At 34.0% G+C, this 203,514-nt stretch overlaps 9 protein-coding genes and 1 non-coding gene across 23 annotated transcripts; 5 read left to right on the forward strand and 5 right to left on the reverse strand.

Annotated features, from left to right (window-relative positions):
• Window positions 1-6,646: 6,646 nt before the first annotated feature.
• Window positions 6,647-24,761, forward strand: LOC106663905 (ATP-binding cassette sub-family D member 2). Of its 2 annotated transcripts, XM_014389143.2 has the most exons (11): window positions 6,647-7,393; window positions 20,399-20,637; window positions 20,700-20,872; window positions 21,204-21,378; window positions 21,451-21,684; window positions 21,976-22,041; window positions 22,191-22,368; window positions 22,431-22,661; window positions 24,201-24,326; window positions 24,432-24,531; window positions 24,615-24,761. In XM_014389143.2, exons 1-10 carry the CDS (start codon window positions 6,861-6,863, stop codon window positions 24,499-24,501), a joined length of 2,025 nt encoding a protein of 674 aa, XP_014244629.1. In that variant the 5' UTR covers window positions 6,647-6,860; the 3' UTR covers window positions 24,502-24,531; window positions 24,615-24,761. The 2 variants fall into 2 exon arrangements, with proteins under 2 accessions (XP_014244629.1, XP_014244638.1); XM_014389152.2 differs by lacking the exon at window positions 24,615-24,761 and having other exon boundaries at window positions 6,861-7,393; window positions 24,432-24,532.
• A 4,067-nt stretch (window positions 24,762-28,828) lies between these two features.
• On the reverse strand, window positions 28,829-33,797 carry LOC106664036 (telomere length and silencing protein 1 homolog). Of its 8 annotated transcripts, XM_014389422.2 has the most exons (9): window positions 32,739-32,839; window positions 32,559-32,612; window positions 31,227-31,353; window positions 30,034-30,148; window positions 29,811-29,959; window positions 29,548-29,748; window positions 29,341-29,474; window positions 29,035-29,260; window positions 28,829-28,968 (listed from the first exon to the last, which is right to left on the reverse strand). In XM_014389422.2, exons 3-8 carry the CDS (start codon window positions 31,334-31,336, stop codon window positions 29,082-29,084), a joined length of 888 nt encoding a protein of 295 aa, XP_014244908.1. In that variant the 5' UTR covers window positions 31,337-31,353; window positions 32,559-32,612; window positions 32,739-32,839; the 3' UTR covers window positions 28,829-28,968; window positions 29,035-29,081. The 8 variants fall into 8 exon arrangements, with proteins under 8 accessions (XP_014244908.1, XP_014244904.1, XP_014244924.1 ...); XM_014389418.2 differs by lacking the exons at window positions 32,559-32,612; window positions 32,739-32,839 and adding an exon at window positions 33,779-33,797; XM_014389438.2 differs by lacking the exons at window positions 32,559-32,612; window positions 32,739-32,839 and adding an exon at window positions 33,163-33,330.
• On the forward strand, window positions 33,098-36,634 carry LOC106664074 (protein LLP homolog). Its single transcript, XM_014389455.2, has 3 exons — window positions 33,098-33,305; window positions 36,152-36,328; window positions 36,396-36,634. Exons 2-3 carry the CDS (start codon window positions 36,166-36,168, stop codon window positions 36,617-36,619), a joined length of 387 nt encoding a protein of 128 aa, XP_014244941.1. The 5' UTR covers window positions 33,098-33,305; window positions 36,152-36,165; the 3' UTR covers window positions 36,620-36,634.
• A 465-nt stretch (window positions 36,635-37,099) lies between these two features.
• On the reverse strand, window positions 37,100-41,542 carry LOC106664029 (methyltransferase-like protein 17, mitochondrial). Its single transcript, XM_014389392.2, has 11 exons — window positions 41,260-41,542; window positions 40,484-40,593; window positions 40,269-40,428; window positions 39,188-39,319; window positions 38,785-39,052; window positions 38,569-38,728; window positions 38,365-38,508; window positions 38,221-38,298; window positions 38,021-38,153; window positions 37,731-37,869; window positions 37,100-37,240 (listed from the first exon to the last, which is right to left on the reverse strand). The coding sequence occupies exons 2-11, from the start codon at window positions 40,523-40,525 to the stop codon at window positions 37,147-37,149; spliced, it is 1,350 nt and encodes a 449-aa protein (XP_014244878.1). The 5' UTR covers window positions 40,526-40,593; window positions 41,260-41,542; the 3' UTR covers window positions 37,100-37,146.
• Window positions 41,543-48,400: 6,858 nt separating this feature from the next.
• LOC106664969 (band 7 protein AGAP004871) lies at window positions 48,401-120,566 on the forward strand. 4 transcript variants are annotated; one of them, XM_014391083.2, is made up of 11 exons: window positions 48,401-48,443; window positions 63,084-63,174; window positions 89,295-89,404; window positions 92,241-92,313; window positions 103,773-103,855; window positions 110,171-110,374; window positions 115,345-115,400; window positions 115,465-115,543; window positions 117,741-117,842; window positions 117,906-117,998; window positions 118,092-120,566. In XM_014391083.2, exons 2-11 carry the CDS (start codon window positions 63,096-63,098, stop codon window positions 118,134-118,136), a joined length of 924 nt encoding a protein of 307 aa, XP_014246569.1. In that variant the 5' UTR covers window positions 48,401-48,443; window positions 63,084-63,095; the 3' UTR covers window positions 118,137-120,566. The 4 variants fall into 4 exon arrangements, with proteins under 4 accessions (XP_014246569.1, XP_014246567.1, XP_014246568.1 ...); XM_014391081.2 differs by lacking the exon at window positions 48,401-48,443 and adding an exon at window positions 50,516-50,668; XM_014391082.2 differs by lacking the exons at window positions 48,401-48,443; window positions 63,084-63,174 and adding an exon at window positions 66,297-66,479.
• A 5,836-nt stretch (window positions 120,567-126,402) lies between these two features.
• On the reverse strand, window positions 126,403-129,611 carry LOC106666516. Its single transcript, XM_014393813.2, has 10 exons — window positions 129,252-129,611; window positions 129,093-129,194; window positions 128,338-128,461; window positions 128,121-128,273; window positions 127,924-128,059; window positions 127,736-127,863; window positions 127,554-127,679; window positions 127,297-127,461; window positions 126,650-126,877; window positions 126,403-126,572 (listed from the first exon to the last, which is right to left on the reverse strand). Exons 1-10 carry the CDS (start codon window positions 129,261-129,263, stop codon window positions 126,451-126,453), a joined length of 1,296 nt encoding a protein of 431 aa, XP_014249299.1. The 5' UTR covers window positions 129,264-129,611; the 3' UTR covers window positions 126,403-126,450.
• Window positions 129,612-136,072: 6,461 nt separating this feature from the next.
• LOC106672058 lies at window positions 136,073-139,332 on the forward strand. Its single transcript, XM_014403206.2, has 3 exons — window positions 136,073-136,451; window positions 138,714-138,846; window positions 138,905-139,332. The coding sequence occupies exons 1-3, from the start codon at window positions 136,367-136,369 to the stop codon at window positions 139,002-139,004; spliced, it is 318 nt and encodes a 105-aa protein (XP_014258692.1). The 5' UTR covers window positions 136,073-136,366; the 3' UTR covers window positions 139,005-139,332.
• A 199-nt stretch (window positions 139,333-139,531) lies between these two features.
• LOC106671995 lies at window positions 139,532-149,560 on the reverse strand. Of its 2 annotated transcripts, XM_014403075.2 has the most exons (7): window positions 149,074-149,559; window positions 144,787-144,904; window positions 144,298-144,708; window positions 144,097-144,241; window positions 139,983-140,157; window positions 139,801-139,918; window positions 139,532-139,740 (listed from the first exon to the last, which is right to left on the reverse strand). In XM_014403075.2, exons 1-7 carry the CDS (start codon window positions 149,202-149,204, stop codon window positions 139,633-139,635), a joined length of 1,206 nt encoding a protein of 401 aa, XP_014258561.1. In that variant the 5' UTR covers window positions 149,205-149,559; the 3' UTR covers window positions 139,532-139,632. The 2 variants fall into 2 exon arrangements, with proteins under 2 accessions (XP_014258561.1, XP_024080562.1); XM_024224794.1 differs by lacking the exon at window positions 139,532-139,740 and having other exon boundaries at window positions 139,827-139,918; window positions 139,973-140,157; window positions 149,074-149,560.
• A 15,947-nt stretch (window positions 149,561-165,507) lies between these two features.
• On the forward strand, window positions 165,508-165,580 carry Trnad-guc. Its single transcript has one exon. It is a non-coding gene; the product is annotated as a tRNA-Asp (tRNA).
• A 737-nt stretch (window positions 165,581-166,317) lies between these two features.
• Window positions 166,318-178,317, reverse strand: LOC106671900 (heat shock 70 kDa protein cognate 4-like). 2 transcript variants are annotated; one of them, XR_001341184.2, is made up of 8 exons: window positions 178,192-178,317; window positions 177,640-177,762; window positions 177,455-177,584; window positions 176,875-177,083; window positions 173,125-173,274; window positions 172,262-173,066; window positions 167,065-167,709; window positions 166,617-166,903 (listed from the first exon to the last, which is right to left on the reverse strand). XR_001341184.2 is itself a non-coding variant. In XM_014402955.2 (7 exons), the coding sequence occupies exons 2-7, from the start codon at window positions 177,724-177,726 to the stop codon at window positions 166,398-166,400; spliced, it is 1,887 nt and encodes a 628-aa protein (XP_014258441.1). In that variant the 5' UTR covers window positions 177,727-177,762; window positions 178,192-178,317; the 3' UTR covers window positions 166,318-166,397. The 2 variants fall into 2 exon arrangements, 1 of the variants encoding a protein (XP_014258441.1); XM_014402955.2 differs by lacking the exon at window positions 167,065-167,709 and having other exon boundaries at window positions 166,318-166,903.
• Between the last annotated feature and the right edge of the window lie 25,197 nt (window positions 178,318-203,514).

Consider the following 203,514-nt stretch of genomic DNA (forward strand, 5'->3'; position numbering starts at 1 on the left):
AAAATATACAATGAAATTTTATTACATAAAAACAAAATCCTATCGAACAAATAGTTTTAAAAAGAAAATGTGATTTAGGCAGTAATAAAACATAAATAGAACCAATAATTTAAAATGCAATTTTAATATACACGTACTCAATTTTTTATGGTTCTTTTCATGCTCAACTACATGAATTTCAAATTACATCCGTTTTATCACATGGCCTCTCCCCCTATCTATACAGATTTGCTTGTTTTTATAAAAATTTACCAGAGCTTTTTGGTTTTTTTCAGCAGCATACCTTTTAGCTTCGGTTACCACGAGCTTTTTACGAAATTCCGCCGTTCCCCAACTTCAAGGATACTTACCAATATTATTATTAATTATGTATTAAAAATCATATTATGCAACGTGGATTTTTATATAAGACTTATTGTCTTTCTATATTTATAATTTTTGGTTAAAAAAAACCTCCTGATGATGGGTGTAAATTTCCGAAACGTCTAAAATATGTAATTTTAAAATGAAACAGGAAATTTATTAAAATAAAAAAAAATGCGGAAGTTGGTACACAGTACACCCAAAGACAAAAAACCTGTGTATTTTTGTCGTATGTTAATTACAACATATTTTATGTTAATGTAAGCCAATTAAATTCAATCAGAAATTCATGCATTTAATAAAAAATATCGAATTATAATGGTTTGAAAGAAAATTGACCAAAACATCGAAAAATCATTTACTAATAGATTAAAATTTAATTAACAATTTATTACCTAATTTCGCTCTTAATGCGTTATTATGAGCAAAACCAGGTAATAAATTGTTAATTTATTCATTAAGTATGTTGGAATTAATATAACGATAAAAATATTTATAGTTTAAAAAAAATATGTGTCCATTTTTCCTTCAAATTTTTGAATATATACCCAAGTAATTTTAATAAGTTTTAGACAATTTTTTTTTTCTAAAGGAAATGGCTGCGTGCATTGGAAGAATATTTTGTACTTAGTTTTATCAAGTAAGCTAGTCTGTCAAAAATGATTGTTATCGATATTAGCTGTAGACAATCAATCAAATTACATTTTTCTTTAACGTAGTCGTAAATATTTAGATTATTAATAATAAATATTTCACATTCCATCAGACTATTACTCTTGGAATGATTTGACGATTTTCTAGAGTTGGAATGTACTTTCAAGTCAACTTTGTCGTTTTTGCGACTAGGATATTTCATTGTACCATTGATGAAATACATTCCTTGAATATAGAACATAATCCAGTTTCTCTGGTAATTAATTGATCGCCCTTGGAGCGTCGAAGATAATGAAAAGTGGGAACGTTGCTTTCACGCGCTGAACATCAGCCACAATCGTTTATATCGCTAAAACAAATACATCGCAAGGGTCGATTGTATAACTTTTTAATAGTAGTTGCCCATAAAGTGAAACGAGATAAAATATATCTGTTTACGATTATCGTTACCTTAATTCGATAAGCAGAATAACAAAGCGATTGTTTCCAAACAAGTTATTGTCGGATAGAGGATGATTTGATGAAATAGCGTTGCGCAAAAATCGATAAATGAAAATGTTTGATTAAAAATATTTTGCGTTTTTAGACATTTATGTCTGTTCGTATGAGGAAAAGAGGCTCAAATAAAAATTAAACCGCTCTCTTGCGGACGTAAATTGTGCCTGGGTCACCTTCAAAAGGATCTTTCTACTTCCTCCACACTCTACAGTAACATTTCCGCGCACCATTAATTTTTTTAAATATTTTTTTATCTTTTTTTTTAACTTTTTTTTTAAGTTAACTCGCCGATCCACCCCCAACGCTTCGTTCCAATGAGAAGCTGGTTTTTGATCCTTCTCAACTTTGAACATGCGTTAGTGATTAATTTGTATGTATAAATATTTAGGTACGTGTTTAAAATAGAACGTAGATCAAAATTTGGTATATTTATGCGTTTATCTCCATGTTAAATTTTAAATTTTTTTATTTCAAATTTTAAACCAATCTCTTTCTTCCCTTTGTTGAAACTGTTTAAGACTGTTGTATTTATATTGAAATTGTGTTTTGTTTGATTTATATGGTTCTTAAATTCAGAAAATTTGTTCAATTTAGGCAGTGTTCTTTAAATCTCGTTTTAATTGGCCACTTTGTCCACATTATACATTTAATATCGCAATTATTACAATTAAGTCGGTTACCTTGTCCATAAGTTTTGAGAGAATGTTTCTATATGAACACATATCTCTAAAATCTACTCTAAAACCTTTTCGTTTAAGAATTTCACTTTTTCTAAAAGTTCACCAATGAATGGCAAAGAACGAAAACCTAATGATTAATTTTCGGTGGGGTGCTTGTTACGATTGTTGGCGTCTTTTAAAGTTAATTTTTTATTCATTTTACTACCAACCTATCGATAAATATTTCTTGATGTATATTGTTTTTAGCCAAGGTTTTAATTCTTAGTAATTCTTTTTTATAATTATCAGGTGTTAATGGGAGTTTCGCCATAGGGTCTATGAGCCAGAAGAACCCAGGAGCTTTTTGGGTTCATGGGTGAGAAGAATCTGCTGGTATCATGGGTTTCTATATGTGTCTATTTCAATTAGGTAATTTAATATGGACAGATTGAAGTCTAAAAAGTTTAAACAACCGTTTTTATTTATTTCCAATGTAAAATTTATACTAGGTTGTAAATAATTAATTGACGAATTCTTTTAGATCCTCTTGTGTTCCCGACCATATACATAAAATATCGTCTACATAGCGTTTCCAAAAAAAAGGTCAGATTTAATTACTTATTTAATTTGAAAAGAATTTTTTCAAAAATTTTCCGTGAATATTTCAGCACAAAGTTGGGATAACGAAGACCCCATTGATAATCCATTCATTTCATAAAATTAATTATTAAATTTACAATAATTACGTAGTAGGCATATGTTCAAGAAGTCTTATTATATTCGTTATTAGAGTTCAAAGTTTTTGTTTTATTACTTTAGTACATTCTTTAACAGGGATATTCGTAAATAAATTAGTAACATAAAATGACACTAAAACCCACTTGTTAGGCAACGGTTTTATCAATTCTAAAGAATTGATAATGCCGAAAAACTTATGGAGAACTATTAACGAATGTGAAAAAATGTTATAATAGTCCTCTTAAATATATTTTATCATTAGGATTGTCATTGAGCTTGAATCCCTCATTCATGCTTAGTCATAAGATAGTGTACCAAATTTTAGTATTGCTTGGTAGATACCTATCATCCTCGCTGGGTTTGGAGGCTTCTCAGAAATCACTCAAACACTGAAGATGGCGAAATGCTGAAACGGATTTGAACTAACAAAAAGCAGCGATGGTAGGTAACTATCACACAGTAAGTTTATCACCCCGCAGAGGACAGGAGGAAATCTCATAAATTACAGTACCTATAATATGTATAAAATACGATGAAGATTTTTAAACTAGTTGAATGCCCTGTGGAGTGGATACAAGTCTTTTTTGATAATCAATTACTCGTAATGTTTCAAGTGATTTTACTTAATTTATACACTTGTCTTCAGGGTCAACTACGGAAGTCAATGCGAACATGAAGTACTACGGCTGATGCTTTAGCCGCGAGGCAAAAAAGTGCAATATGACAATGTTTTATTTTATTTATTTATTTTTGGAAGACGAAACAATACAGACCGTATGTTGCGGTCAGGCATAAATATTTCAGTAAATGATGGGTAAATAGTCACTGGTCAAGGCAACAAGAACCTTAAGGTTTCTTAAGATAAGTATTATGAATTCAAACAATTATTATGTTTATTTTTAAATATCTATAGAACAAAACATTATTCTTCTTTTTTATTTTTTCAGTTTATTTTTTAAATTATACTCTCTCCGACCCTAGATGTCTATTCTAGCTTGTTTTATCAGTTCAACGCTTTTCTGCATTTCGCCATCTTCAGTGGTGAGCCTGACAAATGTTCAGGTCCATTACTCTACAATATTTCACAATTATAACTCATTAACTATTTTTTGAAAGAGGTTTTTCGGTTTTTATGGAGAGAAGGAAATTTGTCACACTTGGAATAAATAACACCCATAAAAATGAATATGATGAAGTAGGTAATAATTGTTGTACAAGTATCGGCGAGGAGGACAACGAAGAAAGCTCAAAAAACTATAGTCAAGCTTTCGGCCTATTTAATGCCTTCATCAGGAGTACAATATATATAACTTAAATAAAAGTAAATAGTACCAAAAGATTTTTTTTAGCGTACGTGTGGATCTCAGATATGAAAACCAAGGTTTTCAACAACTAAGGTTCTCATCTCTGATGTTCACACGGACGCTAAAAAGAAATCTTTTTGGTGCTGTTTGTTTTTATTTAAGTTATATATTGTAGTCCTGATAAAGACATTAAATAGGCCGAAAGCTGACTTAATTTTTTTCAGTTTTCTTTGTTCTACGACTATCGAACAACATATGTGGTATCAGAAGGCCGATAAAAAACATAAGTAATGATAATATTAATAAATAATAATAATAAGAATGCTTTATTTCCTAATATAGGTACAAGTCTTAAAAAATAAATATACAATTATTTAAACCACATGTGAGTATATCAATTTATAACTATAATTAGGCACAAATTAAATGGGAAAAAATAGGCACAGGCTATTATTTAACAGTCGGAAAGAATAATATTACTCAGAAACACTTTTTTTATCCAGGCCTCAGTAAATAAATACTCGTCGTCGACTGAAATAAATCTACAGGCGCTTCAAATCCTGCAATAACTGCAAAAAACAGTTTGTGAGTATAACTCTTCTTTCCGACTGTTAAATAATAGTCTGTGCCTATTTTTTCCATTTAATTTGTGCCAAATTAAAGTTAGGCAGTTCAATACACTGTAGACCGTTTTAGAAGGGAGATTAAAATAGTTTTTTTTCTATATCAAGTAAGTATAATTGAAAGTTTATATTGAATAGGGATCATCAACCATAAGAAATATTGAAATGTTATACTATTTTAAATACTTTTTTATTTACGGGTCAAAAACCTATTTCTTAAAAACGTATATAAAAGTGAAGGAGAAAATTATATCTACAATACAATACGTACAAATACCACAACATTAATAAAGAATAAACACTATTGCATACAAAAAGAGATATAAAAAATTAAAAGTTCAATAAAATCCTTATAAATAAAGGCCGGATAAGGAAATATTTGCATTTTTTATTGCTAACTCCTATTGCTATGAAACCTAGACATAAATTTGATTCACGTAAAAGACATTAATTTTATTTTACACGTTTTGGAGTTATTGGATGAAATTGCATTTTTAAAATTTTTTTTGTTTATTATCTTTTTATGCATGAAAACAACGTGACAATTCATAATTTTTATGGGTTAACAGCATCGAATTTATCGATGATACATCCCATGCATGTTACCTACTGTGTAAGATGTGTTTGTATTATTAGTGACTATGAAACCGAAGTCCTTGTATTTTAAACAATTTTTTTTGCACTTTCGTCTTTACACCTACCTGTTCTCATCCCAGCCCGTGCAATGCAGTCCAGAGTATTGTTTTGCCGAAAGTGCGCCCCCTTTTTTCTTGATTTATACCTTATTAGGAGTCCTATCAACATCAGTAGTAAGTCCAGGAAGTACGATGGAATTCTTTGAATTCTTCTTAAAAAATTTTATAAGGTAGAAATTGAGTTTTGTCCTGTAGATTTTTCTAAGTCGAGTAACATTCTGCAAAGCCACATAGTCAATGATTTTTTCGTCATATTGAAAAGTAAATCCTTTAGCGTTGTAAAGAAGCTCAAGAGCAAAAGTAATCTAACTTTTGGAACTTGACAATAATATTTGGGTAATCCAGGCGATCTGAGACATGTATTAATAATACAAACAAAGATATGTATTTTACAAATATTTGTATTATTACTGGCTGTTTATGAAACCGAAATCCTTGTCTTTAAACAATTTTTTTGCACATTCGACTTTACAACTGCTTGTTCGTTTGTAATTTTTTATTATAAAACAAAATTGTACAAATTATAAGCTACTTCGCTATTAGTTTGTATTTCAGTATGAAATAGGCCCCAGATAAACAGAAAAGGGAAAGATCTAAAAGGCTTAATTTTAACTTTTTCAGATAAATATCTGAGTGACCAAAACTGTAGATTTCCAGATATTACATCCCATTGTGGCTCCTTTGCCTTTGAAAAATCTACTTATACAGAATTTATCAGTCAGAAGCTAAATTGTTGGAGAATAATAAACGTTTCGAGGTCATTTTTTAAATTTTTGCAAACCAAAGATTCAATGGTTGGAAATGTGTTTATAATTACATATATTGGATTTATAATCAAATTTTAGAAAAGTGGAATTAGGGAAGACGTTTGTTAGAATGAACAGTTTGAAGAGTTGATAGAACTATTACTTTCGTGACCTTTTGACAAGTGAAGGGCAATTAACTAATAAATTATATCTTTTTATATTAATAATACAAATGTTACTTTTGTAGAAGGAAAATCAGTTTTTTCAGCTTGAGTCAGTTCTGTCGTTTGCGATTTTTTAAATTTTATTTGATAAGTGGGAGGGATGTTGCCAGAAAGGATTGTTGAAAGTTGCGAAAGTGGGGAGTAGCCCGTGGCGTTTGGGTTGAGTCGGAACTCAAGGAGAGGAACGCATGCGTCAGTTGTCTTGTGCTTCTCGTGTCGGTCATTTCCTCGTTCTGTCTTAATGTGTTCCTCGTTATATTAGTCAGTGTCGATGCTGTTTAAACTTGTTATCGTAATGCACCTACCACCGATGTCATCTTTTTAAAACTACAATACAAACACTTTAATATTTCGACATGCCCACTGTGATATCCAAGTGTCTGGAGGACGTCTCCAAGATCAGCGTGCACAAACGTAAATTCGGTAGTGGAGTGTTGACGGCTATCCTACTCGTCTACAGCTGCAAACACGGTTACCCGTACATAAAACATCTCTTGCATTCAACGCCCAAGAAGACGGTCGTCGTATCCAACAACAACAAAAACGAGCCAAATGCGAACGTTTCAGACGAACCGTCGGACAAAAGAGACGTGCCGGGTTTCAACAGAGAGTTTCTTATCGAATTGTATAAATTAATCCGTCTTCTCATACCTCGACTATGGTGCAAAGAAGTCGGCTTACTCTCTGTTCACACGTTGGCGCTCATAACGCGCACATTTATGTCAATTTATGTCGCCACTATGGAAGGCCAAATGGTAAAATTCATTGTGCAGAGGGATATCAACAATTTTGCACTCATGCTACTCAAATGGCTGGGTGTTGCTCTCCCGGCGACCTTTCTCAACTCCCTCATCCGATATCTCGAATGCAAAATTGCTCTCGCCTTCAGGTACGTATTATTCCAATTCGTCGTAGTAATAAGATGAGTATTGTACTTCGATTGACCTTAAACGATGTATTTCAACCGTGTTGATTGAGTGTCAAGGACATAATGACATAAGAACTTATCAACTATTTGTCAAATCACTAATGACACTTGCTTTGTTGCTCTTTGACGTTTGTGCCGACGAAGCATCTTTCCAAGCTTATCCAAAAGTTTTTAACCAACCAATAACTAACAGCTTATCAACTTTAACATTTAATTAAAAAAAAAAAGAAAAGGAAAATAGGTTCAGAGTATATCACTACGGAAGGCCATAAAAACAAATCCAAAAACAGTCATTAAGTGTATTTCTTCCATCTAAATCGAAGTAAAAGAAAGAAAGATATCTGAGGAAAAAACATCCCATTTTATTGTTTAAAAAAATCAATCCTTCATTCATCAATTAAAGACAGCTGAATAGTAGTTTTCTTCATTATTCAATTATGTGTGTTTCATAATTTATTGAAGTCGTGAGGAGCGATCAAGAATGAGGTAGTTTAGAAAACACTTTTTTTTGCCGACGTTTCGACCTTTAATCGGGTCATCTTCAGGGCCTGGGTAAATTACAAAACATGTTGATTGGAAAAAATACAATGTAAGTTGTAAATATAAATTTTGAATCAAGTATTTCATACTCACATAAAGTGTGGTGTCATATTTCTTTACATTTTCACACAACACCAATATGACACCACAAGAATAGCACCACACTTTATGTGAATATGCAATACTTGATTCAAAATTTATATTTACAACTTACATTGAATTTTTTTCCAATCAACATATGTTTTGTAATTTACCCAGGCCCTGAAGATAACCCGAATAAAGGTCGAAACGTCGGCAAAAAAAGTTATGTTTATAAAAATAACTCATTCTTGACCATTCATCACGACTTCAACAAATTATTCAATTTGTTATCCTTATATTTATGGTTCCATATAATATGTAGAAGTTTTTCCGAGATCATATAACAAATGTAATTGTTTGAATGAGTGCTATAGTAAAAGTTAAATAAGTAAAGGTAAGAATCGTTTTAAAAGCATTTTGGGTAAGTTTGCATTTGTACAAATTTTCCAAGTAGAAAAAGGATCGAAGTGGAAAGAGTTCAAGTATATATTTTTTTAAATTAATCAACATGTCAATAATTGCAATCAATCTTATATATTAATATAGAGATGACGTTTCATACATATAATTTTTTAAGTAAGGGTAAGTTTGCGTTGCTTATTCAAAGTACAAAGCCTACTACATTACAAGAAGAATCAAAGACGAAGAAAAAAAAAGTTTAATTATTTCTTCTATTTTTATTTTGCAGATAGTAATATTTTTCTCATCAGTTTATTCACATGTATATATAATATTTCGTTTTTATATTTTAATAATATATAATTAATAACAAATAAGGAATTTATTTCGTAATGTACAAGATTTAAGCTACGAACCCATAAGAATCGTTATGTAACATCCATAAAGTTAATAGGATGAGTCATTTGCAGGAAAGTCAATATTAGACACACATTTTATCCCATTTATTATTTAATTCATTAGTGTAGAAAATGGGTTTTTAAATAAGTAGAATATAGTTTAGATATTTTTTTTCCAGGCCGGAAGAAACAACTTTCACGTAGGCGTCCGTTAAACCGAATATTTGCCAGAAAAACCTGTTCTAAAAATCGGTTAAGATTTCGTGATACCGTTGAAATTCGTATTAGCTTAACTACTGTAATAGAAAATATTTTCATTCCCCTTTTTTCTACAGGAAGAAAATTTTCAATTTTCAGAATAGAGAAATTAATTTCCAGGTGAGAAAAATTCTATCGAATGGTTGCATTTGTGAAAGAAAATAATTCAGTCAGCAAATTCTCCAGATTCAGCCCAGATACCGTGAAAAAAATTCAACTCTTTTTTTTATCTATTCGAGACTGATTTGAAAGTTTGCTAATTTTCTGAAATATTTCGTGCAACAATATTAAATTAACCACTTATTTTGACTACAGATTAAATTATTGCATTTCACTTAAGAAGCCAACAATAAAAAGGAGCATTTTATTATATACTACTTGTAAAAATCTTGGTTTTTCAAAATTGTTCCTTTTACGTTTAAGAAACGGTCTTCCTGTACAAAAAGGAGCTAAAAAAGTTAATTGCTAACAATTTAAATTGATTGAGGAAATACAATGGAACACTTACACTTACAATTAGTGTAAATAATAGCAAACGTCCTCCCTACACCAATCTTCTATTGGTAATAACCTATTTTGTAATAATTACTTGCTTGTTATATAGTTATATGAATACATTTTAATCGTGCCGTCACATTTACAGGTCCTTGGACACAAATTTAATTGATTAATTATTCAGGAATCGTGAGATGCGGTCTGGTGTGATGTAGGTTTCAGAAAAACATTTTCTTTGTCGTGCCAACGTTTCGATCTTTATTGAGATCATCTTCAGGGCCTGGGATTTACAAATATTGTTTAAATTTAACAAATACGTGTAGGATGTGGAAAAGAGTGAATTTATACTTATATATTATATTTTTTTGCATTGTATAAATTCACTTTTTTCCACATCCTGCATGTATTTGTTAAATTTAAACAATGTTTGTAAATCCCAGGCCCTGAAGATGACCTCAATAAAGATCGAAACATTGGCACGATAAAGAAAATGTTTTTCTGAAACCTACGTCATACAAGACCGCATCTCACGATTCCTGAATAATCATCGACTAACGGTCACTAATCACCACATAATTTATTAATATTAGTTTAAGATTTAAATGTTTAATATTTATATTTAAAATTTAAATATAAATATTAATTAAAATTGTAAATATTAAGTGTTAAAACTGTAAGTAAAGGGATTGCGGACGATTGTTCAAACCTTGTTTGAAGTTTTTGGTTATTACACAAAATAATAATTTTATGTGTAATAATTAATCAAAGGATAAAGGAGGAAAACAAATGGTAAAATAAGCAAACCCTATTAGATTTATTTTTATACAAAATCCTTTATTTATGGGACACTGTAAATTCCATTGGCAAACCTGCCTAAGTTCATGTTGTAGCTTTTTTTGTTAATTTATTTTTTATATATATTTATAATTTAACTTTATTGAAATTTAACAATTTTTTAAATTAAAATATTATTCAAGATCGACCTGTATGACAATAACGATTATTAGGATCAGGGTGAGGTCATCAACAGTGACAAAACACTTGTTTTATGTCGAACTTTCGAACACATAAAAGCTGAATTATAATAACAATTTAATAATTATTAGTTTTAATCGGTCGTATATGTTATAAAAGTTGATTTTTTTTAAAGAATCAATATAAATAAAATTAATGCAGTTTGCTTGTTTCCTAGTATTTTGATCCTTTCTATTCTCGCTCGTTTTGTCTTTCAGACGTGTTTCTGCTAGACGTCGTCGTATATTAAAAATTTGTTTATTTAAAAAAAGCCAAGATGTTCAAGAGAGGTCAAAAATGTAGGGGAAACGACCCAAATGCAAGTTCACCACCCAGCAGAAAACATGAAGAAATCATACAAAATAGTGATTGAATAATAATTGGCGTTAATAACTTTTGATTTGCAGGGGTTTTATTTTAAAGAATGTACACTCGACATTTTTGTTTTGTTTTAACGCTACTTCAATATATCAAAACCCGTCCTTCAACCGCGGTTGAGTGAGGCAATTGCGAAACTCGTTTCGACCCTGTAGACTTCAACCGCTGTCACCGTGATGCTGTTGATCCGTACACTTAAATTGCTCCAACGATCTATTATTAAATCCTCTGATTTTTCAACAAAAGGTCGATAAAAGGTGACTTAAAACATTTTTTTTCTCGGTTGTCCTCGCCAATTGGGAAGTTGTGTTGGCATCAGACCTTGAAACTTGAATTCATCAGTCTTGACCTGAATGTTGTTATAAGCACGGTAGTTCTCCACTTTTGCAATCCCGGATCTCTTATACATTTTCCCGACAGTTTCGTTCAATTTCTGTACACGATAAAAAATTATTACAAAAATTACCATTTAATTTAATTAAAGGTAACGGAATAAATTCTTCGTTGGATAGTTTAGGAAAATTCATATAGACAAAGTTAAATTTTAGATTTATTTGTAGATTTTAAAATAGAGTACTTTTCGTTGAGCCAAATTCCTGCTATTTTAATGTGGCACAGGCTAAATTAACTAAACTCCTCACTAATTAAATAAAAAGTAAATAGCAATGTTTATACTCATTTATTTAAAATCTATAAATAAAATATAAGTAGACGATCAAAAACGAACTCTTCAACTAATTCAAAGCCGCAAAATTTAATTTATTGAAGAAAAAACGTTGATTTTTTATTAATAAGAAATGCAGAAAATAAAATTCAAAAGGAAATTTTTAATTAATAAAGATTTATTATATATAAAATCGATGCAATTATTTTAGTGGGTTGGAGTTAAAATTTCAACTATTTCAAAAGTTCTAAAAGGAATGAACAAAATTACAGGCTTCTTTTCCTTCTCCACAATTATTTAATTGGTCTAATAGCAGAGTATTTATATATTTAAGAACGTCTAAAATAGAGGCAGTTGGATTATCCGAAGGAAAAATTGAAAACTAGAAAAGAAACTTTTTAAACCTTCAAATCCTGGACCGTCATCGAAATGCCAATGTGTTTTGCGTTTTAGTCTTATTGTTTAAATATTTAACTTGAATTGCAAATGTACTAAAAACACGTTTGAGATAAATAGCAACGGACAAAGAAAGCTTGCCAGGATCTTGTCATTTTTAGGGTATATTAATTATACCAATTATCATTGATGATAAAATCGTATTTTTAAACAGTTAATAGCCGAGCCAAAAAATAAATTAACATAAAATCGGCCACTTAGGTAAAAAATAGTAGTAAACCTCTATATTATCACAAGGATGTCTGATCTCCAACCCTCAAAAAGATACCAAGGCTCGTTTTTTCATAAATTAATGTCAACATTTCTTTTACAATTGAAATGAAATTTTGTAAATGTTTAAGTTGAAACAATTTTAAAATATCGGCATGTTTTCGTTCTTTCTTCAAAATGAAAGTTGTATTTTATATGCATTAATTAATTCATCACTGGCCTATTAAGTTTACATAATTTTTAATGCTAGTGCACATATGTAAGTAAAAAGTTATTCAAGCTCACTACTAAATTTGTAACGCTTTTGTAAGATAAAAAGGAAGTTATAACACGAATTATACCGGTTTATCAGAGCGGGGTTTATATTTAAAATGAGCTGACATAGAGAGGGTGTGTGACTTATCTTCAATTTTCAACACGAGTTGCTTGTTGCGGGAACTCATAATTTTACGTTGATTTAAGCCCTCCTTTCAAAGTTCGGTATTTACAAGCAACGGTTGAGATAAAGATGCTGTGCCGGGTTTGCAGATGAAGGTCGGAATGTATTTTTAGCACACATGCTTCTAAGAGAGAAAGGTAGAGTCTAGTTATCAATTCTAAGTCATCTCAGAATTTCTCAACTTCCTCCGTGTTGTCAAACAAGTCAAATTGTTGCCTCAAGAATACACTTCACATAGCATAACACTTTTATTACAACACTTACAATATACATTACGTGTTTTTAATGTTCCAGCTGAATTATCTGCACATCAATTTTTTTTTTAATTATGGGAATTGCAAGAAATTTTCTTTTGAAAGGAAAAGTGCTATATTTCATTTTCAACTTGGGGCTTTATCAATCATTAATCTCTCATTTTTTCTCCACTTGTTTTCTAATTAACAAACGAATGTTATTTAATTATCTCCCGATTTTTGTCCTGGTACAGAGATTATTTTTTACCGTTATTGAACTCTGTTATAATTTATCTTCTGTTATCTTCTCCAATCCTTTGGAAGCGATGTTAAACAGATTAAAAAAATCCTTTTTATATGCACATTTTATTTATTCTTCTTTAATCTTTCCAAAGTTCAAGATCCATCTTTAAAGTGGCTCTCGATTTCAATACGATAGAACAAATCTAAATTCCCCAGTTGGAATTAAATTGGAAAATTTGCAAAATGCACGTACCACTGGAGTAATCCGCACACTATTCTTACAAACACCCAGGAATCAATTATGCAATAAAATAAATAAAAAATAATTAAAATGTTATTTACTTCTTTGTAGGGACATGCCTACCTTGTTGATAAATTATTGGAAGCAACTTTCAGAATAAGAAAAGAAAGCTGATTTTAAAATATAAAACTTGAAAGAAACTGAGAAGGAAATTTAATATAATAATAATTTTCTATGGAATCAAAAGAACAGCATCAAACGAAATGCTTTTTAATAAACTTCGTTCAAAAATTTTCAATAACAACATTTATACAATGATAAAAAAAAGCCACTGGCGATTGGATAAAAATTGGTTCAATATTATCTAAAATAATTATTCAGAAATCGTGAGATGCGGTCTGGTGTGATGTAGGTTTCAGAAAAACATTTTCTTTATCGTGCCAACGTTTCGATCTTTATTGAGATCATCTTCAGGGCCTGGGATTTACAAACATTACGTAAATGTTTGTAAATCCCAGGCCCTGAAGATGATCTCAATAAAGATCGAAACGTTGGCACGATAAAGAAAATGTTTTTCTGAAACCTACATCACACCAGACAGCATCTCATGATTTCTGAATAATTATAGATTAACGGTTACTAATCACCACACATTATCTAAAATCATATCTAGATGATTTTTTAAACTATTTTTTAATTACATTTATTTGTATTTACAACAGCAAATATTGTATTAAGTTAATATAACTTCATATATGATCAATTTGTCGTTTGAGTCATTTATAGGAGAAATTGCCCAGTGACAAACCGAAACCTGGTCAATCTTCTCTCAAAGAGAAGGTCTCGGGACCACTTTCGCTTCGATCATCTCGTAGGATTTCCTGGTAGGGTCGGATGTGATAACTGTCGTATTTGATTATTGTGGATGCTCAGTTTCAGTTCACAAACAGGATGTAGGTCGTTATAAATAGTGTGATTAGAAACTTAAAAAGTAGCATTTATAATTGGACGGAGAATTTTAGACTGAATTGATTGAAGGGGATAAAAAAACTCGATTGAAAATATTTTATGGTACTTCAACAATAAAAGTATTCTATTTAATAAATAATAATTAAAATTGAGAACTGTTCTTTAACTTTTCGTCTGTAGTCGCATGTACATTTTGAGTTTTTTAGCATTCTTGCAAGCTCGGGATTTTTCAGACTGTTTAAATTCTCCTTAAAATCATTTCGATTAGAAATTATTCAATTAAAAATTTGTCTAATGAATTAAAATACAATATGCGTTATAATAATTTTTTATTAATAAAAATTATCGTAGTAACAAAAATTTGCTTGCTTTTAAATTTCAAGCCTTTGCTATTGATAAACTGTAAAAGTAATTCTGTCATATAGGACGGCTAGGTCTAACTACTCGTTGGGTATCGCGGACCAACAATCCATGGGTTATGCCGGGATTCGAACCCAGGCCCAGCGAGCCAATACGAGTCGTTCGCCCTAACCACTCACCCTGCTATTACTGTCGCTGTTTGAATAATTTAACACTAAATCTTATGTTAATTAATTAGCCTTTCATTACTGTGTGAAAAAAAGACAAACGTATTAAAGGTCATCATTAATTTGCAACGGAATAATTCATCTTGTTCTTTAGCTTTTCGGCGATTATAAGTAAACCAATGTATGATTATGGTCTTGTCGCTTCATACAATAAATACATCTTTTTTTATTGATGCCTAATTAAAATTGCGTGGTTTGATTTTTTACAATGACATTAATCATACACACATTTGCATAAATTAATATGATATTGATAATTAAAGAATAACGACTAACTAGATGGCATAAATATATTGAAATTAAAGTATGCTAATGGATTCAAAGAGTGAAGCCGACGTGAAAATCGAGTTGTTTTTTTATTGGGCCGCGTACATGGAAAATGGTCGAAACGTGGAAAATCAGATTCTCCTCAGTATACGGTCAACGATGATACAGCGGCTGTAATAGTGTCTTACACAACTATTAGGTAACACCTTTGCGCGAATTCTCGAATCAATGGAATGCCGATTTTTTCCTCCCCAAAAAGTGATATTGAACGTCGAATAAATAATAATGAATAAATGAATAAATAATAAATAAATAACGTTTAGTTTTGACGTATAAAAAAAACTTCCTAATTGTCAAAAAGGTAGAATATCAATGAAGTCTTTAGTTCCAACTGGTTTTAACTTTATTTTATTTGGGAAACTTTTCACTTACATAAGCATCTTCAGCCTTATTTTAATTTTAGGGTGACAAATGTATAAATTTTGAAAAATCTGTGTACTAATGTTTACCTAATGTTATAATTTAAATCTAATGAATTGAATGAATTAATTACGTCTGGTGAAAATAAAAAATATATAAATCAGCTAACATGAGGATACACAATTTTCTGTTATTATAAACAAGTGTCAGCCTCCTGACACCGGTCTCATTGTTGGTTTGAACGCGTCCGTTTTCCCATATTTCCTTTCCTGGATGTAAATTATTTGATTAGGTAAAAATTAATTCACAGATATTTCAAAATTTATGTATTTGTCATTCTAAAATTATTTTGTATTGGATACAAAGCTAGAGAAAAGCTTCGCAAGTAAATAAAGTTAAAACCAGTTGGAACTAAAAGTTTCATTGATATTCTATCTTTGTCAATTAGTAGTTGTTTTTTTTCGAGTAGGCATCAACGTCAATACTAATCATTATTTATTCAATTAATTATTCTTTTCATCTAAGGTCTTGGTTGAGATGAAAAAGTTAGTGTCACGAGCGGGATTCGAACCCACGACCTTCGGCTAGTGGATCGAAATCGCGATAGCTCAAGTGGTTAGAACAGCTGCGTACTTAACCAAAGATCGTGGGTTCGAATCCCGCTCGTGACACTGACTTTTTTATCTCCGCCAAGATTTTAGATAAAAAGAATAATTAATAGGTAATTACGGTAAAAATGTATGGGCTAATATTATTTATTCGATGTTCAATATGATCCACCAAAAAGGTAAACCTAATCTTGAAAAAATCGTCACTTCCCAATTGGTTTTCTCGATGACATATTTTCGGCTTGGAACACAACACGATTGGGTTTGAAAATATTGGATAATCATATCGAATTTCAATGTTCAAAAGTTCGCGCTTCGTATTCGTCAGTATTCTTTCGACTGAAATAAACCTAATATTCTGTAAATATTGAAAAATAGGAAGGGTTTCTACATTTGGCAATTTTCTTAATTATTTCTACATATTATGATTGTTTCAAGACAATCCGAGAAGTGGAGATAAGTTCGCCTTTGGCCACTGGACCAGAATGTGACTAGAACTGTTTTGTAATACCATAACAAAATATCTCTTGCTTTCTCAAGAGTGACTTTCTCGATGCTGTTCCAGTCCCACCTTAACTACCATTTTTTAAACATTTAAACACATTTAGAAATTTCTTAATCGCATCTCTCTAATTTCTCACACTTGACGCAACTAGCCTGCAGATTTTTTTAAAAATTATTATACGGCCGCGAAATGCGATCCTTTGTCGATATGAGGCATTTTTTCTAGACTTGGTGATCGAGTTTGATGTTTGTCTTATTCAAAAGAAGAAAGAAGAAAAAGAACACAACAGACGCTTTTGACTGAGTGGCACTTTGTGGGCACTTTATAGGATAGAGAAACCATAGGCGATTCGATAAGTTATCTAATCCACCAGTTACTTTCCACGAAGTGCATACTGTGCCTATGTAGGAAACTGAATTAACCCTAAGCCACCTTTTTCATGGAATGAATTGAACTTTTTTTAGCAGCTTTTCAGTACGAAAATATTTTCGGTTTTTTGTTGTTATTGTTGTTACTTTATTATTCATGGCAATGCATAGACTACGGCGTTTTATTGCATTTTCCTCTGTTTATGACCTTTAAGACCCTGGCCAAACGACTACTACAAATCTTTGTATTACTCGTAATCTTAAAAAAAAAATAAAAAATGCCTTGCTGGAATGCGGTTCTATTACATACATTTTTAAATAAACAATTCGATCACCATCGTAAATAATTTTGAATATATGAACTACAATAACACTTTTTTCATGCCATGCCGCGGGCCAGAAAGCTGGTGGTGAAATAAATCTCGAACTCAAGTTTCGTGCGGCGTATTTGTGCAACCGGTAATTGTCAGTATGTCGTACTATTTCTGATCCAAAATTCTTTACTCGCCGAGGTGGAAAAAGGTCATGATTTTGAGGAAATAAAAGCGGTCGTAATTATACTTTCCACATCCTAGCCACTTGATTTCTGTTGCCCAACCCTACCAGGCGGAGAGACAGCATGTTACGAAAAACGGTGTAACTGTAATTGATGGTATCTGCTTCCCACTTGTCAAATTATCTTTATACTGTTATGTTGCTGCACATAAAACTTGTTCATATTGAAATTGAACTTTTGCAATAGCCATGAATGATTGATTTTAGTTTATTTATTATTCTTTTAACTAAGGAACGTTTCATATTATTTTTTAAAATATTCTGGTTGAAACAGAATATTTAAAACGTTGTATTAAAACGTGAAACACTGTTGGGAGATCTGTGAAGACACGAAACTACCTTTAATCATATACAATAATTTTATCCTCCTTATTTTTGCTATATCTGTCAACAAGTGGATGACTCACCCCATTATAAGATCTAAATTTATGTTAATATTTAAAAAGACCCTATCTTTTTTTTTCTGATTTTAACTTAAATAAAATCTCTTTCCGACATTTGCCAATATATTCACATGCTTTGGTGCAAGTCACCCACCCAAACTCTCCTGTACCATAGATCCATTTCGTGTCCCATCATCTTAATGAGAAGAAATTAAAAATGGTCTGCATAGGAAACAAAGCACTCCAGCGGTCTTCATAGACTTCATGACTGCCTTTGATAGAGTATGGAGGAGAAAAACTAGAAAAACCATCCTGAGTTTGGAGGAAAAACTACTAAATAAAATTTTAGCTTTTGGCTTGAAAGATATACGTTTAAGGCTATCCCTTCCTTCCCCTCACAAAGATTTATTATGGTAAAGTACGGAGATCACCTCGTCTTACAAGCAGACATGGCAGAGGCCACCTCAAGGATCCGTACTCAGTTCCGTTCTATTTAAACTGATGATAGATGGTATTATAGGCTCAATTCAAAGTGTCCTTGGTATAAAGACCTTGCTTTATTAGACTTATTCGTTTGGACCACAAGTAGTGAGATAAGTGCTCTAGAACCAGCTTTTAATGGAGCACTAGAAAATCTTTTAAAAATGAGTTTGTTGTTAACACCTAAAATCATCATTTCCTCTTTACATTCTTTCTACCAAGAGATGCTACCCCCCTCTCTACACTATGATTCCAAGCCATTATGAGAAACAAACGTCCATCACTTTAGGTATTTTGTTCAACAGGTGGATTTGTTGAACTAGTGGCTAAAAAGCTCTCTGCATGATTCTTGGAGAGTGAGGACCTCAGTGCATTAGAGATAGGGTGGTGAGCATTATCAGGTGCTGATTGATCCTGAGAGTTCCCTAAGTGTCATCTTAATATAACGATGAACTAGATTATCGACCTGCTGGATACAAGAAGTCTTTTCAGAGGATCTTCGGAAGAGGTCAAAACATTTTGACCTCTTCCGAAGATCCTCTGAAAAGACTTCATCTTAATATGTTCATGTATGCTTCCTCCACTACTGCACCACTGCTTTAACAAAATTTTTGTGATGTAGCTCACTGAAGGGCATCAATACCATATATTTTTACACTTTAAAGTCAGTCACACATCCAATGTGCCATGGTCTCATACACCACTTAGAGGTGCGAGATTTAGTATGAATACTCCATCCTTGCTAGCGGCATTGATATGTGGCTTTAGACATGCCCCATCCAGTGGGGAGTTTGGTCAGTGACCTGGTATTCCGAGTCACTCCTTAAAATCTTCAAGTGATTCTCTGAGCACTTGGAAAGGTTGTGAGAGAATGTCTCTGTGCCAGGCCCACATCTCCTACAATCGGCTGTCAAATTTGAGTCCGCCCTCCCCATTACCTCCTTCGAAACAATCGAATTGGTCCTAAGCAGAGGACATCGATATGTCTAATTCCTGACGAATCAGAGACCCGTCCTGGAGCCATCGATTGGCTACTGCGTCATTGGTGAAGATCTTCACCACATGACCCATCCCCCAAGACCGCCTAATTCTTCAGCTCCCTCCAGTATAATCAGTTTGCTAGCTAACACATGCAGTCCCCTATAGTTGGTGGGCCACTCCACACCATGGTTAGTGGCCGTACTTAGGATAGAGATAGGTAGAGCCCACCCACAGATGCACTACAGGAACCGCATGCACCAGGAATGCCTAGTCCTCCGTCTTTACCACTAGTGCAGAGGCGAGGTGGTTTGTAGGAGAGAGATAAAGCTACATTATATTTCTTAGAATATTTATAACTGTGTTGATTTTAGAATTCAAGTATTATAATTGTACTGTGGCTTGTTCCATTCTTAACAGTAAGCTAGTAAGCCTCTATTTGATATATTATTTTCACTGGGCTCATTTACTACACTCTTTATCTGATTCCATTGAGTTTGTGTACAAGAATCCTATTAAAATTATCATTTTAATTTATAAAATAATAATAAATAGTTATTATATCACTATGCTTTCTATACTGATGTGAATATTACCCTGTCTGCGAGTTCTAAATTAATGTGTTATTAAACTTGAAACTTTCTTTGTATATAATTATTTAACTAGCTTCAAACAAGGGTCGTTTTCTATGATACTATTTTAATTATTTATTTATTTATATATAATTATTTAATTATATTTAAGTAATGTAGCCATTGCACAAATGAATGATTTTTTTCTCTTTTTTTATTTTACAGATCCCGACTTGTAAACCATGCTTATCATCTGTACATGAAGAATCAAACTTATTACAGGGTAAGCAATCTAGACTCTAGGATAGAAAACGCAGATCACCTTCTCACAGAAGACATAAAAGCTTTTACCGCTTCTTTGGCCCATCTCTATTCTCATTTAACAAAGCCACTGTTTGACTGTGCCCTAATTGGTTTAGCATTAGCAAGGTCCAGTCGTCAAATGGGAGCTGCTGTTATTCCAGGTGTGATTAAATTTATTAATAAATTTGAACTGTTAAACTGACACAATAATGATGGATTTCAGGTCCACTTTTGGCTGTAATTGTGATTTCCTTAACTGGACAAGTGTTAAGATGTCTTTCACCCAAATTTGGCGCTCTGGTTGCCATAGAAGCAGAAAGATCTGCGTACCTACGGAGTGTACATTCAAGATTGATAACTAATGCTGAGGAAATAGCTTTCTATGGTGGCAGTAAGGTCAGAAAATCAATGAAGTTAAACATTTTATCATATTTAACAACATGATTCTCAAACATACAAATATCATGACTAATGTGGTTTCATAATTAGATGATGAATTAGAATTGATAAATTCTTTTGTGCAAATGATAAAAGTCCAAGAGTGTGTTCAACTATAGCAATTTGTTATCATATTTACATGATTAAAAATAACGGTCATCATTTGAAGTACTCTTCTTTTAAAATAACAAATAATTTTGCTTAGTAAATAGTAATATACTCAACAAAATTGTGATTTGATTATAAATACGCTTTTAAGCACAAAAAAGTTCCTATTTAAATATTTCAGGTAGAATTAAATCATTTGAAAGCAGCTTATAGATGTTTAGTGGATCATAAGAATAAAATTTTGTGCCAAAGACTTTGGTATGTGGTCCTTGAACAGTTCCTAATGAAATATGTGTGGAGTGGCACAGGTATGATTATGGTATCTATACCGATTCTCATGGCTTCCAATGATACAGGTAATTGTTTATATCCTATCCATTTTATGAAATTGAAACAATATTTTATTATTACATATTATGTATTTAAAGGGATTGCTAGAAATGTAAGCGACCGAACTCAGTATTTTACAACTGCAAGAAATCTCCTTATCTCTGGAGCTGATGCTGTTGAAAGATTGTTGTCTTCTTATAAAGAAATTGTCGAATTAGCTGGCTACACGTCTCGAGTCGGCGCAGTGCTGAAAGTCTTCAAGGATGTCTCGGAGGGAGTGTACCAGAGATCAGCCATTACAACTTCTTTCAACAAATACCGAGATATCAGAGGTGGGTTTCACACCATAAAATGACTGCAATTACAATTTAATACAAATTAGAACACAAAATCAAAACATGTCAGCAATTTATTTATAAACAGTATGAATTGGAAATCACTCTTGATTCGTTTTTTAATTCTAATTATTTATTAGCTACTTTAATAAGATTTGACTTGTAAATAAATATAAACACACTAATATTTGTCTTACGGAGATAAATCCGATAAAATAAATTTAATTTTAAACAAAAATATCATTAAATTCAAATTGAGTAATTTGTTTATTATTTTTGTACATTTAGGATCCATCAGACATAGTACAGATGGAAGTATTAAATTGTGTGATGTGCCAATTGTTACTCCTACTGGTAAGTTTTCTTTTCCTGTGTGTGAGTGTGTTCGTGCGTGCGTGTGTGTGTGTGTGTGTGTGTGTGTGTGTGTGTGTGAGTGAGTGAGTGAGAGAGAGAGAGGGGGAGTGTGAGAGAGAGATTAATCCATTGTATTTTGGCTATTTAAGGAGATGTTGTTATTCCGAATTTGAGCATACACATAAAGCCAGGCCGTCATCTTTTAATAACTGGCCCCAATGGCTGTGGGAAATCTTCCATGTTCAGAGTCATTTGTGGCTTGTGGCCGCTGTATGATGGAACTCTTTACATTCCTCCAAATTCAAATATGTTTTACATCCCACAAAGGTTTGTTTATAAATTATTGTTAATGTGTCATTTTGTATTCATATCTAAAAAAAAAATTTCAGGCCGTACATGTCGATCGGTAGTCTCAGGGAGCAAATCATTTATCCTGATACCGTAGAAGATATGAGGAAAAAAGGAATTAGCGATAAAGATTTGGAGGAATGTCTCAGTCATGTCGCTTTAAACAGTCTTGTGACAAGAGAAGGTGGATGGTCTGCTGAGGCCGATTGGAAGGATATTCTTTCTGGAGGGGAAAAACAAAGAATTGCAATTGCCAGGCTGTTTTACCACAAGTATATATCTTTTCCTTAGTACATTTATTTTTATTTAATTTATATAAGAGAAAGCTTGACCTAATAACTTAAATGTTGTTATATAACTGGTAAGAACATGTTTCGGCTGCTGAGGATATTTTTGACATTCTGACCCAATTACTCACCTTTTACACAATCTTATACATCAATTTTACTGTTGACAGATCCAATTTATAGTACTTTCCATTTAATTCTCTAGAAAGTGAGAGAAAAAACATCGGAAGGGAAAAGTCATAATCATCAAAATAGGACATAATATAAATGTACTGATTACTGATTTATGTAAGCTCAAATTTGTACAATCATTTCTCACAGTACACCGGCAATTCCAGCTTTTGTGATTTATTTCGAATTACCGGCAGGCCTTAAGAATCACCCAGCCTAAGTGTTAGCAGTGGCTGAAGTTTTCTCTGACTGGCCGTCAAGCTTGGGCTCCAGGGGTTATCAAAAGCCATTTCAGCACCCAGCACAATAGTTCCCTAAACCCAAACCCATTCACTATTAAAAACATTCTTCTTTATTAAATTTCATTCTCTCAGGGCAATGGAGTACTTGATATTTCCACATTACCCACCACACGTATCAAAATAATTTAATTGAGGGTTGATGGGTACTCAATATTCTACCATCGGCCCCCTCACAGTACATTCATGCCAATAAATACATTCACTCTCAACACACACTAATGGACCAAAACGAGATATCTATACAATAAAACAACACTGTTTCCTCCAAGAATGGTAAAAGGAAACCCAGCAGTTCTCTAGAACGATTCTCATAACAGGTAGCATTCCACGCTCTCTATATGGCTCTAAGAAGTTGCACCCTTCAAATTAGGTGGACACATCGAGCAACCTTTCATTAAATGCCAGACACAAACATGGGCTCTGGCCCAAAAGTATGTGTCCTTGTGTCAACCTCACATGGCCTATTTTTAATCGAGTGAGGATGGCCCTTCTTCCACAAATCAGGTTCTCCGGCACCTACAGCAATTTAATTATTCATTAGGATGAATTTATTAGATATTCATATTCTTCTAAAAATATCATTGCATTATTTTGTTAATTTAATAACCGACTTTTGACTAACGAGTAATAACAAGTTCAGCTACTTTTCTTATAAAGTGCTTATAAATGACTTGATTCATATAAAAATTAGTATTAATAGTTTTTTTTTATTAAAGAGGAAGGTAAGAAATGATCATCTTATTGTACCAGCACTGGATTAAGCTAATTTACTTTTTTTGTGTCCTTGGATTATCACATAGTACAGTTATGATTTGTGTAATAAAAATAATGCATTTGGAAAATTTCAAAGGCAAAGTTAGTGAGTCGGAAACTATGTTGTGTTCAATATTAAACAATATTTGTAATCCATTTATGTTTTGGTCTAATTGACCAAATTACTTATTTCAATTAACTATTCTTTTCACCAAGACCTTACATAAAAAGAATAATCAATTGAAATATTTTTAATGTTCGTTCTAGAATTTTTATTATGTTACTTGTATTATTTCAGGCCATCTTTTGCACTTCTTGACGAATGTACTAGCGCTGTGAGTATGGATGTTGAAAGCAAAATGTATGAAGATGCAAAATCCCTCGGAATAACTCTGTTGACAATTACGCATAGGCCTTCACTTTGGTGTGTATAATGTCTTTTCTAATTTTATCTAAAATATTAGTTCCAAAACCAATTTCGCCTTACACACTTTCACATTTTAATGCTTTTTTAAAATTATCATTTCAGGAAATTCCATGATGAAATTCTTGAGTTTGATGGGCAAGGCAGTTGGCTACTTAAAGAGGTATCACATTAAGTCATTCATGATAGCTGGATTCATGAACAGGTATAATTTAAATTGCCATTAAATTTTTGTACACCTAATTACATTTTTCATATTTGTATTAAGGGAGAAAAAAATATTTTCAGGACAAGAGGAAAGACAGACATCCGGTGGCAATAAGTTACTTTTGTTATATATGTACTTAAAAATTAGAATGAAAATCAAATGTACGAGTGTAAAACCAATTTTTTTTGGAATGTAAAATTGAAATATATAAATAATGTATCATAAATTATTCTACCCTTAACAACTTTTTTGTTATTTTGTAATGTAAATTTAAAGAAACCTAAACTTGTATTATTTTTTAAAATAAACTCTTCATAGATTAAAATATCATCCTGCACCCTAGTTAAAAAAATAAATAAAATTGAGAATAATTGTGAAACATAGAACACACCTTGAGGACATCAAAAATGCAACATTCTTTTTTGATAATTCTAGTATCAAGTATGTACTATATTGCAAAAAAAATAAGAATTTTTATATTAATAATAATAATAATAATGACAAAGGCAGTGAAGTTTTGACTTTATATTCTTCTAAAATTATTCAGAAATCGTGAGATGCGGTCTGTGTGATGTAGGTTTCAGAAAAACGTTTTCTTTATCGTGCCAACGTTTTGATCTTTATTGAGATCATCATCAGGGCCTGGGATTTACAAACATTGTTTACATTTAACAAATACATGTAGGATGTGGAAAAAAATGAATTTATACAATGAAAAATATATTTTTTTATATTCAATCAAAGTATTTCTACTTACTCAAAGTGTTTGTCTTCTGTGTAATTGTGCCATTCTTGCGTGTCGTGTTGAGAGTGCCAGTGAGATTTTGCTGTTTTATGTTTATATACGTTGGATTTTGAAGGGGTGGGGAAGGAAGTTGGTACAGAAAAAAGGGATTTTTGTATAAGGTGTCGGCTTCTTTGAGGTGAAAAGAGCCGACGAGGGGCAAAAACGTTGGTAATGGTTTGGCAAGATTATCCTTTCAGGATTATATAGAAAGGGATAAATAGGAAAAGGAAAGCTAAATTTTTGGACAATTATACTATGAAAAATATTTGATGTGTGGAATGTAATGTAATGATATATGTATGTTATCTATATTGAATTTGATTAATGATATTGGCGTAGCTGCGACTGAGTTTACATGTATCTGTTCTGTAATTGATGCTGTGCTTATCTCTGTTGATGTAAATCATTTCTAAAAAGTTACGTTTATGTTTGTTTTGTTCTGTGTGTAATATTTTTGGATTTTTGAAGTCGAAATTGTGTTTGTGTTCAAAATGGAGGGTAGCGAGTGCTGTAGGATTTTGCTTGGGTTTTTTGCAATCATAGAATGTTGCTTTACTCTCTTGTCCAGATGTTGGGATGAAGACCGATGTAAGTTGCCGGACAGTTTAAACAGTTGATTTTGTAGATTGTCAGATTTCTACAAAATCAACTGTTTAAACTGTCCAGCAACTTACATCGGTCTTACATCCCAATATCTGGACAAGAGAGTAAAGCAACATATCTACGATTGCAAAAAAACCCAAGCAAAATCCTACAGCACTCGCTACCCACCATTTTGAACACAAACACAATTTCGACTTCTACAATCCAAAAATATTACACACATAAGCATTAGCATGTAAAAGAATCGCATCAAAATTAGTCAGTGAATGTATCCAAAATCTCCAAAACCTGGGGAAACAACAACCTGATGATATCTTGGGTTCCTGGTCACATAACATAATCTGCAAGACCTTATCAGATTTTATGAGGATTTTTTTGTCAGTGTAACCTCTTAAGATTTTCCAGGGCAGAAGCGTTGATGGCATGTATTTCTGCTTGAAAGACCGAAGTGTACTTCCATAATGATTGCTCATGTTTTGAGCTTGTACAGAAAACGACTGATCCGGTTCCTTCGTTTGTTTTGGAGCCATCTGTGTACCATATCATTGCATCTGATGCTCTCCTGTGTTCTTCCTCTCCTTTATAGTCCATTGAGACTTTATAGGAAGTTGTGAAGATTGTTTCCGGGATCATATAATCAGTCCCCATTTCTAATAATGGGTGTCTCATTTTGTTGATTATGGTTGTATGCCCGAATTGTTTAGTTCCTTTCCAATTTAATTGTTTCTGGAGCCTAAGAGAGCTTTTCCTAGCCTCTCCTTGTATGAATATTTCAAATGGAGATAGGTTTAGCAGAGTTTCTAATGCATTTGTAGGGGTTGTTCTCATCGCCCCTGTGATACATAGGTTTGCTAGTCTTTGTATGCTGCCTAATGTTTGGGTAGCTACTTTTTGTTGAGCTTTGTTCCACCAGATTAGTGATCCATAGGTTATTCTGGGTCTTATTACTGCCGTGCCAATAGGCCATTTTCGGTTTTAGTCCCCAAGATTTTCCCAAGGTCCTTGTGGTCATTATCGATATTTTACTTTTTGCTATAGTATGTTGCAAGTGAGGATTCCAGGTTAATTTCTTATCAAAGATTATTCCTAGATATTTGACCTCATTTTTTAATAGCAGCATTTTGTTATAGAAACGTAATCCTTGTATTTCTATATTTCTTTTCTTGGTGAAAGCAATTAAGGTGGTTTTTGAGGGGTTTACTTTAAGTCCCCGTTTTAAACACCATTACACTTTACAATTTCAAATAGTGCTATCTCTCCAAGAGCATTCAACTTTCATAGTTTATTGCATAAACACCTGCCTCTCAAAATAAAATAAAACATGAATAATTGTTTTCCTTGAAATTAGCACTAAACCGCTACTCAATTGTACCTGACTGCTAAGAAATCACAATCTAGACTCTGGTAAGCAACAGACTCCTCAATAAAACACTGTACAATTCATCAATGTCATCGAGATGTGGACATCTCATCCTCCATTGAACAGAAGCAGTATTGAACGAAGGTTGTCGTGCAAGCTGCAAGATGCTAGGGCGACCCACAACCTACTACCTATTCTTAAAATTGCACCTGTCTAACCATTACTTCAGAGTAATCCAATATCTATCCTATCCAAGTTGGCATCCCACAAGGGAACATTCTTGGACACTTGCCTATCCATGATGATCTTGTCACACTCAAAAACCTTCAAAACCATTCACACTTATTCAGATTATACTACCACCCATTTACTTGAATATAATTTCTACCCTCTGTTGAACAAGTACACTTGGGACTTCACCTGGGCAAATGAAAACACGTTATAAACTATTATCAGCACTACTTGACAGTCAATCCGAACTTCTGACAGCCAGGTAGCCTGAAGGAATTGCCGCATTGATGGTAAAGTCCAGAGTTGTTTGGGACTGCATTAGCGGCCTGTCAGACATTGGGGTTAATTAAATTACCCTTGTCTGGGTGCCAGGGCAGATGGGCAGCGATGAGGTCAATAAATTAGCCAAGGGAAGTTCAGTGGACACCTATTGGCCCTGAACCCTTTTGTGCTGTCAAACTCTGCTCAATGGGAATGTAGCCCGGGAAAGAGGGATGCGAAAAAGTCGAAGGACTATCTCAGAAACTAATGGCAGAACTACTAAATGACGTGCTAGGACGAATAATAGTTGACTGCTAACTGGACACTGCATACTCTAGAGGCATGTGTATAGACTTGGAGTGGCAGAAACAAGCCTGTGCAGATATTGCCAAAAAGTGGAACACGTCCTCTGTGCGAAGGCCTATGTAAGCTGAGATTCCTAACCCTCAGAGAGGAAAAGCCAGCTCTAGATAAAATAAAGGAGATGCACAACAGACCAATACTAGTCGTGGTGCACAGGTTGTAAAGAGACTGGTCTTATCAATCTATCTATGCGAACTTCTACTAAACTAAAGGGTTAAACAATTCTCATTCCTATGCACTTATGTTACCAAACTGCAGGTCAACCAGGCATTTTAACTCCCAATACAAAGATTCCCATTGAAAGGCCTAATGAAAATTGTTAACCCTTCTTTTTATGTATCAAACCTAACCTTACACTGTTTTTGCAGAAGTGGCAAATTATCTAGAGATAGCGTGGGTAGAGAAACAAACAATTATAGAATTGAATTATGGCCATAAAGTCAATGACTTTATGCGCTAGTATTTTACGGCATTCACCCTGTCAGCATTCTGCGTAACTAGAATGGCCTTAGATGACCATGCTGCCACCGGTAAGGTAACTTAAAGACAGTCACAAAAAAATCTATCAATCTCTTAACACCAATGACTTTGTCCGTTATCTCAGTCCACTATAGAAAACACCAATGGCCTCGTTATTCCCTACGTATTGATAATGTAAAAATATGAAGAGTGAAATAAAAAGTGCAGTTCTTTTCTCAGTTATTATTTATTTAGCATTTAGGAGGCTCACTGTTCTTACCACTTTTTTAGTATTTTTATTTTACAGATGTAAAAATCAACTTAAATAACGTATTGGCTAGTCAGGCTTGCACTTGCATCCCAAATAACACTGAAAAAAATATTATTAAAAAAATATCAACTATTTTTTTTAGTCTTTATAAAAAAAATTCTTTACATTAATTTAATTCATTCATAAAAATTTTGTAGGTACATGACATCAATTTAAACATATTTCCTATACTGTTTTTTAAATTTCTCGAAGTGATAATCATCTGTAGCTTTTTCTGCACCCTTTCCTCTTTTGATTCCCTTCTGGGTATAAGGTTGGGAAGTGAGTTTCTCTTGGTTTGCATTGTTCCTTCTGTCAGCTTGCTTATTTGTATTGTGATCTTCGATATTAACTGAAACAACGGAAATAATTAAAATGTGTAATGTACAATACAGAATATAATTTCTTTATTTTTTAAAGTACACTACATACATCGATTGTGTTGAACGAAGTTGACAGCCATATTTGTTGGTACAAACGGAGAAGGCCCATCTTTTTGGTTTTGACTTTCCCATAGAAGTTTAAGCTTTGCTTCTTCAGTGGCTTCGATGTTTTTGATTTTTGCTCTTAACAAATAAAAATTTACAATCAATAACATTTACAGTTTTTACAGTTACAATTAATAATTAAACAACTAACTCAATGCCGAGATCGACTTCTGGAATACCGCTGAGCATCTGGTTTGACAACATTTCTTCATTCCTTTGAGAGGAAGAAATTCTAAGATGATCAGGCACAGCCAATAGAGCAGCCTCCTCGGGCGGACAGTACTTCTTAACTTCTGTTTCGTTTTTCGTTTTCCCTTTCCTCTTAGAAAGCTCGACTTCGATATACTTCATCCTACAAAAGTTCACAAAAATTAACAAAAGCACATTAATAAAGCTTACAAAAATGAATATTACATTTCATCATCTTCATCCCTTTTGTTCGTCTCCGCAGAAAACTGGGTACCAATTCCAGTGTTGTATGCATCATCCTCATTACTGACTTTTCCTTTTTTTAAATTCGCCATGTTTATCAAACCACCGGTTTTTACTTTGAACGGATCAGACTGAAAAATTAAAATGAAAATTAATGTAAGAGTTCCTTTAATATTATTGTTGAATAATAAAACAATGTGCTCACTACTAGGATCTCTTCAGTTTTGGATATTTTTTCACCAAGGGCTAATGTGACAACACTGACACCATTTGGACGTTCCCTCATTTTCTGAATTGTTTTCATTTCTTCAATTTTATTTCTAGTAAATCAAAATGAATATTAGTTAAAAATGATTTATTTTTGTCACTACAAAATAAGACTAAAGAGTTTATTCTTTATACTAGTTGTTATACTAAAAGCTTTAAATTCCAACATCAAACAACAGTACAATAAAAAATAAAATACTTTTTAGTCAATTGATGCTATTAAAATTCATTTGTTGAAAGGTTGGTTTATATAGCTGGACCATTTCTGTTCATTTTCTTACAACCCACCACTGATCAGCAAAAAGTCAAAATTCATCTGACAGAAATATACATAAATTTGGTGTCACACAATTTTTCCAGGGAATACTGACCCTAAGACATAAAAGGTCAAAATATAAAAGCTTAAATCAAATTTAGAAAGACAGCAACTTGTATAAATGCAGTACTGGCATTGGGTCACTATCGGGTCTGTCTTCACTCGCGAGTTTGTTGAACTACTCAAATGCATTTCAGTGACATCATTAGTGAGGAACTCCTAATTTCTCTTAAAGAAAAGTAAAAGAGAAGAAGTTCCAACTTGTCCAAAACTTAACAGCAATTCTCTGTTGGCCAACTCACACGAGCAACCAAAAAAAAAATTGTGTGGTTTCTTGAAGATCCTCTTGAGCCCCTTGAAGATTCCTTCGCAGTCCCCTGTAGTTCCACAATCTTACGAAAACCACAAAAAAATTCCAGCAACCGACTTTTCTTTTCTCGCATTCGTATTGTCTCTCGTCCTGTCATAACCGCTCTTCGCCGGTCGGCCCCTCTCCTCTCGAGCACTTCTTGCAGTTCTCTTTGCTACCTGTCCTCTACTTACCAAAAGAGTTTTAGACCCTCCGTGTCATCGCCCAGCTTTCTTATGAGGTCCTGCGTCTTGAGCTGGCCACACTATACTACCCCCACAAAAAAAGAAATAACCAAACTTTTTTTGTCTTCTATGACCTTACTTCTCTTTATCATATGTTACAACCATAATAACTAAAATGGTCAGAAATGGCCAAGTTCAACACCTCACAGAACTCAAGATGGAAGCACAATACTTGACTTTAGTGACATTGTTTACTATCATAATGCAATAAAAAAACTTACAAAACATTAGTTTCTTCATCTGAGTCAATATCATCCTTTTTCCTAAAGTTGGACTTCTTGGATCTTATCTTTTTAAAGGTTACACTCGAAGGCTCTTCTTCCGTTGACATTTCTTCTTGTTCGTCCACTAATAAATTAGAATAAACTCTATTACTGTCAATAACAGCCCACAAATCATATTAAAACAACAAATTACAAGGTAACCAAAATAGCTCGTGCGGTTTTTCATTTGTTATTATTTTAATAATGTTAATCAACATTTCTATTTACATAATATATTAACATCACATAGTTTGTTCATACAGAAAAAGTGCCTTGAACAGTTCACTGTAAATTATTGAATATTTTCTTTCTCATGGCAAAACCTATGAGTTCATGCATTCTTATTGTGTGAATTTTAGCTCACTGTCAGTACTAGAGTGGCCGATGTGGCTTGCAGAATTGCACTGGATTCGGTGAGTGCACTGCCAGTGGTTCAAAAAGTTTGTTTCTGAGAATGAGGGGATTGAAGATGAACCACGGTCTGGTAGGCCTTCTGTCTTTAATAACAACAAATTTATGGAAGCTATCGAACCTATTTCTAGTCAAACAAATCCAGATCTTACCAGTGTAAGTGATGAAACCATTCATTCTAGCTTACATCGACTTGGGAAAATGAAGAAGTTCAGCAAACGGGTTTTCACAAATTGACCGACAGTAACAAGCGTCAGCATTTAAACATTTGCTTTTCATTGTTTTTACGGCACAATGTAGAGATGTATTTTTGACCGGAGTACACCAGGGTGTCACCAAATCACCCGTCATTGCGAAAAGCAAATATTACCAACAAAAAGTGAATCTATGTACTCACCTTCTATGGTTTGTGTTTGGTGGAATTCGACAGTAAATGAGCCCTATGAATTCCTGCCACCATCAGTGCAGAAATCTACGCAAACCAACATCTAGGATCTATTGACCTTGCCCAGAAACAACATGCTCTTGTGTACAAGGTGTAATCTTTCACCAGGACATCACGAGACATACAACCAGACAACGGAGACGATAATCTTATTCTTACTGAGAAGTCCTACCACACCCTCCGTACACTCCAAACCTGGATGGACAATAACACGCAGGAGTTCAATAGTCGCCAACAGCTGGAAAACAGTTGAATTTATTTTTTGAGCCTCTTTCCAAACTTTTACAGGAATGGCATAATGCAGATGCCGATGGAGACTATTTCCCAGAATAAAATATTTCTAAACTAATTTTAATCGTGACAATTATTAAACCTTTAAACCCATACGAACTTTTATGGTTACCTGATAAAATTCACTAACTGAAAAAAATTACCTTTTTTAATTTTTATTAAATTTATAGTTTTTCAAGATCAAGTTTTGTAAAATACTGCAATGCAAATATAGTTATATACGTTTACTAATGAATATAAAAATTAAATTATATAAAACTGTATTATTGTATATAACATTTTTATTTGAAAATATAATTCAGAATATGTATAATAGTACGTACAAAATGCCAATCGTTCAATGCTAGAAATAAAGAAGATTAGTACTAGTTAGTAGTTAGTATTTTTGTTGTTTTTGTTTTGATAGTTTTCCCTTCATAAAAGTGTTCACCTGTCAATGTGGCCAATTTCAGTATCTTGTAAAATTGGTCCTTAAATTTTATTTTAACCAACTGTAATAACAAAATACTCCTAGAACTACTAATTCTGTTAAAAAGCCGAAATAAATATTTCTATCTCAATTATCATTGAGAAAATTTTTAGCTGATATTTTAAATTATATATACTTGTATCTCATTCCCTAAGAATTTTTTTGTTCAAAAAAGTGTACAGAGAAAAAAGAACAAAGATATAGTGTACACAATTGCAATTATATACTATTTCAACTTTATTACTACTAATTTGCCAATGTTGGTCAATTGGTCGTACCGTTGTGTAATGTTGTGTGAGGTTATTTCTTTCTAGTTGTTGATGTTCAGCAGTTCGACCGTGGCACGTGTCCTTTTCTGAACTTTTGTCAACATTTTAGCTGGATCTAAGTTGATTTTGTAAGGAATATCGTTATTTTTAAGGTACGAATATTTTGTCAACGATTTTACCCGTTATTTATTAGAAATTATCAAATTTTCGATTATTTTGAACTTGTTTGTTTGGTTTTTACTTGAAAAGGTGTATACAGTTTCATAAGACAACCCACTTTTTAACGTTGATTGAAAAAGGATCGGGAATGAGGCCAAAAATTAAAGGCAGATCCTTAGCATTTGAGAAGGCTGATCACAAAATAACTACATATTAATGTTTGGTGATTAGTGACCGTTAGTCGATGATTATTCAGAAATCGTGAGGTTTGGTCTGGTGTGATGTAGGTTTCAGAAAAACATTTTCTTTATCGTGCCAACGTTTCGATCTTTATTGAGATCATCTTCAGGGCCTGGGATTTACAATCATTGTTTAAATTTAACAAATACTTGTAGGATGTGGAAAAAAGTGAATTAATGCTATGGAAAACATATTTTTTATATTCAATCAAGGTATTTCTACTCACTCAAAGTATTTGTCTTCTGTGTAATTGTGCCATTCTCGCGTGTCGTGTTGAGAGTGCCAGTGCGATATTGCTGTTTTATGTTTATGTACGTTGGATTTTGAAGTGGTATTGGGTGGGGAAGTCGTTATAGAAAGATATTTTTGTATAAGAAGTCAGCTTCTTTGAGGTTTCTGAGGAAAAGATCCGATAAAGGGAAAAAACGTTGGTAACGGTTTGGTCAGATTATATATTTCAGGATTATATAGACAGGGATAAATAAGAAAAGGAAAGCTAAATTGTTGAAAATTAGACTGTGTCAAAATGTTTGATGTGTGGAATGTGATGAATTTTTTATGTTATGTGTTTTGTGATGAAATATGTATGTTATCGATATTGAATTTAATTAATGATATTGGCGTAGCTGCGACTGAGTTTACATGTATCTGTTCTGTAATTGATGCTGTGTCTGTTGATGTAAATCATTTCTAAAAAGTTACGTTTATGTTTGTTTTGTTCTGTGTGTAATATTTTTGGATTTTTGAAGTCGAAATTGTGTTTGTGTTCAAAATGGAGGGTAGCGAGTGCTGTAGGATTTTGCTTGGGTTTTTTGCAATCGTAGATATGTTGCTTTACTCTCTTGTCCAGATATTGGGATGTAAGACCGATGTAAGTTGCCGGACAGTTTAAACAATTGATTTTGTAGATTACGTCAGATTTATTTGTTATTGGTGTGAAATCTTTAATTTTGGAAAAAAGTGTTTGAATTGTTTTATAATTTTTGAAAGCTACTTTTGAAGTTATCGGACGAGAGAAATGTGTTTAATTTATGTAAATGAATGGCATGGAAATGTATGCTGGTTTGTTTGTATTTTATAGATTTGATGTAGTATTATTAGTAATAGTGGATGGTACCCTGGTGTGGATTAACCCACATTTTATTGAGTGGTGTATCAAAGAGTATTTAAGACTAAATTAGCTCTGGCTTCCTGAGAAGGTCTTTCACGGAAAAATCTACAAATTTGAATATTGTTAAAACCTATTCTTTTTATGTAAGGTCTTGGTTGAGATGAAAAAGTCAGTATCATGAGTGGGATTCGAACCCACTACTCTATAATACGCTTCTCAGACCACTTGAGCTACCGCGACTTCCATCCTCGGACACCAACTCCCCATCTCAACATATAACCTTTTGAATTTTCCTTCTTTTTGCCATTTTTCAAATGTCGTGTAATCAGGATTCAATTCTCAGTGACGTTGGTGTCCAAGTGGACAGCAGCGGCGTATTAATCTGAAGGTCATAGGTTCAAATCCCGCTCGTGGCAATAACTTTTTCTTGTCAACCAAGACATTACCTAAAAAGAATAATTAATTGAAATAAATAAATAAAATAAATTTGTTAAAACATTCAGAGACAGCATTTTAATTGTTATACAGCACAGATAGTTCTTCATAAATAATAATAAAGTGGGAGTTTATGGGCCTACAAACAGCTGAGGTCATCGCAGGCTCTCTGCATGTTTTCCTTCTTTTCCTCTTTTTTTGCGCATATGTTGTTTGCAGCCATTTGAGCGTCTCGATTTGGTTACTGACTCTCTGATTTCAAATATATACACTGATTGTTTGATATCCTAGAATGCTACTTCTCGTTTGTACCTCAGGTTGTCAAATATGGAATAGAATCAAAACATACAATACGTATATATATACATCACCACAAACGTCTGGTCACATTAACTCCCCCAGAGTACTCGATATTCTTCGGGGCGGGGTTAAATCCCCCTTCCTTCATGCTAATAAATTACATTCATTCCAATAAATTAACATAAAGTCAACACAGACACACATAAACTGTATACATTTAAAAATCCCCCCGAGGTACCGGAACACGATCTGTGCCCCGCTACCATGCCCCAAGTCTACATACAGGTCCAAAATATTGCTATGTACATCAAGCCTTCTACAATTGAAAAGGTGCTCGACCGTTATTCTATCCTTGCATAACAGGCACCTGTGCAGTCACTTTGTGTCCAGAAGGTGCCCATACGTTATTCTTGTACTACCTATGCGTAGTCTTGTCACTATGGCCTTTTCCCTTTTCAAACCGTTCTCCGTGTTTTTCATAAATAAAACATATTTTTGTTAGGGATTATTTTGTTACATCCTGTTAGGTGTAAGAAGTACTGAAACTAACATAAATTTTTAATTAATTATTTAAATTGCATCCATAATTGAATAAATTGGTTGGTTTTACTCCTATATTTTTATTGGCTAATGAGCTTGTATCATTTGTTGCCATCTCATTATTTTTAGTACTAACAAGTAAATAATCTTGCTTTTGTTAGTTATATTAAATCTTGATCAAATAATGATATACATTTTGAATTTCATTTACAGGTACAAATACAAAAATGGCTAAAAGTTTGAGAAGTAAATGGAAGCGAAAAATGAAAGTCATCAAGAGAGAGCGTTATGGAAAAAAAGAACTTGAAAAACTTAAGGCCATCGTTGAAACATTTAACGTAAAATCATCTAACGATGTTCAAATGACGGAATTACAAGATTGTGTTACAGGTAAATCAGTTGACGAGTACTGACGGAAGTAGAGCACCTTTCAGTTAATTACTTGACTTCTTTTCAGTTATTTCACCTCCTTCAACTAGTGTTGAACAGGCAGAAGACAACACGGAAATGGAATGCGACGGAGGAAAAATAAAAATCTACAACCCACAAACGATGAAGGACCAATACGGAAATTATCCTGTTTGGATGAGCTCCCATAGAAAGAAGAAAATAATGAAAAGAGAAAAGAAAATGAACAAAAATCGAAAAAGGAGAGATAAGCTGGCAAAAAATATATACTAAAATATATAATATAAAACATAAGAACTGTATTATTTTTTCTTAGTTCTAATCAAAAAAATTCAAAATAAGACTTGGACTCTTTACAGAGAATATTAAAACATAAAATAAATAAAAATAGGTTACAAAATATAATGCAACAAATAATAATTAATAAATAAAATTTGTATGACATCCACCAACACAGTATGAATGTAAGAAATAGGAATAAAGGAAAAGTATAAAAGGTAGAAGAAAAAGAGAATAGAAATAGGATAATGTTAGTTTGATCAAATCATGGATTGTTTGCAAATGTTGAAAGCTTCACACCTGAAAGCCTGAAAAGGGTGGGCTGACCTATGCCGTGGAAGGATAAAAACAGACCCCAGCTAAATGAATCGTTCATACATTTGAATCTATGATGCAAGCATTTTATATTTAAACTATTGATGTGTCAAAGATTAGTGGTATCATAATTTTAAGGGGGATTTAAATAATTAAAAGTATTTTTGAAAGAATATATTATAAACAGTTAGATGAAAAATTTAAAACTAACTAGAACTTTCACTTTTTGGTTCCTCAGGTTTTAATTCTATAGGTAATCTATCTCCCCATGAACTTGAGCGTGCACAATGATGGGTGATTCTGCAAACAGAAAATTTTAACATTTAACAATATTAATTTTAAGAAGAAGAACACTAAATTTAGCATTAATTAAGGTTTTTAGTTGAGATGAAAAAAAGTTAATGGCACGAGCGGGATTTCTTCGGCTAGATACACCGCTGCTCTACCACTTGAGCTATCGTGACCTCGATCCACTCGGACATCAACTTCCTATCTCAACCACACCTTATGAGTTTTCCCTCCTTCTTGCCATTAAAAAAAAAAAAAAAAAAAAAAAAAAAAGGAGGGAAAACTCATAAGGTGTGGTTGAGATAGGAAGTTGATGTCCGAGTGGATCGAGGTCACGATAGCTCAAGTGGTAGAGCAATGGCGTATCTAGCCGAAGATCGTGGGTTCGAATCCCACTTGTGCCGTTAACTTTTTTTCATCTCAACTAAAAACCTTAATTAATTGTAATGATTTAATTGGTCAAGTGGACCACGAAATTAGTGAAATTAAATTTAGCACGTACTTTCCATGTTTCCCATTGCTGATGATTACTTCTTGACGAGTGCCAAATTTAGTACACAAACGACAGATCGCATGACGTGATCTGACAAGAACAGGGCTTATAATCCTTGGCCATTGCTTATCGTTAACCTCTCTCATTCCTAAAAAGAAAACTTCATATATAACTCAATGTTAAAAATTATTCAGAGATCGTGAGATGCAGTCTGGTGTGATGTAGGTTTAGAAAAACATTTCTCGATCTCTAAATAATTAACAATCACTAAATACCACACATTAATTTTAAAAGCTTACCCTTTGCAAATACAACGTAAGAATAATATTCTTTGCCTTGTGCACGACTAGAGAGCTTTACACTCATATAATTAGCTTCAAAACGACAAACTGAATTTTTATTAGCACTTGGACATGGAAAATCATGCGGACACTGATAATTTTTAATAGATTATTAATTTACATTAATCAAATAATTAGTACGGGATTTTTTTACTTACTGGTGCCAAAATATGGGAAGAATACTGTTCATTCTCTTTATTAAGTCCTAATATAAAATCTCTAGCTTCATTCAGTACCTAGCAAAATACATAAAAGTATTTAGGGTAAAGCATGGAAAAGAAATGAAGAAAAAAACAGCTTACTTTAAAACCAGAGTTTGTTCCTTGTTCAACAAGTACAAGAATATGTTTAGTTTTCTGCCATAGATTTAATATTGTCTCAAGACGAGTTGTCAAAGATGGAAGTTCCAAAAGAGTATAAGCACAAGTTACTATATCATAATTTTCCTGTTTACAAAATGCAAAATGCGATAATTTTTTTTAATATTTAAAAAACTAGTTTCTTACTTTCATAGATGCAGGGAGAAACTGCCTTTGGAAAATTTTATCCTTCAACGATTTATCTTTAAGAAGTGCACATATATCATAAGACAGATCATTCATATCAGATGAAGAGTCAACGGTGTAAATATGCTTCAACGTTTTAGGCCAAATCGAATTAGCAGCCCTTAAATTATTTTAATTCAATCATTCAAAATGATTGTGTCAGATTATATTACATACCATATCACTGTTCCCACACCCGAAGCGAAATCGAACAATGTCTTAGGCTTGAAATCATGGCACAAAGATATCTCATGAAATATTTGAGACAGGACTGCAAATTCTGGGGCGGCCCTTGAAAATAGATAAACCAGTCCTTTGTGCCTTGCATATTCAATTTTCTGCCAATTGTACAACCTTTGTTTTAAGAGAATATCCACTTTAGTTTTTATTACTTGCGAGTAATATTTTTTCTCGTCAGCATCCATATCATTTAAATTGACTGCCACTGCAATGAAACAATGTAAGAATATTTTCAGACTGACAGTTGAAATAGAAATGATGAATGATGGAGTGAGTGCGGTGTTCAATCCTTTTTAAAAAGATAGTTCCTACTCACAGTAAGTACTGTTGAAATTCTAACCTGTATCAACAACTTCAGAATGACACTCTTGCCTTTTCTGTAGAATGACATCTTTCTCTGGAGGTTCTTTTCTTGAGAATAAAAATCTAGAGAATTCATACCCTTCCTTTATCAACATTTGCCTCGGTGTATCTAAAAAATGATACGTTTTAAAATCACTGTAGGGTTTGTTGAAAATTGAAGAACTGTTCTAGTTTAGGTATAATTAACTGAAAATTTAATAGTAAAATTTGAGAAAGGTGCAGCACCGGCAACATTAGAACATCAAGTAAGCGTAGAACCGAATATGTTAAAAATAGGTTTGAACAATGTGTAAAGTAAATCATGCTGGACTAAATACTAGCACGAAAGCTATCTGAAAAGTTTAAGAGCGACCTTGCCAACTGAAATATCACTTAAAAAATTGGAAAAACTTAGACAAGTGCTTGCCAATTCAAAAAGAAGCATACTACAGAAGTTCTGGCACTTTGGAAAGTCAAAACACCCAAAAAAGCTGTAATGGTACAAATAATGCCAGACTTGAGCTGAAGATTGAGAATCACTATTGAAACACGAAAGACCAAATCAGTGAGAATAGGCAGACTGAAATGCTAACAGGAAAATTACAAATTCACAGACACTCTCACAACCTATTAGTGATCAAATTCTTAAAAGTGATCCAAGAAGAAATCTGAATTATATTTTTCCTAGGTCTAAATCAACTAATCTGGTTTTATTGGCAATAAAGGCACCTAGATTTTGTCAGTCCTGCCTTCAGCTATTCAAGGGTTCAACGGTTTCAAGTCATTTCAGCTTCTAACAGATGCAATTTTTAACCCAAGTGCACTCATACTCTCACTCGTTCATAAATACATTTTTCCACTCATTTAGGGCGATGAAGTATCCAATATTCCTTCATTCTGGGAAGAAAAAATATATTATAAGGAAAACTAGCTTTTGTAACCAACATAAATTTAAAAGATGCTCTTTAAATTAATAAAACTTTCATAAAAAATAATTAGCACAGAAACAAATATTCCATGTTACATACTAGAATAAATTATACATTTATTCATTTTTGTTTGAGAAAGAACTCAATTACCTCCTATAACAATGTCAATGGCTTTCATCACATCTTGAGGTAAGCTGAAAACAGGCCGTTTCAAAATACCTGGGTGCTTTCTAGGTTTCAATTCATTTTTCTCAATCTGTTCATAAATTTCAGCCTCCAATTTAACAAAAACTCGGACTGTTGTCGAAAACTGAAATTAAAACATTGTAGAAAGTTCGTCTTTCTCTTGATAACAACTTACTTACATTTCTTGCAATGTGTGAATAACGATGTAAGTGCGTTAACATTTTAAATTCCTTTTATAAGCCAAGTATTAGTTTACAAAATTAAAACTGCCATTTTCAGTTTATAAGATCTGAAAATTACAAGTAAAGTTTAAAATGAACAATAAATTTATAGTTAGTATAAAGAATAAATCCATTATATTTAATGGTCTGATTGACCAAATTATTTCTTTCAATTAATCTTTTTATGTTAGGTCTCAGTTGAAATGAAAAAGCTAATGTCACGAGCGGGATTCGAATGCACGACCTTCAGCTCAATACGCCACTGCTCTACCACTTGAGCTATCATGACTCGGACACCAACTCCCCATCTCAACCTACAACCTACAATAAAGAATAAATATTACTCATGTTATGCTGAACCGGTTACTTATTGGGTCCATCTTCAGAAATTCTCCATGAACGAGTTACTGAAGGCGGCTTAATGATGAAACTCTTTTGAGTTCAACAAACCTGCGAGTGCAGTGGTAAGTGACCCAATGTCGGTTCAGCACGAGTTGACCGACTTGCAAACCAACATACAGCAAGTCATTACTCACGTTATTTCAATTTTTTTTAAACAATTGAAATGAATTGAAGGATTTTCAGTCCTTGTTAGCATGTTATTAAAACTATGGCTAATATTAGAAAAGCTTAAATATGTGCTGTCAGATTTGACCCATAGTTAACTTTTTTAAAACGATTATCATATAAAAATAATTTAAAATACACAATGTCCTTATTGTTTTATTTAATACCATTTTCTTAGGTGGATTTGTTGAACTGCTTTACATCACAAACGTTCAGAATATCCATTAGAACTGTGGGTTAAGAGTCAGCAACTTAATTGTTATACCCAAGTATCAGTGGATAAATCATAAGATAGAAAAAGAACACAGCGAAAAAATGATGTAGTTGAGAAGCATTTTGACTATTCTCTATATCAATTTTATTTGCTTTACTAGGTTTCCTCAAAATATACCTTTTGCGCTGTTATAACTTTTCATTATAACATCAGCGTGCACCTCTCTATAAACGCTTTCATGCACGTGGTTTGTATCCATTTTAAAAAAATTAAATCATTACATTTTTTTAAATTACTGCTCATTGTTTTTTTTCTTTCTTAAAGCTTTTATCATAAATTGTACTTTTAAGTTCTAAATATATGTGGTAATAAAATGACAATACTACAGCAGCTCTCTCTTGATACTAGCGATTTAAACTTCCTATAAGTCATTCAAATATTCCCGGCAAGGAGAGAGCTAATGCAGCTACTAGAGAAAGACTTAGAATAGGACACTTTATTAAAAGTCAGCAGAGATGACTTGATTGCAATCTTCAAAAAAAAAATATATATATATATATATATCTACAATGGCAGAAAGAATGATACTCAGCCAAAGACAATAAACTGCGGGTAATTAAAGATCAAAGTCATGTTCCTCGTCGTTTAGGTCAAGCAGAAGTGAAGAGGTTGTCTTAAGTAGGTTGAGAATTGGGCATTGTAGAATCACCAAGGTTCACCTAATGTGACCCCCCATCGATATGTGGGGTGTGAAACAGTATAATAATTATAAGACATATTTTGTTGTAGTGTCATGCAGAAAGTAATCTAAGAACAATTGTACACTAATTAAAACAGCAATATCTCACTGGCACTCTCAACATGACATGCAAGAATGGCACACTTATGCAGAAAACAGACACTTTGAGCTAGTAGAAATACTTTGATTGAATATAAAAAATATATTTTTTGCATTGTATTAATTCACTTTTTCCACATCCTTCATGTATTTGTTAAATTTAAACAATGTAAATCCCAGGCCGTGAAGATGATCTCAATAAAAATTGAAACATTGGCACGATAAAGAAAATGTTTTTCTGAAACCTACATCACACCAGACCGCATCTCACGATTTCTGAATAATCATTGTACACTAAATTACTAAATTAAATATCGGAGAATATAGCAAAATTATTCTTATTTCTGGCAGCTGCCAATCTAATCAATAAAACATGAACAGCTGCCATCTTGAGTATCAACTAGAAGTTGGTAATTAGGGGAAAATTTAGGACCCCTCTAGGTTGATTGACCCCTGCTCTGGAGGACAGGTGATCATTGGTTTCTTTGTTTTATGAAACCCTGGCAGAAGGGGTTTGGGTGACCCTTTCAAAGTCCGTGAGAATAAATATGAATAAGAAATCTAAAGCTTCTTCTATCGCCTTCTGTCTTCTCAGGTTGCCAGGTTCACCTGTGACTAGTTTGGAAGCAAAGTTGAAAGTTGTAAAGGTGGAAATGATTCTTGTGGTTTTAGCCCCTTAAAAAAAACTTCCTACAAAAATTTCAAATCTGAATACCCTGAAGTCACACTAAGTGAAAGAGAACAATACTTTTTATTATTATGGATTATCCTGATGTGACCTATTTGCAGTCTAGAGAGAATCACAAGTTCTTTTCTCTCAAATCCCTCAGTTGGCCATTTATGTACAACTGGCTTAATTTCTTTCATACTATCTCTACAGACATTCCATCTTGCCACCCACTTTCGTCTGATAATGTTTTTAACATAAACGACTATATCATCTGGGCCGAGAGGAAATTGATCTGTTCTTTGTGGATGGTTTGCAGCATTCCTTGCCTGTTGATCAGCTTTTTCATTTCCAGAAATGCCGACTATTATTATTTTTTAATAGGAGCTACCAACAGTGAAGTCATTTCAGCCCCCTTCACTGTCATGACCGATGCGGTACATGATATTCCACCATCAACCTTATGTTGTACACTAATTACACATTCATAATAATTTTACTTACAAATTTACTACAAATAGTATAAACATCATATAATATATATAAATTATTTTCAAATAAATATACACACATAACACATATTGAAAGTATATACAATATTTATATGTGAGGAAACATCCCATTTTCTTAAGAAATGGAACAGGGGATTGAATGTTTATTTATTGTTACATGAGTAAATGGCGTAAATATGATAAACCCTCAACATATTGAGAAATAAACAATACAACTTTATAAAATTTACAAATAAAATCTAAATACGTAAATATTAATGACTTAGGTATGATTACCAAATTTCACAATAAAATTCAAATTAAAGTTGATCTTGAGTTGATGTTATTTGAAGACAGGTTATTCCAATTTTTTAGGATGAAGTTTGAGGGGAATGTTGGTCCAACTAATTTCTGGGAGCATGGTTTTTGAAGTTTTATGCTACGGCCAGGAGTTTGTGAGGAAGTATGTAGTAAGAAAAGTTGAGGAGAAGGGGCATATTTATTTGTAAGATTTTATAGGTTTCGGTGAGATCTTTTCTTTCTCTACAATCTTGAAGGGTTGTTGAATTTAGGAATTTAAGTTGATCAATGTAGCTGTACGGCTTTAATTTTTAAGATTTTGGTAAAACATCTTTGCACTTTTTCTACGAATTTAATGCAAATTCTAGTATAGGTCAATGGATCTGCAAATATCTTATCTGCAAAAGTACTTGCATCACGTTGAATTTAGGAATTTAAGTTGATCGATGTAGCTGTATGGCTTTAAATTTTGAGATTTTGGTAAAACATCTTTGCACTTTTTCTACAAATTTAATGCAAATTCTAGTATGGGTCAACGGATCTGCAAATATCTTATCTGCAAAAATACTTGCATCACGTTGAATTTTGTCATTTGAATCACTTATATAAAGTATGAATAAAATTGCACCCTTTTTTTTAATAGCAAATTACCGCAAAACATTAGAAGCAGGGTTTTCAAGTCATGCTGATTACATGAATACCATACAAACAGTTGAATCGAATAAGACTGCACTCTATTTGATATACAATGCAAATGTAATATTTTGGGTAATAGAAAAAACAGCAGATATTGTATTTTATCAAAATATCCAATGGCTAACAACTCAATTTCAACCACTTGCATCAGCTTCATAAGCAGTGCAGAGCCATTTGTACATACAATTGCAAATACTGCTGGATATGTAGTTAAACACCATACATCTTTTAACAATATAGAAGATGGCTTTACTAAGTGCTTAATTAGTTTAAGTATTAGTACACGGGGCACAATACTTTCTGTTATTATCAATGAACCTTGCCACAGAACAATGAGTTTATCTAGCACTTGTGCAGTTGATTTTCCCTTATGTGTGGTAGCATGGGGTAATGCAAATTTATCTACTAAAAGACAATTACTTACAACAATTAATACAATAATTAAAAAAAATGTTTTTTTCTACTTTTATAAAGATTGGAATAATAAACTAACAATCGCTCACAACTTTTCCACTAGAACCAAGCTTGATTCCTCCATCAGCTTACAAAGATCTAGAACCACCTTTTGTAAGAAAAACCCATTTAATATTGCTATTGAATTCTGTTATACCAACAAAATTAATATAACAACGTATATAACTCAAAAATATATAAAAGATTCATAAAAGAAAATATGCAAAATAGCAAAATCATTTGACAGAAATTTACCTCGTTTTTTAAATAAAAATAATAGTTTGATTTTAATATTTGAAAGAGTTATACATATAATGCATATGACAATTTATTTACAACGAATTATCAACCATGGAAATCGGTCCATTAGCTCGTTATGGAGGTGGTGGTATTACGGTTTGGGCTGGCATTTCTATGGGAGGTCGCACAAACTTGATCTTCATCGTGGGTTCCCTAACACCTACGCGATGTATTTAATACGTGTTATCAGAAGTTGTGTTGGGCTTCAATTCAATGTTTGGTGTAGCCGGCATGTAAATTGACTTAAACCGTATCGAAAACTTGTGTCAAAGAGGGTAAAATATCGCCCAGTGTTGCCAGAGAATTTGTAAGAATTAAGAAAGGCAATGTTGGAGGAGTATGGCAATATTCCACAGCACTACCTCCTTAATTTGTTTACACCAAACGGGGCTGGTCCCAATAAAAAGGAAAGGACAACTGGTATATAATCTCTTTATCTGGATGGATTTGTACGGATTCACTCTCAAAATACATATACATGATTTAATGTTTATCCGTGAAAGTGAGAAAATATGTGAGTGCGAAGCACGAATTTGGTCGAATGAAAGAAATCAGAAAGTACAAATTACTGTTTTAACAAGGCGCCTGAATAGGTTAAAAATTGCATGACGGATCGGTCGTGCGGGTTTAACATCGTAAAGCGCCGTTTTTCTTTGTATCTTTAATCTAAAGGCGGCTCCGGACATGCGGGATCCGCCAAATACCGAGCAAAGTTTCGCCGAATCCCGACTAGTGTGGATGGATGCTCGGTTATTCGCCGAACAACAATATTCGCTGATCGCCGTACTCGACTTATTATCATTTTTCTTGTCCTCTTCAAAGTGCACGAATATTCGTGAAGTAACCGCACTCAAAGCAACAACACATGTTCAATCAAAATCAACAGTAAATGTACACTTCTATTTTATGTTATTTATTTTTCATTAACATGATTCCAAAGTAGTATAGATGTATTAATTTACACAATAACATTATTATTATTATTATTGGGAATGGATTGGTCCAACTCAACAGTTTTGGAGTTCCTCGATGTGTACGAAACAGAACCAATAATTTGGAAAGCTTCTCTTACGAATCATAATTTTTTTAATAAATAAAATAATAAATAAAAAATATAATTATGTAACTATATTTTTTTCATTTAGTTTGTAGCACAAATCACTAGCAATGACAGTGTCACTGTTATAATTTTTTAATATTTTTATTTCGACTTTCTACTTTGTCAAATCAAATATATAAAATATATTTTATATATATATAAAATTTTACAGTATTTTTTATGAAGATTGCAATAAAATTATAGTAAAAGCTATCAAAATTTACAACTAAAATAAATCATGATTTTTTTCCTAAAACTAATATGAGAATTTGTTTTAGCACTTGTAGGAACCCCTCAATATAATTTGTTTAGTTTAAATTTATAGATTTTTCCCTCTATTTTTTTCCGATTTTTAAGAAGTCATCATCGGAATATCTGATTGAAACCACTACAATTCAATTTTTTTTTGTTGTTGTTGAAAGCCAATAAACATATGCTAGAAATAGTATTTAAAAAAAATTAAAAATTAATTAAGGTTTTCAGCTGAGATAAAAAAGTCAATGGCACGAGCGGGATTCGAACCCACGATCTTCGACTTGATACGCCGCTGCTCCACCACTTGAGCTATCGTGACCTCGATCCACTCGGACATCAACTTCCCACCTCAGCCACACCTTTTGAATTTTCTCTTCTTTTTGCCATTTTTCAAGTGTCGTGTAATCAATTTGATTCTCGAAGACAAATGAAATGGCCACAGAGAGCTTTAGTGAAGTGATACTTCATTTTAAACTTATTCAATTCACTAGTTTCGTGGTAGTGAATCCACGAAAGTAGTGAATTAAAAATTAAACGCTACAAACTACTGCACATAAAACCGATAATATAGTATCAAAATGCTAAGCCCAATCTTATTCGCTCTCTTTTTACATGACCTCCCAAATGTCCTGAAATGTGGAATTCGTATAGGTAATACGACAATTAAAATATTAATGTATGCTGACGATATAGTTATCCTATCGGATAACTGGTTTAAAAAGAAATATCAAACTATTTGAATATTACTGTGCACAGCGGAACCTCACAGTTAATTTAGAGAAGTCCAAAATCGTAGTGTTTACGAGAGGGGGTGGGTTGAGTTCTCTGGATCGCTTTTTTTTCAGGGGCAATCTCATCGAGATTGAAAATGAATACAAATATTTAGGAGTCATATTTACCCCGAGACTCTCTTGGACAAAGCACTTCTCTTGGAAAGCGTCAGTGGCTAAATTAGGTCTAAATAACAAATGGTCAGCCTTCTTATTCAAAGAAACTATCCTTATAAATGTTAAGTTTAATATTTTTAAGGCGATAAGTCGTGCAATTCTGTGTTATGGCTGTCAAATGTGGGGATACCAGAGGTTCGAAACAATAGAAAAAGTGCAACTTTTTTTGTAAGAAAGTTATTCACATTGCCAACTGGTACACCAAACTATACATTATATTTAGAGATCTTCACGGATTTAATTTTGGTGTGTACATTTAAGCTTCACTACTCCTATATTCTGAAAGTTCTGATGTTTCCTGATACTAGATTCTCAAAAATAACATCTTTGGCGGTAAAATGACTAATAATTCATGGTTCGCACACTGGAAATATTTGTTTGAAAAAATACAAAATTTAGAAAATAATAGGTGATGATAGATATTTTGACCGTACGTACAGGATGGAAACCAGGGAGCAACTGGCCTTGTTTTTAGGACGACTTGCTGGAAACTTACTCCCTCTAGCCTGTTCTGAGATTTACAAATTTTCGTTTTTAACGTGTATGAAAGAAAGAAAATTGTATAAACTTAAATATTAATAAAATATTGTTTACATTGGCGTAGACAGAAGGCTTAATTCGCTAACTCGTAACTCGCGCCTCAATCGGTAGGTCAAACTCGAAAAACTGGTAAAAATACATATTTCTTCAATGTTTTTTGTGAATTTTGATATTTCCTTAGTTTTAGATACCAAACCAATAAAAACCCAATCGTTATTAAAGAACATTTATTTCACTTATTAATCTTTCACATCAAAACTCAACTCACATGTAGCAACTGTTCGTCAACCTCTATAAACAAGAACTATCAAAGCTGGATATAATTTAATGTTTAGATTTTGGTTCTCTTATGCTAAAGAATTAAAACTCAACCTCTGCCAGCTAAATATGCAGATGTGCTCCAGAGGGGTGAAGAACGAGTTATGGGATGAGGGTGGGCTTTAGAACAGGAGGCGGACCCACCCCACTGGGGGCGGTTCGACTGTCATTACGACCTCGGACCATTCCAAGTCGGCCACTCCATCTTAGAACCGCTCTCACCCTCGGCATACGTAAGTTTTAATATTCACGAAACATCAATAATCTTTTCCTCGATTTAATAATTGTTTTATCTTCTGCGATCGTATTCTTTCACCAGATTTTTTGCCCAGAAAAATAATTAGGTTTTTAGAAAAAAAATAAAAAGGAACATAAAACAAACTCATATTGTGTTCATTCGTTCACTGTTTAAGTTCCTTTTTTTAATTTAAAATCTATAGCAAAACTTTATTTTAAACAAAAGTTTGCTGAAAAATTTTGCTTTGCTTTGTTGCTCTTCTCACGCTTTTGTTTTAGAGAAAAAAAAAAAAACAGGATTTTATTCGTATTAAAGAAATATCGAATCGTTCGTTTTAAACGAAAAAGTAATGGATATGAACTTTGTTTACAAACTTTAAAGAAGATCAGGCCGTTGTAAGTGAATGATTATAAAATTTTAAATTGTGAGATATTCGGTTGAGGACTGAGAAGTGATGGACAAGCAGGTAGATCGTTTCCATCATCTTGATCCGTCTTGTCTGGCTAGTTTTGTCTGTCAGACACGTTTCGGCATGTCGCCAACATTAGGTTGATGTGTCATGGGACAAACAAGCAAAGCAGGTATTAAAGTAGACTAATTAAAAACTAACTTAAAAAAATATAACTTTTGGTGATATACACGGTGTATCAATTTCTACAGCCACCCATTTAATTTGGAAACGATTAACTTTAGCAAAAAATGGTTTGATGCAAACCCCAAGTTAACTTTGGCTAGGAATGGCATGGTTGTAACAGATTTAACGTAACGTTCTGATCTAGCTGGGAAATGATACAAACTTTGTTATTTTAAATAAGAATCCCATATTTTTATTGTACAATTCGATTATAGAGCTTATTTTAGCTTCCTTACAATTCGATTCCTTTCCTAAATTAACTTGCTAATACTAATCGTTTTGAAAATAAACGGGGAAAGCCATCTTGTTGTTTTAAAAAGCATACCCCTCTCACGCGTCTTCCGGGCATAACTTAGAAATGATTGATTCTACAAAAATTTCTTTAATTTTTCTTTAATTTAATTTATTTAATTCTCTTTGTAAAAATGGATTTATACAAACACAAAGTTAATTTTGGGTAGGAATAGCGTGGTGGTAACAGATTTAACTTTCTCATCTAGCTGGGAAATGACAGTCAGATGAATGCCAGCTAGACGAGAAAGTTATGTTAAATCTGTTTGTTACCACCACGCGATTCCTATCCGAAATTAACGTGGTGTTTGAATAAGACTATTTTTTGCTAAAGTTAATCGTTTTCGAAATAAACGAGGAGGGCCAGTTTGTTGTTACCAAAATCTTATCAAAATTTTCACTTCAGTAAAAGTGGCCTAAAATAAGCTCTAGAATCGAATTTTATAATAAAAATATGAGATTCTTTTTAAAAATAAGAAAGTTAGTGTCAATCTAGACACACAAATCTAGTGTCTCATCTAGATGAGAAAGTTATGTTAAATTTATTACTCCCACACAATTCTTAGCTTAACTTTGGTTAACTTGGGGACTGTATAACAACATTTTTTGATCAAGTTAATCGTTTCTGAATTAAATGGGTTGACTATAGAAGTTGATACACCCTGTCTAGAGGAATATTATTTCCTTCTCAATATGTAAAATTTAAAATCTATGCGAAATCTATCACGACCAGTATGATCAGGGATTGTCAAGGCCCAAGTGCATTTAAAGGTAATAAGAGTACTTCTAACTTAAAGAGAGAAAAAATTTAATGATGTAATTCTGACGTTAGTTGGCAGGATGGTGATGCAATGTTATTTCTTTAGCAGAAATCGATGATAGAATTTTTGTACGACTGAAATGTAAATCGATCAACGCGACCGATCCTGAATTCTGTCTCTGGTATAATAAAATAATCAATAAATTCGTATTTATGTCATTCTGAAATTTCTTAAACATTCGGGTTAGTTAGGCATTATGGAACGTAGGTTGATGTTGTTACCAATAACTTACGTTTCTCGTCTGTTTTTATTGGATTATTTCAAAATATACTATCAGCTATAGCAGTTCCGTATCCATGGTTTTGTCCTAGAGTAAGCGGCTAAGCACATATGAATTGGAAATTCCGAACTGGAACGTCTCGGTGGTGGCTGTCCATGCTCATTGTCAGACTCGAAAATCAGGAAAGGAGCAATAAAATTAATGAAAACGACGTGTACGTGTTAATATCTGTGGGCAGGACGGACGAGTTCAAGGTATGCCGATCACACCCTAGTCTGCCAGCGTCTAATGGTCTAGTGAGGAAAATACTTGTAATAAAAAAAAAATCACAGGAAAATATATGCTAATTGAAGTCCACAGGTAATTAGGTAACAAACAGGGTAATTACTCGAGCATTGCAAACCTAGTCGGTTTGATCCTATGTCGATTATCGACCAGTACCTAGCGTAAGATGTAAATTTGGTGTATGGTCAAAAAAGAAGAAAAAACTGCAATAACTTGCCTTTATAAGGCCATCCTCAGGGCAGTATTGCACTTTAAAAGTGAGTTACATTTGTTGCCTTAGCGTGGTTGTCAGCAGGTCTACTAACAACTGGGCCTACCAAAAAGACTGTGGAGCTTTATTATTTTGCATATTTTTTATCCGAGATTTAAAGCCATTGCTGTAAACGCAAAAATCCATGTTTGGAACAGTTTTCAATTATAAAAACCCTACTACACTAAGTTGACAAATGTAACTTTTATAAAGTCCAATTTTCTCCAGAGGATGGCCTTGTAATGGCCGAAAGCTTGGCAAGTGTTTGCAGTTCCTTTTCTACTTTTTGACCATACTAGTCAGTTTGGTTCAGTGCACCGGTTATGTCGTGGTGATTCAGCCTTTTCGGCCTTCTATCGCGTGGGGGTGATTTAGGGTTGCTACTCTCACGTCGTCGTCATTGTGAATCGTGATTTCTAGATGCTGTTACAGAGGAGTCTAGTCTTGAATCCAGAGACGATCCATCATCATCAGTTTTGGAACATCAGAATTCTGTTGACTTGTTTTGGATGCCGAAGCCCATATCCCGCTGATGTGCGCTCATTTTAACTTACTGATTGGTAGTCCATGCGTTTGATTTGAATATTTAGGGAAGTCTTTTACTTCAACAGACTTTTAGCTGATTAACTAGTATCTCGAGGAGGCCCGATCGTTTCACATCAGTTTGGAGTCAACTGCAGCCTTTAGCAATTTACAAATGGTATAGTAACATGAGTAACAGTGTTAAGTCTGCGTTTCTTTAAAAAGTGAATCTAATGACTTTCGATTTTGACGGTTTCACAATCAATCTCCAGTTATTTATTACAGCAGGTCTTAACATCGTGGAGTTCTATATTTCTTGTGTTTGCCAGTCATCGGAAAATCAGATAATTATATAAGTGTCTACTTAAGATATTGGAAAGTCTAAGGCATAAATAAGAAACATTAGAGGTCCAAGGACACTCCCTTGAGAAACACCGGCGTTTATCTCTTTGGGTTCTGGTAATTGTCTACTCTAAGAAATCTAATTAGTTTGTTAAATTGAACAATATAGAGCAAGTCATTATTTAAAGCCTCTTTTGATTTGCAGATTAGGCTAATTTTGGAAGGCTTTAGTCCCGTTCAGGCAAACCGATATATCCTCGAATGTATTCTGGATATTGTCGACCACTCTGTGGAGCTGTTGTTGACAGGTTTTCGTTTTGAAACTAAATTGTGTATTTGTTTTGATGTTTGGCTGGATTCCTGACAGGGCACTGCCGCCTGAGAAGGCACATGCACCGAACAGGAGTACAGAGAAAAGAAACACTGTGTAGATACTGCCAGGAAGAAGAGGAAACCGCAGAACACCTGTTGCAGATCCTTGCAACTAGGAGTGGAAAAGCCGCAAGCAAGATTCTACTCCAAGGAGCCCTTGCAAGGCTATGGACGTTGATTAACAACCTGAAGCTGGCCAGTGAGTTATAAAAAAAAAAAGAGGAGCACAATAGGCACTCAAGTGGAGATGGAGAAGGCCTTGTGGCCGACACTTTTATCCCTGTGTCTATTTTCATTGGCGCAGACGAAAAAATTTACGTTGTGAGTGGAAATAAATATCTATGGGTGCTCTTCACTCGCTAACTCTAATATCTCACTTAAAAAAAAGGTTTATTTCGCCGAAATTTGCAATCAGCTCGGTTTGGTCTAACCTTCTCTCAAGCTCTTCTATTTCAGCTATTATGTTCAATGTGTGGTGTTTAGTGACCGTTAGCCAATGATTATTTAGCGATCGTGAGATTCAGGAAAGATGCAAGAAAATGCAAAAAAAAAAGATTTTGGCTAAAAGTGACAGAAGTTTGATTGGACATTGAATAACTTTCTGGATCACTTTTTAGCTTTTGTGGTTTTTGTTATCATGATGACAGCCATTTTAAACTGTGGTGCTATACTTGCCCCAGGAGGAAGTGTTTTGGGATGTACAATGGGACTGTAGAAGAAATTCAACCACTGAAACCGTGCATACTAATCAAGTCCCTTGATGAAATAGGACTCACTCCTATGGGCACAGAACGTGGTATACAATTGCTCATATATTACACCCCCAATACATCTCCATCTACATGACAGCCAGTTATTTTTTTACTGGGAAATAGCTCGGCCTCGTCATGACATTGAAGATTTTCGCCAGGAACGCTGTCTTCCATGGGGAATCATTTAGCAGTAGTCGGTTAATCATGTCATATCCTGGTTCTTTTCTTGCTTTCGATCTTTTGATCCATTCTGAACATCCTCGAAGTGAAGTGAACATGAAGGCGACACTGATATGTTTAATTGATTGAAAACTCAGCATTGATCTTGCGATGAAGCGAAAATCGGCTTTAATACGCTGAGAATATCGCCTTATCCTCAGGTAAAGAAGCATTGAATATCGACTTGTAAAATTGGAGCAATAATTAAACGAATGAAATAGTTGAAATGAAATAGTGTTATAAATTAAATCTTAAATTTAATTTATAACATTTTACAGCATAAAAAATAGTAATAAAAGATGAACAAATAAAATTCTAACGCGAAACAGTATTTCTTCTGTAAGGCCTCGTCTCCAGTTTCCTATGCAAACTTGTATATAATCATAATTGGTTCTCTTGTTTGAGACAACTTTCAGCTTGAAGCTCAAGAAATATTGACAGTTGTTTCTTTTGTTGTTACTTTTTTACAGTTGGCATTTCCAGGATAATTTGTTTGAACTTGAATATTGTCCCTTTTTTCTGTTGGCTCTTTAATTTTTTAAATGGAGCAACCGCTTATTTTCCAAAGACCTTGATAACTATCGATATTTTGTTTAAAATATTTATTGGTCTCTATTGATTTTTTTGTTTTTTTTTCTCTATCGATTGTATTGAATATTTACTGATTATAAAGATCTATAAAAGTTTTCCTATAGTGTAGCTTTTTTTTAAACGCCTTAAATAAAAAAAGGGATTATTTTGACCTTGCAGCAATCAAATCAATTCTTGTGAATAGGCCCTGGTTTCGCTAAATTTTTTTTTGAAAGTTGAAATTTTGAAATTATTTTTATTTCGCCGTTCTCTTCGCACAAATCAACTACTTGTGTACTTCATTTTAGAGTTTAAAGTTTACGAATAACGAAAATATTTCTAAAAACAAAATATTCATTCATGTAAATTCGGTCATAAATTTTTTTCCGTGAGACTAAAATGAGATTTAGTTAAGCACCTGTGTAGAGCCTGAATATAATTTTTTGTTTGAATTTTAATTGATTAATTTATTGACCCCTTTAACATTTTTCTGAATTTTGAGAAGCCGTTATCTTTTGAACTAATAACGCTATCAAAAAAACAAAAAAATACTTATTTAATATTTTTTGGTCTAGTTTCAAATTTTTACCTTTTTTGGCGAAAAATTATACAGGACTCGTCAGGTCGAGTTAAACTTCAAAATTTCAAAAACGACCCTATACATCCTGACACATCATTTTAATGGATTTTTTACACTGAAAACAACGGTGTAATGGGATTTTAAATTGGTTTATGACTAGAGAAAATGACAAAAGTTTTGGAAAAAAGAAACCGGCAGTAATTTCGACGAGGAGCTGAATATTTTGCCGCATGTTCGCGCAAAATACAAATTCCTTTCTCCGAAATGTTGGAAGGGCTTTACGATTTTCAAAAAATAAAACTAGTGAAATTAGAATTGTACTCTGGGCTTACAATTTTTGGCCGTATCGCCCTCATTTTGTCCAGGAACTTCGGGACTTTGATTATGAAAGGCGTCTAAGGTTCCTTGCACAAATGTCGATGTGGGAGGCTGAAGAAAACGTGCTTCCATACATCCTATGGACTGATGAATCCAAGTTCACCTGTAATGGCATACTATAAACGTTAGAATTTCCGAATGTGGGCAGAGGATTCTACTTGTCATCATCAACGTATCAACGTGTGGCCTTCTCGGAAACAAATCAATTGACCATTATTTCTCCGAAAATAATTTAAATGGTGCTCAGTTTCTCAATTTTTTAAGGATGTTTTACCAACGGATGTTCCTCTGTAACCACGGCAAAGATTGATTTTCCAGCTTGATGGATGCCCCGCACACAATTCTTTGCAGGTGAGACGTTATTTGAATCGTCACTTCCGGGATAGGTGGATAGGACCCGATCTGTCGGCCTCCTCGGTCACCCAATTTAACTATTTTCTGTGAGGGTCGTTTAAAAAAACGGTGTCTACGCCAACCCAGCACCCACAGTTGCAGAACTGAGGCAAAGAGAAGAAAATGCTTGTTAATTCATCTCCCCTGACTCTAACGCTATAAGCACCAGTAAAGAGTGGTTAAAAAGAGCAAATCTTTGTATCTTTACGCAAGGTAGGCAGTTCGAACATGAAGTGTGATTAATAAATAGAAAACCAAATGACAGTTTTTGCCATAACATTGTCATTTTTAGCCAATTTAAAATCCAATGGCACCATTGTTTTCAGCTTTTTCCTTTTAAATATGTCATGATGTATATCGTATTGAAATTTTGAAGTTAAACTAGGTCTGAGGTACCCTGCATAATTTTTCTCCAAAAAAAGTAAAAATTTGAAACTGGATTAAGACATATTAAACACCTATTTTTGTTTTTTTGATAACGGAAATGGTTCAAGAGAAATTCAGCCGGGCCATCTAAACAGAACACTCTATATAGAGTATATCATTGTATAAATTCATATTCCTATCGTATATGTATTTGTATAATTTAAACAATGTTTATAAAACGCAGGCGCTGAAGATGATCTCAATAAAGATCGAAACGTTGGCACGATAAATAAAAGGCTTTTCTAAAACCTACGTCACACCAGACCGCATCTCACGATCTTTAAATAATTAAAAAAAATAATGTTTGGGCGAAACTAGTGCGTATTCTCAAGAAGTAGCGGATACGTGTAGAATATTTTGGAATGTAGAATCGTCAAAAAAAGTTGAAACCGCCAGGTTGGTTGTCCCCAAGTAAGTTAAAGATACAAAAAATAACGGCGCTTTACGATGCTAAACCCGCACGACCGATCCATCATGCGAGTTTTAATCTATTCAAGCGCCTTGTTAAAGGAGAATTTTTTACTTTCGGATTTCTTTCATTAGGCCAATTTGCACTTCGCACTAACATATTAGCTTCACATATACATTAAATCATATTAATGTCTGTAGAGAGAGGATTGGTTATTAAGAACATAATGTAATAAAACCTGCCTCCCTTTTTTTAAACAAATTAAGATATATAAAAAAGTTAATTTATAACCAACCGTCGAAAAAGGTGCTGGAGAAGCGTAAAGAAAAGTAAGAGCAGACGCAAGCGAAGGACAAAGTTAAAGTACGCGCACGCGTTAAAAATAATATGGTAAACGCCGCCCTTCATTCACAAAAGAAAGGAGAGGATGGGAAGAGACACAATTTTTTTTAAAATAATGGAATAGAGGCTCGGTCTTTTTGGCCTCTATACTCCTCTTTTCGCAATCAAGTTTTAGGTATGGGTTAATTGGATATATTTAAATTGAAAATTTAAATAGTGCACAGTTTTCTTTTTTTAGAGACATCCTAAATAAACTGAGTAAAACTATTTTAGCAAAAATGTTGCTATGGAAACAATGAAGAAAATATTCAATTCAGTAAGGAGTATTTTCTCCTCTTGTGTTCATCACCACTTGCATTCGACGTGGCATCTTTTTTTTATCAGGTTTTGGATGTAGTGCTGTTTTTTGTGTTTCGTTTCATACTCCTCCAACTGCGCCATTCATCCTTGCAAATTCTCTGGCATCACTGGACGACTTTTTACCCTCTTTGGCAATTCGTCACAAAAGTTTTCCATAGGGTTTAAGTCGAGATTACATGCTGGTCACTCCAAACATTAAATTGAAACCAGTACTAATAGTCACCAAGGTGTGGGACATGGCACTGTCATGCTTAAAAATAAAATTACCTTCAATTAGTATATTAGTATTAATAAGGAACAACGTCTCATAACAACTGTTGGGAAACCCACGAAGAAGAACAAATTTGTGCGACCCCCCTGCCCAAAACATCACACCACCAACCATCTCCATATCTTCTCCGGAGTGAAAATGTGTTGATATGTCTGTTCTTCTCCACACCCTGTCTCGGTTTTCAGAAGACTCAAATAAAACTTTGACTCATACAAAAACTCGATTTTACTCAAGCCTCAGACCAATTGGTGTGATTTCTTGAGAAACTGAACCCAGCTGTTCTGTGCCTTGTCAGAATATTGGACCATTGGCAGGTCGTCTTGCACGTATTCCAGCCTCTGAAAGTCTTCGCCTTACTTTGCGTAAAATGACATTAAAAATTTCTAACTAGTTGAAGTCTGTGTGATGTTTAATGACCGTTAATTTGGAGATCGTGAGATGCGGTCAACATTTTCTTTATCGTACCAATGTTACGATCTTTTTTTAATTTTTTTAAAAATATGTTTTTACGATGGTTCGCAACAGCAGAGGTCATATAAACCTTCAGAGTGCCGGTGTTTTTGAAAAAAAAAGTCCATTTGTAAGTATGTCGAATGCATGGATTCGAACCCGGGACCTTTACCTTACAGAAGAGACTTGTCAACGCCTATACCGTTGCGGCCACTGACGCCCCTTGATTTATTGAGATCATCTTCAGGGCCTGGGTTTTATAAACAATGATTAACAATAAAACGAGGTCACGATAGCTCAAGTGGTAGAGCAGCGGCGTATCTAGCCGAAGATCGTGGGTTCGAATCCCACTCGTGACACTGACTTTTTTATCTCAACTAAAAACCTTAATTAATTGAAAGATGGTCAAGCGGACCACGAAACTAGTGAATTTAATAAGTTTAAATCAAAGCCGAGAATCAAATAGATTACACGACAGTTGAAAAATGGCAAAAAGGTGGGAAAATTCAAAAGGTGGGTCGAGATGAGAAGTTAGCGTCCGAGTGGATTGAGGTCACGATAGCTCAAATGATAGAGCAGCGGCGTATCTAGCCGAAGGTCGTGGGTTCGAATCCCGCTCGTGACACTGACTTTTTATCTCAACTAAAAACTTTGATTAATTGAAAGATATTAATTGGTCAAGCGGACCACGAAACTAGTGAATTTATAAACAATGTTTAAATTATACAAATACATGTATGCTGTGAAAAAATGACAAAAAAAGAAAGATTATACAATCATAGAAATTCATTTTTTCACATTCTAGATGTATTAGTATAATTTAAACAATGTTTATAAATCCCAGGCCCTGAAGATGATCTCACTGAAGAACGAAACGTTGGCACGATAAAGAAAATGTTTTTACCTACGTCACACCAGACCGCATCTCACGATCTCCGAATAATCATTGACTAACGGTCACTAACCACCACAAATTAAAAAACTAAACCACCGGAAAGATGCTTTACGGAAAAAGCAACAATAAAGAGATTGGCTATTTAAAGATTTATTTTGAAAATCTTATTGTAAACGCAAGTGGGAAATATTATCTGTATTTTTTATCTCTAATCCTTTCAAACGGATCAAACAGTGTAATACAATAATCAATGGAGGATTGTCTAAGAGATAATTAAAAATATTAAGGGTGGCCGGGTTTTTTGCCTTTCAGTGTAAGAGATTATTTTATTTCAAAATACAGAACAAATAACAAATATGTTTTATGGCTTACCAATTTTTATCACGTAATATATAGATGTCAGGATGCCAATAGAAAGATTGATAAATGCCGTAGTGTGCAAAATTCGCATGGGTCATAGCGTTCTGACTTGGAAACACTTGCGTTCCGGAACGCAGTTAGGACTCGACGTCCTAGCGGTGTGAAAGGAGGCCACGAGCATAAAAGAGCTCGACTATTATTCAAGGCTCGATGAAGGAAAGAGGGGCAAAGCAGTTGAGCATCAGAAAGTCGTAACTCCTTCCAAATCCTTGCATCCTGCAATCCCCGACTGCGTTCACGTCATTCACATTCTCATCATTCTTTTCAGTTACACACCGCACGTGGCGCGCACGTTCACGCAAAGGGGGGGATATAACTTGACAAATTTTCTCGTAGAAATTGTTTTCTCTTCCAATTATTTACTAGTTGCTATGTCTTGCCTTAGGACTAACAAATCAAGTTTTTTGCATTTTGGGTGCGATCTAGTAGAAATGGTCGAATACATCAAAATTCAAACGCATCCACTCTTTAATCTAATGAATGTTCCTTTGACTACAACCCTAATTTACGAGACTATTATAAATTATCGTATGATTTATTTTTTCAAGCTCAAAGTTTTTTCAACTTGCAACGAACTATCAATTCTTTTCGTTTATTCGAAATATGTCAATAGCATATAAATATGCTTTTGACATATTTTAGTTCATTTTTAAATTTTATAATTAAAAATAATATACAGGGTGATTCGCTACTCTAAGGACAAATTTCGTTAGTTGTTTGGCCACCACCAATGCAACAAATTTTTTTTTTTAACATAGTACGATTCTCAACTCTTTCGCAGATATTTCACATTTTATGTTTTATTCAGTGTCTACGTCGTCATAAATCTACTCGTAGCTCATGAACTATTTATTTTAGGGGAAATCCAAACAAATCATTGAAAAGAGGCTTAAATTTTCTTCAAGAATGCACCGTTATAAAACTTTCAGTTTCATTTTTGATAAAACATTAAACACTAAATTTTTCAAAAAAAAAAAAAAACTAAACTTACAACTTCTTTGGAAAAATTCGCCGTAGAACTTGAAAAATTTCGTGACATCTTCTTCGATTAATGAACTGTCTAGTGGTAATAATGATATTTCTTTAATTACACCAGACAAAAATAGACAAATTTTATGCTAAATGGGAAAAAAGTGGCGACGGTGCAAAAATGTATGGTTTTTGTCATAAATGTACTCGTAGCTCCTGAATTATTCATTTTTGTAGAAATCTAAAAAAAGCCTAAGAAGTTACATTTCTTTTAAAAAAGCACCATTCCTCAATTTTCAGTTTAATTTTTAGTAAAAAACAGACTCTAAATCGTTCAAAAAGTGCTAAATTTAAAATAAGGGAAAAAAACTAAAATTGCAACCACATTAGAAACGGTAGAGCTTGGCAAATTTCATAACACCGTCTTTGTTTAATAAGCTTTCTAGACATACACCCTTTTCTTTAATTACTATAATTAAAATGAAGAAATTTGATGCTAAATCGGAAAAAATGATGACATCGTGAAAAAGGTGGAATGAAGTTAATGTAGCAATTCAATTTTTTGTCCTGGCCAAAATTTTTCTTTTTTCTCAACATTTACTTAATAAAAAAAAGCACAAAAATAAAGAAAAATGAAACAAAACACAAAAAGAGACACCAAACAATCAAAGCCGAAAAATGGGACAAAATCTATACACTAAACACAGACAAAAAAGAATAACAACAATACAGAAATTTTAAAAACCAACTGTAACGTAACAAAAAAACTAAATAACAAGAAAAATTCAAAATAAAAATCAAACAAAGCACATAAAAAAAACATAGCGAACAATTAAAGCCCAACATTCATGGGCTGTAAAAACCAATTTTGACCTAATAAAAAGATAATATTAAGATTTAATGTTGTTTTTTCTAACAAAATTGAAAGGTGTAGAAGGATGGTTTCTTAAAGGAAATGTAACGCTCTTTTCCATGCTTTTTTCGTTTTCTCAAAAAACTTACAGTTTAACAGCTACAAGTAAATTTATGACATAAACAGTAGATAGTTGAAAAAAAGAGGCACACACAAATATTGAATATCAAGAACTTTTTTGTTGCATTTAAGGAGTAGAAGCACCCGACTAACTTTGTCGTAGAGTACTGAATCACCTTGTTTAATATGTTTTATCTGATTCCAATTTTGACCAATCTACTCGTGTCTGCACTAAAAAAAACAGGATTTGTAAAAACCGAACCTAATAATAAGCTCAAAAATAAAAAAATTAACGTAAAATTCCAACAAAACCCTAAAAAAGAAAGAATAATTACAACCAAATTAACATTGATTTTTCTTTTTTTGTGCGTTTTTATGTGCCTTCGCTTTTTATCATTTGTAATCTTGTGTGTATTTTCAGGTTTTTAATGTTTGTCATATCTTTAAAATAGATGTATTTGGTGTGTTTCAAAATAATCATGCAGGGCTTATTTCAATTCTTCCTTCTTCGTATCTGCTGTAATATAGGTCGCACCGAGTGATTAATGACACTTTAACGAGTTACGAACGGCGCGATTCGATCTATGAATGATGTTCTTTGACTTGAAGAAAGTTTGAAGTTTGTCCTCGAAACTACCATCGATCTTGTTTGCATAATAAACGAATCATTGCTGTAAATAGCCCGGCGGTTTGAGCATCGGTTTATGATTGACAAGTTTAGGATATTCACAGTTCAGAGTTTTCAGGAAATTTAACTTTCGGATATAATATTTTTGATTTCTCTTGTGGAATACACGGTCCACTTCAATTCAGCCACAGTCCGGAAAATAAGATTCGTGCAAGAACCATCGAGGAAAATCTGGTTTTGGATTAAGAAATTGACATAAGTTATTGAGGCTATTGCATACTTCACTTATGTTCATTTTAATGGCGGTCCTCTATGGAAAGACGCTTTAAAGACGTTTTAATTAAACAGATAGAAACTCAGTTCTACTATAGAAATTCATACCGATGAAGAAAATTGCATCGCATTCTCCGTTATTTTGAAAATTTTTTTACAGTATAAAATTATTCTAGTATTCGGTATATACTCCTCCTTTCTCTAGCGCAGTTAGCATTCGATTTGGAACGTACAGGCGATGAAAATCTTGAGAAATTTTTTTTCTTTTCATTCTTCTTGGACCGCGCGTTTCAAATCTCCTGTGTTCTGGAACCAGCAAGAGCCCTTGACTTTATGTCAGGGTGAAATAAGTCTCGACTACTAACTAAGAAAGGGAGGCAAATCCTTATTATTGTTAACTGATTGGTAAATCTATTCTATAGAAAATTCGATTTTACACCATAAAATTTAGCAATTTAGTCCAAGGAGTTGAAATTTTAAATTATACAAGTACTGAAGTTTTTTGTTCTATTGTGTGGACAAAACCTAAAAATTGAAATAAAAATAGGGAGTGAATTTTCAACCTAGGAATTGGAACATTTTTGGCTTGATCCGCCCAGGACCTTACAAAAATATACGATAACAATTGAAAAGTCTTTATCTAAGGTATTGGTTGAGATGAAAAGTTAGTTCACAAGCGGGATTCGAACCCACAAACTTCGGCTAAATACGCCGCAGCTCTACGACTTGAGCTATTATAACTTCGATCTACTCAGACAGCAACTTCTCAACCTACAACATTTTGAATTTTCCCTCCGTTTTGCCATTTTTCAAATGTCGTGTAATCTATTCGATTCTCGGCGACAAATGAAATGACCACGGAGAGCTTTCGTGAAGATATACTTCATTTTATTTATTAGATCCATTATAGTTCGTGGTCCGATTGACCTTGAAATAACTTTTTCAATTAATTAATCTTTATGTAAGGTATCGTGTAAAGTAAGAAGTTGTCCGAGTGGATCAAAGTCTCGGTAGCTCAAGTGGTAGAGCAGCGGCTTATAAGCCGAAGTTTGTGGGTTCGAATCCCGCTTGTGAACTAACTTTTCATCTCAACCAATACCTTACATAAAGATTAATTAATTGAAAAAAGTTATTTGGTCAATCGGACCACGAACTCTAATGGATTATTGAAAAGGTTTATATTAGAAATAGTTTCTTTGAAAACTTAGTGCCCTGTAAAAATAGAAAAATCGTTAAACTTGACCGTTATATAATAAAAGAAATAACTTTTTCATGATCTCTGATGTCTTCCTATCAGAGAATCTAATAGTTCTTTTCTTGAAGTTGCTATTCTCCATTTGTCAATAGTCTGCCCAAGTTTTATTTTTTAATCCGCTGAAAAACACAAGTTGGCAAAAGGAAGAACTTCTTCCTTTCTCTTGCCACACACAACAACACTTCTTAGTTTTTCCTTTTGATTCTACTCATAAACAATTTAATTAATATTTTCACCATAGGCGTAAAGGTTTCCTGTTCTAACTCATACCATAATGTATTATTAATTTTGAAAATAAACACATTATATTCTAACATATTTTAATTTTTTTTCAGGGCTCAGTCACGATGACACAACGAATCAATCCGCAAACGAACGTCTTGGAGCTTCAGAACGTGAACGGTGACCGAAAGGTTATAATAGGAGGTAAAACACACTGAGTTTATTGTTGAAGAAAGACGCTTTCCCTGTTGGAAACGAGAAAAAACCCAGTTGACTAGCAATGTTATCCGGCAAGGGGTTGGCTCCATATAGAGAGCGCGTAGCAAACCCTCCTAATATGAAAATAGTGGTCTGGGCACGGCAGCGAATGTTTTCAGTCCTTTGTTCCGATTCTTTGAGAAAAAGTGTTGATTTTTATATAGTACTGATAGTTTTGTGTTCTCAGCATATTGAGAGTGATTATATTTATTAGCGTGAATGTGAAGTGTGTGAGCCCTCTCTTGGCGGACTATTGAGTACCGTTGATTCTCAATTGTTCGTTATATAACAGGTTTTAGGGCGATTACACACGGAGCGGCTTTGACCGAAGCGTTTATCGTGAGAAAAATCGAGGCGGTGCGTCGTTCATTGTTGTTGCATATAACCTGACAGACGTAGCGGTCGCACCCGCCTGTCGGTTTTCAAACCGAGTCGGTCGGTGGCGGAGACGACCCAACGCGTCGGTTTTGAAAACGCCAGGCGGTGAGTGGTACCCAAGTATTGCATCATCCCTGACACACGTGGTGTTTATTTGAGCTGTTCGTACCCCACTTTCTTGAAGGGTTGTTTGTTTGTCAGTCTTCTAATTTACTTTTAAGATGCAAAAAATAGACGTGGAGAAAAAAAATTGTAATGCGGCATTTTATTTTATTATGTAACTCGTCAAAACTGCCCATTTACATACTGGTAAAGTTAAAACATTCTTCAGGGTGTTTCCTCATCTCTGAAAACAAATTCTTAAAATGCCCTCTTTCGCTTCTCTTCTCGACAATTGGATGAACCCACATTCTTTTGTGTTTTTTCTCCATTCTCTTCTTCTAACGATAGTACAACAGAGACACCAGAAGAATCTCTTCATCCATGGGAACTCCATGGGGAATGGGCCAATGCCAGTTCAATAAGATTAATAAATAATATAATTTTAGCTAATTCTCAACTTCCTGACACCTAGAGCTTTACATATTGATACTTAACCACTACTAAAAATGGGGGAAAAATCTAAGTATTTACAGATTGTACGGTGCTGTACAGTAACACAGCCGTTTTTAAAACGAACTCACCTTCCTCCAGTGCCTCTTTTAACTTTACAACTACTTGAAAGTACATCACCCTATAATTAAATGATTTCTACAGCTTTACGGGTACAAAGTATGCGTATGACTGTCGGGGATACATGGTAGTAACTAGTTTAATAAAGATTTTGTTTTGAACATTATCTGGAGGAGGAAGGGGGGTAAACGCTTCGGTCAAAACCGCTCCGTGTGTCAGCGCCCAAAAAGCGTGATGGAGGAATGTCGAGTACTCCGCTAAAAGAGTGATGGCATGTAAATATGAAAACATGTATTTAATAATGAATGAACTGCGGGCGCATGGTGCTGAATTGGCCTAGAAACCTCGGTGGCGGACGGATGTGATTGAGGTCTGACCTCTCCGGACTGCCAACACCCGAGTATCAAAAAATACTATTAACTGATTTTGATCATCATTCGAATGATTCCAGTGCCTAAAAACATTACCTTCCACCATCTTAGCGTCAAATTAGTCCTAAAATAGGCAAAATCCTAGAAAACCCCAGACCGCAACCTTATTCCTGACGACCGGTTTGGGTTCTCATTCCACTGTTCTGTAGTGCCATCGCAGTGCCTCATTGCTACCGCTCTTGCAAAAGCAGTGCTACTCAGATGTATTTCTAGATTTGAAGCAAGCCTTCGATCGATGGCACTATGGCTCCTCTGGAAGCTTAAGAGATTCCTCTTTTTATCTACTTCCTCGTGCACCTACGTATCCGATAGATCCGTTCAAGTAATCATTGGCGTTACAACCTCCAACGTATTCCAATCCTTATCCAAAATTCTCCGAACCAACGACAGTGCTCCTTTTCCAATCCAATACTTTTTCTTCAACCTAGATTCATAGTTTATCCCATATTTCGCTCCAACTCACAGAAAATACATCGTGGGAAATCTTCGTTACAATTATAAATTCTTCTTTAATTTCTTTATATGTAATTTAATGAACGTAGCGTTGTATTTAAGTGAGTTTACTTTGTCAATATTTTCACTTTTAAATAGCGCCTTTATCAAAAAAACATGAACGTATTAATAATGAAAAAAGGGTTTCTCAGATGTAGAAATTAGTCGTTATTTTTTCAACGTTACCAAATCAAAACCTTCAGGTAATAAAAAGGCCGTTTTTCGTGCATCAGGGAACTTGAGCGTTGTTGGTCTGTTTGCTGAATAAATCCCTTACTGGCATAATTTGAGAGAGAAAAGGTATTTTGGCACAGACCAGCATAATTCAAAAGCCTTTTATTGTGTAGCATTTAGAAGAGAGAGAGACGAATCTAAGAGCCTATTCACAACCGCTTTATTAATTATTTACGCAATCTTGAACATTAATCAAAATTTAAATAATTGCCGCTAATGAAACCGTCGGTCGTTTTGTAATTCCAAAGCTCTTTTAACTGCAATCCTTGTCTCAGTTTACATCAATAAATCTTAAGCGGTAGAAATAAGTAAACAAAAATTATATAAAGATGTGAAAACGATCAATTGAAAATGATTCGAAAACTAGTTAATTATCTTTACAGGTTTGTCACTGACCGTACCGAATCAAAACACGCGAGAGTAGACGGACCCAGTAGAGCGTTTAATGCCATTGCATGTATTTTTTCTGGTTCATTTTATATTCCTTGACCTAATTACAAATTCAATAACTGATATTTGATACCTTTTTATATATCTTAATATTCCTTTTTGATAATATAATTTTGAAAATATGTGCTAATTTAAACAAAATTTTTCGTTCGCTTTGACCTTTTTTAAGTCGTTATGAGTTGAGTATTAAAATAATATATTTTCTTTTATAACACAAAAATTAGGGCGGATTTTTTTTGTTTAAAAATATAAGAACCATATTTGAAGTCCAGAGTTTCTATGTAACTGTAAGTCCGTTCATTTGTCGGTTACTTAGGTCAAACTAGACTTTTACACGTCGGGCCTTGACCCTCGGACTGAAAGTTCGTCGCTTTGTGAAAAAAGTCTAATGAACTTCCGTGGCACGGCGGTTAATCGAAGCGGTGTAGATCCAGGGTGCGATAAACGTTTCTTAAGTCAGGCGACATAACATTCAGTATGAAAGTAGACCTCAAATGGACCGAATGCGTATTAACTCCTCGTTGCTCAGGTGGTTGAAAATAGATCTTTCTAATATACCAAACATCAATGTTCGGCCGCCCACGGCAGTTGAAGGTAATCAGACCATTTATAATACTCTTCCATTTCTAAAATTGGATCGATATAAATTTTTTTACAGTTTTTAAGAATAATGAAGTCATTTTATTTAATAATATTTGTCAAGTCAATACACAATGTATATTGAGTTTTTCTCCGAACCACATCCGACAATATAAAACATAACTTCAATTAATTCATGGAAGGAATTGCCACAATTTTTATTATATGTTGAATTCAATAATAACCTATGTATTTAAGATATGTTAAAAGTGTTGCACTATTTTTTTAATTAGTAAGCTGTTTTAGTAATCAAAGGCGTTTTCATCCGAACGTGATAATTTAGAAAAACTTTCTTTTTAGTGCGAACTGTAACATCCCAATAAAAAAACTACACGTCTTCCTTAAAAGGGTTGAATCTCATGAAACACAACACCCGGAATATTTTCAAAGATGTGAATGCGGGGAAGGATTGTGAATGTTGGATCTTGGAATGTTAATTTTATACATCATAAAATTGTCATTCATTAATTATATTAAAATAAATATTATATTGAAGTGTGTGGTGATTAGTGACCGTTAATCGATAATTATTCAGAAATCGTGAGATGCGGTCTGGTGTGATGTAGGTTTCAGAAAAACATTTTCTTTATCGTGCCAACGTTTCGAACTTTATTGAGATCATCTTCAGGGCCTGGGATTGTGTTTATACTCTATTCCGACTTCCTTCCCCACCCTTTCAAAATCCAACGTATGTAAACATAAAACAGCAAAATCTTACTGGCACTCTCAACACGACACGCAAGAATGGCAAAATTACACAGAAGACAAACACTTTGAGGGAGTAGAAATATTTTGATTGATTATAAAACATATATTTTGCATTGCATAAATCCACTTTTCCAAATCCTAAATGTATTTGTTAAATGTAAACAATGTTTATAAAACGCAGGCTTTGCAGATGATCTCAATAAAGATCGAAACGTTGGCACGATAAAGAAAATGTTTTTCTGAAACCTACATCACACCAGACCGCATCTCACGATTTCTGAATAATTATATTGAATAGGCAAAAAGAGGCAACACTTAATATTTTTAATTATCGCTTAGACAACAACAAGATACGGATTCGGCTAGAATCATAGCATTGTTGGAGAAAGGAATATGTCAAGCGTAACCACAACCAGGGTGGTTAATATTACCAGAATAACTGGCCGAAGAGTTTTCCATAGCTACCAAGACTTAAAGAATGCATGGATCAAGTCACCATTGTGTCACATCTCAGATGATTGTTTTATTGCTTCGAATGTACTCCGTAATCGACATTCTACCGATGTTGAAATCAAGCTACGACTTCAGCAAGTTAGAAATGTTTAATGTCAATTTACGTAAAGTAAGTGAAGACTTTTGGAAGCTGGAATACATGCGAGAAGACCTGCCACTGGTTCAATACTAAGGCACAGAAAATCTCGGTTAAGTTTCTCAAGAAATCACTTCAACTGGTTTGAGATTGACCAATTAATTGATCTTCTTTTTGGATGAGTCACGGTTTTGTTTGAGTCTTCTGACAACCGAGACAGGGTTTGGAGAAGAACAGGACATATCACCACATTTTCACCCCGGAGAAGATATGGAGATGGTGGTGGTGTTATGTTTTGGGCAGGCGTATGAAAGGTCGCATAAATTTGATCTTCGGGGGTATCCCAACAGTTGCGTGATGAATTGAAAATGCGTTATAAGAAGAATTTATTCCTTTTATGCCACTGATTGTGAACGATTTTAGTTTTATGCATGACAATGCAAGGTTGACGAATTGCCGAAGAAGGTAAAAAGTCATTTAAAAAAAGATTATAGTTCGTGGTCCGATTGACCTTGAAATAACTTTTTCAATTAATTAATCTTTATGTAAGGTATCCTGTAAAGTAAGAAGTTGTCCGAGTGGATCAAAGTCTCGATAGCTCAAGTGGTAGAGCAGTGGCGTATAAGCCGAAGTTTGTGGGTTCGAATCCCGCTTGTGAACTAACTTTTCATCTCAACCAATACCTTACATAAAGATTAATTAATTGAAAAAAGTTATTTGGTCAATCGGACCACGAACTCTAATGGATTATTGAAAAGGTTTATATCAGAAATAGTTTCTTTGAAAACTTAGTGCTCTGTAAAAATAGAAAAATCGTTAAACTTGACCGTTATATAATAAAAAGTAATAACTTTTTGATGATCTTTGATGTCTTACTATCAGAGAATCTAATAGTTTTTTTCTTGAAGTTGCTATCCTCCATTTGTCAATAGTCTGCCCAAGTTTTATTTTTTAACCCGCTGAAAAACACAAGTCGGCAAAAGGAAGAACTTCATAGAAATTATAAATGATGGGGTGAGTGTGAAGTTCAATCCTTTTTAAAAAAGATGGTTCCTACTTACATTAAGTTGTTTCGCAACAATCCGGATTTCTAGCCTTTTAACTCATCGTCAGGTTGAAGGGTTTCCACAAACACGTCTCTCGACATGAATTGCAGAAGTGAACCCCGCTGACACCCCCTGATGGTAGATCATTTTAAATATGTATATAAATAATATTAAACGTCCAAATAATTAAACTAATTATTCTAATAATTATTATGTTTTATAATAATTTAATAATATTAAGGTATTATTCTAATTATTTCATTTTTTATTTTTATTTATTTATAATTTATTTTTTATTTTTTTATCTTTAATCACTAAGTTACAATTAATTTCTTACAGTATTTACTATTACAATTGTTGTTTGAGTTATAATTCCCGCTTTTCGCATGTTCAAATTGAGCGCCATTAAAAACCCAGCTCCTCATTGGTACGTCGCGTTGGCGGGGGTATCAGCGGGTTCACTTCTGCAATTCATGACGATGAGCTAAATGGCTCGAAATCCGGATTGTTGCGAAACAACTAATGTTAGTAGGAACCATCTTTTTTAAAAGGATTGAACTCCACACTCACCCCATCATATATAAGGTAAAAAGTAGTCAATTAATGCCAGAGAATTTGGAAGAATTAAGAATAGCGATGTTGGAGGAGTATGCTAATATTCCACAGCACTACATCTAAAACCTCATAAATTCGATGCCACGTCGAATGCAAGAAGTAATCAACGCAAGAGGATGAAAGACTCCGAACTGAACTATTATATTCATTGATTCAGTTTAATAAATTATTTAATTGTTTTGCTTTGGATGTCTCTAAAAAACGATGAACTGTGCCCTATTTAAATTTTAACAAATATCTTATTAACCTAAAACCTGACTGCGAAAAGAGGAAGATAGAAACCAAAAGGACCAAACCTTTGTACTATTATTTTAGAAAATTGTGTCTCTTCTCATCCTCATCTTTCATTCTAAATAAAGGAGGGGTTATAATTTTACTTTATATATATTCTCTTTGTGAAAACAAATTAAGATTATATATATATATATAATCTTAATTTGTTTTCTCAAAGGAAACCCAGTATACAATCTCATTATGTGGACGGATTATTACGAATCCAAGGCGAGTGCGAAGCGCAAATTTGGTCGAATAAGAAAACCAAAAGTACGAATTTCTTCAGTCCAGGCGCTTGAATAGATTAAAACATGCATGATAGATCGGTCGTGCGGGTTTAACATCTTAAGGCGCCGTTTTTCTTGAATCTAACTTAAAAAGGACTAGGTTGGCAGGTCGCGGATTTGGACCAAACTTTTTTAGTGAATCTACTCCAAAATATCGGGCACGTACTGGCCACTTCTTGTAAATAAGTCCGGCTTTCGCCAAAATAAATGTTTGAAAGTTGAAATTTTCCAACTTTTTAAAATATTTTCATTTTGCCTTTCTACTTTCTCAAATGAACTATGTGAATATAATAATTTTGCAGTAGTTCTTATGTACATTGAAATAAAATTATAGTGACAGCTATCGAAGTTTGTAAATAAACAAAAAAATTTAAAAATAAAATCATTTTCAACTAAAGTGATCATAATTTTTTTCCAAAACTAATATGGGAATTCGTTTTAGCACCTTTAGAGACCTCTAAATATATATATTTTTAAATTTAAATTTTAAAGATTTTTGTTCTCTTTTATTTTTTTGATATTGATTGATAATTTCTACGATCCTGACTGAAATCCCTACTGCACGCTCTAGCACCTTTGTCCAAACTACTGGACAGATTTTCATGGTTGACAATTCGTTTAAAATAAATTGCCAAATGTATTTTATAACTGTATCAAACATTAAAATCGGAATATTATTTCGTGTTAAAAAACGAGGTTATTTCTGACAAATAATTTTGCTATTTTTTATATTTTCTTATAGAAATTTTGATATATATTTTAATGATACATTCGCCATTAAAAAGCTACGTTACACTTCCTTGAATAGGTCTGTGATGTCAAAATGCTTTATCCGATTTTGAAATATAGCAATTTCAACCAGATATTCCAATAACGACTTCTTAGAAATCAGAAGTTGTCCTTATGTGCCACAAATTTAGGACGGTTTTATTTTTATGCATGACAATGTCAAGCCCTTACCTTTGGTTACTACTTGGGTCAGGCTTCAATTCAACGTTCGGAGTGGCCAACATGTAATCCCGATTAAACCTTATCGAAAATGTGTGAGACAATATGCCAGAGAGAGTAAAAAGTTGCCAAAGAATTAGCAGGAATTAAAAATGTCGCTGTTAGAAGAGTATGAAAATATTCCTAAGTCTACATTCAAAACTTCATAAAATCGATGCCACGTTGAATGGAAGCGGTGATCAACACAAGAGGAGGAAATACTCCGTACTAAATTGAATACTATCTTCATTGTTTCCATTGCGACATTTTTGGTAAAATCGTTTTACTCAGTTTAATTTTTTATATATCTATTTTTTTAAATTTAGCTATACCTTATATTTTTCTTTAAAATATCCAGTAAACAAAAAAACAAAACAATTATAATGATTAAAAAACCACGATGGCCACTTTTTTGCCTATCAGTTCAGATTGGATGAGCCATTCCTGTATCCATATGCAGAACGGGTAGCGTATTGTATTAGCGTCCTAATATTTCCAAGTTCTCTCTATACTTTGATTGTAAAAAATATAAAACTATATTAAAAATACAATAATTCTTCGTATTGCGATGTATATTTATAATCAAGACCTTACCTAAAAGTTAAGGCACAATTACGCAGAAACCAAACACTTTGAGCTCTGAAGATGATCTCAATAAAGATCGAAACGTTGGCACGAAACCTACGTCACACCAGACCGCATTTCATGATTTCTGAATAATTTTAGGAGAGACTTTCTTGGATGGGTCATTTGCCTGCTTCTTTACTATGGTCCTCTTTGGTGATACTTTTTTGTGGAAGTCTGAAGTCTCTCAGAAGGGTTCCTTACATAAGGGTGTTGTAGTTGACTATACATAATCTTTCATAATGTTTATAAACTGATCTAAAATTTAATACGATAATGGACACATCGAGTTGAAAAGTTTCAATTAATTTCTCCAAAATGATTAAAAGAATATACATAAATATACATAGAATATGAATATAAATAAACTGGCACGATTGATGGCAATTTTTTTAAATAGCGCATTTATCAACCTCCAATGCACTGAGGGCTGATACTGTACTCGTAATTATGCATAATATTTAAAGATGAGGAAACTCTCCCATTTCTCTTAAAAATCTCTAAAGGACCAAACAACCCTCTATTATGCCCAAGGACTGTGCTTATGTCGGGAGCCATGCCTACTTGCTCTCTTTAAGGGATCAAGACGTAGTACTCCTCGGGTAAGTGTGACACAATACTGGGCGAACGCTGCGACTGGCATTGAGCCGCACCGCGGAGGCAAAGCGAGAGAAGTACATGGTTATTCGTGACCTGCTCGAGAGCGGTGCCAGAAGCCATATTTTGCCGCCAAAGGCATTGTGATCGGAGAGCACCAAGAGAGCGCTCCGTGACCTCAGAGAATCAAACCTCACGAGGGTGCAGCCACTGATCACCATGCCACTGATCGCTCTGCGCTCTTCACTGACTATTGCGTGCAGTCATATGGACATGGACAGATGCTTTATGCTACCTGTCAGACATGAGCCGCTCAGAGAGTTGCCGAGACTGCTACCGGACCGAGACTGACCCCGGCATGGAAAAAACACTACGAAGAGGACCAAGGATAGTGTAGAAGAGAAGAGCTCGGAGCCTGGACATCGAGGACCCAGGTGATATCATCGACGGTGAAGCGACCTCCCTGGGAATCCGCGCAGGTAATAATTCTGAGATAGAAAAAAAAAGTGGTGCTGGCACGGAATCGCTTTATCATATACTCTGGATTTTCCCGGAGAATCACAATAAAATCATAAGGATAACTTTCAAGTCCTCATCACCGGCCTCCGCGCTTCGGGGTGTCAGGTCCAGGCGATATCCCTATAACTATATAATAACCATTATAACCCTACCTGATGAAACCGGCTCAGGCCGGTTGTTTGGCCACAGACGAGAACGTTGCTATGGCTTATGAGTTGCGTTGTAACCCCGCGAACGGTAAAATTGCGAACTACAGGGTATTACAAGACCCCCTCATGGTGATATACCAGAAGCCATATTTTAAGGTGAAAGCTGTCGTCATGGTGGGTAGGGGCTGTATGCCTGAGCGCGGGTTTGTGCGGAGGAAAGTTAGGACCGGGGATCTACATCTTGGATTGTAAGGGTATCGGTTTATCTCGGAAAGAGCTTATTTAGTTAATTGAAAAAACCCGTATTTATTTAATTTTCTGGCTGGTGATTTTTCTTTATTCATCTTTACTCATAATTTTTTCATTTATTTGTTAAGTTGGGAAATGGAGTTCTTCTTGCTTTTTTCAACCGCCACAATTGCCGTTTCTACAGTGAACATTACCGCAGTATTAAACTCGTTTTCTGGTAGATCAGTAGTGACGAGCACACTGGAGTAGGACAGGGCCTTGCTCAACATGGATCGGTTTGAGTTCTGATTGCTCAATTCTGAAGTATCTGTCAGTAATGAAGGATTCAATCAGTTTTGAGTAATTTGCTGGAGTGGATTGTATGTGAGACCTTCATGCCAGATTTTATGGAATGTTTAGGCTACATATAGGAAAACTGTCGAGCATAATTGTTTTTTCTTCGCAGATGATATTTGCGACCATATTTGGTACTCTTAGTTGAACTAAGACAGTTTGACTCAGGATTGTCATCATGACTATTTTATATGATATAATGTTATCATTATAATTACAAATGTAATAGTTCGTAACATTAGTAATACAAACTATTCTCTTAATTTTTTTCTATTGTTGGGCTCTTCCATAAATTCGATTATCGATTTTATTTGAAATATCTTCAGCGATAAATGAATCTTAAGGGTTGAAAATAAATTTGATGCTGACGAAGAATTTCGCGACCACACATAAAGTTCAGTCATGCGTCGTGTCTCTGAAAAAGGGCGGGGGTTGTAAGAGCGAAAGCTCAATTCTAGCTGGCAGCCAGTCCACATTTGGTATTCCTTAGCATCACGTTTCTGTCCAATTAACCAATCGGGCAAAGACGCACAACAAAAAATAACATGGGAGAAACAACAGGTAGAAACGTTTTTCAAAAAAGAAAAAAGTTCTGAATCTGAATGATATATTGTGACATTTGACCTAGCAATTTATACTTTTTCTCAACGAAAACACGACAAATTGAAATTTGAAATAAACAAATTTTCACACAAAAACAATTTATTGCTAATAAAAATAAATTATCCACTGTGATGTACAAATTTAATATTACTTTCATTTTGAAAAACACCAAGATTTATTGCTTTAATTTTTATTCAGTTATATAGTGTATAATATAATACATAGTATTTGAAATATGATTTGAATAAAAACAAGAAATATTAATTTGTATGGAAAATATTTTTAATATACCTTTACTTTAAAAATACTCAATTTTTACATGTTGGAATTCAGAGAATAATCACATTTTATTAACTTAAATGCATGCATACAATTTAATAATACATATCTTGGTTTTCACGTTTTATTATCAGGCTGCTAATTAACGGTCTAGTTCCACCAGGTGAAGAAAAACTTTAAATAATTAAATAACTGACTTGTGTTACATTAATGTATTTAATGTAATTTCTCATGTTACCGTTTCTGAGCTTGAATCCCGGCAAATTTTGAGAATTTGGGGAAGAAAATTTCAGAGGTCTGACGAAGGTGTGATGTTAAACCATTCTTTATGACAACAGTGTCTTTTATAATCCCTGGCTTACATAAAAAAGGCCGAATTATTTATAAACGTAAGGTTTAATTTTTTACATTTACAAATGATTTTGATGACTTTAAAATATTAAACAAAAGCAAACCTTAATTGTTTAGTTCCACTAGGTGAAGAAAAACTTTAAATAATTAAATAACTATTTTCGAATACATAATTTTTTATTGACATTTATTTATTACATAATTTAATGAATGTAATCAGACTTGTATGTTTGTATAGGGTGTTGTGTTTTTCTTAATTTATTGGAATGAATGTAATTTATTAGCGTGAAAGAAAGGGGTTATTTAACCCCGTCCAGACAAATATCGCGTACTCTGGGGGAGTGAATGTGATCTGTCTAATGTTTATATACTGTGTATACATTTTTTTCCTACTACTATAAAAAAATATTCTGCGTTCGATCGTGTCGGCCATATTTATTATACACAATTTCAATTTAATAAACTAAATTAATCTGTAAAATATATTAAATTTGTTTTGTATTATCATATTGAGTCTTTATATACTATATGCATTTATGTGATTCATTATCATCTTATGATAGCTGATAATTTAACAAGAAGATAAATGAAAAAATAATGAGAGGTCAACTAGGTCAATGTATTAATTCATTTAAAAGCTTTCGACTCGATCTACTTTTTCTGACCTTTTTTAATTTTAAATTAGGTGAATCACCTTTGATTAAACAGCCATTTGTTTAATGGAAGTGAACATCCATGGCCTAGATGATATAAAAATCCAGAGAGCTAAAACCCATCAGTCGTTCTGATTTGATTACATGTACATATTTTGCACGTTATACATATTATTTTTGCTTTCCTCCAGCACTTTTATTATTCTTTATCGATACTTTAAATTTGACAAAATATTGTAATTAATTATGGTCCATTGCAATTTAGAAAATCCTATATATTACGAGCCAATTTTTTTTATTTCTTATAATATAATATTTTTTATTGGCTAATAAGATTACTTCGTAGTCGAAAAAAGTGTCCGCTGTGGTCGAGCTTGGGGCGTAAGATTTTGTACTACAATGTTGAACAAAATTAACTTACCTCTTACCAAAAGTAGGTTTGATAATAAAAATAAGCCATTTAAGAAAATGTTTATTACCTAATTCTAAAAACACAATTATTGAGTAAAGAAGAAAATAAAATTCAAAAAGAAATAAAAATGCAAAAAAATCTATTTTTTCCCCTTTAATACCGAATATTTTTACCTCTGGCAAGTAGCACGAATCACTTCCGTTAAACGCCTCCGCATTCCTTGAAAAAGATTTGTGATAAAATCGTGGAAGAATTTTTACCATTCTTCAAGAAAAGCCGTTTCCAGGCGTTAGGTTCTGGGTTTCGCCATCGTATTCGTCGCTTAAGTAGGCCCCAAATGTGTTTGATCAGGTTCAAATCTGGACTTCGAGCTATCCATATCAAGCCTCAATTCCAACCTCATTCATGTAGTCATCCACAATCACTGACATTTTCCTGCATTAGCAAGAATCTCTCATCGATGTGGGGGGGCAAGTGGCACTACATGTCCTTCGATTATGTTTTGTATCTACCTCTGTGAAGTTACAGATCTTCCTTGCGTCAAAAGAAGTGCCACTCAAGAACATCAATGTCCCACCGTAGAGCGCCACCTGAAGAACGTACAGCATGGGGCGTACTTTTCGCCTGACCACCTCCGTGAGAAATTACGCCAATGAGAAGATTTGAGACTAACTCTCACCTTATCTGTAAAGAGAAATTGTCCCCAATCTTTCAATGTCCAATTCACATGTTCCCGTACGAATTGAAGCTTAGCCATTTTCTGAGATGTTGTAAGAAAAGGTACAAGATCTGGGTGGGTGTGCTGAGGTTATTTTCATTTGGTTATTTTCTTATTACAGTCTGGAGGAAATCGAATCATTTCGGTCTTTTCTTATCTCATTTCCCGTAAAGCTGCGGTTTCCTATTTTGTATTATTTCTTATATAAATATTTTATATATTTTTGTTATACATAGGTCGTTAAAAAGTCACGCCCCTCTTCTATCAAATGGTTTGTTCAACGTTAAAATCCTTTTTACCATTTTTGAATTATAGTCGTTTCAATCAGATATTCCGAAGATGACTTTTCTTAAAAATCGAAAAAATAGAGGGAAAAAATCTATAAATTTAAATTAAAAAAATTATATTTAGTGTTTCCTGGAGGTGCTAAAACGAATTATAATATTAGTTTTAGGAAAAAATCATGATCTATTTTAGTTGTAAACTTTGATAGCTTTTACTATAATTTTATTACAATCTACATAAAAAATACTGTAAAATTATATATTCGCATAGTTGATTTGACAGAGTAGAAAGGCGAAATAAAAATATTAAAATTACAATTATAACAATGGCACTGTCATTGCTGCAACTGCGGTTAGTGATTTGTGCTACAAACTAAATGAAAAAAATATAGTTACATAATTATGTTTTTTATGTTATTGTGTAAATTATTACATCTATACTACTTTCGAATCGATTATGAACGACAAATACATAACATAAAATAGAAGTGTACATTTACTGTTGATTTTGATTGAACACGTGTGGTTGCTTTGAGTGCGGTTACTTCACGAATATTCGTGCACTTTGAAATAGACAAGAAAAATGATAATAAGTCGAGCACGGCGAGCAGCGAATATTGTTGTTCGGCGAATAACCGAGCATCCATCCACACTAGTCGCGATTCGGCGAAACTTTGCTCGGTATTTGGCGGATCCCGCATGTCCGGAGCCGCCTTTAGATTAAAGATACAAAGAAAAACGGCGCTTTACGATGTTAAACCCGCACGACCGATCCGTCATGCAAGTTTTAATCTATTCAGGCGCCTTGTTAGAACTAATTTGTACTTTCTGATTTCTTTCATTCGGCCAAATTCGTGCTTCACACTCACATATTTTCTCACTTTCACGGATAAACATTAAATCATATATATGTATTTTGAGAGTGAATCCTTACAAATCCATCCAGATAAAGAGATTATATGCCAGTTTTCCTTTCCTTCTACGGACCAGCCCCGTTTGGTGTAAACAAATTAAAAAGGTAGTGCTGTGGAATGTTGCCATACTCCTCCAACAGCGCCTTTCTTAATTCTTACAAATTCTCTGGCAACACTGGGCGATATTTTACCATCTTTGACAAAAATTTTCAATACGGTTTAAGTCAATTTACATGCTGGCTAGTCCAAACATTGAATTGAAGCCCGACACAACTTCTGATAACACGTATTAAATACATCGCGTAGGTGTTAGGGAACCCACGATGAAGATCAAGTTTGGGCGACCTCCCATAGAAATGCCAGCCCAAACCGTTATACCACCACCTCCATAACGAGCTAATGGACCGATTTGCATGGTTGATAATTTGTAAATAAATTGTCATATGCATTATATGTATAACTCTTTCAAATTTTAAAATCAAACTATTATTTTTATTTAAAAACGAGGTAAATTTCTGTCAAATAATTTTTCTATTTTGCATATTTTCTTTTATGGATCTTTTATATACTTTGGTGGTATATACGTTGTTAAAAAGCTACGTTCCTCTTCTTTGAAATGATATGTTTGACTTTATAATTACTTTAGCTATTTTTAAATTATAACCGTTTAAAACTACTTAAAAATCGGAAAAATTTAGGACTCAAAAACTCTATAAATTTAAATTCAAATAAAAACTTATATTAAGAGATTATTAGAGGTGCTGAAACGAAATTTCTAATTAATTTTATGAAATTAATTATGCTTTGAGAGAATGAATTTGTAAAAATTCATCCATATATCCATAGATTGCATACGGGGTTTCCTTTCTTTTTATGGGGACCAGCATCTTTTTTTTAATCAACAAATTAATATATATATATATATAAAGTTAAATTATAACCCCCTTTATTTACAAAGAGAGAAGAAGATGGGAAGAGACACATTTATTTTAAAAATAATAGTACAGAGGTTCGGTCTTTTTGGCTTCTCTCATCCTCTTTTCGCAGCCAAACGACCCAAACGTATGGGTTAATAGTATATATATGGTATAATTCTTTTTATTAATTAAACCTATCTTTATTTTTCAATTTGTTCATACTTGCCCAGGTTTATTTTACATATTTCGCATATAATTATTGCCAAAACACTAAAATTGTCTATTTTTTTAGCTGAATATCGTTGACGAGTTTTTTCACCAATTTTTAACATGCAAAACGTAATTATCGACTGGGAGACTAACCTATTATTGACGTGTTTTTGACAGAGAAAGGAAGCAGTTATTGACACCATAACATAATATTCAACTATCAAACGAGTTTATTTTGAACAAAATATGTTTATTTATATCGTCTTTATTTATTGATTCAAAATTGTCACCCAATAGATTGTAAACACTTTTAAATTTATTACAGTTTATAATCTGTAACTAATTACTTCAAAATAGTCTGAGAAAGAATATTACCTAGGCAATTTATAAATTCGTAGGTTCACTTTGGTCCATTTTAATCGATTTTAAAGAATTAGGAAATAAAAATATTTGATTTTTCTTTCCCAAATGCTAGAGGCTTTGGCATTTCGGTAAATACGTTCTGTCGTTTGACTGATATCATCATCAGTTGGGAAAATAGTGTTTATTCTGTTACAAATGAAAAAAGAACTGTAGTAAGCACATAAACGAGTCCTATAAAATACCCAGTTATTGACAGACAAAATGTTGGAGCTTCAGCGACCTCGACGATAGTTACCAGATGTGGTTATGACATATTACCAAAATCACCAAAAAAAGTTTGGTCCGAATCCGTAACCCATCAACCAAGTCGTTCCATTGTAAGTTAGATACAAGAAAAACGGCGCTTTACGATGTTAAACCCGCACGACCGATCCATCATGCGAGTTTTAATCTATTCAAGCGCCTTGTTAAAGGAGAATTTTTTACTTACGGAATTCTTTCATTAGGCCAAATTCGTGCTTCGCACTCACATATTTTCTCAGCTTCACAGATAATCATTAAATCATGTATACGTTTTGGCGAGTGCATTCGTTAAAATTCATCCACATAATGAGATTAAATACCGGCTGTCCTTTCCTTTTTATTGGGACCAGCCTAATTTTTTGTAAACAAATAAAGGTATATAAAAAAAGTTAAATTATAACCCCCCCTCGTCATTTACAAAGAAGAAGAGAATGGAAGAGACACAATTTTTTTAAATAATAGTACAGAGGTATGGTCTTTTTGGCTTTTATCCTCTTCTTTTCGCATTCAAGTTTTCAGTATGGGTTAATTGGATATATGTGAAAATTTAAATAACCCACAATTCATAGTATTTTTTAGAGACATTCTAAACAAAAACATTAAACAATAAAATAAACTGAGTGAAACAATTTTACCAAAAATGTTTCTATGGAAACAATGAAAATAATATTCAATTCAGTACGGAGTATTTCCTCCCCTTGCGTTGATCACCGCTTGTATTCCACGTGGCATCGATTTTATGAGGTTTTAGATGTAGTGCTGTGGAATATTTGTATACTCCTACAACAGCGCCATTCTTAATTCGTGCAAATTTTCTTGCATCATTGGACGACTTTTTACTCTCTCTGACGACTCGTCTCAAAAAGGTCGGGACTTCATGCCCCACTCCAAACATTTAATTGAAACACTTTCTAAGTATTCACCAACGGTGTGAGTCTTGCATTGTCATGCATAAAAATAAAACCGTCGTTAATTATTAACACATATGAAACAACTTGCTCTGATTTTTAATTCATGCGCAGCTGTCGGGAAACCCTCATGACGACTAACTTTGTGCGTCTTACACAGATATGAGATTAAATCCAAGTTTTTACTATTTTCTGACCTGCTTTGCTAACGGAAAGTTTGTTAAAATATGCAAAACACAGTATTTTGTTGATTTACTTTTTTAAATTATACCAAATTAAAATATTCTGCGTCGTAGAACATTTTTGTTTTTATGTTAACCAACAAATTAATTAAGTAAAAATACACCAAAAATAATATTTTTTGAAATCTCTAAATAACAATTTACGCGCTCAAGTTCAAAATTAGATTTTGAAAAACGAAGTTAATTTCTCACTAATAATAGTATATTTTCTTATAAAAATATTTTAATATTTTAATGGTAAATTCGTCCTTAAAGCTACATTCCTTTTCTTTCAAATGGTCTGTTTGGCGTTAATATCCTTTTAGCCGTTTTTGAATTATGTTTCAATTAGATATTCCAATAACGACTTCTTAAAAATCAGTTGTTCATTAAATGCCACTAATTGAGGACGGTTTTATTTTTATGAAATAATATAATATATATATAATAATAATAATATAATAAATAATATATTTTTAAAAAAGAAAAAGAAATCGACAATTCCATCATTCAAAAAATTTATAGAAAAATTGAATTTTATTATTATGATATCCTTGCAAAGAAATTTGTTTCGAAGAAGAAAGTTATTACAAAATTGCATGATAAATCAGTTTAACATTGGAAAAATTATCATTTGATTTTATTATGTTTCTCTAGAAAACAAAAATAAGTCTAAAGTATAAATAATGACTAGTTTTGAAATAGAAAAATTGTTTACCCTAGTTATGGTTTTACTTGTTTTTTGTGTGCATATTATCAGTTGTAATTGAAAAAAAGAAAAGACAATGCCAAGCGTCATATCGTTGGTGACTACTCAATTCAATGTTTGCAGTGGCCACCATGAAGTCCTGACTTAAAACTATCGAAAACTTTTGACAAAAGTCATCAAAGAGGGTAAAAGGTCGTTCGATGATGCCAGAGAATTTGCAGGATTTACGAAAGGTTCAATGGAGGACTATGAAAATTGAATTGAATTTATGAATTTTTGAAATGGTAGGATATTCAAAAAATCATAAAATCGATGCCACGTCGAATGCAAGCAGTGATCAACGCAAGAGGAGGAAATATTCCGTATGATTTTATCCATTTCTTCATTGTTTCCATAGTGACATTTTTGGTAAAATTGTTTTACTCATTTTAATTTTTTAATTGTTTTACTACCATTATTCGTAAAATTTTCAAATTTAAGGTAAAAAATGGATAAATTTTTTTCATTCATATATTCATTCATTCCAAAATTTATATTTTGGGTGCTCTAGAGGTGCCAAACTAAATCTCATATTAGTCTCACGTAAAAAAATTGTGACAGAATCACTTGAAAAATATTTGGTTTTTTGTTGTTTACAATAAACATTAATAGATTTTACTATATTTTTATTGCGATCTAGATAAAAAAAATGCTGAAAATGATATTCACATAGTTGATTTGGGCAAGTAGTTTGTCCACATTTATTCCCCCATAGTACTCGACATTCCTCAGGGTGAAGTTAAACAACACCTTACTTTCACGCTAATAAATTACATTATTTCCAATAAATTAACCTACATACAACAAACATTGAAGGTCTTGTCAAATTAGAACAAGTTTGTATTATTTACTTTTGGAATAATATATTATTCATTATTCTTGTTTATTTAGAAAAAAAGGAATTGGTTATCTATGAGTTTACCTTGACATTGTAGTCGAGAGAAAAAAAGAGTTGTTCTACTTAGGTTGTTAAGGTAGGAAACGCCTTGGCTGTTCGTTTAACTTGAAAGACGTCTACACAGTTTAGGACGTATCAGTGTCAGATCTTTGTTAATCCGACTTCCCCTCAATGATGTCTAGCACAGACTTCCTTTCTCGAGGGAGTTAAAAATTTATAGCCGAGCAGGGAGGATTTTTCCACCGTGGCGTTTTCAGGAAAGAAAGAGTAATTAATATTGTACAATGTTCGATCGACATAGCGTGGTGGTTTTCATGTAAAAAATGGTCGAATTAAATTATTCAAAGACAGTTTAGTCTCGAGTAACGATAAAAAAATAATCAGTAACAATTAATTCTGAAATCACTTTATATTGCAAGAGTACAGGAAATGATCACTGCCCTATACAAATCGATGTCTAAACAATGAGGACAAATAATATAATTCGTAGGTAGAATTTAAACCATTGGTTGCGGTAAAGAACATTAAAAGTAATTTTATTGATATCTTTATTTTATAAACGTCCCCTAACATGCTTCCTCTTATCGTTAAAGTTGGGGTTTGAGTTCGTCGTAACTTTTTACACTGACATCAACTAGAGTAAAAGTGAAGTTGGATGTTTCTGACAGAAAAATATCGTAAAATGAAAAAGTCCATTACTATCTATAAAACATCCAGCCTAAAGGCGCCTAGATGTTACGAGGGGTTTGTTTGGAAACTGGACCTTTCCTGCAAATTTTTCAAGTCTCGGAGTTGAATTATGTATTGTCTTTCCACCGCTTTCAGTGTTATTTTACGAAACAAGATATCCACCGTTTCATTGTTCGTAACAACAGGTCACGTTGGAAGTAGCTTTTTAAGTGTTGAGTTTACAAATTTATTTTATTGAAAAAACGTAATCACTTCCATAAACAAATAATTATTTAATTTTATGTAAATTTTACATCAAAAAATGAATTAAATAATTAATTTAAGAAATCTGTTAGGGTAATAAATGTACACAAAATGTTAAATGTTATCAACTTTTTTCCTTCTTAGTCCACGTTTTTAATATATTCTGTATTCGTTGCTTATCCAGGTCTTATCACAATGATTGAAATGGATAAAAAACAATCCCCTAATGGTTGCAAATACACTTGTATAGTCGTTTACTGATTAGTGATTTATATAAATGCACGTTCATACATAGGTGAGACTTTGTCTTATCCGTCCAACCACCGGTATTCGACTTCAAGGTCAACAGCTAGGCCATTTCAGCCTCCATGTATTTTTAAACCTTAACCCACTATCACTTAAAAAACATTTTTTCCTATTTACATACCACATACTCAATTATGGTGGAGTACTCGATATTCCTCCATCACCCTTTATAGCTAGTAATAACTAACTTAATTGAGGACCGATGGTGTACTCAATATTCAGCCATATACTCTCCTATAATACACATTCACGCTAATAAATACATTCACTCTCAATTCGCATTTGGGACATACAATAAAACAGTCCTGCTTCCGTCAAGAATTGAAACTGAACCGAGATACTCGTTGCCTTGATCAAGCACAATTATCATATCTGGTGGCGCTACACCCTCTCTATAAGGAGCCGAACAATTGTATCTTTAACGAATTTGTAAAAAATGATATAATAGACCTCTTAAATATATGCCTGCTATCTAATTATTGTAAATTCAATAATAAATTTTACGAAATGAAAGGGTTACCAATGGGGTCTCCATTATCCCCACTTTGTGCTTAAATATTCATGGATAATTTCGAAAAAAATCTTTTCAAATCAAAGAACAAATTAATTAAATATGTTCATTTCTGGAAACGCTATGTAGACGAAATTTTATGCATATGGTCGGGAACATTAGAGGCTCTCAAAGAATTCCTCCAACTAATTAATTCTCTACACCATAATATAAATTTTACATTGGAAATTGGTAAAGATGGCTGTTTGAACTTTTTAGACCTAAAACTATCCATAATAAACAACCTAATAGAAATAGGCGTATATAGAAAACCCACAACTACAGACACTATGCTACCAGCGGATTCTTCCCACCCATGGTCCCAAAAGGCTGCTGGTTTCATTTGGTTAAAATTTCCGCTAACACCTGATAACTATAAAAAAGAATTAAAAACTATTAAAACCTTAGCAAAAAACAACGGGTATCAAAACATATTTATTGATAGTTAAAAGAATAAAAAAATTAACTTTAAACGAATCAACAATAGATCTCAGCCACCCCACCACAAATGAATCATTAGGTTTCCGTTGTTTGCCATACATTGGTGAATTATCGCAAAAAGTTAGTAAAATTTTTAAAGAAGAAGGTTTTAGAATAGCTTTTAGAAGTACGGGTTCACTTAAAAACATCCTCTCAAAACCTAAAGACAAAGTAGACAACTTGGCAAAAAGTGGGGTTTACCAACTCAATTGTAATGATTGTGATATTAAATATATAGGACAAAGCGGTAGAGAAATAAAAACAAGAGTAAAAGAACACTTGCCTAAATCGAGCAAATTTTCGGAATTTAAGGACCATCTAAAAGAAACAAAACATAATTTCAATTCAAATTTAAATACAAGAGTGTTACATAGTTTCAACAAAGGGAAAGAACTAGATTGGTTTGAGAAATTTGAAATTAAAAAATGTAAAATTGAACATGGTGATAAATGCATTAATAATATAACAGATTTTGATCTACCTCCCATTTTAAATATGTACATAAATAATATCAAACATCCAAATAATTAATCTAATTATTTTAATTGTTATTATTTTTATAGTAATTTATAGTAATATTAAGTATTTATTATTCTAATATTTATTTGTGTTATAATTTCCGCGTTTCGCACGTTCAAATTGAGCGTCATTAAAAAAATCAGCTGATAATTGGAACGTCGCGTTGGCGGAGGTATCAGCGGTTCACTTTGGCAATTTATGTCGAGAGAGGTGGTTGTAGAAGTCCTTCAACCTGATGAGCTAAAAGGCTCGAAATCCGGATCGTTGCAAAACTACTTACTGTGAGTAGGAACTATCCTTTTAAAAAGTATAGGATAAAGGATTTTCGTAGAATAGTTTTGGGGGAACTGTAACACCTTGTAGTTGTAATTGTAAAGATAATAAATTGTTCATTATCTTTTAATATAGATTTTTTTGTAGTATAATAAAGTGAACCTTATTAAGCACCTGTTGTCATATTTTATCTGCAGTGTTTTCCAATTAATGTTTAAATATAAAATTATTGAGTAATTGAGGATTCGTACGAATAAAATGTTAGCATAGTAAATAATAGTTATTTGTTCTCCAAGGGCCAACCTAACAAGAGTGTCACATAGTTTCAACAAAGGGAAAGAATTAGATTGGTTTGAGAAATTTGAAATTAAAAAATGTAAAATTGAACATGGTGATAAATGCATTAATAATATAACAGATTTTGATCTACCTCCCATTTTAATTATGTACATAAATAATATCAAACATACAAATAATTAATCTAATTATTTTAATTGTTATTATTTTTATAGTAATTTATAGTAATATTAAGTATTTATTATTCTAATATTTATTTGTGTTATAATTTCCGCGTTTCGCACTTTCAAATTGAGCGTCATTAAAAAAATCAGCTGCTAATTGGAACGTCGCGTTGGCGGATTTATCAGCGGTTCACTTTGGCAATTCATGTCGAGAGACGTGGTTGTAAAAGTTCTTCAACCTGATGATGAGCTAAAAGGCTCGAAATCCGGGTCGTTGCAAAAACAACTTACTGTGAGTAGGAACTATCCTTTTAAAAAGTATTGAACACCATACTCACTCCATCATTTATCATTTCTCTCATTTCTATTGTACCTTTCGACTGGGACACATCGGGCAACTTTTCTTTGCATGTCAGATATGCTGGATTTGGCCCAAAAGTAAATATCTGTGTATCAACCTCGCATGGCCTATCCTTAATCGGGTGAGAATGATCCTTTTTCGATGAGTTATACCCTCCATGGGCCACCCATCGACACTGCTCTTATACGTAAGATCTACTGTGCCAATTCGACGCTGCCACTTTTTTTAATCATGTTTTTTAGTCGTTTAGGCTTGAAAATATATCGAATTGAAGAGAATATCCGACCGAAACGTCGATGTTATTGACCAGCGAATTTTTAATAGCTTGGTAGAGTATCAAGCTTGTGGTCAATCAGCTGTAAGTACGGTGTCACTAGACGTAAAATATTGTCTAACGGTGGTTCTTGTTGTAATTTATATATATTCTTGGCAATTAGTAAGTTTTTGGAGTTTAAAGTTTATTAGATGGGTTTTTATATTAAAAAAATTCAGGAATTTGTGCACACAAGCCATAAGCAGTAGCTTAAACGTTTAAATGTTTGCGCTGGTACAAAGGCCAAAATATTACGAATGTAAAGATTATATCATAAAGTGAATGGGAAATTTATAGGAAAACACATTTTTCATACTTTACTTAATTTTAATGGTGTTGGCTTTTTTTTTACAAATTTATAAAAGGTCTAACTTTGTTAGTTTTTAATCTAAATAACAACCTTGAATAAAATCTGATAAATATCAATGATATTTCTCAATTTCTTCTTTTCTGAACACTTCTGAAGCTTTTTTTCTATTGTACATAGGCAATTGACTTTTTTAAAAATTTGTTTGACTCTTATAACAGTTTAAAAATTTATGACCACCCCTAATAGCAGGGTGGGACATTTAACGTATAAGATTTTAATGAGACTTTTAGATTTCGTTTTAGAAATTTTTTATTTAATTTATTAATGTGCCTACTGTCTATTTAATTGCATATTTGATTGAAACCCTTGCCAATATTAAGAAATTCTATATATTTAATGGTGTTGTACATTTAATAGGATGTTAATGTTTTCCATTATCAGAGTTATACTGTAATTTGGCGTATAAAATGCCTCTTATAGTATTACATGATTCACGTAAAGACGTAAGCAAGGTTTTCCTAATGCCCCATTAAAACTGATTTATTTAATGTTCAAAATCAAAGAGATTACGGTAAATTAGTGCTTTCGCCCTCTTCTATAAAACAGTTTTCGTCAGAAACAGCAAACATCGATTTTACGCTGCTCAGTGCTGATCGATAGGGCAAAAAGAAAAAAAACGGAGTATTTTGTACAAATAATGATTGATTGCAGCTTAACTTGAAAGGTTCAGGTTGAACGAATTGTCAATGTTGGTTTTTGTCGAACGACACGTCGACTTCCATTCTCCCAGTTACACTATTTTAAAATTTACTCAGTATTACTGATTGATGATTAGACCAGCATTGATCAAGCGAATCAATATAGTTTGTAAACAGGACGTATTTGTCTACGTTAATATTTAGACCTTGAAATGGCGAATGAATCAGATAGTCTGATCTAAAATAAGCCAAAAAAAAGCGAAGTTAATAAAAAAGAAAATATAACAAAATAAAATAATAATAACGAATTATGTATTACCCCCGTTTATAATTGGTCTTTAAGTTGATAACAAATTTTTATAAAAAGAAAGATCCAAGAAAGAATGAACTTTTCTTCAAAACAAACCACGATAAGGTTCGGGATTTGCATATATACATATATATANAAGTATTTTTTAAATTAATTTTATTTATTGCTATCTGTATAAAATATACATTGAGCAAACCGTATAATTATATGCAAATCTGACTTATCTGTCAGACCAGGAGACAGGGGGCAGAGGTCATATCTACCACGGGGCACAAATTATGTTTGGTTTGACTGCAGAGAAAACCTCCTGGCAGAAAATAATGTGCAATTTATTGCCAATTTGACCTGAACATTAAGTTTAAGTTTGCAATTTTTCCTGGCAGAAAATAAAGTATATTTATTACGCAATTAGCCTACAAGTTAAGTTTAAGTTTGCTATTTTTCCTGGCCAAAAATAAAGTGCAATTTATTACTTAATTAACATAAAAATTAAGTTTAAGTTTGCAATTTTTAGTGGCTTAAGATAAAGGAAAATTTATTACACAAATAACTTATAAGTTAAGTTTAAGTTTGCTACTTTTCCTGGCTGAAAATAAAGTGCAATTTACTGTCTATTTAACTTCCAAGTTAAGTTTATGTTTGCAACTTTTCCTGGAATAAAATTAAGTGCAATTTAATTAAACTACAAGTTAAGTTCAAGTTTGCCACTAATCCCGACATAAAAAAGTGCAATTTATTGTCTATTTAACTTGAAAGTTAAGTTTAAGTTTGCTCCTTTTTCTGGTATAACATAAACTGCAATTTATTGTCTATTTAACTTGAAAGTTAAGTTTAAGTTTGCCACTTTTTCTGGTATAAGATAAACTGCAATTTATTGGTTATTTAACTTGCAAGTTAAGTTTATGTTTGCATCTTTTCCTGACTGAAAATAAAGTGCAATTTACTGTCTATTTAACTGGCAAGTTAAGCTTAAGTTTGCAACTTTTCCTGGAATAAAATTAAATGCAATTTATTTAAGTTTGCCATTTTTTCTGATATAAGATAAACTGCAATTTAGTGGTTGTTTAACTTACAACTAAATTTAAGTTTGCCACTTGTCCAGGTAGAAAATAAAGTGCAATTTACTGTCTGTTTAACTTACAATTTAACTTTCAGTTTGCCATTTTTCCTGGCAGGAAATAAAGTGCAATTTATTGCCACTTCTAACTTTAATGCTACTTTTCTTACAAAAAAAAAAAATGAAATTGATAATGGAGAAATGCGACTGGGTATGTTATATTTGTACTGGACTACATACATTTTGCAATTACCTATGAATTAATAAACCGGCAATTACCAACAGAACATTATGCATAACAGGAAGTATGCTGATCATGATAACAATGCCATTTTACCTGCCGGAGGTATTTCACCCGTTACCAAATGCAATAGATAAACGATCATAGATCCACTCTCAAGTATGCATATAAAAAATTATTATTATTTTTTTTAATTACAGGAGACGATGCCGACACCGGTGACTCGGGGATCTGCGGTACGATTCTTACCGGCCTCTCTTGGGTTCTTGTTTTCTGCACGCTTCCCTTTTCTCTGTTTGTATGCTTTAAGGTAAAAACAATTTTTAATACATTTGTAATTGCATATTAATTCAATTTAGATAAGACAACGATATTGCTAGTTTGCTTGTTTTGTCAGTCAGACGTTGTTTCTAGTTTTCTAGTTTAGTGGTAAGTTCTTTCATCAGTTTTTTTAATGTTCACAAAAGTTGTAAATTATGGCAAACAATACCGGAACACTCTAGTGTACATGGTTCAACTACCAACAATCAGAATATTAATATAAAATTTTTTTAAAAATTAATTGTTTTGGTTGAGATAAAAAGTCAGTGTCACAAGCGGGATTCGAACCCACGATCTTCTTCTAGATACGCCGCTGCTCTACCACTTGAGCTATCGTGACTTCGATCTACTCGGACACTATCTTCTCATCTGCACCCCACCTTTTGAATTTTCCCTCCTTTAATTAATTGAAAAGAATTTATTTGGTCAAGCGGACCACGAAACCTAATAAAATATAAAGAACCTTGATATTTATGGATCGGCGCAACACGATATAAACCGCTTCCCGTTGTAAAGCACATTACAATAATATTACAATCGATACCATTTGATTTTATGTAACAAGCGGCGATTGAATAACGTCTAACTGTATGTTATTTTATTATATTCAAACCCAAAAGCGGAAAATTTTATGAAATACGACTTAACTTTAAATATATAATCAACGTAGAATTACTTTCTTTTAAACGAAGCCAGCTTTTTACAGTTACAAAATAAATTAATAATTGAAGAATTAATTCCCCGGGCTTAACAGAGAATGCTTTCCGTTAATGTAATCATGTTTCTACTAGTAAATTCATGAGAATCAATTTGGTTAATTACTTAAATACGGAGTTTAATTCATTTAATGAAGTCATGATGTAATTGAGAAAGCTGTTAGGATTATTAACACTATTATGTGCCTGCTGTGCGTGCGTGTGTATGTGTTACAGGAGTGATAGTTTCATAAAAGGTAGTTAACATTATACAGCTTTAGTCAAATAAAATTTAGCTCTAACAAATTAGGCTCTTTAACAGATATTAAAACTAAAATAACTAAATAACTCTTCAAAAAACAGCAACAAGCATTTGTTAAAAATTTTGTTAAATAGGCTCGGAAAAATTTTGTCAACCGGAAATTCTCGCAGAAACCCCCAATAGGTAAATTTTATGATGGGATAGAATATTTTGCCGTTTCCAAGTTACAGATAATAAATTAGGTTTAAAATTTTAATAGAGGGTGATCTCGTACGACAAAGGTCTTAAGATTCTACACCTCAAATACAATAAAAAAGTCCTTATAAATCCTAGTATTATTCTCAACCCTTTTGCCGATATTCGACATTTTATGTTTTTTTCGACTATCTACGGTTTTTGTCATAAATGTACTCCTAGCACTTGAACTATTCATTTTTGGTGAAATCCAAAAAAAAAAGCCAAAGGAGCTATATTTCTTTTAATAAGGCACCATTCTACGATTTTCAGTTTAATTTGTGGTAAAAAAAAATGCACTACATTTTTTAAAAACGGCTAAATTTAAAATTTGTAAAAAACTAAATATGCAAGCTCATTGGGAAGCGTAAAACTTAACAAATTCCATAACAACTTTATCGTTTATTGAGCTTTCTAGTATTATTCCCTTTTCTTTAGTTAAATCGAACCAAATTGCAGAAATTTTATGTTAAATGAGAAAAAAGGGGGGAATGAGGTTACTCTACTAATTAATTTTTTGTCTTAGGCGCAATTTATTTACCAACTTTTACTTAATTAAAAAACAGAAAAAGAAAGAAAAATGAAACAAAAAACATAAGAAAGAGACGATAAACATAAGAAACAATCAAATCAGAAAAAAACTTGTCAAAATCTACACTAGAAAAGAAAAAAAGAAAAACAATACAAAACTTCCAAAAACAAACTATAACCTAATAAAAAAGCAAACAAAATTCAACATAATTTTTCTGCTTTGGTTGTTCTCTACGTTTAGTGCCTATTTTTAGGCGTTTGGCTACATTTTTACACTGAACTTTTCTTTGAACGTGTTTTTTATTAGGTATATTTTAATTATTTTTATTTATTTGTAAACAAAGATATTCAATCCGGGTGCCGGTTTTTTTTGAAGGGAAAAAAACGATTTGTAAGTATGTCGGGTTCGAATCCGACATACTTATAAATCGGTTTTTATTTTCAACCTTTACAGTAATATAAATAAGCGCCGTGTCAACGTCTAAAACTTTGCTGCCACCGACTAGGTCAAATTTTACTGTATATTTTTCCAACGAGGTTGCCAATTTTAAACTTTTATTGTACAATTTTTCTGCTTTTCTTGTTCGCAATGTTTCTTATCTCTTTTTTATGCGATTGTTCTATTTTTCTTTCTTTTTGTGCTCTTTTATTAAGTTAATAAGTATTTTAACAAATTTTAAATATAGCAGTTTTTGCAAGATTTAGAGTTTGGTTCTTTACCAAAAATAAAATTGAAAGTTGGAGAAGGATGGTTTCTTAAAGAAAATTTAACTCTTTTCAATGCTTTTTTATTTTAACCGACGAATAGTTCAACAGCTACAAGTAAATTTTTGACGAAAACCGGAGATAGTTGACTAAATATTGAGTATGTGCGAAAGGGTCAAGAATCCGGGCATGTTTCATAAAAAGGTTTTTGTGGCATTTGAGTTGTAAAAGTACGTTATGAACTTTGTCGGAAAAGTAGTGGATCACCCTGTATAATATATTTTATCTTTTGTAATTTTACCTATCTATCTCGTACTGCACAACGGTAATAAGCGATTTAATGGATGTTCGTTATGGCAAAACTAAATATTTATACATAACAAATCTAAATATTTCAGGTTGTTCAGGAATACGAACGGGCTGTGATATTCCGGCTAGGGAGGCTGATGTCAGGAGGCGCTAAAGGACCAGGTAATTTATAATATTATTACATAATATTTTATCATTTAATTATATCATTTACATAAGTATTATGATGAATATATTCATGAAGGAGGCAGCCTTTTTATATTTCATTTTAGACAAACAGCATTGATTCTGGTTGCGTAATTTTTGATAAACAAGTTTTAAATTGAGTAAAATATATGGATTTTTCCTAATTTATTGTTTATTATTTATTTCTTAGTATAACAAAAATTAAAAATGGCTGTATTTTAAATCTGTTAGCACAATAACAAAACACGTCGTGTGAATGTATTTATTTGCGTGAGTGGTTAATCGTGTACGGACACGGTCTGTGCGTTATATACAGGGTGTCCCAGTTCCTTCTGACGAAACTCAGGGAATCGATTCTACTCTTTGTTTGGAGCACAAATTGCTCAGGAGAAATTTTTTGGAAAGTTCTCTATTTTGAAGATATTCGTCAATTTAAGTTTTTCCAACTTTTCACTACCTTACCACATAAAAACGCTTACAACTTCCAAAATGTTGAGATTACAACAAATCCAATTACACCATTTGAAAGAATGCTAAATTTGCTGTAAGATACTTCTTTGCAATAGTCTGATGACATAAAATGTAAGCCAATATCAGTTGGAACATGTCAAAATTACAAAATTTAAAAGTTTGGTCATGATTGCACGTTTCTATTTAGGTTACAAAAAAATACCTACAACTTGTCAAATTTTACAAAAACTTCTTCACTTAATATGCTTTACGTTGATATATCCAATGTTCGAAAACTGAGCTAAGGTAAATTTGAAGGGGGGGGGGTAGAAGTTCAGAAAGTCAGTTATGCATTCGAGAAGAGAGAAAACACTTTCAGCATTTCCTCTGAAAAGTTCCTCCTTTGTTGTTAGGTGCTTGCTACAAGAAGAACCATTGCATTATATTGTATGAAGATTTCTGGTATGGTTTTTGTGAGATTACAGATGTGTCATTTTTATTTTTCAAAGCGAGTTCTAATTGATTTATTTCTACCCCCCCCCTTCAAATTTACCTTAGCTCACTTTTTCGAACATTCAATTGTTATTTTTCAACTCTACTAGAACGTTATTTAAAAACCTGGATATATCAACGTAAAGCACATTAGGTGAAGAAGTTTTTGTAAAATTTTACAAGTTGTAGGTATTTTTTTGTAACCTCAGTAGAACGTGCAATCATTTCCAAAATTTTAAATTTTTAAATTTGACATGTTCCAACTGATATTGGCTAGCATTTTATGTCATTCAGATTATTGCAAAGGAATATCTTACAGCAAATTTAGCGTTCTTTCAAATGGATTTGTTGTAGACTCAACATTTTGGAAGTTGTAAGCGTTTTTATGTGGTAAGGTAGTGAAAAGTTGAAAAAACCTAAAATTGACGAATATCTTCAAAATAGAGAACTTTCCGAAAATTTTCTCCTCAGCATTTTTTGCTCCAAACGAAGAGTAGAATCGATTCCCTGAGTTTCGTCAGAAGGAACTGGGACACCCTGTATATACTCACAGACCTATCGGACCACTTAATTAACCTAGTATAGCGAATGTGTGATTATACTCTGAGTGTATTTCTTACCTTGAATGAAGCGAGGGCGTCAAGCTGAAAAACGCTTTAGGTTGTACATAATTTTAACATAGATGTTGGGGTGGGTTCTCAGTAGTATACCGAAAAGTCATGATACCTAAACTTAAATTTGGTTTTGGTCTTATTAATATGAATGTGTTTTTTTATTGACTTAGGTCATTTTAATCTCGTGTGGAAGGGTTAAAGGTCAAATATGGAAGTTATAAAAAACGCGAGATAGGCCATCATCTAATCCTTAATCCGTATTTATTAAGGCTTCCTTTACTGCCTTGTTAAATACTAATGTTATTCCTTTGTTAAGAAAATTATTGGCGAGAGACTCTAAAAGTTCGAGGGATGTCTAAATTTATTTTCCTGTCTATATAAAGCTCATCCTAATTGTTCAGCAGTATGAAAGGTTTCTTTCGTTAGACCTTAGTTTATTTGTATTACTTTTGCAATTATGAAAAAAAATCATAATAACAATTTGCGATACAGATGGCATTTTTTATTAATCTGATTTAAACATGGATCATGTGACACAAGTAAATCATCAAAGTCACTGAACTATCACTTTCACTACACAACACACAAAAATTCACAATACCACCACAAAATCACAATTACATAGCTACAAGAAGAGTAGGAGATAGCGAGAAATATGCACAATGGAGATGCGTTTTGTTGCTGTAAGGATAACGGAGCAAGATTTAGGAAACCTCCCTGCGCTTGCTGCTGTAACTGCTGCTCAGAGCCAAACCGGCAACGCCACGATCTGAACGGTTGTTTCTGCGATACGAATACAGGAGGCCCTTGCTTCTGCGACGCCACGTTCATCCCTTACGTGGAGAGGAGGTGCCAGTGCAAGGAGAAACCCAAAGCCACCGACCCATACCATCCCATGGACGACCGCACGACCTACAAAATGTCCTACATGCAAAATTTCGAGCTGAAACGCGACGATAAAAAAGAGGAAGTGTGCCCGCCCGTTTGCTGCGCGCCGTGCCAACCTTGCTGCCCGCCGCAAATGATGTGCTGCTATCCTCCGCCGTATTATCCCAAGTGTTTTTCCGGAGGATGCTGTCGCTGAAATAATCATGACCCTATTGTGTTTTCCCTTGTCCCTCTGTTTCGTCGAAAGTGTCTCCGAATTGTGGCTATGTGGTGAAAATATATATTGTCATATTCATCTTCATAAAGTTGTTATTATTTCTATTAGTTTTAGTGATTATTTATACTAATATAGACTATGTCTCAGAATCTCTTGCATCCTTCATGACAAATAGATCAAATAAAAATCTTTTTTATCGTTCAGGGCTCTGGATAAGAAGTTAAACTTTTCAATTAAGTATACCATTGCGTAAAGTAAGTTCTTTTTATATATTTAATACAATAATAGTTTATCTACTTTATTTAACGATTTCATGTTATGTGAACTTACAGTCCTCGGACTATACTAAGTATTACGTTATGTTTCTAAGCTGTATAAGCAAAAATTCAGTTAATTTCAGTTTGAGACAGTACTAGCGATCTCCAAAAGCAGTGCTGATCTCATAACACATCTAGGATAACACAGGTGTCTTTTCTTAGATGGCCCATCTTATCTCGAACAGATAACTTTATCGAAAAACCAAAAATACAGATGTAGTACCTTTTTTTAAACACAACGTTTATTAACTAAAAACGTGCCCACTGCTAGCAGACCCATCAATATCACCCCAAAAAATTCATAAACCCGACTAGCACCAAAACAGCTAATGAAAATAATAAAAATAAATTTAAGATATTTATTTTCGTCATTCTGCGCCATAACTTCTTTGATCAATTTAAAATATGATTGCGCCCCCGTTTTTAGTTCAAAAATCATAAAAAAATGTTTAAAAATGTATACTTTTATTTTAAATTTCTAAGTTCTAAAGTTCTACTAGTTTGGAAATATCTTGACAACAAATCTTTTAAAAAAGCAGTAAAAATTTAAAACTAAATTAAAAAATATTAAATATGTATTTCAATTAATTAATCTTTATGTAAGGTATTGGTTGAGATGAAAAAGTCACGAGCGGGATTCGAACCAACGGCCTTCGGCTAAGATACCTACATCTCAACCAATACCTTACACAAAGAATAATTAATTGAAAGAAGTTATTTGGTCAATAGGACCACGAACTCTAATGGATTTAATAAGTAAAACGAAGTATATCTTCACTAAAGCTCTCCGTGGCCATTTCATTTGTCGCCGAGAATCGAATAGATTACACGACATTTGAAAAATGACAAAAAGGAGGGAAAATTAGAAAGGTGGGTTGAGATGGGAAGTTAGGCGTATTTAGCCGAAGGTCGTGGGTTCGAATCCCGCACATCACACTGACTTTATTATCTCAACCAAAACCTTACATAAAGATTAATTAATTGAAAGAAGTTATTTGGTCAATAGGACCACGAACTCTAATGGGTTAAATACTTATATTTTTTATAAAATTATCTGTTCCATACAAAATTCAGCTGACCCATCTAAAAAGTGTCTTTTTTACGTATATATGAACGCAATCAATTTGACCATTTTATTAGTAAACAAGAAATATCAGAAATAATAGTTTAATTGAGTTAACTTTAATTCGACTTCTATGTTCATCACGATGAAGGAAAAGTAAACAACTATGACCATTGAGGACATGTTGGCTCAATCTTGGGAAAAGTATTAGACCATATATTAGCCAGCGTGGCATGGTGCCTTTCTTGGTGACATGGTGGTCATGGCCCATAGTGTAAAGGGGCTGTAATAACTCTAGGTTTATTTATTTAGTGTTACTATTTTGGCAATTATTTTTCCTTTATATTATTGTAGTTGATTCCACGTCTGTAGATTATTATGTATATTTCTTTTAACCTTTTTTCTCTTCCTAAAAAGAGATTCTTTAAATTAGGGGGTCCAAGAGACACTTCTTTGACTTGTTGGCCGGGACAGAGGCATTTTAATTTATCTTTTTGTTTTTGTAATGCCCTTTTGGGGAGAGACAATCGGAAGCGTCTTACACGCAAAAAACGCTAGGTAATTAATGTCGATGTTTTTAACCATAAAATAAAAAAATAAAAATATAAATGATATTAATTACTAATGCTATAATGTATATTAATTCTTGTTAGGGCTTCCAGATGATAGGCAGAAAAAGAAAAACTAGCTCGAAACGTAGAAAAAAAAGTGAAAAAAATTAACCTGTGAAAAAGCCACGTGTCTGTTGGACCCCCTAATTTAAAGAATCTCTTTTTAGGAATGGAAAAAAGGTTAAAAATAACATAATTTTTTTGTATCAATGCTTGTGTTGACAGTTTTATAATATAAAATAATTATATCAAATGATCAGAATCATCGCTGTTTTCTAGCTTTGTATTTTTTTTCGTTATGTTGCCTCCTTCGATATGTCTTTTGTTTTCAGACGCCTGGATATTGGGATAATTATACAGGATGATTCGCTATGAGATGCAAATTCGGTGATAGTAGACTGTATACATAATTTAATTATTACTTCACTACTTGCTCGCTGCAGTTTTCCAAGACGAGCTTTTCCGGGCCACACACTGTATATTGAAAATTCACACGGCGATCTACACCATGAACTTACTTTGAAGAAGTTTAGAAAAGTATTGAGTCAAACTCCTGGCATTGGCTGACGCGGTTTCAGGTAGATTTAGATAAAAGAATGTGGTACGAACATCTGTCAGAACTAGGAGAGCAGAACGAGACAAAAAATCATCAGAGATGCGCTCCATACCTTCAGTAGTACTGATTACTACATTGGACAGAGTTGAGCCTACCACTTCAAACAGTCTACTGGCAATTCCAGATTTTACTGGCAGGCCTCGAAAATCACCAAGTTGGCAGTCCGGAGACAGACCTCGGATTTCTCCGTCCAGCCATCAAGGTTGGGCTCCGGGTGCTCTCAACAGCAAGGTCAATTCGGATCGCAACGTGTGTTGTTCCTAGATCCAAACCCATTCACACTCTCATTCATTCTTAAATACTTTCTTTTCTATTTACATACCATTCATTCAATTACATGGAATTTTTCACCTATTATACTACTGACCTAATTGAGAGTAGATGGCGTATTCAATATTCCGCCATCGACTCTCTCACACTAAACATTCTCGCTAATAAATACATTCACTCTTAAACATGCTCGGTACACAAAACTATCTGTACTATATAAAACAAAAACTCCTGTATCCTCCAAAAATTGGAACAGGGGACCTGCTACGGATATTTTTTTTATTTTTAGAAAACTGATTTTACGACATTCCATTAAAAGTCTACTATCGCCCAATTATTTTGCATCCCTTAGGGATCGACTCTGTATTAACACACTATTTATTGAGTGCAAACTAGCAATAGAAACCTATTCCCGATTTTTAGTTTTTAACGTTCTCTTGAAAAATTCCTCTCAGAAAACAATAGTAGGGGAATAATTAATGTTTTTTGATAACAATAAAACGAAAATGAAAGTAAAAAGTAATGTGATTCGTATATGTACTTAGTAGTCATAATTGACCTATTAAGTATTTTAATTAATTATTCTTTTTATCTAAGGTCTTGGTTAAGATGAAAAAGTTAGTGTCACGAGCGGGATTCGAACTGCTACACACTACCTACGGCTCAATACGAGATTTAGGTCTTCGAAGTCACGACAGCTTAAGTGGTTAGAGAAGTGTTGAGCCGAAGGTCGTGAGTTCGAATCCCGCTCGTGACACTCGCTTTTTCATCTAAACCAAAACCTTAGATGAAATGTTTAATTAATGTGGTTGTTTTTTGAAATAACAATTTGATATATTGAGACGATTGGACGTTTCAAATGTAGTATTGAAGATTATTTTGATTAAAATAATTTGTTTTTTTGTTTTAATAGTTTTTCTTGGAAGTTTCACTTTGATTAAATAAATTAGTTAAAAATTATTTAACGTTTGGAAAATATATTTTATTATTTATAGTTGAATTTTTGCACTATGCTTAAATTCATATTCAATAAAACGAAGAAGTAGAAAGTTGTAAACAATAAAATATCATTGTTTTCATGTTGTTTTTAAAATATGTGCAGTCTCTTGTGCTCGCCGTCGCCGATGGAGGAATTTCAAAGGGTGGAATTAGTGATCATATCAAATTCATAAATTTGGCCCCCCCCAAAATAAAAATTATGGCTGCGGAACGAGCCGAAAGACTGTACAGACAACCAAATGGGGTTGGTATCTCCTGGGTAAACATTGATTTCGTACAGGTTTAGTGTTCATGTTACCTTTCATCGAAAGGTTCGTCAAGGTGGACATTCGTCTCAGCACGTACGACGTACCACCACAGGAGGCAAGGGATCGTGTAAAATGGCTAATATTACGCATGACCTTGCATGATCTTTACTTTGTCACTAGTATTAGATTCCCCTACTTTATTCATTATTTTCACAATTCGAAACAAAATTACATACACTACATATTTTGTATATATTGTGTAAATATATTTTGTAAATTTGGGAGAAATGTATGTACCGACATTAATTATTACATCGGGTCACCCGACAAGAAAATTCCAACCTCGATGTACCTCGAAATATTTGAGGTTTTAGTGATAATAAGGAAACAATAAATTGTAGACTGACTTATAATTGGTATTTTAGTTACTATTATTAGACTAGATTAAACTAGACAATTACAACTTACCAGATTTAGGTACCAAACTTTTAAAAATTCGATCAAAATAATAATTACATTGTACATATATATTTATAAGTTATGGTTTTGCGTGTATTAAATTAGTTTTTAAAAAGAACACTATTTATTACACAGTAAGGCAATACAAAACTGGATTAACCAATTCCAATTAGGGAATCTTCGGTCTATGCTCGATGAAAGGCCGGAACGGTTTCATTAAAAAATATTAATATTAGCAAAGGCTTGGGGGATGTAACAAAGGAGGGGTTTGTTGGAAGTGAACACGTATATTTATATATATAATATGTAAAAATATGCACAAATGAAGTTATATTACAAGTGGGTGGAATCTTTTAGTTGTCAGTTTTACATATTAATCGAAGTTTCACGTTTTTTGACGTTTAATGATTGAGTCATTGTCTAAAAAAGTAAAAATATGTAAATTGCTATGGAAAATGAAAAAACAAAACAAAAACAAAAAAGGGTAGATAAAATTTTGTTTTAGATTTTCAATTAACATTTCAATATTGCGTATTTCCTCTTCTTGCCTTAATTACATCTCGAAGACGTCTCAGCATACTTTCTACCAGTCTGGAAATGTCTCTTTGCTGGAGGTTGCTCCATTCTTCACGAAGAGTCCTTTCGAGGTCGTAGAGTGTATCAGGAAGTTATGAACGTTTTTTGAGGTTATCCCTTAATATTCGATTCAAGTCGAGAAAATGCGTTCGCCGGGCTAAGACCCTGACGTTATGCTGTTGAATTTGTACGATGCGAGCGACATGTGGAGGACATTATCGTGCATTAGATAAGGATTGACGCTGATTTCATCTAGGATAGACAACGCATAATGTTCCAAAATTTCATCCACATATAGAGTGGCTGTCTAAGACCCTCCACGACCAACAACCAACTGTGTGCGACCCTCCATTAAGATTCCCGCCTACACCACCATTGAGCTACTTTGAAAAGACTGGCTCAGGGAAAAAATTACAGGTTTCGTACCTTTCATTTCGCCTCCTCCACACTCTTTCACGCCCGTCTGGAGATCGTAGAGCAAATCTACACTCATCCGTAAAAAGTACAGCAGACAAATCGTCCAAAGACCAATGGCTGTGTGCTCGAGCAAATGCGAGCCGTGCATCTCGATGTGTTTTGTTCAATTCTGGTCCTCTTACGGGGCGAAAAGCCATAGTTTAAAAATTGGAATTAAGAAAACAAAGATAAAAACTAAACTAAAACTAAACTCAGAATTCAAATGAGACTGAATAAACGTTTTAAATTCTGTAAAAAGTAAACATTGAAAAATCCTTTATCCTATACTTTTTAAAAGGATAGTTCCTACTCACAGTAAGTTGTTTTGCAACGACCCGGATTTCGAGCCTTTTAGCTCATCATCAGGTTGAAGGACTTCTACAACCACGTCTCTCGACATGAATGGCCAAAGTGAACCCGCTGATACCTCCGCCAACGCGACGTTCCTATTATCAGCTGATTTTTTTAATGACGCTCAATTTGAACGTGCGAAACGCGGAAATTATAACACAAATAAATATTAGAATAATAAATACTTAATATTACTATAAATTACTATAAAAATAATAACAATTAAAATAATTAGATTAATTATTTGAATGTTTGATATTATTTATGTACATATTTAAAATGGGAGGTAGATCAAAATCTGTTATATTATTAATGCATTTATCACCATATTCAATTTTACATTTTTTAATTTCAAATTTCTCAAACCAATCTAGTTCTTTCCCTTTGTTGAAACTATGTAATACTCTTGTATTTAAATTTGAATTGAAATTATGTTTTGTTTCTTTTAGATGGTCCTTAAATTCCGAAAATTTGCTCGATTTAGGCAAGTGTTCTTTTACTCTTGTTTTTATTTCTTTACAGCTTTGAACACTTAAAAACAAGGCAATAATATCAAACATCCAAATAATTATTTTAATTGTTATTATTTTTATAGTAATATTAAGTATTTATTATTCTAATATTTATTTGTGTTATAATTTCCGCGTTTCGCACGTTCAAATTGAGCGCCATTAAAAAGATCAGCTGATAATTGGAACGTCGCGTTGGCGGAAGTATCAGCGGTTCACTTTGGCAATTCATGTCGAGAGACGTGTTTGTAGAAGTCCTTCAACCTGATGATGAGCTAAAAGGCTCGAAATCCGGATCGTTGCAAAACAACTTACTGTGAGTAGGAACTATCCTTTAAAAAGTATTGAATACCACACTCACTCCATCATTTATCATTTCTATCCTTTATCCTTGTTTTCGATTAAGGATTAAATGTATTTACTTCTAATTGATATTCCAAATTTATGGTAAAAACAATAAGGTAGAATTAAAGGCAGAATTTTCTTTTATAGAAAAAATGAAGAAATCAATTGGGTGGAATATATATATGCTTTCACTTTAGACCTCCATAGCAAATTAGCCATTGTGTCGAAAAATGAAGTTATTTTTTGACGTACGGAAATTTCTAGATTGAAAGGGATGAAATAAGACGGAATGTGTCGTTTTTTCAGGCTTTTTAACCGACATTACTTGGTTGAGCTTTATTTGGTTTAAAGTTGAGAACTGATATCGTTTTTCCGTTTTCAATAATCTATTCAGTGCAGCTTTAAACATTCGGATTTATTTTTACACTACTTTTCACTTTGGACATATATTGCGATTTACTTTACGTCTGTTAAATGGTCTAATGAACAATAAAAATGCCTACTAAGTATTTTTGTCTTCCAGCTAGTAGTTGGGCGCCTAGGGGAGGATCTAGGGGCCCATTTGGACGCATACGACAGGCAAAAATGGCAACGTGATTAAGCAAGCTCAAGTAGGACAAAGGGAATGGTTTGTTTATTATTTTGTTGTGTTTGAGTTGTAGCCGTTATTGGGTGCTATGATTTGAATGATTTTTAATTCATTCTTACATATCTTTCGTATTTCAGTCCTGCCATTTTATGTCGGTAAGGGTGGTTTGAGCCGGCAACGATGTCAGTTGCTGTCTGTTTTCTGTATGTCAAATTTTAGTTTGTCTTCTGCTTTTGTGAATGTCAAGTCTAGCAGGTTTATACTAATATTTGTTTCTCTTTCTACGTTCTGAAGATGCTTAATCGCGTTTGAACAAACAAAAATCAGCGAGGATAGGTTGAGCAGATGATAGGTAACTGTAAAACAATAAGATCTAGAATAGTTTATACTTGTACGATGTCTACCTGCCTATGTAGAAAGAAATATTACTCTTGACACTTATTAAAATATTTAACTATCAGTAACAATTAAAAAAAAATGATCAAAAATATAAGCATTATTGTCTCGCTAAACAATTATTCTGAAGATTTATGATATTCCAAACATTGTATCAATAGGATCTTGTAAGAGTGACCACGTCGATACTTCATTACACTACAAATGAATTAAAATTACGAAATACAAGATTACAAAGGATATGGTATAAAATTTATGGACATAAACGTACACTAAATTAAACGAGTATGAAATATCGATAATTTTATGAGTCTATCTCAGTGTTTTTTCTCATTTATATCCCAAAATGTAAGCTCAAAGATCAATTTTAGATTTTAGAATTGAACAAAGTGAACAATGAAACAATGTAGAGCAAGATAGACCATCTCTAATAAAAAAACAACTTTTCAGGTTAAAAGTTGTATCGTATCATACATTATTTTTTAACAACAAATATTTTCACAATTAAAATGATGTCAAAGATATTATTTAATGACGTCTATTTGTAAAATGGCAAAATATTTATAAAAAAATATATATCATCGTTTTTCAGATAGATAGATTTTGTCGCTGACAAATAACTGTATAAAAATTGTGTCAATTTTTTGTTTAGATTTTTCTATAGGCTATTTGTTTCTCTAATATTTTAATATATAGGCGATAACTTCTAACATTTCTTTGAGCTCGTTGATACCTCTTGAGTAAAATCCCGTCAGAGGGTTTGGCTTGGCTTATCGACTTAATCCGACCTCGAAGGAGTACAAAAGCGTACTCAAAAGGTAATCTTCGTAGAATCATCAGCGTATCTTGAAATATCCTCGACTAAAACCCCTTATTATCTAATAACAACTCCCTTGGCGTCTCAACTTGAAAAACTATACGTTTCGAACGTCGAAAATAACTGTTTCTTTGTTTTTCTGTTCTGTCCAGGCATATTCTTTATATTACCGTGCATTGATAACTATGCACGGGTTGATCTCCGAACAAGGACGTACGACGTGCCTCCACAGGAGGTAAGATTCTTGTGGATTTATTTAAATTGATTTTCCTCTTTTTTTTTTTTACATATATTTCAATTTATTACTTTCTCACGCTGAAATTTTGATGTCATATTGCACTACACGCATTAGAGCGATTAAAGCTACAAACACGCCTTACATCACGGTTAGAAATAATATTCAATGCAACATATAACCACGCTCTGCTACCACTTATAAAATACAATATAAATTTAAAAAAAATCTTATAAAATTATCTTTATAAAACGTCCTCAGAGAAAAAACGAGAGCGCAAACCTCAAAAAAAGACAAGCCACCTTTCTCGTCGCCACGCGTTCCTTGTCTGCCCGAGCCACCGCGCATCAAGCGAACTCTCGTGCACTCGCGCTCCAATTTGAAAGTGATTATAAAAATTCCCAAAAAGCAAAAAAAAAGAAAAAAGTCTTTAACTGGCGAGTTGGTAGCTAATTAATGTTATAACAAGTGGACGTTTTCTGGATTCAGCGGCCTTTTTTTACGGAGGGAAGAGATCTTTCTGGACGTCGGACTGCACAACCGGCTTCATACGAGTTCGACAACTATTTGCCTTGGACTTTCAACGAGCTACAGGGTAATCACTTCTCCAGAGAAAATTTTATTTTCATTTGTTCACCTTTGTCAATTGATTTTCTTTATTATTGCCGGCACAATGTTTTTTTGTTTTCTTAATTTTTATAAAAAGGCCTTAATCAGTATTGTTCATTTTTAAATATAGAAAAGATACTTATTTTGTAATTATTTTATTTTAATTTTCAAAAAAGGGAATTTATTCTGTTTTGTTCATTTTTATTTTTTCAAAAAATAAAAAAAAGGTGTTCATTTGTATTTAATTGCTGTGGTTATTTTTATTTCATCTCAAAAAGCCTGAAACAACTGTCCTGATCCCACCACGACAATTTTATAAGATTTTTTATATTTTTATTTTAAATTTATATTGTATTTTATAAACAAAACTTTTAAAAAAATTAAATATCTGTTTAAAATTATATATCTTCGATATGAACGCCATATATGTTCCCTCACAAACTATTTTCTCGAGAACACTGGAGAATTTATTCTGTCGTTTGCTAATTTCAAGTGTTATTTGTGTTTCAAGCTTTTTTTAAAGAATTATAAAGAATTTCTTATATTTAAGGGTAAGGTCATCAATTATTGACTCTTTAACCTAATTTTTTAAATAATTTTTTTATTAATTAACCTATCTTTATTTTTCAATTTGTTCATACTTGTCCAGGTTTATTTTACATATTTCGCATATAATTATTGCCAAAACACTAAAATTGTCTATTTTTTTAGCTGAATATCGTTGACGAGTTTTTTCATCAATTTTTAACATGCAAAACCTAATTATCGACTGGGAGACTAACCTATTATTGACGTGTTTTTGACAGAGAAAGGAAGCAGTTATTAACACCATAACATCATATTCAACTATCGAACGAGTTTATTTTGAACAAAATATATTTATTTATATCAAGTCTTTATTTATTGATTCAAAATTGTCACCCAATAGATTGTAAACACTTTTAAATTTATTACAGTTTATAATCTGTAACTAATTACTTCAAAATAGTCTGAGAAAGAATATTACCTAGGCAATTTATAAATTCGTAGTTACACTTTGGTGCATTTTAATAGATTTTAAAGAATTAGCAAATAAAAATATTTGATTTTTCTTTCTTAAATACTAGAGGCTTTGGCATTTCGGTAAATACGTTCTGTCGTTTGACTGATATCATCATCAGTTGGGAAAATAGTGTTTATTCTGTTACAAATGAAAAAATAACTGTAGTAAGCACATAAACGAGTCCTATAAAATACCCAGTTATTGACAGACAAAATGTTGGAGCTTCAGCGACCTCGACGATAGTTACCAGATGTGGTTATGACATATTACCAAAATCACCAAAAAAAGTTTGGTCCGAATCCGTAACCCATCAACCAAGTCGTTCCCTTGTAAGTTAGATACAAGAAAAACGGCGCTTTACGATGTTAAACCCGCACGACCGATCCATCATGCGTGTTTTAATATATTCAAGCGCCTTGTTGAAGGAGAATTTTTTACTTTCGGATTTCTTTCATTTGGCGAAATTCGTGCTTCGCACTCACATATTTTCTCAGCTTCACGGATAAACATGAAATCATGTATACGTTTTGGCGAGTGAATTCGTAAAAATTCATCCACACAATGAGATTAAATACCTTTCTTTCCTTTTTATTGGGACCAGCCTCCTTTTTTTGTAAACAAATAAAGATATATAAAAAACGTTAAATTATAACTCCCCCTCGTCATTTACAAAGAGGAAGGGAATGGAAGAGACACATTTTTTTTAAATAATAGTAGAGAGGTATGGTCTTTTTTGCTTTTATCCTCTTCTTTTCGCATTCAAGTTTTCGGTATGGGTTAATTGGATATATGTGAACATTTAAATAGCCCACAATTCATAGTTTTTTTTAGATACATTCTAAACAAAAACATTAAATAATAAAATAAACTGAGTAAAATAATTTTACCAAAAATGTTGCTATGGAAACAATGAAAATAATATTCAATTTTCCTCCCCTTGCGTTGATCACCGCTTGCATTCGACGTGGCTTCGATTTTATAAAGTTTTGAATGTATTACTGTGGAATATTTTCATACTCCTCCAACAGCGTCTTTCTTAATTCTTGTAAATTGTCTGGTGAGAACATCGCCGACTTTTTACCCTCTTTGACAACTCGTCTTAAACATTTTTGATAGGATTTATGTCTCGCTACGCCAAACATTGAATTGAAGCCCGTTCTAAGCAGTCACGGACGGTTGGGGCGTTGCATTGTCATGCATAAAAATAAAACCTTCCCCAATTAGTAACGTATAAGAACAAACTTCTGATAACACAACTTCAATATATCCTGCAGTTGTTAGGTAACCCTCGATGAAGATCAAGTTTGTGCGACCTTCCATATAAATGTCAGCCCAAACCATAACACCATCACTTCCATAACTTCTCCGGAGTGAAAGTGCTGAGGAATATATCGCCTCCTATTCTTCTCCAAACTCTCGGCGGTCAGAAGATTGAAACGACTTGACTCATCCGAAAACAAGATTTTAGTCCAATAACGTAAATACACAAATGATCGTCGAACAGACTATTCTAATTTGGTGTAATTTAAAAAAATAAAATAAAGAAATACAGCTTTTAATGCAACTTTTAAGCACACTTTTTCTATGCAAAGTAAGTAAGAAAATGGTCAACACTTCGATATGACCTTATGGACGTGATTTTAGCGTTATAAAAGCGTCCAACCAAATTTTGCGGAAATCGGTGTAAATAAATTTTTTGATTGAAACTTGCGACGAACTTTCTCCTTCACTGACATTCCTAGTGCAAGCTCTAACATTTTTTTTTAAAGCTAGTGGATCGATTTTCATGGTTGACAATTTGTTTTAAATAAATTGTTGAGTGTATTATATAACACTTTTAGATATTAAAATCAGGCTATTATTTCTATTTAATAAACGAGGTTCATTTCTGATAAATAATTTTGCTATTTTCCGTACTTTTTTATAGAAATCTTTTATACGTTTTTGTGGTATACATATGTAATTGAAAGGCTGCCTTCCTCCGTTGAAAATGGTTTGTTTGAAGTTAAAATCCTTTTAGTTGTTTTTGACTTATAGAGGTTTCAATAAGATATTCCGATGACTTCTTAAAAATTGGAAAAATTTTAGGGTTTAAAAAATCAATAAATTTAAATTCAAACAAAAATTTATATTAAGGGATTTCTAGAGGTGCTAATACAAAATTTCTTATTAACTGTATGAAAAAAATTATGGCCGTTTACTTGAAAAATATTTGGTTTTTAGAAATATTTGGGTTATTGATAGCTTTTATTTTTTTATTGCAATCTAAATAAAAAATGCTATAAAATGATATATTACCATATTTGATTTGAGTTGAACGGGGAAATAAAAATATCAAAAAACGGAAAATTTCAACGTTCATAATTTTGTTTTGGCGAAACCAGTGCGTATTCACAAGAAGTAGCGGGATACGTGTCCAATATTTTGGAGTGTAAAATCACCAAAAAAAGTTTTGTCTGAATCCTTGGCCAATTGACCTCGTAAACTAATTTACTTGTGAGTAGTGTTGGTGCATAGATGCGATGTAGTGTTGCGGTTGTGCTGGAAAGACTGATGAAGTCGAGCCCACTGATGCTGCGGTGCGGGAAGATGTCAAGCGCGCAGTCGTGCATCGGGAGGTAAAATACAACTGATTGTAGTGTGGTGAACGAATAACAATACCTCCCGTATTATTGAACTAAACATAAACTAACAAAAAATATTACTACCTGAAACATCTAACTTTAAAAATTTGTCTTCTTGGTCTTCTGGTCACTTGATTGAAAGAATTTTTATTTTATTTTTGTTGTTTGGCAATGTTATTTCTATGTAAATGACACATGCACAACAAGGGCGGACCTGTAAACGTTGGTGCTCACATCAACCTAAAATGTAAATATTTGGCATAAATAACAACGAGACAAACAAACTGTTAAAATAAAAATAAATATAATTTAAATTCAGACAAAATGTACAGCTAATAAATTAATAATATAAATTATAATAACGGCACAGCTTTAAATTTAGCTGATTCAACGAAAAAACACACGATATTTATAATACAATAAATAAATATTGTATGATATAAAATAATATAATTATTATATAACCATGAACTTTTAATTATACGTTTATTGTGATTTATTTTATGCTTTTTTTTGTGGCTTTCGATTTAGTTTTTGCTATTTGGCATGTTTGCTACGACCGCATGACCTATAATTGCACGTTTTATTATTTATTTATATAGTATTGATGTACACACAACTTATTAGTAGTAGTAGAAATGTTTATTTACAGAATAATAATTATTAAAAAAATATACAAAGAAAAAACATTGTACGCTTTGGTTACAAGCAGGCAGGGTTTCAAAAGAAGATCTTATCTGTAAACTTAAACAATTTAAAATTATAAAAAAAATAATGAAAATTTTCTATAATATATTGAGGCTTTCAGCTATTTTTATAAAAGATCCCTTGACCGTTCAGATCACAAATCACAAAGTTCACTCTTAATGTTTTTTTAAAAATATTTTAAAGTTTAATCTATACTACCTCATAATTGGACAGATAGCAATAAAGTGATGTATAGGTTTTCTATTTCTTTAAGAAACATACTAATCTTTAATAAAAAGCCTTTAATTTTTTTAAATTATCAATTATAATGAAATTAAATAGGGCCATAAAATATAAAAATTAAAAGAATTTGAAAATTAAAAATTTAATAAATTATATTATTTATTTATTTTATTTATTGCTATCTGTACAAAATATAAATTTTGTAAAAATGTCAATCAAGCTAAAACTATCGTTATTTGCACACTTTTAATATTAATTTACATGTTCCATCACTTTATGGATCATGGATTTAATTCCCAGGATATGTCCCGACCAGGTTTTCCTAACTTCCAACCGAAATTGCCCATTAAAAATCAAAATAATTGAAATTTCAAATGGACCGTTGGAAAGATCATGAAATGTTGAAGTTTTTAGTTGGTTTGACATTTTTAAAAATGTAATGTAATGGGGCTACGGTTTACAGAATTTGATCCAAAAATTATTTCAGAAATTTCATGATGTTTGTGCTGTTATTTTGTAAGCAGACTGATATTTTTTAAAAATGTGGACTAATCTAAAATGAAATTTGACACTAAATTTAAAAATGGTGTCAAAAATTGGTAAAAGTTAAGTTAGATTGGAGAAAACTCAGGTTTTTTTGTGTGCAAAGAATCGTGTTTTTTTAAATAAACACTTTAAACAAAATCGTAATTTTTGGACAGATTGAGATAAAACCACGAGATTTCAGTATTCTATTCCGGTTTGGAGGTACTGTCATAGAAATTTTTTTAACACGAGCCGGCCACTCTGTATAAATATTTTAGACGTTATCGCATTAATGAATTGTTAACCGCTAATGTTTAATAAACAGGGTTTATTTTTGTGGTGGGTGCTTCATAAAGAGCGAAAGGTGTTTATTAATAAATTTGCTACTCATGTTTTCATGGAATATGAAATAATACAACACGCTCATGGGACTTTACATAATTAAGTCATATTAGCATAAATTCTCTTTTTTATTTTGAATTTACTGAATTGAAAAAATTAAAATATTTTTGAGAGAGGGTAAAACGCTTTTAACCTCGACAGTTTCTTCTATAGTTTTGGAGTTGTAACGACATTTTTTCGTAGGTTTTAACGAAAGACAGTGTAACGGTCTCGGTGGACGCAGTCGTGTATTACAGGGTGTCGAACGCGACAGTTTCCGTCGCCAACGTCGCCAACGCACACCATTCGACGAGGCTGTTGGCCCAGACGACCCTGAGGAACGTGCTCGGAACCAGGCCTCTTCATGAGATCCTCAGCGACCGTGAAGCCATCTCCAACACAATGCAGGTACAAAACAAGCTTTGGTTTATTACAACTCTGAAGTAAAAACGTGAAGATCATTCACATTTGATAAGCAACAAATCCAATATTTAGCGACGACCGAGTAGGGTTAATTTATAAAGGTTAATAAAATTTGGATTGGACGGTGTTTGGGCTTATCAAATGTACCCTGCATTAAGACCTTTATCCTTAGACCTTTTTTTTCCGCGTGACATAGCTTTACCTTGGCATATACTCAGCTGAATCTTCCACCGTCTGAGCATTGGCCTAGGGAGGTTTATAAAATGTAAATGATGTATGGTGTGAGGGATATTTTCTTTATGAAAAGAAGTAAAACAGACGTGTTTAGTAGACCAGTTTATCTTCAAAGGTTGAATATCAATGAATCCTTTAGTTCCAACTGTTTATTATTTTATTTGGTACCAATACAAAATAAAGGCTCCATTAAATTCAATCATTGATGATGAAGTTTCAAAAAAATAATAATAAAATAAAACGAAAAAACCAATTAATCTATGCCTAAAACCTATCTATAGCTAAAATGAGGGGCTTCGGTGGCCGCAACGGTTTAGGCGTTGACACGGCGCTCATCACTGTAAGGTAAAGGTCTCGGGTTCGAATCCAGCCGACTTTACTTACAAATGGGCTTTTTTCATAAACACCGGCACCCCGAGGGTTGATATAACCTCTGCTGTTGTAAACACTAGTAAAAAAAATAAAATAAATAAAATAACTAAAAGGAATCGACCTTACAGAAAGTCGCTTAGTCCTGATTTTGGTGGCGCAGTGGCCAAAAAACCGCGAAATTTTTGCCTTTGTTTGGCAAACGATTTCCTAAAGTATGCATCCTACCAAAAATTTACACTGTGTGTTTTCGAGTAGAATAAATTTGTTACTCTTAAGATCAGAACGATCTCTGCGCCTTTTTTAAAATAATTTCAGAGATACAGCTTCAAAAACATGACTATTTCCCACAACATGTGTAAAATTTTAGTTTTCGTATATTTCTTGTCAATTAGCCGGGAAAGTACTCATTCTAGGAAAAGTTATTTAGAATAATTTATAACAAATTTATTTAACTTTAATCGAAGGACAAAAGGACTTCTGTAGGTCCAATGGTTTCCTCGCAAAAAACAAAAAACAAAAGGAAAAATGGAAATTAACAGGTTACGTGTCTCATCATCATGAATATCATGGCCGTAAAAATATATCAATGTAAATATGGGTTTAACTGGAGGAGTCTATTGTACCCTTTCAGATGACAAAAACCGAAATTCTGGAAAAGACAATTTAGGGAGAAATTTAAGTGGACAGCTCACACAGAAACCGACTCCCTCCAGTTCCTTTTCCCGGTGATCTTGAATCAATTCTCTACAAACTCACCCCACCATATCCCAACATAATTATAACGAGGGATTTCAACGCGAACTTTATATCGGACTTATATGATAAACGTTTGCTTGAAAATTTAATTTCCTTTAATGTTACACGTGTACCCTTTGCACCCACACACCACACATCCTCCGCAATCACTTGGCTTGATCTTATTCTAATAGGAAGTATGAAATTGAAATAGACTCAAAGGGTTTACCTCTAGGAGTAAAAACTCTCAGATGACAAAAACCGAAATTCTGAAAAAGGCAATTTAGAGAGAAATTTAAGTGAACAGCTCACACAGAACTAATTTTGAATCTTTATTATAAAAAAGGTTGATAAAGTTAAGTTCTTGTAATTTAATCAATTTAAATTATTTATAATAAATAGCAGAAGAACGCCTCGTTCCAATCTTGGCTGGTTTTACAGCCCTGGTACACCGTCATCCTCTGTGAGGCCCCGAGGAGAGGAAAAAAACAAAAAACGGCGTTTTACAATGTTAAACCAACACGACCAATCCATCATGCAAGTTTTAATCTATTCAAGCGCCTTGTTAGAGGAGAAATTTGTACTATCGGATGTTTATCATTCAACAAATTTTTGTACACTGATTGACCACCTTTGTTTTTTTCTTTTGCAAATAAATACTTTCAATCGTTATAATTTTTATTTATTGTTGTTTACTGGATATTTTTAACGAAAAAATATAAGCTATTAGATAAATAAAACCCCCTCTTTCGTTTTCCAGCATCACTGGGCGACTTTTTACCCTCTTTAACAACTCGTCCCAAAGGTGTTTGATAGGGTTTAAGTCGGGATTACATGCTGGCCACTCCAAACAGAATTAAAGCCCATTCTTTGTAGCCATCAACGGTCTAACTGTGTAGGTCCTTGCATTTTCAAGCATAAAAATATATAAAATAATTATAAAAATAATATTCTATAATGTTCAGAATTATAAATATAAAAACCAACCTGGTCGTCCCCTTGTAAGTTAGATTAAAGATACAGAGAAAAACGGCGCTTTACAATGTTAAACCCACACGACCGATCCATCATGCAAGCTTTAATCTATCCAAGCGCCTTGTTAAAGGAGAAATTTGTACTATCGGATTTTTATCATTCAAACAAATTTTTGTACACTGAGAGGCAAACAATTGTTTTTTTCTTTTGTTAAGTAAATACTTGCAACCTTTAGAATTTTTATTTCCTGTTGTTTATTGGGTATTTTTAAAGAAAAAAATATAATACATAGTTAAATTCTTTTTCTTAAAAGTCTTCTGATTTTTAACAAGTCATTATTGGAATATCTGGTTGAAATTGCTATATTTCCAAATCGGATAAAGCATTTTGACATCACAGACCTACTCAAAGAAGCGTAACGTTGCTTTTTAATGACGAATGTGGCATTAAAATAAATAATAAATTTCTATAAGAAAATATACAAAATAGCAAAATTATTTGTCAAAAATTAACCTCGTTTTTTAACTCGAAATAATAGTGGGATTTTAATGTTTGATACAGTTATAAAATGCATTTGACAATTTATTTAAAACGAATTATCAACTATAAAAATCGGTACACTAGTTTTTCAGAAAAATGATGCTAGATGCACCAGGGATGTCAATCAGGGTCGTCATTATCAGAAAAATTATAGGGGACAAAAATCTATAAATTTAAAATTTAAAACGATATATATTTAGGGGTCTCTAGAGATGCTGAAACGAATTCTCATATTAGTTTTAAGAGAAAAAAATTTATGACCTATTTTAGTTGAAAATATTTGATTTTTTTTGGTTATTGATAAAATTCGATAGCTGTTACTATAATTTTATTGCAATCTACATAAAAATACTGTAAAATTATGTATTCACATATTTGATTTGAGAAAGTAGAATGACGAAATGGAAATATTAAAAACAAGAAATTTTCAACTTTCAAAAATTTATTTTGTTGAAACCAGAGTTTATTCACAAGAAGTAGCCGATACGTGTCCAATATTTTGGAATGTAGAATCGCCAAAAAAAGTTTGGTCCAAATCCATGACCCATCAACCTGGTCGTCTGCTTTTAAGTAAGATTAAAGACAAAGAAAAACGGCGCTTTACGATGTTAAACCCGCACGACCGATCCATCATGCAAGTTTTAATCTATTCAAGCGCCTTGTTAAAAGAGAATTTTTTACTTTCGGATTTTTATCATTCAACCAAATTTTCGTACAGTGAGAGGGTAACAATTGGCCACTTTTTTCTTTTTTTAAAGTTTAACTATCAATCGTTATAATTTTTATTTATTGTTGTTTTCTGGATATTTTTAAATAAAAAATATAAGCTATAGTTAAATAAAACCTCCTCTTGCGTTTTCCAGCATCACTTTTTACCCTCTTTGACAACTCGTCCCAAAGGTGTTGGATGGGGTTTAAGTCTGATTACATGCTGCCCACTCCAAACATCGAATTAAAGCACATTCTATGTAGCCATCAATGGCATGTAGGGCATAAAAATAAAACCATACCCGATTAGTGACACATTTTCAATGCATCAAGCAACTGTTGGGAAACCCTCAATGAAGATAAAGTTTATGCAACTTTCCGTAGAAACCCATAACATTCCCAAACCATAACATTTATAGCTTTTCTTGAGTGAAAATGTTGCGGGGATAGATCGCTCTCCTGTTCTTCTCCAAATGCTCCCTTCCGGTTGTCAGATGACCTCAAACAAAACCTTGATTCATCTGAAAACAAGATTTTAGTCCAATCTTGCTCAGACCATTTGATGCAATTTTTCACAAAACATAACCGAGATGTTCCGTGCCTTGTCAGAAATTCTGTACCAGTGCTGCCTTCTGCATGTAATCCTTCTAAAGTCTTTATCTTACAGTGCTTTAAAATGATGAACTCGTTGCTTGATGAGTGGTAGAATGTTGATTAAGGAGTACATTCGAAACAATAAAATCATCTTCTCTTTGAGATGTAACATGATGGCTACCTGATCCATGCCTTTTTGAGTATCCTCCAGTATGTCGTAGCAATGGAAGACCTATGGGACAGTTGTTCTGAGAAATGTTAAGCACACTGGCAACATATGCTTGCTTGACTTCTTCCATCTTCTAACAATACGATGATTCAAGACGAATATGTATCACTTAAAACCACCACTCAACCAAATTTCAAACTAAAAAAAAAAAATCAAACTACCAGGATATTCTATTTTATATATAGAAAAACTAACAAAGAAGAGATGGCCTATTCAAAAATTAATTGGGGGAACACAACTGGGCGATTTCATCTGTGTTCCATTTACCTCTAATCCTTTAAAACGGGTCAAATATTGTTATAAGATAATCAATGGAAGATTGTCTAAGAGATAATTAAAAATATTAAGGGTGGCCATTTTTTTTTTGCCTTTCAGTGTAGTTGCCAATTTAGTTTAGAATATTGATGGTATCATTTTTGAGCGAGATTAAGTATTGTTCATTTATTCCCACATAACTAGTAATGTATTTGAAGTTAATTTTATTTCATGAATGTTAAATTACGAATTGTTCTTGTTTTTTAAAAATTAAATAAAAATATTGAATCATTATTGTGTTTCTTTATTGCAGAACTCATTGGACGAAGCAACAGATAGCTGGGGCATTAAGGTTGAACGAGTTGAAATGTTGGTATTATTTCAGCCTTATAAAGTTACATATCTTTTAATTTATTCCTTTGGGTTAAAACAGAAAAGACGTGAGGCTTCCAGTACAACTACAGAGAGCGATGGCTGCAGAAGCTGAAGCTGCACGAGAGGCACGAGCTAAGGTTCGTTTCATCTTAATTTCATTTCTTCTCCTTTCTCAAACAATAAACATCATAGAAACTTTTTCAGTTTTATTTTAACTCATTAAACTATATTAATTATTCATTAAATTATTTATACATAATTACGTAAGTTTGAACTCTCAGAAATAACCCAAACAAACTTGATTGAAAACAGCTAAAATTTTATAGTTTACTTCTGTCTAGTCTGCATGTTCACCATTGAATAAATATCTCACTTAACAAAAATGTCAAAATGCAGAAATACATTTAGACAAAACCAGTGTCTGAGATGATCTGAGGTTATCAAACCTCACAAATTTCATACCATAGCTCAAAATTTAACCTCACTGAGGATCACTGAATCAATTTATAGTAATGAAACAGTATAAAGTTTCAGTACACTTATTGTCAATGAATGAAATGAAAATCATAAGTTTCTACTTAACAACAACAATCAAGTCTAACAGTTAGCCATGGTGGTGGTCCTACTGGGATGCAATGGTGTGGGTTCTGGGAGCTTTTAGCCCCGGATAGACGGAGGGACGTGGACTTTTCCATAGCACTTGAAGTGATGTAAATGGTTTTTATCCACGTCCTTCTGTTATGTCCTTTGTAAGAAAGAGGGGTTCAAATCATAAGTCAAGCGCATACTATCTGCCTTGGCGGCGGTGTAGGTGGGTCGCAGGCTTCCTCTATGTCTTGCCCTAAAAATATTTGGCAGATGACTGATTTAAAAAAAAATTTACGCATGAATGCATGATATTTGAAAATACGGGAAAAGGAGGGAAATTTTTAAAGGTTGTAGGTTGAGATGAGTTAGTGTCTGAGTTGATCGAAGTCACAATAGCTTGGTTAGAGCAGTGGTGTATTAGCCGAAGGTCATGGGTTCAAATCCCTCTCGTTACACTAGCTTTTTCATCTCAACTAAGAACTTAAATAAAAAGAATAATGAATTGAATTAATTAAAATAATGAAAACAATGGAATGGACTTTAGAATTCCTTGGTGTCACATCATGGAAAAAAATTTTGGTCACTCTAAATCATAATAAACAAACTCCATTGTCAGGATTAGCTTTAAAAAACTTGTTTATGGCCTCAAGATGTAGAAAAACACTAAAGTGTACTTTTGTTGGGTAAATGTTAACTCAGGCAGTTAGGCAATGACATGGATGGTGAGGGATTTTTCCCAAAAATTAATTTAACAGAAAGTCATTCAGGATTTTTTACAAGAAAACCTGGACAGTTAGAAAACTATGTGGTTATTGGGAAGAAAATTAAAAATGTTCTTCCTAGATGTTGCAAGTCAGAAGTAGTAATTTGCTACAAGTGAAAATGAGAGGAAAAAAATACTTTTTTTTGCACTGGGGTGACCAGACTTGGGCAGAGACGAGGCCCAAGAGCGAGGCCTGGAAGAGGCCGAAGACACGCGGGTGGTATTTTGAAGCCAAAGGAGGCCCAGCCAGGGCTCAGCGGGGACACTGGCGAGGAGTGGGGCCCGATCGGCGTGAACAAGGAGACTCGGGCTGAGACTGGTCGGTGTGGACAAGCCGGGCGAAAAAAAAAAAAAAAAAAAAAAGGAACGTGATAGTGTTTTATTTAATTATTTTGGGAACGAGAAGGAAAAGAACGTACATGAGGTTCAAGCTTTTATTTATATTATAAGATTGGTTTCTGGACAGTTTTGTTTTTCGTTTTAATTTTGAAGAAACTTGTTTTATTTCTTCTTTTTTGTTGTTTTACATTTTATTAACAATACAGAGGGCATTGATATTTTACTTTCTTGTTGTTTTTATTTTTTATCTTGTTATTTTACCCCGAGGGTTTCACTGTTTTGCGAAAAGAAGGGAAAAAAATGAAAATCAGTGTGGCGCCTGATTATTTTGTTTTTGGAGACGAAACGGCCACGGGAAAAATCTCCATTGAGCCCCAGGTACCCAGCGACCTGGTGAATTGCCAACAATCTGGCAAGGAACTGGTAACAAATTGTCAAATGACTCGGCTGAGGAAGAATAAATCTTACCGATTAAGCATCATACCAAGTTCAACAATGGTGGAGCACTAGTACATGTTGGGAACATATAATTCTCAAGTGCTCCATTTTGGAACTACAAATGTAGAACTTTAGCCTATACACCAATTTAAAAAAAAAAAAAAATTGAAGCGTCTTTTTTAAAAAAAGTCTTCATTTTTTAACAGGTAATTGCTGCTGAAGGTGAACAGAAGGCTTCGAGGGCATTGAGAGAAGCTTCAGAAGTTATTGGAGACTCACCAGCTGCACTACAACTAAGATACTTACAGGTGAGTGGTTTAATGTCAAACCTGTTTTGTACGATTTGATGCGAATTTATCTCCTGTTTACAGACGTTGAACACGATATCTGCTGAGAAAAATTCAACCATCGTTTTCCCATTACCGATTGACATGCTTACATATTTTATGAAGGCGAAGGAAGTGGTGAGTTAGACAGTTAATATAATGTATTAGATCGAGAATGTATGTCGATGGACATACTGATTATTTAACTTGTTTCTTGAAATATTATTGCAGATTAGAGGCAATTCATTATTTGACAAGATTCCAAACCTGCAATAATAATAACAATATATTATATAGTCTGACTATCTACTGTTCTAGTTTTGTACCAAGTTTGATGAAAAATATAACAAATTACAAATACAAGCTTTGAGAATGCAGGCAAACAAGTGGGTTAAAGCTTTAACGTTACATTATTTCATAAGCCAAGTGTGATATTCATAGATCTAATATGAATATGTACATATAAGATATGAATTTTGATGTTACTTTATAGCTGCCTAAGCCTGGTAATAATTATATTTAATTAATTTTACTCTCATTTTTTGTCATTGTAGTGCATACAAATTTATATACACTTAGGTGCAAAAAAATGGAACTCCTTAGTTATTTAAGAAATCAGTCTAATAACTTTTTTTTTTCATTTATCATTCCTGAGGTATAGAACCATTATTTTGACATATTCAATAATGTAAAAATGTTAGAAAAAAATGTGAAACATGAAAAAGTGACATTTTCTGTGTATGATTTAATGAAATTTAACTCTTGTATACACAAATTAAAAAACAAAAACAAAATCAATATATTTCCTCCTCTGGTGCAGACAGCCTGCAAATGCTGTGCCATGTCCATGATGTGGCGTCGAATATCTTCTTGCCTTATTCAACCCACTCTTCAAGAAAGGCACGTCTTAACTGATTGAGAGTATCTGGAGCGGTGACCCTAGCTTTAACTCGGTTTCTTACCATGACCCAGATGTGTTTGGTTTGATCTAAGAATCGAGCTGGCCACTCCATTCTACTATTCCCCTGGTTTTACAAGAACTGTACTTGTACACGAGCTCTGTACGGTCTTGCATAAATTCAAAGTTTTCTCCGAAAATTGGACGATTCCTACATATGAAATGCCAGAATCTCATGCAAGTAATGCTGCTCATTCAATGACAATGAGCTAGGTACATACTATAGATACGGCTCCCTGAACCATTATCATTCACCCTGGAAGGAGACTTTAGAGGAAAAATGGCAATGGGCAAATCTCTCTTCTGGCCATCTCCACTTTTTCCTGCCTGTCTAGTGACTGAAGGCAGAAACAGGACTTATCTGAGAAAGGACACTTCTTCATTGTTTTTCTGTCCGATATGGTGTCCATAAGCAAACTCAAGTCGTGCTGTTTGGTGCTGTGTGAGAACTTCAGGACCGCTGGCAGGTCTTCCTGAGCTCAAACAACCTCATACAGTCCTGGACTCCATGAACCTTGCGAAAGAGTTGGGTTGATCTTAATGTAGTTTGAAAGCGGTTTATTCCCAGTACTATGAAACGATCTCAAGCCTTGTTTGGTATTCTCCCCTGCCTGAACTGGGCCTTATGCTGTAACTCCCTGTCTCCTTATAGCATATATACTAGGTTATATAACCTAAGTACCATAGTTTGGCTACATTGTAACATACCCATAATGTACCAGTAACTTTTGCCTTCTTCCAACAGCACCACCACTTGGGCATACTGCTCAGGGGTAAATTCATTGTAACGTTTAGAAAATGTCTGCGACAGTATTTTTCTTGCAAAGAAAGCAATAAACAAAGAGTCAAGCCATGTTTACATGTCAAATGTTAACAGTTCTCTATGGGAGATCATAATTATAAGTTCATTGTCTCATTTCTCTCTTTAACCCTCATAACAAAACACAAACAAATAATAAATAATAGTGATAAATAAATAAAAAATAAGAAGTTTATATCAAGTTATTAGACCAATATCTCAAAAAACCAAAATGTATTGTTTTCTTTTTATCCACCTGAGTGTATTTAAACATATAATATAATACAGTTGACTTGATAATTCGACCATAAAATAATTTGAATTATAGAGGAAAGAAAAAAAAATTGTTAATAGTTGATATGTATTTTTCTAAGTTATTACTTATATTGTACATATATAAAACATAATAAAAATAATGAAAAAGCGGAATGATCAACTGTAAAAGTGAACATTGCAAGCATTATTAAAAAATCATGAGTGGTTTTTGTTTCAATGTGGCCTGGCATTCTTTGTTTAAATGATTTTCCTAAGTGACCAGAGCTGAGAACATATTGACAAAACACCGACCACAGAACATACAAACTAGAGAAAATTCGAAGAAACTTTAGGCTGAAGGGAATTTTATGACATTTAGAAGAATATATTGTAACAAAGAAAAAGAGCAAATTTTAAAGTCAGGAAGTGGCTCCATTTCGATTAATAGCATGTTTTTAATCTCCCTCTGTTACAAAAAATATTTTGTATTAACGAGTGTATCAATTTTTTTTTTCAATTTATCAAAGCGACCTGCTGAGGAGTTCGTATTATCAAGAAATTCGAATTGACAATTTCAAAATAACAAGAGTCGACTGTAGATTGAAATTGGTCAAAATCTAAATGTATTAACTTGTAATCACATACAGATATTTGTAATAAATAAAGTCAATCTATTGATTTATTATTAATCTACGAAATTATTATCAAATATATTTGTATTTCATTTATAATTTTATATGTACATAAAAACAAACTCATTTAATAATTGAGATCTCCAATTGACATTTTTTCTAGTAAGTTTTTAAATGTTTACACATTTACCTGTAATTATTAAATTATTTGGATGCAATTAATAGTATACTTTTGCATATCTGCAATATCTAATTATGAGCAACATAATAATATACTATAGTGTTTTATACGTTTTAAGAAAATGTTTAGTTTCTAAGATAACCGATATGATTATTGCTTATATAGCTATAATACTGGGCAATACGGGTTGACATGGTTATTTATATTATGTATAAAGTAAATTATAAATCATTATAAAATAGTAATATATGATGCATTGCATTTTTAGTTTTAAAAAATAATTATCTTAACAGTACTAATTATTGGAAACACCATTTAATTGATGTATTATTGAAATTTTGCCATATTCTTATGTAGAATTTGTAATATAACAATAAAACCATAAAATTTTATATCACATGTTATACATACGATGCATATTATAAATTCTAAGCTAAACTTGATGTACCATTAAATGTGAATTATTAATTAGTTATAAGGCACTTTTTATAATACTGGTTGTTCATATTCGTTCAGTCCAAGTTTGCACAATTTAAGCACAGAAGAAGTTTTTGACACTTCACATTCCAGTTGTCTGTTATATTTAATATATAATTTATTCAGCACTTTTATTATATTTAAAGCCATTTGTGATAATTTTGTAATAGATTAGAAGAGTGTATATATTTCTGTTTAATTTATTATTGTTTATGAATCTATTTTTCATTTTATAAGACCAGTTATAAAGCACAATAAAATTAAAATTAAAAAATGTGTATAAATACAAAATGTGCATATTATAATAATTTATTATTCAATTAATTGTACATGATTTTACAAAATGGAAAATTTGTGTCACAGGCTGGATTTGAACCCAGTAGTGTACAGGGGAGTGGTTAAAGCATCAGAGAACTGATACAAAAATCACAAATGTTTCATTTTGAAATTTCTAGTATAATTAATTGAATATATATAATAAAAATAAAAATGATAATAATCAATAAAAATTAATTTATTAGTTCTTTGAAAATATATTTATATATGAAATGTAATACTATATGCTACTCTTAATTTCATTATTCATAATAATTATTAAGATACAAATTTTAATAATTTGAATATACTATTAATGAAATTCTACATGATCAAAAGACATTATTTTCATTTAATAGTAGAACTTTGCACTAAAAATGTATTTTAATTAAAGCCAGGGTGCTTGTGGCCTCAATGGTTAAGGCATTGGATAGGGCAGCTCATCGCTGTAAGGGTCTCGAGTTCAAATATCAGAGGCCGTGAATTCAAACTGATTTTTTTTAAAATGCCGGCACCATGGGGTTGACCTCTGGTGTTCTGTCCCCAATTTAATTATTAAGTAACGATAAGCTAGATTATCGACCTGCTGGAAACATGAAGTCTTTTCGGAGGATCTACGGAAGAGGTCAAACACAGAGAAAACTTCCTTTCGGTTTTCGCCGAGCTTTCGACAGTTTTTATACTGTCATCTTCAGGGCCTGTTTTATTATCATATGAAAAAACAATTAAAAATGCGAAAACCGAAAGGAAGTTTTCTCTGTGTTTGACCTCTTCCATAGATCCTCCGAAAAGTCTTAATTATTAAGATTCAATAATAATTTTCTATTTTATGATATTTGTCTAATATAATATTTTTTTCAAAGTATTTGCAGATTAATAAATAAGATTTAATGTAATCTGAATTTGAATGAAAGAAATAATGATGTCATAAACTTTGTAAATGCGTGGAGATTAGTGAGTAGAAATACTTTGATTGAATATAAAAAATATTTTTTGAATTGTATAAATTCAATTTTTTTCATATCCTACATGTATTTTTTAAATTTAAATAATGTTTGTAAATCCCAGGCCCTGAAGATGATCTCAATAAAGATCCATTTGTTTATAAAACCAATTTCTCCAATGAACAAAACATTTGTAATGAAGTAGTAAATTATTCAGGGAATTATGTACTTTTGCGGACCAAACAGACTGGTTGTCAAACTGCAACTAAAGGAATTGTGAATTTTTACGGCAATTTAAATTTACTGAGCTGTAGCTAAAATGTACTATCGACAAAATTACAATTAGTCATATAATACTTTATATTAATATAAATAAATAGATGTAATGGAATTTTCACTCTTCACCATTAACAAAATGTTATTTAAAAAAAAAATTCAAATATGTAACAAGAAAAATGGGTATTTTATATTTTACTAAAAGTAGTAAAACAATAATGTATCTGCCATCATAATAGATGTTTTGACATAAATTGTAAGCATTTAATTTTTTTACTGAACACTTAAATTAAATGTATCATCACTTATGTGGATTTGTAATATTTTTATTAATATATAAGCTTTTTGTTATGTAAACATTTATGGCATAACTTTCTATCAGGAATAAATGCAAGTTAAAATTGAAAATATTTGATCTTCACTTTTAATAGTAATGTAGTTAATTTTGCCCTAGTCGCAGAGAATGGGTCGAAAAGGGAAAACGCCATACTGACAATGGTACGTATAGGTCATACAAGAATAATTCATAGGCACCTTCTGGCCAGAGAGCAACCTTGTAGGTGCCATTGTGCAAAAATAAAATAATGGATGAGCACATTTTCAATTGTAGAAGGCTTGATATTTATAGGAAATATTTTGGCATGTCGTCGGACCTATGCATAGTCTCGGGGCACAGATCGCTGTTTCAGTACCTCAGGGCTATAGCGATTTTTAAATGCATATTTGTTGTGTCTGTTTTGCATTTATGGTGATTTAATGGAATGAATGTAATTTATTAGTGTGAAATGAAGGGGTTGCTTAACCCTGCCTGATGAATATCGAGTACTTTGGAGTGAAGTTATTAGCAAGAATGGATTAGGTTCAACCCCGGCCTGAGGAATATCATGTGCTCTTGGGGAGTGAATATGATCAGAATTTTATGTTTGTGGTGATAAAGGAAGTGTGAAGGTGTTGTGAAGTAGGAAAATCCATCAAGCCGACTATGAGAAATAAGATTAAAAAAAGGACGAAAAAGCTTAAAAATTTTCTGACTACTTTATCATTTAGATCGGTTCAAAAATAATGTAAAAATGTTGGAAGTAAGAAAATCTATCGAGCCGTCTACAAGATATGAGGAAAAGCAGAGGAAAACTTGGAAATTTTTTTTTCTCTTCTTTGCCATCTGGTACAGTCAAAAACTGACAAGAAAAAAAGAAAAAAAGTTGGAAGTAAGAAAATTTATTAAGCCATCTAGGAGAAATAAGTGGAAATCAGAGGAAAACTCTGAAAACATTTTTTCACTTGTTTCCATTTGGCACGGTCCAAAACTAACAAAAAAACGTTGGCAGTCATTGAGTCATCTACGAGATAAAAGAGGAAAACTCGGAAATTTTTTTCACTTATTTCCCATCTGGTACAGTCCAAAACTAACAAAAAAAAAAAGTTGGAAGTAAGAAAATCCATTAAACCATCTAGGAGAAATAAGTAGAAAAGCGGAGGAAAACTCAGAAAATTTTTTTTCTCTTGTTTCCCATCTGGTACGGTCTAAAACTAACAAAATATGTTGGAAGTAAGAAAATCCATCGAGCCGTCTACGAGATATAAGAGGAAAAGCGGAGGAAAACTCGGAAAATTTTTTTTCACTTGTTTCCCATCTGGTACGGTCCAAAATTAACAAAAAATGTTGAAAGTAAGAAAATCCATCAAGCCGTCTAGGTGATATAAGAGGAAAAGCGTAGGAAAATGAGAAAACTTTTGTTGCTAGTGCTGGATGGCCGAGGGTAAATAGTTAAACGGGGAAAACTGTAAAACCGAAAATATCTCTGAAATCGCCAGTATAATCGGGCTGAATACCGCACAGCAAGCAAACCTTAATACCGCACATTGTGTGCAGTATTCAGAGAAAATGAGCTGAATACTGCTTGCTGATTACCGCACATTGTGTGTGGTATTCAGGCGTTTAAAATATTTTTGTGCAGTATTCAGGCGTTTAACATACCTATAAATATAAAAGTTATAAATTTGACTAAATGAGTGTAAGCAAAGCATTTTAGGGTATCAACTTGGTTTTTATGTAAAAGCAGAAAGTCAGTAAAAGATCGAAACGTTCAAATGGCTGCAGGTTGAAAAATACACCTGAAAGTCTAAGAAAAGAAGTACAAACACACAAAGGGCCTGTGATGACCTCAGTATGTCAGCCCCTAAACATCCCACATTATTATTATTCCCCTTAAATTATGGGTGCTGTGTAGTTAAAATTTGATGGATGTCCTGCTCACAATTCCAATGTAGTAAATTGTTTCTTGGATGACCAATTTCTTAATTGGTGGATGGGAACCGAAGTCCTGTACCTTGGCCACCATGTTTATATGATTTAACCCCATAGATTTTGGTGTTGGTATTCAAGTCATCACAAACATTAAATAATGTTTCAATAACCATTTTATAAATAAAATAATAAAAAAGAGCAATAAACAATCTGCTAATGGTCCAGTGAAAAACATGATTAAAAAAAGAGGCAGCATCAGTGTGCTGGATTGGCAGAATTGATAGCCCTCGGAGGATCTGACAGAAGAAGGGCCATCTTTACTCGATTAAGAATAGGTCATGCAAGGTTGACACACAGGCACTTTTTTTTTGTCAAAAGCTCGCTATGTGGTTGCTCAATGTGTCCCACGTAATTGGGCCACTCCTTGGCTCCATACAGAATGCACGAATACCACCCGGTATGAGATGAGCTTGAGCACGGCAGCGGGTATTTGGGTACCACCCAATATGAAAATTAGAAAAATGTATCTAAGTTTTGTTACCAACTAATAAATTGTTATTAAAAATATGACATGTATGATGTTCTTGGGTTGGTGCTCTCCTTGGGTTCGATATCACGTTTTTCATCCTTGCAAAGATTTCGAAAAGTTCTAAAAATGTAAAAGGGAAGTATCTCCCTTGGAATACTTATAAAATAAGGCAACTTTGGTGAAATCTCCGAAAATTTTGATGGAAAAGTCATTGCATGAGCCACAATTGAGCATTTCCAAAAAAGCATGGGTTTTACCATTTATTATTCTTTGAGTGGCTACTGTGTGATCAAAAGCATGAATTTTTCAACAGAAATGTTATTTTTAGAAAATCTAATGTAGTTTGTGAAATAAAGGTCAGATTTCTAATTTAATGACGCTAAAGTTGAGAAATTATGATTTTATGTAACAAAAATCTGACTTTAGACTAAAATCACAAAAATGTTAATATCTCAGGAAAGAGACAAGATAGAAACCTCGTTCTGGTTATTTTTTATTCAGTGAATCTACCATCACAATATTGACATTTAACAACCTGTACACACATCTCATCTTGTGGTTTATAGTGTATATTGAGAATGAATGTATTTATTAGCGTGAATGTATAGTGTGTATGTTTATGTGCAGATTTGAGCTTATATAAATCAATAAATCTGCCAATTGTTGGCCAACTTTTCAGTTGGGAGGGAATCAGGCGGTCTATGCTACTATAATCGTTTGGGTGTGCGCACTCACAAAAAACTTAGTGCTTAATAAGCAACCAACTAAACAATTGGATGAATTTAAGGCTGTACCATGCTGTGAATCTAATAAACAATATTGCTGTTGGTGTCGAGAAATAATACTCAAAGATAAATTGAAAATTTATTCGATTAAAAAAAGTTAATCATCAGTATAAAATCATGTTTCAAGATTTCATTATTACAGTTTTAATTTTATATCAGTCAATGAATTAGATAATTTAGAAATTAATGAGCTAGTTTAATTTATTTGTACATGGTTGTTGGACATAATTTAAACAGAATCCTTTGTTTCCTATATCATTTGGCGCTTCAACATTATCTGTGTGGACCACAAGCCTAAACGGTTTCACTGTACCTAAAATTGACAGTATTATAAACAGCAAATACAACTTAAAAACTAAAAAAAAAGAAGAAAAAAGTGATTTAGCTTACTGTAAACTGTGGCCTGTGTTGTCGAAACTTCACTGTTGAAAGTACCACCGCAGATCCTGTCGACACAAACTGGCGGTGACGATGGCGACCGTCCTACATTCATAGCACACGGTATTATCACCCAATCGCCGGAGCAGGCAGTTGGCCCAAGACCACCAATCATTGATGTCGTTGGGTTCTGGCTCATTGTATTTCCACTCATGGTAAATGCATGTGTTCTATTGCCCACTATTAAAAAAATAAAAAATAAAAATTGAAGAAAAATAAAACAGTTAGAAAAAAAGGGATTATTGTTTACTCTTTTATTTTACTTCCTGTTACAAAGAATAGACTCAGAATTGAATTGGATTAGCCCTATTTGTCAAATTGTCTCAAATTGATGTCTATCTTTGTAGGGCTCATTGCAAGAATAAGCATTATCCTGTCTGCCATTCCAAGTTTGTACATCTGATTTTGTTTCAAATTTTGTAATTATTATTAAAATTAAAAAATCAGATTTATTAGCTATTTTTGGTAGTTGTTATTAGATATCTAACATGTAGTGAATTATGACACCATTTCAATTTGTACATCATAACGGAAATATTTATTTTCTTAAATAATCTATTTTTGTAACGTTTGTGAATTCTTAATTTATTTTAGCTTACTGTTATCTGCACATGCTGTATACTGAATTCCACAAAAATTTCTCTCGATTCTTACACAGGCGCTGTAATCTTGGTTTGACAATTGTAGACCTCCAGTAGGGTCAAAGTTAAAGGATTTTATCTGCCCGGAGACACCTGTGTAGTACTGAAGACACCCTTCCTCCGCTAAATGAACAAATAGTTATAAATATTTAATTAATGATACATGAAAAAATTAAATAATCGAAAAAGTAACAATCGTAAATGCTGCAATAGACCTCTGTAATTCGAACTGCAAGGAATTTGGCAGATTTTCATTTTCCAGTTTCTTGCGAATGTCGGTCCACTTGTAACGACAGTAAGCGTGACTGGGTTATTAACTCCAGTGCCTGCATCGATGTACACTGAAAATAATATGAAAATAAATATTTTATACGACAGCGTCAAATTTGAAACATACTGTGATTTCCGTTGTTCATTCCGCAAATCCCGGGTACAGGATTCCCACCGGAAACAATGAATTGATCGTTATTGCAGACATTATTGACAGGCTCAGGACCAGCTAAAGTAAACTGGTCAAAATCAATCCTGTATTTTACAAAAATGTCAATAAATTTGAAATTTATTTCTTTTTTGTTATGCAAATACCTGTATTGGCAGACATCCGGATGAGCCTTTTGTATCGTGAGTTGACACGAGCCTGTGCCGTCATAAGCAGTCGGATATCCAGGGTTTACGAAATAGGTACAGTTTTGACTAGTCGTCTGTCCGCACGTTGACATGACTTTTTAAAATAAAATAAAATTATGGTAATTTTACAAGAAATTTTTATTTCAATAGCATACATAAGCAGCAGACTCCAAAGGTCTTAGCACAAGGGCCGTTTGCTACTCCACCCCTAGCTGAACATTCTGCACTTGTCATACAGGTGCCGTTATCTCCAGTACTTGCTTGGCAGCCGTCATTACCAAATTGCACCACAGTAAATAGCGAAAGGACTGGAAAATTTAAAAAGTACTTTTGATTTTAAACCAAAAGTTTTTTTTTCGATTTTGCACTTACACCTTGAATCCTTTGTACTGGTTTTGAAATCAGAACTAGGGCCAGTTTTGAACTGTGTAGGTCTTTTTATTTTCCTTCTTTTTATTTTGACACCACTGCTAGATGTCCTAAACTGAGAGTCTCTCTGAAAATTATAAAACCACTGGATATTATTCTAAATATATTTTTTGTATACCTCATACACGCTTGGTGTATAGTGTATACAATTGCATGCGTGAAATGTTAATTAATAAAGCATAATACTTTTTTGAGTGAAAAAGTGAGGTAATGAATTCTCTAATTATTTAATTCCTTGTTTCTTTGTATCTTCACAACTTCGACGCCGATGGAAAAAAAAATGTTTCTTATAAAGCAAGAAACAGCACTATTTTAAAAATAGTTTAAACAAAATTCGTATAAAATAATCGCGAATAGGCAAACTAGAAAAAGAGAGAATAATGCATAAATTCGGGAAAGAAGACCGAAAACCCCTCTAAAAAAAGTTTAGTTAATTCCTCAGCAAACTCCTATTTTTTTAAATGAAGCATTAATAGTTTTATTTTAAACTAATCGGCAGTTGATCCCTCTCCCGAGTTGAGTTCTTCCGTGAGGATTTAAGTCCTGCCACTTCCCCACTGAAGATGGCGCAAAGCCGAAACGTGAGGACTTCAAGCCCGCCATAGAGTTGACAGGGCCAATAGAGTCCAAAAGATTTTCACCTACTCGCAGACCACCAAGCACATCAAACTTTAACAATGCGATTCAAATGATCTTACTTGAGATAATCTTGATGACAGGAACGACGATCCCTCCTGAGCAGCCGTTATCCAGGAAATGTAAGCCAGGATGAGAAATATTAGTGAAGTTTTGACTACAGCCTGTACAAGTCAAAATAAGAGAATAGGTCTTGTTTGTTTCGTTATTGTTTGTAATACCTTCATGTCCATTGTCGTGAATCAAAGTGAAATAATGCACAAGCCAGAATTGACGTGATGTATTTATACTGGGAAGTACAAAAGAAAGCTCTTTTGAAACAGCTCCCACTCCCATTGTCCAAAACCAGAACCTTGTCAAAAATTAATTAACTTTCTAGTGACAATTATATGACAGTATGTAATATATTTGAATGAATTTCGATGCAATCCAGTTTTCTTCAAAGCCCAATCGGCGCTGTCACGGGTTTTGACTTTGGCAAAGCGTGACGGCAGTAAATCAACTGTGCAAGTAGCATTTTCACGCCAAATTTACTTCGTCACTTTCTACTTAACATCCGGACTTACACGTGGATGACCAGGTTGGCGCGCCGAGGGTTAGGACCAAACTTTTTTTGTGTGATTCTACGCTCCAAAATATCCGACACGAATCCGTCACTTCCTGAATTTGGTGTCGCCAACAAATTTTGAAATTTACCGTTTTTTAATATTTCTATTTCGCCATTCTGCTTGCACAAATCAACTATGTTAATATATCATTTTACAGCATTTTTTTGTAGATTTCAATAAAAAATATAGTAAAAGCTATCAAAGTTTAATCAATAATTAAAAGTTCCAAAAATCAGATTTTTTCAAGTAAACTAGGTTGTTTTCTCTTAAAACTAATGTGAAATTTCGTTTTAGCTCCTCTAGAAACCCCTGAATATAAAATGATGCTTGAATTTAAATTTATCGATTTTAACCCCTAAAATTTTTCCGAATTTAAAGAAGTCATCGGAATATCTGATTAAAACGGATATAATTCACAATTGGCTAATAGGATTTTAGCTGTTGTGCTTATGTTAATTTACTGGAAAGAATGTAATTTATTAGCGTGAAAGGAAGGCGGTTTTTAACCTCACCCCGAGGAATGTTGAGTACTCTGAGGGAGTAAATGTAACTTCGTCAATATATCATTTTATAGCATTTTTTATGTAGATTGCAATAAAAATATAGTAAAAGCTATCGAAGTTTATGAGTAAACAAGAAAAAACCAAATATTTTTCCAGCAAACTCGGTCATAATGTTTTTACGTGAGACTAATACGAGATTTAGTTTAACACCCTAAATATAAATTCTAGTTTGAATTTAATTTTATTTAATTTTAAGATGTCTATATTGGAATATCTAATTGAAACAGCTGTAATTCAAAAACGTATAAAAGGATTTTAATGTCAAACAGACCGAGAAGAGAAACGTAGCTTTTTAACGACACATGTACCATAAAAATATATAAAAGATTTTTATAAGAAAATATACAAAATTGTAAAATTGTAAGTATATTACAATTAATTAAGGTTTTTAGTTGAGATAAAAAAGTCAGTGTCACGAGCGGGATTCGAACCCACGATCTTCTAGTTGCGGTTGAGATGGGAAGTTTGTGTGTCCGAGTGGATCGAAGTCAGGATAGCTCAAGTGGTAGAGTAGCGGCGTATCTAGCCGAAGGTCGTGGGTTCGAATCCCGCTCGTGACACTGACTTTTTTATCTCAACTAAAACCCTTAATTAATTCTAAGATATTAATTGGTCAAGCGGACCACGAAACTAGTGAAATTATAAGTATACTATAAATTTAATAAAATGAGCATAAATCGTTATTTATTGGTTAAAAATATTTTTTTATGTAATAATTTTATTGTTCGTTAACATAAAAACAAAAATGTTCTACGACGCAAAATATTATAATTTGGTGTGATTTACAAAGATAAATCAACAAAATACTGATTTTTTTGCATATTTTAACAAACTTTCTTTAAGTCAAGTAGGTCAGAAAATGGTCAAAACTTGGATTTGACATCATTGTCGTGATTCTAGCCTTACACAACCCTTAGATACCGATTTTCTAGGAAATGTAGTAAATAAATTTTTTGATGATAATTTCGATTCTGGGTGACTGACATTCTATACTGCAAGTTTTAACATCATTTTTCTCAAAATCTAGGAGACCGATTTTCATGGTTGATAATTCATTTTAAAGGAATTGTCAAGTGCATTTTACAACTATATCAAACATTAAAATCGGGCTATTATTTAGATTTTTAAAAAACGAGCTTAATTTTTGACAAATAATTTCCATATTTTGAGTATTTTCTTATAGAAATATTTTATATATTTTTATGGTACATACGCCGTTAAAAACCTACGTTCTTCTTCTTTCAAAAGGTCTGTTTCACATTAAAATCCTTTTAGCCGTTTTTTAATTATAGCCCTTTCAATTAGATATTCCGACAATGACTTCTTAAAAGTCGGAAAAAATTTAGGGGTAAAAAAATCGATAAATTTAAATTCAAGCAAAAATTTATATTTAGGGGTCTCTAGAGGAGCTAACACGAAATTTTATATAAATTTTAAGAGAAAACAATTTTTACGGCTTAATTTTCTTGAAAAAAATTTGATTTAAAAAAAATTTTTAGTTGTTGATAAACTTTGATAGCTTTTACTACATTTTTATTGCAATTTAGATAAAAAAAATGCTGTAAAATGATATATTCACATTGATGAGCAAGTAGAACGGCTAGTTCTCGGAAATCAGACCGATAAACCCAGCGTCACACAGGGGAGCGTTATTGGTCCCACCCTTTTATCATCTTTACTGTTGACCTTTCTGACACCCCAATATCATCATCACCACCTACAGGAACAATACCGCAATTTTGTTCTCTAACTCGAATCATATCCAAACTACCTCCAACACCCAAGAACACCGTGAGCTTATCAAAAAGGTGCGAAAGTTGTAGGACAAGACTGAATATAGAAAAATAATAGTCTTTCCCTCCACTGTACATCGACAGCAAAGATATACCGACTTTCATCCAAATCAAATACTTAGGGCTATACCTAGACAGCAAACTGACGTAGAATCGCCACACGAGACTTAAGAGACAACATACAACGACTTCTAGGACCAAAATTTGACTTGACATGGAAGACACGGCATGGAAACATACGAATTGGACATTAGAATTTTGGGACGAGTTCTCTTTACAGACCAGGGTTTTATTTTTTTTATTATTATTAATCTTTCCACCTTACCAATCCTTCAACCACGGTTTTTTCCTTTCCTCCATCAATTTCTTCATTTTTAACAAAGTAATTAAAAAAGAAATTACACCACTAAAAAGGTAGTACGTTTTCACAAATTTCCTGATCTTTAGGTTTGGAAATAGTATTTTAGAATCGCCGTAGTAATTTTTTCAACTTTGAAAAAATTTTTTTTTTCAAAGTTCTTGTTACTAAAACGCTTATTTCACAAAGGTTTACTAGTATTGTTAACATCTTATTGGAAATTTAATGTAGTTTTCAATTGTAAACAGATTTGTCCAAAACCGTTTAGTTTTGAAGCAAGGTCGTGAAATCTAAAAAAAAACAGGAAACGTGGAATAACTCCGAAACTGTTGAGATTCGGACCACAGTTAATTAAAACTTTTTTGTTCTATTTTAAAATTTAAATTTGAAAAAGTTACTATGGTGATCTAAACTACTATTTCCAAACCTAGAAACCAGAAAATTTCAGAAAACGTACTCCATTTAATATCCTTTTTAGTGGTGTAATGCTTTTTAATTACTTTTTTCAAAGATGAAGAAATTAATGAAGTAAAGGTAAAAACAGTGGTTGACGGATTGGTAATGTGGAAAGATAAACAAAAGTGAAAAAAGATAATAAAATTTTGATTAAATGACTGAAAACGTATTGAATCTTAAAACTCTTTTTTTTTCGTGGAATAATAATAATACAATAATCCTTTAAGCGTTGCAGTCGTGTTGGTAAATAAGAATACAATTTGCACTATTTCGGTTTCAAACCCAACTTAAAAATCATTTAATACATTGATTCAAAATTTCCTTAAGTTTTTTAATCTTTCTACCTTACCAATCCGTCAACCACGGTTTTTACCTATCCTCCATCAATTTCTTTGTTTGAAAAAAAGTAATTTAAAAAAAAAGAAAATACACCACCAAAAAAGACATTAAATGGAGTACGTTTCTAAAATTTGCTGATCTGTAGGTTTGGAAAGTGTAATGCCATAGTAGAAATAATAATTGGAATTAGTAATTTAGAATTACTAATTAATTAATTAGAAGTTTTTCAACTTTGATAAAAATATTTTTCAAAGTTATGGCTACTAAAACGTTTATTCCACCAACGTTTACAAATTTAGCATTGATAACATCTTACTGGACATTTAACGTGATTTGCAATGATATCGACGGATTTGCCCTTTCCAAATTTTCTTTAAGTTTTTTATTTTTTATTATTATTAATCTTTCCACCATATCAATTCGTCAACCACGGTTTTTTACTTTTCTTCCATCAATTTCTTTATCTTTGAAAAAAATAATTAAAAAAGAAATTACACCACTAAAAAGGATATTAAATGGAGTACGTTTTCTGAAATTTACTGTCTCTAGGTTTGGAAATAGTAGTTTAGATCACCACAGTATTTTTTCAACTTTGAAAAAAAATTTTTTTTTTTTTTTGGAAGTTCTGTCTATTAAAACGCTTATCTCACCTATGCTTACAAGTTTGGTATTGATCACATTTTATTGGAAATTTAACGTAGTTTTCAATGGTATAACGGTTTTAGTTTTTTGGTTATTATTGTTTTTTTTAAGCAAGTTTGTGAAATACTAAATTTTATCAGCTTCTATTAAATATATAAATACTCAATTAATTACCCACAATTTTTTTCGAAATGAAAAATTTGTGTCACAGGCGGGATTCGAACCCACGACTTTCGGCTTAATACGCCGCTGCTCTACCACTTGAGCTACCACTTCGATTGCCCAGGCCACTTCTCATTTCGACTACCCGATTTTATTCTAATTATAAGCAAATCGACTTTCGGCTTTGTGTTCACACACAAAAAGTTAGTGAAATCTTGAAAAATCAGAAAAAGTGGAATAACTCCGAAACTGTTGAGATTCGGACCACAGTTAATTAGGACGTTTTTGTTCTATTGTAAATGTAAAATATACTGGCAAAGTTTGTAACACGAGTAGCCGAACACTCTGGATTCATCAAATTATATATTATAACCAAGAATTGCAGACTGTAATAAAATATTGGGAAAAAACAGTTCAAGGAGAGTAGGATGAGATCTAATAATTTATTGGCAAAATTTGTAACACGAGTAGCCGAACACTGTATAATTATCGATTAACGGTCACTAATCACCACACACTCTGTATATATTTCAATTAATTAAAGTTTTTTGTTGAGATAAAAGTTAATTAATTGAAAGATATTAATTGGCCAAGCGGACCACGAAAACTAGTGAACTCTATATATAACTATTCGTAAATCGTGAGATGCGATCTGGTGTGATGTAGGTTTCAGAAAAACATTTTCTTTATCGTGCCAACGTTTCGATACACTGAATAATAAAGAAAAATTCACTTTTTCCACATCCTACATGTATTAGAAATGATAAATGATGGAGTGAGTGTGGTGTTCAATACTTTTTAAAAGGATAGTTCCTACTCACAGTAAGTTTTTTTTATGTAATTCATTATTTAAAATGGTTTTTTGGCATTTATTTTGTAAGAGAGTTGAGCAATTCTTAACATTTAATTTAGCAAGAACGAATTTAGGGGTTAGGTTTAATTTCAAACATTGGGAATTGAACCAGATTGATTTGTTAATCTTTGAGCATGAAAGTCTCAATTTATAATAAAGATTTAAAAGCACTTGTTTATTAACAGATTTTAAGTAATTGGATGTGATGTTATTGATTACGTTATAATCCATTACTGCTTTGATTAGCAAATTAATAGAAATGATAAATGATGGAGTGAGTGTGGTGTTCAATACTGTGAGTAGGAACTATCCTTTTAAAAAGTATCCTACATGTATTTGTTAAATTTAAACTATGTTTGTAAATCCCAGGCCCTGAAGATGATCCCAATAAAGATCGAAACGTTGGCACGATAAAGAAAATGTTTTTCTAAACCTACTTCACACCCGCATCTCACGATTTCCGAGCGAGCGACCGCATCGCTGGAATCTAAAGTGCTTAAATTTCGGCAGTGCGTTCTTATAATGACATGGATAGCCGCTAAGATTTTTTGAAATTCCATTTCTAAGGGGATCATATGAACAATTTTTTCACGTATAAACATAAGTGAACTGAAGAAGAGAATTGAGAAACGAGACATTTTATTACAAAGCCATAGCTGCATCCCATTAGAAAGGTGCATTAAAACATCCCGAGTAAAAGCTAGTAATATCATAGAGAGACCCTCAGGAGAAAGGTACCCACCATGCTGTTCGGTTCCTCAGGTAGCATTCCACAGTGGGTCACTGATGTTCTGGGATGGCATTTCCTTGGATCAAATTGGTTGTTGGTTGTCTGAGGAAGATCTCTAACTTCATAGATATGCTTACAAGACGTAATCGAAGGGCATGTAGTGCCATTTGCTCCCTGCAGCGATGAGTGATTCTTCCTAATGCAGGATAGTGGTTTGGAAATAGTAGTTTATAATCGCAATAGTATTTTTTTTTTAAATGTCTTATTTTTCCGAACAAACTTTCTTTTGGTACGTAAAATAAACCTAAATATATTAAAATTAAATGGTGATGGGTAAATTTTATTATGTGTATTGTACAGAGTATTTTAAACTGGTAAGCTTTTGCTACGTGTTGGGAAATATAAATGGTGTTCATAGAAAGAGGTATAAAACCGAGAAAGTGTAACCTAAAATATTTATTGTATAGTGAAAACTATTAGGAACCTCTTACGCAAGTGTTAAGGAAGTAGTTTTTTGTTATATTTTGTGTACATATAAACAATTAGCATCGTTGAGGAGAAACAATGAAAGAAAGCGGTTCGGAGATTGCTTTCCCGTCCATTGTCGACAGGGTCACAAAACCGTGAAAAAGTCAGACTTGTCAGTTGGTGTATTAATTTTTGGTAGGAAACGTTTCAATTTTCCTCTTCCTTCTTCACGGCCGTTTCTTGACAATTGGCCGTGTAACGTATTGTGGATTATCGTTTGAAAGCGGCGTGCGGATCTGGACAATAATGGGTATCAATTGGCCCAGTTGGCGGTCGACGTCGTCCGGGAACGCAGCTGGATAAAATGTGGTGGATTTGGGCACTCGTCGCATCCTACATAGCATTCTCGACTTCCACCACTTTTCTGGAATTTCAGGATATCGAAAACGGTACAGAAGATGCATTTTCAAATCGAGAAAATTAAACACATTAAATGTTTATATATTCGTATGAACCATTGTCCGATTCTCAACCCTTCAAGCAGAAATTGAGCTTTTTTTCCCAACTATCAACGGTTTTCGTCATAAATCTAATCTTAGCTTCTCAAGTATTCACTTTTGGGTAAATAAAAAAAAAATTGAAAAGAGCATTAAATTTCCTTTAAGAAAAATTCAACGTAATTTGGTTGTGTAACGTGTTTATTGTCTATTTTATGTGTCTTGTTTGATTTTTATGTTGATTTTTTGTTTTGCTTTTTTTATTAGGTGTGGACTGTTTTACAATTATTATATTTTTTTTTTTGGTGTGTGTTTAGTGTAAATTTTGTCCAATTTTTTCTGCTTTGGTTGTTCGCTATGTTTATTGTCTCCGTGTTTTATTTCATTTTGTACTTTTTTATTAAGTTTAATTTGGGAAATAAATTTTGCCCGGGGACAAAAAGTCGAATTAATAACATTAACCCCATTCCTCCTTTAAAACGTCATCAATGGTTTCCCATTTGGCATAAAATTTCTCCTTTTTGGTTTGAAGTTATTAAAGAAAACGGCCGCTAGAAAGCTCGTTAAACAAAATTCTTATAAAATTTGCCGAGCTCTACCGTGAATTTTTCCGACGAGATCGCAAATTTTAAACAACTAATTAATTAGTTAAATTTTCTTTAAGAAAGCACCGGTCTATAATTTTCATATTAATTATTGGTAAAAAACAAACGCTAAATCTTTTAAAAAGTGCTAAATTTCAAATTCAAAAAATTCATGGTAGAACTTGGCAAATTTCAACTTCTATTAAGCTTTTTTTATGTAAACCCTTTTCTTCAATTACATCTAACCAAACTGCAGAAATTTTATGCTAAATTGGAAAAAAGTGGTAACGATGTGAAAAAGGGAAAATGAGGTCCTGGGCCAAATTTTTCCCCAACTTAATAAAAAAGATCAAAAAAGAAAGAAAAATGAAACAAAACACATGAAAAGAGACAATGAACATAATGAACATCTAAAGCAGAAAAATTGAGCAAAATCTGTACACTGAACCAAACAAATAAAAAAAAGTTGTAAAAACCATCATCTAACCAAACTGCAGAAATTTTATGCTAAATTGGAAAAAAGTGGTGACGATGTGAAAAAGGGAAAATGAGGTCCTGGGCCAAATTTTTCCCCAACTTAATAAAAAAGATCAAAAAAGAAAGAAAAATGAAACAAAAGCAGAAAAATTGGGCAAAATCTCTACACTAAACCAAACAAATAAAAAAAAAGTTGTAAAAACCAACTTTAACCTAATAAAAAAGCTCAAAAAAAGAAAAATTCAAGTAATTTTTCTGCTTCAGTTGTTCACTATGTTTATTTTCTCTTTTTTATGTGTTTGGTTCCATTTTCACGTGCTTTTTTATTATTTATAGAGGTCATTACAACCCCTCAGGGTGTCAGTGTTTTTGAAAAAAGCATTTGTAAATATCAGGTTTGAATGCAGGCCCGCTGGATTCGAAGTCAGGACATTCATCTTAGTGATGAGCACCGTGTCAGTGCCTTAACCTTCGTGGCCACTGACACCACCTAGGTCAGGCTTTACAATCAATTTTTCCGAGGTTGCAAATTTTAAATTTAGCAGTTTTCGAAAGATTTATTTTTTATTTTTAACTGAAAATTAAAAGAAATTTTGCTAGGAAATCATGCTCTTTGCAATGAATTTTTTATTTTCCCAAAAATCAGGAGCTACGAGATTTATGACTAAAACCGTAGATGGTTGGGAAAAAAGTTGAACATCTGCAAAAGCGTTGAGAATTGAACCATGGTGCATGCATATTTTTTTGTCACTATGGAGGTGTGAAATTCACTGGCTAAGTTTGAGATGTGAGTATCCTGACATCCTGTATGTTTTATCTACAGAAAACAGTACTCAACATTTTTATAAACACAAGAAAACAAGAAGTTTTATTTTTAAATTAATTGTGTAATTATATAATTGATTTTTAAAGCAACTCATAACTGTAAGGGTCCTTGGTTTGAATCTCAGTGGCTTTACAAATGGTTTTTCTTACAGAAACACCAGAACCCAGAGTTGTAGTTTTGCCATTTGTTTTCTATCAGGTTTGAGGTTAAAGTATTGTAAATTACTATAATAATTAAACTGCTAAAATAAATTTAAAAAAATTAAATTAAAAATTTCCATCATATGGAGAAAATTTATTTATACTTTTACCCACCTGTTTTAAATAGGAAGTGTCCCCAGTTGTACAGACAAGAACGGAACAATACGAGCACTGGGCGAAAGCTGGCAACTGGAAGGCGAATGCGTATCATCACGCTGTCTAACCGTCAGCGCGACGAAAAGCCTCATTATGCATTACAAGTAATCATTTTTGCATAATTTTTACCCAAAACGTTGACTGAATTTTCTCCTTTTCTAGATGCCCTTCGGTGACAGCACAACCTGCAAACGGCTGTGAAGTGGTTCAAAATGTAAACCTTCCTCATCCGAATTGTTGTCCTGAATTAAAATGCTCATGAGGTTATGACAAAATCCCACCACCTTCTCAAAAAAATATTGTTTATTTATTGATGATTAATTAATAACAAATTTGTTTTTTTCCCCTAAAAGGTTTTAAAGATAAAATATTTATACATATACTTTTTTTAAAAATAAACTAATACTAACAAGGGATTGATATACTTATTATTAATGCCTACTGATAGCTGGTTTGTTGCAATAATCTTCAAATTAAAAATGACATAGAAGGCTTCTTTGCAAAGTGAGGCAATTATGTATTAATTAAATTATATTACTAGTATATTTTTCAAATTTATTCCAGATCTACGTTCAAATTTAATTACATAAAAAAGTGTAATAATTTCAAATGGTCTTTGAAAAAATCTGATTTTTTAAATTTAAAGTGCCAACTACAAAAATAATGGTTAAAAACAAAAAATAAACATGTATGTGTATATACATATTATTGCGTATACAAATGACACACGCACATACATTTTAGCATTTCTAAATCAGTAGGTTGGAGGAGAAAAAATATAACATAGAATACGATGGAAGTGTTTAACTTTTATTTTATATTACAACTTTCAGAAGGAAACATAATCTTATCAAGTAGAAAAGTCAATACCGTATTTCGGAGTAGAATATTCAACCAGTATCAGCATGTTCAGAAGATTCGGGAAGTTTAATAAAAGGTAAATCAGCTCCGCTCCACATAGAGTATAAGTGAGATGATTTTTGGCCGTGTGAAAGTTCCTGCCAAAAGTGACAAAGCCAAGTCAAAAAATGTTATTTTGAGTTGTTTTATTTTTTCACCTCAGAGCTTGTTGTAGTCGATTTGTGTAATGAATAACAAGAAGAGGTATCTGTTGATGAGCTGCTTTTCCTTGAAGTCAATGATGTCCCGTCTGTTTCTTCTCCGTCGCCACCCCACCTGCAAAAAATAAAAATAAAAATACTCGAAATATAACGTGTGAACCTATCGTACATTTACTCACCAACTCCCCCTTTGCATCATCCCTTTATGAAGATTGTCATGATTTTGCCCATCCGCTCTCGTCAGTATGACGCCTGGTAAATGTTGAGTGGTTGTATTTGCCGGGCGGCAAGAAAGAAGTGATATAACATCTTGTAAATCTTCTTGACTAGCTAAAGTTGTATGCCATACAGCATCTGCAGTGATCAAATAAAAATTTCAACTTTAATTATATTGTTATTCAGATATCGTGAGATGCGGTCGGGAGTGATGTAGGTTTCAGAAAAACATTTTCTTTATCGTGCCAACGTTTCGATCTTTTATTGAGATCATCTTCAGGGCCTGGGATTTACAAACAATGTTTACATTTAACAAATACATTTAGGATGTGGATAAGTGAATTTATACAACCTACATCACTCCCGACCGCATCTCACGATATCTGAATAACTATAGATTAACGGTCACTAATCTCTACACATTTAATTATATTTTCGACTATATAAATTTCGCATGTGCTATAATTTTATTTAAAAAATCAGGGATATGGTGAATGTGAAAGAAAGAAAAATGATTGGTTTCTTCATCAAGCCTCAGGACTGTTCACCAGGTTAAAATCGCAATGTAGAAGCCCTCTACTCAACTAACCTCATAAATTCATAATGGTTGAAGCTATAATTGTTAATATGGTGAAAATATTAGAGTCTTGATGAAGGGGATATTCCATGAAAGTTGGTGAAAGAACTGATTTTTTTCTTTCTTTCAAATTATAAGATTGATGAACAATATTTTTTATGTACAGTTACTGTTGGTTTTTTAAATATACAAATATTTATACACAATTAGTTTTATTTTTTATGAACAATTCCTGAATTTCATGTACAATTATTGGTTGTTTTTTTCAAACAGATTTTTTAAATATCTTTTAATGTAGAATGACTATTATTTAAGAATTACTGTTTTAATTTCTCACGTACAATTATTCTTTTTTTTTTTTTTTTAATTTTTTTTCATGTAGAATAACTATATTTTAAGAATTAGTTTTAATTTTTTATGGACAATTGTTCTTTTTTTAAATATATTTTTAATGTAGGATAACTATTTTTTTAAGAATTAGTTTTAATTTTTTATGTACAATTATTAGTTTTTTTTAAATGCAGAATAACTATTTTTTTAAGAATTGCTGTTTTATTTTCTTATGTACAATTATTAGTTGTTTTTTTAATAGATTTTTTAAATATTTTTTTAATGTGGAATAACTATTTTTTAAGAATTAGGTTTAATTTTTTATGGACAATTGTTCTTTTTTTAAATAGATTTTTAATGCAGAATAACTATTTTTAGTTTAGAGAGAAAACTAAAAGAATTAGGTTTAATTTTTTTATGTACAATTATTAGTTTTTTTTAAAATAGATTTTTTAAATATATATTTTTTAAATGTAGAAAACTATTTTTTAAGAATTACTACTTTATTTTCTTATGTACAATTAATAGTTGTTTTTTTTTTAAATTTAAATGCAGAATCAGAATTACGAGACCTCCTAGGAGGCCTCTCCCTGAAGGATCAGGGGAGTCACCCACCTTGGTGCCTGAGCGACTCCGAGGTTTGGCTCTGATCGGGCGCCATTGACTTCTTGGGTCATTTCTGCGCCCTTCCGTTCCCTAAAACTAGTCGTTCTCACACTCACTCACACGATAAATACATACATACTCGTATATACAAACCCAATCACACATCCATATCCTCTGAATAGAATCTGGGTCGGAGGGAACTCGATATTCCGCCCCGACCTGGCTTGGCAGAGCAGTGGTGGAGCCTTGAGATGATATGCTCCTCCTCCTCCCAGCATTCTAACATAAACCTAACCTAAACTTTAACCTATGAAATAAATGCGCCACCATATACAACCCATTATCCCAATATCTCTCAAAAGCCTACAAAGCTTTTCTTTAAACTCGCTGCCATGCTCGAGCATTTAATGTGGAATAACTATTTTTTAAGGAATTGTTTATTGTCAGATGTACAATTATTACTTTTTATTTAAATTTTTAAAATATTTTGTTAATGTAGAATGACAATTTTTTACGAATTACTTTATTTTATGTACTATTACTGTTAGTTTTTTAATAGACAATTACTTTTATTTTTTCAAGGTACAAAATTTTATTTTTTAAATATAGAATTACTGGTTTGTTGTGTATAATTACTGGTTTTTTATTTATTTATATTTTTATGTAGAATTACTGCTTTTTTTTTTACAATTACTGTTTTTTAATGTAGAATTACTGGTTTGTTATGTACAATTACGGTTTTTTTTAAAATTATTTACATTTTTTTATGTAGAATTACTGCTTTTCTATACAATTTTTTTTAATGATGTAGAATTACTGATTTGTTATGTATAATTCCTGTTTTTTTATTTATTTGTATTTTTTATGTAGAATTATTGCTTTTTTATACAATTACTGTTTTTTAATGCAGAATTACTGGTTTGTTATGTACAATTACGGTTTTTTTAAAAAATTATTTACATTTTTTTATGTAGAATTACTGCTTTTCTATTCAATTTTTTTTTAATGATGTAGAATTACTGATTTGTTATGTATAATTCCTGTTTTTTTATTTATTTGTATTTTTTATGTAGAATTACTGCTTTTTTTTATACAATTACTGTTTTTTAATGCAGAATTACTGGTTTGTTATGTACAATTACTGTTTTGTGTGCCCCGTATAGGGACCGAAATGGAATACCGCCGGATTATAGGAGAATGCTCGAGCATGGCAGCGAGTTTAAAGAAAAACTTTTTAGGTTTTTAAGAGATATTGGGATAATGGGTTGTAAATAGTATTTATTTCATAGATTAAAGTTTAGATTTAGTATATGTTAGAATAGGAGTATGCTGGGCAGCGGTGCAACATATTATTTCAAGGCTCCACCGCTGCTCCGCTAAGCCGGGTCGGATACCATCCAGATTCTAGACAGAGGATATGCATGTGTGATTGGGTTTGTATATAGGAGTATGAGTGAGTGTGAGAATGACTAGTTTTAAGGGCGCCGAAATGACCAAAGAGGTCGATGGCGCCCGACTAGAGCCCAACCTCGGAGTCGCTCAGGCACCAAGGTGGGTGACTCCCCCTGATCTATCAGGGAGAGGCCAGAGGCCTCGTATCTAGGATCTAGGTGGTCTCGTAACTTTATTTCTATTTGTACTGTTTTGTTATCTACACAATTACGTTTTTTAAAATTTATTTACATTTTTTATGTAGAATTACTGCTTTTCTATACAAGTATAGAATTACTTGTTTTTTTTTTTTTTAAATGTAGAATTACTTGTTTATTATGTACAATTACTGCTTTTTATTTATTTACATTTTTAATGATGTAGAATTACTGGTTTGTTATGTACAATTACGCTTTATTTTTTATTTACATTTTTTATGTAGAATTAATGCTTGTTGTTTTATTGTGTAGAACTAGTTTTTTTTAATACAATTACTTTTTTTAATGTAATATGAATTTTCGTTTTTTAAGGTACATAATTACTGGGTTTTTTATGTACAATTTTTAAAAAATACAATTACTGTTTTTTTTAATATTTATTATGTAGAATTACTGGTTTGTTATGTACAATTACTAGTTTGTTATGAATTAGTTTTTTTTTTTTTTTAATGCACAAATACTTTTCTTTTTTTCAAGTTACAAAATTACTTCTTTTTTAAAATGTAGATTAGTTTTTTTTTTTTTAATGTACAATTATTACGTCAAGATAATTCCGATAATCATACTTTAAGCCAGCTTACAAGCAGAATTGTTTTTAAACAGGATGAAAAATATAAGTCAGTGGGAAAGATGCGCAAAAAAAATCTGTTCAATGCACAGAGTGCTCATGATGACTACTAGCTGTTTGTTGGCCCATAAGTAATATCAAACAAAGTGTGTTTATAATTCTTGACATTCAAGTTCTTATCTTCATAAGACAAGTTGGCTATTTAACCAAATGCATAACTTGATAAAAAAAATATAAGAAGAGATATTTGTAGTAATGATCTTTTCAACATTTGTATTTTTTGAAAACATGTTTTTAAGTCAGTTAAAATCATGGAAATAATAATTTTTGAACATAACATGTCCAACCTGGTGTTGTTGATCTACTCTTCTCTCCACTTGCAGGTAATGCAAGTTTCCATGGTATAGACCACCTTCTTAATGTAGGATCTGGTGGAGCCTTATCTCTGCCTGCTGCAGCAGCTTCCGACCAACGCCTTTGAGGAACTGGAACCTTCAGAATTTATTTAAACACAGCACTTAAAGATTCATACGTCATATTGTACTCACAATCGGATTTCCAATAATTGGAAAACACCTAGCGACAGCCTCTGCCTCACGACTGGAATGAGGAGGGATGCAGGAGCAGCCCGACATTGTCGAGACCCATTCACAACAAGCTGAACTGAATTGGTATTGTAGATTGAGCAGTCGGATCAACCCACTGCAAACAACACCTTGATTTATTTCAGCCTGGTCCTGATCTATCTCTGGAGCCAGATGGGCTTCTTGGAGCGATGCGACAGTCTGATTTCTCACAATTGACACTGCCGAATTCGTCGCAAATGACAACCTGTCCCACATCGCTTTACACCGGTTGAGTCGACTCTTACAACCACAGTTGGAAGTCGAATTGAGAGAATTTATTGCACTGAGACTTCCTGTCAATTCGCTACCAGATACACACAGCATTTGAAGCACCTTTAAAACCATCATTGTACATTTAATTCAAAAAATGTTAAATCAACTAAAATATCAAGATATTTATCGGTAAAATACCTTGAGAAATGTAAGCCAATTTGCCATGCAATCTGTAACTTCTTTTGAAGAGAATCGCATTCCTGCAACTCCATCCCTTACATCTGACAACTCCTGGTTTTCTGACATGCTCAGCAATCTTAATAAAATGAATTAATTTATAGGATATAAAATACTTGTTGAAACAACTTATATAACAAAACCTGTCAATAAAGGTAAAATTAATGCAGAGAGAGGAATGATTTTTTTATTGCTTCAATCCTCTCAAAGAACCGCCAGACACGAGTAAGAAAACATGCTCTTTCATTGTAAAAATTTCTATTCTAATTCCAAGGAGATTCTTCTGTTTTGAGATGTTAAGGTCACCCATGTATATATGTACTGCTTTTAAGAAAATTAGCAAAATCTCAATACAAACTGAATTAGCGTACTTTGGATACTTTTACTCTAAACGCTGAATAAAATTCTATTGCAGTATTTAAAATCAATTAAGTGATAATTCGGTTGTACATTCTATCAAAGTGAGTAAGGCAAAGCCTCGGTGAAAAACTGGATAAGTCAAAAAATCCAACTATTCAACATTGTGATTTTAAAGTGTACACCTTTTGTACAAATTCATTTTTGTAGTAACTTTTTTTATTGCACACATTTCATAAAATTCAATGTAGTATATTTTATGAATATTTTGTATAAATATGTAGTTTATTTTATTTTATGAGGGTTCGCAATAGCTGAGGTGATATCAACCCTTGGGGTATCGGTGTTTTTGGAGGAAAAAAGCCAATTTGTAAGTATGCCAGGTTTGAATGCAGGGCCTGGATTTGAACCCGGGACCTTTAGCTTACAGTGATGAGCACTATGTTGCCTTAACCATTGCGGCCATCAACATTCAATATAGTCCTAGTAAATTTAGATTCTTTAATTTATTTAATTATATCTTGACTTTTTAGCCATATTTTATCTAGTTTTTAATACTTCATTCAACTGAGTTGCCAGGTTGACTCTCAACTAGTTACTTCCGAGTGAAGGCTTTCTTGGCTCATTTCACACCAGGCAACTAGTGGAATCAACTTTTCACATCAGGAGTTCAGTATGATGTTAGAACCCAAGAAAGTAGCACGTCTTGTGCTTGTTCTTTTGTAAAAAAAAAAAAAAAAAGTGCTTGTTCTTTTGAAAAAAAAAAAAAATAAAAAAAATAAGAAAACGACCCCTCCAAGCTTCATTTTTTAAAAATTTTATCCCAATATTCTTTACATCTCATGTTCTATATTGCAGGATTAATTTGAATCTCTTCAATAAACTGTTCCACAATGAAATTTGAAATAGGGATGCTTTCCATAATGAATTCAGTTAAACCAACTAAGCAATTGGTGTGAAGGACAAATATCGTTGTCTTTTGAGATGAGTCAATCTGCGGGAGAACATTAGTAGCACTTGTGCCTGCCGGCGAATTCCTTTCTACTCGATGCCTCTCCACTAGTAGAGTCGTCTAGAGAAGTTCTACTCAATAAGCCTTCCAACAACTATTTTAAAGCTCACCTATAAATTATGGACAATTTAGACTCCTTATCAAGTAAATCGTGGTGGAGTAAGATTAAATGATTGTCTCTAGCCACCGTACTTTGGCTTGACCACTACTTTCTCTTCAGAGACTCCCCGGGGCTCTAACCGCTGTATACCATCGAGGGTAGAGTGAGGCAGGATTAACATGCAGTGTTCAACAATAAAAGAAGCGAATGGGATCACAGCTTCCAGAAGAACTTCCTCAACGTATGTGCAGTCAAAGATGCATTCTGTTTAATAATGAGTTTGATACGGGCATTCATTCCCCCCCATACCATAACTGTCATTGAAAATGTGATTCATGTATGGCACATGGAGTGAAGCATTCTCTGTCTTTCTCACACACGAACCGAGTTATCCGATTGTCACAAACCAAAACTCATCTGTGAAGATAACAGTCTTCCATTGTTCACGAGTCAGAGCAAGATGCTAATTTGCAAATTCCTTTCTATTCGATTTCTCTCCAGGAGTAGAGAACCTGATGCAAGACCTCTAGAGACTAGGCTGTTCTCACGAAGCCTTCTAATAACTGTTTTAGAGCTCAACCTTACATTACGTTCGGATTACTTGGAGATCGTGAGATGCGGTCTTGTGTGATGTAGGTCTAGAAAAACATTTTCTTTATCGTGCCAACGTTTTGATCTTTATTGAGTTCATCATCAGGGCCTGGTTTTTATAAACATTGTTTAAATTATACAAATACCTTAAATTACAAGATATGAAAATGAATTTATACAATGGTGTACACAAAATTTTTTAGGTTTAATCAAATATTTGTACTCGCTGCCATGAGTTTAAAGAAAAACTTTTTTGGTTTTTAAGAGATATTGGGATAATGGGTTGTATATAGTATTTATTTCATAGATTAAAGTTTAGATTTAGTATATGTTAGAATAGGAGTATGCTGGGCAGCGGGCAACATATTATTTCAAGGCTCCACCGCTGCTCCGCTAAGCCGGGTCGGATACCCTCCAGATTCTAGACAGAGGATATGCATGTGTGATTAGAACAACTAGAAAAACATTTTCTTTATCGTGCCAACGTTTTGATCTTTATTGAGTTCATCATCAGGGCCTGGTTTTTATAAACATTGTTTAAATTATACAAATACCTTAAATTACAAGATATGAAAATGAATTTATACAATGGTGTACACAAATTTTTTTAGGTTTAATCAAATATTTGTACTACTTGAACAAAAGGATCTTCAGTGAGGTCACAACAGAAACGACAATTCTTTAAGTTTTTGCTGAGCTTTCGACGATTATATCATCATCATCTTAAAACTTAAACAATTGTCGTTTCTGTTGTGACCTCGCTGAAGATCCTTTTGTTCAAGTAGTTCAACACGCAGGTCGATACATCGTCTCATCTTCAAACTATTTGTACTCACTCAAGTGTGTTTTCTGTGTAGATGTGTCATAGTTGTGTATCGTGTTGAGAGCGTTAGTGAGATATTAATGTTTATTTGTTTATATATAATTTATTACGTTCAGCCATACGCCTATCAACGAAGCCATTAAATGACAGTACCGTAGTGCGGTAAGAGCAATAAAACAATCGTCTCTACCTGTTGTACATCAAGACCCAGGATTAACAGAAAGCTGTGCCCGAAATTTGAATCAAATGGGACCACAGCTTCCAGAAGAACTTCCTCAATGTGCCGTTCTGTACGATAATCAGTTCGGTAGGTCACATTTCATACCATGCCATAGCTGACTCTTTTTTAAACTTGCAGCGAAGTACTCTCCATGTCTTCCTCACACACGAACCAGGTTATCCGATTGCCACAAACCAAACCAGCACTCATCTGAACCCAACGGAGACATCAAGAGACAAAGCTGTTCTCACGAAGCCTTTTGGTACTGTTTTAGAGCTCAACTTTATATTACATTGACGAGTTGACTACCTATCAAGGAAGCCGTTAAATGACAGTTCCAGAGTGCAGTAAGAGCAATAAAACCATCATCTCTAGATGTCGTACAATAAACTTCCAGCTCTAAACCGCTATAGAGCATGGATGGTTACGTGCAACACACCCAAGACAAAGCATCTGCCCAAGTGAGATCTTCTTGACTTAAAACCACACTTTTAAGAAAAAACATTTATTCAAGTTGGCTCTGCATGAAATTGTTCTTATTTTTCTTTATAGTTAATCTAAAGAGTGTTAAAAGGATTACAATTAATTAAGGTTTTCAGTTGAGATAAAAAAGTCAATGGCACGAGCGGGAACCCACGATCTTCGGCTTGATACGCCGATGCTCTACCACTTGAGCTATCGTGACCTCAAGCCGAAGATCGTGGGTTCGAATCCCGCTCGTGCCATTGACTTTTTTATCTTAACTGAAAACCTTAATTAATTGTAAGATATTAATTGGTCAAGCGGACCACGAAACTAGTGAAGTTAAAAGGATTACTTACACTTTATAAAGGTTATAAACTAGTTACTTTGGAAAATAAAGAAATAAATAGAAATGTCAGAAAATTTTTTGTATTTGAGTGTATTTCGGTTAGCAAATAGTCAGGTATAATTGGAATTTTGGTGTGACTTTTCAAGGTATCTTAAAAAGGCAGATTGCGTTTAATAAATGGTGTCGTTGTCGACTTTAAAAATTGTACAATGTGTCAGGGCTCAAAACATACTGGAATACGCATTTATTTTGTTGAAATTTGACTTATTCAGTTTAGCGTCGAGGAGAATTTCACATGGATCTTAAGAGGTCGACATAGGTGCAAAAAGCGTACCTTTCGTTGGGATGTGCGAAGCCTGTGGAATGAAGGTTGGAATGTGCCCTCTGTTTCGTCGCTATAAAGGACGGCGTACGGACTGAAGGAGGTTTTCCACGATTAACGACAGCCGATGGCGTTTTCTTCATGTTAGCCTTCGAATATGCACAAAATCGACATTTTCCGTCCGATTAACAGTTCTCATGATAAAACCTTTGCCGGATCACACGTTTCGGCCCCCGAGAGAACGTCCCTGGTGCGTAGTGGGTCTCACCCCGTGATGTCTTGGAACAGGCCCGTCGTTAAATACTCGCCGGCGAGTTCATCACAGAGACGTCCGCCGGTTCCGCGCATTTCGTTTCGAGTCGAATCCAACGGAAAACGGTTTAAACGTCCGACACGAATCCAACTCCGACTGTGCGCGAACGCAAAACGAAAAAAAAAAGTTCACTCCCTTTCTCCTTTTTGAAGAGAGGAAGGACGACGAACCTGCCCTCTAGCAACCTCCCCACCCTGAGAGCCCAGTGTTTCAAGGCAACCTTGGCTATAAATAATAATAATAATAAAATATACATAAACATAATAAAAATTTATACTTTATATTCACCAATTTATTAACTTTATTAACTCAACCCATTTACATTATTAATCATACTAATCTTTCAACAACAATGAAACATTTGACCCCCCTCCACAGAACATAAGATCGGTTAAAAAAATATATAATAAAAACATTATTATTATTTTCCCCAATGTTTGTTTCGAAGAGCACTTTTCAGCTTTCTTAAAATTATCGGAATTTATAATGAGATTTACGCTTTTTCCCAAATTCTTATACCTTTGAATGTTTGTCTGCTAGTATTTGAATGACAATCCTGTGTGCAAGATTGATCTTTTTCTGAAATTTTTGAGTCTGCGGAGCGGAAAAATGAAATAAAAGAAAATACAAATTGCGGGTTTATAAACTACAATGCCCAATTCGCAATTTAAATAAGGCAAGGTAGCTCCCTCCAAAAAAAGTGTTATTGTGTTTTTATTATTGTTAAATAGCACGTGTATTTATAGCATTTGAAGGGAAGAATAAAAGGATAACGATGAGCCAATACTCATGCTAAGACTGTTGCTAGTCTGACTCCATTGTTATTATTATTGGCCATACAAGCCTATAGGAAATGTTTAAATTATGATTTTTCCTTCTAGAAGGTGGGATAACAGGTCATCTCAAAAAAACCACAACTAGTATTTACCCACACGTTTCGGATTTATTTTAATCCTTCCTCAGGTGAGTTAACGCAATGGTTAAAACAGTGGTCGTCAGCCATTAATATTTTATAACAGTTTATTTTCAAAAAGAGCCAGTGTGGTACATATTCAGGCTCCGAACAAACGTTTTAATATTCGAACCCGTCGCTTAAATTGGTCCCAAATGTTCTCGATTGGGTTCAAATCTGGACTTCGAGCTGGGCACACCGAGCACTCAATTCCAACCTCATTTAGGTAGTCATCGCAACACGTGTTCTATGGGGCCATTATCCCACATTAGCAAGAATCTCTCAGCAATGTGGGGAGGGGGAATGGCACTACGTGTTCTTCCAATATGTCTTTAAGCATCTCTGTGAAGTTAGAGATTTTCGCACAACAACCAATTCGGGGCGTCCAAGGAAATGCCACTCCAGAACATCAATGACTCACCGTGGAATGCCACCTGAAGATCCATCAGCCGGGCGTACCTTTCTCCCGAGCATCTCCATATAAAATTACGCACGAACTCCTGTTTAAAGTACACGAAAGCATAACGAAAGAAGATACGCATAAAATTACACTTAGTGGTTGTTTTGACAATACAGTCATTAAAACATCAACCAATAATTTTTTTTAAAAATTTTTATTTTACGAGGGTTCGCAACAGCAGAGGTAATATCAACCCTCGGGGTGCCGGTGTTTTTGAAAAAAAAAGCCCATTTGTAAGTATGTCGGGTTCGAATGCAGGGCCGCTGGATTCGAACCCAGGACCTTTACCTTACAGTGATGAGCGCCGTGTCAACGCCTAAACCGTTGCGGCCACCGACGCCCCTGAACCAATAATTAAAATTAGTGATCACACCTTAATTAAATTAAAATAAAATATATTGAATATAAGTTGATGATTCTAAAAGCAGCAAAGCGTGATAAAATTCTAATCCTTTTAGCCTAAACTTTCAGTCCACTTGGGGAAAAAATAAACAAGACGCGTAGTGTAAAAGTACAGGAAACAGTTAAGTGAGATGTTTACACGTTTCAAGTTATGTTTCAACTTGAAAGGAATGACTCACAACCTGACAGGAAGTCTCGACTTGAACCGCAAAAGTTTGACTGGTTCAAACTTCAGCGGATTAGCTGAACAGTTGAACATCTATGTTGAACCGAAGATTTTACGGCAGATTTAATTCAAATAAAGTTAAATCGTTCGAAAGCGCCTTTAAAAGCATAAATGTTGTCGACCGTTTAGGATAAATTGATGACTGTAATGAATCCGTTACTTTCTTTGAAATAACCGATTTATATTAAATGGAGATTGGAGGGAAATTGTTTTAGTTCTATTAGTCCAAGAAATGGAAATTATCGGATTTATTGGTGAAAACGTTTTTGGCATAAAAGTTTGTAAATTTCTCAGCCTAATGATGACTCGATTTGATGACTTTAAAAATTTAGATTTTAGATTAAATGCATCGAGTTTTATCGTAAAAGAAATTGCCAACGTTCCAGTGATGAGTAAAAAAACAAAATTAAGACGGTTGGGACCAAATATAAGAACATTTAATGGTTTGCTAATCAAACGTTGATCAATGTTTATTGAAACATGTGAAAAAAAAAACTGATTCAAATCGCTTTCAACTTTTGTTGATTAATTAAAGGTTTGCTCGGTTCAGAAGCGGGAATTTTGATTTGGAAGACGCAAAGCGCTCTGGTAGTCCTTAACCTTGACCAAATTCGATCGTTTTTTTTTCTCAAAAATTAAGCACACTGAACGACACGAGTAATTCCAGAGACACAACATATTTCATAGAAGCGTTTCAACCCATCTGAGAACAGCTGGATATGAATGTCGGAGCGACATATAGGTTCCTCACATGTTGACAGAAGAAAAACGCATCCTCTTTGCAGGATACCTTGTGTAGAGGGTGGCGGAGGAATATCGAGTACTTGACTGATGGTATGGACATAAGACTGAATACCTGGCAAGTCCCTCATCCGACCCAAAGAGGCAAAGACCTATTAGTCTACTTAGCTCTGTTAGTAAGATATTTGAGCGTAGTATGCTGCCTTCTTGCGTTATGTCATCTACTATCCTGGAAAATTTGGTAGAGGTAGATCCTGGCCTGAAACCAAACTGCTGAAGCATGGAAGGAAGCAAGGGCTGATCCAGGTTGGTCATCAGGAGGGGGTAAACAATTTCGACTTATTTTTTTAAAGGCACAGGGGATCTAAAAACGTGCAAATCGGGAAAAAATTACACATCGTTTTTCGCCCCAATGCAATTTTTTCTCCTCCTTCAAAAGAAAAAACTGAAAAACTTGATTTAAAAGTTTCAATAGTTTAATTTCAAAAATAATCATAATTTTCATGTTTTTAGCCTCCAACATTAACGAAAATGAAAAATTAATCACCAACTTAGAGGTGATCACATCGAGAGATCCAATAAAACGATTAGAGGCAGAAAAGCACCAGAAGGACATTTCTATTAGCAAAAAAAAATCATGGTCTGCAAAGTAATATTTTAGCACAAAACACAAGCGAACAACATGGTTTTGATCGATATCCAAAAGGGCTTTGTCAATGTTTAACATAATGATATAGAACGATGTTGGAATATAGCTTCCCTCTCTACACAATAAAAATGGACTACTCCTAACTCTTATCCTGATAATTCCGGATCTGCTTTCGATCATTCCTTTTCCAATCGATAGACATTGTAGCTGGTGTTCCTCAAGGCTCTATCCTTGGACCCATCCTTTTCCTAGTATATTTCAACAAAATACCTCGCCCTAAGAACGACAAAAGGTCTACGCTGGACGGTATTTTTACAAACTGTCTGTCCTAAAGGCCGAATCTACTTTCCAATGTAGTGGGGGGCGGAGGTGATCCAAGAAATGACGTCAGACCTCTTCGAACTGGAGGTGGGGGAGTAGTGTGGGTAACAATTGTCTGCCTAAGTGCTAACATAGGTGGACCCAGTAAGTGACCTTGTGCCGGTTCAACACGCGTTCGCCGATTTGCAGACCCAACTAAAACGATATTCCTTTAGTCGTAGAGACTAATATAATACATTTGTAAAATAGTTTTTCACAAAAATGTCTTGAATGAAATCTAAACCTGCGAGGGACAGACCAAGTAAAGTGCGCAGATCAGTTTAACACTTGCAAAACTGATTAGATACTTCTTGTACTTTGACAGCCGACTAAAAATAAACTTCTTATGTTCAGGTTTATTTCTTCATTATTTTTAAACGTCTTGTTAAAGGGGTAAATAAATAATACTTTGGCCTAGTTATTTCACAAATTATAAAATTATTAAGACGAGTAAATTATTTTGTAATGTTGTTGAAAGTTGTTAAGTGTCCCTTGAAAGGGAATGTGGGCAAGTTTATGTCCTCCTCGAATGGCCCTAAGTGTTTTTATGGCGGGTGGTTTCAAATACACAGTCATGTGTCACACATCAAGTTTGTAAACGTACAATATTGCTTTCACAATTTCTAGATTTTAATCAAACGGCTGTTTTGCGACTTGGTGAACCAACTTCGTCCGTTTTAATAAATTGGGCACGCTTTCGGCCCGCCGGATATCTGAGCGTTGAATGGCAATAAGAAAAAGAAAGCCTATACATCGAGAAGGAGGAACGCATTTTGCGTGATACACATGCAAACATGCTGCACCCTACGCGTACAAAGTCTTTCGTAATTAAGCTAAGAATTTACGATTTAAAAATGACTCTTTTAGTAACAGTTATACTATTTTCGTGTCGAATCATTGTAAGTTTGGATTTATTTTTAAAAATCTTCAGTTATAATCTCAAACCTAACTGCTCACGGACCAAACGCGGTACCTGAAATCCTATGCCACAGACAAATTTACGTTAAAAGTAGATATGAAAGGCCAGTCCTTACTTTAAATTTTTTTAATTGTAATGTGGAGTAAGGTGATGATGTAGAATGAAAATGAAATGAAAAACTGTTATATTTACAATATAAACCAAAATTTAATAGAGAGAAGAAAAACATAATAGTAAATAGACAATGGATTGAAAAATCCTTCTGCCGCAAGTCGCCATGTTAATGTAAATAACAATGAAAATTCTGTATGCATTTAAAAAAAGAGAAGATGAGAGAGAGAGTGTGAGAGAGAGAGAGCGAGAGAGAGGGAGTGAGAGAGGGAGAGGGAGAGGGAGAGGGAGAGGGAGAGGGAGCGAGAGGGAGAGAGACAGAGAGAGAGTGAGGGAGGGAGAGGGAGAGAAGGAGAGAGAGGGAGAGGGAGGGAGAGGGAGAGGGAGAGGGAATGAGAGGGAGTGGGAGGGGGGAGAACTATAGTAATAAAATCAAAAATTAAATTCTTCTGCCAGCTCGTATCTATAACCCCAAGCCTGACTCACAAACCCAATCAAAGTCTTTGATCTTAAAACCTCCTAAAAACTCAGAAGTTCACCCTTTGACAGAGTGAAGCAATCAAGCAAGCGAGCGGATCTCACCTAGAATTGAACACTCTGCCAAGAAATGAAAAACAGATTCGAGGTTATGCGAATTGCAAAATGAACAACAATTATTTGAAGATCGTGAGATGCGGACTGGTGTGACGTCGGTTTAGAAAAACATTTTTTTTATCGTGCCGACGTTTCGATCTTTATTGAGATCATCTTCAGGGCGTTGTATTGCCTGCATTCCAACAAAAACGTTCTCTGATTGATAGCCGGTGCAAGTTTCTTTTCATTGTTGGCAATGTCCTTCAGAATACTCTTTGCTTGGATATGCAGTTGAAATCTTTTCATAGAACCAAATCTTCGTTTTTCTCGTGTAGAAATGTGTGGTGTTTAGGGACAGTGAGTCAACATGGAATTCTATGAACGTATTTCAACTTCATATGGACACCAAGGAAAGAGTATTCTGAAAGAAATCGCCAGCAATGAAAAGAAACTTGCATCAGCTATCAATCAGAGAACCATTTTGTTGAAATGCGGACAATACAAGGCACTGAAGATGATCTCAGCAAAGATCGAAATGTTAGCACGTTAAAGAAAATGTTTTTCGAAACCTACCAACCAGACAAGAACCAGACAGCATCTCACGATCTCCAAATAATCATTAACTAACGGTCGCTAAACACCACACAAAGTGAGCAACCCTGCTCACCCCTATTCTACACGGCCGAGTTCAGCTGAAGAACTTGGAAGAACATTTTGAAAAGCCAACGCAGCTCAACCAAATAGTAACTTTTAAAATTGGGCTTTTTCAGATCGAACAACGCTGGAGGGCTCCTTAACTCTTTGTATAATGAAAGGTACGCCGAGCTCATGGCACGGTAGGCACATTCACTGCGGTGTTGGGAATTAATCCGGCCAAGAGAGCCGAAAATTGGGTACTCCAGTTAGTTATATTTTCCAATGACAGGGAGAAGTCAATATCACATTTCGCGAACAGTGATTTCCAGGAAGAGAACCATGAAATCTCTGATCCAACAATTTCAAGCGGGGTAATTTTTGAGAGTCTCGAGTCTGGAGAACCTAATGTCTTCAGGATAAAAAAAGGTGCAGCTCGAGAGTGAACACAAATGTGAACGGTGGCAGTTTCTAAATAGACGAGGTAATTTGCTGTACCACCCGGTAGAGAAAAATTTTCTTATGAAAAATCGCTGGAAACCACAGCTTCGAATCTCTGAAAGCCCCACATCCGACACCCATAGCAAAGACTCGCTCGAGACACATCGTTAAACATATAAAACTTTACAATGATCTGGAAAGTGTTTTGAGTCATAATGGACAACCAGATTTGAATCAAGGGTAATTTAGCGTTAGTGAGGTGAAGATGTGGAGTGACGTAATGAGGTGGATGTGACACGGAGGAGGTGGCGGAGGCTGTCCCAGAACCGGAAACTACCCAAGTTCAAAAGCTAACAAGCGGTTCGTTAATTAATCATTACTGCCTGATTTTTACCCCACCGCAAAAAAAAAAAAAAAAAAAAATCCTGATCAGGGGGACAAATAGTACTCGTAATCAACGAATCCCGGCGGTTTTAAAAGCAAACAACTGTCATCACCAAGTTTTAATTGACTCTACCTTGCAATAGTCGTCGACTATAAGGTTATAAAGTCGCTGACGGTTTTTTTAAAAATTTTCTATCAGAAAATTAGTGTACAAAATTCATTTTTTGGTAGATATGGAAAAATGACAAATGGGAAGAGAGAACAATAATGCTAAGGAACCGGTTATGTCGGTCTTAATGATTCACCATTCACCGCCCGCGCCTCGTGACAGAAAGATGTTACGTTAATTCGGTGGTACGACCCCCCCTCCGTGAGGTCAAGCCCACACAACTTTAGTTGACTCTTTGTTAATTGGTGCCAACGAGTGTAATCTAAGTTGTTTCCTACTTGATGACCTACTTAGTGGTTGGGAGACAATCGGACGTGATGCTATTTCGAGGTTGTCTGGTTATCCTTCTCTCGGGGGTGATGCTCGCTTTGCTCAATCGAACTATCGGGGCGACCGATTTCTGTTGATATAATTTAACGCTGTTTTGAATTGTACAAATTTGACCGAGTAAGGGATACGAGAAAATGGATCAATTAGCAAGGCCAATTAGTACCATAAACGAGCTTGCGCTAACCGAAAACAGTTTATTGACATCTGTTCGAAAGTGTACTACCTCGAGGTACGGGTTGAAAACAAATTTTTCAAAACTGATAATCTCCAGTTCAAACCACTTTAGGTTTTCAACAACTCACAGACTAACCGCGTAAAAGAATATAACAACATTGTACTAAGCCTACATGGACCAAATTTATTCACGTGTCCTTCTCTGTAATATCTTACAAATTGTGTAAAACACAAAAATAAACAAGTGTTGTTTGTTCTGTCTTGTATACGCTATCTATTCCTCTATTGAGCTGAAACAGTACTGCTCGGGTGCTTTCCTTGATCAGGCTCAAGCCTTTGATAAAGTACCCGTGTGCCAGGGGTTTCTGTGGAAGCTCAAGAGCATCCTTCCCTTTATCTACTTTCTCATATTATGATCATATCTGACTGACCGCTTCATTCTGATCCAGGGAACATTATTCAAACCCCTGTTAAGGCTAGAGTCCCACATGGTTGTATCCTTTTTTCAACCCCTACTCTTCCCGACACATCCGTTCACATTTGCCGATGGAACTGCTGTTCTATCCTTCAACAACAACACTTTCATTTCATACCGCTCCCTACAGGCTCACCTTATCAACCTAGGCTGACAAAGTGGTCAATGTAGACAAAAGCCAACATATAACTTTTACCGATGTGGAATAATGCCACCACATCAACATCATATCGTAAGTTAACCACGTACGCTACCTCGGAGTGTATATCGACAAAAGACTGACTTGGAATCCACAAAAAGCAGGAACTGACTAAACGTTTGAAAATACTGCCAGGACCTCTAGTCAAAGGATCAAAACTTTAAAACAAACGATTGATGTGAGACAATAATTAAACCCATTTGGCCATAGGCATCGAACTTGTGGATCAACTAAATCCAATTTCATCCGAAAAATAGTAAATGTTCTACGTATCTAATCACACAAACCAAATTTTGTCCCCAAAATTACACAGATCCCTTTCATTACACTCCAATGCCCTAGTTTTAAACCAAATCCCGAACTATTCCCAATAATCTTAAGGTTAAAGAGGCGTTGGCCTCGCGACCTTCTAGAAGTGTCACTAGTGGATGATTCTTTCGAACTTAGTAACAAATTTTGTTTTATTTACAAATCAATAAACTTTGTGAAAAGAAAGTACTGTTGTTACAGTTACATCGTAAAGCCATCCTACGTCAATAGGGCCTCCTCGTCCTGCAAACCACGGACACGTATATCGCTGACATCAAAAACAACAATCCACCTACGATCTGGTTCCTCACCTCTTCGATAAACAAACAATCCGTTTTGCTTTCTAGGTTTTTATATATTATTATATTATATAAATTTTTATATATTATTATTATTATATTGAAGTTGGTCGGGGAGAGAGAGTACCGGCTCAGTAGTGACACACTGGGCCCGTCTGCCTTCGCGTGTACCCTTGTCAAAAGTAGACCAAACAAATTTGTTTTTGTTGTTTTAAGCACCCTGTAAAACTGTTAAATACGAATTTTCGTAAAAATAAAAAAGTTCACATTTTTTACTTGATTGTCTGTCGTTCCACTTAAAAATTCATAACCTTTCCAAATTCAAACTATTAGTTCTATTCGATATTTTATCTTCTCTGAGTCTCTGCCAACTATGTTTAGATTAATGGCATTAAGTTAGAACAATAAGGAATAAATCAATAAAATCTTCTCAAACGTTTCATTTTATATTTCAGAAAGCCAAATTTGTGCAATTAGATGTCGTTTATAGGATTTTAAATCCAAGTAAAGTTTCATCTGGGTCAGTAGATTTGTTTTAAAATTATTTTTGTAGGATTTTCAGGCAAAAAGTGACACCACTCGTTCCACTTACATTTATTTCACAGACGTTCGAAGGATATACCTTCTTTCTCAAGGTATACAAGAAAAACGCCTACAACACACAAATACATTTACTTTTTTTGATTGTATATTTCAAACACCTTCAGGAGAAAAAAACCCTTACTGGGAAAATGTTCGTAGATCTCGTTTCAGGTACTAGTCCGTTTCACCATAGTACATACAGTCCTTACAGTTCTTTTTTAATAATATTAAGTATTTACTGTATAATATTTATTTGTGTTATAATTTCCTCGTTTCGCACGTTCAAATTGAGCGCCATTAAAAAAATCAGCTGCTAATTGGAACGTCGCGTTGGTGGAGGTAACAGCGGGTTCACTTTGGCAATTCATGTCGAGAGACGTGGTTGTAGAAGTCCTTCAACCTGATGATGAGCTAAAAGGCTCGAAATCCGGATCGTTGCAAAAAACTTACTGTGAGTAGGAACTATCTTTTTAAAAAGGATTGAACACCACACTCACTCCATCATTTATCATTTCTAGTCCTTACAGTTTATTTTATAAACCACCCCAGATATTAGTTCAGTGGGTCTGATGAACAGCCTTTTTATCGGTGAGACATTAGTAATAGCTACCTTCGCTCCTGGACATTTCTTTAAAATAAACTGTTTCAGTCTGTCTGACGTGTACAATTTTCAAATTCATGGTCTACATTCATCAGTTTATCACCTGTTCGGAAATCCCACATGTTTTTATGATTTGTTAATTAATCCCTTAGGGAACCTATTCTCAGTAGGATGTCTATAACAATTTTTTTGTCTTTGTAGGTCTTCAGAAATGGTTAGATCTAAAGACAAAAATCTAGCCGAAGGTCGTGGGTTCGAGTCCCGCTCGTTACACTGACTTTTTTATCTCAACTAAAAACTTAATTAATTTAATTTTTAAGTGTGAACCTGGAAAAGACTCCGCTCACACAAACACAAAATTATTGATTGATAATTTGGGAAGTTAGTGTCTGAGTGGATTTAGCCGAAGATCGTTGGTTCGAATCCCTCTTTTGACACTGACTTTTTATCTCAACCAATACCTTACATTAAGATTAATCAATTGAAAGATCGTTTTTAATTTTCTCTTTCCAAAAAAATAAATTTAAAAAGTGCATTGAGGTATCATTCTATTGTCGCAGACTCTTTATATTGTGTCTTAAGGAAATCTATGAACCTACTATTTCTAGTAATTCTTCAACTAATTTCAGCTGAATTGGTTGAAACTTGCATTATGTCAATTTAGTAGTGCATGTTGAATTTTGCGATTTTTAAACTAATCAATCACGGTATATTAAACTTGATTCTAACTATTTCGAGACTCTTGACAGAGGAAGTAAGCGTATCGGAACGCTTCCAGAAATACGCCCAGAGTTTTTTTAAACAATAAAATGGAAGCTGAGGCATCAAGCGGGCAGAGGGAACAGTCGTAAATTCCTTCCCGCATCTGTACTTTCGACCTTAAGACCCCTAACTTCATCAGCCGCCGTGAATCATCAATCAACTCCTTCCTCCTCCATCCCGTTTTTTCCCGATTGATTTATCGTTCAAATGAGCCCGTCTTAATAAGATTGTTTTGATTTTCATTAATAAAATACTCGGCTCTTGTAGCTAGGATTAAATTAAAATTAACAAGGCCATTAAATAGAAATAACATTCTATTTAAAAAAAATTCAAAAGTATTTTATTTATTGCTATCTGTACAAAATATACATTGAGGAAATAGTTTAGTTATAAACGAATCTGACAGACCTGTCAGACCAGGAGGCAGTGGGGAGAGAAACCAACCAGTGCTGGTACTCGCTTATTTAATTGGGTAGGTTAAATTTAATTGGATGGGTTAGATTTAAAGTCCACGAGGCCATCGTCGTTTTAAACGGCGCGGAGGATTGCAAGGGTGAGACGTTCAGGAAAGAGTTAGGGCTGGTGGGTTAGGGTGGAGGGATAGTTTATAGTGGAAAGTGAAGAAGCGTGTTCGGATAAGATCTTTCACGAAAGGTATTTCAAGATCTTATGAACAATTTGATTGGTGACACAGAAGGGAACATACAGGATACGGTGGAGAACTTTAGATAGAAAAGATTGAATTCGTTGGATATTGGATGATTTGGCCGAACCCCACAGCTTGACTCCGTAGGTCCAAATAAGTCTGTGTGTTTTGTAACCGTTAGTTTGTTATGTATGCTTAATGGTGATTTTGGTCCGAGTAGGTGTCTGAATAGTCCATATCTTTTGTTAAGTTCTTGTCGTTTTAACCTAGTGGGTTCCATAGTAGGGGGCTGAGTAAAACCCAAGATAATGGATTTGGTCCGATTGTGGCATATTCTTGTTGTTAATGTGCAGGTACGTTTGAGCGTAAACATATCTTGTTGGCTATTTTGTACGTTTAAACTGACCCACCACAGATTGCACCAGTCGGTAATGAGGTTCAGGTGTTGTTGGATTGCTTCTGTTGCTAGAAAAGGATTGAAGTATGTCGATAAGATTGCGGTGTCGTCCGCGTAGGTTGTGAGCTGTGTGTTTGGATGTGTGGGCATATCAGCAGTGTAGATGTTGCAGAGGATTGGGCCTAGGATACTTCCCTGTGGAACGCCCGCTTTGATCGGTCCCAATTTTCATATTAAACCATTTTTTGGCAATGCAAACGATTAATTTGATCTTATAATCCCATTGGTATGAAAAGCATGTTATGTATTTCCATATGATGAGCCTCTGTTTGACGTTTGCCCCGGGGAATGAAGGACGAAAGGGCCCAATATGCTTATGAATACAACTCTCAATTTTAACATCACCATAAAATAAAAATAATATATTAGAGATTTACTATTATAATATATGATGTCAGTCTCCTCACAAGTAAAATTCAGCACGCCACTCATCTATTGACCTCTCCTCCGTTATATCTATATGGACCAGTTTTTCCCATCTTTCCTCCAAACCATTCCTGGCTTGGGGTTTGTTTTTCGTCCGTACCTACCCTTTCGGGCTTACCAGACGCCTGGGAGTACCAGAGCACCCCCAGCAGTTGGTGGCTTTCAGTGTTTCCACCTTCAGCCATCCCCCGGAGGAGTAGATAAGGGTAGCTCTACCTCCGGCTCCGGTTGGCCGGCGCCCTCCAGCTAAGACGCAAGTTAGTTTCAAACCACGAATTGGTGGCTACTTGGAATTGCCCCCTCCTGTGGTTCAGTATTATTTTTAAGGTGGGACGATCGCCCACCCGAGGGTTGCCCCCCTACTGTTCTCACCCGTTACCCGAGGGGTAAAGGTTCAGTAACCAAGGAAACCCTTGCAATGGGGGGATTGACAGGAAAGAAGGAAAGGAAGGAACGGGAAGGGGGAAGTTACCTCCATCATGGGTTACCCCTAGGCACCAGGGTTGATGGTAGGACTTTGCCTAGGCCCATAGGGAAGTTACCCTATGGGAGAATCTATGTGGACCAATCGGTAATGAGGTTCAGATGTTGTTCGAATGGTTTTGATACTAGGATAGGGTTAGAGCGTGTAGATAAGATTGCGGTGTAGTCCGGGTAGGCTGTGAGTTGTGTTTGGTTGTGAGGGTATGTCAGCAGTGTAGATGGTGAAGATGATTGGGCCTAGGATACTTCCTTGTGGAACGCCAGCTTTGATTGCGTGCTAGGTGAAAAATCGGTGCCGATTCTTACTCTAAACCATCGATCCGAGAGGAAGGATTTCACGATAAGATAGTAGGAATGAGGAAGGATAAGTTTTAACTTATAAAGGAGGCCGGGGTGCCATACTCGGTCAAATGCTTCCGTAACGATTAATTAACGTAATGTTTAATCGGCATTTCTTCGACTAAAGGTTTAGGATTAACACGTGGCTTAATTTCTTAAGTTTAATAAATAATTTATTGTATTTTAAAAAGAAAATGGCAATGGTTAACAACCTGAAGCTGGCCAGTGAGTTATAAAAAAGAGAGAAGCAGAATAAGTCTACTCAGATCGAGATGCGGGAGGCCACCTCTTTTATCCCTATACCTATCCATTTTCATTGGCGCAGACGAAAAAATTTACGTTGTGAGTGGATATAAATATCTAGGGGTGCTCTTCACTCGCTAACTCTAATATCTCACTTTAAAAAAAAGGTTTATTTCGCCGAAATTTGCAATCAGCTCGGTTTGGTCTAACCTTCTCTCAAGCTCTTCTATTGGGTTGTCCGGAAAATAATGCAGGATTTTAAGTTTTCATTAAAAAAAATCTATATAAAATATTCTGTTTACGTTTACAGGATTACTCATTTGTNTTTGATTAAAGAACATTGCTTTAAAGTAACTAGTTTCTTTTTTTTTGTTTAATACCAAAATCCTGCATTATTTTCCGGACAACCCAATATTTCAGCTAAATTTGCTAAAGCTTAGCTAATGTTAAAGTTAGAAATTTGTAATTCAATTGGTTCTGGGTTTCATATTACGCCATCTACAGTTTCGGACAGAAAACCTTATTAAACCATCACTGAAGATGAAGAAAAGCGGAATAGGCGAACGGAAATGATCGGATAAGAGCGAAATAATTCTCTCTCTCTCTCTCTCTCTCTCTCTCTCTCTCTCTCTCTATCTATCTATCTATCTATCTATCTATCTATAGATACTATGTCTATCTATATCTGTAAGTGAATGATCTTAGGTGTGTTAATCGTAAAAACGAAAACTGCTGAACGGATTTCGATAAAACTTTCACACTTTGTTTTTATTAGTGCCTGGCGGGTTTAGAGACTATACAATGGGCATAAAACATATAATAGGCGTCAGGATTTACAAAAAAAAAAGGAGAAATAATACCTTTTATTATATCACTGGGCAACGCCGGGTTATAAAGCTATTATTGTATAAATTGAAATAATAATAAAAAATTGTAAGTAAAATCTAAATTTAATTAAATGAGCATTAATCGTTATTTATAGAGTAAAAATATTATTTTTGGTGGATTAATTTTATTGTTGGTTAACATAAAGACAAAAATATTCTAAGACGAAGAATATTTTAATTTGGTGTGATTTAAAAAGATAAATCAACAAAATACCTGCTTTTTTGCATATTTTAACAAATTTTCTTCAAGGTCAGTAAATGGTCAAAATTTGGATTTGACCTCATTGTCGTGATGGTAGCGTTATAAAGCCCTCAGATACCGACCATCGCGGAATCTTGTAATCTATTTGATTCTCGGCGAAAAATGAAATGGCCACGGAGAGCTCCAGTGAAGATATACCATTTTGTTTATTAAATGCATTAGATTTCGTCGTCTTATTGATCAAATAACCTCTTTCAATTAATTAATCTTTATGTAAGGTATTGGTTGAGATAAAAAGATGGTTCGAATCCCTCTCGTGCCGCTGACTTTTTTTTTATCTCAACCAAGACCTTACATAAAGATTAATTTATAAAAATAATCTTGTAACTAGTTACATCAGTGAATATAACACAAACGTAATTCATTGGCTAACTCACATTTTTACAATGTAAAAGCTATGCAATATTATAACTTTTCATTAAATATGGCACTTCGTTTGTTTGTAAAGAGAGGATTATTATTCAAAATTTCAAAAACTACAAAGAAGATAAAAAAATTATAATTTCAAAAATTTTAAAATGTAGTTAAGATATTTTAAAGCTAAGAGTTAATTTGGGTGGTTTTTTCATGCTACATGTTTATTTGTTTGTTTCTCATTTTGTAAAGATATATTAGAGATATAAGCTACAAAGGAGACAAAAAAATTTGTAGTTTCAAAAATTTTAAATTGTAGTTGATATTTTAAATCCAAATTTAATTTGGTTGGTTTTTCATGCTACTAGTTTATTGTGTATTATGGTTGTTTATTTGTTTGTTTTTCATTTTGTAAAGATATATTAGAGATATAAATTACAAAGAAGATAAAAAATGTATAATTTCAAAAATTTTCAATTGTATTTAAGATAATTTAAAGCCAAGATTTAAATTGGTTGGTTTTTTTTCATGCTACAAGTTTATTCTGTATTATGTTTATTTGTTTGTTTTTCATTTTGTGAAGATATATTAGAGATATAAATTACAAAGAAGACAAAAAATTTATAATTTCAAAAATTTTCAATTGTATTTAAGATATTTTAAAGCCAAGATTTAAATTGGTTGGTTTTTTTTTCATGCTACAAGTTTATTCTGTATTATGTTTATTTGTATATTTCTCATTTTGTAAAGATGTATTAGAGATATAAACTACAAAGGAGACAAACAAAAGTTATAATTCCCTATTTTTCGTGGTCCGCTTGACCAATTAATACAATTCAATTAATGAAGGTTTTAAGTTGAGATAAAAAGTCAGTGTCATGAGCGGGATTCGAACCCAAGATCTTCGGCTTGATACGCCGCTACTCTACCACTTGAGCTATCCTGATTTCGATCCACTCGGACCCCAACTTCCCATCTCAACCAACCTTTCGAATTTTTCCCTCCTTTATGGCATTTTTCAATTTCAATCCAGCTCGTGACACGGACTTTTTTATCTCAACTTAAAACCTTAATTAATTGAATTGTATTAATTGGTCAAGCGGACCACAAAAAATAGTTAATTTAATGATTTAGAATGATGTATAGTTCACTAAAGTTCTCCGTGGCCATTTCATTTATCGCTGAGGATCAAATTGATTACACGACACTTGAAAAATGCCATAAATGAGGGAAAAATTCGAAAGATAGGTTGAGATGGGAAGTTTGTGTGTCCGAGTGGATCGAAGTCACGATAGCTCAAGTGGTAGAGCGGCGGCGTGTCAAGCCGAAGGTCGTGGGTTCGAATCCCGCTCGTGACACTGACTTTTTTTTATCTCAACTTAAAACCTTAATTAATTAAAATTTATAATTTCCAAATTTTTAAATTGTAGTTATATTTTAAAGCCAAGATTTAATTTGGTTGGTTTTTTTCATGCTACAAGTTTATTCTGTTTTATGTTTGTTTATTTGTTTGTATTTCATTTTTTAAAGATTATTAGAGATATAAACTACAAAGAAGATAAAAAATTTATAATTTCAAAAATTTTAAATTGTAGTTAAGAAATTTTAAAGCCAAGATTTAATTTGGTTGGTTTTTTCATGCTACAAGTTTATTCTGTTTTATATTTGTTTATTTGTTTGTATTTCATTTTTTAAAGATATATTAGAGATATAAACTACATAGAAGATAAAAAATTTATAATTTCATAAATTTTAAATTGTAGTTAAGAAATTTTAAAGCCAAGATTTAATTTGGTTGGTTTTTTCATGCTACAAGTTTATTCTGTATTATGTTTATTTGTTTGTTTCTCATTTTGTAAAGATGTATTCTATTTCCTCTCCTGTTGTCTAGTACAAGCTTTGCTTTTTGACAGTAGGCTGGGATGTACCAAAATATTAGTTTTTGTTATAAATTTATATTTAATGTACATTCTTGCAAATAAAGATTTATTATTATTATTATTATTACCTTGATGCGTTGTAATGCTATTACTGACTTAGTTGTTTTATAGATATGTTAATAAAATGATACTCGTATGAACTAGAATCAAAAGTGTTGAATGTAGAAGTCTAATGTATTTGTTAGTATTTTTACCGTTTTAACCTTTGTCCATATCTGTAAGGACCATCCTAATCTTAACTGGAAGTCAGGCTGTTTCCAGCTGCGGACATAAATTTGGTCGTGATCGGCGTGCAAACGGCCGTAACGTCTTTCAATTTCTTTTCGTAGTCTTCTTTGTTCGCGGATTTGTTCGCTTCCAGCCACATGATCGTCTCGTTGCACTTTCTCGTCAGGGTCGCCCTGTCCTCTTCCGTTATGACGTTCCTACGCTCTGACATGTTTATGTTGTCCAAAGCGGATTTCATGGCGTAAATGTAGTTTTCAAGCTGGTTCCTGGACTCTATTGTCGTTTTGAGCAGCTCGTCTTCGTTTTTGAATTTGTCCGCCTCTTTCACAATCCTTTCGATTTCGTTCTTGTTGAGACGCCCTTTGTCGTTTGTGATGGTTATTTTGTTTATTTTCCCCGTCGCCTTCTCCGTCGCTGCCACGTTCAGTATTCCATTGGCGTCGATGTCGAAAGAGACTTCGATTTGGGGTATCCCTCTCGGCGCCGGTGGAAATCCGGTCAACTCGAAAGTCCCTGAAATAAAAATCAGTCACGACTTGAAAGCGTTAAGTACGTTTTCAAAATTTTTAGCTAAGTTCAGTGTTACACAAATGCAAAACAATAAAAAATATTAAAAAAACTTTTTATACTATCGCCTTTACCATTCCTATTTTGACCTTGGGCATACTACTTACATGCGAGGAAGGTTTCAAAGGCCAAAAATACGATTACTGTTAATACGGTTTGTGAACAGTTGTGATATATAAATATGTTAGAGAATTTCGTCAGTGTTCATTCGACTTCTTCAATAGTCGGGCCAGCACTGGAATTGCAATTTCCCGATCCGCCGGCTCTTCCTGTGGTGCAGTAAAACTTTTTCGCAATAGGTTCGCAGACTTCTTTGATGTCTTTTAATTTCTTTTCGTAATCCTCTTTTTTCGCAGACTTATTCGCTTCTAACCACATGCTGGTTTCGTTGCATTTCCTCATCACTGTTTTTTTATCATCTTCCGATATTGAGCACCTGCGGTCTGACATGTTGATGTTGTCGATGGCGGTTTTCATAGCGTAAACGTAGCTCTCCAACTCGTTCCTAGCGGAAATGGACAGTCTCACTTTTTCGTCTTCAGTTTTGAACTTTTCCGCATCTTTTACCATCCGTTCTATTTCAGTTTTGTTCAGCCGTCCTTTATCGTTCGTAATGGTGACGTTGTTAGTTCTTCCCGTCGCTTTTTCGACCGCGGATACGTTTAAAATTCCATTTGCGTCTACGTCAAAGGTAACCTCGATCTGCGGTACTCCCCTAGGCGCTGGAGGAAACCCCGACAATTCGAACGTGCCTGAAACAGAAAATCGAATTTTTGAGAATAAAAGTGGTCAATAAAAGGGACTAAATATTAAATAGCAAATATAAATTTTCCAGGTCGAATCGAACATATTTAACACTATCCGAACTTCGACTTATTTCGACCACTTCAATTCTCAAGCATTCGACTTTCGGGGCTTTGCTTTTTTCTTAAATACGTTTAATAAACGTGTTATATCTTCGAGGTACACGTAAATATCTAAATTTTCTCAGGCCTCCTTTTTGCGTTTAACATTGCATTGCCAGTTGATTTATTTTAGTTCTAATGTTATCAATTAGATATTTATTTTGTAGTAACGTATCAATTATTACTGATTCCATAATTTATTGGGTAATTTAACCAATTAAAGATTCAGCAGTATGACTACTGTATGATTTATAAGGCTTTCTTGAGCGGCTAGTCCTAGATCAGGCAAATATAAAAAAATATTTTTATGGCCTTTGAGTACTAAACGTATCAATTTAGATTATGTGTTGTGGTATTCGCTAAGAGTTTCAAATTAAAATTCTAAGAACGGCATCCTTCGATTTATCGGGCGCTCACAGGTATAGGATGGGTATGACTGAGTGCCAAAATTGTGCCACTAGTGACGTAAAGAGGATACATGTGTCGATGGAATGCCCTGAATGTGAAGATAGAAGGAAGGATGGATGGATTTTACATTGCAGAGAATTGCTAGGTTTATTAATGATAGTAGAGGGCAGACAAGACGTTTACAAAATGTTGTTTGAACACATCAGGGATGCCGAAATTTAAAAAATAATAGGTCTGTGCGGCTGGTCTGGTGATCGGGAGTAAGGTGGTGGGCGTCTCGTTCTGGCGTTGTGCCCGGTGAGAAGGACGGGAGGGATGCAGGGCTTTTTAGCTCCGCTCTCCTAGAGAAGAGGTTGTGGTTCATCGTGGCCGTGGATCAGAGCCCTTGCGTATGACCTCCGAATTACCTCCCGACCTCGCGGGAATCGGAGCGATCGGATGCCGAAGCGACATGTAACGAGGACTACGCTAAGTCCGTCGAATGTGTGAGGAATGGTTGACGCGGGCGGATGTTTTCCGGTTGTGGCCGTCTGGGTTGCCTTTGCCGAAGGCGTGGGCTCCTCTAGGGGGTTGTTAGAGATTCCACTAAAATGGAAACCGCGGCCATCCTGAGGTTTCGACGGTGGCGGAACCCCTACACCCAGGGAGATCGAGTTGTCTTCTATATCTGGCGAGTGCGTGGGAGATCTAGGATCGATGCATTTCGACCCCTTTTGGGTATCCCTTTACGCGTGGCACACGATTGGTTGCACAATATTAACTCCCTCAGAAGGGGAAAGAGAAGTCGACATGTCGGCAGCATGCTGCAGGATGATGTGGGCTTCTACACCGAACCTCGAGAGAAGCAATTTTTCAGTGCGTGGAGGTGAGTCCCTCCTAACTTGAGAATCTAGACGTGTCATAAGGCTTATGTGCCAGGTGCGCACGCTAAAGAACCTCAAAGTTAAATGACATTGCGATCCCAGTGGGAAACATAATAGCTTCGCTCTCCTCGAGGAAGTGGACTTTTCCACTGGTATTTCGATGTTCGTGGTTTTTATCCACGTCATCCAGTGGGTAGACTGTCAAGTGTAAGTAAGAAGCATCTCTGGTTAAAATTTGCATCTCTCTCTTCCTGCCGCGGCGGGTGTTGGCGCTTGGGTGCATTGCTTGGGTTGCTGGATCCGTTAAACATCTTGATTTTAGACGGTATCTAGCAATTTAGATTATTGATATTATTGTAAATGTGAATGGACAGATAGAGATGTGTCTCTTGTGAAGCGCATCTCGAAAATTCCCTTTTTTCCTCAATCCAAATCTTGAGACTGTGCAATGGGTGCTCCGAGGAGATTCCAGCAGATCCTTCCCAATCCTTGGTTGGAAGGGAGGTTTTCAGGCACAAAACAATGGTGTAGCCCTGAGAACGTGCCTTTCTAGAGCACAAGCTGGCTGGTGTTTCCTGGCGCCTTAAGCATCCTTTGTGTTGGATGATAGGATCAAGGAAGCGTATAGTATCTTGAGAGGATGCAAAGACTACGCTGGCGAAGCCCCTACACCCAGGGAGATAAAGTGGTGGTCTCTATCTAGGGAGAGCGTGGAAGACCGGCTGATGCATTTCGGCCCTATTGGTATCCCTTTAGGCGCAGCACACGGTGAAGTGCACAATGTTTACCCACCCCCTCAGAAGGATCAAGCGGGAGAAATCAGCATGTCTATTTGATTAGTCTGTGAATTTTCGAGCTTCTACATCAAAATTCACGGTCTTACAGCCAACCGTGCGCAGAGGTGAGTCGCTCCTAACTTGAGAAACTAAACGTGTGATAAGGCCTGAAGGCCTAAGACATTGCGACTTCCAATAGGAAACAAAATCTAGATTATTGCTATCAACACACTGAGCATGGGTAATGGGAATACTCAAACCCCCAAAATATTAAAAAACGAAAAATACTCCATTTATATACTACCTTCCTCTCAATTCCTTCCTAACAAACCAATACAAGTAACCCTCTTCCTCTTCTATTTTCCCAATTTCAGCCGGCGTCTCACAGGGCAGGAATATTTGCTCCCTTACTTTACCCCTTATGTACAGCCGATCTCCCATTACATTCCGACACCTTAACCTTCACGGCAATTTTCTCCCCCAAACATTCACCCTGTTACTTTTATCCATCCCTAACCATCCGCAACCTCCAAACCCATCATTGCTTGAACACTGGCTTCGTCTGTGGAGAATCAAGTAACCAACAATCAAAAATATAAATACATTGTTTTCACTCTTAATCGTAACACTCTCCCAGCTGTTTATTTGTACGGCACCCAATTTCCTCCAGCAAATAGTATATGATATCTTGACTTTAATTGAACAAAAAACTTACGTTGAACACACTCGAATAAAATAAATTGACTGTAAACCTATGTTTAAAATGCTAAAGAGACTACTTGAAAAAAAGATCTAAACTATCATTAACAACCAAAAATTATTATCATTACCCAAATCGCCCAATTTGGATCTATTTGTACGGGGCAACCAAGTGTTCCAATCTTTTTTCAGTATTAGAAGTATCGAAGAAGAAAACAAACTTAGTTGCTACTGCCAAGCTTTCCACTTATTTTACGGTCATCAACAGGGGAAAACAACTTTAAACATGTCTACAGATTGACATTTAAGGTTTGACAAGTGTTCTCAAATTTCCTTGAAGACCCAACATTACCTAGGACTGTGATTCGTTCCAATCTCAACAATCCAAAAATCCTTCGTTGATGCTCCATTCTACGTCACCAATAATACTGTAGTGACCCTTGTAGTCACCACACTTTACCGCTACATGCCATTACCACTTATGGAATGTTCTCGCCCTCCACTCTGCAGCCAATCAGAGTAGAGCTCTTATATAAGCGGGGGCACTACCCTCAGGGGAATCAGACTCGTCAGCCCGACGAGATCTCAACCATCACTAATCGACAACAGCAGACTCATCGACACGACGAGGTCTCATTCATCACTAATCAACGACAGCAGACTCGTCAACCCGACGAGCTATCACTAATGGAACACCGTCGACGACAGCAAGAGTACTCGCGGCTTTAGTCTGATTCTCTCCTTCTATACACAGCCGACTTGGCGATAAACGCCAAACGCTGCTCTCGGCTAATTGCTACACTCAGCCCGAACCTCAGCCAACGGTTTACTCTGTCATACACCACAACCAACGGCGCCACTCGCACGATCTCGGCCTTATACCTTCGTCACGGCTTCTCTCAACACCGGCCCTTGTCATGGCCACAAAACTCCCGGTCACTAAAATACTATCCACTCTGATCTCAACATACCCATCCAACCTTGCCCAGTACAGCTAACATAAATTTCACTCCAAACTAAACTCTCATGACACCTGTTAACCTGTCCAACTTCCTAGCTTTCCTAACCTCATAGAAGATTGAAGCGCAGGTGGCCTCGAGACCATCTGATTTTGTAACTTCGGCAACGCCAGGGGCCACAATGGTCAATTACGGCCACCTTCATTGTATGGTGGCTAGTCAAATCAATCACGCCTGGCAAATAATGTAAATGTGCATACAATAATGTGTATGTGCATGTGTATATGTATATTACTGTAAATAACACTTGCTTGTTGCATTTCCTATGCCGTTCGAAAATAAATAAAAAATTCTACATTATGATGTTATAGCTTTAAATCGTTATTCCCAATAGATATGTGAAGAACGTAGAATTACGAGAGTCATAATACATGAACCAGTGAAAAATTAAACTTAATGGCCTAATTAAAGTGCTATTTAAAGTCTAATTAAAATGAGGTGGATTCACTTGTATTAATCCTTACTGAATTTTTTTTATATTTTTTTTTTCCAATATGAAAATTTTCCTAATAGAACATGATCCACTAGTGTCTAACTTTCTAGTTCAGTGAGGAAGTTAAAATTTTTAAATTGTTCATGGACAATGGAAGAAATTTAAACGATCGAATATTAAAAAATGATTTGAAAGGCTTACCAAGAAGGTTGTTATCCTTCGTTAGAGCACGTTCTCCTTCGTAGACTTGTATGAAGACCCCCGGCTGATTGTCAGCGTAGGTGCTGAAAATTTGCGAATGTTTCGTCGGAATGGTGGTGTTCCTGTTGATTAAGGTGGTCATGACCCCGCCGGCTGTTTCAATCCCCAGAGACAAAGGTGTGACGTCCAGCAGAAGGACGTCTCTGACTTCTTCTGAAGTGTCGCCTTGTATAATGGCCGCTTGGACGGCGGCACCGTACGCCACCGCTTCGTCCGGGTTAATAGATTTGTTCAACTCCTTCCCGTTGAAATATTCTTTAAGCATGTTCTGTATTTTAGGTATCCGAGTCGAACCACCGACGAGTACGACCTCGTCGATTTTGTTTTTCTTTATTTTCGAATCTGTCAGAGCTTTCTCTACCGGGTCCAAAGTGCTCCGAAACAGATCTCCGTTCAGCTCTTCAAATTTAGCCCTCGTTATCGTCGAGTAGAAGTCTATTCCTTCGAAAAGAGAGTCGATTTCGATATTACTCTGCGTCGCAGAGCTCAGCGTTCTCTTCGTCCTCTCGCAGGCAGTCTGCATCCTCCTCATCGCCCTTTTGTTTTCCGTGAAATCTTTCTTATGCTTCCTTTTGAATTCGTCGGCAAAATACATGACCATCCGGTTGTCGAAATCCTCTCCTCCTAAATGGGTGTCCCCGGCTGTAGATTTCACTTCAAACACACCGTCTGCGATTGTCAAAACAGACACGTCGAAAGTTCCCCCACCGAGGTCAAATATCAATACGTTCATGTCTCCAGATTTCTAAAATTTAACGGTAGGTTAGATAATGTTAACACAGGGATAAGCAGTGCTTTTTTACCCTCTTGTCTAGACCGTATGCGACAGCAGCAGCAGTCGGTTCGTTTATTATCCTAAGGACGTCGAGACCAGCAATAGCTCCGGCATCCTTAGTCGCTTGGCGTTGCGAATCATTAAAATATGCAGGTACTGTGATAACTGCATTATTTACCTGGATAAACCGTCAAAAGTATATTACAAATCTGGCATAGATTATATTTATCAAATAAGGGACAAAATAACGCTCCACCCTTGAATTTTAATGTATTTAGGTTTATTCATGTTCTGCATATCAAAAATAGGTTTGGTTGTAAAAATTAACACATTTAGAAAGAAAATTTTCAATACCTAATTAAAAAACAAAATTAATGAGTAAAAAAATAACCAGGATAATTCAAAAACAAATAAAAATACTGAGTATTTCCACCTCTGGCAGGAATCACATCCGTTAAACGCTCTTTCATTCCTTGGAAAAGATTTCTGATAAAATCTTGAGGAATTCTTCCTCATTCATCAAGAACAGCCGTTTCCAATTCTTCTAGGGTGTTAGGTCCTGGATTTCGCCGTCGTACTCGTCGCTTAAGTTGGTACCAAATGTGTTCGGTTGGATTCAAATCTGGACTTCGAGTAGGCAACACGAAGCACTCACTTCCAACCCAAATGAGGTAGTCATCCACAATACGTGTTTGGGGCCTGGCATTATCTTGCATTAGGAAGAATCTGTCATCGCTGTAGGGAGCAAATGGCACTACATGCCCTTCGATTACGTCTTGTAAGCATATCTATGAAGTTAGAGATCTTCCTCAGACAACCAACAACCAATTTGATCCAAGGAAATGCCATCCCAGAACATCAGTGACCCACTGTGGAATGCTACCTGAGGAACCGTACAGCATGGTGGGTACCTTTCTCCTGAGGGTCTCTCTATGATATTACTAGCTTTTACTCGGGACGTTTTAATGTACCTTTCTAATGGGATGCAGAGTGCTATGGCTTTGTAATAAAATGTCTCGTTTCTCAATTAGTCTCTTCCTCAGTTCACTTATTCGTGGCAAAAAGTTGTCCATATCCCTTAGAAATGGAATTTCTAAAAACCCTATCTTAGCGGCTATCCATGTCATTATAAGAATGCACTGCCGAAATTTAAGCGCGTCACGGAACTATTTTCTATATACTGAGTGTTCGGCTACTCGTGTGACAAATTTTGCCAGTAGATTTTACATTTAAAATAAAACAAAAACGTCCTAATTAACTGTGGTCCGAATCTCAACAGTTTCGGAGTTATTCCACTTTTCTGATTTTTCAAGATTTTACAAACTTGCTTCAAAAAAACAATAATAACAAAAAAACTAAAACCGTTCATACCATTGAAAACTACGTTAAATTTCCAATAAAATGTGATCAATACCAAACTTGTAAACATAGATGAGATAAGCGTTTTAATAGACAGAACTTCCAAAAAAAATGTTTTTTCAAAGTTGAAAAAAATACTGTGGTGATCTAAACTACTATTTCCAAACCTAGAGGCCAGCAAATTTCAGAAAACGAACTCCATTTAATATCCTTTTTAGTGGTGTAATTTCTTTTTTAATTATTTTTTTCAAAGATAAAGAAATTGATGGAAGAAAAGTAAAAAACCGTGGTTGACGGATTGATAAAGTGGAAAGATTAATAATGATAAAACATAAAAAACTTAAAGAAAATTTGGAAAGGACAAATTCGTCGATATCATTTGAAATCACGTTAAATGTCCAGTAAGATGTTATCAATGCTAAATTGGTAAACGTTGGTGGAATAAACGTTTGAGTAGCCATAACTTTGAAAACTATTTTTTTGTCAAAGTTGAAAAACTTACTAATTTATTAATTAGTAATTCTAAATTACTAATTCCAATAATTGTTTCTACTATGGAATTACTATTTCCGAACCTACAGATCAGTAAATTTTAGAAAACGTACTCCATTTAATATCCTTTTTAGTGATGTAATTTCTTTTTTTAAATTTCTATTTTTCAAAGATAAAGAAATTGATGGAGGAAAGGTAAAAACCGTGGTTGACGGATTGGTAAGGCAGAAGATTAAAAAACTTAAGGAAATTTTGAATCAATGTATTAAACGATTTTTAAGTTGGGTTTGAAACCGAAATAGTGCAAATTGTATTCTTATGTATGGTGATTAGGGACCGTTAATAGATAATTATTCAGAAATCGTCAGATGCGGTCTGGTGTGCTGTAGGTTTCAGAAAAACATTTTCTTTATAGTGCCAACGTTTCGATCTTTATTGAGATCATCTTCAGGGCTCAAAGTGTTTGTCTTCTGTGTAATTGTGCCATTCTTGCGTGTCGTGTTAAGAGTGCCAAAAAGGCACGCAAGAATGGCACAATTACACAGAAGACAAACACTTTGAGCTCTGAAGATGATCTCAATAAAGATCGAAACGTTGGCTCGATAAAGATAATGTTTTTCTGAAACCTACATCACACCAGACCGCATCTTACGATTTCTGAATAATTGTATTCTTATTTACCAACACGACTGCAACGCTTAAAGGATTATTGTATTATTGTATTATTATTATTCCATGAAAAAAAGAGTTTTAAGATTCAAAACTTTTTCAGTCATTTAATCAAAATTTTATTATGTTTTTTCATTTTTTTTATCTTTCTGCATTACCGATCCGTCAACCACGGTTTTTACCTTTACTTCATTAATTTCTTCATCTTTGAAAAAAGTAATTAAAAAGCATTACACCACAAAAAAGGATATTAAATGGAGTACGTTTTCTGAAATTTTCTGCTTTCTAGGTTTGGAAATAGTAGTTTAGATCACCATAGTAACTTTTTCAACTTTTAAATTTTTTTTAAAGTTCTGGCTACTAACACGCATTTCATCAACGTTTAGAGGTTTAGTATTGATCGCATCTTATTTAAAATTTAACCTAGTTTTCAATGGTTTTGTCCAAAACCGTTTAGTTTTGGACTTATCATTGTTTATTTGAAGTAAGTTCGTGAAATCTTAAAAAAATCAGAAAAACACCGAAACTCTTGAGATTCGGACCACAGTTAATTAGGACTTTTTGGTTCCATACTGAATGTAGAATCTACTGGCAAAGTTTGTAATACGAGTAGCCGAACACACCGTATAGGCGACCATCTGATGATTTGCGGCCGACTCTTCCTCATCTGTAGAGCTCCGTCAAGCTTTGGTAAGACGAGGATCATCACGAGCTGGGTGCCGGGCCCTGAGGTTTTTTTTCATTGAGCCTTCTTCCTACAGTCCTGGAGGAAATCGAAACGTTTCTGATTTGTCTCATCAGATTTCTTATCTCAATTCCGGTAATGTTGCGGTTTAGTACAATCTGATGACTTCGAACCCTTGGTGTTGTCGAGATTTACACTCAGTCTCCTTGCGATATCTCGCTGGCTCTATCATCCCTCTAATAATGTTACGAACCTGTGACAACTCACTAAAATACTTGACTGGCTGAAAAAAGGTTTTATAGTAACAATAATATTAAATTAAATCAATGAAGGGAAAAGATTAACTGAAGGCGATCTTTAGGAATAGCAGAATGGATAATACTTTTTGTGCAAATGGAAATAATCAATACAAAAGTAAATATAAGAAGTAAACAAAGCATTATTTACTGTTTATTTTTACTACGATAGGTCCTATTACTTGTAGCTAATGTAGAAAAAACAGTTTAAGTTTAAATAAAATAAATTGAGATGTGCTTTAAATTTTGTACATCAGGATATAATTAAAATCTCTACCTTTTTCCCTAAGTATGCTTCTGCAGTTTCTCTCATCTTAACCAGGACCATGCTGGAAATTTCCTCAGGGTAAAATTCTTTGGTTTCTTTCTTGTATTCCACCACAATAACGGGTTTTCCATCTTTGCTTGCAACTTTAAAAGGCCACATTTTTCTGTCGTTAACTAAGGTCGGATCGTCGAATCGTCTGCCTATCATCCTTTTTGCATCTGAGGACAATATTCAATTATTTCCTACTGATCAATATCAGAAATTAAAGTACGATTAGGAAGTTATTATTCAGATCAGGTATTATAAAAACTAAACCTGTAATAGCTGAAATATAACTATTTCATCGCTACATTTATTTTTAGAGGTCTAATTGACATAATTATTTCAATTAATTAATTTTATGTAGCTTTATAAAAGCTAGTCATGAGCGGGATTCGAACCCTCGTCCTTCGGCTCAATACGCCGGTGCTCTAACCACTTGACCAAAGTGGACAAAGGTTCTGGGTTCGAATCCCTCTCGTGACTCTAGCTTTTTCATTTCACCACTATTAACGGAATAAAAACTGGTTTTAATTAGATTTTACATTACCGTATACAGTGTTTGTAGGATTCATGGCGGCTTGATTTTTAGCCGGGTCACCGACAAGCCGCTCCGTGTCCGTAAACGCGACATAACTCGGTGTGACTCGATTTCCCTGATCGTTGGCTATGATTTCCACCTTAGACGAAAAACTGTCAGCAGGATGTCATTAGGAAACATGTACACTTTTTTACCTTTCCATGCTGAAATATCCCGACGCAGGAGTACGTGGTACCTAGGTCGATCCCTACGGACGGCCCTTTAACCCTACCTTTTGACATAGTGTGGCCCTTTATACACTTAGACTTCCACACTCACTATTGAAAAGTGTTTAATTACTGGATTTAAAGTGTACGTTACATTAATAGTCTATGCACAAAAATGTCTTATTTTACAGAAAAACGTTTGTCAGATGGTTTGTGAAATGTAAGTCAAGGGAAATGAGAAAGGCCTGAAAACAAACAAAACGGTCGTATAAAAGTGTGTCCGAACCGCCATGATTGTTAGGCACTTACAAGTCCTTGACTTGCAACTTCCAAACAAGTAGACAAACGGGCGCGCTATGGACTTTAACGGCCGTTTGTTACTTTGCATAATAGCTCTGTTTAGTCTCGAAATTTTCGTACTGCGTTACCAGAAAGTCTTTAGGATAGCCAAAATTTAAGATTCTTAAGTTGACAAATATTTAGAATAGGTCCATTGTCAGAGATGATTGATATACCTAACCGGGAAAAATTGTCACTTACATTTTTCAATTTATCTTGTGTCTTGAACTTGTATCATGCTTGCATAGGTGGAAAACCACCAGGGAAGATGTCTTGTATTTTCCACTTCACCTGATGTTATGTAACATATGTATGTTGACATTTTTTTTATTGTTTTTATTTTTATACACATACAATCCACATTGTGAGCAACTGTTGATAAATTAACAGTTTTCCTTGTTGAAAAGATTTACCTAGAACTAGAAGAATTTGATAATGAGAAAAAACTTAACTTTTCACTTAACTTAATATGTAAAAATATTGAAAAAAAAATGAAGTAAATAAAAGAAAGAAAAAAGTCGAATTTTAATGTTAACAGGTAATTCCATGTTCAAACGAATACACAGAGATTTGTAAAGGTCCTTTTAAAATTATCTGCTAGTAATTTTTGTCCTATTTTTCTTAGACAAATTCTTTTATTTATTTATTGTCAGTTCAGTTGTTAATACGTACCATATGCTTTAAAGAAAATGAAACATTTTTGCACTTTTCCTTTGAGTGATGACGTTAATCCTGTTAAGGTTATTTAACGGCCAGAAAACGGCATAATAAAATTAGAGCTGTGCTTTGGAAAGTGTCAGTTTTCTAACTTCATTATACAAGGAATCGAGCTCATCACTCCAGTACTTATCAAATTCACAGAGTTACAGATTATTTCATGTCTCGAGCAGAAAGTGTACGCGACTGGAGTGTTTTTGATGTTTCCCAGGTCTTAGACAAACTATGACATGTGAGAATATTATGCAATTTAAAACTACCCCAGGCATGATCTTATGCAAGGCATGTTATGATACAATCGTAGATTTTTCGTAGTAAACCAGGCATCGGAGACTTCTGAGATGAAAGAAATGCTTACGGGTGTACCGCAAGGGTCAATACTCGCTCCGCTGTTGTTAACATTTACACTTCGGCCCACAAATGAGAATGTAGGGCCATATTAACTAGTCACTCTTTTTCTTCACATTCTAAATATTTTATAAAACCACATTTCAACAACCGAAAAATGAAAATAAAATTTTACCCGTCATAGTCACAACATACCACCTTTATACTCCGTCGTGAGACTTGTCCTAGGATATAGTTTACTTACTTATGGAATGAACCTGTTACTCAATCCGACAATGTGAACTATGTAAGACTACATTTGATGGGAGACTAAGTTGCAATCCGCACAGACCAGATAATTTACATTTTAAGGTAAAAAAAAACAGTCTGAAGGAACGATTTAAAATGCTCGGAAAATAAAAGTTACCATTAAAATGAAAAAAACAATTTGGATGTACGAGTGCGAAGTTTGCGGATCGGCGACATATTCCAATATTCGAAGATAACAAAGTTTTCAATCGAAAATTTTAAGACTAATTGTTTTTGCCCTTTCTTACGTAAACAATAAGGTCTTGGTTGAGATGAAAAAGTCATTGTCACGAGCGAGATTCGAACCCACTACTTTCGGCTCAAGTGGCTAGAGCAGCGGCCTTATTGAGCGGAAGGTCGTGGGTTCGAATGTCGCTCGTCACACTAACTCTCTCGTCCATTTAACAGAATTCTTGGACAATCTTACCGATTCCTCCTCGGACCGTTGACAATCCACAGGTCTCCGGGTACCTGGGGCTCAGTGGAGATTTTTTCCCTATGGCCGCTTCATTTCCAAAAATAAAATCAAGTATTGTTTAGTGTAGATATTTTCTTTGTTTTTCTGCTATGGTTGTTCGCTCTGTTAATTGTCCTTTTCTCTGGGCATTAAAGAAGTAGTTTTTTATGAAATTTGTTAACCACTGCACTGTAAATTTTTCGAATGAGATTGCAACTTTAGTTTTTCTAATTTTAAATTTTCGAAGATAACAAAGTTTTCAATCGAAAATTTTAAGACTAATTGTTTTTGCCCTTTCTTACGTAAACAATAAGGTCTTGGTTGAGATGAAAAAGTCATTGTCACGAGCGAGATTCGAACCCACTACTTTCGGCTCAAGTGGCTAGAGCAGCGGCCTTATTGAGCGGAAGGTCGTGGGTTCGAATGTCGCTCGTCACACTAACTTTCTCGTCCTGTAAACAATAACGTTTTCACAGTAAATTGCACAATCACACTAGCACACANAATTATTTTGATTAAAGAACATTGCTTTAAAGTAACTAGTTTCTTTTTTTTTGTTTAATACCAAAATCCTGCATTATTTTCCGGACAACCCAATAAATGAAGTAAAAAATATATATGCAATGCATTTTCACCAATCAATCACCAAGCAAATCAGGTATCGTAAACAGCTTTTGATTGTTTTATTCACAATGAACCTTTCATCACCTTGTTAAAACTATTGCAATGGTGGCTTATCCATCTACTTGATAAGGTGGCTCGTTTAGGTTTACAACTTTCCCATTTTTTTTCGTGATGTAAGTGTGATGGCGAAGCACAAATGAGAAGTAATTGAGCGTTGGGAGGGTAAGCTCCGTTTTCAAATCTTCTTCAGACGGATTTCCTTTCTTTATTTACATGAAAAATATTTGCTTCAAACTGTTTCCATGCATAAGATTTACATGAAATAAAATAAAGCGTTACCTTATATATCACTTTTCTGATTTGACGAATTATTTAAATTAGCTTCTAGAAAATAGTAAAATCGTGCCTTCCTTCAATACCTACCATTCAATATCGATTAATATCATCGAATCATTGATGATAATTATAACAATAGACAAGTACAGTATTTTCTGTTGATGGTGCTATTTTATTTCAATGCAACCGAACTAACGAAATGACAAAAACATCAACGATATCCGGTTATCATTTTCTTCATTATCATGTGCAATTTTGCCTTGTTACACGAAGTGAAATATCGTCCTCTTTATTCTTAGTATGTGAGTCAGCGGGTTGACACATCAAAGAATGATTGTCTCGCTGTGAACGGAAATTGATTGCACAGTTTTATCTTGCCTTGTTTTTAACTTAGAAAAATGCCAAACAGGAAAATGTTAAGCGTTTATTTTTGATGCAAAATTCACATCAAATTTAGCAAGTTTTCAAATTTTTAGTACCCAAATTTTCATATTATCCCTATTTTTTGATAATGAATAAATGAATGTAAAGTCAAGTATTAAAAATAAAAGTAGCTCGTTACATATTGCCCGATATATTATTTACTATAATTACTACGAAAAAATTATCCAGTTAACACCAGGCAGGACTGAAGAAAAATATACATCAAAAATAAAGTACCGACTTCCATTCAAGTCGAATACTTAGGACTATACCTAGATAATAAATTGACGAGGAATCCACCCACAAGACATAAGAGATAACCATTTAACAGAATTCTTGGACAATCTTACCGATTCCTCCTCGGACCGTTGACAATCCATCAGGTCTCCGGGTACCTGGGGCTCGGTGGAGTTTTTTTCCCTATGGCCGCTTAATTTCCAAAAATAAAATCAAGTGTTGTTTAGTGTAGGTATTTTGTTTATTTTTCTGCTATGGTTGTTCGCCCTGTTAATTGTCCTTTTATCTGGGCATTAAAGATGTAGTTTTTTATGAAATTTGCTAACCACTACCGTGAATTTTTCGAAAGAGATTGCAAATTTATTTTTATTCCTAATTTTAAATTTAACAGTTTTCAAAAGATTTAATGTTTTTGTAAATTAATTTGAAAGTTCTAAACGGGTTCCTTCGTAAAACAAGTTTAATGCCCAGTTCAATGCTTTTTTGGATTTCAAAAATGAATTGTTCAAAAGCTACGATTAAATTTTTCACGAAAACCATAGATAGTTTTTTTTTTACTTCATTTATTTTTTTTAAATCTACGACTGTACATGTATTATATACAACCAGCAGATTAGGTTTTGATTTATGTTTACGGCAAATTTAGTTTTCCTAATTTTAAATTTAACAGTTTTCAAAAGATTTAATGTTTTTGTAAATTAATTTGAAAGTTCTAAACGGGTGCCTTCGTAAAACAAGTTTAATGCCCAGTTCAATGCATTTTTGGATTTCAAAACTGAATTGTTCAAAAGCTACGAGTATATATTTTACGAAAACCGTAGATAATTTTTTTCATTTATCTTTTTAAATCTACGACTGTACATGAATCATATACAACCAGCAGATTGGGTTTCAATTTATGTTCATAGCAAATTTAGTTTTCCTAATTTTAAATTTAACAGTTTTCAAAAGATTCAATGTTTTTGTAAATTAAATTATTGTTATATAATATAGTTATAAATAATTAAGTTATAGAGAAATTTACCCAATGACAGCCGCTCTGGATTAATAAAATGATATTAATTATTTAAGACGTCTCTTATCCATATTCTTTCCAGTCGCGTACGTTGTAATTGTGGGGAATGGAGTTATCGTATTTGTGTGTTAGTATGATTTTGTAATTTACTAAGAAAACGTATGTAATATGTTTTGATGAATGAAAAAAAACCGTTGGCATGTGTAGATCCCTGTGAAGTTTGTTATCGTTTACGTAACTAGGGGCAGAAACATATAATCTTAAAATTTTAGATTGAAGACTTTGTAATCTTTGAATATTGGAATATTTGGCCGATCCTTAAGCTTGGCACCCGTTCATCCAGATAAATTTGAAAAAGAATGTGTATTTCAAAAGATTTGATTTTAATAGTAATTTTTATTGTCGGTTTAGTAGGTAATAAAGAATGTTAAATCATTTGTTGTCTGGTTTTATAGTCGTGTGTGTGGATTCAAAGTTATCTTGTATCAAATGTAATTCCTAAATAGTTAACTTTGCCGGATTGACGAACAGGGTCATTGCTAAGACGTGTCACGACGGAGTGTAAACGTGATAAGTTGTGACTTTGAGGGGTTAAACTTTCTTTTCAAAAGATTGGTTCATTTTTCAATTGTTGATATGTGGATTTGCAACATAAGTGAAGCTTGTGTAGAAGGGGGACGACTTGCTAATATGGCGGTGGCGTGTAGTGCATTATAATTCGTGGGTCAGAAGCAAAAATTGTGTACAACAGCGGAGCGAGTATTGACCCTTGTGGTACACCTGCAAGCAGACGGCCATCCACCTACGCCTGTGCGTATGATCTACGTTCGCAAATTAAGTGATGTATTAATTTGAAAAAATGCATAATTTAATGAAGTTTCATTTTGATTGTAATTTTTTCGTTAATCATGCACACATTATGAGAACCAACCAGATTCTTGGGTTGCTGCTCCATTTGGGTTCGAAATCACGTTTTTCAACATTGCAAAGGAAAAACTAAGAAAAATTCTAAAAAATGGATGAGTATGTCCTTGGAATACTTATAAAATATAGGAACTTTGGTGAAATTCCCGAAAATGTTGATGGAAAATTCATTGCAGGCGCCACAATTGAGAATTTGCAGAAACATGGGTTTTGCCATTTGTTATTCTTTGAACTGCTGCTGTGTATTCGGAAAAAGGAAATGTTGTTTTCTTGTAGAAAATTTAATGTAGTTTGCGAAATAAAGGTCAGATTTGTATTTTAATGACAAGAGAAATTACGATTTTATGTAAAAAAATTATTACATACAAACACAAAAATATTAATATCTCAGGAAAGATTCATGAAAGAAACCTCGTTTCGGTGGCGCAGAACTGCATTTTATTTCGTGAATTCACAATGGCAGTATTGACATTTGACCCTGTAACACCCTGTATAAAGGGGTAGTTTTACTCCGTCCTGAGGAATATCGAGTTCTCTGGACATATATGATTATGTAGTGTGTTTTGTTTTTTGACATCTAGGCTAGTACATAGGTAGTACTAGAAGGGGGCTAGTATTTTAGGATATCGACTTGGTTTTCGTATAAAAGCATAGTAACATACCGGGACGCTCAATTGAATAATGAAAAATAAGCGTGAAATGCCAGAAAAAGAAGTAAAAACACTACGAGAGCCGGCGATGACCTCAGATGTTTGTCGGCTCATAAACTTCCTACATTATGTAATCTATATGCTCATAGAACAATAGCCTATTATTACGGTATTAGTTTGGTCAAGTGCGGAACGGTCCTTTATTGTTTACAAACATTTTTAAAACCGAAACAACTTTTTTTTTGCTTTCATGACAAAATATTTCCCAGCGGGTTTCATGGGGATGGAACAATCCCCTATTTGATATTTAAAACATGACAAAAACTATTTATCGTTTTTCATTTTAATTAAAGTTTTGAGTTGAGATAAAAAAGTCAGTGTCACGAGCGGGAACCCACGATCTTCGGCTAGATCAGCGGCGTATCTATCCACTTGAGCTATCGTGACCTCGATCCACTCGGACACCAACTTCCCATCTCAACCCCACCTTTTGAATTTTCCCTCATTTTCGCCATTTTTCGGATGGGAAGTTAGTGTCCGAGTGGATCGAAGTCAGGATAGCTCAAGTGGTAGAGTAGCGGCGTATCTAGCCGAAGATCGTTGGTTCGAATCCCGCACGTTACACTGACTTTTTTATCTCAACTAAACACATTAATTAAAATGAAAAACGACTCTCACTAACTTTTTCGTCTTAACCAAGACTTTACTTGAAAAGAACAATTAATTTAAATACTTTATAATAATACTAACTCTCCAGAATAGTGATCATACAACAATTTTCACCTCCCATCTGTTCTTACTCGAAGTAAAACTGTATTCCACTATCAATATTCCTATTAAACTTCCAACGGGATGATGGATCTGGCCAATATGCTACCCAACAGTAGAGATGTTAGTAATATGTACATCTAAAGCCAGTTTGAACAGGAATTCGAAAGGATCTTGCACAACAATATTCAATTATTACATCTCGTGTATGTATATGTGCATGTATACCAGATGTGCTCGTTGATGTATGTACATATATTTAAATGTATGTTTATATGTTCTTAATTCTTTAGTTTAAGTTAAAATTACAATGTTGTGTTGTTGTTATTAACACTGTTTTTTCCTATTCTTCTTATTACTTAATTTTCTCTCATTACATTTTTTATAAAAAATTTAGCACTAGCTTCTTCTGTATTATCCTTAATATCTTTCAATTAATTAAAGTTTTTAGATGAGATAAAAAAGTCAGTATCAAGAGCGGGATTCGAACCCACGAGCTTCGGATGATACGCCGCTACTCTATCATTGAGCTGTCGTGACTTCGATCCCCTCGGGCACCAACTCCCCATCTCAATCCCACCCTTTGAATTTTCCCTCCTTTTCGCCATTTTTCAAGTTCATTGGGAAGTTGGTGTCCATGTGGATCGAAGTCAGGATAGCTCAAGTGGTAGAGTAGCGGCGTATCTAGCCGAAGATCGTGGCTTCGAATCCCGCTTGTAACACTGACTTTTTTATCTCAACTAAAACTTTAATTAATTGAAAGATTCGTCAAGTGGACCACGAAAACTGAGTTTTTCATTTTATTAAACTACTGAAAAGAAACGAAATCGAGTTTATCCAAATCTTTGCCCTGTTTTTTCCAAAAGGAAGCACGTGTGAGTGCACGAAAACTTCCATTTAAGACAAGCCTTGAGACAATTATGAAGGATATTTGAATATTAACACTTTTAGGGTGTATATGTGAATTAATTGTTAAACAAGGGTTTGCTCGAAAGCACGAGGCTGTGTTTTTCTAACAGTTTCGACAGGGTTTTCAAACTGTAAAAGCGAAATAAGAAGATTATTTATTGGATCAATTAGGAGGTTGCCCAAACGGTATCTCATTCATAAAAATAGACTCAATTGAAATACTATGTTATTTACACAACAGGTATAGTCAAAACAACAACAACTCTTTCAAAATCCTCATTTTTATCTATATTTCCGACCTTGATACATCAGGCGTTGGAATACCTAGGATATTAAATCCTAGGTAAGGCTCTACGCAATTTACAAATTTTAAAAATGTCTTGGCAGCTAAAATATATCAATCCTTCGTGCCACCTGGAATAAGTAAGTGTCGTGTGGTATTCTTTCCATGACGGTAAGATTAGCGACTTAGAAAAAGTACAAAGGAAAGCAACCAGGATAATAGATAAGGATAAGGATTGGTCTAGAGATACTTTGCTCCCGCCGCATTTCTGCTGATCTCGTTTGGGGTTGGATATTGTCCAATGGGGACGTTAATATCCAAAAAGTATATTTATTACTATGTGTGCTTCAGGATCACTAAAGAACAGTAAATGATTCTTTGTACCACATTGCAAAACAGAATATGGACTAAAATCCTCTCTACCGAGGATAATGAGATTGCTGAATCATTATTCCAATGAAATAGACGTATTTCACAATTCCTTGCATTCAGTTAAAATCAAATTAAAACTAATTATTCTTTTATGTAAGATCTTGGTTGAGATGAAAAAGTTAATGTCACGAGCGGGATTCGAACCCACGACCTTCGTTCAACACGCCGCTACTCTACCACTTGAGCTATCTTGACTCCGATCTACTCGGTCACCAACTCCCCATCTCAACTTACAAGCTTTCGCATTTTACCTCTTTCAAATCAAGACGTATACATGCCAGGAATCCTTAAGGCATGAGTTTATGTTATTATTGTTTAGTTACAATTAATTAAGGTTTTTAGTTGAGATGAAAAAAAGTTAATTGGTCAAGCGGACCACGAAATTAGTGAATTTAATTAATTAAAATAGTTATTCAGATATCGTGAGATGCGGTCGGGTGTGATGTAGGTTTCAGAAAAACATTTTCTTTATCGTGCCAACGCTAGTGCTAGAGTGCCCTCTCACACGACACGCTAGGATGGCACAATTACACAGAAGACAAACACTTTGAGCCCTGAAGATGATCTCAATAAAAGATCGAAACGTTGGCACAATAAAGAAAATGTTTTTCTGAAACCTACATCACACCCGACCGCATCTCACGATATCTGAATAACTATCGATTAACGGTCACTAATCTCTACACATTAATTAAAATGAAGTACACTTCACTAAAGCTCTCCGTGGCCATTTCATTTGTCGCTGAGAATCCAATCCGATGACACGACATTGGAAAAATGGCAAAAAGGAGGGAAAACTCATAAGGCGGGGTTGAGATAGGAAGTCGGTGTCCGAGTGGATCGAGGTCACCATAGCTCAAGTGGTAGAGCAGCGGCGTATCTAGCCGAAGATCGTGGGTTCGAATCCCGCTCGTGCCATTGACTTTTTCATCTCAACTAAAAACCTTAATTAATTGTAATGATTTAATTGGTCAAGCGGACCACGTAATTAGTGAATTTAATTGTTTAGTTGCTCAATTGTTTTGTTTTTGTAATTATGTGCTTGTTTTTACTACTCCTCTTGTAGATTCATTCCGTTGGAGTTATAAATAAATAAATATTCTACCCGTTATACTGATTTTACAATATTATATACTGAAATATGATACAAATATACATCTTGGAGTGCCAAAGCGAAGTGTGACACACCACGACCTTGGGGAAAAATCCGTTTTTCCGTTTACACAGTAATGCTTGAGAATGCAGCAGCTGGTGAGTCAGGAGTGACCTCGCGATGAATCGAACATGGCCAGTGCATCCGTTGCATCGAACGGTTCATATGCATTGTGTAATAAATATCTCCGGATTAGTTGGGAGCTTCTAATTTATCTCGGTTTCGTCCGAGGAGACTTCCACGCTTGATAGGACGTCAGCCACATTGGTGGTTGTCACAATATGGACCGTATATTCAATGGGACCTACTCGGGTTCCTAGCCGACCTCGATTCGTTTTTTGCAAAAGGCCGATCGGGATGGGATGAAATAAAATGATCTGCCGGGCTTTAATTGTCAGCCTAGTGCAACCACGAGCATATGGCCAATTTGGCGTTTGGGCCGTTTGGGCACCTCTGTATCTACATATTACATGGATGTTTTACATTCGGATTGTTATTTATGATGTACGAAATACACGTATGATTGTACAAATTGATTAGATCACTTCATAAACTAGCAGAGTAACTGACATCATTTAACCTTTCCACCAAATCTGTAGTTGTATAAGTACTACAACTTCAACAATATTGCGGACGTGATTTACTCAATAATCTCGGTTGTGCCGTGAATTACGTGTGTATGCTTTCAGTTTGAGATTTATACCTCCATTAACTTTGGGAAGTGACTGTGTTTGTTATTATTAACCCGCTCTCGCTCTATTGCTCCTATCTTTCAGTTAACGGACAGTTTTAGGACTAGAATGCACTAGCAGTACTGCAAAGTTACAAAGGACGCCCGATCTTAGTCCAGGAATTGAATAAAATATGTCATACCAAATTTTCTCTTGGATCAATAACGCTATAAAAAAAGCAAAAAACCGTGTTTAATATTTTTTAGTCTAGTTTTAAATTGTTATTTCCTATTGGAGAAAACTTATACAAGGTGCATTAAGCCCAGTTCAACTTCAAAATTTCAAATATGACCGTATATATCCCGACAAATCATTTTAAAGGATTTTTTACGCTGAAAAGGAGGGAGCAATCGGATTTTAAATTGGTCGAAAAATGAAAAAGATATGGCAAAAAGGTGTTCGTATATTTTTACGCCACTTGTACCAATTTATTTAATTTCTATGTGTTCATCAATTCGTGTAATGCCAATAGAATCGGATCAATATTTGCCACAACTATTGCAACGTCATATGATAATGTTCTACAGCCTTTAATTTCCCGTAGGGCCATCAGTCTCTGAACTCTCTTCAACTTTTCTGTATAAAATTCTTTGTTAGGAGATTATTCAGAAATCGTGAGATGCGGTCTGGTGTGATGTGGGTTTCAGAAAAAATCCTTGTTTAAATTTAACAATGTTTGTAAATCCCAGGCTCTGAAGATGATCTCAATAAAGATCGAAACGTTGGCACGATAATGTTTTTCTGAAACTCACATTACACCAGATCGCATCTCACGATTTCTGAATAATCGTCGACTAACGGTCACTAATCACCACACATTTCTTTGTTATGATTTTTCTCCACACAAGAGCTGTTGTATACGTGAGTGACCGTTAAATACGTCCTCTACCTTGAGATGTATATCGATAAAAGGCTAACTTGGAATTTACATACAAGACTAAAAAAGCAGGAACTGACTAGACGTCACTTAACAGACTCACGACTACTAGATAAACGATCAAAACTGGCAACAAAAATGCAATACGATAATCCCAATTACCCTGAAGAAAATCAATCTTGGGGTGTTGTGAACGATGTCTTGTGTGTGAATGTTAATTATTAGATTCACTAATTTCGTGGTCCGCTTGACCAATTAATATATTACATTTAATTAAGGTTTTTAGTTGAGATAAAAAAGTCAATGTCACGAGCGGGATTCGAACCCACGATCTTCGGCTAGATATGCCGCTGCTCTACCAATTGAGCTATCGTGACCTCGATCCACTCGGTCACTAACTTCCCATCTCAACCGCACCTGAAAACCTTAAATAATTGTAATGTATTAATTGGTCAAGCGGACCATGAAATGAGTGAATTTAATGATTGAAAATGAAGTATACTTCACTAAAGCTCTCCATGGTCATTTCATTTGTCGCCGAGAATCCAATCCGATTACACGACATTTGAAAAATGGCAAAAAGGAAGGAAAATTCAAAAGGTGGGGTTGAGATGGGACGTTAGTGTCCGAGTGGATCGAGGTCACGATAGCTCAAGTAGTAGAGCAGCGGCGTATCTAGCCAAAGATCGTGGGTTCGAATCCCGCTCGTGCCATTGACTTTTTTATCTCAACTAAAAACCTTAATTAATTGTAATCTTTCTATATATTCTTTCTAATTAATCTTTATGTAATGTATTGGTTGAGATAAAAAGTCAGTGTCACAAGCGGGATTCGAACCCACAATCTTCGGCAAAATAAGCCGCTGCTCTACCACTTGAGATACCTACCACTTCACTAAAGCTCTCCCTGGTCATTACATTTGTCGCCGAGAATCAAATAGATTACACGACATTTGAAAAATGGCAAACAGGAGGGAAAATTCGAAAGGTTGGGTCGAGATGGGAAGTTAGTGTCCGAGTGGATGGAAATCACTAATCAACTAAAAACCTTAATTAATTGTTATTTATTAGCGTGAAGGAAAGAGCTATCTCAATCCCTCCGATGAATAACGAGTACTTTGATGCAGTGTAAATACTAATCAGGCGTCTTTCTGTTTATTTGTGTTATTTTATCAACAACTTAACTAGGACCTGGGTTACAGACGCATTCGCAATGGATAAAGAAAAGAGAGTGTTACGGCCAATACCGTGGAAAGAAAGAAAAAAATAATAATGAAAAAAATGTTAATGAAATGTTAATAAAATAAATTTAAGAAAACTTCTAAATTAAAATAAATGAAGGGAGAGATTTATAAGGGACTTTCCACCTTCCTTCAGATGACGACTGCATGAAGCGAGGGAGCTCGGGCCTGATTACCCTGACCTCGCCGCAGAATATCAGATGATTTCGGGTGGAAGAAATCGATGGAGAAACACAGAGGGATTTCGGAGATTCGCGTGATTTTGGATCTTTTTTAAATTAATAAAGGAGTGAAACGTACGAAATTAAACAGAGGCGTAAGGTCACTTTCTTTCGTAGGAGTAGAGCAGGACTGGGGCTGTAATGAACGTGGGAGTTAGATTAGAGATTACACTAATCCAGAACAAAGCATATGTCTAAAATAAGATGGCTGGCGTCAACAAGAGAGTTGTTACCGTTATACCGTCTTGGCCTTTCAAGTACTGCACCTAAGCCGTATTCGGCTTTTTTCAGTTTGGTGGCTGATTTTTTTATATGTTCACTGCTTTTTTATTTTAGACGGGAGCTTTTTTATATGCGTGTATGAGTAACGGTCGCATGTCTCTCACTCCTGGCGAGCTCTTGGTTGGTATCCAGGATGGGCCTCGCGGAGGCGGCTCGCTCGGGATATCAGGAGGAGGAGGAATAGGCCTTGTTATTGTTTTGCATAACGGCATCACCTCGCCTATCTGATCGGGCATCTCCCCACGCCGGATGGTGGCTGTTGAAATCCCCTCCAATAATTACGTTCCTCGTTCCGTGCTTGTCCAACAGACGCCGGATCCGAGAGATGTCTCCTGAACATCTCGGCGCCTGTCAAAGTAGACAGATGCTAGTATAATTTGCTCGCCAGCCCACTCGATGAGGCAACATGCCATGTCTTGATTGTTTTCCGGCAAGCTGATGGTCTTAATGATTCTGTCTGTGATGTAAATCGCTGCCCTAACTCGGACAGGATCCTTACATCTGACCACCCTTCCTGTAGAGCCCATGGCTCTGTCGATGCCCTGACGCCACGGTTCCTGGACCAAGAGAATGCTTATTTCTTGGTTTTGAGCTGACAGTTTCTGAGCCGTGACAATTTAGTTGAGCAATTTTTAGAAATTTTATTGGGTCTCTACTTGGGCCAATTTGCTGCGTATATGTTCCCTGTTGATATCGATCATTGTGCGTTTGGTGCAGTGTTTTCTTGTGTGTTGTCAATGTCCATATCTATTAAATTATGCTCGACTATTTTGCTGGGTTGATGTACCGTTATTGTATTTTTTGTTATGTCCGTGGTGTTTGTCTCATCTTCATAATCCGTTATGTTCCGTGCTCTAGTGACAGCCTTCATATGTATTTGCACAGTTTTGAGCCTGCATGGTGATTGCTGTTATTGAGACCTTGATTCAGGCAGTTCGCGCACTTTACTTTTGACTTGTCACAGCTTCTGGTGTTATGATTTCAAGCACATATATCACAAGTCGGCTCTTTTTTCGGGCAGTTGGCTGCAACGTGTCCGTATAACTGGCAGTTGTAGTAACGCGTAACACCAGAGTATTCTTTCACTACACCGTGTTGTGTTGTTACCGTTATACCGTAAAACATCATAACTTGGCTGAAGAATCAGTAAACTGCGAGATGTGTAAATGTAATTTATTAGCGTGAACGGAGAGGCATATCCCTAAATCACCCCCTGGAATATTAGCGTGAATGAAAGAGCTATTCCCAATCATTCCAAGGAATCACGAGTACTCTGATATGTAAATACTAACCACACTAATGTTGTTTCTGTTTATTTGTGTTATTTTTTCAACGACTTACGAGGGCCTGAGGTACAGAAAAGCCAGCAATGGATAAAGAAAAGAGATAGTGTTGTTACCGCTATACCGTAAAACATCATAACATGAAGAATCAGTAAACTGCGAGATTGATCCAAATATTCCAATACGATCGTACGTAGATTTCCCATTCCAAAATTTTTACAAAAAATAGCAAACGCTCTATTCTATTATCCAATTATACCATCCATAATTATCAGTATTAGTAGCATGCTTAGCATTCATTCCTTTTGTGAATGTCATAAAATCCCGTTACAAAAAATTCCAAAAATCCGGTCATTAAACCCCAATCCCTTAGTCCTAACCTTAGCCTTTGCCTGGAGGGTAGTACTTAGCCTAGAAGGGCCATCGCTGGATAATCCTTCGCATTCTAGTAATCTAGCATTTTATTTTATCATCACTATTTTATTTTTTTCCCATTAAATTATCAAATTCTGATTTAATTTAGTTTTACATTTATACACATTATATACTTCTTGCACATTATAAATATCAATAGTAAGGGTAAGAAGGTGTTTTGAGAAAGGGAAAACAGGTACAAAACGTGCTTTTACAAAATGCCATTTATAGAACCAGAAATGATGCTAAAAAATATTGTAAAAAAAACCTTGAATCAAAATAACCTAACCTCTGGATTTCAAACCTTACAGTCACTCATGAGTTCACAGCTTGTCTTGTTTCTTTACGCGTTTTATGAATATTAGCGACAAGGTCAGTGATGATCAAACTGTGAACAAACAATGGTTATTGCCATTGGAAACGACGTTAGGAAGTTTCTACTTCGAACAAGAACAAAATTGTAGACTGTAAATAATCGCGCCGTGTTGGAAAAGAGGGTTTCGTCGGTCTTTCTCGAAGAAAACGGAGGGCTGAGTGAAAATTAAACGTTACAAAGAGGAAAAGTTCTCCTTCAACGCCATTACATGTTAGGAGGCCATCGGGATTGATGAATGTCGGCTATACTGTAACAGATGGCCACTTTTCTCCCTTCCAGTAATATCCACCAAACTTCACCCCCTACGACCTCCAGGAAGCTCAGGTTTAGATCCTTGCCCTTCCGAGGTTAATCAAACACGTTTCAGCTAACAAGAGTCCCATTTTAATTTCAATTTTGAAAACGATACGACGTTTAAAATTTGTTACTGGATGAATATTCGATTGAAAGAAGTTTTATTTTACCTTGCAACATTTTTCTGAGTATAAAAGCCATAGTTTTGCAATGAATGATGCAGGATCAGTAGTCTTCTTTTTTTCTAAAATTAAACGAAATCGAAAAGCGTGTAATCTTTAAAATTTCCATTTTATTTGTTATTTTCTATTTATCATGTATCTGTATGCATTAATCAAGCTTCAAGACTATATCAGGCTTTTGTTTGTCTGTTTTGAGGCTATTTTTTCTTAATTCTACGCAGGGTAGGTATAGGGATAAAAGAGGCGGCCACAAGACTTTCTCCACCTCGACCTGAATAGATCGATTGTGCTCTACTGTTTTTTACAATTCACTGGCCAGTTCAGGTTGTTAATCAGCCTCCATAGCTTTACCAGCGGTTCCTTTGCAGGATCTTGCTTGCAATTTTTCTCGTCCTAGTTCCTAGTACTTGCACCTACCTAGACCTTCACAGAAACATAAATTGTGTTCTGTGGTCTCCTCCTCTTCCTGGCGGCATCTGCACAGTGTTTTTTCTGCCTGTAATCTGTGGTTTGTTCCACCAGGTTTTGGACTCATTAAGGATCCATTTTAAGATGTATCCTCTTCTGTGGCAGGATAATAGGGGGGTTCAGAAACCCCCCCCCTCTTTGGCCAACATGTCAACTTTTTCATTGCCTATATGCCCCGAATGCCCATGGACCCATGCCACAAATGGCGCTGACTTTCGTCAGGGTCTCCATGTAGTTTCAAGCACTCTTTGCCTTCACCTCACATGAGGCTAGGGCCTTTAGTGCTGCCTGACTGTCAAGGATGGATATTTTCCGGGAATGTTTCCTAGCCTTTTTATTTCCCTGGCACATTGTTCAATCGCTATGGTTTCAGACTGGAAAATTGTAGCATATTTACTCAGGTTTACCGTCGGTTCAGTGTACAGGGTAAAAAGCCGTCAATAATTCAGGAGATTATCCTACATCTCTACTAATCTAAATCCGATTCTGAATTGTATTTGAGATATTTAACTTTTCAGGTTACCTTTGCCTTTCACAACTTTATTCCATATTTAATATAATGTTAGCCTGAGATGTGTTTGGTTTTTATTTGCTTATGTAACGTTAAGCAAACAGAATACAAATTCGGTTGGAAGATAAACTTTTACGAATTTGCGAAGTTCTTGCCTGTCGAAAAGTATGGAGCTTAAAGAAAAGTTGTCCCTAAAAATGAGCTGTCAATGCATGTACTTAATTTCTGGGAGGTCAGTTATCACAGTTGTAAAAATAACGATTAATTGTTGCATGTCAAAGTGGATAAAAATTCTCTATTATCCAAAATCTGATTCTCAAGTGTATTTGAAATATTTCACTTTTCAGGTTACTTCAACGTTAAACAACTTTGTTATATGAAGTTCTCCGTATCTCGTAAAATCTTAGACCTACTGTAAATTTGATTACACCAATAAAAAGAGCATTAAAACCCCGATGAGATTCATTTGTTTGGTTTTTCTTTTTTTATATTACGCTAAATACAAAATGACATAGAAGATTTTTACGACTCTGCGAATTTCTTGTCTGCTGAAAAATATGGAACTGAAAGAAAAAATGATAATGTCAAATTGGACTAAGAAGTTCCTATTATCCAAAGTCTGATTCTCAACTGTGTTCATATTTCAGTTTTTGGGGTTCCGAACTTTATTCCATAAAGTTTCCCTTATCTTGTAAAATTTCTTACTGTAAATTTTATTACATCAATAAAAAAATACTATTAAAACCCCTATGAGATTTTTTTAATGTAACTTTAAGGATACAAAATCACTTAAAAGATAAATTTTTTCGAATTTGCGAATTTCTTGTTTGCTGAAGAAATATAGAGCTTAAAGAAAAGTTGCTCCTAATAATGAGCTGTAAATGCACGTACTTAATTTCACGAAGGGCAGTTACCACCGTTGTCAAAATTACGCACAATTGCTACATGTCAAATTGGACAAACATTCTATAAAACATTCTAAAGTTTGATTCTCGATTGTATTTGAAATATTTCACTTTTCAGGTTACTTCAACTTTTCGTACCTTTATACTATAAAGTTCTTGGTATCTTATAAAATGTTAGTCCTACTGTAAATTTGATTACCCCTATCGAAAGAGCATTAAAACCCCTATGAGATTAATATAATTTTTAGTACATCGTTAAGCAAACAATACAAAAAAATAACATAGAAAATAAACTTTTACGATTTCCAAAGTATGTACTTCATTTACCAAATAGTTATCATTAAAGACCAGATTTTCGTGCAGTAAAAACCTTCAAAACTTGCAATAAAACCCTCGAAATGTGTAAAAAGTGTAAAAAACCAAAATGATTTTATTTAGCTAATATATATAAGGTGGGAAGTTTATGGGCCGACAAACAGCTGAGGTCATCTCCGGTTCTCTGCTTTTCCTTCTTTTTCTGTTCTTTTGCGCGTATTTTGTTTTAAACTAGCAGTCATTCGGGTATCTTGATCTGGTTACTGACTCCCTGCTTTTAAATTTATGGTACGTTTTATGCCATAATGCTGGCCTCCCGTTTATATCTTAGGTATATACATTACCACAAATAAAGACGTCTGGTCACATTCACTCCCCGAGAGTTCTCGATATTCCTCGGGGCGAAGCCGAACCGACTCCATTCTCGCTAATAAATGACTTTCATTCCACTAAATTGACATACAGACACACAACACCCGATAGACACAAAAGTCTTGTCACATTTACTCCCCCCGTGTACTCGATATTCCTCGGGCTGGGTATTTACATAATAAAATTAATTATTGTCTTAGACATTGTTTATTTTAAAGTCAATCAATTTTATCCATTTTTAAACCAAATATATACAAATATACAATTAAATTTTATAATTAAATATAAAAATATACAACTAGATTTAAAAAATTAACGTTGTGAAATTTAATATTATTTTATTTCATACTAAAAAACGTTTTGAAAACGAATAAAAATATATTTTACTACAATTAATTAAGGTTTTTAGTTGAGATAAAAGAGTCAATGGCACGAGCGGGATTCGAACCCACGATCTTCGGCTAGATACGTCGCTGTTCTACCACTTGAGCTATCGTGACCTCTACTCGGACACTAACTTCCCATCTTAACCCAACCTTTCGAATTTTCCCTCCTTTTTGCCATTTTTCAACTTTTTTATCTTGTATTGTTATTGTAATATATTAATTGGTCAAGCGGACCACGAAATTAGTGAATTTAATGATTTAAAATGAAGTATACTTCACTAAAGCTCTCCGTGGCCATTTCATTTGTCTTCGAGAATCCAATCCGATTACACAACATTTGAAAAATGACAAAAAGGAGGGAAAATTCAAAAGGTGGGGTTGAGATGGGAAGTTAGTTTCCTAGTCGAGGTCACGATGGCTCAAGNCTACATATTAACTATTTATCCACATTGTCACATTCACCAAAAAATAACATATAAATCATAAATATATATGTGATAATATATATTTAATAATAATACATATTTTATTGTAATATAAAACGTACATTTGTTCTTATATTCCTTAGTAAAATTAATTTTGATTTGTTTTCAAAACGGTTTTTAGTATGAAATAAAATTGAAAGCAATAATTAAAACATCGATGACTTGTCTTACCCGCGAAATTACAGTTACTAATGAATTACTCAATACTGTGAAATGATGTATTTTTACGTCGTTTTTACGCATAAAAAATATGAAAAAATTCAATGATTATTCAGAAATCGTGAGATGCAGTCTGGTGTGATGTAGGTTTCAGAAAAACATATTCTTTATCGTGTCAACGTTTCGATCTTTATTGAGAACATCTTCAGGGCCTGGGATTTACAAACATGAAAGTATTTCTACTCACTCAAAGTGTTTATTTTCTGCGTAATTGTGCCATTGCCCGTGAGTGCCAGTGAAATCTTGCTGTTTTATGTTTATATATATAGGATTTTGAACGGGTGGGGAAGGAAGTCAGTATAGAAAAGATTTTCGTATAAGGTGTCGGCTTCTTTGTGGTGAAAAAAGCAGACGACAGGAAAAAACGTTGGTAATGGTAACAAAAAAATATACAATTTTGGGCGTAAACCGAAAAAAATGCAATAGTGCAATTTAATGCAAAATAAGAATAGTGCCAATAGAACTTCCTTTTCATGATTCGAATTTCCGTCTTGATTTTCTTGCAATCGGAACGATCAACAAAAGATGCAATTGCACGGGAATCCGGTCATCATCGATGAAAAAATAACGTTTAATTGTTAAAAAATGTGAATTTTCTGCTACCAACGGTTAAAAAATTATTCAATTTTTAAAGATTTGAACCGCCTGTATAAAAATAAAGAAAGTAATACAAACTAAAAATGGTCTAAAAAATTATACAAATTAAAAGAAATAATCAAAATTTTCTCCTTATTGAACGATGCAAGCCTGTCATCGTTTCCTAGCAGGTTACATTAAAAAAAAAAATAAATGAATCTCATAGGTTTTTCTTAATGCTCTTTCTATTGGAGTAAACAAATTTACAGTATGATTAACATAAAACAATGCTAAAACAATTACCATACTCGAATACAATTGAGCATCCGACATCAGACAATAGAAACGTTTTAGTCCTATCTAAAATGGACGATAACCATTCTCATGAAGAATGTAAGATAACGATAAGATAGATAATGTAAGATAACCAAGTAGGTATTCACGTCTATTCACAGGAAACCCTGTAAAACATGATATTTTCTAGTTTCATTCTTTTTTAAGCTTTATTTTCTAAATTTATTTAAAAAATGTAACTGTCTACACCGATCATATGACTTTTTTGACTTTAAAAGTTGTGATATATCTGCAATACTTGTGATATTCAACTTGTTGCTTCGTTTGCTAAATAGTGATAGTGTTGATAGTTCTTTTAATATTTTTATTCAAAAAATGGTAAATATCATAAATTAACATACGCCTAGTGTTAAAATATATACCAAATGTATGGTGATTAGTGACCGTTAATCGATAATTATTCAGAAAAAGTGAGATGCGGTCTGATGTGATGTCGGTTTCAGAAAAACATTTTCTTTATCGTGCCAACGTTTCGATCTTTATTGAGATCATCTTCAGGGCTCAAAGTGTTTGTCTTCTGTGTAATTGTGCCATTCTTGAGTGTGGGCGAGTGAGCACTCTCAACACGACGTGCAAGAATGGCACGATTACACAGAAGACAAAAACTTTTAGCCCTGAAGATGATCTCAATAAAGATCGAAACGTTGGCACGATAAAGAAAATGTTTTTCTGAAACCTACATCACACCAGAACGCATCTCATGATTTCTGAATAATTATATGCCAAATTTATATTTCCGATCTGGTGTTCTAAGAAACTCAGATTTCTAATTATTAAGAAAAAGACTTTTCACTTTAAATTCATAATATTTCCATTTCCATCTAACTATAGTAATTTTTCTCTTGCAAGGTCGGTATGTATGATAGGGAGGCTTTGTTGTAGAGAATAGATAGAACTTATTCAACAAAGCATACCTCATATTATGAAATTTTGGAACTGTATATAATCACTAAGGAAAAGTAATGTCCTGCCTTACGATATCATCTAGATAGTGTACAATGTGATGATATCGTAGAAATTTCTAATAGGGTTTGTAAATATTTTTGTGAAATTTATGGCAAAAATCAAACTAATTCGATTTTAAAAAAGGGCAACTTTAACTCTAGCAAATTTTTAAATATTTCTCCAATTAACATTATTTCCGAAGCATTTCTAAAAAAATATATAGTCTCCTTCCCCAACAAATCAATTTTAATTTAGTTTCTCTCCTTGAAAGGAGAAATATGTCCGATATAATATTCAACGCCCCTTTTAATAATAATCATTTTATTGACCTAACTGACCATGTTAATTATTTCAATTAATTTTTCTTTTTATGTAAGGTCTTGGTTGAGACGATAAAGTTAGTGCCACGAGCGGGATTCGAACCCACGACCTCAATGCGAGATTTGAGTCTTCGACGACACTCATATGGTTAGAACAGCGGCGTGTTGAGTCGGTCTTGGGTTCGAATCCCGCTCGTGACACTAACTTTTTCGTCTTAACCAAGACTTTACATAAAAAGAATAATTTAAATACTTAATAATATTATCCTCCAGAGTAGCGATCATACAACAATTTTCACGTCCCGTCTGTACTCGAAGTAAAACTGTATTCCACCATCAATTTTCCCAATTAAAATTCTCGCTCTCCCATAGGATGATAGATCTGGTCAATATACAACCCAACAGTATATGTATTAGTAATATGTACATCTAAAGTTAGTTTGAAGAGGAATTTGAAAGGAACTTGCACAACAATAGTCAATTACCGCAACTTACATCGGTCTTACATCCCAATATCTGGACAAGAGAGTAAAGCAACATATCTATGATTGCAAAAAACCCAAGCAAAATCCTACACCACTCGCTACCCACCATTTTGAAAACCAACACAATTTCGATTTCAAAAATCCAAAAATATTATATACAGAACAAAACAAACATAAACGTAACTTTTTAGAAATGATTTACATCAACAGAGATAAACACGGCATCAATTACAGAAACTCAGTCGCAGCTACGCCAATATCATTAATCAAATTCAATATAGATAACATACATATATCATTACATTACATTCCACATATCAAATATTTTTCATAGTCTAATTGTCCAACAATTTAGCTTTCCTTTTCCTGTTCCCTTTCTATATAATCCTGAAAGGATAATCTGGCCGAACCATTACCAACACATTTTTTCCCTTCGTCTGCTCTTTTCACCTCAAAGAATCCGACGCCTTATACAAAAATGTCTTTTCTATACAGACTTCCTTCCCCACCCCTTCAAAATCCAACGTATATAAACATAAAACAGCAAAATCTCACTGTCACTCTCAACACGACAAGAATGGCACAATTACACAGAAGGCAAACACTTTGAGTGAGTAGAAATACTTTGATTGAATATAAAAAATATATTTTGCATTGTATAAATTCACTTTTTCACATCCAAAATGTATTGTTAAATGTAAACAATGTTTGTAAATCCCAGGCTCTGAAGATGATCTCAATAAAAATCGAAACGTTGGCACGATAAAGAAAATGTTTTTCTGAAACCTACATCACACCAGACGGCATTTGATGATTTCTGAATAATAATCAATTATTATACCTCTTGCATGTATATGTGCATGTATACCACATGTGGTGGTTGATATATGTATATATATGCATATGTATGTATAGATGTTCTTAATTCTTTAGTGTAAGTTAAAAGTTACAGTGTTGTGTTGTTGTTATTAACACTGTTTTGTCCTATTCTTCTTATTACTAAATTTTCACTCATTACATTTTTAATAAAAAATTTAGCACTAGCTTCGTCTGTTTATCCTTAATATCTTTCCATTAATTAAGGTTTTTAGTTGAGATAAAAAAGTCAGTGTCACGAGCGGGATTCGAACCCACGAGCTTCGGCTTACGCCGCTACTCTATCACTTGAGCTATCGTGACTTCGATCCTCTCGGACTCCAACTCCCCATCTCAACCCCAAACTTTTGAATTTTCCCTCCTTTTCGCCATTTTTCAAGTTCATTGGGAAGTTGGTGTCCGATTGGATCGAAGCCGGGATAGCTCAAGTGGTAGAGTAGCGGCGTATCTAGCCGAAGGTCGTGGGTTCGATTCCCGCTCGTGACACTGACTTTTTTATCTCAACTAAAAGCTTTAATTAATTGAAAGATATTAATTGTTCAAGCGCACCACGAAAACTAGTAAATTATCCTTAATGTAAGGTAGGTACACTTGTATCATTATGAAGTTTAATTATAGTTGTATACCTAGGTCCATCGACAGCAAACCTTAGGAATTTATTTTGCACTTTTTCCAACTTTTTAAAATTAGTTTCACTTAATTAATCTTTTTATGTAAGGTGTTGGTCGAAACGAAACAGTTAGTGTCACGAGCGGGATTCGAGCCGATGGTCGTTGGTTCGAATCTCGCTCGTGACACTAACTTTTTCATTTCGACCAACACCTTACATAAAAAGATTAATTAGTTGAAAGAAAAAATATGGTCAATAAACAACTAAATATAATGGAATTAGTATCTAAGTGTATTATTATTTTTATTATTGTCAATATTTAATATTTCATTCTTTTTCATATTTTAAATGCTCTTTTCCTTTCTTTTAATTATTGTAATAAAATGAGCTGTTGCTTGTAAATAAATAAAGTTGGATATTCCTTGTGGTGGAAAAGGAGTCTCCCTATGACGTAGGTGAACCACATGGCCGACATGATTGGATTTTCTCGAACTGTTTGTGCTTTGCCGAACTTTCCGTGAAAAGGACACGTCCATCATTACAGACGATTGGACTCGACGATTCATGTAAAAGACATATTCAGCTGAACGTTTATCGTTCGTAACATTGAAGGGAAAAGATTCCTTTGTTGTAAACTGTCTCTCACCTCAGATGTCGAAATTTCTCGACTTTTCTCGAAGTTTAAGTGACTGTAATTAATTTTCGGATCAATTCAAATCGGTGAACGCGCCACTCTGGATCGATGAATTCGACCACTTCTTACATCATTTGCTCATGGGTCGACTGCGAGAAAGTAATTCGGTGGAGGTTATTGCTCTTAGATTTTAGGAAAATGTTATGGAAGCGGGCTATTTTAAAACTGCAATAATAGCGAAAACGGGCAAGAAAATAGACTAATTAAATTATTGGTGAAATACTTTATCATTGATTTAGAAAATAAGATTCAGTAGTATATACGCGTTTTCACCCACCTTAAATAATGAAAAAGATTTTGTAGATAACAACATAGAAAGGATTCTAACTTACAACTTCCTAGTCAATTTAATGATGATGAGACTAAGATGTGGAGTTTTTGATTCCCAAGCTTTAGAGCCTTCTGCCTCATTGTAATTTCCAGTTGCTTAGTTCAGTCAATCGATTTTCGAACCATCTCTTAAGAAGTACCAGCTCATTTAATGTCGTTGCTACAATTTTTTACTTTGGGATTTCTATTGAATTATGATTTCTATGTTGAGCGATTGTTTCGCATTCGAAGATGATATGGGTGGCTGTTTCTTCATCCTCATTGACCTATTATTCGGGGTTATCGTGTAATACGCCCATTTTTTGTAGAGGTTTTCTCAGATGATACTGATCGGTAAATAGTCCTATCACTCCTCTGAGTTTATGCTAGTCAACATAATACACCTATGCTTTAACCAGACTGTACTATGTCATCTCGAACCGATATTTTTGGACGTAGTCTTTCGATCACCTTTTGCCTTGGACATCTGAGTTAGTGTTAGAAGCTTTGAGTTCGTACAAAATTAAAAGAAAATTAATCCGGATTTTCTCAGGTGCCAGTGACTGGAAAATCTGGGTTTATGCTAATCAACATAATACACCTATGTTTTAACTAGACTGTACTATGTCATCTCGAACCGATATTTTTGGACTGGTCTTTCGATCTTCTTTTGCCAGGGACATCTGAGTTAGCGTTAGAAGCTTTGAGTTTGTACAAAATTAAAAGAAAATTAATCCGGATTTTCTCAGGTATCAGTGACTAGTAAATCACTCTTCTGAGTTTATGCTAGTCAACATAATACCCCTAATAGAAATGATAAATGATGGAGTGAGTGTGGTGTTCAATACTTTTTAAAAGGATAGTTCCTACTCACAGTAAGTTGTTTTGCAACGATCCGGATTTCGAGCCTTTTAGCTCATCATCAGGTTGAAGGACTTCTACAAACACGTCTCTCGACATGAATTGCCAAAGTGAACCGCTGATACCTCCGCCAACGCGACGTTCCAATTATCAGCTGATCTTTTTAATGGCGCTCAATTTGAACGTGCGAAACGCGGAAATTATAACACAAATAAATATTAGAATAATAAATACTTAATATTACTATAAATTACTATAAAAATAATAACAATTAAAATGGTTAGATTAATTATTTGGATGTTTGATATTATTTATGTACATATTTAAAATGGGAGGTGGATCAAAATCTGTTATATTATTAATGCATTT

Source organism: Cimex lectularius, unplaced genomic scaffold, assembly GCF_000648675.2.
Source record: "Cimex lectularius strain Harlan isolate CLEC.00 unplaced genomic scaffold, Clec_2.1 scaffold22, whole genome shotgun sequence".
In the NCBI taxonomy this organism is placed as follows: domain Eukaryota; kingdom Metazoa; phylum Arthropoda; class Insecta; order Hemiptera; family Cimicidae; genus Cimex; species Cimex lectularius.

Coding starts and splice junctions, on each gene's coding strand:
- LOC106666516 (XM_014393813.2), bottom strand. Junction 128,060..128,120: donor CTTTGGAGTCTGCTGCTTAT/GTATGCTATTGA, acceptor TATTTTAAAAAG/TCATGTCAACGTGCGGACAG. Junction 127,680..127,735: donor AATGAACAACGGAAATCACA/GTATGTTTCAAA, acceptor TATTATTTTCAG/TGTACATCGATGCAGGCACT.
- LOC106664029 (XM_014389392.2), bottom strand. CDS start 40,525: ATGTTAACGCACTTACATCGTTATTCACACATTGCAAGAAAT. Junction 38,509..38,568: donor TTCTCCCTGCATCTATGAAA/GTAAGAAACTAG, acceptor TTTTGTAAACAG/GAAAATTATGATATAGTAAC. Junction 38,299..38,364: donor GAACAAACTCTGGTTTTAAA/GTAAGCTGTTTT, acceptor GTATTTTGCTAG/GTACTGAATGAAGCTAGAGA.
- LOC106671900 (XM_014402955.2), bottom strand. CDS start 177,726: ATGTCAAAAGGTAGGGTTAAAGGGCCGTCCGTAGGGATCGACCTAGGT. Junction 173,067..173,124: donor CATACGGTCTAGACAAGAGG/GTAAAAAAGCAC, acceptor GTTAAATTTTAG/AAATCTGGAGACATGAACGT. Junction 166,904..172,261: donor GAAGGATAACAACCTTCTTG/GTAAGCCTTTCA, acceptor TTTTTATTTCAG/GGACTTTCGAGTTGACCGGA.
- LOC106671995 (XM_014403075.2), bottom strand. CDS start 149,204: ATGAAGAAAACGCCATCGGCTGTCGTTAATCGTGGAAAACCTCCTTCA. Junction 144,709..144,786: donor ATTGGCTTACATTTCTCAAG/GTATTTTACCGA, acceptor ATGGTTTTAAAG/GTGCTTCAAATGCTGTGTGT. Junction 139,919..139,982: donor ATGATGCAAAGGGGGAGTTG/GTGAGTAAATGT, acceptor TATTTTTTGCAG/GTGGGGTGGCGACGGAGAAG.
- LOC106664036 (XM_014389405.2), bottom strand. CDS start 31,486: ATGTTGATTAACATTATTAAAATAATAACAAATGAAAAACCGCACGAG. Junction 31,354..31,422: donor CGAGCTATTTTGGTTACCTT/GTAATTTGTTGT, acceptor CTAATTTATTAG/TGGACGAACAAGAAGAAATG. Junction 30,149..31,226: donor GATGAAGAAACTAATGTTTT/GTAAGTTTTTTT, acceptor TTGATTTACTAG/AAATAAAATTGAAGAAATGA.
- LOC106664074 (XM_014389455.2), top strand. CDS start 36,166: ATGGCTAAAAGTTTGAGAAGTAAATGGAAGCGAAAAATGAAAGTCATC. Junction 36,329..36,395: donor ATTACAAGATTGTGTTACAG/GTAAATCAGTTG, acceptor ACTTCTTTTCAG/TTATTTCACCTCCTTCAACT.
- LOC106663905 (XM_014389143.2), top strand. CDS start 6,861: ATGCCCACTGTGATATCCAAGTGTCTGGAGGACGTCTCCAAGATCAGC. Junction 7,394..20,398: donor AAAATTGCTCTCGCCTTCAG/GTACGTATTATT, acceptor TTTATTTTACAG/ATCCCGACTTGTAAACCATG. Junction 24,327..24,431: donor ACGCATAGGCCTTCACTTTG/GTGTGTATAATG, acceptor TTATCATTTCAG/GAAATTCCATGATGAAATTC.
- LOC106664969 (XM_014391081.2), top strand. CDS start 50,525: ATGAATTGGAAATTCCGAACTGGAACGTCTCGGTGGTGGCTGTCCATG. Junction 115,544..117,740: donor CACGAGAGGCACGAGCTAAG/GTTCGTTTCATC, acceptor ATTTTTTAACAG/GTAATTGCTGCTGAAGGTGA. Junction 117,843..117,905: donor TACAACTAAGATACTTACAG/GTGAGTGGTTTA, acceptor TCCTGTTTACAG/ACGTTGAACACGATATCTGC.
- LOC106672058 (XM_014403206.2), top strand. CDS start 136,367: ATGTGGTGGATTTGGGCACTCGTCGCATCCTACATAGCATTCTCGACT. Junction 136,452..138,713: donor ATTTCAGGATATCGAAAACG/GTACAGAAGATG, acceptor TGTTTTAAATAG/GAAGTGTCCCCAGTTGTACA. Junction 138,847..138,904: donor AGCCTCATTATGCATTACAA/GTAATCATTTTT, acceptor CTCCTTTTCTAG/ATGCCCTTCGGTGACAGCAC.